The 288,358-nt window shown below is 42.2% G+C and overlaps 6 protein-coding genes across 7 annotated transcripts; 2 read left to right on the top strand and 4 right to left on the bottom strand.

Annotated features, from left to right (window-relative positions):
• Positions 1 to 16,761: 16,761 nt before the first annotated feature.
• On the bottom strand, positions 16,762 to 17,437 carry LOC139334403 (hepcidin-like). The gene is made up of 3 exons (XM_070967256.1): positions 17,351 to 17,437; positions 17,189 to 17,251; positions 16,762 to 17,046 (listed from the first exon to the last, which is right to left on the bottom strand). The coding sequence occupies exons 1-3, from the start codon at positions 17,435 to 17,437 to the stop codon at positions 16,939 to 16,941; spliced, it is 258 nt and encodes an 85-aa protein (XP_070823357.1). The 3' UTR covers positions 16,762 to 16,938.
• Positions 17,438 to 26,155: 8,718 nt separating this feature from the next.
• On the bottom strand, positions 26,156 to 26,659 carry LOC139334404 (hepcidin-like). Its single transcript, XM_070967258.1, has 3 exons — positions 26,573 to 26,659; positions 26,411 to 26,473; positions 26,156 to 26,268 (listed from the first exon to the last, which is right to left on the bottom strand). Exons 1-3 carry the CDS (start codon positions 26,657 to 26,659, stop codon positions 26,161 to 26,163), a joined length of 258 nt encoding a protein of 85 aa, XP_070823359.1. The 3' UTR covers positions 26,156 to 26,160.
• Positions 26,660 to 33,674: 7,015 nt separating this feature from the next.
• LOC139333739 (hepcidin-like) lies at positions 33,675 to 34,203 on the bottom strand. Its single transcript, XM_070966366.1, has 3 exons — positions 34,089 to 34,203; positions 33,927 to 33,989; positions 33,675 to 33,782 (listed from the first exon to the last, which is right to left on the bottom strand). The coding sequence occupies exons 1-3, from the start codon at positions 34,173 to 34,175 to the stop codon at positions 33,675 to 33,677; spliced, it is 258 nt and encodes an 85-aa protein (XP_070822467.1). The 5' UTR covers positions 34,176 to 34,203.
• Positions 34,204 to 50,290: 16,087 nt separating this feature from the next.
• LOC139334155 (plectin-like) lies at positions 50,291 to 205,067 on the top strand. Its single transcript, XM_070966917.1, has 76 exons — positions 50,291 to 50,868; positions 54,005 to 54,204; positions 137,927 to 137,988; positions 142,039 to 142,128; positions 143,740 to 143,817; positions 143,933 to 144,025; positions 145,459 to 145,625; positions 148,917 to 149,032; positions 149,204 to 149,304; positions 149,986 to 150,105; positions 150,794 to 150,889; positions 150,983 to 151,110; positions 152,275 to 152,368; positions 152,816 to 152,970; positions 153,064 to 153,370; positions 153,471 to 153,548; positions 153,679 to 153,840; positions 153,958 to 154,062; positions 154,175 to 154,270; positions 154,380 to 154,505; positions 154,727 to 154,879; positions 155,001 to 155,155; positions 155,408 to 155,534; positions 155,790 to 155,973; positions 156,660 to 156,817; positions 157,781 to 157,959; positions 158,051 to 158,189; positions 158,401 to 158,757; positions 158,851 to 158,934; positions 159,053 to 159,157; positions 159,297 to 159,395; positions 161,269 to 164,622; positions 166,806 to 173,003; positions 176,316 to 176,456; positions 176,635 to 176,693; positions 177,436 to 177,547; positions 180,325 to 180,383; positions 188,538 to 189,198; positions 189,415 to 189,471; positions 189,609 to 189,779; positions 190,386 to 190,552; positions 190,672 to 190,831; positions 190,940 to 191,024; positions 191,322 to 191,566; positions 191,926 to 192,045; positions 192,156 to 192,263; positions 192,365 to 192,583; positions 192,957 to 193,160; positions 193,269 to 193,500; positions 193,597 to 193,823; positions 193,915 to 194,037; positions 194,124 to 194,225; positions 194,725 to 194,826; positions 194,960 to 195,124; positions 195,348 to 195,503; positions 195,921 to 196,118; positions 196,562 to 196,690; positions 196,806 to 196,976; positions 197,066 to 197,221; positions 197,314 to 197,520; positions 197,653 to 197,772; positions 197,859 to 198,028; positions 198,119 to 198,278; positions 198,605 to 198,799; positions 199,143 to 199,268; positions 199,676 to 199,819; positions 200,016 to 200,204; positions 200,393 to 200,507; positions 200,684 to 200,850; positions 200,991 to 201,153; positions 201,322 to 201,476; positions 201,600 to 201,674; positions 201,908 to 202,025; positions 202,374 to 202,519; positions 202,906 to 203,026; positions 203,187 to 205,067. The coding sequence occupies exons 2-76, from the start codon at positions 54,015 to 54,017 to the stop codon at positions 203,210 to 203,212; spliced, it is 20,382 nt and encodes a 6,793-aa protein (XP_070823018.1). The 5' UTR covers positions 50,291 to 50,868; positions 54,005 to 54,014; the 3' UTR covers positions 203,213 to 205,067.
• A 3,339-nt stretch (positions 205,068 to 208,406) lies between these two features.
• Positions 208,407 to 215,169, top strand: LOC139334416 (riboflavin transporter 2-like). 2 transcript variants are annotated; one of them, XM_070967271.1, is made up of 4 exons: positions 208,407 to 208,561; positions 212,037 to 213,118; positions 213,332 to 213,455; positions 214,425 to 215,169. In XM_070967271.1, exons 2-4 carry the CDS (start codon positions 212,082 to 212,084, stop codon positions 214,635 to 214,637), a joined length of 1,374 nt encoding a protein of 457 aa, XP_070823372.1. In that variant the 5' UTR covers positions 208,407 to 208,561; positions 212,037 to 212,081; the 3' UTR covers positions 214,638 to 215,169. The 2 variants fall into 2 exon arrangements, with proteins under 2 accessions (XP_070823372.1, XP_070823371.1); XM_070967270.1 differs by lacking the exon at positions 208,407 to 208,561 and adding an exon at positions 210,574 to 210,762.
• A 9,357-nt stretch (positions 215,170 to 224,526) lies between these two features.
• LOC139333744 (nuclear factor of activated T-cells, cytoplasmic 1-like) lies at positions 224,527 to 280,410 on the bottom strand. Its single transcript, XM_070966373.1, has 10 exons — positions 280,269 to 280,410; positions 275,883 to 276,972; positions 273,817 to 273,976; positions 264,595 to 264,797; positions 261,404 to 261,576; positions 260,255 to 260,395; positions 251,423 to 251,478; positions 249,310 to 249,442; positions 242,259 to 242,903; positions 224,527 to 224,648 (listed from the first exon to the last, which is right to left on the bottom strand). Exons 1-10 carry the CDS (start codon positions 280,381 to 280,383, stop codon positions 224,593 to 224,595), a joined length of 2,772 nt encoding a protein of 923 aa, XP_070822474.1. The 5' UTR covers positions 280,384 to 280,410; the 3' UTR covers positions 224,527 to 224,592.
• Between the last annotated feature and the right edge of the window lie 7,948 nt (positions 280,411 to 288,358).

The raw sequence follows: 288,358 nt of genomic DNA, 5'->3' as shown, positions 1-288,358 counted from the left end.
GCTAAGAGAGTCCACTGATCAGTCAGTAAGTAACGCAAACATCAAGGTTCTAACGCGGCCGAAAGTTGAATGCTTAAACTGAAGTCAAACATGCTGTTGGCAGGCTGTAACATCAAGAGGTTGTTGGCAGTGTCCAGGTAGGAAGAGAAGGACGAGGATGGGGAGAGGTGCCTCACTTTCTGGTCCAAAGCCAACTGCAAGGAGGGGAAGGAGGTGGTGGTGGCGGAGATGTTGAGGATGGAGAAAGAGAGCTACAAGATCAAGGCTATGTCGCAGGGCCAACAAGGAAGTTGGACAACTTGGGAGGGAGTTGTCAACCGAAATATCAGTTGGTCAGACCTGTGGAAGATTTCACAGGCAAGGCTTAGCTTCCTAATTAATGCAACCTGCAACACACTTCCCTGTCTTTGTAAGCTCCAACAGTGGTTCGGGAACGAGGAGTGCTGTTACCTCTGCAATGCCCACAACAAGCCTCCATCACATTCTGTCAGGCTGTATGATCATGATCTCTCAGGAGCGCTACAGATGGCGCCACAACCAGCTCCTGAGAAAGCTAGCTGAGGTGTTGGAGAGGTGTCGACAAGACAACAAAAAGTCACCACTGGCAGAGAGCCACATCAACTTTGTCACGGAAGGTGGGGATCAAAGATACACCAGGCCAAGAGAAACACATAGACCCTGTTCCCCTAAAGAGGAGTGGGACATGAAGGTAGACCTTGACAGGCAACTTCGGTTCCCCACAGAGATCACCACCACATCTCTCTGTCCCATCATTGTTGTTTGGTCCATTAACGCAAGGTCGGCACAACTCATCGAACTGATGATTCCCCATGAGGAAGGGATTGAGGCTGCCTTCGTGCACAAGAAGGCCAAATCCGCCGAACTGGCTGCAGAGTGTCAGGAGGCTGGCTGGAAGACCGCCGTCCGCCCTTTTGAGTTGGGATGCAGAGGCATTGTGGTGCTGTCAACCATGCACCTCTTGAGGGACAGAGGAGTGACTGAAGGGAATTTGTGCAGAGACTAGAGACCATTGTAGACAGTAATCAAGTTGAGCTGATCATCATTTAAAGTTCTGCAGATTTTCTATCACTGCTGCAAGAAAAATGATGAGTCATCTCATGTGCAGCAGATCAAGATTGAAAATAACAACAACAACAACAACAGGTATATGTCAGTGTTTTCATGGACTGACTTTTATCGAATATTAGGTAATTTAGCATATTAGCACAGTCAATAGACTGAGAATATTAATATGCCAATTGTGGAAATTCATCAATGAGTTAACTTGCCATTCTGCTTTATTTGTGACATAAATGCTAAACCAGGAGATGCATTTGACACAGTTCAAAGAAAAGTCAGCTGTCACATTGACTCCAGATTAAAATAAGACAATAACAATGTTTAAAGAGCAGGTTCACACATGATATATTAGTCAAATTGAAGTTTATTGTGATAGTACACTGTAGTATCAGCAGATATTGAGCACAGAGTGGATGATACGATGACATTACACATGAACTACATTACAACCAATTCCAGTCACATCTTCAGATATTTACAACCACAAGTACAACTGAAACCTGTAAAACTGTTGTCAGATAAAAAAAAAAAAAAAAGAAAGCTTCATAAATGAATATTTAGTGGTTGTTGTTGAAATTCGGGGCTGGTGCAGAATCCTCAGAACCTGCAGCAGACACCACATCCGTGCATGTTAGGACAGCAACCGCAGCAAAATTTACAGCGAGCGGGGCTGCTGTGACGCTTCATTCTGCTGCTATACGGCATCTGTGTGAAAGACAAGAGACACGAGCAAGGTGTTCATCTCCAGCATCGTCTCTCACTCTGTTTATTCTCTCTGCTGCTCTGATGCTCCTGCTGCTCATCTGGCTCATGGTATTTGACTTCATTCATTCAGCTAACTGAACGTACTGTCCACAATTCCACTGGAATCTCCAGATGTTCAAGGCTCATTGGCTCCTCCAGCTCTTCCACCTGTCAATGAATTTGGTGAATTTAGGAACAACATCTCAGTATTTTGACAAAACACTCACAGCTGAGAAGAAAATGAAATGACTGAAGTCAAGTTCTTACTTCAGAGACTGGGACAGCAGAGCTCTGCTGAAGGCAAATGAAGGTGAGCACGACGGCCACTGCAACTGCAACACTGAAAGTCTTCATCTTTGGAGGGTTTGAGTTGATGACTTGTTAAATCCTTTGACTCTTTGGTGTCTCTTGTCAACTCCTTTGACTTCTTCTCCTGTCTGATGGTTGAGTCTGTAAGATGTGCTGCTATTTATACTCACCTGGACCACTGTTGCCTCATCACTGCCAACAACTACAGTCCAGTGACTGCTATCAGGCACAGTCTTGCATCACTCTCTGAGGGATGCTGGGAATGAGACTGGGAAATTCCTCAGCAAAGGTGACTGGAAAATCTCTACTTTTTGTGTGATTGCTCCACAAATCAATCATTAACATTTAGTCTCTTATCGGTTTGCTTTACAGTACTGTTCTGTCACAGAGTGTCAGTTATTACAGGGGCCATTTGAATTTTCTTCAGCGTCAGCTTTTCCAGACAGATGATGCAATCACCAATATTCCCAAATAATGAACCACGATGACAATGTAAACATATCTTTCAGTTTTTATCTTTAGTTGAAACATGCAGCTACTGAGCTCATTGAAGTTAACCTTAGTGTGTATGCAATGCTGTATTCACTGATGTCCAGTAACTTCAAGCAAGGCTTTAATTTGTTGCACCTACATTAAAAGCAGCAAATATTCTCATGCATGTCCACTGTGTGCAGGAGGTGATGCAGGATTCAAGCTTCTATTCAAGATGATCTAAAAGTCCATTTATATTTGGTGTTTAGGAACCCATTTCTCCAGGACAAGTGAGTGAGAGCAGACAGGTTAGAGAGAATAAGAGATCTTGAGAGAGGCAACAATGGACCAGTTACCTATACGTAGTCCAAACTGCAGGAGTACTTAATATGCTTTAATTCTCTTTCAGTGTTCTGTCAATATTTGTTAAATGCTTTTGTTTTCACATAACATTACTTTGATATTGTGACTGATCCCCTGCCATGTTTTCAGTTATGAATAGATCAATACTGCTTTCACAAACACAGTGAAACATTTTTCAGTGTTACATTCATGACAGTAACGACAATGAAATTACAATGAAGTAAACTGTCAACAAACCATTGTATAGAAACAAAACTATCAGTTATTACAGGGGCCGTTTGAATTTTCTTCAGCGTCAGCTTTTCCAGACAGATGATGCAATCACCAATATTCTCTAATCGACTCATTTGATAACTGTGATGTCACACCTACTTTCTTCATGTGACCAAAATAAGAAAAAAAATCTCATAATGACATAGTATGAACCTGATTTGAGATGTCCATCAGTTCGTTAAAATACTTTGAAGAAGCTCATCATTGACAGTCATGATGATCACATGTCACTTTTTTATCAGCAACAAATGTTTTTAGTCAATCCAAGCACTTTTCTTCAACATGACTTATTGTCTTCAAATTTGTGGCGTCTATTTTGCATCAGACCCAAATGTTTGAGTGCAAATACTCGAACCCTTATGACAATATAAACATATCTTTCAGTCATTATCTTTATTTGAAACGGGCAGCTTTTGAGCTCATTAAAGTTAACCTTAGTGTGTATGCAATGCTGTAGTCACTGATGTCCAGTAACTTCAAGCAAGGCTTTAATTTGTTGCACCTACATTAAAAGCTGCAAATATTCTCATGCATGTCCACTGTGTGCAGGAAGTGATGCAGGATTCAAGCTTCTATTAAAAAATTACTTAAAAGTCCATTTACATTTGGTGTTTACTGTCCCTGTTTCTCCAGGACAAGTGAGTGAGAGCAGACAGGTTAGAGAGAATAAGAGATATTGAGAGACGGAACAAAAGAAGGGTTCAGAATTCACACACGCCAAACTGCATAACTACTTCACATGTTTTAGTTCTGTCTCAGTGTTCCGTCTCTATTTCCATAAATCTGTCTGTAAAAATTCTCTAAGTGCAGCTTTACATTGAAAAGTATCGTCTGCATGATGACCCTCTGTGGTCACCTTGATGAAATGACATGTACCCAAATTCATGCTGCTGCAAAACAATTGAGCTGCATCACATCCATTGAGACAAATGTTTGTAAATATGGTGCAATACATCAACATTTTTCCACTAATTCTCACACAGACATTGTAGGTACATTTGTGTCCTGTTGCTGAAGCTAAGCATGTTGATAATGGTTATTTGTGCAGGGAGTAGAAATCATTGTTGACAATAATCAAGTTGAGCTGATCATCACTTCAAGTTCTGCACGTTTTCTATCACTGCTGCAAGAAAAATGATGAGTCACCTCGTGTGCACCAGAGGATTTTTCAAGATTGAAACGAACAACAACAAGAAGAACAACAGGTATATGTCAGTGTTTTCATGGACTGATTTTTATTGAATATCATGTAATTCAGGATATTAGTAAAATAAATGTTGAGAAGACACTGAGACAATTTCTATGCCAATTGTGGAAATTCTTCAATGAGATAACTTGATATTCTGGCTTATTTATGACATAAAAGCTAATCCAGGAGATGCATTTGACACATTTCAAAGAAAAGTCAACTGTCACATTGACTCCAGATTAAAATAAGACAATAACAATGTTTGAAGAGCAGGTTCACACATGATATATTAGTCAAATTGAAGTTTATTGTGATAGTACACTGTAGTATCAGCAGATATTTAGCACAGAATGGATGATACGGTGACATTACACATGAACTACATTACAACCAATTCCAGTCACATCTTCAGATATTTACAACCACAAGTACAACTGAAAGGTGGAAAACTGCTGTCAGATAAAAAAAGAAAGCTTCATAAATGAATATTTAGTGGTTGTTGTTGAAATTCCAGACTGGCGCAGAATCCTCAGAACCTGCAGCAGACTCCACATCCGTGCATGTTAGGACAGCAACCGCAGCAAAATTTACAGCGAGCGGGGCTGCTGTGACGCTTCATTCTGCTGCTATACGGCATCTGTGTGAAAGACAAGAGACATGAGCAGGGTGTTCATCTCCAGCATCATCTCTCACTCTGTTTATTCTCTCTGCTGCTCTGATGCTCCTGCTGCTCATCTGGCTCATGGTATTTGACTTCATTCATTCAGTTAACTGAACGTACCGTCCACGATTCCACTGGAATCTCCAGATGTTCAAGGCTCATTGGCTCCTCCAGCTCTTCCACCTGTCAATGAATTTGGTGAATTTAGGAACAACATCTCAGTATTTTGACAAAACACTCACAGCTGAGAAGAAAATGAAATGACTGAAGTCAAGTTCTTACTTCAGAGACTGGGACAGCAGAGCTCTGCTGAAGGCAAATGAAGGTCAGCACGACGGCCACGGCAACTGCAACACTGAAAGTCTTCATCTTTGGAGGGTTTGAGTGGATGACTTGTTAAATCCTTTGACTCTTTGGTGACTCTTGTCAGCTCCTTTGACTTCTTCTCCTGTCTGATGGTTAAGTCTGTAAGATGTGCTGCTATTTATACTCACCTGGACCACTGTTGCCTCATCACTGACAGCAACTACAGTCCAGTGACTGCTATCAGGCACAGGCTTGCATCACTCCCTGAGGGATGCTGGGAATGAGACTGGGAAATTCCTCAGCAATGGTGACTGGAAAATCTCTACTTTTTGTGTGTTTGCTCCACAAATCAATCATGAACATTTAGTCTCTTATCGGTTTGCTTTACAGTACTGTTCTGTCACAGAGTGTCAGTTATTACAGGGGCCATTTGAATTTTCTTCAGCGTCAGCTTTTCCAGACAGATGATGCAATCACCAATATTCCCAAATAATGAACCACGATGACAATGTAAACATATCTTTCAGTTTTTATCTTTAGTTGAAACATGCAGCTACTGAGCTCATTGAAGTTAACCTTAGTGTGTATGCAATGCTGTATTCACTGATGTCCAGTAACTTAAAGCAAGGCTTTAATTTGTTGCACCTACATTAAAAGCAGCAAATATTCTCATGAATGTCCGCTGTGTGCAGGAGGTGATGCAGGATTCAAGCTTCTATTCAAGATGATCTAAAAGTCCATTTATATTTGGTGTTTAGGAACCCATTTCTCCAGGCCAAGTGAGTGAGAGCAGACAGGTTAGAGAGAATAAGAGATCTTGAGAGAGGCAACAATGGACCAGTTACCTATACATAGTCCAAACTGCAGGAGTACTTAATATGCTTTAATTCTCTTTCAGTGTTCTGTCCCTTTTTCCATAAATCTGTCCGTAAAGATTCTCTAATTGCAGCTTTATATTGTAAAGTACTGTCTGCAAGGATATAATGCATGATGACCCTCTGTGGTTACCTTGATAAAATCACGTGTACCCAATTTCATTCAGCTGCAAAACAATTGAGCTGCATCACATCCATTGAGACAAATGTTTGTAATTATGGTGCAATTCATTGACATTTTTCCATTAACTCTCACACAGACATTGTAGGTACATTTGTGTCCTGTTGCTGAAGCTAAGCACATTGATAATGTTCATTTGTGCAGGGAGTAGAAACCATTGTAGACAATAATCAAGTTGAGCTGATCATCACTTAAATTTCTGCACGTTTTCTATCACTGCTGCAAGAAAAATGATGAGTCACCTCATGTGCACCAGAGGATTGTTCAAGATTGAAACGAACAACAACAAGAAGAACAACAGGTATATGTCAGTGTTTTCATGGACTGACTTTTATTGAATATCATGTAATTCAGGATATTAGTAAAATAAATGTTGAGAAGACACTGAGACAATTTATATGCCAATTGTGGAAATTCTTCAGTGAGATAACTTGATATTCTGGCTTATTTATGACATAAAAGCGAAACCAGGAGATGCATTTGACACATTTAAAAGAAAAGTTAACTGTCACATTGACTCCAGATTAAAATAAGACAATAACAATGTTTAAAGAGCAGGTTCACACATGATATATTAGTCAAATTGAAGTTTATTGTGATAGTACACTGTAGTATCAGCAGATATTTAGCACAGAGTGGATGATACGGTGACATTACACATGAACTACAGTACAACCAATTCCAGTCACATCTTCAGATATTTACAACCACAAGTACAACTGAAAGGTGGAAAATTGCTGTCAGATAAAAAAAGAAAGCTTCATAAATGAATATTTAGTGGTTGTTGCTGCAATTCTGGGCTGGTGCAGAATCCTCAGAACCTGCAGCAGACACCACATCCGTGCATGTTAGGACAGCAACCGCAGCAAAATTTACAGCGAGCGGGGCTGCTGTGACGCTTCATTCTGCTGCTATACGGCATCTGTGTGAAAGACAAGAGACATGAGCAGGGTGTTCATCTCCAGCATCATCTCTCACTCTGTTTATTCTCTCTGCTGCTCTGATGCTCCTGCTGCTCATATGGCTCATGGTATTTGACTTCATTCATTCAGTTAACTGAACGTACCGTCCACAATTCCACTGGAATCTCCAGATGTTCAAGGCTCATTGGCTCCTCCAGCTCTTCCACCTGTCAATGAATTTGGTGAATTTAGGAACAACATCTCAGTATTTTGACAAAACACTCACAGCTGAGAAGAAAATGAAATGACTGAAGTCAAGTTCTTACTTCAGAGACTGGGACAGCAGAGCTCTGCTGAAGGCAAATGAAGGTCAGCACGACGGCCACTGCAACTGCAACACTGAAAGTCTTCATCTTTGGAGGGTTTGAGTTGATGACTTGTTAAATCCTTTGACTCTTTGGTGTCTCTTGTCAACTCCTTTGACTTCTTCTCCTGTCTGATGGTTGAGTCTGTAAGATGTGCTGCTATTTATACTCACCTGGACCACTGTTGCCTCATCACTGCCAACAACTACAGTCCAGTGACTGCTATCAGGCACAGTCTTGCATCACTCTCTGAGGGATGCTGGGAATGAGACTGGGAAATTCCTCAGCAATGGTGACTGGAAAATCTCTACTTTTTGTGTGTTTGCTCCACAAATCAATCATTAACATTTAGTCTCTTATTGGTTTGCTTTACAGTACTGTTCTGTCACAGAGTGTCAGTTATTACAGGGGCCATTTGAATTTTCTTCAGCGTCTACTTTTGCAGACAGATGATGCAATCACCAATATTCCCAAATAATGAACCACGATGACAATGTAAACATATCTTTCAGTTTTTATCTTTAGTTGAAACATGCAGCTACTGAGCTCATTGAAGTTAACCTTAGTGTGTATGCAATGCTGTATTCACTGATGTCCAGTAACTTCAAGCAAGGCTTTAATTTGTTGCACCTACATTAAAAGCAGCAAATATTCTCATGAATGTCCGCTGTGTGCAGGAGGTGATGCAGGATTCAAGCTTCTATTCAAGATGATCTAAGAGTCCATTTATATTTGGTGTTTAGGAACCCATTTCTCCAGGCCAAGTGAGTGAGAGCAGACAGGTTAGAGAGAATAAGAGATCTTGAGAGAGGCAACAATGGACCAGTTACCTACACATAGTCCAAACTGCAGGAGTACTTAATATGCTTTAATTCTCTTTCAGTGTTCTGTCCCTTTTTCCATAAATCTGTCCATAAAGATTCTCTAATTGCAGCTTTATATTGTAAAGTACTGTCTGCAATGATATAATGCATGATGACACTCTGTGGTCACCTTGATAAAATCACGAGTACACAAATTTCATACAGCTGCAAAACAATTGAGCTGCATCACATCCATTGAGACAAATGTGTATAAATACATGCAATTCATCAACATATTTCCATTAACTCTCACACAGACATTGTAGGTACATTTGTGTCCTGTTGCTGAAGCTAAGCATGTTAATAATGTTCATTTGTGCAGGGAGTAGAAACCATTGTAGACAATAATCAAGTTGAGCTGATCATCACTTCAAGTTCTGCACGTTTTCTATCACTGCTGCAAGAAAAATGATGAGTCACCTCATGTGCAGCAGAGGATTGTTCAAGATTGAAACGAACAACAACAAGAAAAACAACAGGTATATGTCAGTGTTTTCATGGACTGACTTTTATTGAATATCATGTAATTCAGGATATTAGTAAAATAAATGTTGAGAATAAACTGAGACAATTTATATGCCAATTGTGGAAATTCTTCAGTGAGATAACTTGACATTCTGGCTTATTTATAACATAAAAGCTAATCCAGGAGATGCATTTGACACAGTTCAAAGAAAAGTTGACTGTCACATTGACTCCAGATTAAAATAAGACAATAACAATGTTTAAAGAGCAGGTTCACACAAAATATATTAGTCAAATTGAAGTTTATTGTGATAGTACACTGTAGATATTTAGCAGAGTGGATGATACGGTGACATTACACATGAACTACATTACAACCAATTCCAGTCACATCTTCAGATATTTACAACCACAAGTACAACTGAAAGCTGTAAAAATGGTGTGAGATAAAAAAAAAAAAAAAAAAGCTTCATTAAGTGTTGTTGAAATTCTGGGCTGGTGCAGAATCCTCAGAACCTGCAGCAGACACCACATCCGTGCATGTTAGGACAGCAACCGCAGCAAAATTTACAGCGAGCGGGGCTGCTGTGACGCTTCATTCTGCTGCTATACGGCATCTGTGTGAAAGACAAGAGACATGAGCAAGGTGTTCATCTCCAGCATCGTCTCTCACTCTGTTTATTCTCTCTGCTGCTCTGATGCTCCTGCTGCTCATCTGGCTCATGGTATTTGACTTAATTCATTCAGCTAACTGAACGTACCGTCCACGATTCCACTGGAATCTCCAGATGTTCAAGGCTCATTGGCTCCTGCAGCTCTTCCACCTGTCAATGAATTTGGTGAATTTAGGAACAACATCTCAGTATTTTGACAAAACACTCACAACTGAGAAGAAAATGAAATGACTGAAGTCAAGTTCTTACTTCAGAGACTGGGACAGCAGAGCTCTGCTGAAGGCAAATGAAGGTGAGCACGACGGCCACTGCAACTGCAACACTGAAAGTCTTCATCTTTGGAGGGTTTGAGTGGATGACTTGTTAAATCCTTTGACTCTTTGGTGACTCTTGTCAGCTCCTTTGACTTCTTCTCCTGTCTGATGGTTGAGTCTGTAAGATGTGCTGCTATTTATACTCACCTGGACCACTGTTGCCTCATCACTGACAGCAACTACAGTCCATTGGCTGCTTTCAGGCACAGGCTTGCATCACTCTCTGAGGGATGCTGGGAATGAGACGGGGAAATTCCTCAGCAATGGTGACTGGAAAATCTCTACTTTTTGTGTGTTTGCTCCACAAATCAATCATGAACATTTAGTCTCTTATTGGTTTGCTTTACAGTACTGTTCTGTCACAGAGTGTCTGATTTAGAGTGTCTGATTTTAATTATTCTCTACTTGTAAGAATCTTTGTCACATCCAACGGAGAACACAGATAAGAAATAATACTGAATAAAGAGCATATTTGTTAAATGCTTCTTTTTCCACATAACATTACTTTGATAGTGTGACTGATCCCCTGCCATGTTGTCAGTTATGAATAGATCAATACTACTTTCACAAACACAGTGAAACATTTTATACAGTGTTATATTCATGACAGTAACGACAATGAAATTACAATGAAGTAAACTGTCAACAAACCATTGTATAGAAACAAAACTATCAGTTATTACAGCGGCCGTTTGAAGTTTCTTCAGCGTCAGCTTTTCCAGACAGATGATGCAATCACCAATATTCTCTAATCGACTCATTTGATAACTGTGATGTCACACCTGCTTTCTTCATGTGACCAAAATAACAAAATAAATCTAATAATGACATAGTATGAACCTGATTTGAAATGTCCATCAGTTCATTAAAATACTTTGAAGAAGTTCATCATTGACAGTCATGATGATCACATGTCACATTGTTTAACAGCAACAAATGTTTTTAGTCAATCCAAGCACTTTTCTTCAACATGACTTATTGTCTTCAGCCACTATATTGTAAAGTACTGTCTGCAAGGATATAATGCATGATGACCCTCTGTGGTCACCTTGATAAAATGACATGTACCCAATTTCATGCAGCTGCAAAACAATTGAGCTGCATCACATCCATTGAGACAAATGTTTGTAAATATGGTGCAATTCATCAGCATATTTCCATTAACTCTCACACAGACATTGTAGGTACATTTGTGTCCTGTTGCTGAAGCTAAGCACGTTGATAATGTTCATTTGTGCAGGGAGTACAGACCATTGTAGACAATAATCAAGTTGAGCTGATCATCACTTAAATTTCTGCACGTTTTCTATCACTGCTGCAAGAAAAATGATGAGTCACCTCATGTGCAGCAGAGGATTGTTCAAGATTGAAACGAACAACAACAAGAAGAACAACAGGTATATGTCAGTGTTTTCATGGACTGACTTTTATTGAATATCATGTAATTCAGGATATTAGTAAAATAAATGTTGAGAATACACTGGGACAATTTCTATGCTAATTGTGGAAATTCTTCAGTGAGATAACTTGATATTCTGGCTTATTTATGACATAAAAGCGAAACCAGGAGATGCATTTGACACATTTCAAAGAAAAGTTAACTGTCACATTGACTCCAGATTAAAATAAGACAATAACAATGTTTAAAGAGCAGGTTCACACATGATATATTAGTCAAATTGAAGTTTATTGTGATAGTACACTGTAGATATTTAGCACAGAGTGGATGATACGGTGACATTACACATGAACTACATTACAACCAATTCCATTCACATCTTCATATATTTACAACCACAAGTACAACTGAAAGGTGGAAAACTGCTGTCAGATAAAAAAAAGAAAGCTTCATAAATGAATATTTAGTGGTTGTTGTTGAAATTCCAGACTGGCGCAGAATCCTCAGAACCTGCAGCAGACACCACATCCGTGCATGTTAGGACAGCAACCGCAGCAAAATTTACAGCGAGCGGGGCTGCTGTGACGCTTCATTCTGCTGCTATACGGCATCTGTGTGAAAGACAAGAGACATGAGCAGGGTGTTCATCTCCAGCATCATCTCTCACTGTTTATTCTCTCTGCTGCTCTGATGCTCCTGCTGCTCATATGGCTCATGGTATTTGACTTAATTCATTCAGTTAACTGAACGTACCGTCCACGATTCCACTGGAATCTCCAGATGTTCAAGGCTCACTGGCTCCTCCAGCTCTTCCACCTGTCAATGAATTTGGTGAATTTAGGAACAACATCTCAGTATTTTGACAAAACACTCACAACTGAGAAGAAAATGAAATGACTGAAGCCAAGTTCTTACTTCAGAGACTGGGACAGCAGAGCTCTGCTGAAGGCAAATGAAGGTGAGCACGACGGCCACTGCAACTGCAACACTGAAAGTCTTCATCTTTGGAGGGTTTGAGTTGATGACTTGTTAAATCCTTTGACTCTTTGGTGACTCTTGTCAGCTCCTTTGACTTCTTCTCCTGTCTGATGGTTAAGTCTATAAGATGTGCTACTATTTATACTCACCTGGACCACTGTTGCCTCATCACTGACAGCAACTACAGTCCAGTGACTGCTATCAGGCACAGTCTTGCATCACTCTCTGAGGGATGCTGGGAATGAGACTGGGAAATTCCTCACCAATGGTGACTGGAAAATCTCTAATATTTGTTAAATGCTTTTGTTTTCACATAACATTACTTTGATATTGTGACTGATCCCCTGCCATGTTTTCAGTTATGAATAGATCAATACTACTTTCACAAACACAGTGAAACATTTTTCAGTGTTACATTCATGACAGTAACGACAATGAAATTACAATGAAGTAAACTGTCAACAAACCATTGTATAGAAACAAAACTATCAGTTATTACAGCGGCCGTTTGAATTTTCTTCAGCGTCAGCTTTTCCAGACAGATGATGCAATCACCAATATTCCCTAATCGACTCATTTGATAACTGTGATGTCACACCTACTTTCTTCATGTGACCAAAATAAGAAAAAAAATCTCATAATGACATAGTATGAACCTGATTTGAGATGTCCATCAGTTTGTTAAAATACTTTGAAGAAGCTCATCATTGACAGTCATGATGATCACATGTCACTTTTTTATCAGCAACAAATGTTTTTAGTCAATCCAAGCACTTTTCTTCAACATGACTTATTGTCTTCAAATTTGTGGCGTCTATTTTGCATCAGACCCAAATGTTTGAGTGCAAATACTCGAACCCTTATGACAATATAAACATATCTTTCAGTCATTATCTTTATTTGAAACAGGCAGCTTTTGAGCTCATTAAAGTTAACCTTAGTGTGTATGCAATGCTGTAGTCACTGATGTCCAGTAACTTCAAGCAAGGCTTTAATTTGTTGCACCTACATTAAAAGCTGCAAATATTCTCATGCATGTCCACTGTGTGCAGGAAGTGATGCAGGATTCAAGCTTCTATTAAAAAATTACTTAAAAGTCCCTTTACATTTGGTGTTTACTGTCCCTGTTTCTCCAGGACAAGTGAGTGAGAGCAGACAGGTTAGCGAGAACAGGAGATATTGAGAGACGGAACAAAAGAAGGGTTCAGAATTCACACACGCCAAACTGCATAACTACTTCACATGTTTTAGTTCTGTCTCAGTGTTCCGTCTCTATTTCCATAAATCTGTCTGTAAAAATTCTCTAAGTGCAGCTTTACATTGAAAAGTATCGTCTGCATGATGACCCTCTGTGGTCACCTTGATGAAATGACATGTACCCAAATTCATGCTGCTGCAAAACAATTGAGCTGCATCACATCCATTGAGACAAATGCTTGTAAATATGGTGCAATTCATCAGCATATTTCCATTAACTCTCACACAGACATTGTAGGTACATTTGTGTCCTGTTGCTGAAGCTAAGCATGTTGATAATGGTTATTTGTGCAGGGAGTAGAAATCATTGTTGACAATAATCAAGTTGAGCTGATCATCACTTCAAGTTCTGCACGTTTTCTATCACTGCTGCAAGAAAAATGATGAGTCACCTCGTGTGCACCAGAGGATTTTTCAAGATTGAAACGAACAACAACAAGAAGAACAACAGGTATATGTCAGTGTTTTCATGGACTGACTTTTATTGAATATCATGTAATTCAGGATATTAGTAAAATAAATGTTGAGAAGACACTGAGACAATTTCTATGCCAATTGTGGAAATTCTTCAATGAGATAACTTGATATTCTGGCTTATTTATGACATAAAAGCTAATCCAGGAGATGCATTTGACACATTTCAAAGAAAAGTCAACTGTCACATTGACTCCAGATTAAAATAAGACAATAACAATGTTTGAAGAGCAGGTTCACACATGATATATTAGTCAAATTGAAGTTTATTGTGATAGTACACTGTAGTATCAGCAGATATTTAGCACAGAGTGGATGATACGGTGACATTACACATGAACTACATTACAACCAATTCCAGTCACATCTTCAGATATTTACAACCACAAGTACAACTGAAAGGTGGAAAACTGCTGTCAGATAAAAAAAGAAAGCTTCATAAATGAATATTTAGTGGTTGTTGAAATTCCAGACTGGTGCAGAATCCTCAGAACCTGCAGCAGACACCACATCCGTGCATGTTAGGACAGCAACCGCAGCAAAATTTACAGCGAGCGGGGCTGCTGTGACGCTTCATTCTGCTGCTATACGGCATCTGTGTGAAAGACAAGAGACATGAGCAGGGTGTTCATCTCCAGCATCATCTCTCACTCTGTTTATTCTCTCTGCTGCTCTGATGCTCCTGCTGCTCATATGGCTCATGGTGTTTGACTTCATTCATTCAGTTAACTGAACGTACCGTCCACGATTCCACTGGAATCTCCAGATGTTCAAGGCTCATTGGCTCCTCCAGCTCTTCCACCTGTCAATGAATTTGGTGAATTTAGGAACAACATCTCAGTATTTTGACAAAACACTCACAGCTGAGAAGAAAATGAAATGACTGAAGTCAAGTTCTTACTTCAGAGACTGGGACAGCAGAGCTCTGCTGAAGGCAAATGAAGGTGAGCACGACGGCCACTGCAACTGCAACACTGAAAGTCTTCATCTTTGGAGGGTTTGAGTGGATGACTTGTTAAATCCTTTGACTCTTTGGTGACTCTTGTCAGCTCCTTTGACTTCTTCTCCTGTCTGATGGTTGAGTCTGTAAGATGTGCTGCTATTTATACTCACCTGGACCACTGTTGCCTCATCACTGACAGCAACTACAGTCCAGTGACTGCTATCAGGCACAGGCTTGCATCACTCCCTGAGGGATGCTGGGAATGAGACTGGGAAATTCCTCAGCAGTGGTGACTGGAAAATCTCTACTTTTTGTGTGTTTGCTCCACAAATCAATCATTAACATTTAGTCTCTTATCGGTTTGCTTTACAGTACTGTTCTGTCACAGAGTGTCAGTTATTACAGGGGCCATTTGAATTTTCTTCAGCGTCAGCTTTTCCAGACAGATGATGCAATCACCAATATTCCCAAATAATGAACCACGATGACAATGTAAACATATCTTTCAGTTTTTATCTTTAGTTGAAACATGCAGCTACTGAGCTCATTGAAGTTAACCTTAGTGTGTATGCAATGCTGTATTCACTGATGTCCAGTAACTTCAAGCAAGGCTTTAATTTGTTGCACCTACATTAAAAGCAGCAAATATTCTCATGAATGTCCGCTGTGTGCAGGAGGTGATGCAGGATTCAAGCTTCTATTCAAGATGATCTAAAAGTCCATTTATATTTGGTGTTTAGGAACCCATTTCTCCAGGCCAAGTGAGTGAGAGCAGACAGGTTAGAGAGAATAAGAGATCTTGAGAGAGGCAACAATGGACCAGTTACCTACACATAGTCCAAACTGCAGGAGTACTTAATATGCTTTAATTCTCTTTCAGTGTTCTGTCCCTTTTTCCATAAATCTGTCCGTAAAGATTCTCTAATTGCAGCTTTATATTGTAAAGTACTGTCTGCAAGGATATAATGCATGATGACCCTCTGTGGTTACCTTGATAAAATCACGTGTACCCAATTTCATTCACCTGCAAAACAATTGAGCTGCATCACATCCATTGAGACAAATGTTTGTAAATATGGTGCAATTCATTGACATTTTTCCATTAACTCTCACACAGACATTGTAGGTACATTTGTGTCCTGTTGCTGAAGCTAAGCACGTTGATAATGTTCATTTGTGCAGGGAGTACAGACCATTGTTGACAATAATCAAGTTGAGCTGATCATCACTTAAATTTCTGCACGTTTTCTATCACTGCTGCAAGAAAAATGATGAGTCACCTCATGTGCAGCAGAGGATTGTTCAAGATTGAAACGAACAACAACAAGAAAAACAACAGGTATATGTCAGTGTTTTCATGGACTGACTTTTATTGAATATCATGTAATTCAGGATATTAGTAAAATAAATGTTGAGAATACACTGGGACAATTTATATGCCAATTGTGGAAATTCTTCAGTGAGATAACTTGATATTCTGGCTTATTTATGACATAAAAGCGAAACCAGGAGATGCATTTGACACATTTCAAAGAAAAGTTAACTGTCACATTGACTCCAGATTAAAATAAGACAATAACAATGTTTAAAGAGCAGGTTCACACATGATATATTAGTCAAATTGAAGTTTATTGTGATAGTACACTGTAGTATCAGCAGATATTGAGCACAGAGTGGATGATACGGTGACATTACACATGAACAACAGTACGACCAATTCCATTCACATCTTCATATATTTACAACCACAAGTACAACTGAAAGGTGGAAAACTGCTGTCAGATAAAAAAAGAAAGCTTCATAAATGAATATTTAGTGGTTGTTGTTGAAATTCCAGACTGGTGCAGAATCCTCAGAACCTGCAGCAGACACCACATCCGTGCATGTTGGGACAGCAACCGCAGCAAAATTTACAGCGAGCGGGGCTGCTGTGACGCTTCATTCTGCTGCTATACGGCATCTGTGTGAAAGACAAGAGACATGAGCAGGGTGTTCATCTCCAGCATCATCTCTCACTGTTTATTCTCTCTGCTGCTCTGATGCTCCTGCTGCTCATCTGGCTCATGTTATTTGACTTCATTGATTCAGTTAACTGAACGTACCGTCCACGATTCCACTGGAATCTCCAGATGTTCAAGGCTCATTGGCTCCTCCAGCTCTTCCACCTGTCAATGAATTTGGTGAATTTAGGAACAACATCTCAGTATTTTGACAAAACACTCACAACTGAGAAGAAAATGAAATGACTGAAGTCAAGTTCTTACTTCAGAGACTGGGACAGCAGAGCTCTGCTGAAGGCAAATGAAGGTGAGCACGACGGCCACTGCAACTGCAACACTGAAAGTCTTCATCTTTGGAGGGTTTGAGTGGATGACTTGTTAAATCCTTTGACTCTTTGGTGACTCTTGTCAGCTCCTTTGACTTCTTCTCCTGTCTGATGGTTGAGTCTATAAGATGTGCTACTATTTATACTCACCTGGACCACTGTTGCCTCATCACTGACAGCAACTACAGTCCAGTGACTGCTATCAGGCACAGTCTTGCATCACTCCCTGAGGGATGCTGGGAATGAGACTGGGAAATTCCTCAGCAATGGTGACTGGAAAATCTCTAATATTTGTTAAATGCTTTTTTTTCCACATAACATGACTTTGATAGTGTGACTGATCCCCTGCCATGTTTTCAGTTATGAATAGATCAATACTACTTTCACAAACACAGTGAAACATTTTTCAGTGTTACATTCATGACAGTAACGACAATGAAATTACAATGAAGTAAACTGTCAACAAACCATTGTATAGAAACAAAACTATCAGTTATTACAGCGGCCGTTTGAATTTTCTTCAGCGTCAGCTTTTCCAGACAGATGATGCAATCACCAATATTCCCTAATCGACTCATTTGATAACTGTGATGTCACACCTACTTTCTTCATGTGACCAAAATAAGAAAAAAAATCTCATAATGACATAGTATGAACCTGATTTGAGATGTCTATCAGTTCGTTAAAATACTTTGAAGAAGCTCATCATTGACAGTCATGATGATCACATGTCACTTTTTTATCAGCAACAAATGTTTTTAGTCAATCCAAGCACTTTTCTTCAACGTGACTTATTGTCTTCAAATTTGTGGCGTTTATTTTGCATCAGACCCAAATGTTTGAGTGCAAATACTTGAACCGTTATGACAATGTAAACATATCTTTCAGTCATTATCTTTATTTGAAACAGGCAGCTTTTGAGCTCATTAAAGTTAACCTTAGTGTGTATGCAATGCTGTATTCACTGATGTCCAGTAACTTCAAGCAAGGCTTTAATTTGTTGCACCTACATTAAAAGCTGCAAATATTCTCATGCATGTCCACTGTGTGCAGGAAGTGATGCAGGATTCAAGCTTCTATTAAAAAATTACTTAAAAGTCCATTTACATTTGGTGTTTACTGTCCCTGTTTCTCCAGGACAAGTGAGTGAGAGCAGACAGGTTAGAGAGAACAGGAGATATTGAGAGACGGAACAAAAGAAGGGTTCAGAATTCACACATGCCAAACTGCATAACTACTTCACATGTTTTAGTTCTGTCTCAGTGTTCTGTCTCTATTTCCATAAATCTGTCTGTAAAGATTCTCTAAGTGCAGCTTTACATTGAAAAGTATCGTCTGCATGATGACCCTCTGTGGTCACCTTGATGAAATGACATGTACCCAAATTCATGCTGCTGCAAAACAATTGAGCTGCATCACATCCATTGAGACAAATGTTTGTAAATATGGTGCAATACATCAACATTTTTCCACTAATTCTCACACAGACATTGTAGGTACATTTGTGTCCTTTTGCTGAAGCTAAGCATGTTGATAATGTTCATTTGTGCAGGGAGTAGAAATCATTGTTGACAATAATCAAGTTGAGCTGATCATCACTTCAAGTTCTGCACGTTTTCTATCACTGCTGCAAGAAAAATGATGAGTCACCTCGTGTGCACCAGAGGATTTTTCAAGATTGAAACGAACAACAACAAGAAGAACAACAGGTATATGTCAGTGTTTTCATGGACTGACTTTTATTGAATATCATGTAATTCAGGATATTAGTAAAATAAATGTTGAGAAGACACTGAGACAATTTCTATGCCAATTGTGGAAATTCTTCAATGAGATAACTTGATATTCTGGCTTATTTATGACATAAAAGCGAATCCAGGAGATGCATTTGACACATTTCAAAGAGAAGTTGACCGTCACATTGACTCCAGATTAAAATAAGACAATAACAATGTTTAAAGAGCAGGTTCACACATGATATATTAGTCAAATTGAAGTTTATTGTGATAGTACACTGTAGTATCAGCAGATATTTAGCACAGAGTGAATGATACGGTGACATTACACATGAACTACATTACAACCAATTCCAGTCACTTCCTCAGATATTTACAACCACAAGTACAACTGAAAGCTGTAAAAATGCTGTCAGATAAAAAAGAAAGCTTTATAAATGAATATTTAGTGGTTGTTGTTGCAATTCTGGGCTGGTGCAGAATCCTCAGAACCTGCAGCAGACACCACATCCGTGCATGTTAGGACAGCAACCGCAGCAAAATTTACAGCGAGCGGGGCTGCTGTGACGCTTCATTCTGCTGCTATACGGCATCTGTGTGAAAGACAAGAGACATGAGCAGGGTGTTCATCTCCAGCATCATCTCTCACTCTGTTTATTCTCTCTGCTGCTCTGATGCTCCTGCTGCTCATCTGGCTCGTGGTGTTTGACTTAATTCATTCAGTTAACTGAACGTACCGTCCACAATTCCACTGGAATCTCCAGATGTTCAAGGCTCATTGGCTCCTCCAGCTCTTCCACCTGTCAATGAATTTGGTGAATTTAGGAACAACATCTCAGTATTTTGACAAAACACTCACAACTGAGAAGAAAATGAAATGACTGAAGTCAAGTTCTTACTTCAGAGACTGGGACAGCAGAGCTCTGCTGAAGGCAAATGAAGGTGAGCACGACGGCCACTGCAACTGCAACACTGAAAGTCTTCATCTTTGGAGGGTTTGAGTTGATGACTTGTTAAATCCTTTGACTCTTTGGTGACTCTTGTCAACTCCTTTGACTTCTTCTCCTGTCTGATGGTTGAGTCTGTAAGATGTGCTGCTATTTATACGCACCTGGACCACTGTTGCCTCATCACTGCCAACAACTACAGTCCAGTGACTGCTATCAGGCACAGTCTTGCATCACTCTCTGAGGGATGCTGGGAATGAGACTGGGAAATTCCTCAGCAATGGTGACTGGAAAATCTCTACTTTTTGTGTGTTTGCTCCACAAATCAATCATGAACATTTTGTCTCTTATCGGTTTGCTTTACAGTACTGTTCTGTCATAGAGTGTCAGTTATTACAGGGGCCATTTTCTTCAGCGTCTACTTTTCCAGACAGATGATGCAACCACCAATATTCCCAAATAATGAACCACGATGACAATGTAAACATATCTTTCAGTCTTTATCTTCATTTGAAACATGCAGCTATTGAGCTCATTGAAGTTAACCTTAGTGTGTATGCAATGCTGTATTCACTGATGTCCAGTAACTTCAAGCAAGGCTTTAATTTGTTGCACCTACATTAAAAGCAGCAAATATTCTCATGAATGTCCGCTGTGTGCAGGAGGTGATGCAGGATTCAAGCTTCTATTCAAGATTATCTAAAATTTCATTTATATTTGATGTTTAGGAACCCATTTCTCCAGGACAAGTAAGTGAGAGCAGACAGTTTAGAGAGAACACAAGATCTTGAGAGAGGCAACAATGGACCAGTTACCTACACATAGTCCAAACTGCAGGAGTACTTAATATGCTTTAATTCTCTTTCAGTGTTCTGTCCCTTTTTCCATAGATCTGTCCGTAAAAATTCCCTAATTGCAGCTTTATATTGTAAAGTACTGTCTGCAATGATATAATGCATGATGACACTCTGTGGTCACCTTGATAAAATCACGAGTACACAAATTTCATACAGCTGCAAAACAATAGAGCTGCATCACATCCTTTGTGACAAATGTGTATCAGTACATGCAATTTATCCACATATCTCCATTAACTCTCACACAGACATTGTGGATACATGTGTGTCCTTTGCTGAAGCTAAGATAAGCTAAGATAAGATAAGCTAAGCTAAGATAAGATAAGATAAGATAAGATAAGATAAGATAAGATAAGATAAGATAAGATAAGATAAGATATTCCTATATTAGTCTCACAGTGGGGAAATTTCCGGAATTACAGCAGGATTACAGTGGATAGCAAAAATAGAGGGCATCAGTAAAAAGGACATTAAATATCAAACAAGCAGTATAAACAATATAAACAAGAAATGTTGAAAAATAGCATCAATCGGTACTGATATTGCACATTGGTTGATAGTACTCCTGGAGTATTGATATTACACATAGGAGTAAAAATATACCTGATTAAAAGATTGATATATTGCATCTTATGTTGAAATTCCATCCATCCATCCATCCATCCATTCATCCATCCATCCATCCATCCATCTATCTTCTCCCGCTGCATCCGCAGCCTGGTCGCAGGGGCAGCAGTCTCAGCAGGGACGCCCAAACTTCCCTCTCCCCGGACACTTCCTCTAGCTCTTCTGGGGGGATCCCGAGGCGTTCCCGGGCCAGCCGAGCGACATAGTCACTCCAGCGTGTCCTGGGTCTTCCTCTGGGCCTCCTCCCGGTGGGGCATGCCTGGAAGACCTCCCTAGGGAGGTTTGGGGATATAATATCCTGTCCTGTAAGGACAGGTTTGGCGAAGCTATCCCCAAACAGAGGACTGCCCCGAGAGAAAAGGGAAGGAGAGAAAATGAGATCATCCAGCTTGTGCAAAGGCACCAACAACTCCACAAGAACTGGAGGAAGGCAATGCAGCCAGAGAGAAAGGGTCTGAAAGCCCTGTGGGAGGAGGTCCAACAAAGGTTAGCCAGGCTTCGCAGAGCTGAACCCATCCGCAAGCATAGCAAACGGAAGCAAAAAGAGTGAACCGGCTTCTTCAAAAATCCCTTCAAGCATGCCAGACAGCTGCTGGACGAGAAGAAGAGTGGGAAGCTTGAAGCCACCAGGGAGCAGGTGGAACATCATGCCAAAAGGCAGTACAGTGACCCGTTAAGGAACATCCCTGCAGGAACACCAGGGTATTTGCCTCGGCCTACACCACCAACAGCTGAATTCAACACCATGCCCCCCAAGCTCATTAAAGTCAGGCAAGTCATTAAGAAGACAAGGTCCTCTTCCACACCTGGCCCAATGGAGTCCCCTACAAGTTCTACAAGCACTACCCCGAGGTACTAGAGCTGCTTTGGTACCTTTTACGAACTGCCTGGAAGAAACAATTCATTCCATCAGAATGGCAAAGAGCGGTGGCGGTCTTCATCCCCAAGGAGGCAAAACTCCAAAGATATAAGCCAATTCAGAAACATCGATCTGCTAAATGTAGAGGGAAAGATCTTCTTCTGTGTAATGACCAGAAAGATGACCACCTACCTGCTAGAGAGTGGTTACATTGACACCAACGGCCAGAAAGCAGGAGTCCCAGGATTCCTGGGTGTGTAGAGCACTGCACGATGATCTGGGGCGAGATCCAGAAGGCCAAGTGGGAGGAGACTGATCTGCATGTCATCTGGCTTGACCTTGCCAAAGCGTATGGATCAGTCCCACACCAGCTGATCAACTACGCTATGGAGTTCTCCTACATGCCCCCTTCAGAAAGAACCTGATTGCATCCTACCTCAATGATCTGCAGATATGCTTTGCCCTCCAAGATTACACCACCACTTCAATATACCACCAAACTGTCTGACAAACAGATGGAGAGAACTGTCATGAAGCAGCTAACAGACGGCCTGGCAAGGATCGACCAAAGCCAACTCCCTAGGAAGTACAAGGTCTGGTGCTACCAGTTCACTCTCTGCAAGAGGGTAATGTGGCCGCTGAAAATGAGTGAGATCTCCTCATCTACCACAAGAAAGATGGACAGAAAAGCCAACTCATTCATCCGAAAGTGGTTGGCGCTGCCAGGGTGCCTCTCCGAAACAGGCCTCTTCGGGAAGAACACACTGCAACTGCCACTGTAATCCATCAGGCAGGCCTATATGCAAGAGAAGACCAGGCTGGTTCTTGAGCTAAGAGAGTCCACTGATCAGTCAGTAAGAAACGCAAACATCAAGGTTCTGACGGGCCGAAAGTTGAATGCTTAAACTGAAGTCAAACATGCTGTTGGCAGGCTGTAACATCAAGAGGTTGTCGGCAGTGTCCGGTAGGAAGAGAAGGACGAGGATGGGGAGAGGTGCCTCACTTCCTGGTCCAAAGCCAACCGCAAGGAGGGGAAGGAGATGGTGGTGGCGGAGATGTTGAGGATGGAGGAAGAGAGCTACAAGGTCAAGGCTATGTCGCAGGGCCAACAAGGAAGTTGGACAACTTGGGAGGGAGTTGTCAACTGGAACATCAGTTGGTCAGACCTGTGGACGATTCCACAGGCAAAGCTTAGATTCCTCATTCATGCAATCTGCAAGACACTTCCCTGTCTTTGTAAGCTCCAACAGTGGTTTGGGAACGAGGAATGCTGTTACCTCTGCAATGCCCACAACGCAAGCCTCCATCACATTCTGTCAGACTGTATGATCACGATCTGTCAGGAACGCTACAGATGGCGCCACAACCATCTCCTGAGAAAGCTAGCTGAGGTGTTGGAGAGGTGTTGACAAGACAACAATAAAGTCACCACTGGCAGAGAGCCACATCAACTTTGTCACGGAAGGTGGGGATAAAAGATACACCAGGCCAAGAGAAACACATAGACCCTGTTCCCTTAAACAGGAGTGGGTCATGAAGGTTGACCTCGATAGGCAACTTCGGTTCCCCACAGAGATCACCACCACATTTCTCCGTCCCTCATCATTGTTGTTTGGTCCATTAACGCAAGGTCGGCGCAACTCATCGAACTGACAATTCCCCATGAGGAAGGGATTGAGGCTGCCTTCGAGCACAAGAAGGCCAAATCCGCCGAGCTGGCTGCAGAGTGTCAGGAGGCTGGCTGGAAGACTGCCTTCCGCCCTTTTGAGTTGGGATGCAGAGGCTTTGTGGGGCTGTCAACCATGCGCCTCTTGAGGGACACAGGAGTGACTGAAGGGAATTTATGCAGAGACTAGAGACCATTGTAGACAATAATGAAGTTGAGCTGATCATCATTTAAAGTTCTGCAGATTTTCTATCACTCCTGCAAGAAAAATGAGTCACCTCATGTGCACCAGAGGATTTTTCAAGATTGAAAAGAACAACAACATCAACAACAACAAGGTATATGTCAGTGTTTTCATGGACTGACTTTTAGCGATTATTATGTAATTTAGCATATTAGCATAGTGAATAGACTGAGAATATTAATATGCCAATTGTGGAAATTCATCAATGAGTTAACTTGCCATTCTGCTTTATTTGTGACATAAATGCTAAACTAGGAGATGCATTTGACACAGTTCAAAGAAAAGTTAGCTGTCACATTGACTCCAGATTAAAATAAGACAATAACAATGTTTAAAGAGCAGGTTCACACATGATATATTAGTTAAATTGAAGTTTATTGTGATAGTACACTGTAGTATCAGCAGATATTGAGCTCGGAGTGGATGATACGGTGACATTACACATGAACTACATTACAATCAATTCCAGTCACATCTTCACATCATCTTTACAACCACAAGTACAACTGAAAGCTGTAAAACTGTTGTCAAAAAAAAAAAAAAAAAAGCTTCATAAATGAATATTTAGTGGTTGTTGTTGAAATTCCAGACTGGTGCAGAAACTATCAGTTATTACAGGGGCCGTTTGAAGTTTCTTCAGCGTCAGCTTTTCCAGACAGATGATGCAATCACCAATATTCCCTAATCCACTCATTTGATAACTGTGATGTCACACCTGCTTTCTTCATGTGACGAAAATAACAAAATAAATCTAATATTGACATAGTATGAACCTGATTTGAGATATCCATCAATTTGTTAAAATACTTTGTAGAAGTTCATCATTGACAGTCATGATGATCACATGTCACTTTGTTTATCAGCAACAAATGTTTTTAGTCGATCCAAGCACTTTTCTTCAACATGACTTATTGTCTTCAGCCACTATATTGTAAAGTACTGTCTGCAAGGATATAATGCATGATGACCCTCTGTGGTTACCTTGATAAAATCACGTGTACCCAATTTCATGCAGCTGCAAGAAATTCAGCTGCATCACATCTTTTACGACAAATGGGTATAAATATGGTGCAATACATTGACATTTTTCCATTAACTCTCACACAGACATTTTAGTCACATTTGTGTCCTTTTGCTGAAGCTAAACATGTTGATAATGTTCATTTGTGCAGGGAGTACAGACCATTGTAGACAATAATCAAGTTGAGCTGATCATCACTTCAAGTTCTGCAGGTTTTCTATCACTGCTGCAGATTGTTCAAGATTGAAACGAACAACAACAAGAAAAACAACAGGTATATGTCAGTGTTTTCATGGACTGACTTTTATTGAATATCATGTAATTCAAGATATTAGTAAAATAAATGTTGAGAATAAACTGAGACAATTTCTATGCCAATTGTGGAAATTCTTCAATGAGATAACTTGATATTCTGGCTTATTTATGACATAAAAGCTAATCCAGGAGATGCATTTGACACAGTTCAAAGAAAAGTTGACTGTCACATTGACTCCAGATTAAAATAAGACAATAACAATGTTTAAAGAGCAGGTTCACACATGATATATTAGTCAAATTGAAGTTTATTGTGATGATACACTGTAGTATCAGCAGATATTGAGCACAGAGTGGATGATACGGTGACATTACACATGAACAACAGTATGACCAATTCCATTCACATCTTCAGATATTTACAACCACAAGTACAACTGAAAGCTGAAAAAATGCTGTCAGATGAAAAAAAAAAAAAAAAAAAGCTTCATAAATGAATATTTAGTGGTTGTTGTTTCCGGGCTGGTGCAGAATCCTCAGAACCTGCAGCAGACACCACATCCGTGCATGTTAGGACAGCAACCGCAGCAAAATTTACAGCGAGCGGGGCTGCTGTGACGCTTCATTCTGCTGCTATACGGCATCTGTGTGAAAGACAAGAGACATGAGCAGGGTGTTCATCTCCAGCATCATCTCTCACTGTTTATTCTCTCTGCTGCTCTGATGCTCCTGCTGCTCATATGGCTCATGTTATTTGACTTCATTCATTCAGTTAACTGAACGTACCGTCCACAATTCCACTGGAATCTCCAGATGTTCAAGGCTCATTGGCTCCTCCAGCTCTTCCACCTGTTAATGAATTTGGTGAATTTAGGAACAACATCTCAGTATTTTGACAAAACACTCACAGCTGAGAAGAAAATGAAATGACTGAAGTCAAGTTCTTACTTCAGAGACTGGGACAGCAGAGCTCTGCTGAAGACAAATGAAGGTCAGCACGATGGCCACTGCAACTGCAACACTGAATGTCTTCATCTTTGGAGGGTTTGAGTTGATGACTTGTTAAATCCTTTGACTCTTTGGTGACTCTTGTCAGCTCCTTTGACTTCTTCTCCTGTCTGATGGTTGAGACTGCTAGACGTGCTGCTATTTATACTCACCTGGACCACTGTTGCCTCATCACTGACAACAACTACAGTCCAGTGGCTGCTTTCAGGCACAGGCTTGCATCACTCTCTGAGGGATGCTGGGAATGAGACTGGGAAATTCCTCAGCAATGGTGACTGGAAAATCTCTACTTTTTGTGTGTTTGCTCCACAAATCAGTCATTAACATTTTGTCTCTTATTGGTTTGCTTTCCAGTACTATTCTGTCACAGAGTGTCAGTTATTACAGGGGCCATTTTCTTCAGCGTCTACTTTTCCAGACAGATGATGCAATCACCAATATTCCCAAATAAATGAACCACGATGACAATGTAAACATATCTTTCAGTCTTTATCTTCATTTGAAACATGCAGCTACTGAGCTCATTGAAGTTAACCTTAGTGTGTATGCAATGCTGTATTCACTGATGTCCAGTAACTTCAAGCAAGGCTTTAATTTGTTGCACCTACATTAAAAGTAGCAAACTTTCTCATGAATGTCCACTGTGTGCAGGAGGTGATGCAGGATTCAAGCTTCTATTCAAGATTATTTAAATTCCATTTATATTTGATGTTTAGGAACCCATTTCTCCAGGATAAGTGAGTGAGAGCAGACAGGTTAGAGAGAACACAAGATATTGAGAGAGGCAACAATGGACCAGTTACCTATACATAGTCTAAACTGCAGGAGTACTTAATACACTTTAATCTTCTTTCAGTGTTCTGTCCCTTTTTCCATAAATCTGTCCATAAAGATTGCAGCTTTATATTGTAAATTACTGTCTGCAATGATATAATGCATGATGACCCTCTGTGGTCACCTTGATGAAATCACGAGTACCCACTTTCATGCAGCTGCAAAACAATTGAGCTGCATCACATCCTTTGTGACAAGTGTGTATAAATACATGCAATTCATCAGCATATTTCCATTAACTCTCACACAGGCATTGTGGATACATGTGTGTCCTTTGCTGAAGCTAAGATAAGATAAGGTAAGGTAAGATAAGATAAGATAAGATAAGATAAGATAAGATAAGATAAGATATTCCTATATTAGTCTCACAGTGGGGAAATTTCCAGAATTACAGCAGCAAAGTGGATAGCAAAAATAGAGGGTATCAGTAAAAAGGACATTAAATATCAAACAAGCAATATAAACAATATAAACAAGGAATGTTGAAAAATATCATCAATCGGTACTGATATTGCACATTGGTTGATAGTACTCCTGGAGTATTGATATTACACATAGGAGTAATAATACACCTGATTGAAAGATTGATATATTGCATCTTATGTTGAAATTCCATCCATCCATCCATCCATCTTCCCCCGCTTCATCCGCAGCCTGGTCGCGGGGGCAGCAGTCTCAGCAGGGATGCCCAAACTTCCCTCTCCCCGGACACTTCCTCTAGCTCTTCTGGGGGGATCCAGAGGCGTTCCCGGGCCAGCCGAGCGACATAGTCACTCCAGCATGTCCTGGGTCTTTCTCTGGGCCTCCTCCCGGTAGGGGAATGCCTGGAAGACCTCCCTAGGGAGGCGTCCAGGGGGCATCCACTAGAGATACCCGAGCCACCTCAGCTGACTCCTCTCGATGTGGAGTCAGACTGTGGACTCTACTCTGAGCTCCTCCCGAGTGACAGAGCTCTTCACCCTATCTCTAAGGGAGTGCCCTGCCAACCTGTGGAGGAAACTCATTTCAGCCGCTTGTATCCGGGACCTCGTTCTTTAGGTCATGAGCCAAAGTTCATGACCATAGGTGAGGTTAGGAACATAGATCCATCCATTCATTATCTATACCGCCTATCCCTTTCGGGGTTGCGGGGGAGTTGGAGCCTGTCCCAGCTGTCAACGGGTGAGAGGCGGGGTACACCCTGGACCGGTCGCCAGTCAATCGCAGGGCAAAATATACACATACAACCATTCACACTCACACTCACATCTAGGGGCAATTTTAGAGTCACCAATTAACCTAATGAGCATGTTTTTGGTCTGTGGGAGGAAGATGGAGTACCCAGAGAGAATCCACGCATGCATGGGAAGAACATGCAAACTTCACACAGAAAGGCTACACACTGCTGGCCCGTAGGCTGAAACAACAGTGAGAGACCCATTCCCAACCCGAAAGCACAGGGAAGCGACCCTCTCGCTCAGCGGGGAGAACTCCAACACATGGCTGCTGAGCTGGGGGGCTATAAGCAAGCCCACACCAGCTCGCCGCCTCTCACCGCAGGCAACTCCAGAGTAGAAGAGAGTCCAGCCTCTCTCAAGGAGTTCGGTTCCAGAGCCCAGACTGTGCGTGGATGTGAGCCCGACTATCTCTAGCTGGTACTGCTCAACCTCCCGCACTAACTCAGGCTCTTTCCCCCCCAGCAAGGTGACATTCCATGTCCCCATGGCCAGAGACGTCGTCCAGGGTTTGGTTGGTCGGGGCCCCTGCCCACGACTGCCACCCATAACGCATAGCACCGGCCCCTTCTGATCCTTCCTTCCTTCCTGGAAGGAAGGATCAGCTCAGGAAGGAAGTTGAAATTCACCTGAGCTAAATATTTTCACAGTATAAGTGAACACAGTTGATGTGTATTATAATACAGTCAGTTTGAAAGTCTTGGTGAGTGTGTGGTCTACTGGGAGTGCTGCTGGTTGTAGCAGCAGAGCTCCCAAGCAGTCTGTCACTGAAGGAGCTGTGCAGTGCTGTTTAAGTGTCCTGCAGGCGGTGGGAGTCGTACACAATCATGGATGACAGCCTAGCCATCATCTTCCTCTCTCCTACCACCTCCACTGAGTCGAGGGGGCATCCCAGGACAGAGCTGGCCTTCTTGATCAGTTTGTCAAGTCTCTTCCCGTCAGCTGTCGAGATGCTGCTCCCCCAGCAGACTGCTCCATAAAAGATGGCTGATGCCACCACAGTGTCATAAAAGGTCTTCAGGAGTGCCCCCTGCACTCTAAACAACCTCATTCTCCTGAGCAGATAAAGTCTGCTCTGGCCTTTCTTGTAAAGTGCGGTTGTGTTGTGAGTCCAGTCCAGTTTATTGTTCAGGTGAAACACCCAGGTATTTATAAGATGTCACCATCTCGATGCCCGCATGTTGATGTACGTTTACATTTGTGCAGGGACTAGAGACCATTGTGGACAATAATCAAGTTGGTGTCCAGGGACACCTGGAGGACAGCCAGGAAAGACTGAATGGCAGCATGGAAATACTGAGAGTGGACGGTGAGTTACCCAACCCACTAGTCTCTCAGAAGAGAGAGACCCAATGTAACTATGAAGAACTCCAAGAAAGAACAAGATGGTCCTAATAGGACGGACCACACAATAACGACTGTAATGGAAATGGTTGACAAGAACACCAGAACTCCTGTAAAAGAGGAGAAGATCCTCTGAAAATGTGCATGTGGATTGGAAAAAGTTACGTTCAGGAGGTTACAAATCTACCAGGGGAAATCAAGGTGTGGTCAGAAAGGCCAACAGCAACCTTGCACTGCTCCAGTGGGTGAGACAAGGGGGACCAAAAGCCAGGTCGAAAACCACAGAGCTGATGGACCCAACGTTGCTGAAGGCATGAAGGGCACAGAGGAAGACGGCTCCCTGGTGGAGGCAGAGCCCCTGCGTGAGCACCAAGACCCAGTCCCCACCACCTCTCATAGAACAGAGCCACAAGCAGAGACCAAGAAGCCAGCTAGAAAGAACAAGATCAACTGGCCAAAATCAAAAGAAGCAGAGGCATGGCGCACATTGGACACAGACCTAATCGAGACACTGGAGGAATCGTTACATGGAGGTGTTGAAGCCAAGATTAACCTGTTTGGGGATATAATATACCAGACCTGTAAGGACAGGTTTGGCGAAGCTAACCCCAAACAGAGGACTGCCCCGAGAGAAAAGGGAAGGAGAGAAAAGGAGATCATCTAGCTTGTGCAAAGGCACCAACAACTCCACAAGAACTGGAGAAAGGCAATGCAGCCAGAGAGAAAAGGTCTGAAAGCCCTGTGGGAGGAGGTCCAACAAAGGTTAGCCAGGCTTCGCAGAGCTGAACCCATCCGCAAGCATAGCAAACAGAAGCAAAAAGAGTGAACCAGCTTCTTCAAAAATCCCTTCAAGCATGCCAGACAGCTGCTGGACGAGAAGAAGAGTGGGTAGCTTGAAGCCACCAGGGAGCAGGTGGAACATCATGCCAAAAGGCAGTACAGTGACCCGTTAAGGAACATCCCCGCAGGAACACCAGGGTATTTGCCTCGGCCTACACCACCAACAGCTGAATTCAACACCATGCCCCCCAAGCTCATTAAAGTCAGGCAAGTCGTTAAGAAGGCAAGGTCCTCCTCCACACCTCGCCCCAATGGAGTCCCCCTACAAGTTCTACAAGCACTGCCCCGAGGTACTAGAGCTGCTATGGTACCTTTTACGAACTGCCTGGAAGAAACAACTCATTTCATCAGAATGGCAAAGAGCGGTGGCGGTCTTCATCCCCAAGGAGGCAAAACTCCAAAGACATAAGCCAATTCAGAAACATCGATCTGCTAAATGTAGAGGGAAAGATCTTCTTCTATGTAATGGCCAGAAAGATGACCACCTACCTGCTAGAGACATTGACACCAACGGCCAGAAAGCAGGAGTCCCAGGATTCCCGGGTGTGTAGAGCACTGCACAATGATCTGGGACCAGATCCAGAAGGCTAAGTGGGAGGAGACTGAGCTGCATGTCATCTGGCTTGACCTTGCCAAAGCGTATGGATCAGTCCCACACCAGCTGATCAACTACGCTATGGAGTTCTCCTACATGCCCCCTTCAGAAAGAACCTGATTGCATCCTACCTCAGTGATCTGCAGATATGCTTTGCCCTCCAAGATTACACCACCACTTCAATATACCACCAAACTGTCTGACAAACAGATGGAGAGAACTGTCATGAAGCAGCTAACAGACGGCCTGGCAAGGGTCGACCAAAGCCAACTCCCTAGGAAGTACAAGGTCTGGTGCTACCAGTTCACCCTCTGCAAGAGGGTAATGTGGCCGCTGAAAATGAGTGAGATCTCCTCATCTACTACAAGAAAAATAGACAGAAAAGCCAACTCATTCATCCGAAAGTGGTTGTCGCTGCCAGGGTGCCTCTCCGAAACAGGCCTCTTCGGGAAGAACACACTGCAACTGCCACTGTAATCCATCAGGCAGGCCTATATGCAAGAGAAGACCAGGCTGGTTCTTGAGCTAAGAGAGTCCACTGATCAGTCAGTAAGAAATGCAAACATCAAGGTTCTGACGGGCCGAAAGTTGAATGCTTAAACTGAAGTTAAACATGCTGTTGGCAGGCTGTAACATCAAGAGGTTGTCGGCAGTGTCCAGGTAGGAAGAGAAAGACGAGGATGGGGAGAGGTGCCTCACTTTCTGGTCCAAAGCCAACCGCAAGGAGGGGAAGGAGGTGGTGGTGGTGGATATGTTGAGGATGGAGGAAGAGAGCTACAAGATCAAGGCTATGTCGCAGGGCCAACAAGGAAGTTGGACAACTTGGGAGGGAGTTGTAAACCGGAACATCAGTTGGTCAGACCTGTGGAAGATTCCACAGGCAAGGCTTAGCTTCCTAATTCATGCAACCTGCAACACACTTCCCTGTCTTCGTAAGCTCTAACAGTGGTTTGGGAACGAGGAATGCTGTTACCTCTGCAATGCCCACAACGCAAGCCTCCATCACATTCTGTCAGGCTGTATGATCACGATCTCTCAGGAGCGCTACAGATGGCACCACGACCAACTCCTGAGAAAGCTAGCTGAGGTGTTGGAGAGGTGTCGATAAGACACCAAAAAGTCACCACTGGCAGAGAGCCACATCAACTTTGTCATGGAAGGTGGGGATAAAAGATACACCAGGCCAAGAGAAACACATAGACCCTGTTCCCCTAAAGAGGAGTGGGACATGAAGGTTGACCTCGACAGGCAACTTCGGTTCCCCACAGAGATCACCACATCTCTCCATCCCAACATTGTTGTTTGGTCCATTAACGCAAGGTCGGCGCAACTCATCGAACTGACGATTCCCCATGAGGAAGGGATTGAGGCTGCCTTCGAGCACAAGAAGGCCAAATCCGCCGAGCTGGCTGCAGAGTGTCAGGAGGCTGGCTGGAAGACCGCCTTCTGCCCTTTTGAGTTGGGATGCAGAGGCTTTGTGGGGCTGTCAACCATGCACCTCTTGAGGGACAGAGGAGTGACTGGAGGGAATTTGTGCAGAGACTAGAGACCATTGTAGACAATAATGAAGTTGAGCTGATCATCATTTAAAGTTCTGCAGATTTTCTATCACTGCTGCAAGAAAAATGATGAGTCACCTCATGTGCACCACCACAACAACAACAACAACAACAACAACAACAACAACAACAACAACAACAACAACAACAACAACAGGTATATGTCAGTGTTTTCATGGACTGACTTTTATCAAATATTAGGTAATTTAGCATATTAGCACAGTCAATAGACTGAGCATATTAAAATGCCAATTGTGGAAATTCATCAATGAGTTAACTTGCCATTCTTGTTTATTTGTGACATAAATGCTAAACTAGGAGATGCATTTGACACAGTTCAAAGAAAAGTCAACTGTCACATTGACCCCAGATTAAAATAAGACAATAACAATGTTTAAAGAGCAGGTTCACACATGATATATTAGTCAAATTGAAGTTTATTGTGATAGTACACTGTAGTATCAGCAGATATTTAGCACAGAGTGGATGATACGGTGACATTACACATGAACTACATTACAACCAATTTCAGTCACATCTTCAGATATTTACAACCACAAGTACAACTGAAAGCTGTAAAACTGTTATCAGATTAAAAAAAAAAATCATAAATGAATATTTAGTGGCTGTTGTTATTCCAGACTGGTGCAGAATCCTCAGAACCTGCAGCAGACACCACATCCGTGCATGTTAGGACAGCAACCGCAGCAAAATTTACAGCGAGCAGGGCTGCTGTGACGCTTCATTCTGCTGCTATACGGCATCTGTGTGAAAGACAAGAGACATGAGCAGGGTGTTCATCTCCAGCATCATCTCTCACTCTGTTTATTCTCTCTGCTGCTCTGATGCTCCTGCTGCTCATATGGCTCATGGTATTTGACTTAATTCATTCAGTTAACTGAACGTACCGTCCACAATTCCACTGGAATCTCCAGATGTTCAAGGCTCATTGGCTCCTCCAGCTCTTCCACCTGTCAATGAATTTGGTAAATTTAGGAACAGCATCTCAGTATTTTGACAAAACACTCACAGCTGAGAAGAAAATGAAATGACTGAAGTCAAGTTCTTACTTCAGAGACTGGGACAGCAGAGCTCTGCTGAAGGCAAATGAAGGTCAGCACGACGGCCACTGCAACTGCAACACTGAAAGTCTTCATCTTTGGAGGGTTTGAGTGGATGACTTGTTTAATCCTTTGACTCTTTGGTGACTCTTGTCAACTCCTTTGACTTCTTCTCCTGTCTGATGGTTGAGTCTGTAAAATGTGCTGCTATTTATACTCACTTGGACCACTATTGCCTCATCACTGGAATGAATGAATTTTCGACCATCCCTTGACTGATGCTGGGAATGAGACTTTTTCTGCCTTGACCTTTGGACATGTTATCTGTTCCACTCTGCAAATACATCAGCTGATGCCTCAATAGACATCTTTTGTACATTCTTTTTCGTGTCTTTCAACATCATATACCCTCCATTTGGTGACCAAGGAGCTTATCAGCCACGAACGTCTGAATCTAGTTATGTTATGTAACTGTATGTTGGTCTGCGTAGGCCAAGCTTTTGCGTGAAAGACTGAGCTGTGCTTTTTTCAGTTAGAAAATCCTCCAACGTGGATAGGAATTCTCAGCCTAAAGAATGCAATTACAGGCACTCAAAGGGAATAATTAGCACTAATTTTCAAGAATTTCAGCTTTTTAAAGCCAAACACTTTCTGTTGTCTCAGGCGTTCAGCATCAATAAAGCCTTATTCAATATCACAATGATATGACGTGGACATAAAATGAACATTTTTAGGGTGGCAGACCTGTCATTTGCGATATTTTATAGGCAGGCTGTACAGCGAGGACATTTCTTTTACACACTGTCCAGTTAAGGCAACTATTTGAAAGACCTCAGTTGTTTCAAACATCCTTTGCAACAACCACAATCCCTTATTTACTCACTGTCTTTATTTGATAACCTTGCTAGCCCACATGCTGGCTTCAGGTGTCACTGTCAACAACCATAAATAGCTCCAAATCTGTTGGAATTGCCCCATATTTTGCTAAAAAGACGGGAAACAACACCTTATCTTTAAACACATTCTGCCCAGCCATGGTAAACACACCATTTGGCTTGCTGTTGTTCAGGCTGCATGACTTGACCATTCATTTCTGGAAAGAGCTGTGAAATAAATACGGCACATATTATTTATTTCCTGACAAACAGACATATGCTGAAGTGAATGTGTTGATTATGGTGCCTAGCTGTTTTTCAGTCAGAAAAGAAATTGTGGAAAATCTCTACAAATTGTGATAATGATGTATTTGGTTGCTGTTGGGGCCTGTGCAGACAGGCTTTTTATGGCTTTGCATTTGGACACTTCTTGTCTCTGCAAAACTGCTCAAGTTCTGACAAGACACACATGGACTACAATTGAACAGCATGGTCAAGTTCTTTCATTAAGTCTGGGTTGGACTGAGGACTGAACTTGGACTTTGCCACATCAGAACAATCACATTTTTGTTTTTAAGCCATTCTTGTTTAGCTTTGGCTTAATGTTCAGGGGAGTTTTGCCAGCTGGAGAATTGAACTCTTCCAGAGTTTTCCTCCAGGTCAACCTCTGCCAGTGAAGATTGAGGTGTCTCTCTTTACAGGACACAAATATTCATTTGCAACCATTTATTTTGCATTTTTAATTTGCACACAGTTTAGATGATTTTGTTTTTTATGTGACATGAAAGTCTTTTCTCTGTTGGTCAGTGTTCAAAGTCCTAGTTACATCAACTACATTCAATGAAAAAACAAAGATTATTGGCAGTGTAATCCTGGGTTTTCCAAGCTTATATGTTTTGGCCTGTGTGCTCCTGAATATTTGTGTCTTTGCTGCTGACTTGGCTCAGAATATTCTGGACAAATAAAGCTACTCTTGCCACAATCTCAGCTGAAATTACTATATCTCCCTGCCCTGGTCCCAGGGCACTGACCCTGTTTGTCCCTTGTTCCATCTTCATTCTGTTTTTGTTTTTTTTCTTTTTTATGTGGCTTTCAGGTTAGTGGTTTGCTGCTTTTTTAAATTTTGTGAATACTCACAACTTTGCCCTGGCAGCAAAGGCACTCTGCTTTTCCCTCCCTCCTTGCCTCTCCATGCATGCCAGTTAGTGCCATAGTCATGACTAGTGGGACATTTTGACACAATACTGGGAACTTTGCCAAAGCATGTGTAACACAGGAAGAAAATCCAATGGGAGACCATTGTAATTAGTCCAATAAATGTTTTCACTTGGATGTATTCGAAACAAAGCAGGGCTTATTACGCCGTGCATGGGTTTTATTGTGAGAGCTTGTAAGCGGATGATGTCTTCTGTGCGAAGTCAAAGGCCACCGTTTTTCTGTGGCAGTGAACAATTTAATAGGAGGAGGAAAAAAAAAATTCAAATCCCCCACTCCGTTTTTGCTAATATGAGGATGTAATAAAGGCACCAATGGATTCTGCTTTAATTTAAGTTCTTTTTATCCTTTTCCACTGATACTGATTAAGATACCACTGCAAAGGCACGCTGGTTTTAATTACGTAACATGGATGCTTATGCTTTTCATTACAATGGAGACATAACACTGATGCTCGTTAGAAACCTCTATGAATACAGTGTTTAAATAGGATTATTGAGCTTCTGAGAGTGTGTTCTTCTGATAGTGTGTTTAATACAGGAGAGTAGACCGTCATGCTTATTACTGAGCAGGCTACTTAGGTCATATTCATGCCCAGAACAACATTTTGTAACTTAACATATCTCTGATTCGTAGATGCAGACACACACAATCCCAACAGGCCGGCTTTAATGGGCTGCGGCTGCCTGTAAGGCCCCTGAAGGCTCCCGTGATAGATGTGGCTCTCCAGTGGGTGTCTGGGAGGGCTTGAGGGGGCAGAAAGGGGGTCAGGCACATTCACCACTGGGTGTTGGCTGGCCCAAATTGCTGCCACATGAATGGACTTGTGATTAAGGAAATAAAGTGACGGAGGTGTAGAGGATGGTTTCTAAGTAATCTGGATAGGTAGGAGTGTTAAGTAGAATAGCAAACAAGAGTAAACACGGGTATGTGAAGTGGGGTGACTGGGTCTACAGTATGGCATCGATGAGTGATATGAGAGGCCATTTGCACTGTGGTCCCCATGTGGTAAAGCCTACAAAGCATCCAGTCAAAGATCTTCCACTAGCCTCTAATTTGCTGTGACTGTGTCCTGTGTTCGTTAATTAAGCCACAAGATAGCCGGTCAGACTTAACATTTTCTTTTTTGTTTTGCTTCCTGGGAGGCGATATATTTAGCCGTCTCGTGTGGCCCTGCGGGGTGGTTGTTTTGAGGTGACAGAGCTGTCTGTTGCGGCCTGCTCGGTCACAGCCTGTCATGCCTGTAAAAATGTTTGTGAAGTGAAAAACCCAGAAAGCTGTGGTCTCGTGCCAAAAAAGGGTCTTCGCTCACTCTCAGTGCGTAATGACAGAGCAACACATAGGTTGCACTCAGCGACAGTTGTGTGAATGTCGGTCTACCGTGAAGTCACTCAGTCTTTGCCTCTGAGCAGTAAACAAGCTTCTTTTTGTTCATTTATGAAGCATTACTGCAGAGAGTAAACATGTGGGGGAAGGAACTTATTTGTGTAATACCCATCTTCTGTCTAGATCTCATTAAACATACCTAGACTACAATTAGCATGGAATCTTAATTTCCCTGGAAAGTTAATTAATCCATATAACTTTCAAGGCAGCCTCATAAAGACTTACACTCATATGGCTGCAGTACGTTATTGGAGACATTTGCAATGGAAATGCTTAGTCTTCCAGCCACCCAGGAGTATTTAGTAAGCAAAATGGCCTTTTCAACACCGCATCTCGTCCCCTTTTCAAATTCTTAACACCCACCACTTATTCCAAGCAGGCGGTCAAAATGAGGCACACTGGAAATCACTCCTGTTTTATCCATGTCGCTTTACACCCAGCTTTTATAACGTAACGTGGCAAGCATTACACGATGAGGGACTAATGATATATTTTCTCAGCTGGAACGTGGGAATTGTACCGCGGACCCAAAACAGTGTAGAGTCTCAGTAAATTAGTGCGTGCCGTTAAGTGAAAAGTGAACAGCTTGCCCAGAGCTGTGCTGGCTGGGGAGTCATAGGGAACCCGCTATACCGCACAGTGGGAGGGGGGGGCACAGGAGATATTGAACCTATGGGGAAAGGAAGCCCACTGTCAGCGAGAAGTCAGCGAGAGTCTCTGAAAACCCAGACTTCACCCTCTGACAGCTCGGAAATATCCATTTTAATAAGGGGGAAAAGTGGATTTGGCCAGACATCTTCGTTCCTCCCATGGAAACTCATCCGTCCTGGTGTGAGGCGACACCCTCAGTGACATTTAACTAAAGGGTTGAGCATAGCAGATTTCTGCAGACCAGTAGGCCCCACAGAATGTATCCACAATTTGGTCCTCTGGTTTCTTTGAAAGTGAATTCACTTAAGACCCGCTTTGTATGAGCTCTTCTGACTACTGCAGGTTGTTTAAGTGTGTCAGCTTTTTCAATTAAGTTTATTTTGTGTTTTTACTGATTCTTTTTATTTTATTTTATTTTTTACTATTCTCCCAGAAGGATTCAGGTCGCTCTGAATAAGACCATCAGCCGACTGCCTCCAATACAAACATCTTTCAGTAGTGGGCATTGGAAAGTGACAGGAATATGCTTAGAGTGAGTTTGTTGGACATGTCAACCTACCTGACTCCTACCTCATTCAGTGAGCTACAGCTGGCCCTATCAGTCAGTAGGCTTTGTAAAGTCTTTCTTGCAGTCTTGCATAAGAGGCCTTTCCCTGGATCATCTGGTCAAAAGGGCAAACAAAACATGCTTTGAAAAATGCTAGTAGCAACTGCATGTACTTTTCCTTTGAGTACCTTCAATAGAGCAATATATTTGTTACAAATAATGGCTTCTTAGATGCTTGCCTAATGTGTTTCTTCCAAAGATTCATTCAACTGGGCACTAAAAAAAGAAAAAGAAAATGCTCACACAGGCTTGAACTCTACATTGGTTAACTTAAATTTAAATGTTTAAGAGAGCCACATTACCTTTTTTATGATTTTGATTATAATGGGGTCTTATTTAAAACACATGGATGTAGTAATATTCAGCAGCTGCGCAGCTCTGCCTCTGGGGCATTCTTTGTTCAGCTAGAAGGAAGGGGAAAAAAGGGAAAAGGAAAAGAAAAACTTCCACATGCTAACATTTACACAGTGATTTCTTTTAATTGCACTCTACTTTTTAATTTGCCCAGGACTAATGCCTTTAAAAGCAGGACTGGAGGTATTTTATTGAAGTCATGCCTAGTGCCGGACAAAGTTTTCCTGATTGTCGTGGCCTCGTAGCCTGGCTCTTTCCTACCTGACAACCTGTGTTATTCCTTTCATTTGCTACGTCAAACATGCCACACAGCATTTGGACTTGGAAAGGCAAAGGGAACACACTGACTGGGTGAGCTTCCTCCAGGTTCCCTTTTCAAAGGATTACGATAAATTAAGGTTTCATGTCCTGGGTGAGCGGCAAAGTCAAAAAGAATCATGTTTGAAAGTGGGGTTGAACTGGAAACGCAGATGGCCTAATAGATATATGTTGCTTTTTACAGGGAAAGAAAAGAATGTTAAACAGATCTTAATCTAAGCAGCCAGAGGGCAGGCGTAATATTTAGTTAAACGCTTCCAGTCATAATAAAGCATCTGTCAAACCAGTGAAAATACATCCAGAGCTGTTGAACTGCTTATAATTTCTGGGCTTTGTGACATTTTAGGTGCTCTGATATTGCAGAGGGAGGACACATCTCATTAAACAACGTCAGACACCTGACACTTGATCCAAACATCTCCCAGTTTAATGTCCTAACAGAACAACCTGTGACTTTTTCTTCACTGATGAAAAACACCCTCGCCCTGACGAGAATTTTCCCTCCTTATATTTATGATTATGAGCTGCCGTTACTTTGACCTTATATCTCTTCTGTCTGACACCCGGCATTACAGCAGTCACTGCCAGAGAGAGCCTGGCAGGCAGAGCCCTGATCAGCAGTAAAACAAGCCTGTGTCTGCATGGCGTGACAGATCTGTCCTCCAGTGTTATGTGTCTTCATAAAGATACGGCAAGGGGAGACCAAACACACATTGGCAAGGTTAATTGCAGACAAATAGATGAAAAATTACTGTTGAGCTAAGAATGAGTTTTTTTCTTTTCTCTATCTAAAAAAGTGCGTTTCATGTGTGTGTAGATATATTCTTTCTCTTATGTTTAGATCCTGCATTACTTTTTTTGAGGGTTGTTTCTTTCTGTCAAGGAGTTTCAAAGGTGGCTGTAAAATCTCAGATTAAAACTGACTTCATCCCACCAAAACGTACGAATTATGCTTCATGTTTTCCTGTGATTAAATGTGCCTTTTTTTTCTTGCTGTTTTACTCAGTATTGTTCTACACTAATAGGGCTCTCCAGAGAGAAAAAACAGTTTAATGTTTCAAGTTCATTTGGAATAAACAGGCAGAACTGTGTAAAAAGTGATTCTCATCATGGCTGAGCAGAAGAGCACCACACAGCTATCAGTGAGGACAGTGAGGTCAGTTTACATATCTTGTGTATTTATGGGGAGATTCCAGAATTTAGAGTGGATACATTTATATTTGACTACTTTTATGCCAATACATACAAATAAATCAAGCAAGCAGGTATGTTGGGCTCCAACTAACTTATGCACTTCAGAAGCAGATTAGCAAGCAGAGCGCATACAGGTGGTTCAACACAGGTTTTGTTTGTATGATCGGGCAGACTGAGACCCCATCCTGCTGCGCACATTGTCTCATCGAATTTTTAAATGCCATATTACATGTTCCACATCAGGAAAGGAAGGAAGTGCACATTTGCAAATTGGAAGCTTCTTCTGTGCTTTCCTTAAAGGCCCATTGTGCGGTGCAACATGGTAGACTCCATGACAGAGGACCCCCTGCCTCTGTAGATATAAAGAGATCATTCTAAAGTAATGAAAACAAAACTCTTATTGGCAGGTTATCAGGTCGTATACTAATGAAAACACATTTATGAATATTATATTCAATCTCTGCCATATTCTGCCTAGAGATCCCTTCAGATTTTAGACACTGGTCCTTTACAGTCAATGCATGAACTAGAAACGCTGAAAATTCAAGAAAAAAGAGACACCTGGCTAACATGGATAGATTGGTGTATCGATAAAAGCAAAGTGAAGTGGAAAAAAGTCAAAAAATAGCAGACAACATCATATTTGTGTTTCACTGATTTTCTGGAAATGCATTCACAGTTTTGGATGGCTTATATGAATGCTTTAACAGTAGCAGCCTCAGCACAATAATATTGGTATAGTATCAACCCTTGAAAACTGGTGCGTGTATTGTAAGTCTGTATATGCTGTGTCCCATAAGCTCTGTGTTTGTTGACGTCCTTCATGGCGACGCCGCCATAATATAAGCAGATCTGAAATGTGTTAAACAGTCAGACGAGCTCAGAGTGGATGCTGCTTTTCTGATGAACCGGCTGCTTAGAGTAAACAGGAACGCTTCATTAGAGGGGTAAATGGAAAAGTGAGTGTTTATGATCCCAATTACCACCTTTGCTTTAGTGCCTACTTTAATCATAGCCATATCCTTTTCTCTCACTCAACACTACAAAGCCTCCCACTACAACACCACACACATGCACACGTTCACACACAAATAAAACTGAGCTAGACTTAAGCAGCTCATTTGTTTCCAACTGCCATGCAATGTGGACGAGAAAACAACTTTGTTATACTTTTACAGATTTAGCGTCTTTGAGTCCTTGCCATTTCTTGATTAATTATGACACAAGTTTATTTGCTGACTGTAAATCCTCTTGTTTTCATCAGCCAGAATGTCGCTCCACGTGCAGTATTCTTCACAAACGGTAACAGTTTTAAGGGCTTCCCTTTTTAGGCCTACTCAATGCAGACCAGCTCACACAGTCAAATAACCTGTGGTATAAAACCTTTCACCATGATGATCATCATTATAGTTAATCACCATTCATTTCCAGTTTCACAAGAGCCCACAAGATCAAACATGGAGTATTTTGAGCATTTTCCTATGGCATGGTCTGGAACAACAGTTTGGAGTAATTGAAACAATATGCAGCATATCAACGCTCGCTGTTACTGAACCATCACCACAGTTTGCAGATATCGTGAAAATGATGTGAGCTTGTTTTCTCTTTGTTGCTGCCACAAAAACTGGCGCTGCACCTCCATCAGTTGTATGACACATCAGCAACACCATCTTGTGGACATAGCAGGTAAACTCACCCACCAGCAACTCAAAAGCAAACAGGGTCAATCCCAGCGCTGTGGAACCTGTGGCAAACAACAGTGTTACCCTGAAACCCTCAAAAATAAATCAACAAGCAACTGCAGTCTTCGCTAAAACACTGGCTGCAGTCTGATTCTGAGGTTGCTTCAAACCTGACATGATGAAAATTGTGGCAGGGAACTCAAAAACACTTGCCTGGGCACAACAAGAACAGGGCAGCCCCAGACACTTGAAACCTCCACAATACTTTACCCAACGACGTTTCCCTCTATTATGGCCAAAATTTGATTTGTGGTCTTTGTCTCTGAGACAGCATTTCCTGGATTTGATACATCTTCTGCATTTTGCATGTTTCTTATTTCACTGCCTCTTCCTTTTCATGTAGTGCATGCCAGCAATGAGGGCTGGACGGCTGTATGGTGAGATGCGACAGTTCAAACACACTGTGGTTCATTAAAGACATCCTGTTGGCTTCGAGAGGGAAAAAGATCCCGAACCAGCCTACTGTTGCTCTGGTCTGCCCTCTAAACCCACACTGGCCAGACCACATCAGCGCTGGAGCTGGAAATCACAGGACGACCGTGGTCAACCATACACACAATACCATTTCCATTTGTCATTTCTTTTCTGTGCAGTGTCCAATAGCTGGTACAGTATGGAGTGTTGCTCCAGGATGCCGGTAAGCTGCGCAGATGGCGTTCTGTGATGTTTAATGTCACGTTTGTAGTGGCAGGACTGTCACAGTGGCCTCAAGTTCTGAGGAATTAAACCCCGACTTTACTGTACTTCACACAATGCTGAATTTTCTTTTAATGAGACAGATTGTGCTCCAAGTGAACGTAATAAGAGGGAACAACCACTGGCTGTAACTAATGGCATTCAGACAGAGGAAACATGCATTTCAGGCATTAGAGGGAAAGCTTTGGTTTCAATAAGTCATGTTGTAATGAGCTGAAGGAGTCGCCACCTCAGTTGACTCATAGGAAGAAAGTTGATAGTTGAGGTTGGATCAGCAATTGCTGGGTTCAGGGAGGAAACAAAGAAAGAAAGAGAATCTGGAACGATCAACAGCATCCACTGGCCTCATTGTGGACACTTAACTTGACGTTTATTTAGGGAACAGTGGTCACAGTTGTTGAGAAAACAAACTTCTAAGATGTACATTTCATTTTTCCGTTTTGTTTTGTATGCTTTCATTCTTTACGTGTAATGTTCAAAAGAGACATTTTAATGTACACCTGCTGTTGTACACACCATTATCACTTTCACACCTTTCACATTACACAGTTGTCAATATGAAAATATTAATAAGTGCTGCTTTACACTCGGTCGCACGTGTTTTACAATCATTGACTGAAGTCTGTGAACTGCAGACATTAGCAGACACTTTCCTAACTTCCCTGGTGGTGCTCTACCAAGCCTGCAGTGCAGCCGTCTTCACTTTTTTGCCTCTTCTAGGGGCTTCCTTCAGCAAATGAAACACATTAGACAGTGGGGTGACTGGCTCTACATTTTGGCCCAGAACCCTCTTTGGTTGCCTGGAATCATTCCTACAGTGCTGAATATGAATGCGAACACAGTCAAAGTCAGCAGTTTAACCTCATAGTTATTCTTTCATTTCTTTCTTTCTTTTTTTTTTATTCTTGAAGTGGGCTTGTGTAGGTACAGAGCTAAAGCAACATCCCCTGCTGCATTTACAGACTGCACTACATATAGTATTTAAAGGTGCTCTGTGGATTTCAACACGAGTGAATCTGTCATCGTTTGTGGTTACTGCTTTTGAATTTCAAAGATGATCTCACATCTAAAGTTGTCACAAACGACACATTACCTGTAAATGCTTTGTGAGTAAATACTAGAAGCAGCATAGACATGGGCGCAGTTAAATAACTTGAATGAGTTTGTGTTCATGCATGCATGCATGTGTGTGTGTGTGGGTTGCAATACAGTAGCTGTGTACCCGGGGCTCTCTTCCAAACAGCTGGTACCCATCTGTTTCTTCTTCTACTCCTGCGGCCTGTGGCTCAGGGAGCGAGGTGCACTGGCATGCGGTGTCTGGGTCTGGACCAATAGTGGGGAGGTATGCACTGCAGGAGTGTGCGTGTGTGTATGAGTGTGGTTTATGGCGAGTGAGTGCTCCTGTGTGTATATGTGGTTTCGCACTCGACTCGTGTCTGTGTATGTGTGTGTGTGTGTGTGTGTGTGTGTGTGTGTGTGTGTGTGTGTGTGTGTGTGTGTGTGTGTATGTGAGCGTGTATGGACTCATGGATGTACGGTCTTGTCTGTGGATTATGCCTGTTTGTGTGTACATCTGGCCTGCGCTGCATCCTGCATGTCTGTGTGGTGTGAGTGTGTGTGTGCCAGTGTGTTTGGTGGTTTCTAATAATCACACCATATTTCCTCTTTAATATTGTTGATACACAGTCATATGTTACAGCAAACATATCTCAAAGCGCTCTGCTGCCCTCTTATTGCCTGCACAAGCTCTCCCTTGATACGGTCGGCTCCAGAAATGACTCATTGCGGAGAAGCGTTCAGTCTTTCCATTTATTGTTTATGTAAATCATAGGTACTGAACTTAACGTTTGCCTCAGCATTCCAGATTTCCGTCATTGCTTTATGGCTTTATTGGCATGATCACACTCTGAAAATACGCACCTTCCATCACACAAACAGATAAAAAAATAAGTCTTATGATGCTTTAAACAGAAAAAGGCTCACGGTGGCGAAGGTGGTATTTCCGTTGGTAAGGCAGTAGATGCCTGGAGAATGTTAAGTGCTTGAGGAATAGGATGAGCTTTACTGATGTGGTGTGTGTGGTGAATGTTATGTCTGAGGCTTTGTGGATAAAACAAAGTTTCTTCCAATTAATTCAATAAGACTCTCATGAGGAATTGCTCAAATAATCCATGACCTGCCTTGAACTCAATCCTGCTTTTAATGACATTTGAGGAACTATTTTTTATAATTACACTGGAGGGCAGTGTTGTTCTTGGAATAATTCCTGGCTGCTGCAGCTGCATGTGTGTTTGGGTGTGTGTATGTGATTGGAAGCACAGAAAATATCTGCAAGACTGTAGTCGACTGTTTTGCTCCCCCCAGCCTACTCAGTATGCACCCATATGATGCATAAGTCCTTCAAATCTGCCACAGCAAGCATCAGAAAGGAGGTCTGGGAATTCATAGGGGGGTAAAGCTTGTTTGAATTGGATGGTGGGGGTCAGCAAAGTGGTATCAACCTCATCTGTCATCTGGTCTGGCTATGTGTGTGTGTGTGTGTGTGTGTGTGTGTGTGTGTGTGTGTGTGTGTGTGACAGACAAACTGTGGGTATATATTTGAAGATGTTTGGCCCTCTTTTCTTTCAATGATGAAGCCAAATCTGGAGGATATGAATTGTGAGACAGATTTTCTACAGAGTACAGAATAGTTTTGTTTTTTCTTTTTTTTTTTTCTATTGAGGGTTTGTACTCTTAAATTACTGCTATTAGTTTGTTGTTGTTAGATTTTTTCCTTGATATATATGTGTGTGTTGGTGTACTATTTGCAGACTTTGTGGGAATATTTATGAGGTAATTTTGTACCATTGGAGGATGAAATATGTTGAAGCCATAAATAAAGAAGTACCAATAAAATGAACAAAAACAAACTTAGTAACAAGAATAGCAGTGCAGCACAGCTCACATATAATATTTGAAGTTAAAGATAATGAATTGTAAAACCAAACAAAGAAGCAAACAAAAAAAGGGGATGTTTCTGTGTGAGCTGAAGCTTTAGTCTGTGAATGTTGGACCTCGAATTCTTTGCTGTCTGATGTTAGTCCACAGACACAGACCAGTAAATCCAGGACTAATTAATGCAGAGACACAAACAGTAAACTAGTAGAAGGCAAAACATTTGGTTCTGTTGTTGCTGTGGCAAGACCTGAAAGCTACAGACCAAATAAAGACTTTCAACTGGGCAGAGGGAGTGAGGGGATCTAAAAGGTAGCTAGGAGACCCAAAACAGCGGAGAGAGAAATGTTGATGGCTCACAGGGACACAGAGAGATTCCTTACAGAGAACATTACTAAAGTTTGGGGCTGCAGATAATGATTATTTTCATTGCCAATTAATCTGTCATTTATTTTCTCAATCAACTGATGAATTGTTTGGTCTCTAAAATTCCCAAAACCCAAGATGGCATCCTCAAATGTCTGGTTTTGCCCACAACCCAAGGAAATAAACATTCACAGATTAGCTAAAAATAAAAAATTACTCAAACCAATCAATCAATTATCAGAATATTTGACAATTAACTTAAAAGCTGACAACTTGATTAATTGTTGCAGATCTACTTCAGTTTTCAACAACTGGTGTTAAAAGCGTGAGGTAATGTCCAAAATGTATTCAGTGTTAAAAGATATATTGCAGCTCATTACATTATGTATGAAAATATTATTAAAACAAATTTTATGTAAAGCTATACAAATATTGAGTCATGCTTTAGATTAACACAACATACAGTATAATTGTCCCAATTTACAACTGTGAACCTGTTCAGTATGTACTGATACAGTACATGTAGGTACACGGGAACAAGATGCTGAAGTTAATAAGCAATGTGGGAACTTAAACAGTGGCAAATGAGACTGTCTCCCTTGCTGCCATTGTTAAGGGACACTACAGACAAGTTTTGTTTGGTTATTGCCAGTGGTTTTGGCATTAGCTCAGCTCAGGTTTAGCTACGTTTAACTTAAAAAGTTGTAATATCATATTTTGATTTTGATGTTGCGCAATGGCTCTCAATATGGTCTTTGAGTGACTGTAGTATTTGTGTTTTTTATTCATGACGTTAAGACAGGACATAAAATTGATCTTTTTTTTAAATTTGGGTGATGAACACTCCTGAGTTTCAGTTCAGCTTACTGAAGACACCTCATCGTGAAAAAGCTTCTCTACTTCCTGTACTCTATGACAACAATGAACTGCACTCTGTGTAACAACTGTATCAATCTACACAAACCTGGACCACCTCAGACTGCTGAAGTCCCCTGTAGTTATTTGGAACTATGGACCAAGAGTTAGCCTATCCTCATTTTATTATTATCTGTATCCTGAAGTGCAGGTAAGTAATAGATGGTAATCTTGAATCAGCAGATTTCTTAAATGCTGCAGTGTGTACGACTCATTACCCCCATCTTCCCCAAAACTTCTTTCTTTGTTACTCAGTAACGGCCATACTGCACCCCTTAATAATATAACAGTTGCCTGTTAGTTAGAAAATATCTCCTATATCACACTCAAACTTACAAGGAGTAAGACTGTCACATAATATGATACTAAAAACACTTGACACAAGAACAATTACACACAAATTCCACTTAATTAGAATTTAAGTATATTACTGTAATGTGGTAGTTGAATTGCTGTGGTGCAGCTTGTTCTACAGTATGCCCTTATTCATATTTCATACACAAGTCAGTTTGTTAAGAAAAAGTTTCTTTTTAATGTGGTCAGCTCTGTATCTGTAAGTTTACACAGGGTGTCAGCTTGCTAATACAGCCAGACAGCAGAAAATGTTAAGTGCAGATACTGCATTGGAAAGTAGGCCATTATTTCATTCATAACCACCGTCCACACTGGCACCACACCAATTTCAGCTTGTCAGACGGGGTTAGCCTCTTTACATAACAATGGAGATGTCTCAGGTGTGTTTATCTCTACAGTCTTTGAGATGAGAACTACAGCAGAAGGTTTTCTGAGCTGTGAGCAAGACAAGGTCATATTTTGAGAAAGACAGGAATCATCTTTCCATCACTACAGTGCACTTAGTGTTTAATGTCTACCCTAATCTTCTCATTATTATCATGATCTTTTTTTTTTTCCAAATCTGTATCCCTTCTGCTTCGAGTTTTATAACCTCTCCTTTAAGCCCATAATGTAAAAAGGTTATGTGCATGGCCTCAGTGAACACTGTCAAGTGTCTAGGCAGGTGTCACTGATATAGTTTATCTCTTCCCTTGCAATGTCAGACAAGGCCATAGGACCCATGCCTGTTTCAGGTCACTAAATATCTGATACATGTGCCGCACTAAGCTGTACGCATCTGAATGTGAGGGAACATTTACACATTTGTTACTGACAAGATAACTGAGTAATTCTTGACAAGCAGGGATGAGCGTGCACAACAGTGTGTCTCGAGAGTAGCAGGGTGGTAGAAGTACTCAGATCCTTTACTCAAGTACCAGTGCGGCAGTGTAAAAGTACTCCATTACTATGAAACTATTATCAGCAAATGCACTTAAAAGTATCAAAAGTAAACATGCTACTCCAAAGAATGGCCCCTGTGACTGATTATTATTATACTGATATTTTTTACTGATGCATTAATGTGAAAGCCGCATTTTACTGCTGTAGCTGGTTTTAGTCCAGCAGTTCCCAACTAAGACTTGCCTGCCTCAAAGGCTCACACATTTTGCTGCTCAAATTTGTGTTCTTTGGCCTGAATCTTTACTGTTTTTGTGAAATATTGGAAAATGTTACCTCTTTGGGCCTAAAACATATATTTAAATGAAACCATGTGAGAAGTTTAGAGAGGAAATGTCTCTTTGGTGGAACTACTAACACTTGAAATGTGGTAAGAGGCCCAAACTAGACACTGCACTGCTTTTTGTAGAGGGTCACAAGCCAAAAAGGTTTGGGATCACTGGTTTAATCTTTAACAATGCAATTTATAAGCTTGTCATAAGTGTTTTATGTAAATATGTAACTTAAAAAGTAAGTAGTAACTACAGCTACTATTCATAAAAAAACAACTCTGTGATGCCAAAGGTCACAGATGATTTAACAGCCATTCAGCAATTCTGCATATTTCAGTAATTTTCCTACCGCAGCTACCAAATAATGGTAGCAAAGGTAAATATATTTCCTCTGAAATAAGGATAAGAAGTAGTGACATAGAAGTATTGGCAGCATAAAATGGAACTCATCAAGCAAAGTCCAAGTTGCTCATTACATGTACATGTACAGCATGTGAGTACCCTGTTTTTTCCCCCATTGGAGAGCAGGGATCTATTTTTCTCAGTTTAAATGGTGTGGCAAAATCTCTGACAGCACTTGGACAAATTTGTATATATGGTATAAATAATCATAGTTTTCCCCCTGCTGTAATGCTGTCTTGTGTTGAAATACTACAATACTTCAGTAAGGTACAAAAGGCTAAACTTTGCAGTTGATCGTTGGGCTGATTTGCAAAGAGTTTACAGTTCACCACAGTAGTGTTTTTTTGTTTTTTTTTTGAGACAAACATGTTTCATGAAAGCATTTGTGATATCTGCACTTAGGCTTTGTGTGAAAATATCAAACAAGTTTCACGGAGCAGATGTAATGCCCGACCTCTGCACTGGGCTTTGATTATGTCTGGACTCGTCGGTGCTTTTTTCCATTAGGTTGCACTAATGGGTCTTGTACTGCAGTGTGGTATTATAATGTGTCGGTGGATTGATTCACAGTCCTTTGCTTGTATGCTACAGACACTGACAAATTATACCCCTATGTTTGCAAAGAGCCTGCATATGGTAGCTATAATATTTTATCTGCCCATGACATGATAACTATTCAACGCAGCTTGACCAATAAATATTCATAGTTGGCTAAATTGCTCAAATTATTTCAGACGGCACATTTCCTGCTGCAGGGGCTATAATATTGTAATGGCCTGAGTGACATGCTGCTGTTTAACTGATCCCTCATAGGTGCCAGTGTTAGGTTTACTGCAGTATACTCAAAGTATAGACCTCCAGCATGAGGTCACAGTGTTTGCATCTGTTTATCACAGCATATGTGTCACGTGATATCTGTTCACACGTGAATATTTAATTAGGATAGCCTCATCCAAACATCACCACAGCCGAAACATTTTCTAAAACTCTTGTCGCTGAGAGCTCTGCTGTCTGCAGGCTGCATCGCTCAGTCCGGGACAACCAGGCCAACTAATCGAACAGTGAGTCTATCAGCTTTTCACCGCAGCGCAGGACCCCGCTGCTGGAGAAACGCTGTTAATTGCTCTGGATCGCTACAGTGGCTCCACAGCAGGTCCTGCTTCCCATTTTCTCCGCAATTATGAAGGTCAGAAGCAGCATTTGGCAGCTCCCGGGTGTCAGTGAACGATTGCATGAATGATCAACGACCTTTAAATTCCGAGGTGTCGCCGGGGAGGGATGTTGGATGAGAAACAAAAGCGAGCAGGGCGAGAGAAAAAACTACAGATGACTGCGGATTCTGCGCCGCGGGTCGTCTCTCCAGCCTCCTCCAGCCCTGCCTCCCGTAAAAGGAGTGGCTATCTTACCATTACCGGCACACACATGCCAATGCGCTGCCACACACACGGGCTTTCAGGGACTTCATTTGTCTTGGGTGGCGAAAACCTGCAGGACACAGACTGAAGTATCAGCGCATGCATTCATGGCTGTTTGACAGGCTTTTACGCACTGATCCAGCACAGCAGCAAGGTAAGACAACACACGTCCCCACTGCAAATGTGTGCGTGTATGTGTGTGTGCAGCTGTGCCTGGGTAAACAGTTCAAGAGAAACTGGTAGGTTTGAGCAGTGACAGGAGAGTAGTCAGCTGTTAACTTGCATCACTGAGTCATTACATTCTTCACTCTAGTGTGCACTGGGATCAGTTTGTTGCAGGTGCATCAGGCCGGTGTTTAGGAATTTCAGGTTCCTGGAGGTGCCCAGCAAAATCATGCATAGTTTAATTGCACCATAGCTCTGAATATATCTTCCTCATTAGATGATACTGTAGCTGACACTCCTGTTGCAGTTTATACATGTGCAGACAATTGCACAGTCAAACTGTCAACAGCATTACACTACATGTATCTGGGCCTAAATCCTATCAGCGGAGGGCTTGGTGAGGGCCCACAGTGCTGCTAATAATGAGATCACAGACTCTGCAATTATTAAATTTATGAGCTAGTTAGCAGACTGGCTTTTACTGTCACCCAGCAGCACTGGCCATTCGTTTCTGTAAGTCATTACTGTGTGGTCTGTAATGCAGTGTAGAGAGAAGAAAAAGTGTTGCACACTCTGGTTCCATATGCATTTCTCTTTTATTCTGATGATGCCTCGGACCTCAGGATCTTGATCACTTCGTTCATTTTGTCAAGTTTGCTTCCAGTGATCAGCACCTCACTACAACCCTTGGTGTGTGTTACGTTTCTACTATAGTGCAGTATGACCATAAGGCCAGCTCATGGGACATGATTAGACTGGGGTAAAACTCATCTCAAAAGTAAGGACACACATATCACAGGTGAGCTATGAAAACACACATTCCTGGGATGATATCACAAACAAGTGCAATGACATCACTGTAAAATTACTGTTTCTTATCACTGACTTATCACCGGATCTTGACCAGCAAGGAGCATATTGTGTGCTACCATATAGTATCTGACAATGTTAACCTTCAAAGGTTACAAGTCTAGGCGGTGAATAATGTAGACTTTGCTCCAGAAAAGATACGTACTGTGTTTACATGGAAACACATAACTGAAATAGGTCATATTATCATTAACATTTTCATTTCATTTATATGAACCTTGCTCCTTAATCCTGTTTTATGACGACGTCCTGGTCCAGTGCGAGCTGGACTGCGAGAACATTTACATGTACAATATGATAACTTCTCAAAGGAGTGAACACTGAACTCAGGTCAGCTGTGACAATATTAAGGCAGGTTACAATAGTGCTATCATCTGCTGTTACAGTGCAGGTGCTCGAGCGCAGGGCTATCTCTCACAGCGGATGTGCCTCTGTCGTAACATTGGCTGCAGGATTATTTCTCTACTCCAATAATTCAATAACGTGCATATTTTCCAAGTCACTGTTGATGCAGTTTAAGTTAGAGCATGCCTCTGAAGGTCTCTTGGAATATTTAACAGAAAGTTAAGTGATTGTGTCATGACATGACAGAAAGTGACAGGTGGTGTCATGTCAGAGATCCTTTCAGGAAACATAGCTTCAGTCTTCGGGACATGCAGCGTACTTGCCTTGATAGCAGCCATTGTTGGGTCTTCACAGCAAAGAGGACACTTTTATGGAGGACTCATTTCCCCATGGCACTACACACAATGTACTGAACCGAAAAATTAATGGGGAATGAGATGAGTGTGATGTCGTGCATGTCATAGGGAGTTGTGGTATTTCACAGTGACACAGATATCCTTTCTGCTCTGTCACTATTTATAATGAATGCTGCACATTACTGGTAAATAGTTAACTTAAAGGCAAAGGTCAGAGACTGAGCAAAAAGCCTAAACAAAACCCAGAGTGAGATGATTGTCAGCAAAGTCAAGCAGTTCTACACTGTGACATCCAGTGATGAATACTTCACTTCCTACAAGCGGCATTTTAGCTTTTTGCTAATCAGAAATTCATTATATTACTTGTTAAATTACATAGTCAGTGAACAGTCTGCAGTATGCAGTGTCGACTTAAAAGGGAACTCCACCAATTTTACCCCTCAAAGTTTACAGGTGTTGAGGAGTACTGCTGCGTACAGTATGTGGATGAAGGGGTAGAAAGCCTGTGTGGCTCCAGAGAGAGCTGCCTGAAGTCTGAGAAAGTGATTGCACTCCTCATCTCCGCTTGAGGCTAGCTGCTCCAGGCTCCATTGGCCCATAAGCATAACACACCTGAATCTCTGACTGAACTGTTGGTGGTGGAGTTGCATTGTGGGTAATGTAGGCGGGATGTTTTGACATTCATTTTCGATTTCTCTGGTTCTGCTGCATCTATTTGATCCTTTTAAAAGAAAAAAATAGTTCTCTGTGAGCTTAACACTGTTGTAAGGAGCACTGTGCTACATTGATGGAGCAATCCTTTGATAATGTCATTAAGTCCACATGAGAAGAGCAAAATAGCCATGGAGCTGCAATGTAACATCTTCAGTTTTGCATGGGACAAGTTGAAGATCCATATATGCTGTTATCATGGTCATGGGGCCTCTCCCTGCAGGCATCTCCACATGCCTCTGGTCATATTTTACAAAGTACATTGTGTGTCTCACCCTGCATTTTGCATTTTATGGCACTCCAACATTAAGTAGTTTGAGTTTTATCTTGTCATACATTTCAGTGGCAGTTAAACATTAGAGGAGGTGTGGTCACAGCTCAAAGGACAAAGACTGGCACAACACCTAATGCTTTAATAAAGCTTGAGTGTCTCTCTTTTACCACTTGGTTCCAGCTATTAGTCAGTGGTTTAATGTTTAGCCTGATATGTGGCGAGAGATTTGGCTAGAAATTGTGGAGTGTTTACTTTTAGAGGCCTTGGACACCTGATGGTCACTATTGGCAGGGTTAAACTACTGTACTTGATGATTCGCAGTAAAGTAAGCATGGCAGTTCCTGTGTCCTTCTTTTATCATGTATCTTTTATCTTTTAATAGACATAGCACAAAAATAGAGCCTGTCTGATGTGTGCAGGTCAAGCATTAAGCATTAAGTGATCATTATGAAGATACATTTCTATCACATCATACTCTAAGTGTCAAGTCTGAGGCGTTCTTGTGATGGTCTACATAATCTGAAACATTCAAACAGTCAGTCTCAAACTCTGTCTTTTAATCTCTCCAGAAGGTAGGAGATGGCATCGCGTAAAGACAGACGCAGAGATCGAACCCCTCTGGAAGAAAGCTATGGAGAGAAGACCAGTGTCCCCTGTCCTGGAGACACGCTGCCCTGGAACTTATCCAAACACCAGAGGGTCAAACGCTCCAAGTCAGCTTCTGGGGAGGTCCTGGATCCAGCAGAGAGGGCTGTGATTCGCATCGCAGGTAGGATGACCACAGCTACTGCAGTGTGCCGCTCACACGTCATATAGTGTGTACATCTACTCGCTGTAACCGAAAGAGGAACCTCCTGTTGTTGAAACATAAGCCGAAACAGCGCTAGTCAGTCACAAATCTTTCTATTTTCTTTTTGGCCTACTGTGTCGTGTATCCCCCCTAGCTCTTTGTTCTTGGGACTGTACGCTATTTCGTTGTTAAAGAGTCACTGGGGAGGGAAACGAAAGTGCCAGCAACTGTCATCTAGCAAGCTCATTAGTAGCTAAAAGGATAAGTTGCACTAAAACTTAGTGTAAAGTTTGGTTTTTGCCGGTTGGAAATGTGAGCATGTGTCTTTTAAGGAAAAAAGGAAAATTAGCGACTTTACAGGAATAATGTGGAGTGTATTTTAAGATTTGTTTGACACTGGGTGTTGTGTCTCCCACCTGCAGTGGAAACCAGACTGTTCACCTTTGAAAATCAGCCGCCATGAACAAGGAATAAAGGACGTTATTCAGAATGTTGATTCTTCTGGCTATGTAAAGCAATTGAAAGCTTGTGTGTTAATTACGTCAGGGCCATTGTCCTCTGTGGGTATGTCCTTATTTGCATTCTGGGTGGAACTAGTCAGACATGACATCAATTTGTGGAGAGCTCGTTGATATTGATACTGACCACTGAATTCCACGGGTCACATATTCATACCAGCATGTGTTACATTTGGTGGTGTAAATGTGCTTATACATGTTTTAAAATAGCAGCTAGGTACCTGGAATTTGTGCACTTGGGATGGTGATAAAGTATTAAGTCCTAAACGTTTTTCCCATCTTTGTCTTGCGGGGGTAGCAGAGAACAGGATCACGTGCAGAAAGGAAATCTAACAAATTTTTTGTACATACAGTATATTTGGTATATATTTCCTCTGCAGACTAATGATGGGTTTTGCAAGCTGAACAGGATATTCACTTTATACATTAAGGCGAGGAAAGCAGCAAGGGACGGTAGTTTTCCAAGTGTGAGGTGTGGCCCTTTTCTGCTCAGACAATAGTCTGGGATCCTGTCCAATTCAACTGTCGGGATGTTGGAAACACATTATTTATTTACACTACGGGTTAGCAGTGCCATTGCTGTGCTGTGCTGATTGCCTGAGACCAAGTGTTAGATACATTTTCACAGCTCATGGTCAGTGAAGATGTCAGTAAAACTGACAACAAAAATTAATCAAAGACGTGGCTTTACAAGAAATGACTAGCCATAATCATTCCTCATTACATGTAATTAGCAGTACACCTCGATAATATGACATGACTCCTATCAATAATATAATCATGCACTTGTCTGAATTTGCTCCTGAGTGATATAACTGTTATGACACAGTAAATTAAAATACCTCATCACATTGCGATGCAGAGCCTAAGGCAGAGCTCGACTCAGCAGGCTAATATGATCAGACATTATTGGTTTTTCACAGATATATAGCATCAGTGTTGGCAGATATGCAGGAACAGATTGCATTACATAAATTCTGAAAATGTGTGAGACTGTTGAGTCAGTATAGACAGGCAGGACAACCCCACACCTGCACTCACATGATGAAGAGATAACTGGAGAATTCTGATGGCCATAATGGACGTTATCGGTCGCTGAGACAAACAGTAAATTTCTACGACTTCTTCATCATTGTAGTGCAGACATGAGATGGTCAGTCCTCCCCCTGTGTGCTGTAATTTTAGCACAATACGTCTTTGATCGTGTTTGTTTTGGAATGCTGTGCTCCTTCCCAGTTAAGGGGAAGTTTGCATAACTTAAGCACCTACAACAGGCCTGCGTCCTGTACTGCTCTTCTCCTGTGCATCAGAAGGCCAGGTCAAGCTGTGTCAGCACCCATGGGTGAGGCTGAGCTTTTGTTGTGGGCTCTGCTGACTGACTGACCGGCTGCTACAGAATCACTGACTGTATACAGATGAGCATGTGCTAGAAGGGCATCAGAAGCGGACTATGTGCAGTTCTTGTCAGTGATAACCTTCTGTGTGGCTGAAGCAGCACTCTACTGTTTCTCTGCTTCTTTAGAAGCATTGCATCCTCCCGTATGGGTTGTGAAATCCTACAGCTCCTGCAGTTTAATCAGTTGTTTAAAGGAACATTTTTAAACACTGAAATGTACGGATATCACAGTATCTGTGTCTTTTTATTCTAGCCACAATTTTATGTATCAGCAGCGGCCTGAAACACTTTTATTATTATTATTATTATTATTATTATTATTATTATTATTATTATTATTATTATTATTATTATTATTTAAGTCCATGTATTAAGGAGTTTGGAAAAATTCCTGGACTAATGGCTTGAGATTTTATTTATGTAACTCTGTAACTTGAGCTCAGGCTATATGGGACAGGTTTTTTATGTCTTGTCAGCAGTCCTTGGAGTACATGACTGGTCTCAACTTTGCAGATCTCTAAATTACCTTACTTTTCAAATTACATTTAGCTTTCTAATTACCTATTACAGCAACTTAGACACATTTCTAATCACCTGTGAGAATGGGCCTTGCTAAGAGAGATTGAGAGAAGGTGTTAAGTGAGAGCCTCAATGAAATAAACACCATCAGATCTTGTTACCGAGCCGTGACATTAGGAAGTTCTAAATAGGAATGAGGAGACTCCATTGGGGTTGACATGAGGACCTGATGTGACCATCCGATCAAGAGGTGTAACCATTGTTAAAGTCTGTTTCAAGAATCACTCACTACTCCACTGATGATTTTTTAATAGAAATGTCTTCTTTCTTTAGATGATGCAAAACTGGTCATCTGCATTTTGTTTTAGCAGCCAGAGTTCCGTACTATGAATGAATAAAGTAGATTGTATTTTTCTCTCCTGTGTCCTTGTACTATTTGTGGATTCTCAGTGTACACTCATTCACAAATCAGTGAATGATTGAGTTGAAAGTTCTCCAGCCAGTCAGCTGTCAGACTGGTCACAGGGAGAATTCACTGTCCAAAGTGTGGCTCTGGGGTCACAACAGGGGGGCAGAGAGAGAGGTCAGAGGTCATTCCCTATGCTGGCGGGAGAATGTATAGAGTCCTTAATGTATGCATGAGAACTGCAGTCAAATCCTGGCTCCGTGCCAGGCCAGACACTCCACCCTGCCACCTTGTGGTTGACTGTTGACGTGGGTGTTTGACCGTCACTTGAGAGGCACATTTCAGGGAATGGACAAGTCTTTGGTGGGCTGTTCACCCATTTTACAAGAAAAACCTTAAAAATATTGAATAGGTAAGAAATAGCTAATAGATAAAAATAAAGAACATGCACATCATGGTCCTGGTGATAAGCATACCATGTAGTACTGCGTATGGGCCAGATTTGGTGTGTTGTGCTAGTAGCATGGAGCCGCTAGTGAGAGGGGTCCTGTAAGCCCACTTGTCTGTTACTCAACACCCTCTGATTGTTTTTCATCTTCACACTTGCAGTCTTCAGCCTTTTTGTGCAGTCAACAGACTTTTAATTTGAAGAAATTTATATTTATCAGGTTGTTATATTGAAAACATTATGAAGAAATATTTTAGATGAAGTTTCACCCTGTAGTTCCAATGGACTTATAGCTTGGTTAGTGCACATATGCGCGTATTACAGTCTCCAATAAATAAAATGAAACATGTTACAGATAAAACCATAATAACTGTAAAGGCAGTAGTGGTAAAATCTCATACTGTGTGCCTTTTGTGTTAATTGTTGCAATAATTTGAATACATCAAGTGTATTGACATTAATTGAACTTTGTTTGCTAAATGCTGACTGCCTTTACCGTTACAGTATGTGTTCCAGGATCAGCCTTGAGACTCCAAGCTGTGCTTAAAACAGCAAACAGCCCTGCAAAGTGCTCCTCAATTATTTATTATGGGGAGGCTATGATCTGATACTGAGATGATGCCACACAGAGACTCTCTCTCTCTCTCTCTCTCTCTCTCTCTCTCTCTCTCTCTCTCTCTCTCTCTCTCTCTCTCTCTCTCTGAAGAAGAGAAGAGATTTACTGTGGAAATGATCAGTGGGAATGTACAGAGCTCTAAGTATCTACATAGCTTTTGTATTACAAGCTGTATGGGCAATTCTGTGAGTCACCCACTGTCTGTTCCTCTTGGTATCAGTGTGTACCACGACAGGACCAGAGAAAAGACGCCCCTGCAGAGGTGTAAATCTACACAAATGCAGTGATACCAACACTGGCATTTACTCCATAGACATACTAAGACTCTTACCTCAGGCAGCTTTCAAAATAGGGCAATAAAGAAATTTAATGGAAATATTAGAGCTGAATACAACATAATTTTATCATATTGTGCCTCACAGTCGTTCTGATTCACCTATGAAAGCTTCTTTGTATTTCTAATCATGTTCCTCAATGTCTTGGGAAAACTAACTCTCAGGATGTTGATTTTCATTACAAATGCTGGGCTCTGCCTCTTCACCTGTAGTTTAAGAAGCGTGACAATAGCTTATTAAATGTCATCTTATCATAGAGCAAGCTCTGTGCTGTGAAGTGGTCACAGCTACTGGTTATTCTTCAGACAGCAATAAGCCATTTGCCCACTAGGTGGCACTTTCTGTCAAAGCGGCTGGTAGCCTGGAAGTGTTCATCCTGGAGAGTCGTCACAGCTTCTGGAAAATTTGTCTCATCTCCCACACCCGTCTCAAATAGCATTGACTGCAGTACATAGTGTATTCCTTGTGCCCCTGGTGCTACAGAGCTCTGCCTTGTTACAGCAGACAGCAAGTTTTCTGCTCATTGAAGGAGCCTATCAGACAGAACAGCTTTATTTCTGCCCTTTTTATTACAGGTTTGACCTTTATGCTTTTCCCATTACATGCTGCAAAGGGGAAGGAATGCTGGTCCCCGCCATCAGATTGAAACTCTGTAAATGAGCCGAAATGCACAGATCCAGTCAAGACAGGGGAAGAACAGACAGTTACTCCTCAGTACTGTGCATCAGAGGGTTTCAGTTAGAGGCTGATATCCAGAAGAGGGAGCTAGGCCTGTTTCTATACTTTTCTTTCTGTTAGTTTACTGTTATTACAGCAACATTGCACCATTATTGCACTATGCTATCCAGTCAGCCCCCAGCCTAATTGACAATCATAGCCTATTGACCGTTTCTGATAAAGACATTGATTCAGTTTGTGGTCAAAATATGTCTAATTCAGAGCCAGGAGAGTCCATCCATTATCTATACCGCCTATCCCTTTCGGGGTTGCGGGGGGCTGGAGCCTATCCCAGCTACAATGGGCGAGAGGCGGGGTACACCCTGAACCGGTCGCCAGCCGATTGCAGGGCCACATGCAAACAAACATTCACACTCACACCTACGGACAATTTTAGAATCATCAATTAACCTAATGAGCATGTTTTTGGTCTGTGGGAGAAAGCCGGAGTACCCGGAGAGAACCCACGCATGCACAGAAAGGCCCCGCCTGACCCGGGGATTGAACCGGCAACCTTCTTGCTGTGAGGCACAAGCACTACCTGCTGCGCCACCGTGCAGCCAGAGCAAGGAGAGTGTTAGTTGAAAATACAAAGTAGAATAGAATTTAGGGCTGTTACTTTGACTTTCAAACAAAGTCTCAACTGCCAAAAAAAATTCCATTTAATCAAAATCCAGCAGAGGATAAGTCCTATTTCAGTTAGAGCCAGCCATAAATTCTCCCATAAAAAGAGCCGTCACACTGTTGTTGAGAGGTTTGTCATCTTCCAAATCCAGACTATCAGTCTAGCTGTTGGCTAGTATTAAACTCCTGTGTGTGTGTGTGTGTGTGTGTGTGTGTGTGTGTGTGTGTGTGTGTGTGTGTGTGTGTGTGTGTGTGTGTGTGTGTGCGTGCACGCACTTGTGTGTGTACACAAAGTTTTGTTTGTTTCCCCCATGGCTTTTTCCATCGGCGGTGAGCTGTGCTTCAGTAATCCCCCTGACGCTTGAGTATGAAAGATGTGCTGTGATTTGTGAAGACTGGCATCTGATTCTCAGGACAGCCTGGTGTGAAAAAAGCATTAATAACATTAACAATGTAGCTTCACTTGTCCTGCGAGTCGGCCCCACTGGAATATCAAACAGAAGGAGGCTTACGAAGGAAAACAGAGAGAGGGCCGACTGTACTGTAGCTTAGCTTAACCACTGGAGAGTGCATTAAGGGGTGTGAATGTTCCAAAATTTACCTGTTTATACATAGAAATTGCAGTATCTCTTGATATGCTATATTACCCAGAGAAATTGGATTTCATATTTTACAACCTTGAAAAGACAACTTACGTGAAGCTATGCAAGTACTATCAGCAAGAAGTACTTAAAGTATGAAGAGTAAAAGTACTCATTGTGCCGTAAAATGATCCCTGTCAGTGTTATATTATTATGTATGATGTCTTTGCTGCATTAATGTGTATGCTGCATTTTGCTGCTGTAGATGTTTGAGGTTGTGCTAATTTTAACTACTTATATATACTGTTTAAGCTACAGCAATGCATCATATTCTATGAGATCATCACGTTTCCTCAGAAAAAACAGTCCTGTTTTGAGCTTTGTGACGGTGCATTTTTCAGCTGATCCAAGAGGGTTTGAAAATGTTTTATTTAGCTTCAGAAGAAGGAGAATTTTCTCAACCCATAAAGGAACACTTAATCCTCCAGTTTAGCAGAAAAAATGTGAATGACCAGATTTGGAGTAAAGAGCACAATCTTTGCCTCTGAGATACAGTGAAGTATAAGTGAGGTTGGATTTGTAGTTAAGAACAGTACTGTAGTAAACGTACTTGGTTACATTCCACCACTGCCTGTTAAGGATGCACAGGAAGTGTTTAATTTCACGCCGTTCTTTATGTTTCATTTAGCCTCTGGCACCATTCGCAGGCACAGTATCACATGTAGTGCAAATGTACACACACATACTATTGCATGTATACATGAGACAAGAGTGCACGTGCACACATATTAAAGGGTTCACACATAGGAGCACGCACCCACACGTCCACATTCACTTCTAATGTGGAAAACTTGCGAGTCAGCTAAAGAATATGTGCAAGAGTCTGGAGCCCCTGCATGCACCTGTTGAGTATTGTTGAATGTGATCTGGGAAACAAACCCTCAGCTCCACACACACACACACACACACACAGACACACATGCTTTCACATTCTCATTGGGGTCATGGGATCGTGTGCCTTTTAAAGTCACAGCTTAACTAAATAAACAGATGTCCAGAAGCCAGATTTGGTTGTCCAGCTATTTGGGAGTGGACACCAAGTGCCCTGCCAGAGGTTCAAGCATCTATTAAGTGTGTGTGCAAGAAAATGACGTTGTGAGATCCAGTGTCAGTGAGTGTTAATAGCGGGTAAGGTGCTAAACATTTAGTGTTAGATACTTCCTCGTAGCTTCCACTTAGTTCCCATACATCAGCCAGCAGTTTAATACTGACGTCCCTGTAATATTTAAATCGGACACGGAGAAATATGACTGTGGCTGGGACTTTCTGGCAAGCACATCTCACTACTGACAAGCGTCAGCCCACTGGTCCAATCTAGAAATTACACTTAATCATGTAATTATTACAGTATATGACTGACTACTTCTGGCATCTCCTTATAGCTGTGTGCAGTTTTATGTCAGAAGCCAGAGTCAACATGCTGACGTCATTCCTCTGTTGTGCCGCTCCCTATTTCCAGGCATACGTAAACATTTAGCTGTTTATTGCTGCCTCAGGAGGAGGAGGAAGTTATGTTGACTGCATATGAATCCATCTATGTGTTCTGAGCATTGAAAACATGTGTTTTGTGGATACTTCTAAATATTTTGGCCTTTTCAGAAGAAGAACATCTTCATCGTCTATAAAATCTGTAATAAAATGGATAAATGACATATATCTGCAATGAAATCAGGAGAGTAAGGTGTGGAAAAAAATTAAAGGAAACATGCTGATTCAATGTGTGTCTAACTGTGCTACTTAAACTTCCTGTTGGAGTGAGTGTAAAGATATAGACACACACACACACACACACACACACACACACACACACACACACACTCGGGAGTTTGGAGTGGACTTATCGTGTTTCCTCTCAGGAAAGTGTCCTGGCTGATGTCATTTTGGCCTTGGCCAAAGAAATGTCTGATAGTCGGGCAGAGCTGCAGGGATTTTCCTTTTCCTGTATCAGATCTCCACTATTGTGCTTCAGCAGACTCCTAAGCAAACCAGCATGGAAATAATGCAGGGAGATATCGTCTTTACTTTGCCCATCATTTTTATGAGCTGTGCTGTGATAAAGCTCTTTAACAAGACATAGTTTTTAGATTCCACTACAGAGGAGCTGGCTGGATCCACTGTGCACACTATGTCTCTGTTAGCTGACAGGAACCTATCTCTGTTTGCCAACATCATTGATATTAATCATTTTTAATGCTCCAGTTTGCATTGACATCAATCAAAACGCCTTGTGAATTTATCATGCATTGGCAAAACAATCAAGCAGCTAAATTTAATTAAATGACCAGTGAAGGCTGAACATGTGTAGCTGACTCATAGTTGTTTTTTAACCTGTAATTTATTTTGGTCTGGACTGTCATCAGCTCGGCTGGTCCAGTCATCTATTGAATATTCAGTGGCTGCCCCAACAGTTGATGTTCCTGGTGGATATCAAGGGCATATGTGCACTGCAGCTGCCTTTGAATGTATTCATTGCGCTGCAGGCACCAACTTTCTCAGCGGCTGAGAGCTACAGCTGAAGTGTGTTACTGCGGCACAAACAGGATAGACATCTCCTTTGTTATGAGATTATGTCCTGTAGTGACTGGCTGCTTCCTTTTCAGATATGATTTAATGAAGGCATTACAGAATACTGTATAAAGTCTAAGGAATGACCGAGTATTCACCCTGATCTCACTGTAGGAGACTATAATGCTTATTTTTATTACACTCTTTTGTATATACTTGCTGTTTTTTTACCTAATTCTGTCTTTTACTGATGCTGCTGTAAATTGGAATTTCCCCTTGCGGGACAAATAAAGGTGTATTGAATTGAATTATGAAGGTTTTTGGTGATATGTATTTATTTATTTAGCACAAACGATGTGGTGGTTTTTGATTAATGTAAGTGTCTCACTTACAAAACAATTGGACAAAGATGTACACAGCAGGAGCTAAAAAAAAAAGTTGTCACACAATCTCATGGTATCTTATGTATTCTGACTTTTTAGAAATAAAACAACTTGTTGAACTCTAGTAGAAAATCATGTTCAGAGGCTTTGTGTATGGCCCTCTGCAACATGTCACATGGAGTGCCATTGAGAAATGGAAGCTAGTCGCAGTGATAATGATAACCCAGACTTCACAAAGTTAGCATGACAGGAAGTGAGAGATTAACTGGTTCTCTGTCCTTGACCTTTAATGGGCAGCAAGCCCAAGAAGCACAGAAGCCTCAAAATGCTATCACAAAAACATGTTGGCATATATGAAATGCCTGCTGTGAGTACAGAAGCCACCTCACTCTGTAACCTTAACATGTGTGAAACTTCTGCTGTTTACATCACAATCTATCAGACGGACCACATTTTGCTATTTTACTTTACTGCTAAATCTAATATTAGATGACTGCTGTGCAGTCAAAAACTCAAGTAGTCAAACTGATCAGCAAAGTATTGATTAAAGAGTGTGATTGATGTCTTACATACTTTCCTTAATACAGGCACGTCTTCCACCATTACATGTTTTAATGGAAATGGAACAGCAACTGTAATAATGGTAATGATACGCATTTGGAAATATCCATTTAAAAATGAAATGTTGCTCAGAAACATTATATTGGTGCAGTACATTGGGCTTCTTCCATTTGTGGATTCTGAGCTGCTCATTGTACCTGACTCACGTGCTTTCATGCAGGCGTGTGATCAGAGCTAAAGAAAAAAAGTGAGTGAGTATTTTATGAGGTCACACACAAGAATTGAAATTGTTACCATTCGTCTGACAGGGAGAGAATTGTATGTGTGCTTCGGTGGTCTTCCACAATCTGTTTGCTATCCATCACCGTCTAATTCAGCTCAAGTGTTACAAGAGAGCGTTGCGCTGCTGCTCGGCTCTCCTCGCTGCTGTGCTTGTGCTTGACAGGCGGCAGGCTGCGAGTGTGTGTGCCTGCTGGTCCAGCCTGTGTTTCTTTAAGAGGAGGGGCCTGACATTTATATTAGTATGTCTGAGCCAGGCTATGGGAGGGTATGGAAGAGATGAGGAGGAGGTGGAGAGAGGGGGGTGGAGGGGTTGGGGGGGCTGTTTTGGGCTGTGGAATGAAGTTGGGAGCTGTGGAGGGTTCACACACAGCTGAGAGAGCAGACAGAGGACAGCACAGGCTGCCTGACACACATCCCATCGCACAGAGACAGAGAGGAAGAAGCTGACCTAAAAGGGAGAGGAAGAAGCAGAGAGGAGGAGGAGGAGGAGAAGAAGAGGGTGAGAGCGCCGGCATGGCCATGTACGAGCCCGCCTACCTGCCTCCGAATGCCGAGGAGCAGGACTTCATCCAGGCTTATGAAAACGTCAGAGAGAAGTATAAAGGTGGGCGCCTGCACTCACGTTACAGTGATGACAGCTGCTGTAAGAGTACATGATGATGGAGGAGGTGTCTGCATGTGTGTTTGTAGGGGAAGGGTCTTATTCATTTGTCTGTTGTTGGTGTTTCAGACTCCGCACCGGTGCAAACACGTGACTGTTCGCATTCACACCTTGGCAGGCTTTGATCAAGCCGGCTGCAGTGTGTGTGTTTGTGTACGTGTGTGTGTGTGTGAGTGGGGCAGAGTGGCAGGCAGTGCACTCTGCATCTCTTGACTGCTGAGTGTTTTATTGATTGGCGCACATGTTTGCTGTCACTCCTCCACGCCGCCTCTCTTAGCGTGTTCTGTGAGAGTCCGGCGGATTTACAGCACTGCCTCACTTTGATATGTAGCAACAAACCCACTCTGCTGACCTCTGACCTCGATGAGACCGAGAGAGGGGTTTAGTTGAAGTCTGAGCCCTCTGCTGATTGTTCTCCTGTATCCTGTGTCACAACAGAAGACATTAACAGGTGCTGCTGAGCCCACAGTGAAATTCATTAATGCACAGCAGGGAGCTAATGCTTTACTTCTCAAATCTTCATCTCATTTTATCTCTTTATCCCCTCAAGTGTGCAGCTCAGCACGCCTTTGCTGGATTATCCTACATAGTTTACTTTTTTTGGAAATCTTCATGTACCGCAGACATGAATCAGAGGAAGATGGTGTTGTGAGAGATGACGTTGTGTTAGTTCAGACAGGTGAAAGCAAAACCATCCATGGCAGAGCCGCTCCATCGTGACGCGTCTCTTTTGCTTTCTTCATGTCAGGGGGTGTCAGCAGCATCCATGGCTTCATTCCTGCCCATGTCTCATATGTGATATTCTTTCACTTTTCGTCTTGCATGTTTTATCTGTTCTGTTCCAACAGATCATCAGGAAGTGGGAGAGCTCCTCTATAAATATTGTCCCAGTTTTTTTTTTTAAAATCTCTCTCTGGTTGTGAGAAGCTAGGGACTGGGCTTGTGCTGAATCACTGTCACTTATTTTCTGTGTCTCAGCATGTTTGCGTGTTTTTCTTGTCAGAGGGTCTATTTGTGTGGACATCTCATATCCTTTTTTTTTTTAAATGCTGCTCTGCGCTGCATTTTTAACGCCTGTGAACCATGAGTACGTCAATTTTAAACAGCACCACTGCCAAACAGGCGGCCTCCTCTGGCCTCTCCATTGTGTGTCACTGGGTTGCATTTGGTCAGAAATTCACAGGACAAAGGGTAGATTGCTTAGTGACACAAGAGGGAGGGCGCTTGATATCAAGTGCAAATAGAGCTAGAGTGTTTAGGGGTTTTTGGCAACAGCATTTTGAAAAGAGTGGAATGGACTGACAGAAAAGGGAACTTTCACATGTATTTAGAAGTATAGAACATGCCAGCGAATGGGAAAAGGGCAACAACTGGTCCTATCAACAATGGTATCAAATTAAATTTAATGGCAACAACATTGGACTGCATTTAGAAGTAAGCGCAGTGCTGTTTGTCAGTGTGTGTGTGTCAGATCTTGGTGTTTGTAGTGCTGTTTCTCTAACTGGAGGTAATGGGAAGCAGGGGCTCTGTGGCAGGTGTTTATGTTCCAGACGTTCCTCTGTGTTCCTTCTTCGACAGCGTCTGGGCTCCTCTGAGGACCTGCTCTCCTTATTAAGGCACACTGATGACACAGCCAATCAGAGAGTTGGTATATTCCCTCTCACTTTCTTAAAAATATGTTTCTAGATATGTTTGCGACATACCGCAGAATCCCACTAAAGTATGACACATAGGGTAACAGCCGCTACATTTCTGTCAAACGCTGTAGGAAGACTTGTAAACCTTTGAGCCTTGTTCTTACTGCTGGTACTCTGAAGGTCTCAGCATACATCATAATTTACGACATGCAGTGCGGTTGTATAGATGTGTGTGTAGATATACCTACCGATGCTTGGCAATGGAAAGTATTTGGTTCGTAAACATTCTCAAGGTACCCAGCAGCACGAATGTGCCATCTGTATCCGTGCAGAATATCAGCAAACCTTCCTCAGCACCCGACCTTGTCCATATTCTCCACATACTGCCCTAGTTTTGTCTTGAAACAAAGACAGACCGAGGCCAATCACAAATATTTTTTTATGTTTCAAGATATTTGTCATCCAAGACCTACGTGTTGGATCAAGACCTGTTAGGGTGGATATTTGTCACAGTGTGAGGACCGAAGTGATCCACTTTAAAATGACCTCTGTTTGCAGGTGAGGAAACGTTAGGATGGCTACACCTCCACACAGGCTGCAACCACAAGCTGATATTATGTAAAACCTTTACTGGATGACAGAAAGTCATCTCATGGTATCTTCATCATGTTGCCATGTAGGGAAATCATTTGCGTGTGTAATCAGCGATGCCTTCTAGATACAGCACATGACTTCCAGGTGTGGGTGTTTGCCTATCAGGGAGCTGTTAGCCCATTCTAACTTAAAGGGAAAGTGACTGTCCCCTCATTGGCGTAATTGGTGTTTCCATACTTTCTTTAAATGCCATTGTTTAACAGAAGCAAAGAGGATGTTGCTGCTTATTCATCCTCGCTCTCTGTGGTGTCACCGTATGTCTCTTTTTATGCACTGAATTGAACAACAACAAATTGATAACAATACATTTAATGTTCTTGTAACTTGTAACTTATCAACTTCATTCATTTTTGGAAATATTTGCTTACCGCGGCATGTTTCAGTCAAGTTTGGAGAATATTTTCTAATTGGGATAAAATACAATTAAAATCAATCAGTCAGTCTGCTCTTTCTAATGTTACTCACTGCTGTCTCATTCCCTCCTCTAAGTTGTAGCCGGCTGGGCGGTAAATGCCTGGCTGTCTTCCCACTGTCCTCTAATGCAATTTGTGCGAGCAGCTGATGCTGATGTTACTGGGCGGCCTGAGCGGGGGATTGCCCTGTTCATGTCAGGTGGACTGCTGAGGGTGCACAGACACGGCTGGAATCCATATTTTGCACTGGTGTGTGTCCTGCAAAGCCCCGTCCTATGCCCTGCAGGGCTTAAAATAACCCCTATATATAGCCGTGGCCATGTTAGCTGGCCAATTAAATAGTTATTTTTGGCAAACTTGATTGTCTGCTCAGGGTAATTTGAATTCCAGTTTCTTCTTGGCTGGAGAAAAAATTAAACATTTGTGAATTATTAAACTAAGCCCAGCTTTGATGAGCATAACAGAAACATGTGGCTGACAAGAATAGAAACTGTAATGATCTGGCCTTGTTTTTGCTCTATAGTGGTAAGCATATTAATGATTTTGACAGCTTCTATCATCACAACACCCTTTACCCAAATATAGACATACAGCGTAGCTAGAATTATGAATGACTGCCATGGATTGTATTCACAGTATGTGTCCTTGTGTGAGGTAAGAAGTGGTGCGGGGAGCGATTTGTCAAGCGGATTTGTGAATGAATGAACTCTTTAGGAGTGTTTGCGTGCTTAAGTAACGTATATTTTAAAACCTACTGGTAGTGTTGTGTCTCTTTGAAGCTGCTGAACGCAGGCTGGGTTTCCCCATCACACACTTGTGACTGGGCAGAACTTGGCACTGATGCCAGTGAGGTCTTTTCCTTTCCTGTCCTGCCACTATGAAAATGACATGAATTAGAAATATTATAGTAGCTTCCAGAGCAGTGACGGATATCGAAGAATTGCGGATGACATCTTTGCTTTTGCCATCTTTTCTCATGTATTTCAGAGTCTTATGCTGGCTGACTGCCAGCACCTATGTGGTCATTCCCTCTCATATATGATTATAAACAGATCCACATAATAGAACTAATCTAGATTACCAGTGTATGGTTATCATAGCCATAGTTATGATAGAGTCACATGACCGGAGTCATGTCTCACATTCAACCTGTCTTGTGGCTGTGCTGCATTTTTGGTCTATTTCCTTCACCTGAAGAGTAGGGTTATCTCTGCCTCCTCTATGGTGCATTTGCATCTTCACCAACTGTCAGGTTGGTGTCCATGCTAGAATTTGTTTTCCACCATCTATAGTTTAGTGTGATAGCATGCTAACATATGCTGATCATTGCTAAACACAAAGCACAGTTGAGGCTAGCAGAGATGCAATCAGTTTTGAAGGTTTTAAAGTTTCTGGGATAATTTAGTCAGACTGAGCGACTTACCGCTAGTGTAGCTAAAAGGTAATGTGCCATCTAATACATATGACACAATCTTAAGAAAGTTAAATAAATGCGACAATAGTTAGACGCAACTTTATGTGCCAGTAAAATCAATAAATGTGTTCAGTTTATTTTCCTTCTCCCACTGCAGTAAGCTGCTCTTTCGCTGCAGCCCACTTTGGCCACTACTACTCCAAACACAGTGCTGAATTCACATTGAGGTCAGCCATACACAGACGTCATTGCCAGGTGAAACGCTCATGGAAAGTAGGCCGTTGGTAGAAACTCTGTGGATTTGGTGTGCATGTCTATATACAGTTGCACAGACATTTTAGGACATTTCCCCTAACTACAGTGCAGCCAAACGGTGCCCTTTTCAAAGCTAAATCTGTCAGTTACTCGCCATGCAAACCAAGCAGGAAAATCCCAGTAATGGAACTTTTCTGTTACTGTATTTTTGTTAGATACACCAACTGAAATGAAGCTTCACATTAAACTCATGCAGGGTGTGTCTGTGAGTGTGTGTGTGTGAGGATCACAAAGTGCTTAGCTTTGTCCCATTCAGCCAGTTTTCTGCAGCCAAAAGGACGTTGGGTTGTTCCTTTTTTCTGGTCATTTTCTTTCTTTCATGTGTGTCAGCATCCTGCTGCCTGAGATAGATCAGTGCGGACACACAGCTCAAGTCAAAGGTTACTCTGGGACAGAACTTGATAAGCGCAACTATGCCGGGATTCCTATCGAGCCTTATATGGGAGAGAGAAAAGCTCTGGAGGGATGCTCCCTGAATCTGTCGGCCTTCCTGTCCGAACAGAAGCTTGCTGTTCTTTTACGTCTGAATCCCTGGTGTTTTATGACTGTTAGTGTGTAAGTGAGGAAATGTGTGTGTGTGAGAGAGGAGGTGAATAAAAGGAAGGCATGGAGAATTTTTACAAGAGACAGGGAGTGAAGGGTGGATGCTGAGGTGTGCTTTAAGTGATACATGTACTGAGGTACATATACAGTATATACAGAGATGCAACATCACTAAACCTGATTTTTATTCTATTGGAGTTCATATTAATGACTTTCTATGGGAAATTTGGTGGTTCACAAACTTATGGCTGTGTTTCCACTGATTGGAAGTGAATATCAATTAAAGAGTAATCCCTGTTTCTTTGGCACTGCTTTTCTAGCCCCCCCCCCCCCACCCACCCCCCCGGGTAATATTCACATTCCACACACCAAGTTAATTGCTGAAGTCTGGGAATGCAGGCAAATCGCTACAAAAAGAAATCAGATGGGGCAAGAAACATGAGCAGTAAGACGATCATACGGGCTTTAAACAAACTGTCTCTGCAGCTGACAGGCCTACAGTATATCCTGGCTCAACTTTGGCCTGCTGTTCTTCTCCTGCAGTGAGGGTTTGTTAACAACATTTTGGGTCTGTTCATTTTTGTTTTCGCCTACGTAATTTGGCAAAACTGACGTGTTTTCAACCTGTCTGATCGTCTGACCGCTTTTCTTTTCTTGGAAGAGGGGAAAGGAAGACTAGATGAAGCCTGACAAACACCTTGCAGGAGCTTGGAAATTTCAGTGCGCTGACCTCCTTTCTTTTTCCTCTGTGTGCTGTTTTTTGTCCTGCACCTGTATCCAGCTGGGGTTAAATGTGCAGAGTAACCTCTGTCTTTCCTTGTGTTTCCTGCAGTAGATTTTTGTACAAAGTTGTGCTTCTTTGCCTCTTAAGGGTGCAAAAAACGTACAAGCTCACCAACTCATTGATATACAACTTTAACCTTCACCAGCTAATATGATGCTAATGTATACAGATCTCACAAACATACATTTAAACCCATTTCAACTCAGAATCCACCTGTCAAAGTCAAGCTCTCGCCTGAATGTCTTACATTGCTGAGTCAGACAGATGGGTATCTGCTGTCTCACTGTGTAGTGCTGCACAGCAGTCCTGTACACGATGGCGTCTGCTCCCGACTCTACTGATGATCCTATTTAATCTGACATCTTGTTTGAATTTAAACTGCAAACGAACTGCTTAAGCAGCAGATTGAGTGGCAGCTGTCGGCTCGTTGTACCTTCATGCATCACATTGCGGCACCAGACCTTTCAGTTTGCAGCCTGCCAGAGTTGGACTTGTGCCTTGAGCCTCACTGCTGCTCTCTTCACACAAACCAGGAGCCCTGTGGTATTTAAGCATTTAGAGTTTCTACCAGAATTTTTACAAGGGATGAAACACATGGCTTTGTGGTTTTAGAGGAAAAAAGAGTGCGGAAAACACATTTGTGTGGAAAATACTGAGGTTCTAACACCTGGGCTTTGTCTGACAAAGACTTTCTGTGACTCTACTGCTTTGTACCGCAGGGCAGGGCTTTGATGCTTTATTAAGTTGAATATTAGTCTGGCATTGTAGCTTCTAGGCTCTGATGAGCTATGAAAACTTAACAGGGAAAACAAAAACATCTACACACATACACACACACACGCACGCTCACATGCACACCACTGCTGCATCATACTACTGTAGATGGAAAGGTCTTTTAAAAAGTACCACCTCCAAAGCTCAGAGAACATTCCCTCCCCCTCATTTCCCAACCCTCCCTTCTCAGATGATCTTTAAAACTGGCCTGAATGTGTGTGCATGAATGAAATGAAACAGTGGCAGATAAGGGGATGACGCCAGATGTATATTACCAGAAAGGCAAAGAAATGCCTGTGTGTGTCCCAAAATGTGCAACTTGAGGAGAAAGTCCATGCAGAGCGTTAATCTCAGTATAGTCTCTTCAGTCTCTAAAACGTCTTCTGTCTGAATTTAAGCACCGGAATGTCCCAAACTTTGTCACTGCAGGTGTTATATTCACTGCACATTGACAGGTGTTTGGTCTTTTCCTCAGACTGCGCCCTGTAGAAGTTTGGTGTTAGGGGTTGAAAAGGCATGACCTTAAACAAAAGCCGCTCTTTTATCTTTATTCAAAAGCGCTCAAAGTGACCTTGAATTTAGCTCTGTCCAATGTCCTTATTTTGGAAACGGTGACAGTGTAGAGCATGGCGGGAGGCGCTGAATCCATCTTGCGCTGTAAAGACAGACCAATTTTCATAGACAGTATGAAAGAAAGCAGACAACCAGGAAAATTCTTTGAAAGCTGACAGGGTACGAGCTGTTTGACATACTTTTACAATAATTGAAGTACCATCTGTTCCACTGTGGCTTGAATTAATAGAAATCTCTGTGTCCACTGTGAAGGACCACTCTGTTGAGGGAAGACAACAACTTTTTGATAGCGGGGGTAATTTTATTCACGTTGAATACTGTCCAGATTCTGGAAGCCAGAGCAAGTGGAAATATTTCATTGCCAACAGGATTTAATTTAGTCTTTAGGGTTGCTCCATTCTACAGCAATAATGGAAATACCCCTTCGCACATGATCTGAGAAGGGGTAATGTGTATTAGCAGGTAATGATGAAAGCAAGCGTGCATGGATGAGTGTAAGTCTATTTCTTAGTCAGCCGTGTCATTTCCTGACGCTGAAAGGCAATGAGTTTATTGCTGGTCACTGGTATTTAGGGCAACTGGTGCCGGCCAGTGTGACAGTCACCACGCTGGCCAAGAATGTCACAGCAGGTCACCCCACGCAGCTGACAACCGGGGGGATGTGGTGCACACACGCTGACATTCTAAGTTTCTCACTACTCTTTCCACACACACACGCACACACACACACACCCTCTCAGGGACTACAAACATGCCACATGAAATAACTACTCTGTTAGCAGATCACTTAATCTCTTTTGGTCTGAGGTACCAAAGATGGAGGAGTAAATCTTGTTAGCCACTCCAAATACCTTCCACAGACATATTCTCTTCGGCTTTGACACAAGATGCAGTTAGTTAAAAACTACCCTAAATGGTGTGGATGGCTCTACCGTTTCACCAAAAAGGGTTACACAAGCTGGCGTTACATAAAAGGCATGATTTGGTTCATAGATAAACCAGCTTCTGAGATGATAAGCTGCTGTAAAACTAAACAGGGACTCTTGTGCGTTCATGTGTCCATTGACCGCTGGGTCTCTGAGGGGTGTGCCTGCTCCCTCTCTGACCACAGGTCAGGTGACAGCCCTGGAAAAACTGTGCGTTGTTTGTTGTCTTATCTCAAAGTTCGAATTACTGCTAATTCTGGCCTTCCTGTACTACTCTTGCTGCACTTTGACACAGTTGAACTCCGTTGTGTCGGGAAATAAAGCATGGCCGGGCTCCAGCTGCTCTCCAGCAACCTTTCGTCTGCTCGAGCTTGTGTTTGAAATGTTTGAGTAGTGCATTTGTGCAGAATGAACCAGTGTGCAACATTTTACCTTTCTCTCATGAAGTTGTTACAGCTGTTATCATAGTTAAGGCAGGACACACACACACACACACACACACACACACACACACACACACACACACACATTTGATGTGTAACAGAACCGGGGAGGCTGACTTGGGGGGGTTGGAAAGTCATGACCTCCAGTATACATCATTCATCTTGGCTTTTACTTCATGCCATGAATTCATAGCTGAAGGCCAGGACTGATGATCATAAATGTGATATGTGCATTTATTAGTTGAAGTGTGTTGTGTACTTTTGGCCAAGGACAATGTTGCACTGCAGAGCTGCTACTACAACTTTACAGTATATCACATTTAGGCAGATGAGAGCTTCTTATCATCTGGAGTTTACAGAGTGTCTGACAAGAAGACAAATAAATCAAGAAATACACACACTGCAGAAAGTGTGAAGGGTATTTTCAGTATGAAGCCAATGCATGTGATGCTAACATCCTTAGTCTTGAGTCCAGACACAGAATCGATCTCCCATATTTCTGGTTGAGTCAAGGTCGAACTAATTGGAACTACCACAGCATTTGTTCAGATCATTTTGAGCCCACACGTAATCCTAATATATGTTGTAGTAGCCTGTCCTCATCAGAAAAACTGCCACATGTGTCTGCAAGCAGGTTATTTCGACCATTACCATATATGCGCTTGTATTGTATTGCATTGTGGCAACCGATAGTGGCCGTTGTAATTATGACAGGAGCAAAGTGAGGTGACGTAGTATAAAGAGCAAGAAAGTCCGCGTGCTGGGTTGGATGGATGGGTCAAACAAACACAGGACTTTCACCCAGGGGGCCGCTGTTCATGTCCTGTGTGACACCAAAAGTCATTGTTGTCCTATTTTGTTACTTCACAGTAATGTACTTAATTTAATCCATGATCTTTTCCTAAATCTAACCAAGTAGTTTTCATGCCTACACCTAATCAGACTAACATTTCACAATTTTAATGATGTGAGGACGAGGACTCGCTTATCGCTGGTACATTTAAACAGTAACATAAGTTGATTTTGGAGTCAATGGGAATTTAACCTACTTAGTTCTGAGGATGTGTTGGTTGTTTAAATAGCATCCTTTCATTTTCATCTTTCCCCTCAGCTCACAGCCCCACCTTTATCCATGTTTTTTCCATCTATGGTGTCGAAGTCAAACTGCTTCCACAAATCGCTTCTCAGATGGTTTGATGTCATGAGTATCTGTTCATGGTCGGCTTGTTTTTTTTTCCTAAATTGTTTTAGCCAAGAGATTAACAGGGATAGGAAACAGGACATGCAATGGGTGAGACCATGCATGTGCTGAAGAGGACTGGCTGCTGACTGCGTTCAAAGATGGCGCTCTGTCATCCCTGTGAAAGTTGCTCAATCGGAGCATCTGCCAAAAAAAAAACTCCACAGATTTCTCATATTTTCGTGTTTTTGGGCCCACAGAGCTCGCACGTAAGAGTCTCTCTCCAGCCGAACCAGTTTACAGCATGCATGTCCGAGATTTCCTTTCTAGTCAGCTGACTTTCCGAAAAAACAGGCGCTCCTTTCCCAATTATTGTAATGGGAAAACGCTTCTTGTGCCAGTGTGTGTCATGTGACAGAAGTTGCAGCACCAACTGTGACCAATCAATTTTGGGAAAGCTGAAAGGTCTCGATCGATGTAAATCTGTCTGTCATGTAGGACAAGTCCCAGCACCCATCCTGGGAGAGGAGCCCAACAGCCAGTAGCCAGAGTGGCGTCATGGAGCGGAAACTCCCCGTCCTGCATAGGAGACAGAAAAAGATGATCAGGCACTCAGACAGCAAGGGAGAGAGAGAAGACAGGAAGTAGAGAGATAGAGGGCTGAAATGAAACAGATGAATAAGAGATTCCATGCAGAAATTAAAGAGGAAGAAAAAGCTGGGGGGGTCAGTGTTTCACTTAGCGTTGATCAGGTATGTGTTTGACTTCACACTCAGCAGCAGTTTGTTTACATGAAGGGTGTGTAAGGTGAGATGGGAGGCGTGCTGTCACAGTGGGCTTCAGGACTCCTGCTGGAGAGGTTTGGCTTCAGAAACTGCCTGCCAGTTAAACGAGTCCTGAAGGTCACAGTACAGAGTGAATCATGCTCATACTAATTAAAAACACATATAGGTTATTGATTGTATAAATTAGTGCTGAAACAACTAGAATAGTAGTGCACTGACGGAAAATTCATCTCAACCATTCTGACAATCAGTCAGTCACTTAAATACATTTTTTAAGCGAAAATTTTACTGGTTCCAGCTTCTCGCCTTTAAATTGCAAGTTGTCTGACAAACAGTCCAAAACCCAAAGATGTTTCATTCTTCTTCTTGTCCTGTACTCAACCATTCCATTAATCAACTAATTGAGCTGAATTTCTTTGAGTCTTGATCAGACTTGAGTCACACTCACGATGGGTGTTTTTCACTAAACTTACATTCTGTAGACCGAAGGATAAATCAATGATTTGAGAAGATAATCGGCAGATTTATTGATAATGATAATACTCGGTACTTGCAGCTGAAATCCCCATTGGTTATATTCACATATTATTACTTTGCCAATTCCTGGTGTTGAAAGACTTAAACGACTAAACATATTGATGTAAGAATATGTAATATGTGTGTAAAATTCACAGAAAGTTCCCCCATATCTGTCATTTGACTCACTTTCCTCTTAGCCACAGTTGTCATTCAGATGGAAGATTAAATGAACGGAACACAACCACACACTGTGGTGTTTATGCTCATGACGCACGTCTTGTTGGTTCTCCTCCCAGAAACAGTATGACATGTTTCAGTGTCTCCTTAGCTAATTGTGACATCTCCCCTGTTGTGACTACAACGCCGTGCTACACCAGTAGAATCTGACTGGTTTGAATGGTGATGAGAGCCCACAGCAGTGTCACGCTTTTCCATTCAGCTGTTGGGTTTGTTTTACGCACACACACACACACACACACACACACACACACACACACACACACACACACACACACACACATTGCCAGCTCCATGTACGTTCCCTTAAGGCCCTCAGGAGGCATCGCTTGGCAAAGACAGTGTTTCCAGCGTTATGTGAGCATCCAGCTTACAGGCCCCTGGAGGTCTCTGCCTGCCCCTGTAGAAGCACGGCAGGCTTAGTGAGTATGAAAGGAAGTGTGCTCCATTTCTAAAGTATGCATATTACTAAATGTAATATCCATAATTGATGAACTTTCCTCTGTCACTGTTCAACTACACTTATCAGTGCTTTGAGAGTGCAGCGATTTAAAGGCATTGTTAAGCATTTTGTTTTCATATATTGTTAATGATCTCTTTTAGCTCTATCTTCTATTACAGCAAGGGTCATAATATTTAGTTTGCTGTCAACTCTTCTTTCTTCTCCTCATGCTGGTTGAGCTCATATTGCCTTTACAGGGTAAGCACAGCCCCTAGTGGATCATTGTCCTCATAACAACAGACCTTTCAGTCAAAAAAACAGAGGAATGGACTTGAAAGGAAAATCTTGGGGGATAAAAAGCTTTGCGCTGATTTCCAGGGCATGGAGAATGGTAGCTGAGATAAATGCCTCTTATATTTTCACAGCAGGTCTGTTATATTGCAATTCGGGGATTCTAAGATCATCTTTTAATCAAAGCGTGGATTAGCCTCCTCTCTCTCAGCGGTGATGGTTGAGTCTAAATAAAGCTGAAATGACAGCATCTGTCCAGTGATGGTCCAGCTCCAACCATCTGATTCTGAGTCAAAGCCGATGAGTCATAGAGTGGGTGGGGGACCTCAGGGGCCCCAGACTGCTCCTTGTCCACTACAGAAAACTCTTAATTGCTCTTCTTCTTTCTGCAAATAGGATGTGACTTGGAGCAGAACCTTCCAGCGTCCGCCCCTCTGCTGCAATTTATCCAAATCTCAAAACAGGGGGCTCGTTATAGGGAGCAACCTCACACGGCTTGAGGGTCCCCATGGGACCTGGTCTTAAAGGGTGGAGCATGGGAGGAAACCTGCAGGGGTCATTTGCTCCATGCCTTCTTTCCACTCCGTCTCGATTCCCAGAATTCCTCACCAGTCTTGCGTCGGTCAGTGTGGTAGGAAATCACCTCCCTGTTGCGGTTTTAACAGCTGCACCACGTTTGCCTGTCAGCATGGACACATTCTTTTTCAGCTTTGTGTGCACATGGATGTGTAAAAAGATCAGCTGATAAACTATGAGATACAATGATTGCTTATGACTTCTGTTCCTGCAGTACTTCTTTCCCTTCACAGTATTCCACATACCTGATTGACAGGCTCTGATCTGCTGTATTCAGTCGTTCGGCTTAACTGTTTTATCATAGGCTAACACAGAAACTGTCTCTCGTTGGTCAGGCCAGCCTCCCGCTGACTGCTGCCCGGGGCTCTAAGCCGGCACATTGGGCCGGAGATTTGAGTGGCTGGGTGACCTCAGACAGAAGGAATGTTTTGTCTGGATGTCCACAGCAGGGCTACCAGTCTGCTGTAGACAGAGCAGAGGGGCTGTGAGCCAGCAGGACTATGAAACACCCCCTAGGTGAAAAGTATCCAACAGAAGACTTAGTATGGTAGTTTTGTGCAGAACAAAACTAAAAGAAACAGACAGAATTGGATATTTTCTTTTGAGCTCCGAACCCTGTCTCAGGCCGTCCGTCTTTTTGCCAGTTTATATCCTTTCACACACAGCCTCTCCTGCCAAGAAACACAAGGCATGCAATCATTTGTTTACACTGATCAGCTGTGAATTTTCCACCGCACAAGCAAACAAGGCCAAATACTGTAATGGTTACTAACATTTTATATTTTAGTCATATACTGTACCATGTGCTTTGCAAAACGTGTTTCCCTCTACAGCTAACTTTTTTTTAACACACTTTAAAGCCATTGATTTGGTTTTTGATGACCATCAGTGACTCAGTTTAATCAACCCATTCCACGCTCCATAATGTGTCATCTTTAAATTTATTTTATTTCCGCCTATGAGAGGAATGGATTTACTTCATAAGCAGTTTGAACAGCAGCATAAAGATTTTATATACAACCATGAGAACATGATACCATTTTCTGTTTGTTGAACATGAAAGTTCATTCTTGTTCCTCTTCGACATACGAATGTTTCTGGAGCATTCAACTGTACACCATGTCATGGTCTTCATCAGCAGAATCTGCATTCACTGTTTCCGACCAATGCTCTAATCTGTTTGTCAGTTAGCTAATCTGCTGATGAAGTTTGTGTGTTTGATGAGCAGAGTTGTAGCTGCAGGCAGGCGATGGAGGGCTGGGTGTAGATACTAGTGAAGACTACTTAGATCTGTGTGTACTACATGATGGCAAGGTCTGGAGTTACATTTAAGCCAATGTAAGGTATGAAGAGATTCTTTCATGGAAAACTTCTAAATATGTAATTTTTAGGGGCTTAATCAACATTTTTAAACATGGTTAAACCTTTTTTCTTGATAAATATAGCATCTCAATTCAAATAACTGCTGAAAAAGGTAATGACTCGAGCAGGAGAGGTAATCTGTGGGCTTTGGCTGTCAGTAAGAGGTTGAGAGAAGATTCCCATAGCAAGCCTTAATAAATAAACCTTACAGGCTGTCTGGCTGCTAATAAACCCTTGTGTAGATTGGCAGGATCCTGTTATAAGTCTGCACTGTACTTACAAAAACGGCACAGAAGCAAACAGCTCCAGTTTAGCCCAGGCTAACATGACAAAAGCCCTGCTCCTCATAACTCACATTCCTCCCAAGACCCAGTTACGAAACGCTGCTAGTGGCTGAGGGATTGGTCCCCGTAACCTTGAGCAGCTGACGAGCTGGTGTTTGACATTGTAAGCTGTGTTTGTTACAGTATGCAACCGTATGAGCATCTGCAGGCCCAGGGTTTGTTTTACTTAGCTGTAAAACATTTGAAAAGGATAGCAGAGGACACAATCCAAATGTCAAGGGCAGGGTCAAAGTGAAAGAGGGATTAAAGAAAAGTGTACATTGTTGTTATGTACTGAGCCATGTGTTGCCATGTTAGAATAAGGTAGTTTAGCCAAAATCAAGTGTTCTTTTAGACAACGGCGTTATTACTCAATATCTTCTTTAAAACTTCTACACATTATGTAATTAATCTGCAAAAAAAAAAAAAAATACAGACAATCTGGAGAAATATGTCCAACATCTCCTACTAGAGCTCCTTCTGGTTCTACATCAGACACAGCTTCCTGACAAGTTTATTATTGCATCCAACAATAAAGTCCCACGATTAGATTTCCATTCTTCCCTCAAACCGAGCAATTTACTCCACATTAGAGGCATTATCTGTGATTGATTATCCATCTGAGGGCAATATATTAATGCGTAGGCCTTCGGTGTCAACAAATCTGCACAACACAATCAGTTAATTACTAAACAAATAAACATGACTCATGTCTGCAAGCAAAGCCCACAAACACATCATTTCCTGATTCGATAAGAGAGTCATTTTCTCCTCTCCATTTACATTACATTTAGTCTAAAATTCACCGTAGCTAAGCATAGCAGCTTTGAATGGAGAAGCATCACATTATCACCATCAAAATACCTGCTATGTTTTAAATATATTTTTTAAATTTGATGAAATGTCAGTTGGCACTTTTTTGTGAAAAACCATTTGCTGTATAATCAGTTGTAGTTGTATTTTTGTCATTTAAAATTGGTGTTCTAGTTTAGTTTTAGTCAACAACAAAAGTTACATCTGATTTTCATTAGGGTAAATTCATGCACTTTTCATTTTTACATCATTTAGGCCTTTGCATTTTATTTTTTCAAGAGTTGTTCTTGTCTTTAGCTCTGTTAACTGGTTTATACCAGGCTAATGGTTGACACACACAGTGGTCATGTCGCTCTGCACGAATACAAAAGATCACTCTCCTTGTCTATGACATTATCATTCCCAACCAACCATCTGATTGGTGGACGACCCACTCTACCTCCTGAGCCACAGCCGCTTAACGTTACAGTGACATTGGCTTACAATAGCTGAATATCAGTGTGCTGCCCAGCCTGTTTTTGTGTTTTGTCCCAGCTGTTTTGTTGCCTTTCTTGTTTCCATTTTTGTGGGGTTGTGGATGAATTGTGAATGCTGAGAACCGCTAACGTTAACTAACACTACTGGCAGAGATTAGAACAGGTATGGGTCGCTGTTTTATGTCAGGAGGGAGCCGACATCGTGTGATTCTGCAGACACGTGCAGGTTTGACTGCATTGAAACAGTAATTGTTCATACGTCCATTTGTCTTTGACATTATTTTTTAGTTTTTATTCATTGATCAAAGTTGTAAGAATTTTGTCATAGTTTGAATTTTCATAGGTTACTTTTAGTATTGTTTTGGATGTTGAAAAAGTGTCACCAATTATTATTTTTACTCATAGTTTCATTGATGGAATAAACATTGTATCAGCATCTATCAATGTATGGTTCAGTCGTTTCTGCTTACCTGAGAAACACTCACTAATTTACAATCATGAGGCCAAGTAAAGGCTCTTGTACTGTCTGTTGTTAACTAATTATGTGTAAACCTCCTTGGTTCCATTGTCTTGTCATCTTTAATGGAACATATCACAGTGACAAGAGTCGGGCATGGAAAGAGAGGGCCGGGCACAGGTCCAGAGGGCTGATGTCAGCCAAAGCAAGCAGCCAAAGACTTAAACACACACAAATCACACAGCTGGGTCCATCTGTAAGTTTGCATACGTGTGTGTGTGTGTGTGTGTGTGTGTGTGTGTGTGTGTGTGTGTGTGTGTGTGTGTGATTCTGTTGTATAAGTCTGGTATAAAAACAAATTCTTAAGAAGTACTCAGCCGGCTGCCACAACCACTTCCACAAGCTGTACACTTCAAAACACATGCATGCACGCGCGCGCGCACACACACACACACACACACACACACACACACACACACACACAAATGAGTTCTCCTTGACTGTGCAGAACAGCTAGGCTTCCATTTTCCCTGCTGCCAAAAATGTGTCATTCATTTCCTCTAGACGTCCTTTATTATGTACAAGAGGCCGTGCAGGAGCTGAATCAAATAATGGCTCTGCGACAAGACCGCCTGCTGTCTGAGCTGAGGCGAAGGCTAACCAATTATTAGAGGATGGATTGATATGCCATCATTTATTTTGTTTAATTTGATGCTTTCTACTCCACTTCCTGTGGCTTTGACCACAGTCTGTGCCACTGGGCACAAGCAGGGCTTACTTGGTGATGATGATGCCTGACCAGCGGTGGCTGTTATTGCTTCACATGTAAGTCAGGCAGCCTGTCAGTACAAAGCAGTTGCTTTGGATTGGTTCACATCAGGCCCAGACTGTTTGTTGACAGAGCCAAGTCTGTCATTGGAGTATCATGCTCACATCAAAAGCTTTTCAGCAGATTTGAGAGAATAATTATTGCTTTCAGCACATCACATTAGGGGTTTAGTAACCTCAGTAGATTTGTAATTTGACCAACATGCCACAGATAAAAATGATTCTGATCCAGCGATTTTTATTCATCTGATGCAGTTCTACATTTTCTCACTGAGTACATTAAATTGGCGAGAAATAACAGCAGGTATTAATATATTCCACATGGCCGTTTCAAGAAGTACATAAAATTGAGGAAGCACTGGATTCTTTGAGACATTGTTAGCATGCCTGCAGATATGAAATTGTGAAGCCAGCTGTCATTCCCCTTCCTTTGGTCCTGCATCGTATCACAATGGGCAAACAACTACAGCATTATTTGGGTATGGTACTTTAAGGTTTGTATTAGCTCTTTATGAAAGCAGCATATCTGAAATGCTTCACCCAGTCATGCTTGTGTCCACAAGCAAAACAGATTTGTTTTCAGGTAAACACATACATTTTAGCATTATAGATGCTCATATGTCTATTAAACATTTACCGTAATACCATACCGATACCATAGTTTAATTAGCATTTTGAGTGATTTCATCCAAGACTGTGAGCTTTTACTTGTTCACTGTTGAGCATTGGTTTCACGGTGCTATCGCTAAATTAGTATGTTCTTGTATGAGTTACTGTCACAGAAAAACCCTGTTGCTTGCTGTAATGTGGTAAGATGCTAACAACTGGTAAATGTGTAATTAGCACTAAGCTAGTTTGCTTTGGGATTAGAGAGAGAGTTGTTATATCTCCCTGTGTTTGTGGTCGGTCTGTGTAAGCGGCAGGCTCATCCTGGGAATTACTGCAGGGATCTGGGTGTGGCGCTGGGATTCTGTTTCTCTGCATGAACACACACACACACACACACACACACACACACACACACACACACACACACACACACACACACACACACACACACACACACACACGCACACACACAGACATCAACTGCATTATTTTTTTGTGTCTTTTGCTCAACACATTAACAGAACTCGCTTTCACCCTCTGCTTGATTTTTATCCACTTCCTCTACAGACTCACTTCTCATTAAATCCTCATAGTATAGAGGGATTGATAAATCATCTACTCTATAACCTGATTGGCTGGCTTGTGGAAAGGCAGGTAGCTGTTGGACTTACTGACTGGCTGGATTTGTGTTGCACTGACTGACTGAAAAGCGTGTTTTAAGTGGAAGAGGAGGGGACAGAGGAGGAGCTTTGCACTCTGCAGATGCCTGCACACACAAATTGTTTGTGTGTGTGTGTGTGAGACTGAGGTGCGTGTGTGTGCACATGGTGTATCACAGGAACCAAAACAGAGCAGCGTCCCGGTCAGCAGACCTGCAGTGGCAGATAGAGAAGGAAAGTGACCAAAGAGAGACAGAAAAGACTAAAACTTCAGACACTCCAGCTAAACAGGAAGGAGGCAACACTATCGAAGCTTCAGCATCAACATTTACACCATTCATTCTCCACGAGGAGGTCAGAAGGTGACCATGGACAACCCCAGGTCTATCCAAAATGAGATCGCTTCTCTCAAAGGTATTTCCATATTCTGATTTTGATTCTCAGAATCGAAGATTTGGGTCCGTGACTGCATAATGAAGTTAAAAGGCCAGACAGCAAAGAATGAGGCGGACTTTTTATTGTGTTATTGTGTCTCTATAGGAAGGCAGACAGGGAGGGGTGTCCGACACAAGCATTGTTTGAAAAGCAGCGGAAGTGCAGGATGTCCCCCAGCTCAGACACTTTTAACTTTCCCAATATTTTAAACTCAAGAACAAAATTTCGGTGGACAGCGACCGAGGATAAAAGTGAAGAGTGAGCTCCTCCTGCCTGTATTGGACTGGCGTGCTTGATTTCTGTCTGTTACCTTAATGCCGTTGTCACAGTGGAGTGTGTTGCTGTATCTCAGCCTGTGCAAACAGACAAATACTGAAAGAGTATATTGCGCTGGCATTTGGGTGACATAGGCTCTGACCTCACATTTGCCATGCAAACCCACCATGCAGAGTTGAACATCATCTCGACTCGCCCAAAATTAGCAGAGAAAATGTGCTTCATGAATGGGCAGCTCTACAACCACTCATCTGTTACTCACAAGCTAATGGATTATCACATAAAACAGGCAATGGAAGGAATTACTGACAACAAAGATGTTTGACTACTTCTTCTTCTTCTTCTTCTTCTTTTGACTTTTTTTTTTTGTACATCAGCTGTCCTCATTTGTATTGCTGTGATCACTCCACATGTTGCGGCTTGTCAACATGTCACCTGTCAGGTTTTACCTCTCAGAACAAGTTATGCGTGTGTGTTGGTCCAGTTCCTGTTCCAGGAGAATGCTAAGAATTAGATCACTGCTATGAACTGGCCTTTTGCGTTGTCACACTGATATTAATGATGTAGAGGAAGATGATGACCAAAAAGATAAGATAGAGTTGATAGTAAAGGCAGCATTAGTTGAGTGTGATAGGCGTAACCAGCATGATCTGTTAACCATATTGCTTAGCAGCCTTTAAACAGTCAGTCACATGTGCAGACCTATCTGGATTATGCAGGTGACCAGCAGACAAAATTTAACAACCCATTCGTAGGGTTATGACCTAAACCCAAAATTACTCTAATAAATTCAGTGCTGTTTTCCAGATTAAGTAGGTCCAAAGCAAGAGGAAATGTGATCTGATGATGCCATAATGCCACTCCCCAGCTCTAAGAGCTGGGCTGCTGGTGGTGGTGGAGATGGCTGTCAGGGTGTAATAATGGTGGAGGATGGACGTGGTCATATTGATTTCCTGTTGATAAATGAACACCATGCTGACACACAGTCCCCAGACATCACCCACCGTCTTGTTTTTCCAAGGATGTGTGTCCAAGCATGATTTTGTTATTGAATCACGGAATCAATTCCTTACCCGACACCAGAAGAAGCCAGACAGTATTTATGATGAAACCACCAGAGACGACTGCATTAAGCAAGCCTTGGGTCCATCAGAGGCCCAGAATAAATCTTTATGGAACTGCAGCTGTGTCACTGTCTGACACTTGGGTTCTTTCTATAGACGGTGTGTGTGAGTCTTCACACAGTCACACTAATAGGAAACTATTTATTGGATCTCACCACAGTGCAAAAATTAAACAAGGGCCTGATGTGTGTGACTTATGTAGGGAAGCACCTCAGTGTTTGATGCTTAACATCAGATCTTTTAATCTTTTAATCTGCAGCGTCACAATACTTGGAGTATGATGTGATACCCCTCCAGAAAACAGGTCTGTCCATGTGGAGGATCATTAGTACATCACAGTGCGTTAATGCACAGAGTGCAAAAAGAGGGTATGATTCCAGGAAGCTGCCACATGTACAGTGTGTGTTATAAATGTGATCTCTCCAGCAGTCTCTCCCTCTGTGTCTCGTCCTCGGATCGAATTCAGCCTGAGTTGCACTTCCTGAGTGGAGATCTGCAGCCATATAAAATCCCTGTGGCCTTTCCCTGTTCTACCTCCTGACAGATATTCACAGACAGCTACTGTACGCATTTGGCTGGGAGCTACAGCATCCTGCTGTCTTCCTGCTGCACTGGATCTGTCTGTATTCATTTCCACTCCGTCTGTTCTGTCATGGGCATGGAGCTGATGTAGTTTTTCTTTCTAAAAGGGTCAAATCTTGCAAGCGAATGGAATGAACTGAATTCTATAATGCATTATGTGACCTCTAGGATTTAGGATTACATTCAACTGCAGTGTGTTAAAGGGGCAAGTTTTCCCCTGAATGTAACTTAGGCTGCATCACCATTTTACAGACCAAAAAAAAACAACAACAAAAAAAAAACAACAAGAATAATACCCACTGTACTGACAATCCAACATAAAGTTCAATGATGCATAACAGGCATCATGAACAAGCTGAAGCATAGCCATGGTTCAAAATCCAAATTCAGTGTGTCAACTGCGTTTGAGAATTAGCCCTTTGAAGAGTGCAGCGCTGTGAAGTGAGGAACAGGGTGAGGCCCTTACATGCGTGTGAAATTCTCTCTACTATTGTCTGAAAGAAATCACTTTTATTATGCAGGAAATGTTGTTTGGGTTTCAAAGGTGTTTATATTGCATCCTTTGGGGAAAAAAGACAGTGACTTATATTTGAACATTTACGCACCAGCCTGCTAAAACACAGTGAACTCATCACATTTGCTCTGAGATGAAATATTTATTTTACTATGCTTCTGCCTCAAGTGACTAAAATCATGAGTACTTGCTGTGATTACAAAGACCCTCCTCCCCTTCCATCGTGCAGTATTATCCTCACTGTATCGTCATCAAGTGTGCTCTTTGTCCCTATGCTCCATCAAATACACTGCACACATGCACGAGTCAAGTCAAGTTTATTTATGTGGCACATTTCATATGACAGGCATCCACTCAGTGCTCTTAATAAAAGGCAAAGATCACACGTGACAAAACATTTAAGAACATATGGTATAAGATAAGAAGCTATTACTTGTATAAAAACATCCATCCATCCATCCATTATCTATACCGCCTATCCCTTTCGGGGTTGCGGGGGGCTGGAGCCTATCCCAGCTACAATGGGCGAGAGGCGGGGTACACCCTGAACCGGTCGCCAGCCGATTGCAGGGCCACATGCAAGGACAGACAAACATTCACACTCACACTCACACCTACGGACAATTTAGAGTCATCAATTAACCTAATGAGCATGTTTTTGGTCTGTGGGAGGAAGCCGGAGTACCCGGAGAGAACCCACGCATGCACGGGAAGAACATGCAAACTTCACACAGAAAGGCCCCGTCTGACCCGGGGATCGAACCGGCAACCTTCTTGCTGTGAGGCACACGCACTACCTGCTGCGCCACCGTGCAGCCTGTATAAAAACATATGAGATGTAATAGGATTATTGAGAGATGAGATTGTTATTATTCCTAATAATAATGATAATATGTAAAAGCTTGCAAAAAAACTATGTACTTAGTCATTCAGCATGCTTCACACTGTACACACGCTAATCAGAGTCAGAGGGAATTCCCTGACCTCTTTGTAGGTATTCATGGAGTCCCTTCTCACACAGACCCCTTACTTCCTGTCTCCTTTCCCCCTTTTCAGTGCCAGAGCCAAAGAATTTCAGCCACTGACCTGCCTGACAGACAATATCCCCTTTTCCAACCCGTAGAGCACATTCACGTGGACTTTGTTTCCTTCTGTCATGCTTCATTGCACCTCTGTTTCCCAACTAGAACAATCTGTGGCAAAGGTGGCATTCTGTGCTGTTTGTCATGTCTGACGTGATGTAAGGTAAACAGAGGGTAGCCCAGGACTTAGGACTGAAAAGGCAGCAAGTAGACTCTCATAGTCGCGTAGTGTGATGAGTAAATGTCAGTCGCAGTTGCATTGGGAGGTTTTTCAGCTTCCCTCTGGTTGTTTACTTCAAACTTCTAAAAGGTAACATCTGGATTTGTCACATCACCCTGAAATTGCTCCTGACATTTCCCTTTAAACCACACATGAGAAGATGCATTAAAAACTTGGCAAGGAACACAAGTTCTTATCAGTGGTCTTTTGGGACGTGATTTTCCCATAATCACATGTCGTTGTGTCAGCATTTACAGGTCTGCGTGAGCAACCTTTTCAAGTGTCTCTCTGTGCTGCCGTCATGGTGCATTCATGTGAAGGATGAGCAGTGCCAATAACAAACTGGCTGGTCACATTATCACCAGTTTGCTGATTACAGAGAAGACAGTGTTTGTATTCAGGAGAGTTTCAGGCCTGTGTTTGCTGTCAGACGTGAGGAGGCGCCACAGCTAAAAATAATGATGAACACGTACAACAGGGTGAGAGGTAGTGCGTCCTCTGTGTGTGTTTACCATATGCATACTGTATGTGTGTGAGGGAGACATGAACAATGTTTCTGCTTAAGTCCGATGTGAGCATACTGTACCTGTGTGCATGTTTGTCATGTGAACGTTGAGAATTGCACCATTTTCCATTCCTGCAGTGTTGTTTTCCTTGGTCCATGGTCCTGATTCTTACTCACTAAGTACCTTTAGGGTGAGATCCTATAGCTTAGGACTGCAGCTGACAATGTTTTTACTCTCACAGATCAAAGTCAAGCAACTAAAGGGCTCACAAAAGTTACTACAGCTCATCCTGTCATGTCTGTGTCAGATTTTATGGCCATCCAATTGTTGTTGAGAATTTTCACTCAAGCTATGAATATCAACCTAATGGTGGCATGAGAAGAAAAGCCATTGGGATTCATCCTTTGGGAACCATGATAGTCTGACCCAAATGTTATGGTGATTTCTATCTATTTTGAGATATTTCAGTCTGGATCAAAGTGGTGGGTGGACAGAGGGACATTGACATCATTAGTCATTTTTAGCTTGGCTAAAAATCTCAGAGGAGTTTCATTTACAGTAACCACAAAGTTATTGATTGATAGATTTTGTAATATCATTTCACTGCATATAAATGTATTACCAAGCTTTCAAAATGAAAGCCCCATTCAGTCTTTTATCCTCGCGCCTTCTGCCAGTACCAGACTTTCAGACACACTTGTGTGTCTCAAATCGTTACACAATTAGATTTGGTGGAAAAGGCTTAGCTCTTGGAGAGAGCTCTCAAAAACTCTGAGCAGCATCAAGGATCCTGCTGGTAGAACAACTCTAAATGGCCTCTCTGTACATCTGCATGAATATGAGTTGGACATTACTAATCAGCTGGTGGCAGAGCAGCTGGTGAAGCATGAACGAGGCAGCTGATGCTAATCAACTTATGCATGCATCACTTCATTGTCTTGCCTGGACTAACACTATGTTCCATTATCATTAAGGGTCATCAAGCTTTATGTGTGTTGGCAGAACAGCACCCTCTTCCTGTTTTGTGCTGCACAGCAATCTACCAAAATTAAATGATGGCACTGCAAATCACAAAGCATGTTAGTTTTACAGCAAGTATTTTCTAGTGCTCTGTGAACGACACTGTTTCCAGATTCTGTTGTGAAATCTACTGGCTGACTCTCTTTACTAGCAATTGTTTCTTCTAAGTGTTGTTATGTTGGATCCATGTCTCACGTATTGGATCTTGCTGATAGGCTTGAAGAAACAGAAAGCACAAAGACAGGAAGGAAAAGTTGCAAGAGGCTTTTGAAGACCCGGGAAGTTGTAGCTGCATTAATATGATAAACAAAACGTGTTCCACACCCCGTCACCAATGTGCTGCTGTACAGCCATACCCAGTGGTGGAAGACATAGTCAGTAAGAGTAGATAAAAGTAGCAATACTACAGTCTAGAAATACTCTGTCAGAAGTCCTGCATTAAAAATTTTACTTTCGTGAAACTGCATAAGTCTGCATCAAAATATGCTTAATGTACAAAAGTACTCATTATGTAGAATTTCCCATTGCACAAAAAGATTTACTATATTTATTGAATTACAATTATTGATTCATTAATGTTTGTATCACTATAATGTTGTAGCTGACAAGAGTGGGCCTAATTTGAAGTGCTTTATGTACTGCTGGGTAGTTTAATTTATGAGTCATATTTTGTATTATATATCTGAATATGCAAAGGAACTAGTGATTAAAGCTTTTGAAGTCAATGTAGTGGAGTAAAAGTACAAGATTTCATATTTATTTAAAGTAGTAGAACTATAAAGTAGCATACAATCAAAATCTTTCAGTAAACTCAATGTGATCCAACTTGGCTCCGGTTCTGAAGTAAAACATGATATTCCTGCTGGCCGTAAACACTGAGTCTTTGATCAGAGAGCCAGCTGCCAAAAATGCCAAAAACAAGCTGCTTGACAAAAGCTGTGTGTCAAAGGAATGGAATGAGACTCAGGGTAATTAAAGCTTGGATGAGAATCGAATAAGAGTTAGGGAGGACAGTTTCTGATTTTCTCCAGTTTTGATGGTCTGCAGGTCCCTTGAGCTTGAAGTGTGAAGATAAGTCGTAATAGAATTTGGGTGTGTGCTTTTCCCCAATCTACCTCCGTTCCAGTGTTTGATTTTCTCGTTGTTGGCTGATAGAGGAGACTGAGACTTGAACAACAGCTTCTTAAATTAGATGTTAGTTCAAACAGGAAGTGACTAATTGACCGACCCTCAGAAGTTGCTGCTTATTAATTTGAATTTATTTAGTTTCTAGAACTGGAGCAGAGGGAGGTTGTTGATCCTAACTTTGAGCCCATCGTTGCTTTGCAGCTCAGTCATTTCATGTTGTATGTTGTCAAGAACATCAGTTGCTTTAAACGGCGTAGCGAATATGTTCACTTCCTTTTGTTTACTTTTTATTTCCTGAAACCCCTCACCAGGTGCCTGAAGGAGTTTACACACTCAGCAGCATACTCAGATGTCATAGCAGGCTTTTGTTCTTGCAGAGTCTGAAAATACACAGTGTTTCCTCTTCCAGTTGAACTTGCCACAGCTTTAATTTCACTTCAAATAATTTCACATTTGCTGAGAAGCTGCCTGGGATCTTGGAGGTTGACGTTCTGCTCTGAGAGATTCCACAACAGGGTTTCCCTTCATCCCCATGAGCTCCTTGAGACAAACTGACACTGCTAGACGCTCTGATGCAGCAACAAGGCTCTCCTTCACAACGTCTCCTTCTGAATGAGGTTTCAGCTTCTTGCCATGAGCTCGCTCACTACAACACTTGACTGCATAACACCGTCTCTGTCAGAATGGGGTCTTGTGAAAGCTGCCTGTAGGGCACATCTCAAATTCAAGTAGTCGCGTCATTGTAGTCATTTTAACAAAGCAAAACGAAACAAACCAAATAAATTAGACTCCTAAATCAGGTATAGTAACTGGGAAGTTACTTGTAAGCAATCATTTGAAGTTGGGAGCGTCTCAAAAAAGGATAAAGTTGGGTTCATCAACAATGAATGAACCTTGCCAACATCTCCAATCCCTCCAAACACTAAAAACAAGCTACAGTAATGTGAAGGAACGAAGATTTTAACTTGACAGAGAGAGAATTCATCTTTATTCCATTCGTCCTCCCAGAGCTTAGCAGAAGGTCTGGCCAAGTAGAGATTTACAAGTCTTAAGTGAGAATACAACTTTTAGAACAGGCAGGGGAGGAAAGTCAGATCGTTATCAGGCTGTGAAGGTCAGTGGGCTTCTGTGTGGTCTGCTCTGTGTGGTCTATTTTGGAAGATAACGCAGGACAATGGATTGTGTGGCTCTTGTTATTGTCGACTTTTGGAATAGGTCTTCCATACTTCCCTCCCATTTTTCCTTGTAATCAACCACATGGGAATTACATCAAATTCCTCGGTTGTTTATTGTGTGTCTGACTTTCTCTAGCATGTTGCAGCTGTGGTGTAACAGTGCAATGTGCTGGATCTCTCAACAGTACACTCTGCATCTGGTTTCACACTCTTGTCCCTCAAGCAATTTGTGCACAATTCAGGACATTTCCTCTGACATAGTTATTCCTGCACCCCTGCTCGGAAATGCATCATGGGTAGTTTCCCCTCTCTGTTCTTGAGCTATTTCTGGTGACCCAGGGAAAAGACCTTAGAACTTAGTGTATCTCCACTGCTGTGATTCCACTTAGTGTCTCCCCTCATCATCTTCAACAGTCCTGCCTGCACTGGTCACTTCCTCATATTGATGGTTTTTCCTCAGGAGTTGAAAGCTGTGTGTGTCTGTGTCAGAGCTTGTAGCTTTGGGTCCGGAGTGGGCGATGCCATCAGAGTGGGCGGTGTGCATAATTGTTTTTCTGAATTATGGCTTCAAGCACAAAATCAGTAAATTAAGTTGTAGATAAGGAAGTGCAATGCTGTATAATTTTTTTGATATCAAAATCATTTAAACCTCTATTAATAGTTTTGTTTGGCCACTTGGGGGCAGCATAACAAGCTGTAAACACAACATTGAAATATTATTACCATACAGTTACCTATTTATGCATCCAGCAGACACACCAATAGCAGTCATTCTTGTTTCTGGTCACCTGGCACATTTATTTCCACTTTTCTCTCTCCTTTTCTGTTTGTGAATTTGTACATCAGTGTGTATTACTGCACAATTTTCTAGGCTTGAAGTAATGTTATTAGTATTTAATACTAGCATCTAACTTTCTGTGCCTTTCTAAAAGGATGTTTGTAATGATTAATGGGGCAGACTTCTGCCATTTGATATGAGAACTTGTTTTCACATGAGACAACAGCATTACATTCTGCAATTAAGTAGGAAGCTTTAAAAGAGTTATCAGCTGCACAGAAAATTGATACTTCAAAATAAAATCCTGCTTATTTTTCAGATCTATGCTGAAGATAGTGCAGAGGCCTAAAAAATGTAGTGTTGATTATGAATCAGGACAGGTATCAGTGAAGTTTGTTCGATGTGTGCATCTGCACCAAGCACCTGATAGGGCAAAGCAAATGACGATGCCTGCCTGTTCAGCCAACCGTTGGAGGTAACAACCCCCCCACCACATTCGGGCAACATAGAGCTACTTTCTATGACCACGGTATGTACATTTGCAATACTTTTTCATTCATGATAAACAATAGAGGTAACAAAGTGTCATAAATATGTCTATGCATACAGTTCTTCTCCATGATTCGGACATGTCGAGCTTTGTCAAACTGGTCAGGCATGGTTGTTTTGAGCAGATGTAAAGCCAAACAGCAGCAGTCAGCTTTCTCTCGTTATCTCAGGCTATCATGCCCTGAGCTGCAATGCTTAGTCTCCCCTCATTTAAAGTAGGGATGCACTGATTCGCTTTTTTCACCTCAGATACCAATACTGATATCTAAGTTTTAGTAATCAGCCGATACCGATCCGATACCGATCCAGAAAAACAGCGCTGAATTACCTAACAAATGGTATGTTTCATTGTGTGGAAAAGACTGGGACCATTCCTTTGTGCATCAGACTTGACTTACAGCGCTGTGCATCGCTGCCTAAACTACGCACTCTCATGCTGGCGTTGTCCCTCAGAATCACGTGGACTTTACTCAACGTACATCACACATGTCCTTCAGGGTAGCTGCGATCGCGTCGCTGCTGTGTGACCCACGGAAGTTTGTAGCATTGAGCATTGCACTGTGGCACATAACTCTCATCCAGCCAGCGTGCAGTTAAACTTAAAAGTGACACGGGACGTCCTCTCCGCGGTTTTTGTTGCCTGCACACTGTTAGGTTTAAATTTTTCACCTCTTTACTTCATCTCCTTCAAAGTTAGCTGCATTTTTGTTTATTCAGTTCAATGAACCAGTTCAATGAATAGTGTTAGACTGAATAGATCGGCCCCTATGTATCGGGTCCATTGTCACCGATACCCGATCTAGAATTTTCTTCAATATCGGGACCAATACCAATACCAATATTGGATCGGCGCAAGTGGTTTCTCTTGGGCTGTCCAGCAGACACTGGTTACAGTATTTGACTTTTGGGACTTAAACTTACTGAATGGATAACTTAGTAAATGTACTCAAGGACTTCACCACATAGTGCCATATTTTAGGAAAAAAATATAATATCTCTCTGAAGTTCAGACAGTTGATTCTGACACATGTATTTTTAGTCTATGGTTTGATGTTTGATGTTTGATGCTCCATCGTCCTTTGAGCACCATCAGGGCTGTTAAGGACCTCTGAAAATATGTGTATACTGGGATAAGTATTAGTTGACCAAGCCCAGCAATGTCCACACATACAAGGTACAGATACAATGAAATAGTAAAAAGAAACATCTAACACTAAATAAACACAACTGGCTGTTAAAGGAAATGTGTTAGAGATAAGGGCCTTTTCTTTTATGTAGTAGATGACTGCACTGGTGATCATTCTCACGAATAGGAATCAGAGCTCAACAAATGAACTTCTGGCTCACAGAGGAGGATTAGTGGACTGATCAGAGAGGACTTACACTACAAAAAAGGGCTTCATCATCTTAGAACCAAACTTCCATTTCCAATTGACATATTACTACTACTTAAATAGCTCTACCTGCCATTCATCATCTTTGATAAAGTGATTATTATGTTAGTCACATGTAACTGAAACCTAATTCTTTGGCCTTCATTCGCAGTTCTCTCCCCTGGGTCCATGAGATATCTCTAGGTTGGGTTAATGTGTGTGGTGCTATGCTGTAATTTAAGAATAAGTGTTAATCATTAACCATTTCCACAGAACACAGTCAGTTAAGCACCTGCTTGACTGGACAGCCTTTACACCGCACCACCATATACTGTAATTACAGCTGTTACTTCCACTGCGTGCAAGCTGTAGAATTCATTGTGCATATTGGACATGTAGTGGCTGGATTGCACCCACCTGCCTCAACTTTAACATTGCCTGATGAATTTTAATAGACCTAGTTAGATGGATACATTCACTTAATGTAACTCTGACTCTCTTTCAATTCAATGACACACACAGCCTCTCTTCACAGTGTATTACACAATGCATATACGCTCATTCGTAGTGCTGGCTCAGAGCCATGTCACCGAAACTGTAGTATGTGGAACTTGTCCAATGCATTTCCATACTGCAACCCCCTGCCTCTGTGCAGTCTGTCTCCTTAATCAGAGAAGGCTTCTGTCTCTAATTGTCGCTTAGTTTTTTTTTTCTTCTGCATGTCTGCAGAGCAAAAGCCTTCTGACACGCTATCACGATGCATTAGATGGTGAAAATGTCTTTTGTCCCACACAGCGCTGCATGGAAACATCGCATTTAGCACCATGAATAACCTAATGTGACTATAATTATTGAATCAAACATCTCATCTGTCTGGCAGGAACACTGAGTGCTTATACCAGATTTAATTTGATCCTTTCACTCATGCCCTTTGTTGCCTTTCAACTTTACGCCCTTGTTTGCCTTTGTTGCTGCTCTGAAATTTTAGCTCTTTCTCAAACACTTCAGCGCTGTATACACACACGAACAGAGGTATTATTATGGAGGGCGGCTCTGACCTGTGAAGGAGGCGGGTGGGGGGGGACTCCCATTCTGTTGATCTGCACAGTGTGACGTGTTTGAAAGAGCGAGCGGAGAAAGAGCATAGATAGTGAGAGAAAGTCAAAGCTCCGGCGTGACACACTGAGATCACAAACGAAAAAGGGAGCTAACTGTGAAGGAAAGCTGTCGAGGAGAGCCATCGCAATAACTCTTGAAGTTCCAAAGTTCTTTGAACTTTGCTAGAAATGTTGCGCATGGAGTCCTTCTTCTCGAGTAAAGGTAAGCCAGGCTGTTGTGTATAGTGTAAGTGAGCGGCTGAAAGGAGAGAGAGGAGACAGGTAATGAAGCCAGGAGGTAAAGTGATACAGGTGGGGAGCAAATGGAGAGGGAAATTCTGGGCTGTGGGTGGGACTGCACATGGGTCCGACTATAAAGCAGCAGCAGCAAACGCACAACAGGTGTCTGTCTGAATTTATGAGTAGGCTTGGATGATATAACGATGATATGCAGTACATCATGAGAGGGTGGACATTTATAGGTTGTCAGATTTCACCATACCATTGAGGGGTAGCTATCTCTCATGTGTGAGGTTGTGTTAAACCAGGTGATGTTGTGAATCAGTGAGCTGGAGAGCTTCACAGCAACATTGCATTAATCGAATTTTTGTGTTTATATTACTGAATTAGCCTGATATGCCCGTGACTTCATCTGTGCATTGTTTCTGGATTGAATTTACGGAAAATTGACTATATCTCCATTTACACCATATCAATATCATGACATAAAATGACACACTCTCATTTTCTACAGATACAGAAATAAAAATAAAACGCATATTGCGCATGCGATAGAGAATTTCTGAGAAGTCACTGTCTGACAGGGATTCATATGGTTGCAAATGTAACTCTGTCAGAGCATAAGGAGTTTAATATGTCAGCATACATTATGATACCATTATTGAGAGTATGTTGGAATTTACAGTAGATCATCCAGCAGCTTTGACATTATGCAACAGTGACTGCATTATACAGTTGCTGACTGTGTGTATAGCCTGAAGGGCTGCATATTATGAGTGGCCTGCTGTTCTGTCAGGTCTTCATTTTTCATTTTTCCACAGTTAAACAGTGAAAAGAAACATTGAATTGATTACCATCAACAATACTGATAATTGAGTAATATTGTTTCAATAATTTGTCAACGAAAAAAAGCCAAAATATTTCCTCGTTCAAGCTTTTCAAATGAGAGGACTTTATACATCATTCTTACATCCCATTCAAATATCATATATCATTTTATATATATATATATATATATATATATATATAAAATTAGAAATGACAAGAGGTGAAGTAGTTTGACAACATTTCTTGCTTCCAAGTGTCTTCTTATAAGAAGAAGACCCCATGAGGCTGGAACCGGTTGTTATTCGGTGTGACCTGGCTTTTTTTTTTCTCTGTTGTGTCGTCTCTGTTTGTCATTGGATCAGTGTGTCATCCATAGTTTGTAGCCTATTTGCTTTTCCTGTCTGTGCTTGCAGGGAACACAGGACAACATGCTTTCGAGCTGGTAATGATTGTGTGTGCCACAGTATAGAAAACTACAGGTCTATTTTCCTCATGCCTCAAAATGTGTTATTTTCCTACAGTTGTCAGGGGTTTGTTTTATACTTCTGGAGAAGAGCTGACCACAAACTTTAATAGACAGACAAATGGAATATAAAAGTCTAATTCTAGCATACAAGGCTATGAATAAATTACAACAGGCTGAGTAAAGCAAATCAAAGATCATCAGCAGTATTTTTGTCATAGTACTGAACCCACTGCTGGCTGATGAGTGCTCAAATAGCACAGACATAACTTCTTGTAAATGACACACTACCACTTCACTGGCAGAGATGTTCAGCATTAACCTCTGATCTCACATTTCTCCCTCAAAGATAGATTAAACCTCTTGAGGTGTTACTGAGAATGGATGCTGACTGTGGCCATACAGTCCTACAGAGATTTACTGTCTTGTCTTCACTTTCAGCTCCCTAATTTGCCAGTTTATGCCCCTGTTTCAGCAGCCTGAGCAGTATATCACCTCCTGAGTGCTGAGTGCAATGTGTCTGTGCTGCTGACTCTCCAGAGCCCACAGAGGAGGGATTTTTCTCTCACTCAAAGGCCTTTTGCTGTCACACTCTCTGGGATTACGGAGGAAAAAGTTCCCACTGAGCTTCCATCAGGCTGCAGCATGATTCAAAGACCTCCCACAGAGTGAGAAGAAGTGGTGCTCTGTGTGTTTCTGTCTGAGTGTTTGGCTGGTGGAGGTTTGTCTGTCTGGCAGCGGCCAGCATTCCCGTCACGGCAGCAGAACAGAGAGGAAGAGACAAGGGCAGATTTCTGAGGCTGTATTCACTGCTGGAAATGTGTGTGTGAGGTTGTTGTTGGACAAGGGTAGACTCCAGTCTCCACCCCCTTTTGGGTTACCAGTGAAGCTATTGCAATGGCACCGAAACTGCTGCTATGGACCCCTGAGGGTCCCCATCACAGCATAATCCCACTCTAAAAATGACAAACTGATTGATCGATCCATTGCTTTCACCCTAATATCAGTGTGGAAACCTTAAGTGGAATTTTTAGTTTCTATTACAACTTGGATCTTTGACAAAAAAATCTTTGAGTTTGTCACATAAAAGCGGTTTTAGTTTGTGCTGTTCCATCTTTGAAAACAATGCATGATTGTCTTCTCAGGAAAACCTGAGTTGGCATTGAGTTCGGAGGAGGGAATTAACAACAATTTCTCCTCTACTGTCATGGAAGTGCTGGAGTTCGCCTTTACATGAGGTCCTCTCTCCAGCTTATTCCAGGCTCCTGAATTCAGCAACAACAAAAATTTTGTGTTTTCATTTGTGAGATGCTCTTTGTTTTTTGGGGGAGGTTGATGTAGACTGGTTTGGGGACGAGGAGTCAGCCTTTGAATTTCTACATGTACTGCTCTGCTGAAGTGGCATTGAGCACTTCCAGAACTACTCTGTCTGAGAGACCCTGAAAAGTGAAAAGTCCCCTTAGAATAAAAAATGCTGATTTCAGGGAATTATATAGCCATCTTCCTTTTGATACAGGCTGGATGACATTCCCTGACAAACACACGGCTGGGAAACTGTCTCTTTATAAAATATTGCCTCCTTGGCCCACGATGTTGTCCTTGAAACATGTTTTTAATGCGTCACTGTCCGGCAGCAGACTGTCCATCCAGGAAATGTGACCGTGGGATGTTCCAGAGGAGAGTCTGACTGCTCTTTCAAAATGCTTCTTCTCACATCCTGTCGTTCTGTGTTCGGTGTATGTTTGATGAGTTCACAAGCTGAAAACACGACATGTGATACTGTGAGCAGCTGTTATCACATGTCAGTTTTCATTAGAGCGACACACGCCAACCTTGTACTTAGTGTCATCAAGTGGCAGGCAAGCTTTAGTTATCTGTTACCATGTGAGATTTTCACCATCTTTTGACATTTTTAAGACCAAATGAATTAATAATTCGAGAAGATAATTCTCTGAATAATTGTAACGAAAGTATTCATCCTCAGTAGTCATCCTCTGTTTTCTGCTTCTTCTTTCAACTGAAAGTATTTTGCATTACAAATGGTTCTAGCCTACTTTTCAACATATATATTCATACACTAATCCTTTTTTCTTGGTGTCTCATCCTTTGTTGTTTTTATTTTATTTTGCTATTGCTCATATCTTATGTCTGCAATAAAGCAGTAAGGTAGTTGGATTCATGTTTACTGGGGTATAAAGTCCAGAAAAGAAAATATAACCATTTAAAAGAGCTGCAGAATGTGAAGCCATGTCAGCGCAAGACATAATAATGTCAATCCATAAAAGCTTAAAACCTGTTCACTAAAAGTTATTATACTCGCCATAATCTAATAATTCATATTGTGTAAATTTTTTACAGTAAATCTTCACCATAAACACTTAGACAGTGACAGTCAGCTGTTGAAAACCATACCAAGTGTTAGACAGGTCCTTTTTTAGAGCGGGATATTTCCTGGATCACAGATGTCAAAAGGTGATGATTTAACACAGTATAGGTTACCCATAGGGAACAGCAGCATGGCTGATGGTTGGTAGCTGGTATTCATATGAAACTGACATGCACAGGAAACACAGTGTGTGGGTTAGGACACAGCAGCATGGCGATGTGGGTGGCAAGTGTCGGGGGCAGAGTGGACTGACCCCAGCTGTAAAATCTGAGCCTTTCAACTGAAATAGTTGCCTCACTGAGGAGGTTTGGAACATTTCAGTTTTTCTGTCTTGTTGACTGTGTTGAACTTCTAGTTGTTTTCTTATTGAGCATTGCTACTGTTATGATCATATGAACTTTGATTTTGAATGTTCAGGACCAGTACTCCCTGTATACATGTAGCTGGCCTGTGCTTGATAAATTATGACACTGAGTGATTGTAATGTCTTAGCAGTCACTGCCTCAGTTTGTCCATGTGAATTATTGCATATACCATAAATGAATGTGGACGGTTTAATGGCAAGGAATTTGAAATAGTACTTTGAAAAAGTGATTTGCTGTTATGCTTAGCAACACCAAACTTGCTTTTACTCCATTTGTCCAGTAGATGGTGATATTCGCCAGTTAACTTGAGTTTGCCTCCTGGACGTTTTATTCATGTGCAGTTATTTTCTTGTTTAATCCTCCGTGCAACAGGGTTTACAAGTTCAAGATCTCCTGTTTCACACTCTAGTGGGTATAAACCTAACCTGAGGGTTTGAGCACAATGATGAAAGTCTTTAATAAAGTCTAATAAAGCAAGTCTCAGGGCCATCTTCATTCTTTAGAGCTGAGCTGTGCTCTGCTCAGCAACACACTTGGAAGGACCAGTTCCTCCTACTCTGTTATTTAACTCTGCTGATTACAGTTTAACTGATGTGTTTATAAGAGATATAATGAAGTGTATACATTAACTTTATCTTCATATTTTACATACTGTTATGTTAAGTTTAATAAAATGTATCTTTTTTTGTATTTACCCCAGCTCTAATTATACTAATACTTTGTCTTTCTGTTTGTTTTTCAGGTGAGTGCCCCTTCTTACTTCCTTTCACTGTTGTTGGAGGATGATCCCGAACATCTGAACCAATAAGTACTCTGATTAATAGATTTTTTCAGAATGGCTGATGTTACTTACTTGGTGATGCAGTTTTCTATCGATGCATGAATGAAAGCCTTTATGTCTCTTGGGGTTTAATGGACCTTAATTGTTACAAATGTGCTCATTTAGTTAGTGATACAGTCACAGTGTTTGAGCTTGAAAGCAAATCCACTGGCACATTTGTCTTAATGACATGGTTGCATTATAGTTCAGTCATATTGCAGATATTACACTCTTTCAGGGCTGGTTTTACGCTGTCTGGAAAGAGTCAAAGTTCTGACGATTCAGAAGGGTTGTGTCAAGACCTGCCCTTACAGGCCATCAGGTTCCTCTGAAGTGCATCTGGAATGTTTTACTCCCAGTGTGATAAACCAGTGGAGGGGCTGTAACACCTGGGTGTGGCCTGGCCCCCGTTAATAGAGCAGGTCACTTCACTGCTTTGCTTTAAGTGTAGTACCAACTCAAGGTGTGTCATGGGAAGGATGGCCAGTGGATGTCCCATTCAGTGAACATGAAAGCATCACTCTGTCCTCTTGCAGGGACTCTGTTGATGTCAAGTGAAAGTGGTTGATAAGAGGACAGATACCATCAAACGTTGCTGAAATGAATGTGTGGGTGTGAGTGAATTGTGGGGTTGGGACGAACAATGGTGGTTCAGTTATTTTGAACTTTACTCATAAATCAAAAATGCCAAGAACGTCTGTGGGTGTGTGTACTGTTGTGCTTCCACATATCAGAACTTCTTACTGGAGGTGTTTGTACTCAGAGTCACCATGTGACAGCACAGGTATCTCTCTGCCTAGCCTTTGCATGAGCTCTGGTGCACACTGGTTCACATTTCATCCCCTCAGGGTGAGTAATTACTCTCGCTAAGACCTGGTCACACCTCACATGGGCAATCTGGCAGCTTCATAAAGCAATAGACCTGTGAAGGTGATCCAACTGGTTTACTTTTCCCTTCAAAGGACATGCTGCTGTTAAATTCGTCTGACACTCTTTCATATCTAATCCACCTGCTGTTCGTGTGTTTTTAGGGAAGCAGCACTGGCAAGGTTCAGGTTTGCCACAAGAGTGTACTGTTCATGCAATTTTCTGAGGTGCAATGGTATTATGTGTGCAAGCAGCACCACTGGTACCTTTTGTCAGTACATTCACTATTGGATTCATTACTGTAAACTCTTCAAAAGCTTATAGGGTGGTTTTGTTTTTAAGACCATACCATGAGAGGAAAAAACACAGCGCAGCTCTCAGAGTTGTCAGGGAAGTAACCTGATAGGTTGCTGGCTGTAGATACTCTGCTGTTTTGTCCCCACAGGGAGCCACACGCCCTGAAGGACAAACTGTTAATATGCTCTGACTGTCATGGGCTTTTATTTAAGAGTTCTTTTAGGCTGTTTTCGTGCCAGTGGTGGTAAATGACTCCACTGTGTTGTTCAATATTGGAGTAGCTCCTGCTCACTGCATTTTATTACAGTTTGGAAAGGGAAGCTGCCCATTGTTTGGACTGTTATTCTTTACTTAAGGCAGGAGTTTGAAGTTGTAGGTGTCACAGTGGAAAACAGGATGTGGAGCCAATCCAGCCATGTTGATACGAACAAGCAAAGAGGAAAGCAAAATGCCATCTGCTGCAGCAGTGAGGACACTTTAATTATGGGTGGGGTTGTGACCTGGCCCATGAATAGCCTGTTATGTAAGATTAGCTGCATAGTAGAGATATATAAAGAGCTAAATTCAAAGATGCGTATTATTGCTTCCAGTGTATTGTACTTTGAATGTGTACCTCAACAGTTAAAACCTGATATTTTATTAATCTAGCAGCAATTTAGCTCTGAGTGTGGTGTATTATTTCCCAGTGTGTCCTGGACTCTTTCCAGTCTCACAGACAATGCTGTGTGAAAAAACAATAACCCAATGGGCATAATTAGAACTTAATATAAGGGGAATAATTTGAAGTAATAATTTCTTACTCCACCCTTTGGGTGAAGCTCTCTACCTGCAAAATTAATTATCTCTTGTTGCTGTTGTGATTTAGTCCCAAGTGCAGATCTAAGCCCAAAAGTTATTTCTGTGACATGGGTGCTTGGCTGTGAGCATATTTTCGTCACTGTGCTGCATGAAAGGACACGTTGGGTACATTTTGTAGTGTTTTTTTATTCCCCGGTAATTATACTCTAGTGCAGAGGGGCTGTGATTCAGACAACCAGAGCATTCCTGAAGTTCATGGAGTGCACAACTGTGAGAAAGAGAAAAAAAAGAACTTGTTAAGGGAACGTGTTCATCACTTGTCAAGTGTTATTGCTGCAGACAGCTTATTGCTCACATTCATTTCTCTTCCCTTCCCAGAAAAAATGAATGAAATGAAAACTAGACTAGAAAAATATGCAGGAAATGTCTTTACTGTTAGTCTGTCAATTGGGTCAACTTTTTCAGCACAACAAGCATGAGGAGGCATTGATGCATATGTTTATTGAAACTGGGATGTCTGCATGACTGTGAGCCAACTGCCTCTTCAAAGTGTGCGTGTGCGTGTGCGTGCGTGCGTGCGTTTGTGTTGTAATACCTATTCTGAACTTTTTACATCTTGCTTTTTGACCGATGCCTCCCATATAACAATAAAACTAATACTGAAACTAAATGAAAGTGAAACAAAAACCATCTTCAACCAACCAATCATCATCTTTAAACAATAAGAACAACACTGAAATGAGTAAACCCAGTTTGGAAACAGAACTCAAAACAAAATATAAGAATAACACACTATAATAACTGTGGACTCTGGATCAGGTTGACGTCATACCTGTCTTGTCTGCTATGCTGCTGGGGCGGTGCTCTGCCCTCGCCTCTAGGCGCTGGAATGACAGGATTTCAGGCAGCGAAGTGATCAGACAGAACACCTTTCAGACTCCACAAGGGTGCCTTGAGGCTGAGTCTTGACATTTTTTTCTTGCAAATAGAGTATCTTTCAGAACTACATTTGAAACAGCAGCAGTCTGAGTGGAGAATGTCCCATTGTTCCTACATGATGGAGGTACGGGAGCCCTCTTGTGGGTCATTCAGCTCTGTTATGGCCAGTTTATGAAAGTTCCAGAGATAATAATGATGGTGAGTCACTGCTGTCTGAAACTCTCTGACTGTAAAGCTGTGGGAGAATAAGCCTTTTCTTTCCCCAGCCACAAACACACTGAATGCATTTACTGCAGTCTTTCTTTTGTCAAAGGAGCAGCTCCTGCAGTAATTTTTTTTCTCTCTGCTCTGAGGAAAGAAAGAATGCAACTGATTCATTCTCTCCAGATGGAGGGTTTTATGGGAGTGAGGATAATAAATAACCTTTCTGTGTGTCTGTGTGCATTTGTAGCAGTGTGTGTGTGTGTGTGTGTGTGTGTGTGTGTGTGTGTGTGTGTGTGTGTGTGTGTGTGTGTGTGTGCGTGTGCGTGCATGAGGAGGCACCTGCATTGTGTTTGTCTGTATTTTATTAGTGGCTGATCGTCAGGATGCCTACCTATAAATAAGGCTCAGCCTCTTCAGGTTACAATGCAAATCTGCACATTGTGGCAGCCAGTCCTGAAGGCCAGAGTCCGGATCTTGTGTCAGGCTTTGCTGTTTGAGAGCCGGTCGCCCATGGCAGCAGCAGCAGGCCCACGTTCCTCATGACCTCAACCGTGGACGACACATAGTATTTGCCTAACCTGTGGGCTGTGTTGCTATAGCAACAAAGGCCAGCATGGCCACACCCATGTGTGTTTTGTAGACGCTGACTCATCCTGAAAATTTTCTCCTATTTTTTTCCTTTTAGTCCTTAAAACGTGACTTTGTTACATTGTTTCCGTGTTCATTCAGATGTTTCCTCTGTTGCCGTTTCTTCATACCAATGCAGTTTAAAGGAGGAATGAATGAGCTTGCCCAGCATTAGTCTGTGTCTATGTGTGGCCCGAACAGGCTGTTGGCACTGCCTGACCTGGTGCTCCCTACAGCCATTTTAGACTCTCCTCACCGACCAGCCTGGAGCTCCATTTTGTGAGGTTCAACTTCCATTTAAGCATGATTTCAGATCACTGGTACTTAAAGGATAGGTTCACTGTTTTTTTTGTTTCTGATACTCTCATGGGTGTAAGTACATTGAAAGAGGTTTTTTTTTTTTTTTGCTTGTTTTTTTGGTTTTTGTCCTTAATAATTCCTGGCCATGAAAATCAAATCCTACCTGAAGCCCATATGAGTCTGTTAGCCAACTTAAGAAGGTATCCAAAGCTACAGCCTTTTTGTACAAAATTCCTCTTTCTGTTTCACAGACAGTGTTTCCTTAATGAGTCTCATGGACACACACAAAGAGAGAAGTTCATTTTTGGAGATATTAGAAGTACTGCATTAGGAAAGGCTTGAAAAAACGTGGACCTATCATTTCAGACACCAGCGTGTGTGAACTCATGCTGCAATGGTGAAAATCCTCCTCCTGATTGTCTTGTCATCTATGTCAAGACTCCTTTAGTCAAGGATCAAGGAAGGGGCCGCAGTGGAATTTTGACATTACCATTAAAATGTTTTGAAAGGAGGATTATATTTTTATACGTTCAGAGATTGGCCTGAACAAAGTCCTGCAGTGTGTGCCTGCTCAGTTCAGTCTTAACTTTATCCCAGTGTTTTACCCCTCAGGGTCAATCACACTCATTGAAAACAAGCCATAACTGATAAGGACTCAACAATATTAGCTGTTACCTGTGATCTGAAATATGGTTCTACCAGTTGCACATTGAAAGGACATTACTTGTCTCCAGTTCTAAGATTAACTTGTTGTTCTTTTAATAACTTACATAAAACTTAATTGCTCGCCATAAACCAAGGAATGGGCATGCAAGAGAAAAAGTGAGAGTTGTTGTGGGGTTTGGTTTGGATGCCTTGGAGCCTTTTACAGACTGGCTCTTAGTTCCTTGTTTTCTGTCTTTCTCTACTGTATCTAGATCTCCTGTCCTTCCCTTTTTCCCTGTGTCCACCCTTCTTAATCTCTGGGACAGTAATTTGCCAGGTTTCTCAAACAAAGAACCCAGTGTGTATCTCCCAGTTAGCTGCTGCTGGAAGAAAGCGTGGACGCCTTCAGATGTATGGGACATGGGGCAGCGTATCCGGGGCAGCACAGAGGATGTGTCCAGCCTGGCCAGGCCCTCAGATTTATGGTGTAGATGTTCCTCTCCATTTATGTGCCAGAGATGAAAAGATTCCCTTGTTCTTTTCTCACAAACACCCTCCCTACCCTGAATGTACCCCTCCACTCCCATTCCATCTCTCATTTAGACCCATCTTGCTTGCCATGTTGTTCCGCGGGATGGGCATTGGGTCTCACAAGGGTAAAAGGAAGGAGTAGCAGTGTGGTTTTGACTGGGCGGTGAAAGCAGTAAGAAGGTGTTGTATTTTGTTGGAGCCACTGAGGCCTTTGTATGATATGTCAGATCAAAGCAGCATGGACAGAGGAGATCCCCTTGGAGATCGGTTCTGGCTCAGCCCAAAGAAAGGTAAGTGGCGAATCTAGATTGATCATAAAACAATACTGGAAAAGGAGGCAGGGCACAATGAGTGAATGGTTGTCAGCATTGGTCCGATGACAGTTTTTGTTGTGAAGAGGTGTGGCCACATACGGACAGCAGCTCATTTTTCACATTATGGAATGTGGAGCACATCATGTATTTGCCTTATGCAACGATAGTTTAGGCTTTTCTCACTCCTGAACGGTGTAATACATCTCTTGCATGCTGATTCTGATCCCTGGCTGCCGTTCATTTGAGCTGGCAGACAGCTCTCACAGGAGAAAGAACAAGAGAGTTGAGGACTGGTTCAAATTTTCTGTCCCGATCTCACTGCTGGAACTTGTTTACAGCACAAAGCGTTTTTGTAGTCACTGGATGTTTGCAGAATTTACCACCAAGAGCTGATTTTTATTACTCTAGTCAGAACGGCAGGAAACATTTTTTGACTGCAGGAGGAATACATACCCTTTCCCACAGTGCTGCATGATACAGTAGATGTAAAACGTTGGAGTGAGGAATACTTTGGCATCATCTTCATCAATCATAGGGAATATTATCCCCTATTATCCTTGGCCAAAGATGTTCCTAGTCATACACATGGCAAATCTGTCTCCTCCTGCTTTCAGTGCGCTCTCCTTTCCCCCCTAATGGGTGGGCTCCTGTCCAAGTCTGAGAGGCTGTAGGGGGTGTTGTAAGGTTGGACACATAGAGATCCGACCACTAACACATGACAGACAGCTTATTGGAGAGAGAGTAAGAAAGAATGAAAGGGACTCGTCAGACTTTTTGGGTGCTCCTGCTTATTTTTGGTCAGTAAGGAGGGTGAAGGGAGGCATAATCTGTGACTTCATTTCTTTCCACTCTGGAAAAGGAGAAGTCAGTGTGATCCGTGACTCGTGGAGTTAAGAACATAAGCAAGTCCATTTTTACCTCATGCACACATCAGTTTATGGACTTTCCATGTGCATTTATGTGTATATTGCTGAGACAAAAGCCAAGAGTTGGCTTTTTTCCTCCACTCACACAGTAGACTATTCTACTTGTGACGCCAGTACAGTTTTATATTACTTAGCTTAAGCTTTCCCACAAATATTCATCTTTGCTGAATAACTTTTACACAGTTACACATACTTTATTTTAGAAAACAAAGATGCCTTACTCCACAGTTGCTTTTCACAAGCCTTATGCAACTACAAAGATATTTATGGGGCAAGAATAGGTTGGCAAAGCAACAAGCACAGTTCTTATAGTGACTTGATTGATTTCAGAACACTTGTCTATTGTTCTTCCCCCTCAGCTCTGAGCAGAGTATTAATTCCCATATAATGTAGTTTGCCTTTTTTTTTTTTTTTTTACCTGTGTTATCCAAGAAAAGTTAATTTATTTTTGCACAGGGTGAGGAATGCCAAAGACACCTCTCAGTCTCCTTCCATGCTCACAGCTCCTAACACACAGTGCTCCTTTGTCTGAATCTAATCTGTGGTTTAGCACACTTCTGTGGGTTTGTGTTTGGTGGGACAGTATATAGGCCTACAGCATTTTTCTACTGCCAGCTCCTCAAATCTGTGGTCTCAATGGCTGTGCACATGACACACAGTTCCCTTCAAGTCATCTGTCTTTAACCCTGCTAGATCATCCCAATTACAGCCATGGACCAGTCAGTGCCAGGGGTTAATCCTTGCATCTTCATCCTTCTTGCATTTCAAAGGCTGCTTTCTCTACCCATGCAAGCACTAATTGACACTGTTGTTCATGCTGTCGCATACAAATATCAGTCAAGGTTGTCTTGGGGGTTGTATGAGGGTATGATTAAGGCCTCATGTAGTCAGTCAGAGTGTTACAATTGTCAAGTCAACAAGTCAAGTTTATATTTAGACCAAAATTGTAAACTCTGGGGGGCTTAACAAATTGTACAATATGCGATACTATTTCTTCAGAGCCTGGACAACTGTAAGTTTGAAATTAGGACAGGAATATAATGTTAAAAAATTAAAGAACATGACAAATCTCTTGTCATGTTCTGATACATGTAGTGCATATTGGTGAGTAACACTGAATGCATGAAATGTCAGCAGAGCCCCCGGCCAATGCACTGATGGCCTGAGAGGAAAAGCCCAAGGATCACCCAAACACGGAAGCATGCTTTACTGTTTCAGTTAAGATACATTTTTGCATTTTGTACAAGTATGTTGTCTGGTCTTACCACAGCCTGTGTCTTTTAACTAAGTTTTTATTCCTCCAGACCAAAACCTACAAATTTTTGTCACTAAAACTATTTATGTTTTTTATTGCACCAGTTAGATTTAATTAATCAGTTTATAATTTGTTAAAGCAATAACTCATGAGTCAATTAAAATTGCTTACTTGGAAAGCTGATGATTACTGTAGTGACAACCCCTGCCTCCATTTAAAGCTGCTTACAACAATCTCTAACTTTAGCAGATTCCTGGGTGGGAGGTGTTTGTGCTCTAACATGCCTCAGCTCTGTCAGGGGGCACAGCTGTCCCTGACTGAGGGGTCACTCACCTAACTATACCCAGTCAAGCTCCTGAAATGAAAGTAGGTTTATGGTCCAGATAAAAGAGAGCTCTCATGCATTGTAGCATATAGTCATAGCTACAAAAGTGCAAGTCATGATGTGAGGTAGACTCAGAGCTACCCCATTAAAATCCCTCTCTGTCTGCTTTATCCACCTCATATGCGTTCACAATAGGTGCCTTACTTCAAATTACCGTAAGAAATTTAGTTTCAGTTACTTCTGCTGAGCTGGAAAGCTGCAGTGCTTGCTGGTCAGTGGCTGGCAGATGGCAAACTTGTCGTATTTATACCTGCTTTTAAAGCAGCTGCCAAATTCAACTTTTCTTTAAATCTTAATACCTTGATAGACAGGTATCAAGCTAACCGGTACATTAGCATTACATGTGTCATTCGTAAGCAGAGCCCAAGATTCTACTATTTGTTCTTTAATTTCAGCATCACACTGTAATGTAAGCACATGCATTAGTTGATAAGAAAGGCTCTGCTGACCTTTGCTTTCCCTGGAAGTGGCTGGAGTGGCTTGGATCTGATATCAGAATGGAGACCACGTGTGCAGGACCAACACACCAGAGCAGCCGGTCTTTACAGTGGGCCAATGGCCAGCCACCATGAATTGGTGATGACAAGTCTATTCTGGGACATGTGGAGGTCTGAAACATTGAGACAGAAGTGGACTCCTGACCAGGAAACTATTCAGATACCCTTCCTTATTACTCTTTTATCTGCTTTAATCAATCACATCATGCCTCCATTTGCAACTGTCTGCTGCTGCAATATGTGTGTACTGAATACAGACCAGTTCTACAGTGAACTTAAATCCTATTCCCCTCTGAGAGGCTATTTGTGATCATTTATTAACTTGTTAATACCACCTCAAACCTGTACACAGCTTTTGTAACCACCATAGCACTGTGAAGCACACCATGTGCATTGCCAGCGTCTGTCAGGCCTGGTGATACAGTATTTCTGTTGAAGCGGTCATATTTGATATTTGGATGGCTGCAGGGACCGGGCCTCAAGCCAGAGTAAGGGTCACTGTGGGTAGTTTGAAGTTCACTGAACACTTTGTGCATAAACAGTGCATGAAATCACTCTGATATGCAGTCTGGAGAGTAGGGCACCATGCATGGTGTTGCAGATTACCCCAAATGTTAACACATAGTTGCCTGGTCTGTGATTGGTTTTGCAATGTGCTTGTTTTTTGTTTTTTGTTTTTTTTCTCTTTGGATAAGTTCATTATATGTTGGTTTACATGACATGCTAACTGCCAGCTAGACATTCAGCAGCGTACCACACCATACCAAATGGGTTGAGCAATAAAATGTTTCAGAACCAATTTCATGCAACTTAAATAGCCTTACTTAAACCCAAGCTTGCAGATTCACACAGGCACATAGACATCCAGCTTTTATCAGCTGCCATCACCAACGCTTTCGCTTCAATGCCAGGCAAACTGCAGCATGTCAAGAATAAAACATTTGTTTCGTAATACAGAGGAATGCCTTTCTTGTACAATAAACCTGAGTATTCATTTGTCACTCCACTGAAAACCCCTCCCAGCCTTCACTCTGAATCATTAACTTTACTTGCACCACAAAGGAAGATGTAACATCTTAAGAGATGATTTAGAGCTTATCGACTATAGGTGGAGTACATACATGGCCTGAAGCATCATCACCAAGTCTAACTCGGTCACTGTCAAAGAACTGTTGTGGGACAGAATATCAAAAACTCTGTCTGCTATCACTGGAAGACTTAATTTATTGAATATTACTGCTTCTTTGTGTTCATATTTAATGTTTGGTTTTAAGCACATGCTGTATGTAAGACTGTGTTTTTGCCCTCAGATAATTTCTTGAATGCTGATGAAAATTTGACAGTGTGCTTATGGTTTGTCTGAGATCATATCAGTGTCTTTGCTAATAGTGGTCTGATAAATGACAGTGTAGTCCAGCTGTCCAGGACAACAGATTTATGGCCCTCTGCTCCACTGCAGCCCTGAAAGCGGATATATGGCTTACTCAGAACTGGCTCTCTTCATTTGACTGTTGCCATGGCAAATAAAATGAAAACAGTCCTCTGCAAGTGTGTAATAGTGTGTGGTTTCAAACAGGAGGGGAAATGCATCATTTCATTGCCGCTGTAATTTCGCGACTGGATCACTGTGTTCCAGCACAGCACTGTCTCCTTACTCTGCTCTCCAGTGTATCCGTTTCTATGCAGTTGGATGAGTTGACGTGTGCTCCTCTGCTCTGTCCAACAATGGTCAGCTTTCCTTCTAGTCTGGTTTTCACTGGACACTGGCCATGACAGCACACTCTCACTGACACAGAGAGACGAACGGGAGACAGATGTACAGAAGAGAGCAGTGATCTAGGGAAAGAAATCTGATATCATGTTTCTGGGAGTGCTGAAAAGGTTAGCTATAATGCACAGTTCTTTATATAGTTGTGCAAGACAGATCCTTGGTTCCCAGCTAAATTGAGGCATGAAGCCCTAATGTTAGCTCTCTGATGCAGCAACACAACTTAAGGGTGCTTTACAGCCTGTTGCGTCATTTTAATGAGCTGCTATGGGAAATACTGATTAGGCTATGTAGTTTCCTTCACTTGGGGACATGAATAGAATTGAACTTAACATGAGTTTTGTTAGCTCTGCTATCAAATTACCAGTCTGTAAAATGTTTGTAAAATATCACCAGCCTTTACACATTCAAAGACTGCGACATGAGACTTGAAAACCACACCGTGTGTGTGTGGAGTAAAAGCCTCTCAGTGATACCTGATCAAGAAATGTGTAAAACGAGACACCTTGTGCTTGATAACCTACATGGATGCCCAGCAGGTCTCTCGAGGGTAGGATAGATACCAACAGGTCGACTCTCTTTCCTCTGAACTAATCTCTGTTTAGAAGCGTCCATTCATTGGGCCGATGTGTGTGTGTGTGTGTGTGTGTGTGTGTGTGTGTGTGTGTGTGTGTATGTGTGTGTGTGTGTGTGTGTGTGTCTCATGCCAAAGGGTGTGTATCAGCCAGTCGTAGTGTGTTTAGAGGTGTGGGTGTGTGTGTGAGAGAGAGCGTGTACATTGAATAGGAGGCGTGTGCTTTCGTGTCTGGGTGGGTGTCTCCGTAAAAGTCACAGAGCTACAGAACATGTGCTCAGACACTCTTCATAGATGTGTTCTTCCATTCATTTGATTTTGCTCTTCCTTTATTTCAAATCGATTTATTACAACACTTTTTTTCTTTGCTCCCTACTTCCAGCTGTACTATTTACTTTGGTGAGAATTTTTTTCCATGCCAGTTTTTTCCTAAGAAATAGAGAGGGTAGGAGGAGCCGGACTGAGAAGTGTGCCTCACTCTCTCTCTCTCACACACGCTCCCTCTCTTCCATTCTGTCATTGCCATCTCGGCAGAACGGAGACTGTTCATTCCCAGCCACGCTGAAAGTAGGGGAACAGAACACTTCTGACTTTGTTTAAGTCAGATTTCACAGAGGAATATTCTTTTTTCTTCACAATATCCAAAGGATCAGCAAGAACAAGAGGGAAACAAAGTAAGAGAAAAGATTACATGGATTTCCTCGTTCATTTTTTCTAATTGAATTGAGAAGCACGTGACAGCTGGTTTTGCCACTGGATTCTTTCACACAACAAGACGTGAGATCTTGATTTCTTATTTGTCTTCCTTTCATGTTGCTATTTTCAGTTTTACTTTAAAAGAGTTTAGTGACAAAAAGCACAATGGTTGCTGGAATGCTGATGCCCCTGCGGGACCTTAGGGCCATCTATGAGGTCTTGTTTCGAGATGGTGTCATGGTGGCCAAGAAGGACAAGAGGCCACAGACCAAGCACCCTGAGATAGAAGGTGTGAGTAACCTACAAGTAATCCGTGCCATGGGATCTCTTAAGTCTCGGGGCTTTGTGAAGGAGACATTTGCCTGGAGACATTTCTACTGGTACCTGACCAACGAAGGCATTGTTTACCTGCGTGACTACCTCCACTTGCCACCTGAAATTGTCCCTGCCTCCCTGCAGAGGGTAAGAAAACCTGCTGCCACCTTGGCCATTGCCCACCGGGCTGCACGGGTCCAATCTGTGGAAGGTCCTACATCTTATGTTCCTAAACCAGGGCGCAAGGGTGAAGCAGAGAGCCAAGAGGCTCTGGCTGAGCGTCAAGGCTACCGCCATAAAATGATGGCTCCTGGAGAAAGAGAGAGCTACTCTGATAGGACACCTAGGTTTAGGGGTCGTCCGTTGACTACAGAACCAGTGAGGCCAAAAGCATCATGGGAGGTGGAGGACCAGTCTCAGCCTCTGTTTAGGAAGGGGAACAGCTTCAGAAGTGAAACAGCTGTGATGGAAGAGAACTGGGGTAAAAGAGTTTCTCATCAGCAGCGTGACGTTTGCAGCGAGAAGCCAGTAACGACGTCAAAGGAGAGAAAAGTGTCTGAAGTCCCCAAGGAGAATGCTACAGTTTCTGTCCAGGTTCAGAGAGCGGCTCTGACACAGGATGTGTCACAGACTCTGACATCAGTGTCCTCCAAAATAGCCCTGCCGTTAAGTGTGGCTGCTGCCGCTGAGGCTGCAGGTGCTGCAACATCAAAGATTCCAGCTGAACCCTCTACTCCCAGAACAAATAAAGACAAGCTTAAACTCACTGATGGAACAACTTCCATGAAGTCAAGGAAAATGGTAACCATCACAACACTTCCTAATACAGAGGCGAAAGAGGAGAGGATGAAAAAGGTTGTTGTGGATCCAGGTAAATCTGCAGAGGTCAAGGCTACAGCTGAAATGGCAACTGATAAAGTAAAGCCTCAAGCAGTTATTACAATGCCTGCTGCTCAAGAAACCCCTAAGCTTCTTACTGACACTGTCACTTCTGCCCCTGTTTTCACAACACCTGTCAATAAAGATATCAAGGAAGAAGAGACAAGAAAGGTGGATCCAATTAAACCTGCAAAAGTCAAAGCTTCACCTGAAACAGTAACTGATAAAGTGAAGGCCCAGGCAGTTTGTACAATGGCTGCTGCTCAGGAAACCTCCAAACTCGTCAGTAACACTGCCACACCGGTCATCTCAAAACCTGTCAGTAAAAATGTCAAGGAAGAGAAGCTTGAGAGAGCAAAGGGATCAGTTAAAAATGCAGAGGGGAAGCCCCCAGTTGAATCTAAAATAGATCATGAGACGGCTAAGACAACTGCTGAAGTCCCTGCCACTCAGGTGACCACCAAACCCACACCTGACTGTACAACCAGCAGGCCAGTATTGCCTACTACTGCAGTAAAGGAGATCTCTAAAGTTAAAGTGACCCAGGAGCCCATTGATGTGACCTCAGTGAATCTCCCAGCTAGTGAAGTGCCCCAGAAAACTATAAAGGTGGCTGAGTCCTCAATACTTGAAGTTAAAACTACTACGACTCTCTCAGCACCTGTGGCCAGTACTGAAGATAACAAACCTGTCAAGGGGAAAGCTACAGTAACAGAAATGGTCACAAAACAGGAGAAAACCAATACAAAGGTGATTTCTCATGTCAAGAAAGATGAAAAAACAGTGCCAGATGACTTTAAAGTCTTACTACAGGACCCCACATTACTGCCAAAAGACTCCTCTTCACCTGAGTGCAGTCAAAATGCCGCCACCACAGAGGTGCTTGTGGAAACCAAGCAAGTGGTGGAGGGAAGCTCTAAATCAAAAAGAAAGAAAAAGAAATCTCCAGGTGAGATATCCAAGAGCATCAATGCTGAGGAGCTGCCTGACTCAAAGGTGGAGAAGGAAAAAACCTCTATTGACAAGCCCTCTGAGGAGGTGGCTAAAAACACCCTCCAACCCACGCCAGTGATCACTTCAGAGCCAATGGCCGTGTGTACCAGCATAAAGACTGTGGGGGCATCACCTGTTGAGGAAAATGAGGCTCAGGTTCAAATAGATATTGATGCAGGGAAAATAAAGAAAGTTCTTCAACAAACAGATGGGAAGCCAAAAATGGAAGTCTCAAAACAAACTTCAGACCAGAGTATTTCAAAAGCAGCGTCACTGCCATTAGATCAGATCCCTGCAGTGCCCCCAGTGGAACTTCCAGGTGATACACAAGTTAAAGAGAAAGTTGAGGAAAGCAGTGTCAGCAAAATAGCACTGGGACCGTTATGCTCCAAAGACAAGTTAAACTCTAAATTGCCCCTCGTGGAACCAGTGAAATCTGAGAAAATGACCGTCACTAAAGTGGAAACAGTGAGTGTGCAGAAAATAACTCAAGTGGAGCTTATACAAGCAAGCCCTAAACCTGAAGAGAAAAGCCCTGCACCACTGTCAGAATCTCAGAAAGCCGCCGTTGAGAGTAAATCCCTAATAGGCACAGAGAGAGCTGCAGAGGAATCTTCAAAGGGCAGGAAGAAAGGGAAAGGGAAAAAGCAGGTTCAGGCACCAGTATCAGACACCATAAGCACAAAGCCTGTCTGTTTGCCTGAAGCCGAAGCATTGCCGTCCACTAACATTACATCATTGCCCAAGGCCACAGTTAAAGACAGCCCTGTCATGGCCTCTGAACTGACAGAATTGAGTGTTCCTCCAAAGATGACTCCTGAAAGAATGTGCAATGAGGAAACAAGGCAGGCAGCAGCTGTGCTCTCTGAGGCCCCAGCAGACAAAGGGGAGGTGGAGCCAGCACTGCCCTTTGCAGAGAAAATCAAGCGGGAGGCTCTGAAACCAAAAACATCCTCCACTGCGAGGGAAGCGCACGCAGCCGGAGAATTAGCGTCAGCAGCACCAGTGGTAACAGCAGAGGCAGCTGTAGCTCAGGCACAGGCCAGCCCCCTCGCCAAGCAAGAGGAGCCTCCCAAAGTTGCACAACGTTCAGCCAGTCAGGCAGCAGAGCGCAGCACAGAGAAAACGCTCTCTGTCTCTGAGGCCTTAAAGAAGGAGGAAGAGAAGAAGAGGGACTTGGAGGACACACCCTCTGCCACTGCCACACCCGCAGTTGCCCTGCCTGACCAGCTTCACCTGGGGGACACCTGTGAATCCGTAAGCACTGACATAGACGAGGCCGCCATGAGGAGGAAAATTGTAGTGGTTGAAGAGATAGTTGAGGTGAAGCAGATTGTAAGTCCTCAGTCAACTGGGGAACAGTCACCTCCTCCACCTGTACAACCTGAGGGAGAAGGAGAAGAACTGGACCTGGATGTTCTGGAAGCAATTGCCATAGAGCGGGCACTTTTATCAGGGGCGGCAGGGGCCAGGGTGCAGGGAGCCTCACCTGAGGAAGAGTGGGACCACTCACTGGAAGAGCCAGAGGAGAAGACGTGGCCCAACTTCATTGAAGGTTTGTTCGAATGTGTGCCTACTTCCTGCCTTGTCCTGCTCTCTCTATGCATGTGATGTTGTTACTCTTGCTTGTTGGCTTCCACCTTGCTTTGAAGTGTGGGAGGTCTTAGGTAGGATATTTGATGATGGCTCTATTGTTGCTCTTCCACATTGTCATGTACTTAAAGTATTTCATACATCCCCATAGAACATCCCCATACTGTAATTGTCTGTCTCTAAATTCTCTTCCAAAGTATTACTTGGGGTGATTTGATTACAGTTTATGGTTTAAAGTTACAGAGCCCAGCCTTTGCTTTATGATGTGGACTGAAAGGCAGTCTCTCTTTAGGAATAGTTTCAGTGAGCTGGTGAGAAGAGTCCAGCATGATTTAATTATGTGTGTGTTAAAATAGATGAAGTATCAGTAACACTGTCATAGCACAGTGGTCTCGAGACACTGTCAGATTTTGCACATTATGGCACAGGTTCCTCCTCCCCACATAATCAAAGGTGAAAGTTAAACATGAAAACTATATATAAAATCTCAGCATTCAGTGGCAATTAAATTGTACCTGTGATTTACCACACTGTTTACATGCAGATCATGTGGAAGTGACAATTATCAGTCTATTAAAAAAATCTAATCCAAAAACCTACACTTTTTGGGTGGGGAATTCCAATTTTGTTTTGTAAGAAATTGAGCTCTGCACATGTTTCAGTGGTAACAGAAATCTCTGGAGCCATCTCCAGAGATTTCGGACGTTTGTGTTTGCCAAATGAGATTATGCAGACCTGCAGTCATTCCAACAAGGTGGGGCTGTTTGCTGAGATTCAGCCTCGCCTGTTCCCTGCTGAGATAGTTGCGCGCGAGTTTAAGCCAGACTGACTAAGAGAAGGAGGTGTGGTGCTTTTGGGAGCATTTCTCCTCCTTGCTCCAGTAAGACTGTGTTCTTGGCACCGTTTTATATTCTGTGGTTGTTTTCTCAGTTCTCTTTTCAGCCTGTCTTGTATAGAAGATAAGCATGCCCCTTGCATACCATTATGTAATGGTATGTGTGGGATATGGGAGTTATGTAGGCAATGTGATAACTCTAGTATATCCTTGCCCCCTTTGCTGGATTTGGAAAATAACAGTTGTAGAAAGTCCAGAAAAATGTGCCATTTGATGCTGTGGTCGGTGCTGCTGAAGTGAAACTTGCAACGCTCGTCTGAACTCATGATGCCAAAGCATACTCACGTGACTCCAGAATGTTTAATATTTCACAACTTTTAAAAGGAAAATATAGTATTTTGACTAATGTGTGCATTTTTTTTATACCTAAGAGGGTGTATAGCAAGGACTTCACATGGGCGTTGTCTGTTGTGGGTGTGAGCAACGGACAAAGAGTCAGGAAGCTGGAACAGCTTGCTCACAGCTCTATGGGTGTGTTTGTTTGGTTCCACACGTGACAGCAGATCTGGATTCAATTAGCAGCCCAGTTCCTTTATTCAGTCTGTGCTGCTAATCAGGAAAATAAGTCCCTTTTGCAGTTTGATAAAACAATATTTCTGACTTGCAAATACAGTAAACAGCATATGGAAATCATCATTAACTACATTTGCTCTTCAGCATCTGAAACATCCTTGAAGTCGGCTTAGCACTGATAATTGGAATCGTGAGCCTCTCCAAAGTTTTAGATTACACATTTAATTGTGGGCTTCAGTCTGATGTGTGACATAATCAAATCTGGTGACCACAGTGTTTGCTGACCCACTGCTGACATCTGCTGTCCATTAACAACCATTGTCATCTGTTGCACAGACCAAATGCTCCAACTATAATCGGAGGTTTGTTCATAGGACACACATGTTTAAGTAAAACTCACATAACTAACCCGTATTTCACGCTAAATAATGGACAAACCTTGTTTTCTTTTTGCTTATCAGGCTAAGCATTGGCCAGACTGCTGCCAAAACTGCTTTGTTCTGATTTTGCTTCAGATTTGATGAGTAGTGTTAGATTTGACAGTGCTTTAGGGAGATACAATTTTTAGTGTTATGATCCCACTGGGTGAGGTATTCTTGGTATGTCAGCTCATGAAATAGCTGTCAGCAGACTCAGTTACACCCTAGGATATGGTTGCAGTGAGGTATTACTACTTTTGTCCTGCTACAATTTCTATTACTCTTTCATTGCATCAGTGATGTGGAAACCAGGAAGAAGGAAGGTATTTGAGTAACTGACTTATGCCACAAAAATGTTACTTTCAAAACAAGGTCTTCTTGAACTGGTTTAGAATTCTAGGGAACACTTTGCGTGAAGCTCTTTTGATTTCTGTTGAATGGAGGGTGCTGCGTGTGCTGAAACAAAAGTCGTGCAGTGAGCACTTTTGTATGAAAAGACCATCCAGAGGCTGTTTAAAGTCTGCCCACACATGGCACCAGGGGCAATTAGGCTAAATCATATCCCAGACATGTCACTGAGGTCCTCCATGTTTTCATCTCTGAAATCATGCCCGGTACATACTTGTGTGATTGGTTAAATGAATCGCTACAGTGTGCTGCAGCTCTGCGCCTTTCATTATGGTGGCACATCATTTCGATGTTATGACTCACCCAGCCCATTCTCAAATCTGAGAGCTTGAATTATGAGCCTGACCTTTTCGAGTAGAAACAGAAAAAAAAGTCAGGGGACATAGTGAATGTTCAATCTCATGCCATCTATCAGTAGGCAGTGTTGTGAGTTGGCAGCTTCAGTAGAATCCGCTGCTTCTGTTTCTGCTGTTGGCCACCAGTAATGTTTTGCTCAAAACAAAGTAAATGACCTTAGCTGCAGTGCCCTATCTTTTACAGCTGACTCCACCTGTGAAAACACATCTTACATGTTATTGGACTCATCACAAGCGTCAGAACATGGCAGCCGACCTTTCATAAATTGAGACACACGCACACCAAGCAAACATTTAGACGAGGAAGAGATGTTGATACAACAGTCTGTGCCAGTGCTGAAAATACTGAGACAGAATGAAACAAGAGATGACGGCTGGAGTCGTCCAAAGCTGCGTTATTTCTATAAAATTCTGACTTTCAGATATAAAACAAGAATCAGTATCTGTGCTTAAAACTGAAATGTTTGTTGGCAAGAAGGAGCAAAGAAGTGCATGAAAATGATTGCACAGTGTAATGAGCAACCAAAACATAATCCTCTCCCACGTCCCCGTTGTGTGTGATCGTCCAGCACAGAAGCTTAAGTTGCCAGTTTGATGTACCGCATTGGCAAGCACAAACTGTTTGATATCAAATTTAATAGCAGTCTGCTGCATTATAATAACTAGAGGCTGGGCAGTAATGCCGAATCATAAATCTGTTGTAGCAGTGTAACAGTTAACTCGCTGTGGGCCAAATTCTGGAAACAGAGAGATCAATAACATATGGATAACATCAAGGGTTTGGACAGAATGGTTATTCCATTAGTCATTTCCCAGGGTACATGTTGGGCCTTATTGCAGGAGTTGACTCAACTTCATTTCTGTGACTGAGTTGGTGAAATGGTTACAGTTTGCACATGTTCAGTATTCTGTGAGATTATTATAGCCTTATCTTTAATTTCACCCAGGTCTTTGACCTTTGTTTTAAAAGGTTTTAAATGTTACATTAAGCAGTGTTTTCTCAAGAGAGATCTCACCACCTGCTTAGTCAGCATTAATTGCTCATTAGGGGAGAGCAGTTTTTACAGAATGGAGCCTCTGCGCTATATAGGTGTAGACTGAGATGAGAGGTATTTCCCTCTAGACACAAGCTTAGAATACCTTTCGCCTATGTGTCCTGACATGAATAATGTGTTTGTAGGGCTCAGGCGTCTGTTAAGTTCAGGAGTTCGTGAAGGCACATGAGGATGTTCATGGAGGAATTCCCTGTGATCCTCCGTAAAGCCCCTACATTGTTTCTCATTTTACACAGGACCTCCATTTACAGTGCCCATGTATCATGAGAGAAGACAATCCCAGCTCTACCCTCCAGACACTGGGTGGGATGGCTTTTTGTGTTACGGCGAAATGGAGACAGTTGTCACCACTAGAACTGATAAAGCCATATGCGTATATTAGATGCTACTATATTTAGAGAATGCTGTGCATTGCTGTGATCCCAAAAGCAATAGGGGATGAACACTGAGAGCTCTGGTTATGCTAAACTCTCTGAAAATCTGTCCATCACTAAACTCTGTGTGATCTTATTTAGCAAACCATCAGTCTGAGCTCTGTTTTTATATTTACTGACTTTGTTGCTTTTTGTCTGCTTAATGTTACTGCTGGGGCTTTTTCCCACAATGACGCTGAGTATACCCAGTTTAACCCATCTCATTTACAATTTAAATGTCAGACTTTGAGTTAAAACTTAGAAATGATCCTGATAATCCTGTTATAGCTGAAGGTTGGTTGTGATGCAAAGGAGCTGTGAGTGGGTGAGTGACTGACTGGATTAAGTTGAAATTTCTGGATGACTAAAACTTAGAAATACGATAGTCATTGTGGTATAGTAGTGATGAGTCTACTTTTGTATGTACTGACAATATTATGTTTAAATGATGATTTACACTAGCATATGTTAATCATGTTTTACCCTAGGGGGCTCACACATGAGATCTTTTTTTTAATATCACAGTATAAATCTGCCACCGTCATCATCAAAGAGAGAAGTGTGTGTGTGTGTGTGTGTGGGGGGGGGGGGGGGGGGGGTTCTGCTTGTGCTTGCGGGAGGTGTCTCTAGGGGGTGAGTGTAGCCAAGTGTCCCGCCAGAGGTCTTCCATCAGTTTCTAACTGTGACACTGTGTGATCATCTGGCTCTGGTGGATATTTATAACACTCAGTCAGCTCCAGCCCTCTCTCCCTAGCCACAAACCCCCCCTCAGCCCTCTGAGCCCCTCGCCCCTGCCCCCTTCCCCAGGCTTGGCGTGTCGTCCCTCCTCCCTTGGCCACGGGAGAGCAGACTGACGGATCCCAGCAGCAGGCACAGCCTGTCAAAATTCAACACAACGGAGAAACAAGCCGGTTCAGAGCAAACATACAGGAGCCTCTCCTGTCCTCTTCATTCCCCCTCTGTCCAGCTCTCTTTTTCTTCATCCTCGTCCTCCTCTTCCTCTCTGTACTGTAGATGAAGATCATACCTGGTAGGTCCACAGAGTGGAGTTGCTGTGGCATGTCTGTCTGTGTCTGACTGCGTCTGTCTGTCTGTCTGGCTGCTGACCGTTGGTGAGTTTTTGGCAAACGTACAGTGTGAAGTCCTGTTGTGTTCCTGATTGGTGCGCATTCTCATGACACAGACACACACATTCACGTTTGCGCTGCCTTCAGCTACTGCCGCACAGATTGTGTTCCATATTTAAACCTGTTCACTGACCTAAATCATAAGTGAGGTTGGCTGCCGTCTGTTTTTTCCTTTAATCGATGGTACGTAGATAGAAGAGGGTGAGGGCAGGGGTTGAGGCAGGCAATGCCCCCCGCCCACCCACCCCCCTCCCTTTACGATGTGTTTTTCCTGTCACTGTGACATCTGAAGTCCGTCAACAAGTAGGGGTGACTTATAAAGACTGTATTTTATTCAAAACTTTTAGTTTGTGTGTGTGAGATACAGCCGTGTGTGTGTATCATCAGGCCTCTTTCAGATTGCCATAAAAGCACAACCACCCGTGATCGTTCCCTACTATCCCAGTGCTGCTGCTGTTTGTTATTGTTGTGTCAAAAGTAAAGATAGGACTTTCTCAATTTGTAGATTTTATAGCATTTATGGCTGTGTCACCTATCTAAAGATCTCAGTAATCATTGGCTGCTTCAAGATATGCAATAATAATAGGCTGCATTGAGTCCTTTCACTTTAGATAGACTGTATCAAAGAAAAACAAGCTGGCCCGGCTTAAGGATTTTAATGCTTGTCATTGCTTCATTAGGTTTGACCCTGTTCTCAAGAATCGGCCAAGAATGCAGATAACAAGGCCATTCTGTATGGTAACATGAAGTACTTGTTGCAATAAGATGGAGTGACTAACAGACGTGTGTCAGATAAGGAACAAAAACACAATATAGTTCCTTTTCATCCTGCAGCAGCTCATGCGAAAAGATGCCAAATGGAATAGAGATGTCTATGACACAGATTTACAGCGGAGCTTGGATGAAGTACTAAAGCAATAAATTCTGACAACCTGTTTTAGCACTGGGAAAGAAGTCACATATTTCGAAACGTGACAAGCTGCTCTTTATCGTGTAACTTGTGTAGAGTGCATCTTTAAGACCGGTGTCTGAAAACAGCTGAACAATCAGGACAGGCAGACCAGAAGGCTTTCAGTAATAGCCTCAGGGAGGGGAAAACAGCAGGAATTCCTGCTCAAGATGGCCTTTTTTTTTTTTTTTTTAAATGTCCCTGCCACACCCACGCCGCCCCACTCCCCTTCTTAGTGAGGGCCCACCTGTCACTACAGCCCAGGCTCATCACCCTCATCCCCTCTATCTTCTCTCTATCTGTCACAACAAATGCCTCCAAGTCCCCCAGGACCCACTCTCCCCGCCCTGGTGGTTTTGGGGCACTTAGTCACCCTGATTGTATTCTGGCGCTTGAGAAAACACATGAGGCAAGGTAAGACAGCTGCACGTTGCAGGATATTGACACAGTGGTTTGGTAAAGGTTAAAAAAAGCACTGAGAGTAGCATCAAAGTCTTAAAGTAGCTGTATGCTAGAGGAGCGTTAGCTTTGTCTCGTCCTAAATTCTGATTTTGGTGCTAATGCTGTGTTAGCAGTTTTAGTTATAGAAGGTATTTTTGCATATGTTTCACTTTTCTTATGTCATTAATTCTGTTTATGCATATGTTTATTGTTCTTGACCCTTGGATTCATAAAGATCGTATTACAAACCCTGTGAGCTGCTTCACATGTGGCGTGTTTACCCTGTGCATTAGTCACGTTCATGTGCAACCTTGAAACCTGTCAGGCGTTGTCCGCTGTGATCAGTCAGAGGTGCCACCAGGCCTTTCCGTGCCAGTTTCATAAAGTGTCTGTTCTTCGTTGCAGCTGCGAAGGGATTAGCCCTCATTACGCTCAGACAGCGTGGGAGGCCTTCTATTTGGCTCATGTTGCAGTGGCCGAGAGACTAACAGTCCGACATGACACAGTTGCTTAAACAAACTAGTCCAGGCTCCACCAAGCTGGACTTATCTGATTTTCTTTTGTTGTGCTGCAGGACAATTGATGAGTGATATGTCCAAACAATGCCTTACAAGTTCCCACCCAAACCTGTCTAGTCAAGTTTGGTGATGGATCAAAGGCCTGTGTGTGAGTGTCAGGGGACGTGTATGTATGTTCTGGGTCTCCTTACTAAGAATCTCTTTCTCTTAGCACTGGTCTGGTCCACCTGCCAGGTTTGAGGCACTGCCAGTCCCCAAACCAGCTGCCAGCCTTTGAACAAACAGACAGTATTACAAAAGATGGCAACCTGTAGCAACGCTTTGATGACCTTATTGTGGATTTGCTCTGGAGAAAAATACAATTTGTATGCACAGAAATCCCTCCAGAGAGTGCTCTCTAATCCTGCAGATAAACAATAACCTGCTTGATCCTATGACTGCACATTGGTCTTTGTTTGCCACGGACTTTGGTGTATTATTCTCAAGGTACACAATTACTCACTGTGAGTTTTTAGCCAGGCTTGTCAGTCTGTCTGCCAGTCCAGTCAGTCCATTGCCTTGGTCTTGACCGAAATATCTCAACAGCTATTGGATAGATTGCCTTGAAATTTTGTACAGTCATGGTTTCCAGACAATGAAGCCTACTGACTTTGACTTTTCCTCTTGTGCCATCATTAAGTCAACATGTTGAAAGGAAGGTGACTGTGATGAGAGATTAAGTGTGAAGAAGCTGCTGAGATGCTGTTTAGTTAATGTGTAACCCAGCTTCCATCATTGGAATGTGGTAGCAACAGAAGTAAAACTGTTTGTGAGTAAATAGACATTTAGCAGTCTGAGTGTTAGTGGAAAAGACAATAATATGATCAACACTGACTGACGATAGGAAGATATTACTATAGATGCATTTTCACCCAGTGGGAAAAAAACAAAAAAAAAACAAAGACAACTTCTCAATCAAGAATACATTGTGCCATTTGATATTTTGCACACAATATAATGTTTTTTTCTGAAATGTCAAAATTGAATTGCCTTCTTACACTAAAGGCACATAACTCTAATCAGTGATAACTCATATCTGCATAGCTTATGTACTGTTGTTTACCTAACCATGACATTATAATGTTCCATCTGCTAATGTTCCTGAGATACTGAAGAGTTAAATGCAGCTGCTGTCCCTGCTGATCTGTGCTCTTCAGTCCAAGCCTGTCATGGGGCTTTCTGGTCTTAGCTGTCCCCTTTTCACTGGCGTCCACTCTGCACGATGACAGCTCTGTACTCGATCCACTCACTAGCTCCTCAGCTTGAGCTATCACTTACGAGAGCAGTGAGCTTCAGCTTCCAGTCAGATGCGCACTACGCTGTGCTGTGCATGCAGAGGTGGGAACATGGATATTAACATACTCTTGCAATCATGTTGGAATGAGGTCAGCCGAAAGGTCAAGAGGGAGGGGGGCGTGGCCGAGTTAGACTGTAAATACTTTGTGTCAAACACAAGGTGCATCACTCGACATTCTCTCGCCGAACTTTCACCTCTCATCTGTGTTTGTTTTCCCTTTCTCAGACTGCCAAAATTGGCAAGTCCACCCCAGGGGCCCAGCAGGATGTGCCAAAGCTAAACTCAAACTCCAACTTTCAGTTCAGATGTCACAGAGACGTCACACCTGAATTAACATCCATATAGTGTTGAGTGAGTTGAGTTAGGGATGTTTTAGAACACTGGGTGTTTCCAGTGCTGTCAATGGGACGTTACATTGCTTTGCATAATAGTTTGGTGGATGTATTCACCCTGAACTGGTTGAACAGGTGGCTCTTTTAGCTAAGGTAACCTCACACTTCCTCCCTCTTACACAGGAGCTGATAGTTGAGAATGTGTCAAGGCATTTTTTACTATGCTTGTAAAGTATAACATCCTGTTTGACATGCTAAGAGCCCGAGTGCCATTTAATCACACACACTGCCAAACAAACGCTCTTTTAGAGATGAATGTCAGACGCTCGCAGTGCTGTGTGGGCTGTGGTGGTTGAGCTCTGCCTCTGGCTTTGGCCTGGTTTGCGGAAAAGCCAGCATTCTTCCTGGAAACAGCCACAATTCCTACTCTGGACCAATCCAGCTACCACTTACTGTACACCAGTGTGTGCTTTTTCCAGGGGCTCATGAGTTTGTTTAAAACTGCCTAGATGGCCCACACCACTGTGACTGCTGCTGGTGAAGCAGTGGGCATGAGTCATAACATAAACAGTGAACTTATGTCTCAGGGGCTCAAAGAAGCCCAAAGGGGCTTTGGATGCAGTTTTCATGTCCACATGGAGCGCACATTCATTTAGAGCTGATTTTATTTATGAGCAGCACTGGGACCATGGAAACACATCCGGTCCTGTACTGGGAGTTTATTTATACCTCTTGTGATCTCTGTTCAGGCTTTCTCTGCGCTCCCTTTAGCATACGGTGACATAGCAATTTCCCTAAAGTTGCTAATGTATGTTGTGCAAGACAAGGTCTTGGTATGGATTTAGTAATTAAGGTACTGCAGAAAATATCAGTTCTAAGTTGATTTCAGACATTTAAAGTTCCTTGAGTCAATATGCATGACTCTTTTTCAGGCTGTTCCTCAGTCCAGTTTTCCTGTCTCCATTTCATTCATTCATTATAGCTTTTAACACTAGCATCTACATTTCAAGAGTTAGAGCTCAGAGTTAGAGATTCATCTGAGACTGATTGTAGCCAGTTAGCTTATCTTAACATTAATACTGGAAACAGGGTGAAATACACATGACCCACTGCAAAACCACCAGTTGGCAATTTTAGACTTTGGTTTTTCTAAGGATTAAACAAACTAGATACAAAGGTTTAATTAGTGAGCTTTAGAGATGATGGTAGGAGAATTTTGTTAACTTCTGACTGATGCAGGCTCGCTGTTCTCTCCTTTAGTCTTTACACTAATCTAAGCTTCATATTGAATGGACTGATAGAGGAGTGGTATCTTAAAGTTGGCGCTCTTAAATCATTGTACATATTGCATTAACTGGTAATCAGTACCAAATGTGTGTTAACTCTGGGCCAAAAACAGTGACTAAAAGCAGGTCACCCAGAAATGTTGCTCAGTGAGTGATTGTAGTCAGTGCAACTTGTGAGGAGATCAGAGAGCACCCCCTATGGTCCCGGGTTAAAGGTCAGTATCCTAGAAGAAGAGAGCACGGCATATTTAGATCACTTTCTCCTTTAAATGGGACACAGGAACAGTTCAGCTGTGCCCTGTCATAAATTGTCACATCCTAAAGTTGACTGGTGACAGTTGTTGTGTGCCAGCTCGAGTAGACCGCTCCTTTGACCGGACATGAAATCATGACATGATGATCAGGCTTTAGTGTTTGTGGTTTTATTGTATTCAAACATATCATTCCCCATGTAAGTTGGAGAGCTGAGAGTATGTCACACTTGGAGATCTTCAGCTTGGTTCTTGAAAGTCCAGAGGACATTGAAAAACTAGTAATTATGATATCTTGGAGAGATGTCTGTTGCTTCAGGGCTGCAGTAGAACTACCAAAAAAACATTAACCCTACACACCTCCAGGCTGTCAAACACATGTCCTTTATACAAAAGCTGGAAACTAAACACTGAAACACTAAACACTTTTTCAATTGAGGTTAATACAGAGTCGAGTTTTAAATTGTATGATAGTTAATATTGAACAAGTAACACCGCTGAATCACTGTTTGTGATACTTTTACTGTATCACATTATCACATTATAATGTTGAATTAACTGTAACCTTTCATTTTGCACATCAGTGAGGGGGGCAGGGCCAGCTATCTGCCTTTCATCTGTTAGAAAGAGGTTCCTGTTCTTTTTTGAGTCTCCTCACACCAGCTGGCACGGTGCGTCTGGGTCACAGGGGGATCTTACCTCAGGCTCGTAATGGCTGCATTATGGAACCTTAAAGGAGGGACTTGTCTGAATGAGATGAGTTCATACGGAGAAAGACGCAAATATTTGTACAGTAAGATGTGTTGTGCAGGTGAGTGCAGCAACCTGTGGATGGGTGGGGAGGAATTAGTTCATTAGTCTGTTGTGTTTTCAGCGTGGTGAAACCACAAGCTTGTTAGGGCCAGAGCTGTTCACAGAGAGAAAGTTTAACAATGCCGGTTCAATCTACTTTATTATATTCTTGTATTTTTAATATTTCTAATATTTTTTTAGAATGTCCCGTATACACGTTACATATGCTGAAGATGATAAGGATAATAGTAATAGTTTGTAATAGTAACTATTATTATTCTTAACAACAACAATCATAATAATAAACAATATTACCTGCATTTATATTATTATATTACCAATATGGTTAAATCATTTCTCATCATAATTGCAAGATTTGAAATATTTTAACTTGGCTTTGCACATGTTCTGTGAGGAAGGAAAAGCTGTCCGCAAGGACCTCAAGTATACAGTCATCGCGCTTGCAAGAAACTCTGAACGTAAACAGAACTTGTTCGTTTACAAGAAAACTCCACAGGGCCCCTTTAATTTCAGTTTTGGCGATACCATACATCAACACCACAGTCAAAATTTGAATGTTTTTAGACTGCACAAAGACTGCTTTGAGTACATTTTTGGTCACTTTCCTACTGTGAGCAGAAGCTTGAAATCTGCCTAGAATTAGAGTGTAGTTTGGTTTACACACACGCACAATTTCACTTTGGGTAAACATTCACAGCAAATAACGAGAAACACCAAACACAGAATTTTAAATTGAACAACTGTGTTGAGCCAGATTTTTAAAAAGAGTTTTAGGAAACCAGAGCACCCGGAGTAAACTTACACCACCTCAGTGCTGCCTAAAGGGTGAGAACTGCAGCCCCGCCCCACATCCAGGTAGCTTCCTGCGGCAGAACAGAAGGTAACCTGGATGTGGGGCAGGACTTCGGCTCTCCACTGCATTCACAAGGTTTTCGTCTGGAGGAAAACCAAGACCTCAACCCTTAAACACACATGGAGAGAGAAACCTCTGTTTAATTTCAGTCCTGAGGGGGGCGCTCTCCCTCTACACTGCAGCACAGGGTGAGAAATGAAGAGAAGCCATGCTTCTCAGCGAGAGAAGTTATAAAAATGGGTTGAATTCAGTTTTCTGTATATACACAATTAAATGACAATAGTTCAATAAACAGTGAGAGAATACTCTTTAATTGGAAATCATGCCGTCTAAAATGTAAATTAAAGCCACAGAACTCCTTTCCATGGATCATCTTGCAAATAGATGCACAGACATCTGCCTGTGGCTGCTGCTGCAACAAATCCCATGATAAAATTATACATTCCATACGTTACAATCATCAACAAGCACTTTGGCACACCTGTGTTATGATTGGGGGGAGGCACCATACCTGCGGGAACAGTCTGTCTGAATCAAGCAGTGAGGAGTGGTAACATGTATGTCAAATAAAGTAATGTAGTGCTTTAGATTGGCTGAGGTTGCAGAAGAGGTCTGATGTTCAATGTGTACAAGTCTTTATAGTTTGAAGCTAAATCTCTCAGATTTGTCTTGTTGTAAATGACTAACTATAGGAGATATGAAGTGGTCATTACGGTCTGCTCTGGCCGGCATTATCTTTATTATCTAGTTAAAAAGCAGCATGTCCTCCCTGATAACATCAGGTTTGTTTGGGGCGTCGGCTGGCAATGAGATATCAGAACAATGGCTCACATCAATCCATCTACTGCATAACTACAGGCTAATTAAGTATGATTGGTCATGATAACCTATACATTACTTGGTCCTTTTACTATCTATTTCTTAATTCTATAATATTATCATAGGGAGTCTGTTAGTAATAAGCAAACTGTTGTAGTCCTGCATTCGCCATGGCAGTATTCCCATTAAATCCCTGTAGAAAAGTGCTGTATTTTGATTTCAGATTTCCATATCATGCTCAGTTATTGTGAGAAAAGTATTTATTTTCCTTTTAAATTCCCCAATCATTATTATTCATATATTAAGTTGACAGATTTCTTATTTGGAAATCTGTTTTTGATAGTCCATAGCTTCATAGTTGCAGAATCTACTGTGGAAGTAATTAGGTGTGGTTGTGCTCTGGCGCCATCTAGTGGTGCAAACACTTTATTGCCTGGTGTACGAGGTGGAGGAAGGCGTTTTCCTTTCCACGTCAGATGGATCAGTTCCGGGAGACTCCTCTGTCTCTGTGTCTAAAAATACAGCCGTGAGTAAGAGTCAGCCACAGCCACCGCCGCACATGGTTCTGTGTGTTTATAGCCGTTGTCATGGCAGCACCGCTCCACTTCCCCTTTTTCCACATTTACTTTGGCGGTTGGAAACTACCAAAGGTACGATAGAGTATGGAAATACCACATGTCACAATAATGGATTAATAGAACACAAGAGAAAAGGGGAACCTACAATATCTGCTCTCAGTATAGAAATAAAGTGGTAATTCACTTCAGCAATTAGCATAGCATTTGACTTTTGACAAACCGTGTGTTTGGTAGGGCAAAAATCTGTTGCATGTCACTGCAGCACAGGATATGATGAGTTTTGTGTTTCCAGTTTGTTTGTAATAGGTGCAGTGATAGTCCACTAGACAAAGTCAGCATGAATATTTTTGTCTTTATTGAGGTACTATACAGTATTTCACGTTGGAGTGAAGAAAACAAGGCAGGAAACGTTGGTGGTTATAATCACACCCCAAACCTCAGTCACAGCCTTTTCAGATTTATAGCTGAGTATGATAATGAAAGACACAGTGATCTGGTCACAAACACCACCAATGCAGCTCTAAATATGTGCTTACTTACACTTTATTTAGGCACTTCATTTTGTAAAAAGCTGTGCTAAGTCACTCATTTTACTCACATTTGGCAAACTAAAATGACTTGACAGTTTACATGAGTTATACTGGATCTACATTATTAGCTTAAGTCACACGTTTTGTTGCTCTCACCTGCAGAGGGAGGCACATGATATTTTAAATCTTATCCTCTGTCAGTACCTCAGCTATTTCACCAGCTGCCCTGTTGCATTTGAATTCACCAGTTTTGAGACATTTGCAGCTGACACAGTCCCAGATGTAGATGTGGGGGGTTTCCACACAGGCTTCTAAAGCTCAGCGCTGGGCTATTTTGAAACTCAGCTGCCACAGCTAATCTGAAGTCTTGTCTAGTCTGAGTTAAATTGAGGTCGCAGCATCATCATTAGATCAAACTCTGACAGCATTATCTAAAGTCTGCTGACAGGTTGGAGATCCTAGTGGATTGTAACTAAACAATGCATTGTGGCTCAGGTTTGAGCCATCCATGCCTTTGGAGACTCTTTTGTGTCTCCTCTGAACAGTCATTGACGTAAAACTGATTTGCATTCATGATGAAGTTGCGGTGATTAAACATAATTGCTGCCAGGCCGTTTCTTTGAGTGAGTGAAACATGCCTTTATGTACCATGCTGGAGTTGCAGGGAGATGGTTTGGGTGGATGGTGGGTGGGTGTACACAGTGCAGGACACCAGACTCCACGGCTCACATCCAGACTGTGGTTAGGTTTAGGCAGCAAAAGCACTTTGGTTAGGGTTATGGAAAAATCCTGATTTCAGTTAAATGTTAATAAAAATCTTATGTTTCAAGCCACTGCTGACTTTTTCCTCATAAAAACAGACCATAATCTTTCCAGATCCAAGTGCTGCCAGTGCCTAAACATAACCATAAAAAATTCACAAATTAAATAAATTTTCAGTAAACGTGCGTTCACTATCAGCACTTTTGTAACTTGCCAGGTAATTTAATTAACAACATTATTAACAACATTGTGTTATTACAAATTTGGATTAATTTGTGTTATGTCTCTCTCACAACATATTAGCTGTTTGAAATTAGTTGCATATAAACTTAATTTCTAGGAGACAGGGCCAATCAGCTCAATAAGCATACATCTGAATATATGATTTAAATGTAAAGACCTGGAAATATCAAAATGTCAAATATACAGTTAATAGAAGTCTTAGTTGTTGTTATTGTTGTTTTCCCTTCACAAAGCAGAATTTAAAATCCCGTTCATCGCACCTGATCTATTAACCACAGTTAACAGCCAATTCAACACAATTATATTTAATAATGTAGCTTCAGTGTTTCATTAGCTTTGCTTGACTGAAGAACAGGCTGCCTTTGACGGTGTGTTTCCAGGGAGCCTGTGTTTCTTTTAGTTTTAAAGTGGATTTTCAGAAGAATCGTTCTTACAGGTCCAATTAAAAAAGGCTTAAATGTTTTAGTTTTGGTGTGCTGCATGCCAGAGTGTTTGAGTCATGTACTGATCATCCAGCCTTTGATCTTCATGAATCCTTACCTGCAGATGGACAGTTGCATTACCAAAGATCTCTCTCTACATGGCGTGGGGTTGTTTTTTTTGCTCAACTGGATTTGTATGCTAAGTAGAAATATGATCCAGTGTGCACAGTGATTCAGACTGCCGCTGCCCTCCCTTCTTTTCCTCTCCTTACTCCTGCTCCTCCTTCTCCTCTTCCTCCTCTTTACAGAACAACTGAGGTGATAATTCAGGGTGTGTTTAGGCTGCTCCTAGTTTTATCAGCATTCCTCTGAGGGGTGTGGTGGCCAGGAAAATCTTACACTTTCACCTGAATTGACCACCTGAAACAAGGGGGTTAAAGGGAAAAAGGGAGGGAGGGCACATCCTTTCTGCAGCTTTTTCATCCTCTACAATGGAAGGTGTTATCCAGCCTCTCTCAGTCTAAACCTTCGAATTTGTTTTGTCACTTCAGCTCTTTCAAAAACCATAATGTCACATTCTCAGAATTCTTTGCTCCTCTAACGTGTTTGCTCTGTGTGGGAATAGAGCCCCAAGTGCTTAAGTACGGGTTCTTCTTGCCCAAAATGGTTGCGCTCTCAATCATGTGTTTGTCAGTATCCATTAGTCATATATAGGCTACTTTATAAGCAGATGCATGGACACCTGCTCCACTTTATGTTGATTATTGTTATTATTATTTAAACAAATTGACACTAAAGGATAGTTAAGGCTAATTGATAATAACTTCCATTACTGGCAGGTCCCTATTCTCTGCCAATGAAAGAACAGATTAATGTGTCTTCAAGTCTTGAAATCTTGCTGAGTTGCTGGAAATCATGTCACGGGCAGGAATGAGTGAGTAGAAATACAGATGTCATGGATAGTGCCATATTCTAGCATCAAGAGACTGATTCTTGATTTCTTTTTGGCCCGAAACAGGACAAAACAAAAAGGGGACGGCATAATGGTTTATGGGAAATGTGGTTTTCAGAACCACATGCAGTGGTGTGGGATAGAACCAACCCATGATGTCGGTGGTCAGATTTGTTTATGGTAATTATAGCAAACAGTTTTCACAATGATACACTATATTCTTTGATAACAAGAGTCTGCAGCTCTGTAAGGTTGTGCTTAGACGCAGCAGTGCTTTGATTTAAATGTTAATAGACTTTCACGCTCACAAAGACAACGCTAATATGCTGATGTTTACCAGGCATTGTGTTTATCATGCTACACCATGCTAACCTTTATAAGTTACCAGTAAGTTACCAGCTGTGGCTGATGTGCAGCTGGAATGTATTTGGCTTTGTGCAGGCATCAAACCAAAGTATTGGACAAATTAAAATTACCCAAACCCAACATTCCCCTGAATATACCCAGCAAGCATTCAGCACATGAATACATAATAATGCGCATTGCATCAGTTAGTGCAGTTGTTTAAGAAAAGTCAGAATTTCTGCTAAGCAATACAACATCAGTGTGGGAAGAGGAAGACAGATTTCTTTGTCACTTTCATCATGAAAAGTGATCAAACCTCAGACTTGTCATTTAGAAAGAAAAAAACTTTCTCCTCTTATTTTCACTAAGCTCTCTCTGCTCATATAAAAAGCCCAAGTGTTCCATCTGGTTTTGATGAAGCCAGATGAGCGAGCAGTGTAATGAGCATGTTGAGACCTTAATGATATGTCTCCTTTTTGGTGAATAGATCTCATGACTAAGATGTTCCACACTTTCTGCATCCTCGCCTGCTCACATCTGGGTCCCCTGCTAGTGTTCCCCATGAGGTTTAGAAGTTCGGCTCCAATAGGTGTCGGTGCACGTTCCACTGCCGGAACGCCACCAGGTTCTCAGTTACCGTCTACTGTAGCTTCTGCATCCCAGATAACCTGGAGCATTCCACTCTGTTCTACACTGTGTATCATTAATGAAGAACTTTATAGACACCTTGTTGTTCTCATTCATTAAAGCCCGATCCTATCAGTCCTTTACATCAAATTCTGTACTTTGTGTGATTCCTTTCCTTTTTCCCATTTAATTACCTTCCCACATGCCACTCCTTAATTCCTCAGCTTGCCTAGACATTGTAAGGAACTGCAAAGGTGTGTCTCCAAATTTGCTAACGTGGCTTGAAATGAGTCAAGGCGCAGACACACACACACACACACACACACACACACACACACACACACACTCTCACACACCCACACAAACACACTTACACTGACACATTAAGTACCTTCATGTTCATACAGGTCACGTTCAAAACACGGCACTGTGGAAGAAAAAGTGCTTTTAGATACCTGATGAAGTGATGTCAGTCAGGGTGGGATATATACCCACCTTAAGGCTAGTGAGGCAGGATTTATCAGAGGTAAGACACACCCTGCCCTCCAGCTCAGCTGTCAGCACATGTGAGCCATATAGCGGACCATCATGGAGGGACTTTGTATAAATAGGCCCCAAAGTCTTTCAACAAACTCTGAATAAATACTTGACTTAGGACTTAGCACCAGAACATTAAAGCAAGAATATATAACTTGTAAAATAAGAACTTGATGTTCCTTTTGCAAAAGAAAAGTTAAATTCAGAACCAATGATATGCACCATTGCTAAGCTCAATCCACTCCGTGGTTTCGCTGCTACAGCCTCTCTTTGTGCGGTATGACCAGTAGCTTCTGGTGATTAATTTTAGCTAATATTAGCGATCTTGACATAGATATTGCTGCTTACCTGACAGTAGTGTGTCACCTCTCGAACTGTATGACTCCTTTTTACTTCTGCTACTCTCATGCTACATTTCAGCATTAATTGTAACTTTGCCGCAGGTGCCACTGTTAAGCAAAAGGTACATATGATTGATTTAGCAGAAATTTGGCTGATGAAACTGCCAGAAATTCCTACTTGTCATATTGAATTTAATGACTGATTGAATAGTGCAAAGTTTCTTCTCGTTTTTCTGTTTCTGCAGATGAACCTATCATGGAAAATAACTTAATATCCAAGATACAATACTAGTAATAGTGTAGAATTTTCCATTAAGAAAACAGTAATGCCCATTGTATTACATTTACTGTTCCAAACACTATCTGCCTGCACCTCCATGGCAAAATCCTCTGGTTCATAGGAAATGATGCATTCAGTGTTTTCTAACTATTTTTGGTCTAGATACCAATGAGCACGAAATGTGTAGTTCTGGCTCTGGCTACAGTAACATAAACTTCATCAAGGGAAAGACGAAAGATCTTACAGAACTGGACATTTGCTTTAATTAAGAAATGAAAGATGCGTTGCAATGATGACCACTGAAACACAGATGTATGCAGGAATCAGAACAAATGAGTGTATTTTCCATATCAGTCTTTGACATGTGCATTGCTCTTTAAACACACTCTCACACTCATATATCTCAGTAAATCAGAGATGTTCAGGGTGTGGTCATTCATCACTGTCTGGAATCCACAGCAGCCCTTCCCAAACTATCTCATCCTCAATCTCTTCTCCTTTTTCCTCACAATGAGTAACTCGTAATGGTGCAGGAATGCTGTGAGTAAGCACTGATTAACCATGAGAAGTGTGTTTGTGTGCATGTATATATGTGAGTGACTGAGAGGACCTTTTTAGGCTCTTATGTGTTACATCTGTGCATACATTGTATAATGGTTCCTCCCCTATTCAGTGGAATTTAAAGTGTAAAAAATTATCAGCATAGACTTTTTATGACCTTTTATTGTTCCTGGTGACTCAGTTCGTGTGTGTATTGTCTTGCGCAAACGGAGCCATTATGCTCATAGCACATGCAGGTTGCCACACCTCGTCCTTCCCCGCCTCGCCTTCTTCCTCGCTTCAGCGAAACACGGCACCCTGCAAGAGGAAGGGGTGTGTTTAGAGCCCTACCCACAATGTCCTGCACACACTAGTGCCACTAAATCCTCACTCACACATCACACAAGGACAGGCCCAGACTTCATAGCCCACAGGCACCGTTTCCTATGAGAGAAATACAGTAAGCGGGAGAAAAAGGAAAAGGGAGAGAAAAAAAAAACAGGGAAGAAGGGCAGAGCCGAACTCAATGAGGGAGTGAGGAGGTTAGAGGCAAGAAGGGGAGAGAAATCATAGGTTTGTGAAGTGCTGGGTGGATTGTCGCCACGAGACTACGCACTCTGGGACGAGACGGGGGCCAGAGCGACAGATAGAAGCAAGAAAAGCAGAAGTTGCCATCAAGGGGAAACCCGCCAAGGATATTTTACCATTAGGATTATTATTCTGTGTACTGACAAAGCGTGACAATGACCTCTCAGCAGCAGAGGTACAGGAATATCTCCTCTGGCAGCATGGGCAGAGAGAGGGTACCCTCAGATGAAGGCTATTACCAGGGGATGCTGAAGGCTACGGACGGCAGGAAAGGTACCAGTATGGTGGCAGTTAATGGAAAATAGCTTAATTGCAAGCCTTGATCTTGTTCTAGTATGTGTTCCATATGTGTGAGACACCATGGGGCAAGAATGAAGTATTTTTGCAGTTAGAGGTGAGACAAGTAGAGTATTTAATGGAATTACAGGATTGGACAGCATTCAAATTTTAAACTTTTCAGCGTGTAAGAGCTTCAGGAAGTTTATGTGCAGTGATCTAACATTGTATTTAAAATGACAGACTGCAGTGCAGTTTTTCTGAGTGGACTGCACCGTCCAGTGTTTGTCCACGCTGAGACTTAAGGAGGATACTCCCCTTTTCTAATGCATCAGCAACTTCCTCACTTCGTATTGGTCAGCAAAGCCCATTCACAGTTTTTGTTTTGCGGCATGCATGTGTTTTGGGTGAATGAGTCACTGTGGCGGCAGTCTGTTTGCCTTTGATGAATGGTGTGTTGTGTTGTTATGTTGTCTTCCTTTTTTTTCAGTTAGTGTGTTCCTCTTTTTTGCTCTTAAAACTCCTAAAACCTTTTCACAGGTCTAATGTGCATACCACATTCATTGATTTTGGTGGTGTTGTACAGGAGTGGACTCCATCAACACTTTGAATATGCCATTGTGATTGTGTGTTTGTTTTTCTCTTGTGTCACACACCAGCGACACCAGCTTGACAAACTAATGACCAGTGGTGAACAAAATCTTCTAATTCATTCTAATTGATCGTATAATTAAGTGAAAGTAGCAATTAAACAGTATGAAAGTACTACAAGTAAAAGTTCTGCATTCAAAACCTCACTCCAGTACATAAGTATTATAATGTTCCTTTAAGTATTGAAAGTCACAGTAGTCATCATGCAGGAAAAATGACCAGCCTATTATATTATTAATGATATTATCAGATTAGTATTGCTTTTGTAATTATGTGTGAGTACCTGGTTAAGGTTTGATCTTTTCATCTATAACACTGCATCATATTTTATAAGGGTATCATATATTCTGCATGTACAATCTGGATCTTCAAAGTAAGCAGCAACTATAGCTGTCATATAAATGTAATTGAGTAAGGTATAAAGCAGAATAATGTGGAAATACTCAAGTAAAGTACAAACACCATAAATCTGTACTCCAGTGCAATACTTAGTGACAGTACTTTGCACTACTGCTGTCCACTTTGTTTTGGGCAAAAACTGCGAACTTCACTGAAATCTGTTGTTCTCTGGTGACATTTGATAATAGGAAGTTCACACAGCCCCTATCCACTCTCTTACCCTTCACTTATAAAGAGCAATAGAGCAATGCTGGCTCAAACAGGATTAGGTAACACGGTGTGAACAGACGTAACGGGTCAAGGTTCATCTCATCTGGGAAACTGCTTTATCTCCAGCAGTGTCTGTTTGTGTGTCGCCAATCATTGCGCTTCTACTTCAGGTGATATTTTGCCCTCTTAGCATGGAGTGGAAGTGCAGAGGTCGCATGCTAAAGCTCAGTCCCCCTTTGGTTCCAATGATAAACAAGGAGGTTAAAGGTTTATAGTGTCTACATGAGGTTTCCATGGAAACGTAGCACCACAACACATTTGTAGACATCATCGCTCACGCCCTCCTGAGAAAACAAATGTAGCCTCTGGGCAGCTATTTTGTTTTAACACTGAATCACAGCCCTTCGCTTTTCATTGCTGGGTGTGCCACTGCACAGTAGACAGTCAGATCACTCCCTTAAAACTGATAACACAGAGGGCCTTGTGTTGGTGTCCAGTGTCCACTCTGGCACAGTGTGAATGGAATTAATGGCTGTGTGAGTCACAGTATAAAGACATGAAGTGGCATAGAGTGAAGAAATTCCTAAACCTGCCTGATATATCAAGTGGGCTCTTGTTAGACACACACAGAGAGTGAGAGTGCTTCTAACCCTAACCCTAACCCCTGGCTTGTAGCTAACAAGCCAGAGTGGAGCTGGTAACAAGCGGAGCAGAGTGGTCAAGTAGTAGCGAGACGTTGTGATGGCATTCGTTACGGAACCTCTGTGGCAGCGAACACACAGGCCTGTACCAACTACAATTAGTCATTCGGCAGACGCTTTTATCCAAAGCGACATACATATGAATTCACACACAGGTGATACAGCATCCATCTCCCTGTATCATGTTCTTCACCATGGCTACACACACAAGAGATGCACTTCCCGCAACGCCCGAAGAACTACGTCACGAAAAGTCGGAACACTTGACACATCACTGGAACAGACCAATCAACCCACAGTGTCCACAGTAAATGTTGCAGTGACACACCTTGTAGTTTTTCCCTGAATCTCAATAGAAGCATGGATGGGTGTATGCAGGTTTATTGTCTTAGTGGGTGTGTTCCTTGCTAAGATCTTGTTGTTTCTTGTTGGAAGATCGCACACTCTAATCTCTACTTGAGCCATGTCTCGTTGCAATCATGCAGAGTGTCTTCACACTTCAAGAACCTTTAGCCTTTGGGATGGAATCCTTTTCCCAAATGTTTCTGTCCAAGAGCACAGCTGGCAGTAGTGTCATAGTGAGAGACATGACCTTGCAAATGCAACATTTCTTACACAATAGGAGCGCATCTGCCAGCTATGAATGATGCAGTCTGACTCAGATGCAGGCATTCATGGTCAAGAGCCCTTTTTCCACCCGGTGATGAATCTGTTTGTTCTGCAGAAATCAAACAAGTCTGGTATCTTAGGGATGTCCTCTTTTGTTTACTGCTTTATGTAAAATGAAGATTCTAACCACTCTACATACATCAGTCATTTTCTGTTGATTGAGCACATTTTTGAATGTTAACATTTACAATTAATTGCCTCTAAATTTTCCTTTTCCTTCGTGTCTGATGTCTAACCACGGTTTCTCTATTTTGCAGATGAACGAGACCGAGTACAGAAAAAGACCTTCACAAAATGGGTCAACAAACACTTGATAAAGGTAAGGGAGTGCCCTTGACTTCTGCTCTTTCTTGATGTACTTTAAAGGCGCATTAATGCGCACATTCCTGTTCACACATGCCTGCGATCTTATGTTCCATATTCACTTTCATACGAACTCAGAAAGAGTTTCTCCATAAGCTGAGAAGCTTACAGTCATGACAAGATAATCAACCTGTTATCATGAGAAAACCAAAGGTTGTTTGTTCTGATTACTTTAACTGATTTAGGCTGAAATTGTCAGAACAATCAGTACCGAGTATTGATCAGCACGTCCTTCCAAGGTTCAGTGAGGAATCCTCCCCGAAAGTCATGAAAAAATCTTGCAGGTGGAATTAGGTGTGATCAAACGAACCAGACGCTCATGAGGCCCACTCTTGGCCTCCGTAGTTATCAACCTCAAGGTAGAATTAAGATTAGAATCAGATTTAAACCTGTGTGCTATAATTACAGGTGCAAATAGCTTGTTTAGGTTTGTGTTGACAAGAACCTCAGCGTTAATGTTTGACAGTCTTCATAATGAGGGGTGATTAAAACAATAAGCATGAGGGCTAATGTCTATATGAGGAAGATAATGTTTTGGTTTGCAGGAGGTTTTATGAAATACTGTCAGTTTAAACATTGGAGTCGTCTGGCAGAATGATACTGATTCAGTGCAAACAACATAAATTTATGACAGCAGGGTCAAATGTCTCATCAGATTCCCAGAATGCAGTGCTGTGTTGTGGATTATTTTGAGGGACAGGCCATCATCATCTAAAATACAGTCCACCCCTTGCCTGCGCACTCTACTTGACTCTTTGGAAATGATTCCTACACATCACCCCGACTGACTGAAACACACATTGGCTCATCGATTATGGTCTCACACTCAGTCTCTGACACCGCGCCATGATGTGGAGGCCTACCAAAGGTCTGTCATCAGCTGAGAGACTGTGTAAACCTTCCATCAGCACTCATCCACTTTCACCTACCTCACTCTCTATTCTCAACCTACAGCCTGAAAGCCCTCCAATGCATCACACATTCATGGAGGCAAACAGGTCAGGATGGGGGTAAAGTCAAACAGGCCGTATCCTCACTCTGGACTTTCTCATTAGGAGTGAAAAATTAGTCCCTCGTAACACAATACCCCTCCCACAGAGCAGTCAAAAGTATTCCTGCTTGTGCCACTTCCAGGAAACTGCCATTAGGACCAGTACATTTACGGCCTTATGACTTTAAGTGCTTCCACATTATTTGTATATCCACTCAACAAACACAGGCCCATTCATTTTTTTTTTTTTGAAATGGAACAAGAGGGGAAAAAATAAGCACTAAAAGAGTGTTTTCCTTTCCATGAATGTGCAGTGCTAACGTATTCTGCTACCACATGATGAGAGCATAGTGGAGTAACTCCCTCTTGTTTCTCTTAAGTGTTCACTGTGAATTTCAGAGGGTGAGTCACAGACATCTGGACTCACTTAGCTCCTTCTGAAAAGGCAAATTCTGGTCTCGGCCCAGAGCCCACGGTGGTTTAGGCCCAACGGTAGCACATGTGCCGCACAGACAGGGTCTGGGAGGCTACCTGTGTTCATGCCCAGCCTAAACTGTTGTGTGAGAAGTTGTGTAAGTTCACCCACATTGATATTGTTATCATTACATTCTAAAAGACCCATGTAATATAAGTAGTTTGAAGTTTTCAAAATCATACAATGTGATGCAGTTACTCACTGATTGTAATAGCAGTACTCCAATTTTCATGTGAAATTAGTACTAATTTTTCGTGGAGCATCATCTCCACCTACAGTCAGCAATTGAAAATCTCTTAGACGAGACGGGCTCCTTTGGTAAGGAAAGTGTTAACTCTGTTTAAGGTTAAACTGATTTAAGGGCTTAATGGTTGACTTGACGAGGGCAGACTATAGGTTGTGTGCAGCCATGAGAAGCTGTAAAGGGCCACTGAGTGGTTTCCTGTGCTGCGTAAATCTTTTTATACTGTGCAAGACAGCGAAACATTGGACCAGCTGCAGAATGACAATCTGTTTTCTAGCTAAATCCTACAAACTGCGTGTGATTAGATTAAAAACCACAATTGTTGCAGATTTAGTCCAGACTATACCTGGCTGTTAGTGAGAGGAGCACTAAGAGCTTGAAGGAATTGCCCAAAATGATGTAAACATGATGTCAAACCTGAGGCATGTTAAGTGTTTTGTTTCCAGACGGCGCGTCGTAGTCATGTGGAGGGACCAGGAAGAGGGGCCTGTCAGCCATGTGTGCTAATGATTTTCACCTTGAAATGTTTACAGAGCAACTCTTTGACTCTGAGAGGGCAATTTGTAGCATAACACCTACCTTACAGCAGACACAGTGTGGCTGAGCAGAGGCTCTGACTCCACTGCCTGCTCAGTACAAAGTAATTGAAGGGTGTTGATTGGTGGCTCTTGAGTTGACACTAAGGAGATCGACTACTAGATCATCACAGAATGCACTGTTTAAACAAAAACGAACAATCATATGTTATATCTTTGACGAGGATGTTCAGCGTTTTATAAAATTACATGCAACTCAAGAACATAGATATTCTTCAAATAGAAGGGCTGTTATAGGCTGTAACACTATGCAACAGTGTCTTAAGAAGTTTTTACATGTGTAGACAGTGAACCCTAGTGGTCGCAGTGCTGGCTCCCTTCTCTCCACTCAGACGCACACTGTACAATCATCCTCCCCGTGCAGGCAGGGAGGGGCATATCTATGGTTGGATACACGTGTTGAAATTCTTGCCAAGATAAATTAGCCGCTGTTGAAACTTGCAAGAGAAATTTGCCTTCATTCCATTTTAGGGCTGAGGTCTCCCTCACCCTGCAGACTCATTCAGATGAGAGATGCACAAACTGGATTTTGTCATAGGACAAAAAGAAATTAATAGTTTTATTTTTCTGTGTTTCGTCTTTCTGTCTCATATACCATCATGTCCATCATCAAATCATCTAAATTTCTGCTCCTGGTCATGCTCGTCATTTCATGTCTATTTATTTCTGCTCTCATCCTCTCCTCTCTCTCGTATTTCCATTCTGTATTTGTCCATCACTCATTCATCTGCTCTCATTTCTCCATCTTTCATCCCTTATCGCCCAGCATTGGAAGGCAGAGGTAGGTAATAGCACATTGGAGCAGGACTGTAATACAAATCTCATTCCAAAAACGTTGGTTTGTTTGAAACATGTTGCTGCCGTTGAATTCAGAATAAGCATGTATTTACAAAAATTGATGAGACAAAACATTAGCAAATTATCACATTCTGTTTTATTTATACTTTAAACAGTGTCCCAACTTTTTTGGAATCAGGGTCATTAACGTGTGTCTGGTCGTGGAGATTTCGCATGGAGATTGACTCCTTCCTTCCTTGTTTTTCCAAAGTTGCTCCCTCTACCCACTCCTCTGTTTCCTGGCACCATCACTTCTTTCCTCACCTCTCTCACTGGGTGCAGTTACACCACACATCAGTTATATAAACAGTGAATGCAGCTTTGACTAACTTTAATTGATTGAAATCCAAACATGACTGTAGTATTTTGCTGTATTTTGTGTTTTTGTTGATTTTATAGTCACCAGCACACCTTTTTTTTACCTGACTGATCTGGTTTTTAGTCTCATCTATCACTTGTCGGGAATGACAGCTGCCATTTGGCATTTGGAGTAGGAGTCAGGCTTGGCTGCTCACGGCTATGCATTCCAGACCTGTGTAGAATTGTACAAGAGGAGAGAACGCTCTGAGCGCTGTAGAAAACTAAAAAATGTTTTAACTCATCATATTTTCCATCATATTTGACACATCATTAGGACTGATGTGTTATTGGCGTTTGCAGTTTTATAGCAAAATCAGAAAAGTTCATTGCTGTTTATTCTAGTCAAATACCTCTGAGGCCTTTTGTCACATTGTGGCTGTCAGCAACATTAAGGGAACCAGCATGGTGATTGGATGGAAGACAAATAAGATGGGTCCTTTGTGTAATTCCTGGAGCTTGCATCTTGAATCCTTGTGACGTTTGCTTTCTCTCTGTCCTTGCAGACACAGCGTCATGTGACAGACCTGTATGAAGACCTTCGAGATGGACACAACCTGATCTCGCTGTTGGAGGTCCTCTCTGGGGAAACACTGGTGAGCATCGCCATGATGTTGGATTTTTGGTGTTGACAAATACGCCTACACTCTGCATCTTTTACCTCAACCATCCTCCAAACCAAAACCTAATCCAGACTAATTACATGAGATTTACATATCTTAAATCAACCTGGAAAATCATCCCCGTGGCAGCAGATTGTAACCACTCACGGCCAAGCTGTCAATCGCAGGCCTAACCCGAGCTGAACTGTGCTAAACAAAGACATCTTTTCTTTTTCTTTCTTTCTTTCTTTCTTTCTTTCTTTCTTTCTTTCTTTCTTTCTTTCTTTCTTTCTTTCTTTCTTTCTTTTTTAGCTTTCAGCTTTATTCAGATGGGACTTCTCATATACCCTTTCATCTTTCTATCTCTGTAGCTAAAATCTTCAGGCTTACACACCAGACTGATTTCAAAGCCAACAGCAGGGATCCTCATGTTGTACCCTGCAGTTCAGATCTGTACCGAGGCTTCTCTGCTGCTGTAGTTCATTGCTCTCTCCACCAGCTCCAGCTCTGCTCATCTTCTGAATGCCTCCATAGCCTTAACACATAAACTTTGGCCTGTGTGTGCATGTATGAACTACTATCTGATGTACGGTTCTCCTCCTCTTCCTCCTCCTCTTCCTCCTCTCTGTCACCTCTTCTCGTTTACCGTCCTTTAACCTTCCTCTTGGTGTGCTGATCTTTGCTGTCTGACCTTCGCCTCCTCTCTTTGCACTGCTCTTGCTGGGGCTAGCCGAGGGAGAGAGACGTGGTCAGGAGCGTTCGGTTGGTGAGTGGGTCAAAAACTTACAGTAGAATTCCTTTTTTTTCTTTTCTTTTTTTCTTTTTTATTCATCTGCGCTTTACCAGCGATTTGGCTGTGCATGGTATCCAGACCTCCATGGCAAATCAAGTGCTTTTGTTACTTTTTTCCTTCCTTCCTTCTTTCCTTCCTTTTTTCCTCATTGACAGGCTTGCTTTAAGCACATAGCTGCAAGAAATAAGAAAAAAAAAATCAGTTATTGGTAGGTGTTTCTGATACTTGCAGGACCCACTGATAAACTTTTTGGCAGACGTAATACTTTGTTGTGCACAGCAGTATGAGCTTTTCTTCACCTTCATTTTGTTTTTTTTATTTCCACTTGAAATTCAAAAGAAAAGCTAATCATAGTGAACATGACCTAATCTCATCTTGCTGTCAGATGACTTGAATAATATAAAACCTTGTTACTGGCTCCGCCAATGAAAATTGACTTATGTAATCTAAAGTGTGTGTTTGTCTTCATCATCATCATATTTGCTTTTTTCATGTGTCGGGGATAGTGGACGGAGCCAAAGAAAGCAATAACATTTTGGATTAAAAAATCCAGCACAGCATCTCTACAGGCATGCTGTGAATAACAATATCTACTCATCAGAGTTAATTCCTTGTGAAAAATACACAAGATTCACCAGTTATTCCTGTTATTCGTTCTGTTAAATGTCTTTCCATCAGATTTCCTGTTCTCCTTCCCTTTTATTTGTCCGTTTTGACTCTCCTGTACCATGAGTATAGCAGAAGGATCATCTCTGATGGTCAAGTGTCCATCATGTAATTAAACATCTTCATCTCTTTTCTCTCCTCCTCAGCCCAGAGAGAAAGGCCGCATGCGATTCCACAAACTGCAGAATGTACAGATAGCACTGGACTTCCTCAAACACCGGCAGGTATGACACATAAACTGACCTAAAACCTGAAAACCCTGAAAACTTGGCGCTGTCTTGTCACCTCATTGCATCTCTGTTTTCACTAACTAATAGTATTGATGTTTGGTTTTCTCAGGTCAAGCTGGTGAACATCAGAAACGATGACATAGCAGACGGGAACCCCAAGCTCACCTTGGGGTTGATATGGACCATCATCCTCCACTTCCAGGTCTCCTCCTCTGTCAGTGTTGTGTTCCATTATATTATCGCTCTATACCTCTGTCTCTGGGACCTGTCAGCTGCTGTTTCCCATCTTCCTGGAAAGAGAATCACAATGGACTCTGCTCTTCCTCTGATAAAAGACATTTTCTAATCAAAACATACCATACTTCTAGGAGCATTGACAGCTATTATAACACACTAACTCAACCGTCAAGCATTTAGTGTGCAGTCGCTCATTTATGAACAGTATAAAGAAATAAAACACCATCAGGGCGTGTAAGTATGAGTCACTGTTTCCCTGACTCCCAAGGGGAGGGTGCGTCAGGCCAAGTGTACGACTTGTTGTCATGCTACGCTCCCGACCACATCCCATGCATCCAGGCCTTTTCCTGCTTTCCTTGTGTGTGCCAAGAGCTGGCAGGCAGAAGTCCCTGGGTATCAGCCCAACAGGCAGAGCCACACCCTTCAATATCACATGATTCAAGTTCAGGTTGTAAGAAGCTGGAGCTCAGCATGGGAAATAAAGGAGACACTGGTGTTAAAAGTAATTTTGCTGACGGGATCCGGTGAAGGTGCCATTGTGCCCTGTAGATGCATACAATGTTCCTCTATGCTTTTGTAGAGGGGGGGGAATAGCTGGGCTGTGGTTACTGGTGAGTCATAGAGATCAAAGAGGAGAGAAAAATCCCCTTTTTAGCATGCAGTGAAGTGTTAAATCTCACAATCTAGCTCTCCAAAATGAACTACTATTACATAGAACAGAATGTTTTGTTCCCCTGAAATATGAAAAAGGTGCATTGACGATCTGGATTTAAGTAGTTAAATGAGCACCAAAACATCTGTAATGTTTAGAGTCTGTATGCTTTTTATTGAAGCAGGTAAAAAAGTCTGCAAGAGGAATGTAAAAACTCTATTTCTCTTGTTTCTTATTTCTCGTTTGAAAACGTTTGCAGAAGAAGCAAATTTGAGCGGCATATGCACGAGTACACACACATTTATACACAAACACACAAAATGGAAAACCCAGTGCCTGTGACTCATCTTTCCCATCCACAAATTCCCCAAATGAAAAGTTATCTGGATGCCACAGCCACCATGGCGTTTCCCAGACTAGACCAGACAGAAACCCTGCTGCACCCTGGGAGCCAAGTCAGAGGCATCAACACTTCGCTCTGCTGATATAATACATATTTGATATGCTATAGACTGCACAACCAGGAAAGATGTTAAATCGAGGAACGATGAAGGTGTTAATTTATCTTCAACATGATTTTATGACGTTTACTTGAAAGCTAACCAGGTGTGTCCAGTGATTCTGTTCAAATTGCATCTTTTGGTTTCCACTGATGGCTAATTTTTCACATCTCTTCAATATGGATCATTAGCATATTGTGCACATCAGTCACCTTCCTGACATTGTATTTATGTATGTTGTCTCAGATCTCAGATATTCAGGTCAATGGCCAGTCAGAAGACATGTCGGCCAAGGAGAAGCTGCTGCTCTGGTCGCAGAGGATGACGGACGGCTACCAGGGCATCCGCTGTGACAACTTCACCACCAGCTGGAGGGATGGCAAGCTCTTCAACGCTGTCATACACAAACACTAGTGAGTGTTGGATTTATTGCTGATTAATTGTGTGATAACAGCACTACGAACAGTAGCAAGAGTGCTAGTTATTGTGCTTCTGTGCCCACTCTCTGCAGTTATAGAATCATATTAGAGTGTTAAGATATTATAGTGTATTACGAACCCATGCTCTCAAAATATGAATATGAGTACTAATACATTAGCTCATATGCAATGTCAGAGCAGAGATACGAGCAGAGATGCTGGATCTTGTCCTGACACATCATCATTCATGATTTTTATTGAATATTGAGTTCACTGGAGCAGGAGTGGGACCCTGGCACACATTCAAATGTCAAATTACTTCATAATGCCAGATTAAACCTGCTCTGTAATCAGATCCCACTCTCAGTATTGACAAGTATCTGTTCCTGAAACGATTTAAGACATGAGAACCGTGACGTGCGCTGTGATGTAGATGTACCGTAATAGTGCAGAGCTTCATGTAGTTGCACTCACGGTGCTCAAATTAATTTATGCAGCCTTTTCTGTTTAATCAGGTTTAGAAACCTGATATTATTTATTTACTCTGCCCGTTGAAATGCCTTCTTTTAAGCCTTTTTGTAGTTACGATATCTGTCAATGCTGCTTTAATAGAATCTGTAATCTGCCTCGCCATAAACATACCAGGCCTTTCGGCTAGGAATGCCATTGGCAGGCGTTGGCCATGAGTAATGCTTAACCACCATAATTCCTCCATTAAATATGATTAACTTATTAAATTGTTGGTAACCTAGTATTAAAAAGTTAAATCTGAACTCCTTGTTGAACACTAAATCTGCTTATTCTCCTAATGTTGCCATGTGTCTTTATAGTAGAATTAGCGGTTAAAGGTCGCTTTGTGTAGTAGCGTTGTGTGAAATGAATGCACATTTATTTCTCAGGAGATTTGCCAATACAGCATGCTATTGGTTGTTTTTGTTTTAGATGTTTTAACAAAGGGACTCATGCAGAGTCCAGAGAGCAAACAGAAGACAGAGAGGTAATAGATGAGACAAAGTTCAGTAGTGAGCACGATGTAGTTCTTCAAAGCCATTAAGTATTGAAGAAAGAGATGCCTGCAGGGGCACGTTTTCTCAGACTCAAGCATGTACCTGCAACTATATTACTAAGAATTTTTTTCTTTTTTTGGAGACACCTGTGGCTGGATTAGTGTTGATTTTCATAAAGGGTAGGGGTGTGGTGTGAGGGCGTAACTGTAGCACACTGAAAACTGTGGCGTTACTTCGTGCCGAGGCATAATTCAGGGCATCCTGGTGCAGAATATGCGATCGTCCAGAGAATTCAAGATTGTTCAGGGTTTACAGAATGAATTTACAAAGCTACAGTTGATTTTAGGTTTCATGTTCAAAAGCTTGATGAAGGAGCAGTGACTTGGCTATGCCACTAGGAGGCTTTCTAATCTCAGCAACCCCACAGAAGGATTAAGAGGATTTTCGCATGATGACGGACTCGTGAGACAGTGCTCAGGATGGATTTGAACGCAACCATCAAGCCATCAAAAGATGTGTTAGCATGCTGAATGAAGCTGTAAGGCCAGCCACTAAAGCATAAACGTTTTCCTTGCTGCTGGACAAAGAGCCTCTGTGACGCTGTAAGATGCTTGGTGTACGGAAGAAGTCTAAGCATAAGAAACGAAGCAAAGGCTTGACTGGTGGCACGGCGGGATCTGTCAGCGACCTGGATGACCGGGTGGTCATGTTGTGTGAGGATATCCCATCAGAGGGATCCTCCTGGGACTCGGGCCGGGGTTCCCATAGCTCAGGGGCCCGCTCGCTCAGTGACGATGTGGGCCAGGAATGGAGGTCCCGTAGCTTTCATGGAAGAGAGGGAAAGAGCATGACCAGCTCGGCTAAATCAACAAAGCAGTACTCTGTTCGAGAAATTGTCCTTGTGGAGCCTTCTCCTGTCTTCGGACAGAACGTGAACCATTCCACCCTGCGAGTCAGAGAGATGTATGATTCTCCTCCAACTGCTGCTTTGTGCACAGACTGTATTTTCTTACAGTATTTCCTAATCAGTACTGTAGGGATATACGTTGTATATTTAAATTTATGGTAATGTCAGTATAGTTCATGATGTGTGAAAGTTGAGTAATAGTCAAGTCTGTGTGCATGATAGCTGAGGTTCAGCGATGCATTCATTCATGCTCTTTTGCACTCTGAAAACATGAACTTTTGTTTGTTCTGGGAGTCAAGCTATCTTTGGCTGCCAATTTAAATGTGTCACAGATTGTGTTCGCTGCTCTATAAATTATATTCCACTTATGGATGCTCTGACATCTGCCAGAGAGAGTCAAACACCCAGAGGAGAAAAAGACAGATGCTCATACAGGTTTGCCAGAAGTGTACAGGCAGGCTTTGAACAGCATGTAGCCATTGGCAGAAGCACTACACAGCCGCTGCTAATATATGTAGTGTCATACCTTATCAGTGAGCGGACCTGTACAGACCAGCACTCATTTTAACAAGAATTTTACTTTTAGTCTTAGATGCTTACTGAAAATTGTAGTTGGTATAAAGTCACATTTTAGAATTTTTTTTGTTCTTGCTGTTTTGTTTTAATCAAGATTTTTAGTCTGTGGAACTCTTAGTGTGATTGTAGTCAGTGTTTCAGTCATAATCTTCTCAGTTTTCCTGAGCAGGAGAATCAGCAAGTATGAAAATGCGTACACACTGCTTCAGGGAGGCAGATGAGTGTTACCTGGGAAACATCACTTTTATTCATTTTACATGGAGTAAAATTAATCCAGAAGTATATTAAGTATATTGATATCTGTAAATGAGCTGTAATAAATCAGAACTGATCTTGTAGAGGGGTAGATGTGTACCTTATACTCGGATCCATTAAATTTCACAACGTGTTAACAGCGCAAGGCACTTACTGCCCATCTTAAATCCACGCAGCACTCCATCCTCACTGGGCATGAAAAAAATACACTCAGTCTGTCCTCTGGTCTGAATACAAATGTGTCCACAGGTCGTCTCTCCTCTTTCTTCCCTTGTCAAGATGAGGCGCTCATCATTTGAGAGGCCAGCTGCGAGCAGCAGCTAATGGCTTCGTTCTGCATTTTGAGAGTTTGATTTATTATTGGTAGGCTCTGACAAGGTTAGCTTGTTCACATTGGCTCTGATGGAAGCTTGCATTTGCATGGGCACTGGATATGTGCTCCTTACTCAGCAGATTACAGTCATAGATTACTTGAGACTTGCTTAACCTCTCACTTGGACCTTTAATTACCATTAATTGTTCATTTTCGTGTTCCCTTAGTCCCAGACTCATCGACATGGGCAAAGTGTACAGACAGTCCAACTTGGACAACCTGGAACAGGCCTTCGGTGTGGCAGAGAGAGACCTGGGAGTGACACGCCTCCTGGACCCTGAGGGTAAGATTTAGTCAGAAACAAACACCAGACTTGTTTGCTCGTGCTGGTAATGGTTTTATTCTGTATTTGTTGTTATGTAATGCTACAGTATTAGGAACTCTACAGGTTAATGGCTGTTAATAGTTGCATAAAATAATGAAATGGAGTATAAATTGTACCTTGTCCTTTCAGATGTTGATGTCCCACACCCTGATGAGAAGTCCATCATCACCTATGTATCATCTTTGTATGATGCCATGCCTCGTGTTGACGTACATGATGGCAGAGCTAACGTGAGCAGAAGTTCTTTCGTACCATCACAGTTATTTGAGTCACATTTGAAATATTTCAAATGTGCTATAAATAGATATGCATCAGGCTAACATCAATATTTCCTCTAATTTGATCTGGTTTAATGCTTGATCAGATTTAATCAAAACTGAACGGGCTCGTGACTCACTTTGTGAACGGGCTTTTGTTAGCAGTATTATCCAAAGCTTCAGCGTGTTCAAGAGAAATAGAAGTCTTGTGAAACCAAGTTGCAGAAATAAGAAACCTGTGGTGTTTACACTTGCAGAAGTATGTATTGTCATACATCACCTGTTCACATGATTGTAGTGGATACAAGCTCACTCACTAGACTAATGCTGTGCTAGTGTGTCCTCATCTTAAACTTGGCTGATGTAAAGAAAATGAAAACTGATCTCACATCTTTTCTAATAAATGCCCTTATAAACACACTGAAGCCTGGAGAATTGTAGAAATATGCTTCTGTCTGTCTGTCTGTTCCCACCACTTATCAACCCCCTCTCCACTCTCCCTCCCTGTACACTCACACAAGACCTTCATTGTTGACGCTTAATTGAGTTTAGTGTGTTGCCTGAGTGATTGAACATGGAGACGCAGGAGAAGAAGAGCCCTCCTGTCTGTTGTTGCTGACCTCCCAACTATCTTTTCTGCTGTGTTGGCTGCAGGAGCTGGAGCTGCGCTGGCAGGAGTACTACGAGCTGGTGACTCTTCTGCTCCAGTGGATCCGCCACCATGTCGTGATCTTTGAGGAGAGGAAGTTCCCTGCCAGTTATGAGGAGATAGAGGTGAGATGATATGCTGATGTTATGCCTCTAGGCCAGATATTTGTCTTTGTTATGGGTATGTTTGCATTTGAGCAACACTGATGAGCAGAAATACGATATAAAAAGAGAGTTTCCCTTAATACCCTGCATGAAAAGTTCTCTTTATGTAATTAAAAGAAGATCGCTTAAAATACGGTACATAATTCATTACGTACAGTACAATATTATGAAAAAGAGGCTTTGGCAGCCATCCATTGTTAGATCAAAAAATGGACTTACATCATGTCTGGCTGTGGGCAGATAGAGGCAACAGACATTGTTGTACGGTAGGTGGGACAGTGTCAGTGCTGAGAAAACTCATGCTGAACCTAATCCTCAGAAGACTCACCACTGGGCCGCTCCCTGTCTGCACTGCTGAACAAAAGCATGGCGTGACTTTAGTGTTTTTCTTAATTCACTTAGAAGTCAAATTATCAGCAGCACAGCATCGTGAAAAATAGCGGTTTGGATGTGCTTCTTTAAAACCATTAAGTCTGGTTAGACTTTCTTTTTATTAATGAAGGCAATCCAGTTATTTGACTCATTATAACTTCAACTCACAAGTAAAGCCAAGGTTTCACCATTTGTTCCATAAAGGCTATTTTTTCAGATGTTTTGGAACAGACAAGAAACTTTAAAATGAACGTATTTGTGTGTATTTTTTCTTTAGCTTCTTTGGCGTCAGTTCTTGAGGTTCAAAGAGACGGAGCTGCCAGTGAAAGAGTCTGACAAGAACCGGTCTAAACACATCTACCAGTCCTTTGAGGCAAGCACCCTCATTTTCGATTCTTTTGTATTCTATTGTGTTCTGTTCAAATGAAGGATGACGCATTATCATTCTACTCCCACCTGCCAACAGAGTGCCGTACATGCTGGTCAGGTGAAGGTCCCTCCAGGCTACCATCCCATTGATGTGGAGAAAGAATGGGGTCGACTTCATGTGGCCATCCTTGAAAGAGAACGGCTGCTCAGGATAGAGTTTGAGAGGTTAGGACAGTGGCGGATATGCAATCATATATACATTTATGGATCAAATTTCCTAGTTTTTCCTAACCAAGGAGTGTAGTGGAAACAAGTCAAAACAGTATAAAAATAAATAAGTCAGGCACCACATCCAGATCATACATTAGCAGATAATTCATAATCATGCCTACTATACAGAATACATACAGGATGTATACATAGAGATGACACCACACCCTGCTTCGACAATAATACGTAATAAGGATAAATTTTATATGTACAGAGCACATCTTTACCAGTTCAGAGAGGACAAGATAATCTTGACCTAGCTTGTTTAAATAGGATAGGAATAAGAAAATCCCTGTCATAACAGTATTTACTTTGGGAGTATTAATACGATAATAAGATAGTAAACTGAATTTGGCCTCAATGTTATTGAATTCCTATCCTACTAACCTTTTGACATGACCAAAGCTATGCTCATGAAGCTAGGGCAACAATATTTCATTGCCAGTTTCTTTACCCTTGACCACAGTTGCTTATTTATGAAGCGGCTTCTTATTTTACCATCATTTTGAGTTGCAGACTTATTGCAGAATTGTTACTGCTTCGATAGAAAATAACCAAACATTCTGGTGAAATTGTTTTGTGTCAAAATGAGAGAGGTGTGTTCCTCATAATTGGACACGTAAAAAGATACAGTTAAGGTTGATGAAATAGGAAGAGATGTCCTGTAGTTAGATTAATGTTGCATCATGCCTGGAAAATGGGATGGTTTCATGCCATGAGCTTGTGCGGTCATCTTGCAGTCTGATAGCCTTGTGTATGATTCTGCGACGTGGAATGACTGAGTGAGGAGACTGGGTGCCTTTGTCAGAAAACGAAGATGTTTGTGTCTCACTCTGTGCTGCTACGTGACAGAGTCCAGAGTTCTCCTCAGAGAGGAACCGTTTCTATCATAGCTGGACCTGTAAACTTTATAAAAAGAGTTGAGGAATGGCATTTGTGAGTGACCCTCATAAACTGGAGTTCTTGCTACAGCGCAGGTGGGCGCTTAAGCCTCTGGTGGTCTAATGTGATTGTCGCACGTTTTTAGTCCAGGAAATGCCAAAGAGGGAGTTGATGCTGAGGGAGTTGTGAGATGGGGAAGATCACAGGGTTTTATTGATTCTTTATTATCTGATCCAGACTCGAGAGGCTCCAGAGGATTGTCAGTAAAGTCCAGATGGAGTCGGGGTTGTGTGATGACCAACTAAGCCACCTGGAGACACTGCTGCAGACGGTGAGTCCTATTCAGGTCCAACATGAGAAATACTATATTTTGATATGAGTTCCCAAAGAAGAAAGAGTCCCAAGGACCAAGAAGATGATCAAACTTCTTTGACCATGTGGCTTGTTAATTTAATTGTGACTTTTTAAATGCTAAATTCATCTTTGAAATGAATTCAGCTGTACAGTTGCAGCTGTCTGAGGGAGATGGTTGCTGGGGTAATGAGGCATATGGTCTTATTAAGTCCAAAGTACAGCCTATTTCATTAAACTCTGTGAAGGTTCACATGCCATGTACAGTATGTAGTGCTAAAATCACAGGGATCTCTAGTGTCCTTCAGGCTGAGAAAGGGCTGATGTTTATGTGTCAATAACTGTTACAAGCCTTTGTTTTCCTCTCTGATTTGGGTGGCATTTGAAAGATGAAAATTAATATTTCTATGGGCTTTCTTCCCTTCAGGACATCCGTCTGCTGAATGCAGGGAAACCAGCTCAGCACACAGCAGAAGTGGAGAGGGAGCTGGACAAGGCCGACAACATGATTCGCCTGCTCTTCAATGATGTGCAGATACTGAAGGATGGGCGCCACCCTCAGGCTGAGCAGATGTATCGCAGGTAGGTGCTTGTTCAAGTTCACTTGTAATAATACACAACACAATATAAAGGAGACTTCCAACCAATAGCTGACTGTGTGTCTCATCTCCACAGGGTTTACCGGCTCCATGAACGTCTGGTAAACTTGCGCAGCGATTACAACCTTCGTCTGAAGTCCGCTGTGACCACCGTGCAGGTTCCCCAGCAGTCCACCGCGAGGGTGCGACCTGAGTTGGATGATGTGACCCTTCGCTATGTTCAAGACCTTCTGGCCTGGGTGGAGGAGAACCAGCGCCGCATTGATGAAGCCCAGTGGGGCTCTGATCTTCCCTCTGTGGAATCCCAGCTGGGCAGCCACAGAGGCCTGCACCAGACTGTGGAGGACTTCCGGTCCAAGATTGAACGGGCCAGGTCTGACGAGGTAGTACCCTTATCAGAGCCACTGGGAATGACTTCATACTGTCTGATGCTGTACGGTTGATTTGAAAAGTAACCTCTGTTGCATCTGTTGTGCTCTTCAGACCCAGCTCTCTCCTGTCAGCAAAGGCACATACAGAGAATACCTGGGTAAACTGGACCTTCAGTATGGCAAACTACTGGTAATCTTTTTTCCTATTTAAACATTTTTCTGTGGCTAATATTTAGATTTTTGTTTGATTTCAGATCTTCTAAAGGCTTTAAATTGTAGGTATTTGAGTGCTGATTTTGAATCAACTGTTGGTCTTTCAGAACTCTTCCAAGTCCCGCCTAAAGAACTTGGAGTCACTTCACGCCTTCGTCAGCGCTGCCACTAAGGAACTCATGTGGTTAAATGACAAAGAAGAAGAGGAGGTCAACTTTGACTGGAGTGACAGGAACACCAACATGACAGCTAAGAAAGACAACTACTCTGTGCGTTTAGAAGTAGAGCAACAACTCACAGCATGTCAAAACATTTGATTGATTCATTCAATGAATTGACTTTTTTTCCCCAAGATTGTCATTAACTGTTTTATTTGTGTTGTTTAGGGTCTCATGCGAGAGCTGGAGCTGAGGGAGAAGAAGGTCAATGATATCCAGGCCATGGGAGACAAATTTGTAAGAGATGGACATCCTGGCAAGAAGACAGTTGAGGTACTTATTCTAATAAACCCAAGTGAACAGTCCAAATCCACATGTAGTATAGAAGCTAGACTCTGAGCCCTCAACTAATCCATTATCATCATGTCTTCTCGGTCTCTTGCAGGCCTACACAGCTGCCCTGCAGACTCAGTGGAGCTGGATCCTCCAGCTGTGCTGCTGTATTGAGGCTCACCTCAAAGAAAACACAGCCTACTACCAGGTATGGAACAGTGACTTTCCAATTCCAGTAATCTACCATGAGACTCCATTAATATTCAGAGAGCAAAGAGTCACATTTTGTCTCCCCCGTGATGTCCTCTTGCTTGCAGTTCTTTGCTGATGTGAAAGACGCTCAGGACAAGATGAAGAAAATACAAGAGAACATGAAAAAGAAATACAGCTGTGATCGCTCCACCACAGCCACGCGGCTGGAGGACCTGCTGCAGGATGCTGTGGTGAGTGATGACTGCTTCTATTTATATACTGTGTCTATATGTGCATGGCCTTGCCAGATGAGCGTCTTAAGAAAAAGTAGAAGGATTTAGAAAATATGTCAAGATGATGACAATTTTTGATTCAAAAACAAACCTGCCCCACTGCTCACATTTTAATGTGTACATCACACAGGATGCATTTTATTCTTATCTTATGTGTATGTTTATTTTTTAACCACCAGGAGGAGAGAGAACAGCTGAATGAATTCAAGACCCTTGCCACTGGCCTGAACAAGAGAGCGAAGTCCATCATTCAGCTGAAACCGCGCAACCCCACCACCTCCATCAAAGGCAAACTGCCTATCCAGGCTGTGTGTGACTTCAAGCAACAGGAGGTGAGGACTGCCTGCTTACCAGCTCATAGTGATGTGCAATCATTCGTAGCTCGGAGTGGTTGCAGGACCTCAGCATGCCCTCTTTAATGTGTGTATTCATCAATCATGGATTGTGTTTCAGATTACTGTCCATAAAGGAGATGAGTGTGCACTCCTCAACAACTCTCAGCCCTTCAAGTGGAAGGTCCTGAACCGCTCTGGACATGAGGCCGTGGTGCCCTCCGTCTGCTTCATCGTACCTCCAGTCAACAAGGAGGCCATGGATGGTGTGTCCAGGTGAGAACCCACTGAAACAAAACTAACTTCGTAACGTAGCTACTCAGCCTCACTCTGGGTCGGGAGTTGGTATGTAATGCTACACATAACTTTTAACGAGTAACGATGCACTGTTTCTGTAAACCAATCCAGTCTCTGACACATTACACCAAATACATAATGGGTTAAATACCCTGTAACTGTCAAGGTATAATCTCTGTAGTACTGTCCTTTCTTAATAATTGCACTATGCTCATTCCTGTCCTACTCCAGTCTGGATGCCGGTCATCAGGAGATGGTGTCTATGTGGCAGCGGCTCCATATAGACATGAAGAGCTTGCTGTCATGGCAGTACCTGATGAGAGACTTCACACAGATTCGCTCCTGGAACATCACCATGGTGAGCATGGACATTTTTGTGTTAAAAGTATGGTGTTATATTAAGGATAGAATTTTCATCACAAACAACATGTATTAGTATTAAACAATATACAGTCTTTACCTCAGCCAACTGTACTTAGCAAATGAGAAATAGCTAAAGTGCATTAGTCTTTGATGTTTAGGCTGTTGAGGCTTTGTTTGTGCTTTAATGATTCTGTATATTTCATGTCTATGAAATAAACCTGACACTCCCATGCTTGTCAATCCTATGCAGTTAAAAAGCATGAAACCAGAGGAATACAGGCTGCTAATGAGGAACCTGGAGATCCACTACCAGGACTACATGCGGGACAGCCAGGACTCGCAGCTCTTTGGCCCTGATGACCGCATGCAGATCGAGGAGGACTACACCAAGTCAACCCAGCATTTCGACAGCCTTCTCCGCTCCATGGAAAAAGGTAACATTTTAATCTATAAATGACAAATAAGCTTTTCATTATTCATGGATGTGCCAAGGGAATATGCTGTAAGTGTGGAGCAACATTTACAGTGTATAATTGTCATTCCCTTCTCAGCAGGACCAATGTTTAGACTCAGAGGTGAGTCATTGCGAGCCAGTCAAAGCGGCAGCTCACCAAGCTAGTGTGTGTACATGCTTAGATGCTTGGATGAGGTGTTGAGAAATAACCAGTACCGTCAGAGTAGAGTTCTGAATGACTGCATGTTGTTTTGTTTTCTTTTTTTTTGCAGCGCTGTACAAAGTAGAATCCATGTTTTGTAGGTTAATCTACAGAATGTTGAGCTTTTTTTTTTGGCCATGTAGCCAGATCACCTAATAGTGTGATTACTACTGCTAGAAAATATTTGCTATACTTTATACTATACGCTGTGACTGTAGTGTATATGTAACACAACACATGGAGAGCTGCATGTATGATTGTGCTTAAGTGCACTGCACATATGTGGTAGATGTTGCAAAAAAAAGTGATTTGACAAAGTGACATCACAGTCATGGCATAATCTATTCAGTATTTCTGCATTCTTATATGTCAAAAAATCTGTTTTTCCCCCAACCCCAACTTTTGGTAAATAAATGACTTCTTTGATACTGCTGTACTAAACTAATGCAAATGGTGCCACACAGGTCAACAGGACGAGTCTCTGTGTAAGAACTACATCTCTGAGCTCAAGGACCTGCGCCTGCGTATAGAGGACTGTGAAGTTGGGACTGTGGCTCGCATCCGCAGACCTATGGAGAAGGAACCTCTGAAAGAATGTGTTCAGAAGACAACGGAGCAGAAGGTACTGCACTCAAATGATTGTGTCATGTGTTCAAATATCACTGTGGTCAAATAATCATTACCATATTAATTATACGACATTACCATATTAATTTGGGAGACTGCTAATGCCAGCCTCTATGTTGTGTGCCACTCGGCTTGAATCAGCTGAATTGCCTGGAGGATTATCTCAAAGGTTAATTTAAATTAGCTTTTCATGTATTCCTATCAGCTTGTGAGGATGGAATGGAAATGAATACTAAATATCCTTTGCAAGAGGAAATGTGTCTTAATTTAGAGAGCTACAGACTGCTCTGCATATCACTATGCAGTATGGTCATTGTCTCTGTGTCTGTAACATTTGCATGTAATGACCCTCATTGGATTAGCTTTCATATAAGCTTAAAGATCCAACATGTTTAGAAGGGAAAGCATTCATAAGATGGTTCTTAGCAGCTTAGAGGCAAAAGTTGGTCAATCTAAAATTAGATAATTAGATAATTCTGTAATTGAGTCAAAATGCTTCATGCTTTTTAACCACATTAACCAGAATCCATGCAGTATGGTGGAGTAAGGACATGATTGGTGGACTGGTAAATTGGTGGAAAGAAGAATAGGGAATGAAATTTCATGCTCTCTCTTCTCACTCTTCTAAACCACTGGGTGTAGTGTAAAAATGGAGTGAGGGTCACAATCGCTGTGGCTTTGAAGTGTGAAAATACAGCAGAGAATTGCGTTGAGATTTTTAGTTTACATCCAGTTCTGAGGGGGCTGCAGAGATTGTAGGCCTGCTGGCTACCCTCCTACTACAGCTGTTCAGCTCCTCTCTGATCTCAGAATGTTTGCAGTGCCTCTGGACAATCTTTGCACAGAGAAGCACAGGTTAAATTTTAAAGATGTCTTTTAGCACAATTTTGGAATCTGCCTTTTTTTTTTTTGGCACGTTTTCACTCGTTACATGTTGCTGTATTCTTCTGTTGTACAGAAAGTCCAGGTGGAGCTTGAGGGTCTGAAGAAGGACCTTAATAAGGTGTCTGTAAAGACGCAAGAGGTCTTGGCCTCCCCTCAGCAGTCTGCCTCAGCTCCTGTCCTTCGCTCAGAGCTTGACCTCACTGTGCAGAAGATGGATCATGCCTACATGCTTTCCTCCGTTTATCTCGACAAGTGAGTCCCCACTTGTCCCCACTAATTCTTGAGAGTTTACTAATGTCCCTATGTCCTTGTTACTTTATTCACTTATTGTTTTTTGCTCCAGGCTGAAGACTGTGGAAATGGTCATCCGTAACACACAAGGTGCTGAGGGAGTTCTCAAGCAGTATGAGGACTGTCTGCGCGAGGTTCACACTGTGCCAAAGGATGTAAAGGAAGTAGAGACTTACAGAACAAAGCTTAAGGTAAACATCATTGGGCTGTTTTACTAGGTGCCTGCAGCAGAAACCATCTGTTTGAGAACCTTGTCAAATGATTGTATATTTTCATACACAAATCATCCTCTCAATCAACTGGGAACTGCTCCCATTAAGATGTTGAACTTTGTCCTAAATGATGATTTTGACCTTGTTTGCTCATTGCTGACTGGCCTTTCTTTTTGGATGAAATCTGCAGAAAATGCGAGCTGAGGCTGAGGGTGAACAGCCAGTGTTTGACTCTCTGGAAGAAGAGCTGAAGAAGGCCACTGCAGTGAGCGACAAGATGTCACGTGTGCACAACGAGCGTGATGCCGAGCTGGACCACTACCGTCAGCTCCTGTCCAGTCTGCAGGACCGCTGGAAGGCCGTGTTCACACAGATCGACCTTCGCCTGAGAGAGCTGGAGCAGCTTGGCCGCCAGCAAGGCTACTATCGTGAGAGTTATGACTGGCTTATCCGCTGGATTGCCGATGCCAAGCAAAGGCAGGAGAAGATCCAGGGGGTACCCATCACTGACAGCAAAACTCTGAAAGAACAACTGGCCCAGGAAAAGGTATGTTGTATGCTGCTTGATATTGCCAGCATTCTTTTAATGATCTTTGTGTGAAACTAGTGGGAACAGCTGTTTTTCCCTGTTTCAAAACAGAAACTGCTGGAGGAGATTGAAAAGAACAAAGACAAAGTTGACGAGTGTCAAAAATATGCGAAAGCATACATTGATACTATCAAGGTGAGCATTACACACCACCAGATTTTATTAAATTATTGTTAATATTGTAATGTCGAGTATTTAGTGAAAATATTTGGCACAACTGATGTATGGAGGATATTTTTCTTTTTCCAAATAGGACTATGAACTCCAGTTGGTTGCCTACAAAGCTCAGGTGGAGCCTCTTGCTTCTCCCTTGAAGAAAACCAAACTGGATTCGGCTTCTGACAACATCATTCAGGAGGTTCGTTTCTTAGAAGCCATGTAGGATACAGTTTCTCGAAAATAGTTGGCTTAACCATTGACTTATTGCACGGTGAGAGAGGTACACATGAAGCTGAAAATTCACATTTCTAAGTGTTGTTTGTTTCTCCTTGTGTCAGTATGTAACACTGAGGACCCGGTACAGTGAGCTGATGACTCTGACTAGTCAGTACATCAAGTTCATCACTGACTCACAGCGCCGCTTGGAGGACGAGGAGGTGCGTGACAACTGGCTGAGGATCCTAAACAAACTAAATTCTAACATTAACCTAACAAACCAAGTAATTAACCAACCAACAAACGAGATGACCCGCCGATCACCAGAATGCATGAATGCACCGACTTTTTTCTGTGTGTCACACCGACACACATACACACACACATGCATTACATTAATGTACGGGTGACAAATAGTTCCTTTGCACTGGTTACGCATGAAACATTGGCATGCTGTAGCTGATCTACAATAATAGCTGGAGAAGATTTGTTACAGCATATTATATGCTGTTAGTAGTGACAATGGATTAGTCAAAGAAATAATAGCCAAAATAATAAATGCAAGCAAATAAGATGGATAAGGTTTGAGTGTGTTTACATTCAAGTTAATACAGTATTTAAATTGATTATTTATTTGAAGTCACATTGAGATCGTAATTTGTAATGTCAGTTGAAATCTAGACTGAATAAACACAGTATACTGTGTGTTTTCATTAGCTATTCCATCTGCATTCATTGTGTGGATTGTGCCATTGTAGATTTAGAGTGAGGGGTTCTTTCTTTCACTATGATTTCCCTTTCCTTTCTTATCCCTCTGGCCACTTTTTTCCCCCTGAGGTTAAGACTAAACACTCTGTGGTTCAGCCTGGTTATCAGGGTCTTCAGCTCTCCTTTTTTCCAGATTACGAGTTTAAAGTTTTTCATTATTTTCTAACCCTAATGTTTTGTTTGTTTCTTTGCTTCTTTTAACTGCTTGCCAGTGCTTTACCATGATGAATGCTTAACTTGTTTGAGCATTAAAGAGGTAAATTATTCACAGTGTTTCAAGTACCTACTGTACAGTATAACTTCTATTCCCCATCATCCTAACATCTGTGTCTGTCTCTGCATTTTGGCTTTTAATTGCATTTTTTTGTTCTTGCTTTCACTGCAGCCTTTTATTGAATTACAACTTTCCAACAAAATTCCAACTTTGCAGCCTTACTTAGACCATGTACTCAGTATTCTTTTTAACCTATTTAACAGTGCTTCTTATACTTCCTGCAGTCATAAACAAGTTTCCTAACTTCACCTGAACCAGTTACCCTTGACTTTTTCATTCCATTCTGTCGCAAATAGTGATTTAAAGAACCCCCAGTGCGTGGGATGAGATTAAAATCAGTCTAAGTGAATGGTATTAGTGATACTCTGACATGAAGCATTTAGTCTTGAATTGACATGTGTGCAAAGACAATACACTCAAAAATGAACACAGAAAACTTTTTCATGTGAATTCAACAGAAACCCACTTTAAAAACTGTCTGTGAGACACTATTACATATTTGAAAATAAGAATATTTTGCCACTTATGCCATGAACATTGAAATAATATATTGAAACAAAGTATGTTCAACAATTTTATAATAAATGAAGCTAAATTAGTCCTAGTCTATTGGACTACAATATTTTGCAATCAGTTATAATGCTTTGAAAGTTAGTGCTACAGCTACAGTTGCATGCCATATGATTTTCTTGCTGTGTTGTGAAGTGATATTTTGTTTCCATACATTAATTAATACATCTCCATCATCCATTTTTCTCTGAATTGTCTTGACGTGAATTGTTTTAATTGCATCGTGAATTTAACATCACTTTGATGAATGTGCATCTAATGATTGATCTTTGACTTGACCTGTGAGCTAACTTTAACATTAACATTACCTGGGTAATACAGTACATTAAGTTGCTCTTATTCCAGTGTGATTAGATTGTGATTACTACAGTAATTACAATTTTAAACCACACTGTTTTGAGCTGGTTAATGTAAAGTGTTACCTTTTAACATGTCATGCTTGATTATAATCCTTTCTTTACCATTTGCTTCCACTAATGCAGAAAGCTGCAGAGAAACTCAAAGCGGAGGAGCAGAAAAAAATGGCCAAGATGCAGGCTGAGTTAGACAAACAGAAGCAGTTAGCTGAAGCTCATGCAAAGGCCATTGCCAAAGCTGAGAAAGAGGCTCAAGAGCTGAAGCTCAGAATGCAGGAAGAAGTAAGCAGGAGAGAAATTGTTGCTGTAGATGCAGAAAAGCAAAAGCACAACGTCCAGCAGGAACTACATGAGCTGAAAAAACTCTCAGAGCAACAGATCAATGACAAAAGTCAACAGGTGGATGAGGCTCTTCAAAGCCGGGCCAAGATTGAGGAGGAAATCCGCCTCATCAGGCTCCAACTTGAGACAACAGTAAATCAAAAGTCTACTGCAGAATCTGAGCTCAAGCAACTTCGTGACAGAGCAGCTGATGCTGAGAAACTCAGAAAGGCTGCCCAGGAAGAAGCTGAGAAGCTCCGCAAACAAGTCAATGAAGAGACCCAGAAAAAGCGTGCAGCAGAGGAGGAGCTCAAACGTAAAGCCGAGGCAGAGAAGGAAGCTGCCAAGCAAAAGCAAAAAGCTCTGGAAGACCTTGAAAACCTCAAGATGCAGGCTGAGGAGGCTGAAAGGCGAGTGAAGCAAGCAGAGGCAGAAAAGGAGAGACAAATCAAGGTTGCTCAATCAGCAGCCCAGAAGAGTGCCGCGGCTGAGCTCCAGAGCAAACACATGTCTTTTGTCGAAAAGACCTCAAAGTTGGAAGAATCACTGAAACAAGAACATGGTGCTGTCCTTCAACTGCAACAAGAAGCAGCATATCTCAAGAAACAACAGGAGGATGCTGAAAATGCCAGAGAAGACGCAGAAAAGGAGCTTGAGAAATGGAGGCAAAAAGCTAATGAGGCCCTCCGTCTAAGACTCCAGGCTGAGGAAGAAGCTCACAAAAAAAGCCTTGCTCAAGAAGACGCTGAGAAACAAAAGGAGGAGGCTGAACGTGAGGCCAAAAAGAGAGCCAAAGCAGAAGACTCTGCCCTGAAGCAGAAAGATATGGCTGAGAAAGAACTTGAGAGGCAGAGGAAGGTAGCTGAGAGCACAGCTCAGCAGAAACTTGTTGCAGAACAGGAGCTGATTCGACTTAGAGCAGACTTTGACAATGCAGAACAGCAGAGATCCCTTCTTGAAGATGAACTTTACCGCCTGAAGAATGAAGTTGTTGCTGCTCAACAACAAAGGAAGCAGCTGGAGGATGAACTGGCCAAAGTGAGGAGTGAAATGGATGTACTCATTCAGCTCAAGTCCAAGGCAGAAAAGGAGACCATGTCCAACACAGAGAAGAGTAAACAACTTCTTGAAGCTGAAGCTGGCAAGATGAGGGACCTAGCTGAGGAAGCAAGCAAACTTAGAGCCATTGCAGAGGAGGCCAAACATCAGAGGCAAGTTGCTGAGGAAGAGGCAGCTCGTCAGAGAGCAGAGGCTGAAAGGATTCTCAAAGAGAAGCTGGCAGCAATCAGTGAAGCAACGCGTTTAAAAACAGAGGCTGAAATTGCCCTGAAAGAGAAGGAGGCAGAAAATGAAAGACTCAGGCGACAAGCTGAGGATGAGTCTTACCAGAGGAAAGCTCTTGAAGACCAGGCCAACCAGCACAAGCAAGAGATTGAGGAAAAGATAGTCCTACTCAAAAAATCATCTGAGGCTGAAATGGAAAGACAGAAGGCAATAGTGGATGACACACTGAAACAGAGGCGAGTTGTTGAAGAAGAAATTCGAATTCTGAAGCTCAACTTTGAGAAGGCCTCATCTGGAAAACTCGATCTGGAGCTAGAACTGAACAAACTGAAAAACATTGCCGAGGAAACTCAACAAAGTAAACTCAGAGCCGAGGAGGAGGCGGAGAAACTAAGGAAGCTCGCCCTTGAGGAGGAGAACAGGAGGAGAGAGGCAGAGGAAAAGGTTAAGAAGATCGCTGCTGCAGAGGAAGAGGCAGCCAGACAACGCAAGGTGGCCCAAGAGGAGCTTGATCGTCTGAAAAAGAAAGCAGAGGAAGCCAGAAGGCAGAAAGATGAGGCTGACAAAGAAGCAGAAAAACAGATTATTGCAGCCCAACAAGCTGCACAGAAATGCAGTGCAGCTGAAGAGCAAGTCCAAAGTGTTCTTGCTCAACAGAAGGAAGACACCATCATGCAGGAGAAGCTTAAGGGAGAGTACGAAAAAGCCAAGAAGCTTGCTAAAGAGGCAGAGGCTGCTAAGGAGAAGGCAGAAAGGGAAGCAGCTCTCCTTCGTCAACAAGCAGAGGAAGCTGAACGACAAAAGTCAGCTGCTGAGCAAGAAGCTGCAAACCAAGCCAAAGCTCAGGAGGACGCAGAGAGGCTGAGGAAGGAGGCTGAATTCGAAGCTGCTAAGCGAGCACAAGCAGAGGCTGCAGCACTCAAGCAAAAGCAACAAGCTGATGCTGAAATGGTTAAACACAAAAAACTGGCGGAGCAAACATTAAAGCAGAAGTTCCAAGTGGAGCAAGAGCTCACAAAAGTTAAACTTAAGCTTGATGAAACTGATAAGCAGAAATCTGTACTTGATGAAGAGTTGCACCGCTTGAAGGATGAGGTTGATGATGCTGTCAGACAAAGGGCCCAGGTGGAGGAGGAGTTGCTCAAAGTCAAGGTTCAGATGGAGGAACTACTCAAGCTGAAACTCAAAATTGAGGAGGAAAATCAGCGCCTCATCAAGAAAGACAAAGATAACACACAAAAATTCCTTGCCAAGGAGGCTGACAATATGAAAAAGCTTGCAGAGGATGCTGCCAGACTTAGTGTAGAAGCCCAAGAGGCTGCACGCTTGAGACAGATTGCAGAAGATGACCTCAATCAACAACGAGCTCTTGCAGATAAAATGCTCAAAGAGAAAATGCAGGCCATACAAGAGGCATCTAGACTTAGAGCTGAGGCAGAGATGCTCCAGAGGCAGAAGGACTTGGCTCAGGAACAGGCACAAAAGCTGCTGGAGGACAAACAACTGATGCAACAACGTCTGGAGGAGGAAACAGAAGAATACCAGAAGTCCCTTGAAGCAGAGAGGAAAAGGCAATTGGAGATCATAGCTGAGGCTGAGAAATTGAAACTTCAGGTTTCTCAGCTCAGTGAAGCCCAGGCCAAAGCTGAAGAGGAGGCTAAAAAATTCAAGAAACAAGCCGATGTGATTGCATCACGTCTTCATGAGACTGAAGTAGCCACCAAAGAAAAAATGACTGTAGTGGAAAAACTGGAAGTTGCAAGACTAAATTCCAGCAAAGAGGCTGACGATTTACGCAAAGCTATCGCAGACCTAGAGAAGGAGAAGGCTAGACTGAAAATGGAGGCTGAAGACCTTCAAAATAAGTCAAAAGAGGTATTGTGTCAAAAATGGCATAGCAGAGCAGCTTATGTCATTGTTAACTCTATCTGAAAACTAACACACTTCTTTCTTAAATTTCCTCTATTCCTTTCTTGATCATACTAATCATGAAACCATATATTTAATTTTAAATATGATTTTGATTCTATTTTTTACAGTGCACTGTGCTCATGCAGATCACATCCTGAATGTCCCCTCATATCCTGGAATGTTGCTTCATTTTTACAACATGCTTGACATTTCTTTCAGCTTCACTTAGCTTCCAAATACATGGAAACTATCATTTGAAGTCAGATTGAAATGATGAAAATATTGGATTCCATTGCCAATTCAGTCAAAAAGTTAACAATTTAAAAAAGTTAAAAGTTAAAGTGTGACTCACTAGTTAGAGAGATGGACTAGTGGACAGATGGACAGCACACACACCCGCAGATTTAGCAGAATCCCTAAATTGATAGGAAAATGTCTGCCAATGCTCAGAGACTTTTAAAGGAATATTCCACGTCATTTATCATGGAGGGTAACCAAATCTTGAATGTGAACTGTATTTGCAGGATAAACATAACATTTAAACCAATTAGTGACCAAAAAAATATATTTGCCACCTATAGTCAAGCTCCCATTTGTTGCAATGCTCAGTATTTTTTGTGAATGCCATCTTAAGAGATGCAGAAACTTGCCTGCACCCCATCAGATATGTGTCTGTGTCAGACTAGTACAACCCTGCCACCAGTGTTAACATGCTAAAACATTGCCAGAGATGTCATTATACCTATTAAGCCCATCCATCCTCAATCTGACATGACCATGATATGCACAGGTATGCATCAATTGACACAAAATACATTCAAACTTCCTTGTTGACAAACATGAATTGCCTTCATTCACAACCTCCATCCCTAGGTTTGCTATAGTATATACTATGAACTAAATTGGGAGGATTGTTGGTATGAACATTATACTTACTATTAGAATACAATGGAGTATTTCTTTAATGTTTCACTATTTGAAAGGGTAGCTTCCAAGAGTCCATGCAAACTGTTTATCATACAGATCTGAGGGTATTATCTCTCTTAACTAAGCATTGAACAGTGTGTCTTCCTAAACACACCCCCTTGCCATTTCTAAAAAGAAAATATCAGGTGTAGGCCTAGTTGTTGAAACATCTTAAACTTTAACTAACATGGGAAATACGGTTAGATATCCAGTAATGAGCACTAAATTCTTACGCAACAAAGTAGCAATAGATGAAATGACACAAAAGCTGTGCTATCCTGAAGAAGTGAGAGCCAGCAAAGTACCATTATGGAAAACAGCATTTAATATAGTGAGCAGTACAGTATGATTAATTTATTATTGCACAATCTTGCAGAATACTCTATTATTACATTGTCACGTTATAAAACCTTTTATTTTTATTTAAATGTATGAACATTGTAGAATCTAATTAATTGTAGTCCGGATTGTCATGACACATAGTATGCATAGTATACTACTAGTTCACTTCCAAGAAGTACTTACAAATAAGAGTTTATGATTTTGGACTCACTTACCCACAACTCAAACTTTGGTTTGCAGATACATTGTAAGAGGTTACATAGTTCAGTCCAAGGATTAGTAGTATATTACCTGGAGTATGCTCAATTGAATTTTTATTTTGTAATCAGTTTTTTTTTTTTTTTTGGATTGAACAAGTTAAATTGAGTGTATCATTACATACAGTATGCATTGCATTTCAAATGTATGTTAAAATGGGATGAAACTCATGTAGTTATAGTCAATAAAGTTTTTCCAATTTGTGTTAGTTGAGGAACATCATGCTCATGGCTGTTTTGGACTATGTGGGCAGAAATACTAAAGAATTACACCAACACAAATTATTTTTTACCCTTGAATCTTGAAACAAGGATGCTGGAGAAAGTGTACATTCATTTGAAAAATATTGAACTTTCATGTTCTAAAAAAAAAACTGCAGAAAAGCACACATTTAACTTCACCAGGGGATTGTTTTTATCTCCGTACAGTATGCATAAGCAGAGTGCATTGTACAAATTCTATCCATTACAAATAAAATAAACAATTTATATATTAAACATAACATTGTTATCAAGACAAAATTTGTAAAGAATATGTGCCCCATCTATATAGTAAATTATGTTTTCTATTTTTTTCTACAGATGGCTGATGCACAGCAGAAACAAATTGAACATGAGAAGACAATGCTCCAGCAGACATTCCAGACAGAAAAGGAGATGCTGTTGAAGAAGGAGAAGCTAATTGAAGATGAGAAAAAGAGGTTGGAAAGCCAGTTTGAAGAGGAAGTCAAAAAAGCCAAAGCTCTCAAAGATGAACAGGAACGCCAGAGACAGCAGATGGAGGATGAGAAGAAGAAACTCCAGGCTACCATGGATGCCGCCCTCAACAAACAAAAAGAGGCTGAGAAAGAGATGCATAACAAGCAAAAAGAAATGAAAGAACTGGAGATGAAGAGACTAGAGCAAGAAAAGATTCTTGCAGAAGAGAACCAAAAACTGCGTGAGAAGCTGCAACAGCTTGAAGAAGCACAAAAAGACCAACACACAAGAGAAATCAACATTCAGACTGATAAAGTCCCAGACAAAGAGCGCGTTCATGTAACAATGGTTGAGACAACGAGGCAATTTTACAATGGCCAAAATGCCAGTGATATTGTAGACAGTGTAGAGAAGAGACCAGACCCCTTGGCTTTTGATGGCATCCGCGATAAGGTACCTGCAAGCAGACTTCATGACCTCGGTCTTTTGCCCAAGAAGGAGTTCGACAAGCTGAAAAGTGGCAAAACCACTGTGCAAGAGCTTGGTGAGACTGAAAATCTAAGAAGAATTCTCAAAGGAAAGAACTGCATTGCTGGAGTTTTGACACCATCTAATCAAAAAATGTCAATATATCAAGCATTGAAAGAGAAGAAGATCACTCCAGGCACAGCCATGATCCTCCTTGAAGCCCAGGCAGCCACAGGTTACATTTTAGATCCAATTAAAAACCAGAAGCTTCCTGTTAATGAGGCTGTCAAGGAAGGCTTAATTGGACCTGAACTGCACAACAAAATGCTTTCAGCTGAGAGAGCAGTTATTGGCTACAAAGATCCATACACTGGTGGAAAGATCTCTGTTTTTGAAGCAATGAAGAAGGGCCTGATTGAACATGATCATGCCATCAGAATCCTTGAGGCTCAGCGTGCAACTGGTGGCATCATTGACCCTATCAATAGTCACCGTGTGCCCAATGAAATAGCCTATAAACAGGGACAATATGACGTTGAAATGAACAAGATTATGGAGAACCCTTCAGATGACACAAAGGGATACTTTGACCCCAGCACTCAGGAGTCTTTGACGTATTCCGAGCTAATGGAGAGATGCACCACTGACCCTGACACCAGTCTGTTACTCCTGCCAATCACAGACAAAGCTGCTCAGTGCTCAAGCATGTACACAGAGGAGGAGACCAAGGATGTGTTCAGCAAGACGACTGTGTCTGTGCCATTTGGAAGATTCAAGGGAAAGACTGTCACCATTTGGGAAATAATCAATTCTGAGTACTTCACTGAGGACCAGAAGAAGGACCTTCTCCGTCAGTACAAGACAGGCAAAATCACAATTGAAAAAATCATTAAGATTGTGATTACTGTGGCAGAAGAGAAGGAGAAGAAGAATGAAATTACCTTTGATGGCCTGAGGGCACCTGTCCCTGCCACTGAGCTCCTGGAATCCAAAATCATTGATAAAGACCTGTACAACAAATTGCACAAAGGCAATAAGACTGTCAAAGAGGTGTCTGAAATGGAGTCGGTCCACAAAGCACTGAAGGGTACAAACTGCATTGCAGGTGTCGTTATTGACTCATCCAAGGAGACAATGTCCTTTTACCAAGCAATGAAGAAAGACATGATGAGAGCAGGGCCTGCCTTGAATATGCTCGAAGCCCAAGCAGGAACAGGCTATGTGGTTGACCCAATTCATAATCAGAAGTACACTGTAGACGAAGCTGTCAAAGCAGGTGTTGTTGGTCCTGAACTGCATGAAAAACTCCTTTCTGCAGAGCGAGCTGTGACAGGTTACAAAGATCCCTACACTGGAAAGACTGTATCTCTGTTCCAGGCGATGAAAAAAGATCTCATACCTAAAGAACAAGGAATCCGACTCCTTGATGCCCAGCTGACCACCGGTGGCATTATTGATCCAGTAAAGAGCCATCACATTCCTCATGATGTGGCCTGCAAGAGAAATTATTTTGATGATGAAATGAAACAGATTCTCAGCAGCCCCACTGAGGAAACTAAATGCTTCCTTGACCCCAACACAAAAGAAAATGTCACATACTCAGAGCTCTTCAAGAGATGTGTGACTGACAAGGTAACTGGTCTCCAGCTTCTGCCTCTTTCGGAAGAAGCAATCAATGCAAAGGAGGAGTTAATGTACAATGAAGTACAGACAAAAGAGGCTATGACTCAGGCAACTGTGGAGCTTGACTCTGGACCATTCAAGGGTAGGAAGATGACCATCTGGGAAATCATCAACTCTGAGTATCTCACTGAGGAGCAAAGGCTTGACCTGCTCAGACAGTTTAGGTCAGGAAAGGTTACAATTGAAAAGATAATCAAGATTCTAATAACAATTGTAGATGAAAAAGAGGCCAAGACACAAGAACAGTCCAGCTTCAAGGGACTCAGAGCTCCTGTGCCAGCAAGCTCTCTGTATGCTTCCAAAATTATTGACAAACCAACCTTTGACCTCCTTCAACAAGGAAAAACAACACCTAAACAAGTCAGCGAGAATCCCAATGTCAATAAATACCTCCAGGGCTCTGATTGCATCGCTGGCATCTACCTGGAACCGACAAAAGAGAAAATAAGCATTTATCAGGCTATGAAGAAAAAGCTCCTCAGACACAACACAAGTCTTTCACTTCTTGAGGCCCAGGCCGCCACAGGGTTCATTGTAGATCCAGTGAGGAACCAGTGTGTGTCAGTAGATGATGCAGTCAAGTCAGGCCTTGTTGGTCCAGAGCTACATGAAAAACTCCTCTCTGCAGAAAAAGCTGTCACTGGCTATAAAGATCCATTCACTGGCAACAAAATCTCCCTCTTTGAAGCAATGCAAAAAGATCTCATCTTGAAAGAGCATGCTATGCCACTGTTAGAAGCACAAATGGTTAGTGGAGGAATCATCGATCCTGTAAACAGCCACCGTGTCCCAACTGATGTTGCATATCAGAAGAACATTTTCAGCAAAGAAACTGCCAAGACCCTATCTGAACCATCTGATGATAACAAGGCGTTCTCAGATCCAGAAACTGATGAGAATGTTACCTACAAGCAGCTTAAAGACAAGTGCCAAAAAGATCCAGAGACAGGCCTGCACATCCTCCCACTGTCCAAGCCTCAGTCTCCAACTGTTGTGGAGAAGACATACCTCTACACAGAGGAGCAAACACAGAGTGATCTGACCAACACCCAAATTGACATTCCAATCGAGGGCCTTGCAGATAAACCAATGAACCTCTGGGATGTCATGAACTCTAACTTGCTGCCAGAGCAGGAGAGGCAGAAGCTCATGGATGAATATCGCTCTGGTAAAATCACAAAAGAGCGTATGATCATCATAATTATTGAGATCATGGAGCAGAGAGAGATCATCAGAAATGACAGTCCGCTGTCATATAAAACTATAAGGAGAAGGATAACTATTGAGGAGCTCTACAATGCCCGCATCATTGACTTGGAGACATACAACCTCCTTAAACAGGGCAAGAGGGACATCCGTGACATAATGGAACTGACCAGTGTGAAACAGTATCTCTATGGCACAGGCTGTGTGGCTGGGGTCACAACTGACTCAAGCTCAAAGATTAGCATATACCAAGCTATGAAGAGAGGTTTCCTTAAACCAGAAGTAGCCCTCAACCTCCTAGAGGCACAAGCTGCTACAGGATTCATTGTTGATCCAGTTAAAAACGAAACACTCACAGTTGACGAAGCTGTTCGTAAGGGTGTTGTCGGCCCTGAGATCCATGACAAACTTCTATCAGCTGAGAGAGCAGTCACAGGATACAAAGATCCATACAGTGGAAAAATCATATCTCTTTTCCAGGCCATGAAAAAAGACCTTGTTCCAGAGGATTATGCTCTGAAAATGTTAGAGGCACAAACTGCCACTGGTGGTATTATTGATCCTGAATTCCAATTCCATCTGCCCGCAGACGTTGCTATGCAAAGAGGTTATATCAACAAGGAAACAAATGAAAGGCTGACTGAAAGTGTCAAAGGATTTGTTGACCCCGTCACTGAAGAGAACCTGTCATATGCACAGCTGCTCAAGAGATGCAAGTTAGATGGTGGGTTACGCCTACTCTCCTTGGGAGACAAGAGGGTGATGTTCAAGGGTCTGAGGAAACAGATCACAATGGAGGAGCTGCTCCGCTCACAAATTATTGACCAGGAGACTGTCACTGAACTGAATCAAGGTCTTGTTTCAGTGGAGGAGGTTAGCAGTAGACTATCAAGGTACCTTGAGGGCACAAGCTGTATTGCTGGTGTATTTTTAGAGTCCACAAAGGAACGTCTATCAATTTATCAAGCCATGAAGAAGAACATGATTAGGCCAGGCACTGCATTCGAACTCCTTGAGGCTCAGGCATCCACAGGGTATGTCATTGATCCAATCAAAAACCTCAAACTGACTGTCAATGAAGCTGTGAGAATGGGAATTGTAGGACCCGAATTCAAGGATAAGCTCCTGTCTGCTGAGCGTGCAGTGACAGGATACAGAGATCCTTATTCAGGCAAAACTATCTCACTGTTCCAGGCCATGAAAAAGGGGCTAATCCTGAAAGATCATGGTATCCGTCTCCTGGAAGCCCAGATTGCCACTGGTGGAATCATTGACCCAGAGGAAAGCCACCGTCTGCCAGTTGAGGTGGCCTACAAACGTGGCTTCTTTGATGAGGAAATGAATGAGATCCTGACAGATCCATCTGATGACACCAAGGGCTTTTTTGATCCCAACACTGAGGAAAACCTAACCTACCTCCAGCTCATGGAGAGGTGCATCACTGATCCCGACACTGGTCTGGTGCTCCTGCTGCTGAAAGAAAAGAAGCGAGAAAGGAAGACCTCCTCCAAATCCTCAGTTCGGAAGCGCAGAGTTGTCATTGTGGACCCAGAGACAGGCAAAGAAATGACTGTGTACGAGGCCTACAGGAAGGGGCTCATTGACCATCAGACCTATCTGGAGCTTGCTGAGCAGGAGTGTGAGTGGGAAGAGATCACAATGACCTCCTCTGATGGTACTGTCAAATCCATTATTATTGACAGGAGGTCAGGGAGACAGTATGATGTTGACGATGCTCTTTCACGTGGCCTCATTGACCAGAGTGCTCTTGATACATACCGAGCTGGAAACCTGTCCATCACAGAATTTGCTGACATGCTCTCTGGAAACATGGGAGGCTTCCGCTCTCGCTCATCCTCCTTTGGTTCCACCACTGGTTCCACTTACTCTTCTCCTATGAGCCCCATACCCTCCATTAAACCACCTGCAGTCATATGGAATGACCCCACAGAGGAGACCGGCCCCATAGCTGGAATCTTAGACATAGACACACTGGAGAAGGTGTCGATCACTGAGGCCATACACAGAAACCTGGTCGATAACATCACAGGCCAAAGATTGTTGGAGGCTCAAGCCTGCACAGGAGGAATAATTGATCCCACAACTGGGGAGAGATTCTCAATCACTGATGCTACAGAAAAAGGCCTTGTAGATAAAGTCATGGTTGATCGCCTCAACCTGGCTCAAAAAGCATTCAATGGATTTGAAGACCCCAGAACTAAAGTAAAGATGTCTGCCTCCCAGGCTCTAAAGAAAGGCTGGTTATATTATGAGGCTGGGCAGCGTTTTCTGGAGGTCCAGTATCTGACTGGTGGGCTTATTGAGCCTGATGTTGAAAACAGAGTGTCTCTAGATGAATCCATCAGGAAGGGCACAATCGATGCCCGCACTGCCCAGAAACTGAGAGATGTCAGTGCTTATTCTAAATATCTAACATGTCCAAAAACCAAACTGAAAATCTCCTTCAGAGATGCCATGGAAAAAAGCATGGTTGAAGAAGGATCTGGCTTAAGGCTTCTGGAGGCCTCCTCACAGTCCAGCAAAGGTCTCTACAGCCCCTACAATGCCAGTGGCCCTGGATCTGCCTATGGCTCCCGGACTGGTTCAAGGACTGGATCCAGAACAGGCTCCAGGAGAGGCAGCTTTGATGCTGGCTCTGGCTTCAGCATGAACTTCACCTCCTCCTCCTTCACATCCTCTTCAACTGGCTACAGCCGCAGATTCTGATCAGCTTGTTCTATTCCTAACATAGTGTGTCTAAGAACCAACAGTACTAATGCACTTTATAGTTGCATTTCTCACAGGAAAAAAAGTTACAATAACAAAGAAAATATAATTTATTTATTCTGCCTTCCATATGGTCACATCAAGAATGCCTTGGCTATTCTTTTTTTTTTATGTATAACAGATGTTTAAATATATGCCTCATATATGGAGACATAACTAAGCATTGCTAGATACATAAGACAATAATTTTCTTTCTAAAGTCACTTTATATTTTTCAAAGTAAAGCATGAAATTTCTGCTGTTTTTTTAAGTGACTTTTTAGTTTTCATTTTAGACCTGTTAAAAAAATTGTATACTTGTGCTTTCTGAAACTAATATATACTGTATGTATGTCAAACAGAAATATTTTTCCAGTATTCCTTGTTTCCTTTAGAAATTCAAGAATATTTGTCTATTTTTTATCTTTTTCAATAGTACTACTTAATGACATACTGTATGTCAACCTAGGTCTAATGTTTTTAACAGATTCTAAAATACATAGATGCCTTAAAATCTCTGAATGATTGTGTAGCATATGGACAGATTTTGTGCTAATGTTTTCATGTTAAATGTTGCCTAACTAAATGATATACACACTAAGAATATACCTGTGAAACACTACAAAATGAGGCACAACAGGAGTTCAGCACTGAAAATAAGTGCTCCGATTAAAATTATGCAGACTGTTCTGAAACCAGTCACTACCTTGTTCCCATTCACATTCAGTGGACTTTTGCATCCTTTTATTTCATTATACTATTGTTTTACGCACTCCGAGTGTTGGATTCTTTATATTCACCATCATTCAAGTGTTCCTGGTAAATCCCAAGATGATGTCAGACTTGATCCTGCCCTCCCATACAGACCTGCCTCCTGTTATTTTGGTTCTTGTAAGTTGAAATTAGTTTTGTTTGTTTGTTCCTTTTGTTGTCTGTTTTAAGTTGAATTTGGTCACATCTCAGAGCCTAGATTATGCCATTTATTTATACCATTTTTCCCGTTCCTAAACACTATCATGGTCATATGACTTGTGAACTATTTCTATTCCAAGTTTTCATTATTGCTATTATTTATTCTGTTGTTTTGACAGCTGCCTCAGTCCCTCCGAATCCAGCATATGAGCACAGATGCTCAGTTGGCCAGAGCATACGATCCCCTCAACTTGGATGGATTTGTGAGTCCATGTCATCTTCACACAGTTACACAGGTACAGTATATAAGTGTCTTTGAATGAACATTGTGTCAGTCCCATCTCATTTGCAAAGGATGAAGCAAAGCATCATCAAGATTTGTTTTGCAGTTTTTTGTTTAATTTATGTTTTTCTCGCTGCATGGTTTAATTTAATTTCATTTCAATTCATAGTTATTTTCTTTTGTTTCTAGATCTCCCATTGAGTATGTCCTTTCTTCCATTGCACATCACATTTGAAGAAAGCTGAGGCAGAGTCAACCTGAGACCATCTTGGGATGCCTTTCTAGGAACACTTTTCATTCATTCACCTTTTTACATATATTTATTACTTGAATGCTAATAGTAATATTCATATTGTCATGTCCTGATTTTTTTTCTAACGAACACTCCCAAAGCATACACACATCTCTGTGTGTATTTTTTCGTTTAAATTTGGATTAACTGTAGTGGTAAAACAGCAGACTTTGATTTAGCTGTTCTTAAGTCCATGGGATGTATTTTTGTATTGTATCTCTCTGTAAATTCAGTCCAACCAAAGTGCTACTAAGATACATCTGGAGATTTGGCATATTTGATGCAGCACCACATTGCATGAATGTATGTATTATATCAAATTAACTCATTTCAGTTGACAGTTTGCCACAGATTTCCTTTGCAAACTGAAAAACAGCTTGAAACTTTATTTTGCTTTTGAGTTATTTTTCCACAGCAAGCATTTCTGTTATGTATCTTTTCAAGTGTTTTAACTTTGTAAATCCTTTCATTTTGTTTTCATCAAGTTTTGATATGTTCTGAATTTGCCTTGCATGTTTTACTAACTATACAAAGGATATTTGGGGAAAATGTTAGTGTAAAATAACTGCAGACGTAACTGCTGACTTTAATGATAGCATTATATAAATTCACACTCTAACTGGTTCGTTTTGCTTATGGGGGCAGATTTTGCTTTGAATGATATGGTGAGTGGATTCTGTTGTATGTTCTGACATAACACTATGTTGTAAATAAATATGCTCTGAAGAGGCTCTGTTGTCATTCATACCTGAAGCTATTTTTAAAGCAGAGTTTGTTTTTCAGTGCTTCAGCCTTAAGTTACATTGGAAAACAAATGACAAATGAAAAGAAAAAATAAGCCACTTAATGGCAATTTTTCATCCCTCTATATTTAAGCACAACAATGTTAGAGCAGCTGTCGAGCAGCGAGTTTGATAAGTTAACATTTGAGAAATATATAAAGAAAACTGAATGCTTGATGTCTTCCACACAATATACGAAGGATAATGTGAATATTGTAAACATATTGTGATAATTACTACGTGACTTTCCAATGTTCACTTTACCACTGCACAGAAAGTCAATGTCATCTTATAAAAGGGAAAACCGCCAAATGTTAAAGGAGAAACAATTGCATTAAAATAAATTTAAAACACAGTAGTTGACCACATGACAGACACAACAGGAGTTCAGCACTGAAAATAAGTGCTCCAAATTATGCAGACTGTTCTGAAACCAGTCACTACCTTGTGCCCATTCATATTTAGTGGACTTTTGCATCCTTTTATTTCATTACACTATTGTTTTACATACTCCGAGTGTTGGATTCTTTATATTCACCATCATTCAAGTGTTCCTAGTAAACCCAAGATGATGCCAGACTTGATCCTGCCCACAGTAGTTGACCACATGAGGGCAGTGTTAGACTGACCTACAGGTACAGTCATCCTGAAGAAGCCAATAGTGAATCAGGTGGACTACAATGACTTAGTCGAACACTTGCTCTATAAGTGATCATGTTATGATCCCACTGAGGTCTATGCTTCCTGTAATGATTAGGTATGGGTTTGGTTTTTCAAAGCCAATGATTATACAATACCACCTTTATAATACCTGTTTTAGCTCCCAACAAAATGACACCTTTTAGAAATGTGTTTTGATGAGGGTTTAAAAGACCTCAAAACCACATTTAAATCATTGCTGGAAATCACCTCACCACTTGACATTACTGGTATGCATGTGGATTTACACCAAATCCCATCATACCAGATGTAAACATATTTTGCTCTATGTGCCGACCTTAGCCACTAGGTTTGATGGAGGAGCCTGCCAACAGAAGAAACGGGGCATTCACCTCACAGAATTCTTCGCTCAGCTCCCTTGACTACTCTGATCTGACCCTTTCCCTCCCAGCTCTCCCTGCATCAGATGCCAGAGGCAGGGAGGTAAGAACACAGAGGACTGCAAAAAAGCTCACATCATCTTATCCCGTTTACAGTAGTGAACCACTGAAATGAAGAGTGTCAGCTCAAACAGCTGGAAATACCACAAAAGTCAGCTAAACACACAAACTGGTGCAAGGAGCATTTGTATATACATATTTTCCCCAATGGTCTCTTGCAGGATGAAGGAAGTGCTTTGTTTGGAACACCAACACCCACATCACAGGATCGGAGATTTGGGTATGCTAATGTATAAAATTCATTCATTCTACACAGCACCACGATAACAGGTCATTTATCGATAACATCTACTGATACAGACACTAATGGTTTTGAAGTCCAACCTGCTCGACTGAAAGTGGCCACCAACAGTCAGATTAAAAAAAGAGAGAGAGAAAAAAAAAAAATCTGTGAGACAGTTGGTCATTGTACCCGCTTTATAGACCGGTGAGTCTACATTTGCAGCAACACAAAGACACTATGAATTGTGAAATGAGTCACAGTATAAAACATTTAATCAAAACACAGTGAAACAGGAAGACCAAGGTTCCAGCCCAGCAGACAGAGAGAGCAGAAGCCTCTCTAATGAGATATTTTTCTAAGCCCTGGTTATATTATCCTTTGATAAGAGTAATAATTCTTGAAGGCTTTGTTTTACCTCTTCCTGCTGTAGTACAGGTCATGACTTTTCTATTGTGTCTGTTCTCCCAATTTTCTGCTTTCTGCCATCACAGTTACAACACAGAGTCTCACAGTTACTCCACAAATACAATGTATCACAATGAATGCAATGCCAACAACAACCAAGAGCTTCAGACAATGAAAAAAAATATCTATATAAACAAATGAATCATAAGGCTATTACTAAAATGGCCTTTTTAGTGCATGTGCTCCATTTCCCTGATCATATTTTTAAGATACATGATTGTAAAATGTGATCAACATAGCTTCTAACACTTTGTATTACTCCTCTCCGTTTTAGGAGGGACGAGGAGGACTTGAGTCAATGGCAGTGTGAGTTTAGAGGTCAAATCAGAGCACTGAGACAGTGGCTGAAGAGCATGGAGATGAGGCTGCCCCCTCTGGACCCCAGGGTTAGTTAGGTTTACGATCTGTCTGCCTTCTATTATCTCTCTTTTCACTCGTGTTTTATTTCACCATATCCCATGCTAACATCGCCAGAAATGCACCTCCACATGTGCTTCATCTGATCCTTGGCCTGATGTGACAGCTGTTTTTTTTTTTCCCCGCAACACACTGGGTACGTAATTTAAATTGCTGTTTTTTTCTATTCTATATATTTTCTTACTGTATTATCTTCAACTCCTGGTACAAAACGTACAACACAAATGAGGTTTTATACCCTTGCCAAGCTTGTCTACATGCAAAGAAATCCATCTGTCATGTCTATGCTCTGTCTCTCACTCTCCCTTATTGTGTGTGTCCAACAACTGCAGTTGTTCTGAAGGCTACTAAGAAAATTGTGGAGCCCTATGTTCTCATCACACTGGGAAACAATGCAACAACACTGCATTATCATCATGTAATAGGACTCTACAGTAGAGCTACTGGCTCTGTAATAAGGCAGAGGTGCTTTCAGCTGAATGCTAATGTCAGCATGCTAACACGTTCACGATAACAATGCAATTCTGTTTACATTCCATTTTGCCTGAAGCAATCTGTATTTACACTATATAATCTTATTGCATTATCTACTGCAAAATCCTACTTTCTTTATGGGGATCAATGCAGATGGCTCTCATTAAATTTTAACACCTATAAAAAATATCAGAGAAAATGTTGGTAAGAGAGCCTTGAAAAAAAAAAGAGAAAAATGAACCAAAGAGTCATGCTGGTCAGTACACTAACACTGAAGTTAATTGAGCATCACGAAAAAGAGGAAAGGGATTGTGGAGGTTTTTCAAAGTCTTACATACTCAGATGGATACTGAGGTGGTCCTCCTCCACTCCTGCAGGGAGACTTCTTTAGGCCACAGGGGGACAGAGGGTCTGGGGAATCGGCTCCATTGTGCCTGGCCTGGACAGCCAGGCTAGAGAAGTGCTTGGCATTGGAGGCCCTCTGCACACATGAGCGCACACACTGAAAAGACATTAGACTCAGATGGGAGGAAGAGGCAACAGGGCAGAAAAAAGAAAAGCAGAATCTTTCTGGTAAGAGCAGTCTGATATGACTATTGAGGCATTGATTGAACGCCGACTGTAGATTTTGTCATACAACCATTTATACCAATATTTGTGCAAAGACTGTCAGTCAAGGCTGCAATTCTGGGCAGTGCTATTGCTAAATAACAAGCTTGAATGGCAAAGACAGAACTTTGATCAAATATTTATCTATTTGTATTCATGGACAGTCAGCAGGTTTGCTAACAAGCTAACCCTAGCACTAGCATTGCATTTTCTCCTCTTGCCTCTTTTTCTGTCACTCTAAGTGGCCATAAAACCTGTCATCCTTATGTTCCTCCTCCAGTCCGACGCAACTAATCAGATCCTGTCTATCTCCAAGGCAGTTCTGTCTGTGAGAAAACTCAGATTTTTCTTAATTGATTATTGATTATTGCTTATTCATACAATGGAACAGCAAAACAGTAACATCATGTCTTATCATATGGGGGATTGTGCATTTAAGAATAAATTCAGCCTTAAGATAAGAAACATTTTCATTTAGCTGAATCTATTGTGCAGCACCAACTGAAAGACTCTCTAGTACAAAACATGAAGATGATGCAGCTCCATAGTGCAACAAGAGGGTGAGGTAATCATTTATTTGATTATCCCCAGAGAAGGGTGACTGCAACTTCTTCATCGAGCCATGAATCAGTTACACAAAAGAATCAAGAGTGTTTGATGTTTTTATTGTTAAAGTAAAAATTGGGTTTGGTTGATTTAGTTATATGGTCCATTGAAGTAAATGTGTTCCATTGTCCTGACTGAATGTTTGAGCCATTAATTGATTGTATGGTTAAAAAGAGCCATGGGACGAAATACGATCTGTGTTTGACCCTATATGACCTTTGTCGAAACTCATTGATGACCATCTCATGAACAGCTTTGACAAAGACATTCTTCATCAGAAGACGTTCTTCTTGGTTAAAAATTCTTTTTACATGTTACATTTTGTCTCCGTTTCCCTGGGGACTGATGTGTAAGATGAACAGGCATGTCTCATCACGTCATGAAAGCTCCAATGCTTTGGAGAGCTTTAGTCTGACCTCCAGTGAGAGTGTGTGAAATAAGGGGGTCTTTTTATCTCTACCATGCCTTTATCGTACTGCATCCGACCACAGACCTTTGTCATGGTAATGCTGTTAGTCTGCTGCACTGCTGGTTTCAGTCTGGGCCTGAGGGACTCGTTAGTTAGAAGCATGAATGAGGACATCCCTCAGCAGCCCCCCATATACAGACCCTTCTACAATACACAGGAGAGGGACACACACCTGCTCCTTAAGGCATGCACTGGCACATCTTAAACTGTTTTTCGCATGAACACTGGGGTACATAATATGATCTTCAAACGGGAGGTTGTCAAGCATGAATGTAATAAGCATTTCAGATGGAAATGCCTTTCAGTTTTAAATTCATACCTTATGAACCGTCAAAGCAGAGACTTGCTTTAGGATGCTTTTGTGCTGCAATCAAAAGCTCCAAAAGAGCTACTGAACAGACATAATAATAAGATATAAAAATAAAACATCATGGTGCTGACAAGTCAAAGCAACTCTCCTCGCTTTGACAGTCAGGTTAAGGTCAGTAGTTCTTCTTTCTGCTTCCTCAGCCCCCCTGCTGATGAGGCTCTTTTGGATAAAGGCTCTCTGTGTCTTAAATGTCTCTGGTTTCTCTGGGCCTGTGGCAGATGCTGCCTCTCAAAATAAGCCTTGTACACACAAGTTACAAACAGGCCCGAGAAGAGGGGTGAGAGATCACAGCTTATTATCCTCTTCCTCTCTGTGTCTGACAGCCAGCAAACAGCATCCCTTCTCTCAGACGCTGTCATAACCTTTAGGAAAAAAGGGGGGCTTGTTTTCATTGCTGTGAATCACCTACATGTCAAATGAATAATGAAAGATTTCTGCATGGCACTAAAGTAAGCTTGTTTATTCTACAGACTAAATGTAGGCAAATCCAGTGGTGTATCAAATTGATTTTCATTTTATACAACTATAGGTAATCTCTCCCATAAGAGATTTTCTGATTCACACACTTCATCAGTGTTAATGGCAGTATGGGGCCTCTTGCTTTATTGCCCGTGCCTTCCTGTGCTCAATGGAAGATGTGGGACTTATGGCTTGTCTTCCTAGGAGCAGTTGAATCAAATGCGAGCTGATGAAGTTGAACTCTTCTGTCTCAGAGTTGCTAAATCCTTGTCTCACCCACGACTGTGATCCAGCATCCAGGCAGCCCAACATGGCCCGGGCAACCCGGTAGGGAAGCCCATCAGCCTTTTATTCACATTTCTTGGATGCAACCTCTTTTGGTGATAAATGACAGTGTGCATGTTGAATGGTGCTTTGGGATCGACCCTGAAAAGGGACCCACACATTTTTTTTTTTCATGTCTCATGAAGAGGCCTAATTACCATGTTCTGTAGAGGAGCCATTGAGGTCTTATTTAATTTGAAGGCAGCAGAGAGGTTGAGATAGCAGAGGAGGGGGAAACAAGCCTGTAAAATGAATCTTTTTTCTATGGCCCTTTGGCACATGGCATCTTTGATCAAATTTAGGCTCCCATTGGACACTAATTTGGAATCACATTAATTTGGAAACTCACTTCCTTCTATCTCCCAACCTGTGTCCACTCCATTATCACATGCATTTTGGAGGGATAATGAGCCGCTGACAATGGAAAAATGAGCTTTTTTTTTTTTTTTTCTTTCTCTAAGTAGCAGCATATTGCATCACTGCATAGCTCTGTGTGCCAGTTGCTCTTCAATCACATCAGCTCTTGTCTTTTAAGAACTGTGTGCAGGCTCTGTGTGCACCCACTGTGAAATGGAGAGCAGAGAATTTTGGCAAAATCATTTAATTAGTACAGAGGGGGCTGCAGGAAGCTGAAAGCTGGGATCAGGTGTCATGGTTTTACAACAATGTCTTCCTGGCAATGTGGTGCCTCATCACCGCCAGTTCCTTTCAGATAAAGAAAGGGGGGACGGGGGATGTGGGCCTTACTTGCTCATTAAACAGCTAAAGACATTAGCCCTCCGAGTGACCCAAAGAAACAGCTATCTGTGAGTTTATGTGTATTTTTTACAGCTAAACCGTCTGAGCTGCATCTTGTCAGCTAAAGGTGTTCAGGATGTGTGATACTCTGGTTTTTATACTACCGTACATCACAGGATTGTGACATACAGGACATCTATTGAGGTACGGAGAGATGGGCAACTCTTGCATCAGCACTGGGATACTCAGGGGTTAAATAACTTGACCCTGCGGGGGTCATTCTATTCAATTCACTCTCTCTCTCTCGTAGGCCACAGTGACAGGCATTTTCAGTTTTCTTTTTTCTCCTCTTTTGTTTTTTTTTTATCTGCATTTGCATAAGTTGAGGCTGGAAGAGGGTACAGGGGTCAGAAATGGGGCAGTAATGTCGTGAAAACCTGAAGTAGCTTCAAAGCAGAATTAACAGCCTGTTTTTACCACCAGCAGCATCTTCAGTGCTCATTCATTAAGACATAATGCGTTTATGTGGAGAATAACATGATAGACTCGTTTACAAGAGAACTGAGCTAGTAAATATTTACATGCAAGAGTTTATGTTGTCAGCCGTAAAGTGAGGCTTACATGCCACAGACTTCAGCAGTTTTCTCAAAACCTTAATTAGGCACCGTCTGTGACAACTGGCCGAAAATGTATGTCTTTCACTACTTATAACAAAGCCTCACCTTAAAAAGAAAAGTCACATGATATGATTTTTAACAATGACAGCAGCATGATTCAAGGGATGGCAATATTGATTTATCCGTCCACCACTTTTGCCCACACAGAAATATGTAAACAACTATTTGATGGATTTTCATGAAATGTTGTACAGTATTAATGTATAGACATTATTGGTCTTGAGAGGATGAATTCCACTGAATTTCCCCGATGTGTACTCTGGGTGAGGTACTCATTTCTAGGTTGTCAAATACCAATGTTTTGTCACACCCCTCGCCGCCTCAACAAATGTGCAGGCTTTGAAATAACTCCAATGTAAACCCATCCACAACGATATTAGATGCTCAGAGCAAGGTGATGTAATATAAAAGGTGTACAAGTTCACATAATGAGGAGGTTGGGTGGCTGAATGGGACTTTCACCCAGGAGACCACGACGAGTGTCCTGTTTGACACAAGCTGATTATCATTATTACTAATTATTGAATATCAAACTAAGTATTCTCTTCTGCTTTCTGGGATCAGGAGAAGGAGTTTTAGTTGAAATAAGAACTCATTCATTGGTAGTTGAACTGTGGGTTTTGTAGTGAGCACTGACTGCCTCCTTGGTGGAAGTCTGATCATAATTTCCAGTTGCATATTTAGTTATCATTATGAATTTTCTTTCTTTCTTCTTTCTTTATTCACACTGATATAGACAAATAAAAAATAAAGTTAATTTTGTAAGAAAGTGAAACAGTAAACAATAATAAGACTAAGTTGGCCTAGATAAATGTAATATTTTTATTACACAGTGTCTGCTTAGAAAATTCTGGCCCTTAATTGGACAAATCTAGTTGAGCACCGCTGCTGTAAACTCTTCATCTTCTTTCAAAATTCAGTTCCACCTTTAAACTAATGTGACAATCTGACAGAATCTAAAATTACAAAACCTTTATCTTCGATTGTGTTTAATTCACACCCTGCATGAAGCTCCTGCACAATATACTGGACTCAAGTCTTGTTAATGGACATCATGATCCTGTGACCCACACTGAACAAATCAGGACTGTACACATCTCATGCTGAAGAAATCACATTTGCATTGACAGGTTCAAAGACATTTCCACTCACACGTAACACAGAGGGCACTTTACACTGGAGTGAGCGGTATTGATAATATGATATTTTAAGAGGTGATATATATATTTGCATGGTGGAATGGAAGCAGAGAAGCAAATGAAGTTTTATTCATACACATGGATGGCATTATCATTTGTGGTTGCACTGGCTGAGAGATTAAATGCAGGCAATTGATACCTTTGTAAGAAATTACAGCATAAAGTGTTTAATGAAAAAAATCAATATTTTGTACTCCTTCAGATGTTTTAACTCATCCTCAAATGAGTGACCTTGTGGATTAGGGAGGGGCGCTGAGTGGCTTATACGTGCATGCCTGCGTATCTGTGTGTTTGTTTTACTGGCAAGACAGAGTGTGAGAGAGTGTGTACTGTACATGCACGCACGCATTTGGTGGATCAGTCGATTGATTGATTATTTGGTTGGCTGGAGACAGACAGAAAGGAATAAAGAGGGCAGGTTTTGGAGCGTAAACACTCTTTGTAAGACAGTCACCTGTATGCGTGCTTCTGTTGGGTTTTAGTGCACCCCCGCATGATGTAATTTAGAGAGGTATTTCCGTTATATAAAAAGCAATGTTATTTCCATAACTCATATCTACATAGACTTTTGAAATGTATTTAACAGAAAATGTTCACATGGTTAAGCTCAACACCAGAAAATGTCAGTAAATGTTGCTGTAATGGTGTTTGCATACAGTATGCTTTGTTTTCTGCATTTTTACGGCAAATATTGTGACTTCTTGAAATGCAGAATGATAGAATTTCACCATAGGGGTCCTTCCTTTGCTTTCCAGCAGAGAAAAGACTCAGTATTATCTTCCCATTGCTCTCTATTTTGTGTGTGTGTGTGTGTTTGCTTCCAGCTTCTTTGTTTATGTGCTGGGGTTGCAACGGCTGGAAGTGAGTTGAAAAGTAATCTGAGATGTTTTACAGTAATTAGTCGTCTTTGTTGCTGCTGTGGAGACTGCTGCACTGACTCTGAATGGGGATAGGGGGACTGCAAGGGGGCTGTGGGTGATTGGGTGGGTAGCAGGGTGGGTGTGGGTCCACTCTTTTGTAGCCTGCACTTCTCTCTCTCACCATCGAGAGAGGGAATGGGCTGAGGCAGCTGTCACTTAACATGTGAATGTTCCGAGGGCGGCCCAGGGGTCTTTAGAAAACTCTCCCTTTTTTGCCCCCCACCCATCCCATTTTTCAAGCCGAAGCAGCATGGAGTTTCTGAGCCACAGTCAGACCCAGAGGAGGGGCTTTGTTGGATGAGATGGGGGAGAGAGTGAGAGAAAAAGCCTGGGGAAGGTAAAGAGGGCACTTTGCCGCCAAGCTGCCTGGTACAGGAGCAACCTGAACAGCAGCGGCAGCGCTGGTGAGAATGCCACCGCCTTGTCGTTATATGGAACTGACACAATCTGACCTCCATGTGAAAACTGCTCTTGGCTGAGGACTGTGGGAGTTCGACTGAGCCGTTGGAATACATTGTCTCCATCTGGGCGCACTATCCCATCGGCGGCGTTAACAAGGAAGGAATTCCTCTATCACAGCTCCCACAACAAAGAAGAAAGGGAGAGGAGCAGAGCTGGTGGGAGGAGAAGTGAGGGGAGGGGAGGGGTGCACTGTGAGGGGAGAGGAGGACATTGTTTGCCTGTGACTGTGGGCAACGGAAGAGCATGAGTTATCAGGGCATGTGTTTAGAAAGTGTGTTTGTATGTGGGCATGTGTGAATGAGTGGACTTGATTGAGTGTGCGTTGAAGGGAGTATGCGTGTGTATGTGTGTGTGAGGAGCCTTCAGTTTGGGATGTTGGAGCTGGGAGGCCGTTCAAAGGATGCTCAAACAAAGCTGGATTCCCCCCCCCCCCCCCCTTTCTCTCCTTTTTGAATGGTGATTGAGGACTGGCTGGATTCCTTTACTCATGCTGTTTGGCTCAACTGTGCTTCAGGGTAAGTGTGGTCCACGTACACTTCAAACCGCCAAAACTGCCAGTAACCCAGGATTGGCTGAGGGAGAGTTTGCTTTTGGACCTTGCTGGTCAGTGATTGAGGGAGCCATGTGACAGGGAATGACTTGTGACTGGGGATTTTCTGTACTTATTCTAAGCAAGTGAAAAGTACAAGAGCAGGAGGCAATGAAATATTCCATCAGTGTGAATGGATCATTCTGCTGTAAGTACGTTTTTTTAAACAGTGTCTTCTTTGTAAACAGCATCTTACCTGCTTGTATTTAATGACAGGATTCGCAATTCTGATTAACATACCTCAGTAGGCATTTTCACTAAATATTCATTTATCCAAAGCCATGCTGCCATTTGATTCTGTACAGTAGCTTTGTGCTGCATGTTCAGAGGACTGTCTTTGAGGTGAATATATGACCTTGTACAATATCCACCCTAAAATGTTATGAGTCTCATGGGTGAATGCACAGCTGCCATTCTTGATTAGGGACCACTACCATGATTGCTTCTTCAGGACCTCCCTTAACAGGGGAAGACATACAGCAGTGACACAACATTATGAGGCTCTACTGTTGTGACTTATGATTATTGTTCTGCTGCTAATTACAAACCCTATGCTGTGCTTCTTGAAACATGTAAATGGGTCAATTGATGCGATATCAGATGTAGATTACATGTTTTATATAGTATTTGGATATAAGAAGTGAGACTGAACACTTAAATATATACACATACACGTGTCTCCCATATTGAGATTTTAATTATGAAATAGAGAGGAAATGTGAAGTCTTCTCTTTCTTCCAAACAATAATATTTGGATTTTTTTGGTCGTATTTATTTTTCCATACCATGGAGAAGCCCCTTTACTCTGGTTGTAATTAAATTCATCAGGAAATGGGCTGCAGTCATGTATCATAAATCACTGTTGAGAGCAGAGAAAGGGTTGAGGTGAATTACGGGCCATTTTAAAATAGGTTAAGTGATGGGATGGCTAGGTCATCCGCAATATGAGTCAAATGGTGAAGTGGTTCTGTGGTTTCCTGGTTATCCTCCTGGTATCATTATGGTAGAGGTGCATATCAGATACAGGCATGAGGCATTTTAAGAGGGGTTTCCTGGTTTGCTTTGATTTTAGAATGATGTAGGTCATGGCATTGTTTTCATCCACATGAGCGCTAATAGCTTCCTATAAAATGACTGGATTGCCTTTTTCTAAAATTATGATCTGAGTGACCCAGACTTGATAAAACAATATATTTGCATTTTTATTTTTAATAACACCTCCCTGCACCATGTGGACTCCAATGGGGCTGCTCAGCATATCCTCACACACATTGCTGTGAGATCACTGTAGAGGCAACCATGTAATTTAGCAAATGACCACACATGTGGTGCAGTAACCAGACACGGCACACCCTCTTTCTTGAATTGTTAACCCATGTGAACACGGCCACAGGCACTCTCTCTGCCCTCCTCAGGAGACCGCTGGGCAGTGATCTGAGCTAACTGGGTAATCATTGATCGAGGGGCTGGGGCTTTGTCTGGGCACCACTCTCTGATCTGACTGTGTCCTCCCCTGTGGATCCCTCGACTGCATCATCTGCTCTGCATGATGTGGGTAATTTACAAGCTCAGTGCACATGGAGGCATCATATTAAACTAGTCATTTTTTACTGTAGATTCTCATTTAGATAAAGGCTGTGATATATCTTTATTAGAATTAGTTTCATATTTGGGAGATGCACAAATGTGATTTGATTGATTTGAGTGAGTGGATATTGACAGTAGCAAAATGTAAAGTTCTCTGTGACTGCAGAGTTTCTTTGTGTCTAACTGCTGGATCTGCATATTCAGCATTATTTCGTCTGCCTGCAGCATGGCTGTTACGTGCTACTGCACCCATGCAGCATTATTAATCCATCTTTTCTGCATTTTCAAGCCAGAAAAAAATCTTTCTCAATAGTTTGTGCCAATATCCCAATTTCCCCTTTGTTGACCCATATTGGCCCACCAATAGGTCTTTAGTCACCAAGCATGACCTGAGGTGACCTGTATATTTCTGAATGGCCTCGTCCAACTCCCCCTCAGAGGGAGGACCTGCCCTCAACAGGAGCCCTTCCTGTGATCTCCTGATGGGCTCACCTCAGCTCCTCTGGACCAAGATAATTACATTCACCTTTAACCCTTCTGTCAAAACAATGTAGGCACTGAGCTGAGGGGGACACAGACAGGCTGACACAGTTTGAGATGAGAGTCTTTCCAGTAAAATAATGATTTTGGTCAAACAAGATGATGATAACATCACTGTTCGATTCAACAGTGTTGTAGGAAGAGAGTAACCTGATATTCTACAAGCTCCACTTGGTGATCTTTTTTTTTTTTTTTTTTTCATAAAAACATTTGTAGTGCACACAAAGGTATACTGTTGATTGGTGGTTATTTTCCTAACTACCCCCAGTGCCCCCATGCCACTCTATGTTCCTACCCCCCCCTCTGACTGTCACCCCAGAGAAATGGGGCGATGTCTGTGTTTTTATGGTTGTCATATTTGATCAGATTCTTAACGGGTTTCCCAGGACTGGTCCAGACTGATTTAGAGAAAGAGCTGGCTGTTTGCCACTGCCTCTCCGTGCCAGGCTCAACAGTGGGATCCTTGACAAGCCTGTCACATTGATTTCTAAGCCCAGAATATTTCAGTTGGTGATGTGAGATAGATGGGAAGCATGTGTGTATGTGGTATAATGGAGGACAAAGGGACAGGGGATATCCAGGCCAAGTATCTCTGCTATAGTCCCCTCTGGTCTTTCAGTGCCAAGAAAAGGCCAATGTTGGCATAGCAATTTAGCAACTTAGGGATCTGGTTTCATTTTGTCTCATAGGAGTGTTCTGAAGATGTAAGCTGTGGAAAGCAGTGCTTAGTGGCTTTTTAGCAGGGAAGCTGTGCTTTTAAAAACAGAAGAGCACTGGCATATTTTTCTTTTTTTGGTTCATTTACACAATGAGCACTTGTTCACTGCATGATGACCCAGAACTCCCTTGTCTTATTTTAGGTAGCTGAAGGATCTTCTGCATGCATGGCCAAGGGGCCTTACCTCACCTATTACCTCACTAGCCTCTGGGCTGAAGGATTATGGGTAACCTCATCAGCCGGCCCAGCTGCCTGGGCCAGAAGTCCAAGCATGTGAGATCAGATGAGGACTTCCTGAAGGAGTGCTACCAACGACGAAGAGAGTGGCAGCCTCCGGAGCAACATGGAGAGGCCAAACCAGAAGTGGCTGCCAAAGACAAAGGAAGGGAGGATGCAAACAAGGAAAGAGAGGTGGAGAGCAACAAGGAGGCAGAGGAAATTGATCTTAAGAGGCAGGAAGGGGCTCATACTCCAATTTCGGACAAACCCCTCCACAGCTCTCCTGCCTCTACAATCAGGAGCACCAGTACTCTGGATAACGCCTGGCACAGCAGCCCTTCTCCAATAAAAACATCCCGGAATGGGACACTGACAAGGAGAACAGTGCCCCCGGAGTTTGCCAGATCCCCCCTGGCTCACCCGGATAATAGCACCACAGAGAGGAGGGCCAGCTTCCAGAGGAGAGACTCCAGAGAAGGAAGCCCCTGGTCCTGGAAGACTTTGGCATCACGAGAGGTTACAGAGGTGACAGAGGTGACAGAGACGATTGTAACTGAAATCGTGGAAGTGACGGAGTATCCATCTGGGGATAAAGGAAAAGACCCCATCGTCACCAGAACTGTTAGAGTCCTAAATGGTGTCGCCGAGGAACTTGCTGAGGTTGATTAAAACACCAGCTGTCATAACATAACAAATCTCTTCTTTATCCTTGTCCTCCATTTCATTCTTTCTTGAACTGAACTTTTCTGAACTTAAAATTCTCACCTCTTCTCACCTCGAGTCCTTCTTTAAAAGCAGTATTTCATCTCTCTGACATTGTGGTCGGTCAGTGATTTTATGAATTGAAACAACATGTTGACTGTTTTTATTTCGCAGCTCCAAAGTGATGGACACTCAAGCTCAGACCAGGATTCCAGCCTGGATAGATGGAGGGTACTGTTTGCTTTTACCTGTAACTAATTTCTGCTTGTGTTGCAATAATGAAACTGATCGTGATTCAACTGGAAACACAGTACTACGGTATTTTCATTCATTGATTGAGCTAATACTATATCATGGTCTTTCTCAAGGGAACAAGATCTGCGTTGGCACTAAGAGATGCGTCAACAGATTCTGAGACATTTGACCAAAACCTGGAAGCTTTGCTCACATGGGTCTGTGAGATAGAGGAGCTCACAGCCAATCAGAAACCCCCATCCTCTGAGGTCAAAGTGGTTAAGGCACAGCTCCAAGAACAAAAGGTTTGTTATCACCAACATCATATCACCTAATTTCTTGTTCCAAAAAAACAAAACAAAACAAAACAAGCAAAAAAAACAACAAACAACAACAACGACAAAAACAAAAACCCTTTGAAGGGTTTTACCCAGAAAGGTGTGCTGAGGTCATGGAAAATGCTCAACTATTCCTTTATAATATAAATTCAGTTGTATTCAGTGGTGAATGGGTGGTGTTCATAGCCACAATGGGCTTCAGTGAGTCTTTGTCAACATATCCTGGGGGTATGAAAAAAGCAGGGAAGTCTCTCACCTTTTAGCTGTAATCACATCCATTGTGAGCTCTTTGGATGAGGTGAAACCTGCCCGGCTCTTAACAATGTAAGCTTGACACACGAGACAGGAATTCTGTCACAAAGGCAGGAAAAACAAGAATGAGGCTTTAGTAACACCAAACATGAGGTAAACATTTTCTGTAGTCCTGATGAGAACTTTTGATTTCTCTTTGAGGGCTTTTTAGTATTTTTTTTTTTCTTGAAGCTTCTGTCTTTCTAAATAGGGGTAACATTTCATTTCACTCCACCATCTATAATAAGCTTTTTTAATTTCATGAAGAATGGTTTTTTCCAGCTCTTGCAGCGCCTCCTGACAGACCGAAGGCGTAGTATGGACTGTATGATGCTGGAGGGCCCTCGGTTGGTGGAAGCCCACCCAGGAGAGGAGGGGGAGCAGGCAAAGGTCAGGCTCTCCACTCTCAAACAGAAGTGGGAGGCCTTACAGCTGGAGGCAGAACAAAGGTCAGCTGCTTTTACTGGCAATGCCACACTTTCAACAAAGCTTAGCCTGCTAACTACTAATACAAAATTCCAAAAATGTACTTAACAATAGTTAAAATCAGTGGACATGTTGTTGGTAGGAGAGCAAGTCTGGAGCTTATCCTACCCAGGGCCCAGGTCTTCCAGGAAGGAGTTGACAGCTTGCAGCAATGGCTCATATCTGTGGAACAGACCCTTGCTGAACTACGCAATGCAGAGAGAGTGATGCTGCACCTCTCAGAGGCCACAGACAGGGCCAAGGTTGGAAATCTACCATATATAATTCAACTGCATATACTGTAGAGTGAATAAACATTTCGCCGTTTGGCTAGGTAATTATGTTTTTAACATGTTTTCATTGTCTTTTAGGCTGTTGTTAAAGAGATTCAAGTCAAAACCTCTGATCTAGGGAAAATACAAAAGTCAGGACATGATCTGATGGAAGCAGTTTCAGGTGATCTCACTTCATACGGTAAAAGTTAATGGGCATAGTATGGTTGTTGAGCTTGGATAATTATTCGTTTTAATTGTCTGTAATTAATTTGCCAATGCTAATATTGTTCTAAATCTGCCAGTAGCGACAGCATGCCACTGCACAGTAAAATGTTAAATCTGATATTAATATTACAATAAATATGTTAAGTAAAAGTGTATCCTATAATTTTCAAGCACTGTCTCTCACTGATTTTGAGTATTGTCAATATCTGCAAAAAAATACTGGTCTTACCCTCAGTGTTGTCCTTTGTTTCAGAGGAGGAAGCCCAGCAGGTACAAGAGAAGATGGATGCTCTGCGTATCCGCTGCTCTGTGCTGAGTATAAGTAGTCTGGATGTGCTGCAGAGGCTGGAGCAGGCCTTGGAAGCCTCTAGTCGCTGTACCTCCAGCCAGGAGGACCTCCATCTGTGGCTGGGCCGCATTGAGAGGGAACTCCTGGGGGCAGCTGGAGTGCAGACTCATGCAGGAGATGCAGTACTATGTGCAGCTGAGAGACAGAGGGTAATGTTTCCACACAGTCGTGTGAACCAGTCAGATACTCCAATTTCAAAGTCTATTCGAACAGTCTCCAGATGTAGCCAGATTACATCATGTAATTTGCACATTTGTGACTTCAACATATACCTATTTATTTTTTAAGTTTTCATGAAAAGAACAAATAGCTAAACTTAGCTGATTCTCACTAGCTTTATCATGTTAAAATGACTTTTTAAGTTGCTATCATGTCATCAAAATCAGCACTGTACATTTAGTACAAGTACTTGAAAGAGGATGTCAGTTTGCTGTGAGAACAAAAGTTAATCACAATTTAATGACTTTTAACTGAAATCATTAAATCTTGCTGATTTTGATGTTATCAGCTGGAACAGGCGGTGGTGAAGGAGATGGCCTGGTTCAGAGACACAGCACTGAGTCTTGAAAAGCTGAAAACCATTAATCTGGAGCCAGAGCTCATAGCAGAACAACTCTATGAACAGAAGGTAAGGACATTGCACACATATAGCTCAATGATAACTAAAAAACTTCATGCATTTGTGTTATTTGTCATTGTCATCATTATCTGTCAGTTAATTTGACGTGTTCTTAACAGATTTTGGCAGTGGAGATTCTGCAACACAGGTTCAACATTGAGAAGATGGTGAAAATTGCTGAAATCTTGCTGACATACAGTGATGAAGGAGAAACAGGCGATTTGCGGGTATTGTCCGCATTTCATTTAATGTGACCATTCTACTTCGAATGTAAATAAACGTAAAACTTTTGATATTAAAAATTGAATTTCTTCACCTCTCAATGCAGACCCCATTAGAGGCCTTACAGGAACAATGCAACACCACGTCAGCCACCAACTCCCATGTGGTCCTGCAGCTTGAGCATGCTCAGTCGCTTCTTATCCAGTTCTCAGAGGGCCTTGCTGAGGTTTCGCCCTGGCTTGAAGGAACTCAAACCCTGATTGGCCAGCTCTCCCTGAGCACAATTAGCTATGAGGCATTTCGGCAACAACAGGACCTCTTACAGGTATAAGAAACCTGCCTCTCCACATTACAGTGCCAGCTTTTCTCTTTTCTCTTTTTTTATCATCCCCTTTTGCCCTGTTTAACAAAGAAGCTCTTTCATCCTTCACATACTGCCACCATTTTCTTCTGGGCAAATGAGCTGCTCTTCTCAAGTACAGTCCATTAATGTAATCTACTTCCTGACAGGGTACTTTTCCACCAGTGTCCTATAAAGGCATATCAGTTTTGTCAGGTATGCCATGAAAACTGAGACAATATGATTGATTTCAACTTCTTAGGGATAAAAAAAAGAAAAACCAAATCAGGTTCTTTCTGAAAAAGGTCTGTTCTCCACATTGGTATTAATTCTTTCTTTTTATCTCTCTTCTGCTCAGGGTCTGAGGGAGTCTATAGCAGAACACCGACCCTTGATTGCACGCCTTTGCTCTCTGGCAAAACGCTTGTCAGAACTAAACCCCATTCAGGGGGACGAGTTCAATCGAAAGGCTACAGAGGCCGAGGAGCAGCATAGAGCCATCAGAGACCGCGTCAGAGAGAGTGCTAATCTACTAGAGGAGTCCTTGCCTCGATTCACCCAAGTGAGAAGGCTTGAATAATGCAGAAAATGTTATAAACAGCTGTGCATTTATGCACATATATCACAAATACACATATGCACACTTAAATATATTTTCTTGTACCTGTAGCTGAATGAGAGGATGACCCTTATCAGAGAGAGTCTTGACCGCCTGCGCAATCGGATACAGACTCCCAGCTCTCTTCAAGGCCTCACCCCAAGGATCCAGGAGCAGCTGCAGGACAACAAACACACCCTGACTGAGCTGTCCAAGCTGGAGCTGGGCCTTGGCAGTGTCAAGACACAGGCGGATGAGCTGCTGGCTAACACCCGGGCAGCTGGTGATGGATCCGTTGGCACAGGTAATGTGATCCTGTTTGTATATACAGAAAGGATACTCTACTGTACTAAAAGGGCAGATTCTAAGCAATATCCCTGTTATATCCATTTGATATTAGCAATCCAGGAGCGAGTGTCCAGCCTGTCCCAGATGTGGGATGAGACACACACTCAGGCCCAGGAGAGGGAAAGCTGGCTGCTCAAACTCTTGGATCTGGCCTTGAAGTTCTGGAGTGATGTCAGCGATGTCACGGCAACGCTCAGTGATGCTCAGCAGGCAGTTTTGGATCTCAATTCTAGCCGGACAGATTCTGAAACAATCCGCCAGAGCCTTGAAACCATGCAGGTTTGTCTGGAAGTTCCTAAAGGAATTGTGACTAAGAAACGTTGTTTTATGTAAGACATTATATAACCTTTTCCATCCTTTCAACCTGTAGACTCTCAGGGAGGATATTGACAGTTTACAGGGAGATCTGGACACCCTTGGCGTTTTGGGAATGGACCTGATGTCAGCATGTGGGGATACAGACAAACCAGATGTCACAAAGAGTCTGGATGAAGTAAGACATACATTTAAATCAAATCATTTTTAACTCATAATGTCGTGACAGCTAACTTGAAACCTTGTCTTTTTGCTGTCTTAAAGCTCTATTGCACATGGAACAACTTAAGCAAACTGTGGAACGAATGTCACAAAAAGCTGGAGGAGTCCTTGCAGATGGCCCTACATTATCAAGACACTATGCAGGTGTGTGTCAGTACAGTATATACTTGTATTACTGTATGTGTACATGCATACCAATATGCAAACAAATATCTCTTGGTCAGTGTCAAAACATATCAACATATCAAACAGGACACTTTGGCCACCACCGACTGACTCCAGCAGAGTTATGGCATACTGCCAATGACAAAGCTGGTCTTTTATTTTGTTGCATTGTTTGAGTTCAGACTGTTACTCCCTGTAGCTTCACTTATGAGGGACTGACAGATTGTGTGGTCCTCAGCCAAAGGCAAATGAGTTTAATGGTGCAAACTGCGTCAGACAGCATCAAAAGAAAACTCTGAAATGTCTCCAGCTGTATATACAACAGGGTTACGTGTTTGGCTGTTCGGAGAAGAAAATTTCTTCTATATTAAAATCATACAATATGGCAAGAATTCAGGGCTGAGTGGAACATAGCTGAGTCACTGTACAGTGTCTAATTTATTGTGCTTTAATGCACACTCTATTGTTTGGTTAATAGGGTCTTTTTGAGTGGTTGAAGTCTGCTGAGCTGAGGTCTACTGAAGAGTTCGTGGTTGGAACTGATCTGGAATCAGTCAAAGAGCAGCTCTGTGATCTCAAGGTGAGTTCATACGCTGAATTACACCATGACCAGTGATCAAAGTTATGTTGTTGCTTTTGGATATGTGAGTTGTTGTGACTATCTAACTTAATATAAGTCCAAACATGTGCTCTGTCTTCATTTTTACTTTCAGGAATTTAAGCGAGAACTTTATCAGAAGAAAATAGAGATAGAAAGCCTGAACCATCGCTTTGTGTGCCGGCTGTCTCCGGGCTCAGAGCGTCCAGGCTCTGTCTCACCACTGTGTGACTTCAGACAGCGCTGGGACAGCTTGGAGTCAGAGACTGTTGGCAGACAGGTGAGAATCTGCCAATATCATTATGTAATATTAATGTAAGTATGCCATTGTAATCCACTATATGCACAATGTTATTTATGATAATTAGATCTTATTTCAACAACAGACGTAGTCCACTAGAAACTACACTTAGCTGGAAGATGAAAAATACTTCAAAAATGAAAAGATATACTATATATATATATATACTATATATTTAACATTTTTCCTGTTTTACCACCAGCATCAACTGGAGTGTGCTCTGCTGGGTCTGGGTCAGTTCCAAAACACACTGGATGAGCTGCACACATGGCTGTCTCGGACCGCTGAGCAACTGCAGGGCAGCCAGCCCATCAGCATCGACCTGCAGGCCTGTGAAATAGAACTGGCCAAACACAAGGTAGGTGGTCACTTAAATGCAATCATATTAGGAGTGAACAGCAGTAAACACTTCATTATAAGACTGAAGTGTAATAGAGCTCTTTCAGACTTTGAAATTTTCTCACAGAGCTGTGGGTTTAACTGCAAGACATCAGTGAACACAGCCTTGGATGAGTAATAGATTTCTGTCACCTGACAGTGTTTCCACATTATGTCTACCAGCATCTGTACTTTACGTAGAGATTCCGTTCATTTATACTTTACCAAAAATACACACTAGTAGAATCCTCTGACAACAATGCATGTCTTTCTCTGAACTGACGACACAGCTACTGAGCTTCTAACACTTCCAAGAAACACATTTGAATTCCAATGATGCTGTTTTTGCTGATATCATCATGTATCTCTAACCTCTACTGCCTCCTCTTTCTCTAAGGTCTTGCGTAATGATGTCATGTCCCATATTCGCACAATGGAGTCCCTGAACCAGGCAGGCAGGGGGTTGCTGGAGGTTGGGTCTGGGGACAACCCGCATGGTCTGCAGTCTCGACTGGAGCAACTCAATGAAAGCTGGGAGTTTGTCCGCTGTGAGACTGAACGCCGGCAGCTGGAATTAGAGAACAGACTGAGTCAGGTGAAGAGAGAAAAACAGAGTGATTATCTTGTTACAGTTACAATAAAAGTAGTAAAGAAAAACTGGTAACTGTATATATAGTGCATTTTGCAGTATATTAGAATGCCACATTTTCTTACCTATGCTGCATTTTATACTTCATCATCAATGTATCATAGTGCCCTCTTGTGGTGAGTGGGCAAGTCCAAATTTCTATGCATAGCTTTTATTGCCCTAAGGTAAAGGAAGGAAGGAAGGTAAAGTTTAAAATGAAATGATAATTTGTTATCAGAAACCAAATAAAATTTCATCAGGTTGACAGTTATTATTCCACTTATGCTTAATTAAAATATGATAAGCTTGACAGCAATGGCCAAGATGAAAATTTTACCATAACTAAGGTTGTAGTGAGCTGGTCATCACCATAGGAGGCTTTTGCATTCATTGTGTTGTTTTAACTGCAGGTACAAGATGTTACAATGGAGATTCAGGATCTTCTACAGTGGCTGGAGAGCACAGACCTGAGACTGTCTTCTTCTAAAACCATGTGGAGTATGCCGGACTCTGCTACTGAAAGGCTCAATGCGCACTTGGTAAAATGAGCCAGACTTTTAGTGGTCAAAATAAAGAGATATGTGTGAAACTACCCAGTAAAAAATTGCATCTTACATAAAAACTGAACCGCTTTCTACTTCTCACCCACAAAAGGAGTTGTGCAATGAGATGGAGTCAAAGCTTCACGCCTACACAGATGTGATGAATGCCATCCACAGGATGCTGGAGAGCAGCAATGTTGTCCGGGGATCGAGCACTGAACACAGCTTGTCTATTCTTGAACAGAAATGGGCATCTGTTTACAGCAAAGTCCAGGAGCGAAAGGTTAATTCTCTTCATAGTCATGTGTCATCCTGGTGATTTATCCATAGTTTAGTGCACGATTATATCTGAATGTCACGCTGTTCCCACAGGCAAAGCTTACAGAAGGACTGAGTCTGGCCAAGGAGTTCCATAGTAACGTCCAGGAACTCCTCACTAAGATGAGCCAGTGTGAAGAGTCGATTGAGCTTCTTCCTGCTCCCAGCTTTGCTCTGGACACAGTTTGTACTCAACTGCAGGACCACAGAGTAGGTCTATTTATACCTGCTGTCTGTCTGTCTGTCTGTTTCACATTTGGAAGTAATCATTTTTGGTTCATGAAATACTTTTACCTGTGCAGATGCTGGTGACTGAGGTAAATGGTCATGGTGAGAAGAAGAGCACAGTGGAGAACACAGCCCGTAGACTAATAGAGCTGAGCAGGAAGGAAGACTGTGATGTCATTCATAATCTAATCATGACCGTCCAGGATCGCTACAAAAAGCTACAACAGCGCGCTGCAGAAAGAGGCAGGATGCTGGAGGAGGTCAAAAAGAATGCCAAACAGGTATACCACTATATCAAGTCCAATATAAGTGAATGACCGTCTCTATGTTCACTGTACACTGAAACATGCACTTTAGGTGTGACTTTCAAAGGAGCTTTTACACAATATCCGTCTTTATTTCTCATGTTTCAGTTTAACGAATCATGGCGCCTGCTGGTGGACTGGATGACAGAGGTAGAACAGACATTAGACACACATAAAGAGATTGCTGTGTCCCACGAGGAGATTAAACAACAGCTGACAGAACAGAAGGTGCAGTAGGCGTCACAATGAATACAGCTTGGTTTATATGCTATATGTATATGAACGCCTTCACTGATGTCTTACTTTGCAATTAGGAGTTCCAGAAACTACTGAGGTCAAAGAGGCCCATGTACGAAGCTACATCGAAAAATGGACGTAACCTCCATGAAAGAGCTCAAACCAGCCATGACAGACAGCATCTGGAGAATCTGCTGGCTGAACTCAAAGACACGTGGGACACCATCAGTGGCAAGTCTATGGAGAGGTACAATGCAGTTGATACGTACACATTCAAATTTCTACCAAGCATTAGCATCTTGGAAATTCACCCAGCGCTCTGGTTTGCTTCTCCCAGACAACACAAGCTGGAGGAAGCACTGCTGTTCTCAGGGAGATTCACTGATGCTCTCCAGGCCCTGAACGACTGGCTATACAGAGCAGAGCCGCAGCTAGCTGAGGATGTTCCTGTTGGTGGAGACAAAGACATGGTACACAACCTGATAGACAAACACAAGGTATGACACCTATCATGCATTTTAATGTGTGGCCTCTATAATTCATGGTGTCAAACAGGTGTTAAACACTGGATTCATGCTAGTGTGTCTCAAGTTTTTGTGCATCTGTAAGTGTAATTATTACACATATTTTGGTATAGCTGCTGTAGAAAAATAAGTGATTGGTAAGTGATTGGTAAAGTCACTTCCATAACTGAGGGTGCAATGTGGTCTTCAGTGATTTTGTATAATAATGTCTGGATATTAAGTTGCCACAAGTCTGACTTAACGTAACATGCCAGCTTCGTCACAATTGCAGTTCTTCATCAAATTGTTCTTTCTCTTAGACTTTTCAAAAGGAGTTAGGAAAGCGAGCAGGATGCATTAGGACCCTGAAGCGCTCTGTGAGGGACCTGACCAGGAGCAGCACAGCTGATGCTCATTGGCTGCAGGAGCAGATGGATGAGTTGGACTGCCGCTGGGAGGCTGTGTGCAAACTGTCAGTCAGCAAGCAGGACAGACTGGAGGCTGCACTTCAGCAGGTAGTTCTCACAAGTAATACAGATGAAGGGTGCTTTGCTTTTTGTTACCATTGGACTGAAGCTGTCAGTATGCAATACATTTTGCTGAAGGTGGCTTTAAATATGACTATTTCCCTGTGAAAATGAGAAGTAGTTGTGTTTCACTCAGGATTTTGTTAAGCTGGAAAAGTCTAATTAGCAAATAATGGAAATTTTCACTCCCCTTGCATGAAAAGATGCATGAAATTCAAATTGTAGGAAGCTGTGGTCATAAATAAAAAGTGATTGGCTGACCTCTGAGCATTAACAAAAGTTAATAAGTAGGGACTGCTCTTATCTTAATCTTTAACCTTGTTGTCTTTAGGCTGAAAAGTTTGATGGCCTTGTCCACTCCTTCATGGAACGCCTCACTGAGGCAGAGAGGATACTGAAATATGGAGTGCTACCAGAAGAGGAGGAAGGTTTGCTTGCTTTCCACAAACAGCACAAGGTCAGTTTAACAAGATACTTTATCACTTCCCAGAAGGAGATACTTTTTTTTTTGCTTCTTTTTTCCTTCTGGGTTCTGTCAAAGGTCAGGGTCTGCTACAAAACAACAAGTTAGTGCTGATAAACATTCAACATTATCAAGGGTCGTTAAGCAGGGTGGATATTTGCACTCATGTTTGAACCCATTCAACTGGTTGAAGGACAGATAGTTCGACCATTGGTACCTTGTTTTTTAACCACAAACCTCTAAAAAGAAAGAAAAAATCAACTCTTGGAAATCAACAATGAACTACTTATCTAGAATGAATGGAGTGTTATTTGAATGCCACGATAATGGCTCATCCTGTATCCTTCAGAATGTGTTTCACTAGATGAAATGCCGAATAAATCCTTTTTGCTCTTTTAAAGGAATCAATGGGTGCCTTGCAGGCTCAGGCGGTGGACTTACAGAACATCCAATGCCTGGGTGAGGAGATCCTGGCCTCCTGTCACCCAGACTCCATAATCACCCTAAAATCTTGGATCAGTGTCACCAAGACACGCTATGAAGAGGTGCGTGTCTACATGATGAGCTAAACGTATTTTCTGTAGGGACTTCATATACAATGAATAAGTCAATATTTAGGAAACCATTATCTGCAATTAGTTAGGTTTTGAAAACATATAGACACTGTTTCAACATTTGCAATATCCACACTGTTAAATACTGTCAACAATAGAGAGCATGTAAATGTGACACCCCCCCCAGGTTCAGACCTGGGCTCAGCAGCAGGGCCAGAAAATCCAGGCCAGCTTGGCAGCACTGGAGGCAGAGAGAGAGGAAATCCAGAGGCTGCTGGACTGGATCTCCTCAGCAGAAGAAGCTCTCACCCTCAGAGACCAAGAACCTCCGGCTGAGACCACAGAGCAGAACCAAGAGCTGATTCAGCAGCACATAGTATGTTTTTTTCTCCGTTCTATGAGCTACCTACTACAACATCTTGATAACTTATCTGTCAAATAGAGACTACCTCTCCACTCCATTGGACACTTTACCAAGGTTACAATGTGACTGGACAATTGACCACTTAGAGAATATTAAGAAGCATCAGTTATACTATACTATCACTGATCATTCCTCTGCAGGTATTCATGGAAGAGCTGAATAAAAAGTTTCCAGAGATTGAACATGCCACAAAGTCCTGCAAACACAAGAGCATCTCTAAACAGCAAGTTTCCCCAAGCAAACGGCCACTCACAAGTAAGCCACCATGAAAACAGCACACTTTACATTCTGTTAACGCAATGCAAAAAAAAATCATTATTGTGATCCAAGCATTGAGAGCATGTTGATTGTCTCACTGCTATTTATGTGTAAAGCAGAAATTAGTTTGCCAAGCTGATTCCAGAGTCCTGTATCGCTGTTTCTCCATCCAGAGAGGAGGAGCACTCTGAAGCTGCAGCCTGCTGCACCGGTTCCCCTGGAACACCTCGACCCCCAGACCCCAGAGCTCAGTCAGCTGGTCAGTCAGTGGCAGAAACTTTGGCTCCTGTCTGTGGCGAGACAAAAACATCTAGAACAACACCAGCAAGCGCTCAAAGAGGTTATTGTACTTTTACAAATGTACACACATTCAAACAGGCCATTACGCTTCTTTGAACATGTTTTTGTAAGAAATGTTGCTCTCCAAAACTTCACTTAATGCAGTAATGTGATATAGTGATATTTTGCATTTTTGGACAGATGGAAGAATTTGCAAACTTCGACTTCAATATTTGGCGAAAGCGTTACATACAGTGGATCAGTCATTTGAAGTCACGGATCTTAGACGTATTCCGCAGCATCGACCGGGACCAGGATGGACGCATCAGCCAGAAGGAGTTTGTTGATTATGTCCTTGCTTCCAGTAAGACCCACTTGTCATAAATCACTTCAGTGTTTTGACCCATCAATCATTCATTTTGAGTTACTATGAAATTCAAAAGCCAGCATTTGAAATGGCCAATTAGCAGCACAAATGAACACAAGTTAACACACTTTTCAATCCCCTTGGCTCTCTTCCTCTCTGCTGTAGAATTTCCCACCAACTCTCTTGAGATGAATGCAGTGGCAAACATCTTCGACATGAACAGCGACGGCTTCATTGACTACTATGAGTTTGTGAGTGCGCTTCACCCCAGTCGAGATCCCTACAGGAAAACACTGGATGCAGATCAAATCAATGAAGAGGTATGAACAGCACGTGCATAAGAAAATGCACAAATGCACTTTGATTCATTAGAGAGGTTGATTTGCCGTGACACTTAATGTTATACTCACAGAGGCTCTGTGTCGTTACTTTGCCTTCTTCAGGTGAGTCGACAAGTATCACAGTGCAACTGTCCCAAGAGGTTCCAAGTGGAGCAAATAAGTGCCAATAGATACAGGGTGAGTCAATTTTAAGACTTTAAGAAAATATTAAAGCAGTTATTACATTTACTTCTCTGAATTCAAGTGGCCACACACAAAGTGATATGGTTTACGTTTCCTGTTTGTTTGGAATTAACATGTGATACCTGGGTGATTGGAAAGAACATGGCCTACAGTGATATCTTGAATATGCAGGAAGACGTGTGTCAAAAACTATTACTTGCAACACCTATTTTGTCTGTTTGCTGCAGTTTGGAGATTCCCAGCAGTTGCGGATGGTTCGTATCCTGCGCAGCACTTTGATGGTCAGGGTGGGAGGGGGCTGGACTGCTCTAGATGAGTTCCTGGTCAAGAATGACCCCTGCAGAGGTCAGTACACTACGGTACTCTTAACTTCCAATAAGCAAACTAATTGCTGCAAACTATATTTTCTCAACACAATGACAAGCTATTATTACTGTAGTATGACAAGTTCACAACACTTTGTTTCTTTTTTTTTTTTTTTGTTTCCTGTGAATATTATCTAATATTATCTTGTCAATATTTATACATACATATATAGACATATATATATATATATTTATTGACTTGTATTGGCAATCTTGCATCAATTATTTATGTAGATGTTGCCTATCATTACTGGAGGGTCTACTATAAATTCCACTCCTTTTTTTTTTTACAATATTCTATTAAATTTCCCTGCTGTGTCTCTGACAGTGAAAGGCAGGACCAACCTGAAGATCAAGGCCAAGTACTTGTCCCCTGCAGGAAGCTCCTCTAAGGGTTTGGCTGTCAGCAGGTCTAACTCAAGCCTCAGCCTGTACAGCAGTGCCTCTGCCCCCACCAGCCCCATGACACGCAAGGCAAGACAAAAAACTGTATGCAGTTACAACAAGCTGCAACAACATCCTGATTTTTTTAATGGAAATTCATTTTTCTACATGTAGTGTTTTAATATTCAAATATCATGACCGCACATTTTTTATTTACATGTAAGGCACATATTTCAGTGCAACCAGTTACACTCTTCCTAACTGCAAAGTCTTAACATTAACTTATCACAATGCAGAATCGTATCCTACATAAAATTAATACTGAGACAACAACAACACAAACTGAGTTTTCTTGAATGTGCTTTTAAGGAACATAAAAAAAAAAAAAAAAAACTACATGTAGCAACTTTTCATATGGACTTTGTGATATTTTCCAATTGAAATGTCTTAATCTAATTAGTCTAACATGTCTTTAGGCATTACTCCGCAGAAGTTTCTCAGGTGACCGCTGCATTCGACCCAGGAGCTCCATTGCTGCTTTGGGGTCTGATCTACAGTTTATCACAACAGGGGAGGACAATTCTCCCTCGCCATCAGGTCAGCCAACCACCTCAGTTATTTTGAAGGAAATTTGCTTTGTCATGCGTTCTGCAGAATTTTATTTTTCACTGGATGCGAAAACACGAAAAGGACTTACAGCTTGAGCTGCTGAGTTAACTCTCTGCCCTGTCTGTTTTAATTCTTGTGCATTTTCTAGAAGAAGCTGAGAGGTTACCCACATGATTTCCTCTTCCCCTGAGCACCAGATGTATGCTGCAGTGCTGAACCCAAACACAGCCTTGGCGCCCCAAAACGGAGTGATGAGCAGAAGTAACCTGATAGAGGGGCCAAAAAACAACGCTTCTGTCACATCTGAAAAGCCTGCACTGACAGAAAAGTACCGCAAAGGTCAAACGAGGTGATGCTGAAGGGTCTTTAATTCTGAGAAATGTGTTTGAAGATCATGTGTTCTCTGCGTGGACATCTAGGAGGTCAATCCAGATGCAAGACAAAGATTTTTTTGTCCCTTGTTGAATTTTATACAGTAGTATCTGATTGCATAGTGAATAGGAATCATAAAGTTCTGCATGGATGCTTATTGCATGTACACAGAACCTTGCTTAAATCAGATTTAGTTTTTTTCCAGCTTGTTATTTTATTTTATTTTATTTTTTGGTTGTAAAGATGAGCAAACGGTAACAGAAACCAAGTGATTAAATGTGACATACAGCAAGAACACATTTGTAAATGGTATGTAAAGGTGTTGTACTGCTTGATTGCTCCAACTAGCATCCAAAAATACATATACCAAAACCTTAAGTATGTGAATGGTACAGTAAACTGTCCCTCAACTTTGTGATATTTTTGTTTTTATTTCATCCCATGAAGATGACATTGATGGCAGGGCCACACTGTTTTTGTCTTTTACCTTTTTGACACCGTGTTTTCAGAAAATTATGTATTTTTATTGTTCTTTATTGTAAGGATGTTTTAAACACTGGAGATTGTGTAATGAACAATGCACTGATGTATGACAGGTCATTGTTGATTTGTAGAGATTATTTTCTCAGGATTGGTTTTGCCTTTGGATGTTTGTATTTCTATGGAACGTTACTGTGAAAATGTAGATGTTTTGTTTTCTTTATAACTCTGTACTTCCTGGGAAAGTTTTATTTAGCACATTGTTTTCATAAAAATGCACTTTTTCTGTGTCCAACTACTGTAATTAAGTGGGAAATTTGGCAGTTGTCATGAGTAAGAGAATTAACATTTCATGAGAATGCACTGGCAGTGATGTCTGGTTGAGCAGTGTAGTTTTTTTCAGTGAAATCTCCCCTTTAGTTTCCTTGTTTTGTCTTTCCAAAAGAAGTATTCTTTTTAATTTTCTATATTTCTGCCTTGATGTTTTTTTTTTTCTTTCTCTGACCTCCAATCCATTAAGAAATTCTTTTCCTGATTCGATTATTCTACTTTAAAAGGTGTTTAAGAAACATGTAAGACACAAAATGCGTTCCCACCAGCGCTTATTCCTGATCCTGGATATACCAATATGCATCGTTTCAGCAAAAAATACTGAAATGCATTTTCCCTGAGAGAAGAACAACTGCAGCTCCAACATCATGTGCAGTAGCACAGGCTGTTCAGTGTTGCACTGAGCCTGGTTTCACTCTGGTTTCATGACAGAGCAGTTAATACTTCATAATATGTTATCAGCTGTGTAAAGTTACTGTATTTGTATGTGTAAGTTTGTACTAGATCCACCTGAGATTGAAGACAGTAGCTTATGTACCTAATTACATTTGGTCTATGCAGTTGTCAAAAGGATTTTTTAAAGTCAAAAAATGTTTTTACATGATAAAATACTTGTTCCTCTTGGACTCAATGTGTTGATGTTGGAGAAGGCTGAAAATTTACTGTACTGTAAAAATACAAAGGCCAGATTTCACTTCTATTGCTATGCATCCTAATCTTTCTGTACTGTAAATGTTTCTATACCCAGCACTCATTCTGATGTCTAATTTAGAGGAACTGTAGATGAATATCACTACTAATTTTACGTCCACTTGTATAAAAAATAAATCTTTTTGTAATAGAAATGAAACTATTTGTCATGATCTTTACCCCTTTTGTATTACACAGAGCTGCGTTCAAGTGCTATTTTGCCAATTCTCTGTGGGTTCACAGCAATGAATGAGCCCTTACATCACACACTGACATTGGATCCATTCTTATTATAAAGATATTTGATAGCAGCGTCAACCACTAGCTAACCAAACATAATGTTTCTGCTATGCTGAGAAAGGAAAGATTACCATGCAAACAATCTAATTATTTTCTCTGCTATGAAATACTTGTCTAATTCATGGTGAGGTGAAGGTGAAGCTGTCTCGCACATTATGGTACAAAGTCTGATAAATGAGCACCCAAATATAAAGTTGAAAGAATATGTCACCAGTCATCATAACAACAGAATAAGGATAAAGGTCAGGTGCACATACTCTTGTGTTTGGTATCTTATTAAATGATAAGTTTTCAGAGGCAGAAATCCTATCTGTGGAGGCCCAGCTCCAGCTGCCCTCCTGTTGATGTCTAACAAGTGAATCTTTCAGACTTGCTTTCACCGTACACGCAGTGCCAAAAACACAGACTTATTTGTTTAAACACAGAGCCCAGCAGTTTTGAGAAAGAAAGCAGAGTATTGTAGTTCTACACAAACATTCACCCTGACTCCAGGTCATAGGAGTGCCTGCACAGTCCTGAGGCCTTATCAAAATAACAATGTCCTGTGACTGGACATCAGCAAGCTTTGCTCCCGAATATATACGCTTATGATGAAGTTATTTCTTTGAGTGTACCAGAGCAAAGGGGTTGTGCAATCAGCAGATATCATTTGAACTGAACAGTAGACATGTCTTTGGTGATTTTGAGCTTCTCATCCTGTGACATATTGTATTTTACCTATGCATCCTGACTGCATGCTACAGCCAGACAATATCCATGTTCAGCACCCCTTGGTATAGACTCTTTAAGTCAGTTGAACTCTACTGGAAGGGTGAACACCATTGGTCCAATCTCCCAATCAAATCTTTTTTTTCATTCAGTAAAGGTGATAATTTTATAATGATTTGCAGTGACTCTTCCCTTTGAAGATATGGTAACATTAGTCTTCCATTCAACAAATTGTGAATGGGAAATCAAGCGATAATTTGCTGGACATGAGTTAATGGTACAAGGTACCTTTTGGGGAAAAACCATGGTCCATACCTGTACAGACGCAGCTGAGATGTTCAATTCTATTCTATTTCACAAGTATCTTCATAAATACTGAGGTCACACTGCAGATCCAGAACTTTAAAATTAATCAAGATAGGCACTAATACACCCACTTAGCAGAGAGTATGTTGAATTAAATAGCATTTGTCAGAAGAACAACAGAATTTCATGTCAATTTAAAGTAACTGCAAAGGGGAGTTGTATGACAGATTATATGATTGCACTTTTCAGTAGTTTTGTTTGTGAAGGACATTAGAATAGTTAACAAATAAACCTGGTTGTTTTTATTTGCCTTACTGACTGTGAATTGCATGAACACTTGTTTGGACTCTCTTTACCCACGTTCTTGGATTCCAGTTTGTTTTACTCCCTGCCGACCAGTTTTACATGTCACCTGTTGTCTATCACCCAGTAAGTCCTCCCAATACTCAGTGAGGGTTTTGTGTACTGAAGGTGTCCATCCTGGACTTCATTATGGCAGTGGGAAGTGCAGTCTCTGAGTGACTCCAGCCCAGTTCTTGCTGACAGTTACAGCTTGTTTTAGGATTTGGAAACTTTTATAGACATTTCATTCACAACTACAGCTCCATTGCTTCTCCTCTCGATGTGCTCACTTGTCCAGGAAACAGATTCCAGTGGACCCCAGCTGTAGAACCAGCCTTTCAGACCCAGAAACAACAGTTTTGTTCTGCGCCTATCATCACTCTCTCAGACCCCAAACAGCAGTTCATGGTCAAGGTTCATGCTTCACATGTTGAGGTGCTGTCCTATGACTCTGAAAATAAAGTTTACCCCTGTCCTTTCTTTTCCAGAAACCTTTAAGAGGAACTATGACATGGGAAACTGTGAACTATTACCCCTCAAACTGGCCCCTAGAGGAATTAAGACATTAGCTGGAGGGGTTGGAACAGCCATTTGTTGTCTGGACTGACCACGACAACCTAGAACATATCTGCTCTGCAGAAAGACTCTTTTCTATCAATTTAACTTCTCCATCTCTTGATGCCCAGGCTCTAAAAATGACAATCCGGATCCTCTGTCCTGATTGTTTGATCCTGATGCCCTCAGGACTCTCAGATCTCAATCCATCATTCTGAATGATGTCTGAAGGGAACACAGTCATTCTCTTCGCCGTTGATTGTTTTTCAAAGATAGCTCATACGCCAAGGAGATGGCGAGGGTTGTGTTTAACGTGTTCCTTCTCCAGGACATAGTTTCAGATGGTGGTCTGCAGTTCATGTCCTGCTTCTTGGACTTCAGTGTTTTTGTGCGAGCCTTACATTTGAATCTTTTTCGAGTTCTGTCCATCACACTGAGGTTACATTTTTACAGTGTGTATAAAAACTGTTATTTCAAGATCAGGCATCTTTCTTGCAGGACAATGTAAATAGCTTGTTATTAGAAATGCATCTCATTATGTAGACCACTTGAGTGACTGATCTCACACACACTTTTGATGTCATTTAAATTGATATATTCGCTAAATGTGGTGTATAACTTGAAAAATTACAAAGGGTAATTAGTGAAAAAGTACAATTTAGTTAAGTTGAACAGAAATATTTTTTTTGGAACAGGCAAGCACAGAATTTTAATTAACGTTTGGTTGGAACAACCAGTCCACAGTAAAAATTTGTTAAAAACTTAATCCCATATCCTGGAGAGCTCAAATCATTTTAATTGACTGTTTCAAAAGTAATTTACTTTATTGTGACAGGAAACATGTGGTACAAGGCACTGCAGAAGTGGATGAAAGGGCATTCAAATGAAATACCATGAAGTTAGTGCTCAACAGGAGTCATTCATTTGGGCTGGAATTCATGCTGAACAAAGCCAGACTGACCCCAACCAAACACCCACTCAGAGAGCACAGAAAGCTGTCCAAAGTCATCTTCTGGTTGGCTAAACTGCCCGCCCTACAAAACCACCATGCTCATGGAGTAGACTCATCGGACTCTGTATGTTCCCTTTACCTACCTTCTTGGCAACATTTTCTAAGCTCTCTTTCCTCTATCCATCCTCTATACTTTTATTTCCTCCCTCTTTCCTCATTCCCTTCCTCAACCCACCCCTGCTGCTAAGGACTTTGGTTCTCAAACTGGACCACTGGCTCAGCCCTCTGCTGTCACATGACACAGATTCAGAGATCCAGAGTTGTAAAGTACAAAGCACTCAACTCCATGTGCATGCAAACTCTCCAGACAGAAACATCACAAGGCCAAAGGGGTGTTATGCGTCTGAACAGAGCAACTCTCAGCTTACACACTGCACTTGTGTAACTTCTCACCAGAACAGACTCCAGGCTTGCATTCCCACAGGCAGGTAGGTGGTATCTTGTTTAATTTAGAATGATGAATAGAGGTAATTTAAAGTGCTGAGGAGAGATCAGACAGTTTACAGTGTTTTATAAGTATAAGGTCTTGTGCTTAGCAACTGTCCTCATCTCTCATCTACCCCAACTCAACCAACCCAGCTCCATGAGTCTGCATTTATCTCAGTAAAAATGCATTGTGCAATACCTATAGATAGGTAGATATAGATATAAAATCTAAACCTGTTAACATATAGTGTTCTGTAGCCATCTTCTATATAACATGGTTCCTCTGACATCCTTAACCCTGTCCAGGCCGATATCAGTCCTCCTATTTATGGCTAATAACCTTGAAAAAAGGTACTGCTTTGACTGTCAACAATATTATCACCCATTCAACTGAGCTTGCAGAAGGGCATTCTGGTTTATTTCTTTGTATATATAATTTGTGCTTGCTCCTTTTATAAATGCCATTTATTAAAATCAGGAATTATTTCAACAATCAAAATTTTGACCTGATGGTGCAGGATGAAACTTTAAAAGATGACAACATTACACTTCAACCGACATGACTGTGTGCACTAATTTCTTGGCAATTCATCTAAAAGTTGGGAAGACTTTTTGCTCAAAACCAAATTTTGTCAACCTCATGGTGGCATTAGAGGCAGACTTATTCTGTGTGAATTGTGAATGTCTGTACCAAGTTTTATGGAAACCATTTAATAGTTTCTGAGATATTTCAGTCTGAAACAAAGTGATGGGCCAACTGTCTAACGTCTAACAACATCCCTAGCGTGGTTAAAACGCATGTGCACATTGTCCCCTGTGTCGGCCACACTGACAGCCAGCTCATCCAGCAAGTTTAGGAGGAGGGGTCAAATAAGCCGATAGGGCTTTTTGGTGGTCAGTTGTGGATCCTCCTACAGGATGGGCTCCTCACTTACATCTTTGCTATCACAGACTGAGGTATAAAAAAGTATCCTGGCTTGCTGTGACAGCAGAATTTTCATCAGTAGCAGTCTGGTAAGCTCGCACTTCTGTTTAATTCGTGAGGTAATGATGCAGGGTAGACAGAGGAGACCCAGCCTTTGTAGCCCCAGCAGTCATTCCACTGAGCTGAGGGTATAGCATACTAAAGGTGGTACTTGGAGGAGGCAACCAGACACCCTGTGGAACTTTTGAAGTTACCTCCATCACCACTTTCTTTGGGTTGAGATGTTCAGGGCCAAATGCTTCTGGCCTCTGCTCTATCAGGCTCCTGGTGTACCTCTGAGTAATGCTGGTGGTTTTAAGATATCTGTAGTTTAAGACCATGTTTACACTTCTACCTACTTTTAACTTGAGAACACTACTGGGACATTACAACACCTGCACTTTGCCAGACAGTAAGTGTGTGTCAAATGTGGCTGATGAGCAGTGTTGGCCTAAGGAGTTGTCATATTCAGGATGTTTAAAACAAACATCATATTGTATGTTCTCGATGATTTGAATTGTAATTCTTAACTGCACTGGTGTGTGTGTGCTGTTGAAGTTGAAGTTGATAAACTGGTCTTTTTAGCTGAGAAGTTGTATTCATATCAAAAATGATTGTCAAACTAGATATGCGAAGCTACATGCAATGCACTTCAGGCACAGTGAGTGACTCAGCATAAAAATACACAGACAGGGCCAGAGGAGTAGAAGGAAAGTCAACATGCTGTATCCAATATCTAGTAAAAAATTTTGAGCTCTAGACAAGACTGAGCGTGACACCAAAAGTTGCCTCACCATTCTCTCTCACACTGCAGCCTGTGTGTTTAAAGAAGGGCAAGCGACAAGGTCGTATGCTGGTTGGGGGAGGGAACAGGAAGAAGAGGAGCTGTTCTCACTGAGCCCTCCCCCTTCACTCTCTTCCCTCCTATTGCTGAGCTCCTAGGCACTCAGAGAGCGCATGGTTTTCAGATTTTGAAACCACGCTCCAATAGAAGGACGATCAAGTGTCATGGTGGTGCAAGATATGTGCGCATGTGCAGTCCCTCCCTTTGCAAGTGCAGCAGGCACGGAAGCAGAATCTAAGCCTGTAGCAACTGTGTTTGTGTGGGCAAGAAAAGGGGAGGGAATGCACACACTTTAGGCTGATGTAACAGATATAAATGTGAGCACAATGGACTGACTGCTTTTGAATGGAAAAGAGGGAAGAAAGCAGTTTCTTCCTGGCTTTGATCTGAGCAAGGTAAGATGATATATTCAGACACCTTCTAGTACTGTGGATTTTATGTATGAAGAAGGTAAGGATTATAGGATCGTGGAACCCAAGGCTCAACCCCTCGTTCATTTACTTCCGTTACAATGTTGAAAGTGGATGTTGAAAAAAATGATGAAAGGGGACCACGATGCTTGGGCAGTTTTAGATCTGGAAACAGAAACAGGAAGTATTATCACGTTTACCTCACTTGGTCAGCATATTCAGCAATACTGCCTTGTTTCTAAATATTACTGATACACATGACTGTTGTTTTCTTTGAGTTTAGTACAGGATATTATGTATATTATTTCTTTGACACTGTCCCATTAAAACACACCAGAAAACCTTGGAATTAACAATATGCCGGTGTGTTAGTATAGTGTAAATGAAAGTTTCCTATTTGTTCATGGTTTACATTTGAGTCCTTCACAATGACCGCTGTGATGGAGTTTTATTACACAGCTTCATTCCCCTTCACAACCATTCCCCTCTGGTGCACTTGTCTATGCCATGACCGTATGGTGTTTTATACGGGAGCAGTGTGTCAGTATGTGAAAGGTCAAGCATCCCATGTGAGAGAGGGATAGAATAAGAGGCAGAGTTAAGGGAGACTGGGAAGGTCATTCCTAGCCACATGACCATGCTTTTGTGCTGTGTAAAAAATCTGTGACATTCATATTGATATATTATACTTATTTAACAGTGTACTATGCTTATTTATTGAAACATTCTGTTTCCTCTTGATATTTTTGCCATAATGTAGTAAGCAAGCATCATCCTCAAAACACTGTCAGTATTGAACATTCAATAACTATTGGATGAACTGGCATGAATTTTATTTGACATTCTTGTTCCCTTCAGGATGAATTGTACAACTTCCCCATCCTTAACCCCTACTATCTCATCAAGCGTCATCATTGTGTCAATATTTTAATTTGATGGCGAAATATCTGCAAAAACTATGACATTCCCATCAGCCTCGATTAGATTTTGTGTTTTAGTGTCAATATCATGTGTCCACATGCTAAACTATCAGATGATAAACATGGTAAACATCACTGTATAGCAGCCTTTCAATATTGTCATTTTGAGTGCCATGTTAGCATGCTGACATTAGCACTTACAGTAGCTGAAAGTGCAGGAACTTTAGTTTTATTAAAAAACCCTACTTTTTACTTTTTTTTTGGTAAAGATTCAGTAAGTTGTTGCACTCTCCTGTTAAATAACTGTCCAATGTTGTCTCTGTATTTCAAATTGTGTAGATCTACGTTTCCTGATTTACCTCATTCCATCATCATCACTCCATCATGTCGCTGCTGACTCACGTGCTGGCATGCCTATTTGGTATGGGCTCCTGGGTGGCGATCAACGGGATGTGGGTGGAGCTCCCCCTGGTCGTCCCGGAGATCCCAGAGGGCTGGTATCTGCCATCCTACCTCACAGTCCTCATCCAGATGGCCAACATAGGTCCGCTCTTCGTCACTCTGATGCACCGCTTCCGCCCAGGGTTGCTAGATGAGCGGCCAGTCATCTACTGCATTGTAGGCCTGGGGATCATCGCTACATTCCTGCTGGCTTTCTTCTGGAGGCACACAGTGACAATCGGGGGATCTTTGCACAGTGTGCCCCTGCTGTTGCTTAGCTTCCTGCTCTCTGTGGTGGACTGCACCTCCTCTGTAACCTTTCTGCCTTTCATGATGCGGCTGCGTCCACAGTATCTCACCACGTACTTCGCAGGTGAAGGTCTCAGTGGTCTGGTGCCTGCAGTGGTGGCTCTGATTCAAGGTGTTGGTGTAGTCCACTGTCAGAATGCCACTTTGGCTGACACAGCCAACAAAACCGCTGATAATGCCACTTTGGATGGCAGTGCAATGCTAAAAGCTGTCTATCAGCCAGCTAAATTCTCTGCGCAGGTCTTCTTTTTGTTCCTCAGTGCCATGATGGTTGTATGCTTAGTAGCCTTCATCCTCCTCAACCATTACCCAGCCGTGGCTCGAGAGAGAAATAATGACCTGTACTTCAGTGATGATCTGGCCACAGGGAAGAGAGAGCAAGGTCTGTCTCTGCATGCTCAGACTCCAGAGCAGAAGCCTATGATCAGTCCCCTGGAAGCTGTCAGGAGGGAACCCAGGAGCTCTTTTGGGAGGGGGACATATAGCAATCTCGAGGTGTTGTTCATCTTCATCTCGCTGGCTTGGGTCAATGCTCTGACCAACGCTGTGCTGCCTTCAGTCCAGTCTTACTCCTGTCTGCCTTACGGGAACAAGGCCTACCATCTAGCTGCCACCATGGCAGCTGTTGCTAACCCAGTAGCCTGCTTCATCGCCATGTTTATGCCCATTAGGTAAGCATGATTAGTTTTACCATCTCTTTACATGAAATGAGCATTTTATTTAAAGGCATTTTTTTTCTGTCTGTGCAAGAATGGATGGGCTCCGTTACACTGTAGAGTGTAGAGGTCACACCTCAAAGTTCACACTAACTGTTTTACAAAGCAAAGTGGTTAAGTGTAACTGTTGTGCTCAGTTTTACCACTTGCATCATTTTTTGTCTCCAGGTCTCTCATCTTCATGGGTTTTTTGACCATGATTGGGACAGGATTTGGGGCTTACATCATGGCCATGGCTGCTCTTAGTCCCTGCCCCCTGCTGGTCCACAGTGCCTCTGGAACTGTAGTGATAGTAAGACTTTTTCTTCTCATGACTTGATAAATAAAATAAAGATATTTTAATTAGAAGTGCAAATTATAAAGCACACTTTTTTTAAATCTCATATTCTGAAAGTACAACCCACCTGTCATAGTCACATGTGCATTCAGATTTGTTCTAATTTGGGAGTGTTGTGTGATTGGCAGCTTTTAAGATCAAGTCACTTCAACTCAGTTCTGTCTGACATGATTAAGACAATACTGTCAAATCATGTTTGTCTTACAGTTATGAATACATGAATTTTCCCAGACGTGTTGAATCAAGTGTATATCAGCTGGGGCTCTTTTAAAGGGTTGCATTACACTGTCAGCCCCTGTATCTGCTACCAATGACTTTTGTCATAGCATAGTGACACTTGATGAACAATCATGCAGCTATAAAACTCCCAATCAATGGGCTCACACACTCCTAATAGCAAGTAAACAGGGATCAATTAGCAAGCGAGTGTGCTTCTCGTTGGTTGGGTCGATTTTTGTGTTATGAATATATTATATCCTCTGTTTGTATCACAAATAACAACATTTATATTGTGTTTTTTTTTTCTAAACAGAGCTATAAAGTGCTTAACAGTAAAGCAGAGTAAACAATAAATAATGCTAAAATAATGAGATTGATTTTAAAACTAGTAGTGGTGAGTAGCAAACAAAAAATCCCCCCAAATAGTTAAAATAAAATGCAATAAGATGTTTTAAGCACCAAATTATTGATTGGTGTTTCAGTTATCATGGCCTGATGACTGCAGCCAAACACAGCAGCAGCTTTTTTAAACAGCTGGTAGTACTTCCAAAAGAGAGGAGGAACTAACTGGTGAACTGATTCAGTTATGAAAACCTCTTGTCCCAACCTGATGGCAAATCACTGAAAGCCACTGCGCTAGCTGTTTAACAAGTACGAAATCTCAGATCATTGTAATATCTCATTTTCACCTCTGCTGTGTTGCAGGTGCTGACCTGGATACTGTTTGTCCTGACCCTGTCCTACGTGAAGGTCATCATTGGCGTGATTCTTAGGGATGAGGGCCACAGTGCCCTCGTGTGGTGTGGGGCTGTAGTGCAGTTGGGCTCTATGGTTGGTGCTGTATCCATGTTCCCATTGGTCAGTGTCTACGGACTTTTCAAGTCAGGTGATGCTTGCAACACCAAATGTCCAATGTAGTGAGTATGTTTAAGTGAAACACTGCTGTACAACACTGAAATTTGCCCTTATTTTAATAGCACTAAACTCATTGCAGTCATGAGCTTTACATACAGTATTTGTTTCAACAGAGCTGAGAGGTCACAGCTATCTATCTACAACAGTATCACTCCCTGATGTTGTTTAATAGATTTGCTCTTATCAGAATCAGATGGTAGATTTATGTTTTGTATAGTGTATTTAAGAGTTCTACAAAAATACATTGTCAGTGTGTGTGCAACACCATATTGTTGCTGAGCATATTCTACTTCCTTCTAAATTCAGAGGTCAAAGCCAGTTTACTTGAACTGTTAATATTATGTGAAAGTATAATTGATTGATGTTGCTTTTCTAAGAACTTATGGTACTGTAGGCTTTAAACGTGCCTTAATTAAAGACACTGAAAGATTAGTGCTTTTTTGTGTACATGGCTGTTTAGCATCATAACTTGCTTTGTATGTGTTACCTAAGTGCAGAAACTGTTCAACAACACCAAATAAAACACTTGTTTTATTGTTGCCTCTAAGTGCATTATACTACAAATCCTCTTAGTCATACCCCTTATTCTAACCTAGCTTGGGTAGAAAGCCTTATCCTGGGGACAGGGGCAGAAAGTATCAGATCAGGGTCAATGCCAATGCACATAGGGCAGTGTGTGTGTCACATGAGGACTCACCTGCCTTATGGGGACAAAATGCAGGTCCCCTTAATGTAAATCATTAAATTTTAGTTTGTTTTGAGCATGAATTTGACAGGTGGACAGTTCTTACAGAATAGCACCTTCAGTAGATCTCTATTCCATACAGATGCTATATCTTTGTATATACTAGTGCATTAACAATTGCATATTTATAGATACAAGAGGAAAGGCCAGATGAACAAGCCATGTGCTGACAGTGGATAATTCAAAGGTACTTCACAGCTTGGTGTAGCAGTGTAATTGATAAGACAATTCGAAGTCAATTTCTATTTAAGCTATAAAAGCATTTTTTTCTTTATAATATCTGAAAGGTAATGTATTCCTCTGGTTTGCCATTGAAAAAAGTGGATGTCTTTCACAATTTATCATGAAATATCGGTGTATTGTAGTTACTGCTTATCAATAAAATATCATTGTCTTTAAATGATGTGCCATTGAACAACTAGTTAGCGTTGGTAGTCTGCACATCTTTGAACTCAACACTAGATGTCACTGTATGATTAAAAGACCTTCATGAGGAACTGAGTCTGCTGCACATAGTAGCTGCAGTCAAGCTTCAAGATTCATGTAATGCTGCAGTTTTAATCTGCAGGGCTAAATTAAATTTCTGTATTTAGATAATTCTGAAAAATAACTTAAAATTTGTTTTAAGAAGTCACATTTGCTAAATGATTCAATATAAACAGATTTAACTTGATAAAAAACTGAGCATAAACAGAAACTTCTCAGCCTTACAGTATATTGGGCTTTTCCAAATGTGTAGAGAAATTGCTCAACCTCACTTTAGGAGTGATGCACGTCTCTGGGGTGTTTGCCCAGGTCGTGTCTGCATCATATCCTCCTCACACTAAATCAGAGAGAGTCTTATCTGTGTGTGTGTGTGTGTGTGTGTGTGTGTGTGTGTGTGTGTGTGTGTGTGTGTGTGTGTTTATCCTTCCTCCAGTCCACTGGGACAAATAGGAATGAGGAACTCATGGCTAGTCAGAGTCTGATTCAGATCCCAGTGGTTCCTCAGAAAACATCTGGGGTCATCATCTCCTGGTGTCTCATACTTCACCTATTTCCCTTATCTCTCCCCGTAGTTTCTATGACTTATGGTGTGCTGAGTTTAAAAGCTGCAAACCTGTTTGGAATGATTTAGCAACAGGTAACTCTCTCAGTATGGAGAAGCATTCAAGATTAGGTCCATTTTACTATGTTTGTCTGAAACTGTCAAATAAAAACATTTTAAGCATTGTGAAATGATCCAAGTGTACTGAGAGTCAGACAGGTGGACATGCTGCCCAGTATGAAAGTCGGTGGCAGGATGACACAAGTAACACAATGAGAGAAAGGGGGGGGCTGCATTCTTCCTTATCTCCTTGAAATGTCTTTGTCTTCTTGGCCTTCAGTCCAACTATTTTGATATCACCTTTTCCCCAAGCTCCCTGTCTTCCTCGATTCATGCATATGGCAGACTTTGTGACCGTAATTTCAATTTAAAACACATGAGGGGAAATCCTAGCCCGCGCTGCTCTTTAATGGGCCGTCATGGGATTGGAGTATGCAGAGAATGATTGAATTTTGTGAGAAGGCCAGGAACGATCAAGTCTCGCCTTCCGTTATGCAATCGACCATTCCCCTCTCACAACGCGACGTCTGGTAAAGCCTAGAGGAGCAGGCGGGGGGCTAAGGGCTGGAAACCTTAACGTCTAGACCAAACGAGAGAAAAATATTTTTTCTTCTGAATGACTCATGACTATATAAAAGAAAAAACTGGGCTATCTTATATAAAAAAGAGCCAAATGAGATGTGATCCACCACATCAAATGCAGAGATGTTGAATTGGGCTACTTTTAATGGTTGTAAATGAGTCTTTTTACACTGTAATGCATGACATCCTATATTTCCTCACAGATGGAAACATATGGATTCTATACAAAGCCTGCCATACTGTTTTATTTATATGATTGTGTCATGTCTGTTTTTTTCCCTCAACTCTCTCAACCTGCCTGGCCTTTTTGACAATGTTAAGATAAAAACTGTGTGACTCCAAGGCATTGAAATTACCACTTTGTGCAAACTTTTTCACACCCACTGCGTTGGATTACACCACCGCGATATATCCTCTCAATGAAGCAAGGGAGACTACCTTTCCCGTTAAGTCCATTATATTCAAATGGGCCATGTCTTTTTCTTTTTTCTTCTTTGCAACAAGACATAAAGTAATCAAAAGTTAAAAGCAAACACTCAAGGAGGCACTTAGCAAAAAAGAAAAGCTTTTATGATAAAACATTCATATACAGTGCAGGAGACAGGTAATCTTTGAGGATGATAGGGTTGTCTTGTGGTCAGTTTCAGTATAGTATGGCTTGGGGAGCCTTGTAGATGAATGCTCCTAATAACATCCCCGCCCACCCATCATCCAGCGGACCATCCAGGCAAAACAACTAATACCTGAGAGTATTTCTTCAGTGGTGTGAAGTATGCCTTAAAGAGCTGTTGGAGGCTGCAGTAAAGTAGGGTTCATTACCTTGACAGACTGATGACAGCTAAGACTCTCCGAGATGCTCACGCACACACTCACACACATGCATAAATATTGAAGTAATGGCTAAATAATTTGACATCAGTACTCATTGTGATGTGAATGTACACACAGCAGGATTTTTTATATAATTCAGAACACCTGAGCTACAGGCTGAAAAGGAAATACATCAGTTTTTTCTGGAGCTCTAAAATGTAAGATGGCTTTCTTCCAAGCTTGCCGAATGTGAGTATAATGTGATAGTGGTAAGTTGGGTGCTGGTATTTTTGTTACTTATAAACAGAGCCAGGCTAGCTGTTTTCCAGTCTTTGTGCTAAGCTAAGCTAACTGGTTGCTGGCTGATGCCTCATGTTGACGTCACAGAAATGAGAGTGGTATCGATCTTTTTATCTAACTCTCAGCAAGAAAGCAAATAAGCCACTTTCCCAAAATGCCAGACTATTGCTTTGATAATCTGGGTTCAAATGAGTGCATAACGACTACAGCTTCTTGTATTGAAGTCAATATTTATAGACCATGTCCAATTTGTGGTTTCACATTTTTGATTACCATTCCTCCTTCTATTTCGATAAATCATAACCAACCCAGTACAAAAAAAAAAAAAAAAAAAAAGTAAGAAACCGCTAAAGCAGCAAACTCTCACTCCCTCATGTCGGGAAGTCAGTTCGCATGGGTTGCGTGTGGGGTCAGCTTTAGGTCACACTGGGCATCCATTAGTGGCCTTATTTAGAGTCTTATTCCTTTAAGAGGAGTGATTGGCCAGCAAAGACAAAGAATCATTACCTTTGCCCGCCCCCTCCCTGCCAGCAGTCAATAATGAGGGATCATTAAAATGAATAGATGGACATTCCCCTTTTCTCCGGATCCTTATTGCAAAATCAGTGTCAGGGGAAATGAAGATTGAGCTTGGAGAAGGCGTCTAAAAGCCTCACAGTGATTGTCGTGAACTCATCTCCAGTGCCAGGCTCCTTTATCTACTGTAAGAGTCTGCACCTGCCTGAACTCTTGACTAGCAAGGGCTTTTACTGTAGCCCATTAAGAGCATCCCTAATGTGTGCTACAATGTACTTCAACATAAACATTCTGCATATGTACCGAATCATTTACAGCAAACAGTGGAAGAATGATTGCTTGGGACGTCTTAGAGTCTTTTTTGATGAAGAAATAGAGCTCTCTTAGTGAACTAGAAAGGGCTCTTGAATGCAGCAACTTTGATGTGGAGAACAGAGAACTCACGTGTTGTGATCATATAAACAGACCCTTAAAGATAATTCTCACTTTTCACATTTCTTAAGTGCAAACATCTGTCCTGCCGCTAAATTTTATAAATCCTTGCACAACATTTCACGCATCACAAAAGAGAGAGCGAATCAAGCTGAATGATTGCAGATGGAGAATAAAAGACGGCACAAGATTTTCCAGGCCCCATCTGGTTGCCTTTCTGAGGGTCTCTTAAAGTGTCTTTTAAAATGGTGATTTGTCTGTGGGTCTGCAATGATGCGACCATGTCAGCGGGTCATCTGCTGGTCCTGTCACATGTGAAACAGTCCCATGAAAGGGGTCCATGTACACCTGTGGAGCCCCAAAACCCCACCCTAAACAGATTAAAAAAACACATGTAAACACATGTTCAAATCCACAGATGGTCCTCGCCTTCCTTCTTTATCATCCTAAAGGTAATTGATAAGACGGTCTGTTTATAGTCATCTGACACATGTTTCTGAAGAAAAAGAAAATCGCAAAAGACTGACTCAAGGGACCAAAAAGATCAAATGTTGAACTGGCTTATTGGACAAAACTATCAAAGGTCCTTGAGTATGGTCAAGCAATTATCTCTTAAAGCATCTCTTAAAGCCACCCCCATGGTTCTCTCAACATGCCCTTCATAACAGAGGTATATTGAGGATTTACTGCCTGCAGATGGCCGATGAGAGACGAGGGCAGGAGCTCCAGCACTGTGCCTATGCACTCACTTTATAAAAGCTCAAATCAAGGGCTCTGTGGGAATACAAAGGGGAAGGAAGCGGGACCGTAAAGACACTATAAATCTGTACAATGAAACTTCTAAGTCGTGCCCTCTGCCAGGTGCTGTGTGCATGTGGACCCTGGGGAGAAAACGGCACGCGCTGCAATCACTATGATCAGAGATTACTTTTTTGCTGTTGTCACCACTGCAGGGATATATATTCTGAGGAAGGCGGTTTGTCTGTCCGTCAGCAAGTCAGGCAGATTATCAGTCAATCAAGCCAATTGATCATTTGGTCAGGCAATCGGTGGAATCCTCATCTGAGTTCAGTCACGGCTGCTGTGTGCATGACAAATATATATTGAGTAAAACATCCATTTGGATTTCCCAGGTTTTCCCTGTCAAGATCACTGAAAACATGGAAAAAGGAAGTTTTACGTATGCATCGAATTTCCAGCAGGAAAATATCAGTTTGTTTAAAGTTCAGAGAAGAACACAAATCCTGCAAATGACCTAGAAAACATTTGTACATGACCTCATTACTAAAGCCAAAGAGGCCATACTTACCTAAAAAATTCTGATGTCAAATAAGCAACGTATGTTTATTCTTTATGAAAATTTCTGCTCAGTATCAAATAAGAGGTGCAATAAAATGATTTTCCCGTTCATTTCCCATCCATTCTAATGCAACTTGTGTGAACAGCACCACACATTATTTGAATCAATGCGGTCAGAGTATGCATCCTGCTCTCAAACATTCATGCTCTTATTTACACAGTACAGTACAAGTACAAGTTTAGCATAATACAAACAGAGACCAAACTATCCAAACGTAACAAAATCTGCCGAGCAGCACCTCTAAAGATCACTGAGTACCATGTTGTATCTCATTATCTTTAAAAAAGCCTGTAAACTTATATTAGCAGTGCACTTTTCCAGGTGAATGTTTGAGTGTTAGAACACTGATGGTGCAGCTTCATGCATGATTTGATTGGAAGAATCAGAATAAGGTCTCCATCTATGTAGACAGATACTAAGATGTTCCATTGAATTAATGAAAAACTAGGGGGTGCCATCATGGTACCACAATATGTAAAATACAATGTCCTCCATTATGTTTTCTGAACACAGGACAGGTGATTTACAAAGCACATGCTGTAGCAGACTAAATAAATAAATTGGGCTTTAATAGTCACGACAATAACTGCTCAAACAATCAAATATAATGGGTTTGTTAGTGACCTTTAAATGTATTGATAAGCAGAATTTGCAACCTTTGGATTGAAGCTATCTTTTTCCTCTGTTCATGAGAGTGGTATTAATCTTCTTGTCTAACTCTTGGCAAGAAAGCATATAAGCATACAAGAAATGCAGCCCAGAGTGCTTTGCAAAACATGTAAAATGTGCAAATATTGGCCTATATACTGCAAGGTTGAATGAGAAACCTTGTGAGCATTCATTGTTTAAGCATGCATAATTCATTCTTTTGCTGCTCATATTGAAAGATTGCGCAAAGTATTTTTAAAAAGCATTGCTGGTTACAGGTTCTGTACTTTTAATCATGAAAAATACGGATGCATCTTTGAACAGATGTCAGTAGATTTATAGACTGATAGCAGCTCCATTTGTTTTCATTGATATTCCACTGCTTTGGTTAAGTCTCCCTACTTGACTGCTACTTCGGTGGAAACTATGGCCCAGAGTCATCTCTCCACTGTGTCAAAGGGCACTGCGCTGTCAGAGGAAGACTAAGGTAAGAAGAACAGGGTGCCAGGAAAAAGGGGCGTGACTGCATCTGTAAATAGTGGTGCTATTTTGGGCTTACCACGGTCATACAGGGGAGCACCGCCTAGACCTGCCTTCTGTCACTATGGGGATGGGCGCTTCATAACTTTGCTGGATGGAAAAAGTCTGGAGGACTGGCAGGTGGTACACAGGAGCATGGCAAAACTCCCATGGCGAGGAGCTGTTTCACTCATAACTAGCCACCACTAACAATACACACCGGAAAACACACAGGCCTCTGCTTGTATTTGGCATATCAGCACCTTGTTGCACTTTATCATCCTGAAGTACGGTGTAGGTTTGTTTGAATTTCAGTTTGAAAAAACCATGAAAGACAAGATCTGGCTCTTTGCAGGCAGTAGGACATGAATCTAAAATGTAAAAGACATGGTGCCTACAACTATTGTGTCACAATTAGAATTGTAATGAAGTAAACTAAACTGCACTGTAGATAAAATAAATGAAGGCAAAAATTAAATGAACAGTTAAAAGTGGGCGAAGAAAAACATTTTTTCCCCTCTTTTGTCAATGTCAAACTCTTTCCTTCATGAGTTTTATTAGGGATATACATACGGGTTGGAACATCTGAGGTTTCCTATAATAATTTTCTATAACACAAGAATCCCACTCAGCCAAGTTAAAGTGAAGGCCTTAAAACACAGTCATATGGGCTGTGAATGTAAGTCAAAGAATGCTTTTAGTATAAATTGAGGGAAAAAGTGAGAAAATTGACTGAATCCATTAGCAACTGATTCAATATTTTTTCAGTAGAACATGTATTATTTCAAATGAATAGGCTGAGTTTCTGAAAAACCACCAGGCTTAAAACAAGGCTGATCCATAATATAGGGATCAATGTGATGCAAATTTCAGCGTTCCAGTGGGAGAATTATGTTTGTTTGAAGGTTGTCATGCAGATGACCTAGAAATAGCTTAGATGCCATATCAACAGTTAAAACCAAAGTGTTTTGCTATGTGAAAAGGATTACAAAATCAGCAATGTATTTGTTCAGACTTAAATATAACACCATAATAACAGAGAATGTAGGTTATGTATGGTCACCATTATGCCATTTATTAATTCATTGTTTAGAACACATTAAATGCACTTAAAACACATTTCATTTTTCATAAATATTTCATATTAAAGAGAAATATATTTCACCTTGTGCCTACACAGAAAAGCTTTATAGAGTTGCAATGATCTTGTAGCCAAGAAAGAGAGTAAGGCACAAAATAGAAACGTTATTCATACAGTTTAGTCATGCTATTATACTATAAGTCCAAAAGTGTATTAGGAAGCTATATTGTAAGCTAGTCTCAGCTAAATGATCCCCAACATTGTTACAATGTGCATGCTCCAAAAGACAGATAACATGGGAAAGACTGCAGCTGTGTGGAAGAAGAGTGGATGTAGGTCAGTTTGTGACACGACAGTGGAAATCAATCTACAATATTTGGTCTGGAAGCAAGAAAATCTGCTCTGTTTCTGCGGTAAAGTGCATAATGTTTTTGATTTGTTTTCTTGTGTTCTGTTTTTGTTTTTTTTGGCTGTTTGTTTGTACGGGGAGCCACTCTACACTAAAGTCTCCGACAGAAAAAGGAAACTTGGACAATAATTTCACCAAAGATAAAATCCTTTGGTCTACTCAGATCAATTATTGCCAACAGTAAGTAACAGTCCTGCCAACCCCTCAGTGCAATCACCCAAATGATGAGTAAAACTGAGCCTGTGGCATACTTAGATTATCCCTGTGCCTATTTACAAGCAAACCTGCAGTGCAAGAAGTAACAGACAAAGATATATTGTCCAGGAATATTCTCATTTCAATTCAGCAGGCAAGCATACCATTGTTCAACTATCATAGGTGGGGGAGAAGAAAATTCTGATACCTGCCTTTATAAGTTCCTGCAACCAGGAACTGTTGTCATAGGATATGTGCTATATACTTCTCTGATTGTCTGTGCATCATTATGTCACGGTTTGGATGGGAGGACTGGAAGACCGGGGCAGGATGATAAAAAAATAGGCACTAAGGTGAAAAGCATAATGTAGGGTAGCAGAGATGGTACAAATCATATCAGGGGAAAAAGGGAAATCTAAATAGCAAAACTGCGTAATATAAGCATAAGGCATACATAAGTACATTTTCAAATACATGTTTATACAAAAAGAATATCATACAATAACATTCAGTATAAATGAACAATGAGATAATAATGAGGAAGCAAGAAAAAAATACAATTCTAATCTATTCACATACTCCCTATTTATTTTCCAGCCTTTTTTTTTTTTCTGTTTCCCTGTAAACAAATCATTGAAATGATACAAAAAGGTCATATAAAAACTTCCACTTTGGGTTACAATGAACCATTTGCATTTGTGTGACTGCTGCTGTTGTTTGCCATCAGTATCACTGCTGTAAGGCACCAATTTGGTTGTTGCGGACTGACTGCACAAACAAATGGACCAAAGTGATGAAGCATGACACTTGTTGTCCCATTAGCTTGTCCATGCATTAACATAAAGATCACGCTCGAAATGAAGATTGTCATTTGTCAACGATAGAAGTAATTCAGTCTCATTGAGCTGTTTGGTCCACTAAAGAATATCTGCTGTAAATTAAGGCAAGTGTAGTCTTGTACTTTGCCCCTGATATCACTTCCCTTTTTGTAAATATAACATTCATCTGTTTATTCAAATGGAGCTTGCCAGTGATTGTCAATGTGAGTCTGCAGCGAGTCTTTGAATGTGGAGGAGCTGATGGCAATGATGGTCAGGTGGAAGATCCTGGTCAAAACTTTATTCTTCATCATCTGGATCTCTACGTTTTATTTGTCCTTGTTTTGTTGATGCTGCTGCTGTTTGAGTGTGAGTGTGTGTGTGTGTGTGTGTGTGTGTGTGTGTGTGTGTGTGTGTGTGTGTGTGTGCGCGCTGCTGCAGAAGACTTCTGGACGTCTATGCGTGAGTGTGCACAGAAATGCTGGAGAGGTCGTTCCTGATGATCTCGTTAACTGTGGAAAGAAAAGAGAAGTTGTGCTTCGTTATGAATGAGTCACACTGAATAGCAATTCATTAAAAAACTATTACACTTAATAAATACAGGTGCTTTAATTTTGACCATTCCTTTGTAAACCTCTCGCTCTTCATACTGTACATGATACTAAATCAATGGAGTATCCCTTTCATTTAGTTTATTTTTAGGACTATGGACCTTGATTTTTGGCATTTCCATCAACCTTTTCAATGTGATACTGCAAAGTGCACATTAAAATTAAGTTGACGGAAACATGGCCAAACACTTGACACTTTGAAGATGATGCAACTCTTCAGCGCTTGCAACCAGCAATAAATCATGTCACATGAGGCAATACTACCCTGAATACTTGGCATACATGTGGACAAGTTGAAAAATACTGGATATCAGTCCCTGCAATCCAAACACATGACTGTCGTTACCAGCCTCTTAAACTCATATCGGTACCATACACACATCTCTGTTTTCAAGTCACCGTCTTGTCTTTCCTGCTCTAGTTCCTGTGCCCGCGCCTTTCCCACAGTCAGGCAGACACAGATCACTCCCCTGCCTTTATCTGCTCTGTGTTCTTTGGCAAAACAGAGGGAAGTGACTGTGAAGATGGCGAGGACCCCGAGCCCTGTGGCTCAACGAAAACAAGAAGCTCCTCAGTCATGAAGCTTGCTGTGATAAAGTGGGCTGATGTAGACACAGAGATTCTGGTGAAACCACCATCTGCAGTAAGGAGCCGAGACAGGAAGTCCACCCACTCTGAGGCCCAAAGCAGGCCTGCCGTTTGTTATCACTAGATACTGTTTGGTGAACGGTGCATCAGCGTTGATCAAGACGAAAACATCACTAAGAGTGAGCAAGATGGAGTCCTTTTATCACCAGACAATTCCAATCCTGTGAATTGTAAGTAGCACAATGCCATATTTAACGGCTATGGTGCGGATGAATTGTGAAAAAATGCATGCTTTTTCCACTGATGTCAGCTGAACTGATCCGTGGGAAATGAGGTGTAGAACCACCACAGCAATATGTGCATTATTACCAGCAATGGAGACAAAAACATATATGGAAATTAATAAATGAAACATTTAATTATGATTAATATAATAAGACAAATTAAGTAAGCAGGCCACACATAATATCATGCCCTGCTCTCTAATATCAGCCAAACACCCACCTATTCACACACACACACACACGCACGCACGCACGCACGCACGCACGCACGCACGCACGCACGCACGCACGCACGCACGCACGCACGCACGCACGCACACACACACACACACACACACACACACACACACACACAAACAGGTTGGTTGGGACTCACCTCCCTAAACAGGAGGAACTCCCATTGGAAAAATCCAACCTGTGCCAACACTGCTGCCTGTTTTCAGCTCTATTCCACTCCGGGCTAAACAGGCATTTACACGCTGAGGTTATTTTTAGCTCTGCCATTGCAGGACATAGAGGAAGTGCAAGAACACGTAACAATTAAATGATCAAATTTTACTGTCGCTGATTTTGAAGGAGGAAAGGGAAAACCCAACAGCTCAGTGGCAAAAAGCCACAAATTTACCCTTTATTTTTCTCAGAGGAAAGCACTGGCTTCCTTTCTTCGTTTCAGTCACTGTAAAAAAATTGTGACGTCTCCTCCACCCACAATTTAACTGCGGTGTTTTTTCTGCACTATATCAACTGATATTTTCCATTGGCATGCCCAATGATGTTCCATTCTGAAGAAACAAGTGATAAAGAGAGAAAAAAGATAAAACACTGGCCCCTCTGTTTTCATCTGTGTACTCTGCCGGCAAAGTGAGAATCTCAGAAACAGGATGTGGCCAACTGTTAAACCACAAGACAACACCAAGCTGCTATTTATAGCAGTTTAATGGGGTAGCTCATGTCATTATTTAGTTGCAACCACTTCTGGGAAATGAAGAAATTTGAAAGAACAGTTGATGACACCTTAGTAACACAAGGTGATGTGCACAGGTAGTGACTCTGTGTGTGTATGTGTGCACGTATATTTCTAACCCCTCAGGTTGGTTTTGGCCACAGCTCTTCTAAAGCCTTTAATGTAATTTTGTTGAAATATTAAATTTAGTTTCAAAGTGTTTTCTTAATTCAGTTGATTTTATTTAGTTCATTTTTTGGCTCTGCCATTGCATATCTTTCTGTTTTTCTTTTTAAGTCCATCTCTCCTGCATGACAGATCTGCATTTCTGAGTCTGTCTCACCTTCAGTGAAGTCACTAGATAACCACAACTATGAAGAATAAGAGACGGCGGTCAGACATGATGAGGAACATTTTGTTCAGAGAGAAATTTGGCTCCAATAATTAAACCCCTTGCACAATATTGACGGGCATGGATACAGTACAAGGTGTCCTCTGTAAACCAGGCCTTGTAAAGCTAGTTGCAGTGTTTTACAAAACAGGCCAGAGGGTTATTTTCCACATTCATGATCTCTATATGCTATTGCAAAAACATTGCTATGTTATGTTACACAATAACAATGTTAGATGTTAGATGTTTATTGACAGATATGTTCAGAAATGAACTCCCTGTGGCCTGGCATCCCTGTCAACAGCACTGGAAACTTGTTCTGTTTTTTCTTTTTTCAGTTGTTTAGGTTAATAATGGAAAGTTGTAACTGGGAGGATACCCTCTCATGAATAAACAAAAACAGTGGAAAGCTGCATTACAAATATTCCCCTGCTGAAAAAAAAAAAAAAGAAAAAGAAAACGTGCCCTGCTAGACTTAGTTAAACAGAGTGACATCCTTTATTAGCCATAGCGCCAATGCAATCAGCAAACCGCAGCCCGGACCTGACAGGACTTAAACTTAGGGCCGGGCGGCTGGGAGATCTATTTCAGGCAGGTGTGAGAGTGACACAAAAATGAGGCTGTGATGCCAGCTGTGTTGAATGGTCAATTCAGCTCTGTTGTGAAGCCCTACCACTGTTTTTTGGCAGTCACTTACAGCTCAACCCCCGTCTCCATCGGGTGTGACTGCTGGCTGAATGAATGTTGACCTCGCTAAAATAATCTGTCTGTATCAACGATGATGGAAAATGATTTGTTTCTGCCAGAAGGGGGAAGAACCTCCAGTGGACACGCTGCCTGGCAAGTGCATACATAAATGATACAGTGCAGGTCAACTCTTCGAAAATGGCAGCATGTCAGTTATTAAAGTAACGAAGGAAGACACACAGGTTTGCTCATGTGTAACAGGTTGTCTGAGACCAACCATAGCAGAAGGCCCAGCGGGCTTCAGGACCAAAAATAGCACAGCTTTAAAAAACACAAGGGGCTGCGAAGGTGTGGGCATGTTGTTACAGGTACTGCTGAGAAGATACAATCTAAGCCAGGAAGTCCAGTTTGAGTAACATATCCTCGATTCTGAAGGTCTAACGGCGCCAAAACACTGCACAGCAGTTTGTAATACTGTGAGCCAAGATTTTGCAACTAAGGAGCGTGTGCATGTTCCCAAGCTGGTCTGTCATGCTTTATACAAAGGACCAACACACCTCCAGAAGTCTGTGATAGGCTATGATAGGACTTATAATCATACTCTTTTGCTGTTGTCTGCACTTAATGATTCTGAAATTGTATTCGTGTACACCATTTTCCATTTTGAAAGAGATGGATTATTGTTCCCCAGTCAGTTATTACTGATTTGACCTACTGGTCCCATTGATGTCATTACGGTGGGTGTAGGTAAGCAGCTAACTTAATGTTCGTCGAAACGTCACTATTAAGAGTTGCTGTTATTTTAAGATGACTGAAATGTCAAAGTGTATCATAGTAGTTTTTTTTTCTGCCACAGGAAGTTGATGCGCTCACAAGATGATCCAACCACAAAGAATCTGCCAATTTGCACAAAACTAAACACAGAGGAATCTTTGCAAAAACCAACCAGGCGCCAATCTAAGCGAATAAGGTATGCTGTGATTTCTATGATAAGACATTTATTCCAACAAGCTTACAAACTGGAAATAGCTGGTTGTTTTTGACTGGTTGATGATGTAAATACGGTGCTGCAGTTTTTTTTATTCAGTAATCCAAGCCTGGGCGTGATGACTCCATTTGGCTACTCTGAGAGTTCAGCGTGAACCTGACCTGAACTGGTGATTTAGTTAGCATTGTTAGACGAGAGCACTGTGCATTGGGGTTCGATAACAGCCGGGCTTCCTCAGAGAACAGAGGATGCCCGATGGCGTGGTGAAGCGTAGAGCCTCAAGGATCGAGAGCCAGTCGGAGGTTCCTGCCCTCGTAACACGATCGCCCTCGACCAAATCAGGCCTGACTGGCAATGACCTGTCAGAGAGTGACTTCACCCTCCCCTGGCTTCCCTCAGCTGACTATCCAAAACACAACCTCTGAACTAACAGAGGCTTCCTGCAAGGGACTTCTGTTCTCACTTGGAGTCTCTTGATGCCAAAGGACCGGGGGGCACCTTCACTTTCACTACATGAATAAACTGCAGCTGTGTTAGGGTCACGGACCTTCACGCTGTAGCAAAGGGGGGGTGTTTCCTACGCTTCCTTGTACCTCCTGTAGTAGCACATCGGGTTTGTGAGAAAGAAGAGGTAGTTTCCTTCTATTGTGCCACTCAGACTCTCAACAGCATTTGAGGAAGTAAGTCTGAGTCATACAAGCTCCTTTGTATAAACACAGATAAACACTGGCATCAAATCTGTGCAGGCGCTCACAGAGAGCAAAAGGAGACTGGCTGCAAGACAGACTCAGAGTTAAACCTCATCTGAACTGCTCTCATGTGAAATTGATTTGGTGGGGAAGCCAAACTAAAGCCCAAACTTGCTGGAGAGAGACAATTGAATTTCCTGGTACATATTACTTTTGTTTCCCCACTATATCAAATCTTCCCTCGGCCTCAGCAGAAACACTTAATGGACAATTTGCTGCCTCCCACACACATCTCAAATGGCTGGACGGAGAGGCTCAGACAACGTCACTTATCTTGTGTTGATAACTAGCAGCGTCAAAAATAGGGAGGGGTCAAAGGTCAGAACACACACATCAATGACACACTGAGAGAAATAAAGATGGAGAGACTGAAGGAGAATGAGCGAAATGGAGAGAGACACAATCATTATTCCCACAGATAAACACAAATGGAAAGAGACAAAGTGTTCCACTAATGCTTCATCATGATAAAGTGCTTCATAAATTCATCCAAGCCTCGCAGGTAGACAGCTTCTAATCCATCGCAGGGATCCCTTTGGGCCTAATGATGTGATGATATGTACAGACAGCATATTTCATCCCCACAGCTAGGCTGATGTGTGAAGCCCTGGGCTTTCCCATGTGGAACCACTCAGTCTCCACAACTGACAGAGGAGATAGAGGAAAAAAAGAAGAAGAAGAAGAGAGAAAGTGCTGCAGATCGAGCGTTTGTTTTAAAACAAAGCTGAGTTTACCCCGAGAGCTGAGGTTTTACAACTGCCCTGCAGCTGCTGCGTGGTACTGTGAAAGCACTGCTGTGCCATGGGCCACGGCCAATCAGCTCCTCACACTGCGAAGGTGAACAATGATGCCGCTGAAGTTCTGATTGGCACTTAGAGCATGATTTCTGCTGGGGGTTTGAGGGGGGCATGTCCCCCTCACTCAGATTTGTTCTTACTGTAGTAGTAGATAAAAATGTTGACACTCATTTGAGAATTATTACTGTGCACGAAGCAACAACCTTAATGAGCAGCAGCAAGTGGCGCTGAGATTATTTTGTGGGTTTTTATTTACCCTGGGTTTTGCCTCTCAGGCAGCATACAGGCTGCCCTCTCTTACTGCTGGATGTTGCTTGGACAGTATGCTGCCTGAAATTAATACCTGCAGGCAGAACGCAGGGCAGATAAAATATTGTTACTGTTAAAAATAAATGTAATCTATATGTCAAATTAAAGGTAATTTTGTCATAAAATGATGTCAAACTGAAGAGTTGTTTATCACTACAATACATTTACATTTCTAGTTTTTGTTACATTATGCAAAAGTTACCAATCTTAGCATAATGTGTCATTTGCTTGATTGATTAATTCATTAATCAATCAAGCAAATAACACTTCTAAAACCAAATGTATGCCTTTGACTTCATGGAAAGTGAGTTTGAAGAGTGATGAGTGAGAAAAAGAAAGAAGAAGAAAGAGGTGGGACAGACAGACCACAGAGGAACTATGGGACTGATAAAAACTGTGTGTGTGTGTGTGTGTGTGTGTGTGTGTGTGTGTGTGTGTGTGTGTGTGTGTGTGTGTGTGTGTGTGTGTGTGTGTGTGTGTGTGTTGAAACCGGAGGCAAGATTCTAAACTTTGATTCAACAGCACGTATAGGGGGCCGGAGCTGGGATGCCACAAGAGGAGTGATACAATCCCTCCTTTGGAGAGCTGAAGAGAAAATAAGAAATAAAGTACGGAGTGTAAACAGTAAGTGCTCTGATGTCACTGAAGAGATTTACAATCAATATGTCTGCTGCTGTTTTTAGACAAGGGCTCCAGGCTCAGTTGGAAAAGAGAGCTGGAGCAGCCCTGAGAAATAACGATGGCATACTCTCTGTGCCTCATGTGGAGAGACAAAGTGGAGCTGGGCTCTGTTCTCCACCTGTGAGTCTCTGATGTGTCTCATTCTTCAGAGGACATGCTTTATGGCTGTCTGCAGTCAGCTGAATCTGACATGTTGCCAAAGCAAATGACCTGACCCGGGAGAATTTAGGTGTCTCCCTAGTCCAGATCAAAATCACATGGAAATGGGCAAATTAACCAGAAATGCTGTGATCCAGGCTTGAGAACAATAAAACAGCAGTATCCCAAATTAGAAATCTAAAGACAACAACTTTTACTCAAAGCTCCACCACTGATGTGCTTATTTTGGCTGCAGCGGTGCATAACCTTTGTCTTTGATCTTGCATGGTGTGCTGTGCCTCTCCCTATCGCACCTCACTCTGTCTCTCTTTGCGAGCCTGCCACTTCCCTCTCCTCCTCCTCCTCCTCCTCCTCCTCCTCCTCCTCCTCCTCTCATTTCCTCCCGGGCCCAGGAGGCCGCGGGTGTGCTCACTCGAGGTCGGCCTCCTGGGAGGATGAGGGGGAGGTGTTTACATGGTTGGAGCTGTTCTCCTGTGCCCTCATCACTGACTTCGTCAGTTCAGACCACATTGCAGACAATAACAAAATAAAAAATATATTGTTGTAGCTTTAGTAGTTCTGAATATACATTTTGTTAAGAAAGATTCATGTGCATTGATATCAGTAATGTCTGAAGACTGAGATCAATTGATTGAATGAGTCAAGTCTGGTGTGCTGCTGCTTGGTTGGAAAGAAGACCTGCAGCCACAGCGGCCCTTTGTGGAACAGTTTGCCCACCCCTGCTTTAGGGGGTCCAGAACCTGAGACTGGGAACCACTGATCTAGTACACTAACCACCATAAGTGCACATGAACATAGAGTATATAGTTTTTCAACATTAAAAGAAAAGGATGCCACAGCAATGCCCACACTGTTTGCTTGACAGACGCTGTCAACAAAGGAAGTGCAGATGCTCAAGTGCTGAGCAGGAAAATGGTGCTTTTAGTTATTTTGATTACACAGTTCAGTTTGATTGTGTTGAGTTGTGAACTATTTATTTAGCTGCAGTGGAAGAACACCACAACACAAAGTGTTTATCAAAAGCAAACATAAAAGTAGGAAGCTTAAGAGCTGCTGACATCAAGTGCGCACGGATAACTCAAGACTGTGAGAAATCAAAAGCTCAGTTTCACACAAGCAGTGAAGCAGAACCGCATAAAGCAAACACCCAGGCCTGAAAATCCACCAAACTGAGTGCAACACACACATCTTTGTGATTGAGATATGAAAGGAGACAGATTAAACTCTTTGCATGGCTCATTACCAATGGGTTTATGGTAAAATAACTCAGCCATCTGATAAACTCCTTGTGACTGATTCAGAATTAGAAACGTCTGCTCCTGTGGACGCTGATGCAGACGGCTCGAGATTTTGAAAATGGCACAGAGTGAAAAAAAATCGGAGCATATTGAAGCAATCATGCTTCAGTAGGTCGCAGCCGTCTGAGTGAGAATTTGGCTGTGCACCTGCGTATAATACGATTTATGACTCCATTTGTATTGCGCTTCTTTAAATCACCTGTCGCCTGTCAGTTGTTATGTGGGATGTCAGAATTGTTTTCTTTTATTTATACATAGAGAATCTGTGTTCTCTGGGTCCAAAAAGGGTTACCTCAGTGCAAGCTTTATTGTTCACTATCCATCACAAATAGATGGCTCAGAGAGGCTCTTTCCTATTTTTCAAGGTGAACGTCTGCTTGTTAGTGCGTATCTGCACATCATGGCGTTCGGTTAACCCGTGAGGAGCAGAGAGGCCTCAAGGGGACGCTAGCATGGCTTTCTTTCTGAGAAGAAGAACTGCAGCACACTGGACACTCCAGTCCTCGTGCTCAAACTGGCACTCTTAGTCTCTTATGGCTTGTTTTACAGCTTTGGAAAGCATGCTCTGTTGAAAGTAACATTTCCACTGATCCAGCATCTCAGTGAGCTGGGCAGAGGGCTTCTGCAGGCTCCATCCTGAAGTCACAGAAAAGGCTGTGAACACTATACTGAAGGTAACTCAATCTGAAAAAGCTCCTGCTGCACACAAGAACATGGCCTCTCTCTTTTCAACATCCTGCTGAGCTCTAGTGATCTGACTCTGTATTGAAGCAGTGTGTGATCTGATTAACACTCTGCCTGCTGACCCTGAGAGTTGCCCTACAACTTTAAACCCTCAACGCCTGCAGGGATTCAAAGAGACCGAGGGGGAGGTCAGCTCGGGGCACATCGTGGACTTATTCACGTAGGCTTGCCAAATGTTCCACTTATCTCCTTTCCAACACCATCGACCTCGCTTTGATTTTCATAGACAGGCAAACTTTCATCCATCTGGAGACGGTGTAATTTTCATGTGTCAGAGATAGTAAGTGAGACAGAGACTTTCGCTGTCACCTGTAAATCATAGCCCCGCATTTTCACCTGCTTCTGTTCGTGCTGCTTCAAATCACACAGATTTAACAGTTGCTGGGACAGAGGGAGTGAACCTGCCACTTAAAGACCTTAACAGAAACAAGAGCGTGCTACTTTACTCTATGATGCAGTAAATCTAAGCGATTTAATTATAATGTACGTGACATTTTCACTCACACTGTGTTTGGGAGCCGGGCTTTCCAACTCGAGCTCGCTGCAGATTTCAGGTGGCTGATTTACAACATGAGCAGAAAGAACTGTCTTGTCTTCAAGTTCTAGAAGGTCCAATGGATTTGAGAAGCACGGAAACAGGACATAAAAGCAATGGTGCCACTTTGTGATTTGTTGTCATTTTAATGTCATTATATTATTAAATCAATGGCTAATGAATGATGTTCAAATGCTTTTTTGATCGCTTATAAGCTATTAATGAGTACCAAGCAGAAGGCTTTTTCACATCTTAAAAGCTAATGTTATTAATGCTTTATACATTATCTATGAAGCATTAGTAATAATAGTAATATCACAACAACATTACAACATATAAATACATTATAAAGGGCCTCATTAGAAAGCCAACCCTAATGTATGTGGTTTATATGTCACTGATAAACATCATACATAAATAGTTTTGTATATATGTTGTGAAGTCTATTGTGTCAGTGGAGGAACTTTTTGTGGTTGACAAATACATTAATAAGCACTAAAAACGTCCTTATTTTCATTTATACCACTATATTAAAGTGTGTTAGTAACAGTTTATTCTGTTTTTATATAGTGCCTAGAAATGCAAAACAGGGAGTGTGTGGGGGGTGGTTAAAATGAAGTGTTCCCTTGATTTAATTTGAAGGTACATAACATTTGAAAGCTGGGATATGTCGGTGCTAAACGCAGCACAGCAATTAGTTCAAAGCACCTTGACCTTTCTGGAGCTAAAGACCTTAATTCTGAGGTTTGTGTAGCGCCGCAGCGGCCTTTCATCGTTTAATCTCTCAATGCTTCGCACAGCAATAAAGGCTTACTGAGCGTGAAAGGATTTCCCTATTTGTTAGCATGTTGTTTTGAGAGGAACTGAGCTCAGCTGAGTACAATCAGGAGAGTCAGGGGACCCGTTGAGGTTTATAACTGCCATGGGTCACATGTCAACAGTAGGACACTTACAGTTCAGTGGTTATGATCATTCCCTCCCCTGAAGTAAACCCATTCACCCACTGCTTGGTAAGTCTCTGCACTGCGAGCGGCCACTGGTGGGAGAGGAAGAAAATGTGATCTTTAACTTCGGCAGTGTTTGTCTTTCTTTGACTTTTAGTGTTTTGGTTTTAACAGTTTTAGCTGTGAAAGGAGCACGTACTGTGTGTGTGTGTGTGTGTGTGTGTGTGTGTGTGTGTGTGTGTGTGTGTGTGTGTGTGTGTGTGTGTGTGTATGTGTGTGTGTGTGTGTGTGTGTGTGTGTGTGTGCGTGTGTGTGTGTATGTGTGTGTGTGAAGAACAGGGGCAGTGGGAGAAGCTGCCAGGGAAAATCACCAAGATTGCACGCTACTTTCTTCCACCTCAGATTTTCCCCTCTTTCTCTTCGTCTGTCTGTCTGTGTCAGTGTCTCCTTTATTTCTATGGCTGACCTGCTTCTTCTCATGCTCGCTGAATATTCCTGGATGTAAGGACATGATGAGATGTCCTGACCCCAGAATCTCACAACACACAAAACTACATCTATGTCCCTCCATTTTTAGGCCCAGAAGAGATGAATTGAGCGTGACGTGATTCTAATCGTTTCAGACAAATTATTTTGACAGTTGCAGTTTACGTTAACCTGCCTGTAAAACTAAAACAGGGGACGTGTGCATTTGGTTCAGAGTCAAGTGACAGATTCCACATCCATGCTCCCTCCTCCTCCTCTCTCTCCAGTCTCTCTCTAGTTTGCTCTCTATCACCATCTCTTCCACCGTCTTCTTTCTGAGGTATCTGAACACAGTGGAGACGGCAAACTCTGCCAAGAGTTGCAAAACCCAACGGCTTTCCCCATCCCCTCCAGCCTGGATCAGACTTCTCTGTTGACATCCGTCGCTACAGGATACTATTTCACTGAGCTAACAAATTTCAGATGGGGAGCTGTTATTAAGTGGTCAGGGATGGAGACCTGCTCCTGTTTACTGATGCCGCAGGTATTTACATCCCCTAAATACCAACCAAAAACACTGCAATGTCTTGAGGCAAGTATCATGTAAGTGTGGTTACTGTGTCCGAATGGAGGAGCTCATCTTTGGCCCTCATTCAGCTGTCTGTGACTACTTGTGTATCCTTGAGCAAGAAACCACACAAGCTTCGGGGATGCTGTCCAGAAGCTGATTGTGACCCTAGAGAATCAAAAAATGAAAATGTGTCTGTCTTTCTGCGAATCAATTGTGCTTGTTTGTGTGTTTAGTGTGTTCCTGGACTGGATGAGTTTTCCATGTGCTCATAGTTTCAGCGCCAGCAGGAAATATCATAGATTCAAGGCAAATTTATGGTTTCTGGAGCTGTGCAGCTTTTGTGTTGTTTACATCAATATCAGTGTTTTATGGTAAGTATGGCAGTGGTGGTGTGATGTTTGTGGGGATTACAGACAAACCAACATGCCTTTTGAAAAGCTGATGCAGACACAGTGAAAATTCTGCTTTAAATAAAAAAAAAAAAAAAAAAATAGATAAGGCCTTGGAGGCTGCTTATATCACAGCTTCAACACAACCTTCAGCAAGGCCAAGATAATGACTTGTGGGAGAAAGAGACTCTCTCAGATCATCCTGTCAGAGCAGTCAACCACACTGACATTTGTCATATTATGATTCAGTAATGAGAGTGTCTGGCGTGAGGTGGTAGCTCCATGATCACAGATGTACACAGGAAGACTGCAGCCAAGCCACAGGCCCTGTCTGAGTCCTGACCCGCTGTGATCCGTGTGGCTCGGCGGCTTTTCAACGCGTGTTTCCTAAACCTCAGAATGTGAGCCACATAAACCGAGCCTCTAAACCGCTGTGTCAGGAGAAACTAAGAAATGCATGACGTATGATGAACTGAGGGAATATACGTAGCTATAATAGTGAATAGGCTCAAACTTGTGCTTGTACCTTGTGACGTCCGTTTTACTATTGATGCCAAGTAATTCACTTCCACACAGAGTCCACACAGTGTGTCCACTTTTTACACAGCTTGGAATAATGAAAGAAAATAAGACGCAAATCTTCGCAGTAGCAAATCTGCATCGCACATTTCTGACATTCGGGCAAAATAAACACTAAACCCACTTAGATCTCTCATCTAAATGTGTTCGCGTATCAGATCCCAGACACAAAAGAAACCCAATTTGTTTAGATAATTTAGCTGCAGTTTTTCAGCAGACACATTCCTTCTCAGTGACTGTGGATATTATGACAGAGCAACTGAAACCAGACCAGATCCTCTGGCTCTCACACGCACGCATAAAAGCCAGCGTGCTGCGGTAATGAATGGATTGAATTCTTACAGATTCATCTTGCTGCATTTATCAAAACTAATAATATTCCCAATGGTTTTACAAAGAGCTTAAAATCAAAGCACTAATACAGTGACCCCAAAGCCACTGTCATATGTAACCACTTAGACCCAATCATTTGCTAAACTGCAAGCAATCTTGGACAATAGGATCTGTAATTGAGTGGGTTTCATAATGTGTTGAAAAAAAAAAAAAACCTGATCACAACCAGGAACCTAAAGGCTCTTATTTTCAGTCAATGGGACAGAGATAAAAGAGAGGTAAGAAGAAACAGAGAGTGCTTAGGTAATCCAGAGGACTTCCACTCAACTGCATAGGTGGTGTACGTGTTCTGTTGTGAAGACACCACGAGATCCTCTGGGTTCCATTTCTGTACTTCCGTTGAAACTTCCATGCTTTATATTGCAAACAAACGTGTTTAAGCAGACTGCCATCTGCTTTACAAGAGTGACTTCAAGTTTCCAACTTTTACAGGGTATAAAGATTTCCTTTTTTATATCACCGATTTTGGCTATGCTCCTCTTTTCCAAGGAAATATCACAGCGATTAACAACTTTATAAGATCAAGCAATAAGTTTGTGTCTTTTAGCAAAACTTTATAAGCTAATTGTTCGATTAATATCGTACCCAAGTTCCACCACAACCAGATCAATATACATCTTCACGTTTGCTACTGAGCACGCCCCATCAAGCACTCTGTGAGGTCTGTTTGCACTGTAAAGTAATGATTTTTGATCCAAATGAGAAGAAATTGAATCATTGGATCTATTGTTGATCCCAAAAGTGCAGATGTTGATCCATAGCTTAGGCTCAATGACTCTAAAAGGCCAATCATAGAGTGCAACCGCCTATTAATTTTTCCTATGACTATAAAACTTCTCCAGCAAGACCATACTTTGACTTATACCCCAGCATGTCAAGAGCTGCCAGGAAAACAGGATTTCTAATGTGAGAAGGCACCAGTGACAACAACAGTGAGAAATCCACATCCTCTTTGTTGTCATGAATAATAAAAAAGCCATCACCTTCCACCTTCTTGCACCCATCAATATCACGATGTCTCGAAGGCGACTCGTCTCTTAGTGTTCCACTTAACCACAAGACAGCCTTTCTTTCTGTGTGCTATTAGCTGGAGCTTGACCTGCTCCCAAAAGGCCAGCGGGTCAGAGGTGGAGTGTTGTGAAAGCACAGGCTGTCACTGGCTCTTACAGCGCTTCCACATCCCGCTGACTAAAAGAGACACACACACACACATACTGTACACACACACCCAAACACATACTGTCTAAACATACAGGAGCTTCTCCTGCTTTAGTGAGTCCCATTAGACACTTCAACCTCCACTTTAATGAACAACCCCCCCCCCCACCCCACCCCCCACCCCCAAAAATCCTCTCTCTTCTGCCCCCCCTCAATCCGAGAACCAGCCTTGCGGCGGCACTCCAATGTTAGCGACTCAGCATGTTTTCAGTGCGGTGTGGACGCGCTCTCAATCATCATTAGGGGTTTTGCGGAGTCCTGGGGTCTGGGCAACTTGCCAGGATGTGTAAAAGTTTCCATGAGGAAAGCCTTGAGTTGCCTTCAGAAGCTTTGGTCGTGGATGGAGATCCTCAGGAAGGTTAGAATGCCTTTTTTGTTGCCGGAGGGAGGGTGGCAGGAAAGGAGCACCGACAACAATTCTGTTTCCAGTTTGAGAAAACAAGCCTAGTAGTTTCAAATGCACAAACTTAGAATTGAGGAGGAAACAATCACAAGGAAAACTACCCTGTAAGATGAGGCAATCAGAGCACATATGTCAAATGTCAGAAATCGGCAGCGGCTGCGTTGCACTCTGTGTTTTTCTTATTTTGGGGAATAAGGGCCCTCTGTTTCCCAGAGAGGCAGCTGGTAGAAATCTGGGCCTCTGATTAGCACTAGTTCCTTTACTGGGTGCTGCATTCAGCTGCATTTCATGATATCACCCATCACAGCAGCAGCTAATGAGACAGGACACACGGCAGCAGCCTCACAGGAACAAACGTCTAGCCCAGCCAGCACACAAACTCTGCTGTACGCACACACACAGGCCGCACAGCCACACCAAAATACCTATAAACACCAGGAATAGGGGTCAAAGTGAAGGATTTGCAATAAGCAATGTGAGCTGCATTTTCCCACATTAAAAAAAGGCTGAGATCAAAAGTGTGCGTGTGCATAGATGGACATGTGTGTCAGCGGTAGTTTGAGACAAGAGGAGGTATGATGTCACCAAAACTGCTCCTTCAGACGTGTGACAAAGCAGGCCATCATTTAGCATTTCTTTTTTTGGCCTAATTAGTGGGGCTAACAAGGCTACCGTAAATGCTGCAGACTTTTTTCATCAGTTCTATTGTTATCCACACTGATGTCATTTGACTGGCGTTTTTCTCACAGTCATGTGCCTTGTAAAGTACAGATAGCGGGCTGTGAGTAAGTACGAAATGTCTGCAAATTTTGGTTTTATGTGAGCCCCACCATGCGTTGTTTACGATGGTGAGTCAACAATGCAACGAGGCAGAGTCGTCCAGCTGCACGAGCTGTTTTCATCCTCTTCACGCTTCCATTCTCTAAACCATGCTGATCTACTGCTTCGCTCTAGGATGATAAGTGAGACTGAAGCAGGTGAGAGCCGACGAGCCACAGAGTGAAAATGTCTGCTCCGATGTAGATCTGACTGCCAACTGGATTCTTCCTATAAAACCTTGTTGCAGACACCAGAATCGCCGCCTCATGTCTTGCGCTGTAGTTAGTAAGCTTCAATCACAGCAGAGGGAAGAGTTTAGCAGATTACAATGGAGACTGCGTATGGCAGTCAGGGGGGTTTACATCTCAGACTCCCTCCATACTAACCAAGCTCCTCGCGGTACAGTAGCTCACCGTTGATAAGTTGAGTGATTTCTCAGGGGCTGCGTAAAATTTGGGCCTGACCAGCGAGACACATTTCCTCTGGCTGATGAGAGCCGGAGGCCTCAGCGTTCAAGCGTGGGAGGTGCTCCACTCTTGGGGAAGATCAAGTGTGCTCCTGCAGACTCCAAATCACCGGCCCCCAATTGCTGGGGAGGAACGCTACTCTACATGGCTGGCGTTAAATCACTGCTGCTGTGGTGAGGTCATCCGCTTGTCTTCCCTCTCTAATGGAGCGCTCAGCTCACTAACATACAGTGGTAATGCGTGTGGACGGCGAGCGGGACGTCCTGTGAGCTGCCTTCCGATCTTATTTATTTGAGCTTAGGGCTCATTTGAGGGGTTTGGGATAGGGCCGGGCCTGGGAGCAGTAGATGCCTTTGGAGTATGCTGTTACCACCACACACTTACAGGGACTCCAGGAGTTCACCACAGATGCTTGCACAGACGTTAGGTGATGCACAAGCGCTGCATATTGAGGTTTTTCAAGGGGCTGCCTCAGTGTCCTTGGTCAATCAATACACATTCCAGCGCGTCCCTAATGCAACTGTAATCACTGCCTGAATACATTTGGCACCAGGTCGGAGGAAGACTGAGCCTGCTAAAGTGACAGTGGATGGAGTAGTGGGGAAGAGAAACAAGGTTACATGATTTCACCTTAGCGCTGTTATGTACATTTGGTATATCGTCATGCTGTTGGTGTAAAAGGACCCCTTGCCAACCCTATTACAAAATGCAAACTAAAGCTAGAGTTTCACTTTATTCAATTAATGCTGAAATGAAAGCTTCTGCCTGCCATAACTATTAAAAACAGTCCGAAAGAATTTCAAATGAGTAGTTTTGCTTCCAATTAGATTTCCAGAGCATCCGGCAATGCTCAGAGAAAAGAAAAGAAAGAGGAAATGAAAAAGTTGGAAATCAGTTTATATATGTAGCTGATAACAGGCAGACATCCCTCCTGTCTCTGTATTGTCTGTTTATGAGGTGAGGACTAATGGGACTCATCAGGACTGACAGATATGCTGACAACTGCATTTCAACTCAATTACAGTTCCACAGCACAACTCCCTTGGTCCCCTCATGCCTATCACCCCTCTACTCCCAGAGCTGTTGAGTGAAGTGTGCACACACACACACACACACACACACACACACACACACACACACACACACACACACACACATGCATTGACATGCACGCACACACACACACTACATTGGTTCACTGAACAAAAGGTGCACAGGAAGGGTAATATTCCTGAGTTCAACGTGGAGTTGTCTTCCCCCCGCATCCTAATGGAGGCTTCAACATTTAAACCTGGCACAATGCCATTGATGTGTTCTATGAATATACAGAAAAACAACACGTGGAGCCTCTGATAACACAGATAACAGGTTGGTGACCTGAAAGACATAATGTGGGATGGACACGGGAGGCAATAAACTCGGCCATATGGTCCCTTGGGTGTGACTTTTTCATTGCCAGAGGGAGACCAGTGACCCTACAGCCTCCCCTGATGACGACAGCCGCATGGTGTCGACTCCATGGGGAAAAGACGGGAAAACAAAGCCTCGCCTCCTGCCTCCCAGCATCCCTCCCAGAAAGATGGGGGGAAAAATGGCTCGGTTCAGGAAACCCCTACCCATTGTTTTGCTTCCTTCATTAGTCGTTGTGTCAACAGTTTGGTTCGCTACGCGTGTGCCACTGTTTTTGTTCTGCTGCACCCCGGCTGACCTCCGCGCTCTGATGTTTTGACAGATTGTTTCAAAATCCCATCAAGGCAATCCCCTGTTTTAAAGTAAAGCAGCCACTTGGACAACATAAGCCGGACGGCACGTTGTGCCAAAGGCAAATAAATCAGCCAAGTCTAAAATTACACAAACCTGACGCAAATCTGCCGCCACAATTTCATCAGGAAATACTGAGAGGTGTGGCAGGGTGTGGCTATGTGTGCGAGCTTGCAGATAAGCAAAAGGTGTTAAATAAATGAAATGTGCTATGTAAACAGCCACTTTTGGCATGACCGAGAGCTCATAAAGAGACGCTTTCATCTAGAAAAACAGCTCTCATTATTCCAAAGATTATCAAATGGAAACTTGCAGACAGTGTATGTACACCTTGCTTCTTGTAACTCACCATCATCTAGGTACATCTGGTCCAGTTCCTGGGGCTCCTGTTTGACGGTGATGGCCATTGAAGGGGGACTGGCATCCTCAGGTAACAGGCTGGGTGAGTTGGCTGCTGCCTGAGCCTGACTGGGGCTGTAGGCCTGAACGAACGGGCTCTCCGCAGTCCCACCGGGAGTGGAAGGGTGCGATACCGGGGAGGATGAGGGACTGCTGTTGGCATAGATAGGGTGGTAAACATGGGGCCCGGGGCTGTTGAGGTGGTTAGGGCTGCCCTGGGAATGGAGCAACCCTAGAGAAGAGCTGTGGTCTGGCGATGCTGGGTGGGCGAGGCTGGGGCAGCCAGGGGTCTCCTGGACGGAGGGTACCAGGGGGCCTGGTGGCGCTGCATGGCTGGGGCTGTTGGGGAGGCACTTGCTGTATGCGACTGGGGATAGGTCATGCAGCGTGGGGCTGGAGCTGGGGGACGTCGATGGAATGGCAGCATGGCGAGGTGGGCAGGAAGGGTAGCCACCAACCAGGCAGGCATCAGGATCGGCTACAGGCATGATGGGAGTCAGCCTGGGCTGGCTGTAATAGGGCTTTGAATGCATGGGCAGTCTTGCAGTCCCCAGAGAATCATATTCATCACTGGGTTCTGTCTTTATAATCGGCACTGGGGGAAAAAAGTAGAAAGAAAGGTGGAGATATTAAAAAACGTGCAGGGAATCCACGTGGCGCAGTGAGTGCACGAGTGAGACTGAGTAAAGCAGTGAGCAGGCACAATTGCGGCCACGATACCCTCCATTATCCAAACAAACAACCACCAGTGGATATGGGCTTGGTGTCAACTTGGCTGAGCTCTCTAACAGAGAAACCCTCACGCCTCCCAACCGCCACCCCTCTTTACCACACCGTGAAAAAAAGCAAAAGAATAGGGGGGAAAGAAAAATGGATGAGTCATCAGTGTGGAAAGCCACAGCTGGCTCTAATCATGAATAAGACCTATTTTCTTTGGACTCTCCTCCAGCTCTGATATCCAATAAAAGACTACTTTAAAGCACTGGGCTTCTGCTGTTGCTGCTGCTCAAGAAGCCCGGGACCCCTCGGTTTTCTCCACACTGTAGCAGTAATTGTTTCTCTCAGGACCAAAAGATAGAGGGAGAGAGGGGGAGGAAAGGGAGATGATTTGATTTTGATTAGGCCGCCTGAGCTCCTTAAGAGGCTGTGGAGCTGTGCCTGTGGTTTCAGGAGCTTCAGGCCTCAGCTAATGCAGGAGAGTGCAGTGACCCCACTTGATCATCTTGCCTCCTCCCTGCTAATTTCTAATCCAGCACAGACGGTCTGCACTGTTTCCTGATTAGTTCTGACTGACAGGTCTCACATGCTTCCAGTTCACTTATTGAAAACAACTTTTTATTAATTAAAAAATTCGAAACAGAGCTATATGGCCTGGGTTGAGAGATGGAGGCCACATTAAAAAGCTCACTGGTGAGTTATTATGTAAGTACACATGCACAGACTGTGCCAGCAGAGAACTAATAGGGCAGTGTTAAGATACCCAGATGCATAGCAAAGACTTCTGAGTCACAATGGGCACACTGTTTCTATTTCTACACATTGTTAAAATGTGTTAATGGGTGTGGTGAGCGTTTGATGCCAACCATTAAGAGTTTTTGGCTGAACTTGCTCCAAGTGACATTTACTCAGAGGCGTGCAGATGTCATTATGAATAAGATGTCTGTCTCAACTTTGTGTTTGCGTTTGTATACAATAGAACCTTTGACAGAGAGTAAAAGCAGAGGGGGCAAATGAAGTGAATGAAGCGCTAGGTGTCATACGAAAGACAAGCTGTTTTTCAGCGTCTTATTATTTGGTGGGACTTGGATTTGAAAAGACACGAATTACGGCTGGAGCCTCTGGGGTGCTGAGCTGTGATGTGGTGATAACGCAGAGCAGGGAGCACATTTACGTCAGCCTTGTCTGCTTTCAGAGCCCAGGGAGCAGACCTGGTGGCTCGGGGAGCATCATAAGGTGAGGGCGTCCTCTCCATAGACTGGGGAATAACAAGGCATCAAACACACTAAATCCACAGTCTCTTCCCTCAGTCATTCTCTTCCTCTTTGATGCCTTCTCTTCAGTGTGAACGGGTGGCAAGGTGCCACTGTTATTATCTGATTTGATCATTTTTACATTTTGGCTTCAATTTAAGAACTGGATCTGTGAGTTGGAACATATTTTGACCTTTTGCTGTTTGAAATCACATTCAAAGTCCTGTAAATAAATCCTTTATAATAAAGCTTGATGGACCTGACTTAAGTACAGCTAAATGAGAGACAATATTATTAGTATTATTTCTAAAGGATGTCATGGTTTTGAGGCTCTTGAAATATTCCAAAGGAAGTAAGAAATTAAGTTTGAAATGTGCAAACAAAGCAAACTCATGGCTGTTAATTTATATGGAAGAGAAGCAGAGCAATGAAAATCGCAAACTGTCTAAATGTTTGTGATTGTGGCTTTATCTGGATGCCCTTCTTAAGATTAAACAAACCTAAGTCACAAGATTTCCACCCTGTGACTGTAACTAACATGAGAGTTTCATTTAAAGAAACAGGGTGGATCAGCAGTAGCTCAGAAGGGAGGGGATGCTGTTGTCCTTTGCAGCCACACTTTGGAATCCAGCTGGAAGGGACAGGTGTATTTTTGAAAGAGGAGTTGGGTTCATTGCAGCTTAAGGTTTTCATTCCCAGTGAGGTCATTTGTCAACATTTTCCTGTATGCCTTCTGACTATGAGCAAGACTGGCGAAACAGGAAATCAAATCATGCTGGACTAATGGCCTTTCTTTAAAGTTTCAAACATTTTTTTCCCCAGCTCCTCCCTCCTCTGCTTCAGATACAAACAGTGGTCTCCCTCCAGATTGATCCATCTGTGCGTCTCCTTTCCTCTTTGCATGTGCGCTGAGAAAACAGATTCACCAGGCGAGTCCCAACTTCAGCTGGCTTTTATTTCCTCCCAACCTGTGGGTTATGGCCCACAGACAGTTGATGTTCTGCACATGGTTTTCTCTCCATCTCTGGCAGTTTCCCCTCTGCTCGTATTAAACTGATCAGGCCTGATCTGGGTATTTTATTGAGCGCTCGTTTCCTCTGAGGAGAATGGGAGTCGAGACGTAGATGTGTGCTGTCTGCGCCTCTATCAGTGTACTTGATTAGGAAGGACAAGCAAACATGGCTTATGTGGATTAGTAAATTATCGTCCAGAGGAGGCCCTCTCAAAGCGGATTTGGGGACAATAAAGGTTCCCATTTTCATTTATGATGCTTTTTGGCTGGGATATGACATTATCACGCCGCTGCGAAAAAATCAGGGATAGTGTTGTTGCAGAAATGCTGAACTCATCTTGTTCTAGCGGCATGAATCTCCAGTGACATTTAACATGGAGCAGGTGGTAGTTCATTAACTCAAAGGTACCTGGTGCACCATGTCCCACTGTGTAGGCAATCTGGTCACCCAGTGTATTGTGGGCCTTGGTGTACTGTAGGTGAGTCTTACAAAGCCCAAAGCTGTAGACATGACAGAAACAGCTCAGTCTTTGTCCAATTTTCGGGAAAAACATGACTGTGCAAATATTTACAAAAAAAAAGAACAATGTGTGGTTCATCAACTTTTCCTCTGTGTCACAGAACATGTTTCTGACTTTCCCCTCTCCAACTCCAACCACAAACCAATGCGGAGGGGGGGAGTCGGCACCCGTTTGCGTTAAGAATAGAACTTGATATTACAGAGGAATCTCCAAACGGCCTGTAAAAATAAAGGGGTTCCGAGAAGTTCTTCGCTCCAGCTCTGGTCACTGCCAGCACTTTTTTGGCATTTGTTGTTTAATGTGGTTGGTGAAAACTGTTTCTTATTTGAAGAGCAACACGTCACGACCCTTACTCACGCAAGAATGATTGGAAGGGAGCTCGGAAAAGGGAGGTTTATTCCAGGAGCCAGACAAAGACATTTGTACCGTATGTACATCTCAACATCACAGACAGCACTTTGGCATGACGAGACGCCGCAAACGCTGCTGATGGTTCATCTCCACATCAATTCTTCACCCAGAAGAGGCAGCTTTACCTGATATTCAGAAACTCATGAGCAGCAAAAAAATTGGCATAATTGGTTTAACTGTTGCATACAATTTATGCATTTAACTCTAACACATTCTTTAAAATCAGCCTTTCTGTTTGTGGAAAGACTCGAGTTCTGGAGGCCAACTGAACGATTGCTTTGCTCGTGAAAACAGCTGACCTGCGTGCTCTCTGCCATACTCCACAGTGCTAATGACAAATCTCAAGGGGGATGTTTCTGAATGGCTTGAATTCCTGTTTTAAATGGTCTGCAGCAGCCATCCACTCACATCACTGAGGCTTATCTTTATCTGTCAGCTGGTAAGAGTGAGAGCAGCTATGATTTCACCACAGACTGCATCAGATAATGTTATAATTTCACGTTGGATGCAGGACGAGGCTGAGAGAAGATAAAAATCTGTCTGAAACAATACAGTCTCTATTGAAATGATATGTCTGATTGGAGCTGAGGGGCACATACAGCATAGTGAAACTTCTTTTTTCTGTTCTCTTTAGTTCTTCAACTGCAGGCTTAGGTGTTCAGCCACAGTAGGTGCCAACCGCATTTGCATCAGCATGAAAGAATAACAAGACGGTCACGTGACTTGAATGGAAAATAAAAGTGGTTTTCACTAGCATCTGTGTCCCAGAGAGTGTTTGCTTCATCCTTCCGCTGTTTCAAACAAGTCAGGCTATTTTCAGGGTTGGGTTTGCCTTTTTATAGATGAGCAGACACCAGAGTGTGAAAGAAATGTTCTCTCTAAACAACGTCAGTGACCACAACCGTGCTTGAAGTGGGACAGCAGGCCGGAAGAGTCTTTTCATACAAGCAAGCAAAAAAGTGTTGACAACAGCTTGTGTGTATTTGTCTGTGTGTGTGTGTGTGTCCTCCTCCCCAGCCCACCCCGAGTACCTGGCCACAGTGTTGGTTGTTTCTCTCAGTGTTGACACACACACTGAAACCCTCAAAAGCAAACAGCGCCTGGATTTCCTCATTCTTTGTTGCTGTATTGAAACCATGAATGTATTACAATCATCATTGCCACAGAGGGTCTGTTTACACTGATTATAACCTCTATACGTGTTCTTTATGAATGCTTTTCAGTCAGTGGGCACTGATTAGTCACTTGGCCAGCTAGCATCATGAATAAGACATCAAAAACATAAATTTTCACCACTGCCTCTGTATTTTCCAATTAGTCAAACTCTGTGATTATACATTAGATTATAATACAGCTTTCATGTATAGCAAGATGCAGCTCTGCTTATGACTGTACAGACCCAGATATGATATTGTAATATGACGCCTCTGTACTGTGGATTACTTCTTTGATTTAAACATTAAATATTTGTTTCTATGAAGGTGCCGTGTTGTAAGTTTTAATGTGTGTCTTCAAAGTGTGGGAAATCTCAAAATGGAACTCAATAGCTTGTGATTTATGGCCTCTTTGACTTTAACACTTGTTACTTAATTATGCTCCTTTGAGCAGACATTGGCCCTGCTTGTGTGGTCTACACTGTACTTGTGGTTTACTTGGCAGCAAAAGAGAGAACACAACAAGTCATCTTTTAATTAGAGCCGTGTTTATGCTCAGGAAACTGACTTAGAGATGCATAGTGGAGGCTGAGAAGCCTCTGTCTCATTATCTCTCTTTCTCTGTGGAAGTACAACATATTGAAATGGATATGCTATATATGGCCACAGTTTGTCTGCCCCACACTGGTCCAGTTACCCATAAAGCACTCGTTCATCATATAATCAGGCATCTCCAAATAGGGTCCTGCTCTACTTTCTCTCAGAGCCTCATCCAAAATCCCAATCACTTGTATCTCCTGTGGCCATAAATACATCTGCTGATAATCTAAATGTCACATCTTATTAACAGCTGTAGACTCACAACACAAAGTATACTAACCCAGCCGCATTAGATACATTAGACATAATCGATGAAAACAAGATACCAGCCTTTTGATCTAATGGATTTCACTGGTTATCATGAGAGGGAGGTGGGTCTTGTAAATGAGGGGTTGCTGGTGGAAATCCCTTCGCAAGCTGGGACAATGTGTGAGGAAATCTGTGGCAGTGGAGCATCACGAAACCTGCCTTCATCAGCTATTGTTCAGGTGGTGGAAAAGTTGTTTAGTACCTTACAAAAGTTACAAAATTCCCACCTGATTCAGTAAAGCAACTCAACGGACTTTGGCTTTGAAAAAAGGAAGCATTGTTTAGTGAGCAAACATGCTCAGTCAACTTTCTCTGGCTACATAAAGATAAAATAACAGCATTCTAGCCATATGGTTGAAAGTGATACCAAAGCTGATATTTCACCTGTGGCCACTGTGAAAAGTCAATAGCTCACAATGTCATTTTGAGGCTGAACTCTTCTCTAAACTCTCAGCAATACATTCTTCAAATTCCACCTTGAAAGCCATCTCTAAACACTGAGGCCAGGGACACATGATGAACACACAGATTGGTATTCCTGGGTTTTCAGGTTGCTACATGAATGACAGGGCAAAGCACTACCTGGTGGATGCGTGTGTGTGTGTGTGTGTGTGTGTGTGTGTGTGTGTGTGTGTGTGTGTGTGTGTGCATTCGTTGGTGTGTTGGTGAAGCAGGAGGGCATTGTGTGAGGTGGGGTATGAAAGTCAGGTCACCAGGGGATTGACTTCTCTACATCAACAGTGCTCGGAGGCTCTGTCACTCAGCAGGTACACCTCATCGCTGGGGAACGCGGTCTCACTACAGAATAAACACACCTCACATCTTCTGCTCTCGCTCACAGGCTGCGGCCAAGTGGTGCCAGGCCTAACGACAGACCAAAAACTGCCCACAAATTTCACATGGCATGTTGACGGCTGCAGTAAATGAGAGCGGTTTGCAGAGTATGCAGCTTGTCAAAAGCATACACGTTAATGTCACCGGCAGTAAAAAGGTGGGAGATGTGTGATGCATTTATGATGATTACCATTAGGAGGCAGGTAGGTGAAGCGCTGGTACTGGCTCCTCTTCCTCTTGCCGTTGCAGACGTAGAAGTTAACCTGCACCGGGCTGGATATTCTCTGGTTCCTGTAGGGTGGGATCTCCACAACAATAGCGCTCTACAATACAAATAAGATACAATAAGATATTCCACATTTCTGATAGAAGGCCATCAAAAATAGTTGTATTTACACATCTGATTTCATGTCCCTCACCAAATGTAACTGTGTAGTATGACTTCCTGCAGCATATCAATCAATAGCTATGTTTATGTTGCAGCTGGCCTGCATTGAGCATACTGATTCCAAGGGGCTGGACTGGGAACGGGTCTAATTGAGCTTGTCTGGACTGTGTAGGTGCAGTAGTGGAGCCCACAAGGCTGGTCCAGTGCCAGTGTTTGTCTCTAAGGAAAACCCCAGGGCTTTAGCTGTGTCTCCGTACAGTGCGAGAGGAGGGAGGTAGCTGGCTTATTTGTTTGCACAGCCATGCCTCCCTGTGGAGAGGCTTGCATGTTGCCCTCCCCCCCATGCCAGACCTCTGCAAGTCTGGACGGATGTGAACTTTGAGTGCTTTCCTTCTGACAAGGGAACATTTTCAGAGTTTGTCTGAGCGTTTGTGTCTAATTCCTGTGATGGCTGTCAGTCTCGCAGGGGCCTGAGCAGACCAGAATGGGGAAACTCTGACAGGAAACAGGTTTTCGTTGGTCATCACTGTGGATGGAGGGAGCCGTAGGGTGGGGGGCTGAAGGTGAGGGGTCTGCGTCCTCAGCCCTGGTCTGCCCTCCAGATGACGACAAAGAAAACCTGCAGGTGGCTGAGTGTGTCAAGTCTGTGTGTGCACATGGCTTTCCCTCTCTGTCCTAACCAATGAAAGTTAGCACGCTCTGGATGGCAATAAAAACACAGTCAGCCAGGCCGGCTGGAGCAATTTAAAGTAGTCTGGAGGCAACTGACATAAGAAGAAGGCCAGCACTCTCTTGCTGTCTCCCCTTACTTGTTTGTTAGATCTACAAATAAACACACTGCTGTACTTGTCTTTCATCGACCTCACCTCCCCACACCGCCGCCCCCAGCCGAGCCTTGCACGCCCGCTAATTTTCCAGCATGTGGGACTCCAGCCATAGCACATCAGCCAGCCCTACAGGCCAATTAGACATCAGAGTCCATATTTACCCTCCTGATGCAACCAAGTCATTTACCTGAGTGAAATAACAGCAATAACAAGGACAAAAACACCCTCAAGTTGCAGCATTTACATGCGCATGGCTTATTTCAGACCCTGTGCAAGTGTAAATTGCCTTGGTTAGTTTACACAAAAAAGGGGGAAGTGCGGGGAGGATGAGACACCGCTGATGAAAGGCATCAGCAATTCAAAACATACTGTCATCAGGCACAAGCAAACAGGTTTTCACAGATCCCATACTTGACTCTCCACACTGAAAGCAGATCTGACGAACCTCAGTGAAATCTTAATTAACTCCAGAGCACAACTAGCTTTCTGTGACACGAACAACGTTTGCTTCGCTCTCTTGACGATTGCTTTCGCTCCATTTTATATTAACACAATCCGAACGTGTGACTGAGCGTCAGTATTTTCTCATTACGGCTCTCATAAAAAGCAGCAGGTAAGAACAGGGGTGTAATCCACTCTTGGCTGCATGATCCCGGCACAGGCGAGGTGTTGAAGTCCAATTCACCACACCATAACACTCTGCTGTGAACTAAATGTCTGGCTATGCTGGGAGGGCTGTGGTGTGAGTGCACGAGTGTATGTGTGTTTATACTTCCATTGTGTAATCTGTGTGTGTGTGTGTGTGTGCGTGTGTGTGTGCGTGCATATTTGAGATGCAAAAACAATATGACAATATGCCCCTGTTTACTCCGTGCGGGTACAGAGATTTTGTGAAAATTCCATTCAGGATTGCATGGACTAATCATCATTGTCTATGTTGCAAATCGCAACGTCTTAGCAAAGGTTACATCATTATAGGGGACAGATGAGGAGGAGACAGCGAGAGGAAAGGAGAAAGTGTCAAGGGAGGGTGGGACTGAAGACAGCAGGAGCATTTCCAGTGCGTCATGTTGGCGAGGTGCACTTACAGATTTGACAGAGTTCTTGTCAACTTTGGCTTCTGTCTCCCACAGATGATGCCCATCTATTGACAAAAGAATAAAATACAATGTTTAGTACGGCTCATTATGAACTGCATTAGTATACAAACAAGACGGGCTTTAAACGGAGGGTGGCTGGATGGATTAGGATATTATTATTATTATGAACACATTCTCCGTTGTTATCCAAGCAAAACAGCCAAGCATTAGTGAAGGCTTTGAAAAGTGAGAGCCTTTAGGTTCTGGCCTAAAAAATGCTAAACAAAACAAAGGAAAAATATTATTTGAAGTTTTAGAGCATTATGAGGAGTATTTCTCACAATTTTATGATATTTTATACAATTAATCCAAAAAATATATCATGAAGTTAAGCTATAAATGCAGCCTTACAGTAGGTCAGATCAGTGACAGATCCAAGTTTGTTTAATCTTCAGCTCCGACCGTATTTTATTCATCTCCATTAAGTTCTTTTGTGCCTTCCTTAAACCTTAATTAGATACTTTTTTTTTTCTCCCTTTCTCTATTCTGAACCCTGCTCTGTGAAACTATAAAAAAGCAGCGTTTGTTTGTTCTCTTTTCTTCTCATCTCCATCTTGTTGTGGTAAGGAGGTTTCCCTTGCTGCCATGCAATAAAAGGCCCGTGAGCTACTGCAGCTGCTGGGAGTCTGCAGAAGCTCAGCTCACATTCTTTAGGTTTTCTCTGTGATTTCATGCCACACCTTAGCAAGCAGACGCTCTGGGCTCTGCTAGGGCAATCAGCACCAACCACAGTGCCACTTTTTTTCTTTTTTTCAAAACCGATGACTCATTAGGGCTGTCAGAAATAGAAGTGACACAGAACAGCCTTTGTGTCAGTGGCACACCATGCGAGGGAATAGCATGGGCACTGTGGCACTGCTACTGTATGTTAGCAGGGGAAGGTGGTAGCTGTGCCTTTATGGATACAGCAGTACAAACACTGTGCTTTGCTTCTGGGACAGGAAGCCATCAGATAAGATAATCAGAGTCAGTTTCCAAATAACTGATAGCAGAAGTTGAGCAGCTCTGGAAGATGTGAAATCCTTATTTTTTTCCCAAAGCATTATGTTTTTCACATCATGCAGAGAGCGAAAGAATAAAGCATCCCAGTCACGGTTGGCTTATTATTGGTGAGCTGTGGTAGTGGGGGCGGGTGGTCAGCTTTATTATTCAGAGAGTGAACATCAGTAGATATCTCTTTCCAAAATGGCCATATTAAAACTGAGAGAAAGAGAAAAACAGACGGTGGACAGATCAGATAAGGATTTTCTATTTGAACTGGTGGAAATAAGAGTTGCATATGGAGAAATGGGCCTGGCTGTAATAGAGATGATGTGGATGAGCGGCGAATAGAAGGAGGCTGGTACGCAAGCACTGCCACAGGGCGCAGCTATGATACTGTGCATGTGGCAGGCGATTGAGATGCTCAAAAGAATGAGGCACACGTAATGCTGTGAAGTGGCTAAGAGTATGGAAGGGCAATTAGAGTGAGCACAGACAGGGGGAAGGTCAGAGAAAGGGAGAGAGACAGAGACAAACAGAGATGAGCGTTCCTCATGTTACGTCTCGGGGAACCAAGAGGGAATCTCACCCGCCTCCGCTCTGGGAGACACTCCAAGAGGGAAACCTTAGACTACGACGTCAACCCCAACCTCCACTAGTAAACATGTTTTTCAAGCTTTTCTCCTTCCTTTCCTCTTCCTACCTTCCTCTTCATCTTTTCTCTCACCTTTCCTCAGTCACTTTGTCACACCAAACTTTTTAATGATTACTCCAACAGGCTTAGCAAACCTAAAACTGAGAGTGAATTGGGACAGGGGCCACATGTGGCATACCTTTGCGAGTCAGAGAGTGCTGTACGACTGATAACCACAGAACTTTCCATTCACTCCTTCTTCCCTGCAACATCTGCAAAATGCTTCTGTTCCCGACAACACCTCCTCCTTCACGCAGCCTCCACCCACGCATAATGCACACGCAGATGCAGACACATGCACACGAACAGCCACAGTATCCTCTACCTTTGCTCTGGCCTTCAACTTGAATGGTCGGGGGGCATGAAACAATAGGTTCGCCTGGAGAAGTCTTGGTATCATCCAGTCATATTTAAATAGAGCAATGAATGGACGCATGCAAGCACACAGACAAATAGAAACACACAATTATTCTTTCAGCTTGAAGGTAAACCAACATCTGTCTATTGCTCTACATGACTCACTTGTGCAAATGGGATCAACAAAGGCTAATACTGACACAGACGACCAGGACAACACGCTCATTCATCAGGCAATTAGAGCACAAGTAGGGTGAGGCTTCTTGGAGTCATCTCTACTTCAATTCTTGACAGCACATAATGTTGTGAACACGACAACGCGGCAACAGTGTTGCTCTTATAGTAAATCTCACACAAACAAAGCCTCTCATTTGTCATTATTTGGTTAATGATGATGCAGAGACTATGTCGTCCACTACGCTCTTGTTGGTGATCATCAAAAGGCAAACAACCACTGCAGATACCAACTATATATTTATAACATTCATTGGGTTTTATATCTAGCACATTCCTGATTAGACTTTTTTTAACTAAGCCACAGATAGCTGAGTAGAGACATCTTTGTCCTCACACTGACCTTCCACGTTTTGGCTTTCCAGATGTGACTCTTCCTTCAATAAAGTGTTGTGTAGTGCACAACAACTTCCACTGACCAAAGAGAGTTCATTCAGTATTTTGGAGAATGGAAAATATGATTCACATGCTTAATTGCGGAGGTTGTCTTGTGAAACAACCCAGACATATTTTGCAGCTATGTCTCTTTTCCAGAGATGGTTTTCAGGAGTATTTTTCTCTCCTTCCTGTTTATATACGTCAAGGTTACTTTCCATTTTAATACCACTCTGCTGTGCCTGCCTGGGCTGAAAATGCTTTTTACACATATTTTCTCAGCAATTACCTTGTTGTCCAATGAGGAGCAAAGCCAAAAGGCCAAAAGGGTTTCCCCCTTGACTGATCGCAGAGGTGCAGCTGCTTTCCTCCCTGAAGCACCTGACCCCTGCCAATCTGAGGACTGGTGAAATTGGAGAAAGGTGAGTCTGCTTCAGAGTGAGACGCTTCTGTATAAATTATGACCTGAGGGTAGATTTATGATAGTTTTATTGTGAGAAAGTGAGTTATTCTTGGTGTTTAACAGGCAAAGCGTGAGCTGACTTGACCTCTAGGCGCAGTCTGAGGAGGATGACAGTCAGATTTGATCCTTTTCTCAAGACTCCAGCTGTGTGGCACTGTGTCTGAAAATGATCTAAAGACTGAGAGGGATGGTTGGAAGATCATCCAGACTTTTACAATTGTATAATAAGCCTGTTTGTGTTCGCAAGGAAGACATTGCTCTCCACATCAGAGTCTATGGAGGGTCGCAGTGAGACCCTTACTGACAGAACTTCAAACAGCATGTATGGTGAATAGTGTTTCATCAAATTGTATCAGTATTCTCATTACATGGAGGGATATTCCTTGAGAATGGCCCCACAATGGGCAGTGGAAGTAAATATCTCTGTCTGATGTGAACCATTTATCTGGCTATAACATGTTTCTACACATCTGAAAAAAGGGTGGAGGCCAGAGGACAATCGAGACATCTTTCTGTTTTGATAGTGATCAGCTCCAACCGATTCCTTTGATGAGCAGACGTGCCCAAAGCAGAGGCGTTCCAGCATGGTGCACTGGCCTGTTGCTGATGAATGTTGACATCATAAAAGAAATACATTTTAACTAGCCGGAGGCTTTGTGGGTGAGAGGAAAACTCTCAGTTCTATTTCACATAAGCGTCACCTTAAAGCAAGAGCCTATGGTTTAACTTTGTGTCCGTGCTGGTTAACACATTGAAAGCACAGGCTAAGCAAACAAAACAAACCTCATTATGGGCTGCAGTGACATCTTCCCTTTCAACTCTGTATGATTCACTCTTTACTCATTCATTTGCCATAGGTACACCCTTAGAGATAATTCATTTTATGGAGGGTGGCAAAGGAGCATGAGAGGCTAAGCCCTTACAGCTGTGTTAGAGGGCTCCTCCAAGAACTACAATTATTATACATAATCATTGATTTTGGTGCGGTATAGCATCTTAATTAGACAGGATACTATAACTCATACACCTCTGATCTCTAGCCTGAAGCAGGGGTGGAGGTTGACCTTACACTGCCACAGTGCCAAAACTGTGAGCCAAGATTATGGAGGTTATCCTAGCCTAAAGCCAAAGGGCAGTCTAGACATAGTGCTAGAAGTATAATACATCGACCGATTTGTCTGGTGTTTAGACTTGCCCAAGGTAGAAGTGTTTAACGGAGTATAAATAGCCTTTGAATGAACTCAGATCACAGTCTGTAAGGGCTGCGTTCCTTGAATTATGAAGGTATGAGGACCCAAATATTTCAGCCTGTTGCTGAGGAGTTTCCACATGACAAGAGTAATAGCCTAGGGGTATTGTTGTGGACTATCCTGTCCTAATGTTACAGATTATACTGTAGCTCACAATTGTCTTAGTCTTGGCTGTGAGCTCGACCAGCCTGAAGCAGAGGTGGAGAAGCTGCAGCCCAAGCTGCGTGGTGCTGCCGAGCTCCAGGCAACGCTCCAATCCCACCAGATGTAAAAACTATCCAGCTCACCAGGGAATTCCCTTACCTCTCCTTTGAGTCAGAGTGTAGGCTTTCCCCAGTTCTCTCTCTCTCTCTCTCTTTCTGTTTGTCTGTCTGTCTGTCTGTCTGTCTGTCTCTCTATTTTCCCTGCCTCTAGCATTCATTCCATCCATGGAAAGCAGGGCAAGCCAGAACACACACTGCAATAGGTGCGCCAGGTATGTCCTCCTACTCTAGTGCCAAAAGAGTGATTTGGGCAAACCAAAACACTGACACAACCTCAACACATACATATAATAAAATAACAGCAAAACCTGAACCAAGCAGAACAATTCAAAAGAAGACAGAAAGTTTCAGAAATGTCCACACTGCAGCTACGTCAAGGGTACAACTCTCCACTGTAGAGAGAGAGAAAAAAAAAAAAAGATAAGGCCTATTAAAAATACATGTCAACAGTAATTACTGTTGAAAAGACTGTTTACATTGCAGCAGAAACAAAAATTTGGACTGAGGTTCTTGAGTCTATCATTATCTAGTTTCAGTCTGATTACTTTGCTCTCCCTGCTATGTGTGGTCTGTGACGAACTAAAAAAAAAAAAAAATACAGTAGGAAAAGCAGTTGTATTGATTTATTTTAGAAACTGACTCTACACTTGGCATTCATGAACTAAACAAGAGTCAACATCAGGGAAGGATAGGATCACTTCTATGCTCCGACGTCTCAGCACGCAAGGTTATAAGTAGGATTTCTAAGGAAGTCCTGTCTTTTTCTGCCTCCCTTCTTCCGCTCCTCTCTCTTCTCTCTTCTACCCTCTGAGGGTCTCGTCTTTTCCGTTTCCCCTCTACAGGGAATCCCTCGCGGATGACTCACTGAAAACACTTCCTACCAAACGCAAACAGGCCCGCAGGCTAGCAGCAATAGTGTGCACACACGTACACAACAACAAACACACTCATGCATGCAGTGGATGCACAGAGTTTGCATCAGTTATCCTGTGGGTGACGAAGGCGAGCAGTGGGGACAGACGTGGCATTTGAGAAGTAAAAGTAATTATTTTTCAAGGAGCATTAGGGTCTCCCGCAGTGGCAACAGCTATAAGCTCTGCTCATTTGATACTGAGGACATCTCAGGGGGTGCGGACAGGCAATCAAAACAATGTAGAGAGGAGGAGAGGAGGATTAAAGTGGCAGCGAAAGACAGACAGAGGGAAGGTATGATTTAACAGTATAATATGTTAAAAAAAATACATGTAGGTTCCTAGGGTCTGCCATTTATCTACTCTCCCATGATAACACCAAAATCAGCTATATTCCCTTCACAGATTCTCTGCACTGCTGCAAAATGGTAGTATTAAAGCACATACTATTGTATGCTTTAGCCAGAAATACTAATATAAAACAGAATTATAAAGTAGACCTTATTTTAGACTAAAAACGCTTTTAAACATTTAACTTAACATTAAGTCTAATTTTAGAGGTAGTCAAGTTTATTACTTGCCTTTTCATTCGTTTATTTTTTGCTTTAAAAAATACAAATTTGTCCCTGGTAGCTTTTCTACTTGATGCTACTTGATGTTTCTCAAATTAATAATCATTTTGTCCCTTTTCAGATAGTTCGGCCACGGTCCCTAAACAAGCGTAAACTAAAGTGGCGACACGGAGCACCAGTGTCAAGGCTTTGCCAAGGACTAGTCTATGTTTTTGGTGTCTCTGTTCTCATCACTAAACCAGAAACTGTTAATGAGACAATCTCTCAAATGTCGATGTCATTCATTATTTAAGAGATCTGTAATGAATTGTAATCTGCAGGCAATTCCAAAACAGGCATCTGGGTGTGTTTATACTAAAAGCAGCTACATTGTAGACTGTGCAAAAGAAAATGGGAACGGTTAAAGAAATACATGAATTTATGATTTACAACTGTCTCATTTGTGCTAATAAGCTTTTGTGCTGTGTGTGATCTCCCTCTGACTCAACTTGGATGATTTGAACTGTATATAATTATTCACACAAGTTGGACTGGGACACTCAAAAACCGTCTGTTGCTCCTTAGGATTTGTGGAATTTTCTGGAAGGTGTTTATTGGAGTCAATTTTGGAAAGTGAGCAGCCGTCCTGACCTTTGATGGCAGCAACAGTAATGGCTGTCACCACTGTGGCAAAAGCAGTGATTGGTGTCGTGCTGTACAAAGAGCTCGGCTGTACATACGCATGTGTGTGTCCCACTGTGTGTGTGTGTGTGTGTGTGTGTGTGTGTGTGTGTGTGTGTGTGTGTGTGTAAGCACATGTCTGCGAGTAGTAATTATTGCGGTGCAATGCTCTGTATTTCATGGGTGCTTTTAGTCATGAACTTTTCCAGAGGAAAATAAAACCAAAGTTATAGAATAAATCTGTAATATAATTATAATTTTATTGGCTTCTTTTTTCCTCATCCCAGTTTGGGCCTTCTAAATCAACAATCAGAGAAATTTTAAGTCTGAGAACCTTCATGAAACAGCAGGATTCTCTGATTAAAATGCCAAAAGACAATATTTTGCAGTGTATTTGGGACATGAGTACTTTTCCACACTCATACTTGCTCATAGATAGTTGCCATTAGTGAGTGATGTATGTGTTCCTGTGGGCGCATGTGTGTAGAGTGTGTACGTCGGTCTGTAATGGGCTTTTTGACTTAGGAGACCCTGGAAGTGGTGGGTCATTAAAGTTTACATAAAAGCAGACTAAGTAGTAGACAGACAACCTCTCTTTCGATCTCTCTCTCCTCTTCTCGACACCACAGAGACGGAAAACAAACCACTGAAATGTCGATGGCAGGCACGAGTGTGGGGATCCCGCTAGCGCAGAGCTCCACATCAGCTAATGTCTTTAACGGGTATCCAGGAGAGAGGTAAGAAGAACTGAGAATGAAATGAGAAAAAAGGAGGACACAGAGAACCCAAGGTAGACAGGAAGTGGTGAAAAAAGGGAAATACAATCTAGAATGGGTCATGAGTCTCAAATTTCAGGGAGTGGAGAAGTGAAGGTGTTGTGTATGCATGGGCTTTCCTCTCCAGGGGATCCCCCTCCATGACTAAGTCAAGCCAGGAGGAGGGAGACCCCATATTATCAAGTTCATCCACCCCCTCTCACCCCACCTCTGCCTATCCCTTAACCCCTAAGAGAACTCACAGGGGAGTGTAGAGAAGAAGAAGACATTTTGTTGTCTGTTCTTTCAGCTTCTTTTTCAAGCTGTTGTTAATGACATTTTTTAATTGGAGGGGGCAGTGAGCAATGACTGAAGCCTCAACTTTGAGTGTGCTAAAGCAGTGATGAAGGGTTCAAGTATTTTCTACTGATTCAGACTTTGAATTCAGTGATCCACAGAGGACTGTCGGTGGATTTAAGCACAAACAGCTGACAAGTAAATCATTTAAATTTGATTAGGCAGAAGATGAAAGCCGGTCCCGTTTTCTTTTTCTTTCTACTGTACGGGCTACAATGATTATTTAAGAGTGTCCTTCTTTGGATTCTATCAAAGCTCTGTCATCTTTCCTTTCTTGTTGCTCATCATCATGATGAGCAGCAGCATCGTGTTTCAGGAGAGGTATCATGGTGCTTGACCTTGATTTAGTGGGTGCAATCAAGGAAATGATCGCTCACTTGCAAACTTGATCAGTGGTGTTTTTACGATTGCTCCCTCCCACGCAGGGAGGAAACAGCGAAAAATCTGGACAACAAGGAATGAAGGGAATAGCCTCTTCACCATGACTCAGTGACATGCAGTCAGGGTGAGTGTCTGCTAGCATATGTGGAAGAGGGAGCTACAGTAGTGATTGTAAGCGAAAGGGTTAAATGGCGAAAGCAAGGGAGTCAGGGAGGGAGAGGCAGCGAGGGAGAGAGGGAAAGTGAGAGACAGAGACGTTGCACATGCCCTGGTTGTGATTCATTCCTTAACTTGTGGCGAGCACCAGTGAACAGGCAATGGAAACTTCAGCAAATGTAAATACGCTTTGGTTAAAAATATAGTGGCTTAATGCACACCACATGTGGCTCTCTGGCATGGCCTGCTCTATTTTGACGGGAGGAGAGACTGAGGAAACGCGACGGAGGCAGAGAGGGAGAGGGACGCTTGAAAGAGATATTAGGAGGGGAAATTAGAGGCAGTAAACATGGTCTGGTGATGGCAGCTTACCCTGGGCCTTCTCCACAAACACCACCTTGGAGTCAGGGAGGAAGTTGAGGCCAGTCAGGAGCATCATTTTGCCTCCGGTGGCAGGGTAGCTATCCATACTCTGCTTCTCCACCAAGGGAAGCTCCTGAGCTGAGCGCTGGGCTGTTGGAGGAAAATGCACACACATTTCAACGCAGTGTGTGAGCCCACATAAGCTCACTGCCGGAGCTCCATCAAGTCCAAGAAGCATGAGCCCAGCACACAGCCAGTAAAACAGCAGTTGTTGGTTAGGGAAACAGGCTTATCAGCTTTATTATAATGATTTCATGACCCCTAGCTAAGAGGTTTTCGGCCAACAGCTGCTCCTTAAATGACATCGAAGAAGGCGGTCAACTGATCAAAACAATATTTTCATGGTCAGGTCCTTAGTCATTATTTTCCATCAAGTAGCTGACAGCCAACCACCTGTCTTTGCTTTCTATAAACGTGGCTAGCTAGTCACCTTTAGCCTCTGGGATTCGGTGACCAAATTTACAGCCAGAAACACATATATTTATTATGACATAGCTATGTATTTCATCCATTAGCCCATTGCATAATTTTGGAATAAAAGCTCTCGAAAATAAAGCACTAAAGAAATCACTAAATAAACCTTTTATGGTTAAGATGAACCAACTCTGATTAACATCCACTTTGGACCATAAACTATAATGCCAGCTCTGTCTCACCATCTAAATTTTATTGGCTTCCTTGGTTGCAAATAACATCACACCTATATACACAAATGAATGACAAAGAAACAGAGGTTTCTTTCAATGTGCTCAGTCATCCATGCCAAAACCAGGGCTGGCAAATGACCTTTGTGGAACCTGTGCTAATGGGGTAGTCTTACCACAATAACTTGTGCATTCAGTCATAAAATGGGAATTGAGATAGATAACACGTGTGTCTGGCATCATATACAATACATCTATTGCACTGAAAAATAGCTTTGATCATATAAAGCTTATTGGATACAGAGGCACTGGATTTGCTCCAGAAGGTAATAAAATTGTAGCTCAGTTTACTGGATTAAAACAATAGATGCCACCTTTTGCTTATGTGGGAGGCCAAGAGAAAAGGCATGGCAGTTTGTGAGTTTATTTCTGTGTGTCAGTGTGTGTGACTTACAGCATTCAATGGGGTTCGAAGTAGTCTGCAGGGACACCGTCCTGCCGTTGGGCTGGTTGATGTGCACGCGAAACACCAGTCTCACACGTGTGTTTTTACGTCCAATGTCGGTTTCCCCTTTGCGAAGCTCAATGTCCGAATTGCGCAGCTTCAGGATCCCTGCACAATCAATTCTGGAACAGAGGCAGGGAAGGGCAAAATTTCAAAACCAGATTTCAAAGATGACATTATAAATAGAAGGTAACAGAAAGGTGACCCTTTTGGATTTTTTGGTTTTCAAGGACAGGATACTTCCTATAGATTATTTTCTGTACAAAGTGCGGTTTGGACAAAGGCTGAAATGGGAGCCAGAGTCAAATCCTTGACTTTGGCTGTTAAAATCGAGACACTGAGCACAGTTGCTGCACATTAAGACCAGCAGTGAAGTCCCCGCTGGTGTTACAGATCATGCACTGGAAGTTCACTGGAGCATGACCGTGTCATTATTAATCCAGCATGTCATCAAAGACAGAGTTGGACATTAATGACTTCACATCAGATTTTTAAAGGGTCACGGTGGTCCAAGAATTAGCAGTTCTCTGGAGGAATCCCCTGGACTGAGCAGACCCGGTGCCATCAGCTGCACTCAGCGTACGCAAAGTCACTTTACTGCTATCTGAGTGCACCGAGCCTCTGCAGTCCCTTCACACCGTTCAAGCCTTACACTTCATGGATTTAGGGTTTAAATCTGCTGCTAATCATTGCCACGTGTAGCAGCAGACCCTTTACTGAGCTGTCTGTCTTTTTTTTTTAATTTCATTTCACAATTTGGGAGGTAAAGGGGTAAATTTTGTTTCCCTTTTCAACGTGGAAAAAGGCATTCATTTTCAGATGTGGCCTTTCATGAATTTACATAAAACTAGTGTGGCTGGTTAAAAAAAGTGAGGGAATATGAATGGGATATGGTTTGGCATTTCAATTATTTTACATGGTAGCTTTTGGGCACTTTTCCTGGAACATGGTAAATGTCAGGTTTTATACCATTTCTCCCCTTGACTTTGGTTTGGACAATTTGAATAAATAAGAGAAAATAATATGCTACGCTGACCACCCACTCCTTATCAGCCTCGCATGATGTAAGTGTTCTGCTGTGCATATAGCTTTGAAACTAACACAGGATGATGGACATCATGGGTGAGTATTCACAGCCTATATAACCTGAGATGTGGGACAGTTAAATCTTCAGCAGGGAAACGTTTAGACTAGATGAAAGCGATTCTCTGCCAGCAATGTAATAAGGCATGCTCAATATGTGAGCTTAAAAACAACTCAGTCATAGTAACTGTAGTGATAACAGTCAGTATCTTACCTTGCATTACATCACCTTGCTGATTAAGTTACATGTGTCTAGGACCATGTATTATGCTGTATTTGTTAGAATTTGCAAAAGAGAATGTCCTTTAAATTAAGCCACTTTGTGGGTATGAGATGAACTTTCCTAGAATAGGAAAGAAAGACAGATTGAAACCGTCTGAAGGTTTGACTGCAGCTCTCGACTGTCTGCATCCCACACAGCGAGCAAATGATCGCTGGCACGAGAGCAGAGAGATGGATGCTGCTTTATCAAGACGACTGTTAAACAGCTCAGCGGAAAGAGGCAGTTAAAGGCTTTTCTTCGTGTTTGACCTTTCCGACAGTCGGCGGAGAAAGAGAGAACTTTCACTCCTCTTCCTTTAGCATGTGTGCTGATGACAAAGGGGAAAAGAAACTTCCTTTTGCATATTTTTTAGAATATCATATTCATCCTGAGGGACACATTAAGTCAAGTCAATTTAAGGTCGCCCCTAAATATGATACAATATAAGGGATTTTGCGGTATTGTTGGAAATGATATTGTAAGGCAGTACGAATGTTAAAATCATCGAACCAAGAAGGCCACTGTCCAGTCAGGAAACTCTTCTGTCCTATAAATATCCTCATATCCTGCATTTAAACAAACATGAAAATATGTCCTGTTTTTCACTAAAAATTTAAGTATTTTAAAAACTGAAACAGTGAGGAACAAACTTTAGGCCCAGTAAGAGGTAACGACCTTATGTAACCTATGTTCAGATACAGTGGTTTTATCCATAACACAGAGTTCTGGGCCCCAGTCCAAAAAATTCAGTGCTGCCTAGTCTGAACGGAGCCCCACGACACACTGCAGAGCACAGCCCCTTGGATTACTGCAAGTCTGGAGGGAGGATGAAAGAGACCAAGGCCGATTTACCTCAGCTTAGCAAACAGATGCTCATGTTTTTAAAGGTAAACCAAGATCATATTTAGGGGAGTACTTCATGTGATTCTAACCGCACTTTCACAAAGTCTATGTCTGATTGAGCTCACTGACCACCAGAACTCATAAGAAGCAGACAGCCACCCTAATTGGCAGAGAAAACTAGTTTGTTAGCTAGCTAATCTTGTGGTAAACACTAATGTTAGCTAACATAAGTGTGATTGCATACATAATTGAACTGAATGGCACCATCATTAATGTTATTAACAGAACACCGGTGTGTTTCCTACTATAAGTCAAAATATCTGCTGTGAAAAATGCTTACTGTATATTTATTTGGGTTTTACTAACCACATAAGTGCAAAAAGACTTAAATTACACTGAAAATGTTGCAGCTTATAGGGGTGTGAGTAATTGAGCACCTTGAAAGTATGATCTGGATTTTGGGGTGCAGTACGTCTTTCAGCTTTTTGCCGGCTAAGCCTGATACAATGGGACTACATCATACTGGTGACCCATGGCACTCTCAGAGCTCCATGGCTCTAACCTGGCTGTTACTTTTTAAAATATCATTTGAGCAAAAGATTCGACTTCCGTGAGGGCTCCTGGTTTCAACTGCAAGCCTCTAGCCTTTAGACTCTCTGCACACACTGGTCAGACTTGAGTCACCAGTGAAGTGTGTTGACAGTGAGTACTTATTTCACTTTCTTAGAAATCATGCATCTCCTGGGGTGAAAGCACAGATCTCAGTTTTGAAGGCCTGTTTGGAAGTGTGTACTGTGCAGTACCTATCATCAGCCATTCTGTTTGTAGAGCAAGAAGGAAGGTGCAGAGAGAGTGAAGTGTGTGTGTTTTGTGGGTGTATTTTAAAGTAGGGGTTAGCAGTGAAAAATGTGGAAAGAAAAAGACGGATAGGTGAAAGTCTGAGAGCACTCACATGGCTCTCATGTTGTTTTCAGGCAGCAGAGGGATCTCCAGAATTTTGGTGTTGGATTGCATGACTTCATGGCTGGGGGTGGAGACGGTTTTGCCGGTGATGCGGTGGACCTGGTAGAAGGCATGTGGTCGCAGGAGGCGGTCGTCTGCGGTCCCTATGAACAGCTGCAGGGTGAGCGGCTCGCTTTCCATGTAGCCATAAAGCTGGCGGGAGAACAAAGGCATCCAGGTGAGAGGCAATGTCAGGTTTTAAGACCCCCATCTCAGGCAAACCTTCATTTAGGAAATAGAGATTGAATGCACATCGGCTACTGATAGTTAACGGGGGCCTTAATGATAGCTCTGACATGGTAGAGGGGCTGTGAAAATACGCCCCCTTTCTTTGTTTGTTTTTGGTTGGGTTGGAGACCCTTTTTCCGGTCTTTGCTGCTTTTTTTTTTTTTTTGTTTGAGCTAATTCTACATTCCTTTAGGGGAGGGTGAAAAAAAGTTTTTTGATGTTTCTGATGTCTGTCTGTGGTAGGGATCTCCTGGGTACAGAGGGATGGGGGCTGATGGAGGGGTTGGCTTCCCAACACTTCACTGTTCATTAAAATCTCACTGCTGCTATTAAAAAGTGCCTACAGAGAGGCGAGCAGTTGACAGTGACTCACTGGAAAGTGACCCTTACAGAGACAAAATAGGAAATCAGGGCAATCATCTCAGGTCTGCCTCAAGATGTCACGTTCACAGTCTGTAAAGTTTATGAAACTGATGATTGGGCTAATACTATTTTCCCTTTATAAATATAGGGGAGCTCCATTTATGGTATGAAATCAAAACTACTTCAAAAACATTGGTGTAAATAAAATGGAATAAAAGTCATAGCATGCATTTGTGTTCAATGTCCAACTTCTGATTTCTACGACACATACGAGTGCATTAATTGCCTCTACATACAAACAGCAGCAAAATTTACACCGAAATGCTAAATGGCCAAAAACTTCATGAGCTTGGCATGCAGATGGGGTGCAGCCCCTTTGCCTCTGGGCAGTTATGAACATGTATTATGATTTCCATTAAAGCTCAGAGACTGTGTCCCACTGTGATGAAAGAGACTCCTGTATCAGAACCACCACTTCAAACAACTACCACTTCCTCTAGAAGACTTCCATTAGCAGCTACTGCTCAAGTAATAAAAAGATCAAATCTTTTTTTTTTTTTTTTTTTTTAAAGAGAAGAAAAACTCCATAGTTATGCATAGTTTGAAAATGACTGTTGACTTTGGGGTCAACAACACTTCAAATATAAACTGTAGCTGCCAGTTTACATTCAGCGTCCCTGGATCATTTTGTGACAGTGTCTAAATGTAACACTATTTGATGATTTAACCAAGTGTGCAATGGCTCAAAATATGAACACACAGAGAGGGCTGCGAATTCCAAAGTGTGGTTAAGGACAACTGATACTTTGTGAGGGATTTCTCACCAGAATCGTTTGCCAACCAAATGTGGATTTCTGGTGGAACTGAGTGTTACACTGCAGACCTCCCAGGATATGCTTGCTCTTTGCAGTGCAAAGTGGTCATCCAGTATGATCACACGGGCGGATGTTGGTGTGGACTTGGATGTCTCTCCATTAACTGTCAGAAAACGCAGAATCCATCTGGTTCAAACCAAGAGAAAACTGAGTGAACTAACTGGACCTCCATGGATCCACCCCGGTGGCTACTTGACCGCATGTGACATTTTCTGTGAGAGATCACTTACTCTGGACCACCACTCACCAAGCCACGGCCATCTGAAAAATCCCACAAATTGGTCAATTACTCCGGCACACACCAGCGCATCGCTTCAGACCATTTTTCTTTGAGCTCCATGAAAACAGTGGTACTGTCAAATGGAATAAAAGACCCCTCTTGTTTATCTAACAGACTGAGTCATATTACAAAATATAGACCACATGTAACCTATGACATAATCTGATTAATGGTTTTCTAATTACCTTTCTGAGGGCAGTGAGGGATGAGGAAGGAGAGCTACGTCATTGGAAGTCTATGGAAATTAGTGCCACTGTGTCGTGGACGCCGAATGTTTTTGATTTGAGAACGAATTTGTCTGGACACTGTGTTAAAAGTTGTCTGGCCTGATAATAAAGCCGAAGATTAAGAGCCTTTGGCCCGTACTTGAAGACAGATCTTTGGGACAAGGCAGAGGATGTGCTCTCTTTTCTTCCCAGTTTAAAAATTCACAGTATTAATTATGTTGAGTAGAAATAGAACATGACTCGACACTAGAGTAGAGCTTAAATCCATATGTTTCAATAATCTCAGCAGCAGTGGTTATCTCGCTTTGCTCTTTGATTCAGATATCAAGGGAGTGCAAAGGGAGTGGTAAAGCTAAGGCTGTCATTCATCTCCAGTTCCAGCCGTTCTATTTTTCTCTTGAGCTCCACATAGTGTCTCTAGCAGCTGTCTTGACCTGTGAGCTAGTCACACATGCTAGTCATCAGTGAGTTAGGCCGAGGTCAGGAGCTTCTTGAAGTTTTGGCATCCCAAGGGACCACTTCATCTATGCGGTGATCTCACCAGCAGACCCCGCTCTGCTTGTTATATTTTACTTATGGTGTCACCAGAGGTAATTATCCATAGCCACACATGCTACCAGTTACTTGTGTATTGACTCGTGAGAGCACTATGGTGGAGCATGAGGTACAAATCTGAAACACCGGAGCGTTAAATTGCATGACGTCCCCGTATGATTTAATAAAACGCAGGCAGCCACGCTACAAAGCCGCGTCGTCTGTCACTTGTGCCTCAGTAGACTTCTTTGGATTTCTCGCTGACCTCCAACCATTACCTCAGCCGCCACGTGGCTGCATGGAGGCCCACAAGAGAGGTAGGAGGGAGGAAGGGGGGGGGTCTTTATCCCTTCACTCATCTTGCGAGAGTGCGCAATGATGGTGGTGTCCACACTCAGAGCAGTAGTGACCTCATGGAGGAGAGGAAGTGATTAATGAGGTCAGGTAGTCCTCTTGGTGACGCTGGTCTTCCCAGCAGCAAAGAAAGGCGGTCTAGTCCCCCCTGGGCGACCTCCCCTGATTTCTTTACCATATGTGCTCTCTGACCCTCTCCCTTAGCTTCTGCGTAACTCCTGCGATGCTCACTCGAACGCACGCCACAAGCACACGGCAAAACCTACTTCTTCATTTTAATCTCAAAGGGAGAATAAGAGTGGGGGAAAAAGACAAGGTAGTATCGTAAACTTTAAGCGTGGGCTGGCGACAGAGGCTCCACGCACACACCTGTGACCTCAGCTTTGTATTTGTGTCTATTGCAGCCTGTGAGGCTGGACCAGAGACTGGCTAATTTTGAGCAGATGAGCCTTTCGAGCTGTAACTGCAGCCTATCTGGCACACGTACTGTATATTTATTTTGAGATAATCTAAACTGGGTTTGAATCCAGGCTTGATTTGCAGCTGTTTCAGGGTGCCAACTTCTGCCACTGCGTCAGCTAGATCCATTTACACCTCCCACCACAAGCCACTGTTGCACAAGCCATTTTTGATAGCTGAGGCTCAAGTAAAACATTGCGGATATGGCAGCTGATGCATTAATTGTGTAATTGTGTGCAGCTGTATTGTCTGGGTCAGTTGTGATGATGTGGAGGAGCTAAAAAGGGAGAGGAGGGTGCATCTCATCCACTTTCCACCATTCATCCCCCAGCGGACCATGACAGATCCATCATCAGTATAGAAAGTTTCAGCCTTTGGGATACAGCACCAAAACTTTTGTTTTGTTTTTTTGTTTTGTTTTTTTTTCCCCCTAATTTTCTTTGCGTCACTCAATGAAAATCAGTTGTGATAAAATAATAACGGAGGCTGTTTTTCAAAAAATTAATATACATGTATATTTTTCATGGCACATTTTATCCCTCAATTTATTTAGTAATAGTGACATTCTCAGTGCTGCCTGCGCCTGGCCTCAATAGTTCAAAGAAAGGATTTAACATGTAATGTTTAATAATGACTTGCTGGTAAATTAAATGTGTCTGGCCATGGCTCCAAATTGAGTGTGAATACACTCTACAGGCCTGCAGTGGGCTGCCTTCTATCCCTCTGCAGTGATTTCATCACCGCCTGGAGAAATGTCATGACTCGTAGAGGTCCACGTGGCGCAGAGAATTGGGGAGAGGAGAGGGAGAAGACGACTGGAAGCAGCCGGGGGGGGGGGTTGAAGCAGGGGAGGAGAAATACAACAGCAGATTCAGGCTTTTTCCCATTATCACGCTCCCCTCTCTCTGTCAAGTGCTGACAGTCACACAGCCAGCCTCTGCTGTACCCAATTAAATGTACACTCATCCAAGTTGTCTCTCCTTCCAGACTTTACTCCATCACCCTTCTGCCCTGCTAATGTCTCCAGTGCCTCATATTGAATGCATAAGGCAACATATGCAATCCTTTAATGTGCTGCATTCCCATAGCTCCAAAAGCTGCTCCTTTTATAAGCAACCAAACAGCCATATCCCTCAAAGTTTTTGTTGAACCGAGTGCTTTGGTGTTATGTCATTGAGGGCATAGTTTCAGGCACTAGCCCATGTCTAGACCAGTGAGGGTCCAAATTCCATATAAAAAGAATTACTTTGTTAGCAGCACAGCCTGCCATAAGAAATATCATCCAAAGCTACAGAGAATTTGAGTAAGACAGCACAGACAACTGCTCTGACCCCCAATAGCACAAATACCCACCAGTGTCTTACCTCATAAATCTGTGGGCTGTCTGGTTATCACCTCAGACCAGTGAAAACGATGCAAATTTCGCTCCATTTTTTCCAGTTGCTATTAACTGGTAATTAGTGGTAGCCCAATACCAGTGTAAGGGAAGCCCCGCAGATGGAGAACCACAATTTAAGAGTGGCATAAATACCCCTTTGGGCAACGAATAACAGCCCTGACTAAGCTCTAACAGCACTACAGGGTACACCAAGCCTTTTGAATATCAAACAAGAGGCGGCACTAGATTTAATGAGCAATTAGCAGCTATGGTATAGGGTGATGGGGATCAGGGTTTTCTTTTGAGACATTACGCAGCCAGCACCGGATCCCAAGGTGAAACCGCACATGCGAAGAACAGAACACATGTTTGGCAAGGTCTTTCATGTCGTCGTGGCGGAAACATACTGCAAATTTGATGTGCATTACATACAGTTGCAGAGGAAGGGAGATGGGTATTAAGTCACGCACACGTTAATAGGGATGATGGCCACATCCTGCTGAAATTACACCATGTCTGTTGCTGCTTTAGACTTAATGAGAGACTGAGTGAGAGAGTGTGTGTATGCGTGAGTGGGAAAGCCCTATAGGCCAGTCATTATCCTATACAAACTAGCCATATGCAGGACTGCACTGTTCGCTGCGCGCGCTTTAATACTCCACAGGTGTTCCTGTCTGCTGTTACTAAGGGCCTGGCGGATGTCTGTTTATTCCCTGACTGAGGCTGAAAGCCTTTGCAACATCTTCTACTGAAGTCCACATTTTAGATAAGAGCCAGGTCATGTCCTGGGTCACTATAGGCTCAATGAAAATAATGCGGCCCAATTCCACTTTTTTCCCCACTGTTCTCCTCTGGAAAAACCCATCAGTCAATGCCATGGTGGTATTCTGACTGAAGGTAGACCAGGTTGTTTTTTTTTTCCTGAGCACAGCTCATCATCAGCCTGTAGACGTTTGGCATAGCTGTGGTGAGAAAGGGGAGCGTCTGGAACAGTGTGAGAGGAGCCAATAGAGTACCCTAGATCCCCTTAATGGCGTTGTGGTCTGCTGCAGTAAATAAAGTGGAAAAGCAGGGGGTCACAAAGTGGACCAATCTGGAGAGAGGAGGTTAAAAGGCTGCGGATGTGGAGGATATGAGGGAAGGACAGAGTGCGAGTCCAGAATAATAGATAGAAGATAGATTTGGAACAGGAAGCCCAGAGAGCTGGTGCAAACAGCAGAGGGGTAATGACTCGAGGCAACCCATAATCTAGAGGTTTTCATTGGTGTGCGGCTGGAGTACAGACACTCCATTCTCTCCATCCATCCCACAAACTCTCCATCCTGTGCGGTGAATAGCACTGAATGCTTTGTGGTTGATCCGCTGCAGTTTAGGATGATGTCAGACCTTACTGATGCTTAATTTACTGACTTCAAACATTCATCAAGACAACACCTCTGATCGTTTTTGAATGAAGAGAAAACAAGAGTAAATGAGCAGCTGAGTATCTTGGTTTGACTACCTGTCAGTTGCTGTCTTCCCAGAGGACATTGTAAGCTCTAAAAACAGTGTATCCCTTCATGTTTTTCATCTTGCTGTTTTTTTATCCAGTGTTGCTTTCCAACACACATGTCACCATCACTCACAGCGCGTGTGTCTGATCATCCATGAGTTAAAAAAACAAGAGCTGTGGATGACTGGGCTTCAACCGAGGGAGGCCTGCTGGTGTGGGTTTGGGAGATGGTTGAAGGATGAACGGTTCACGAGGAGTGACATCCTCAGGCCCCCGGGGGGAGGGAGGCACCGGTGCATGGAAAGGGGAGGTGGCGTCCGATGGGTTCTGGGATTCTGACTCCTATCCAGCACTCCGCCACCACATCATCCCCACCAGCGCCATGCTCAGCCAACCTCAGGGCCACCCAAGCCCTAATCAGCAGGATACAGAGCATCTCCAGGGGCAGCCAAGCCCCAGCTGCCTGGTGACTCCCTCTGCCCCTTCTCTCTACTCGCTCGAGTCCACAGCGCGCGCACACACACACACACACACACACACACACACACACACACACACACACACACACTTATACTTCTATCCTTGTTAGGACACTCATTGGCGTAATGCATTCCCATGACAGTTGCCCTAACCTTAATCATCACAACTAAATGCCTAACCCCAACCCTAAGCCTAAATCTAACCTACCCCTTAAAACCAAATCTGAACTCTCAAACAGCCCTTTGAAGGTCTGTACAAAAGTGACGAAGAGTCCAAAAATCCAAAAATGTCCTCTCTCTCACACACACACACACACACACACACACACACACACACACACACACACACACACACACACACACACACACACACACACACACACACACTTCCTTAGCTGCTTCCTACACCCGTATCCCCATGTCATTAATGACTCATTCTCCTTGACTGCACCTCACCTATCCAGCGCCTGCCACTCATTACCACAGGGCACAGGGGACGACACCATGCCCTATCCTCCAAGAATACAACAACATGATTTCACACAAAGACTAAGAGATGGTGAGACAGTCAAGTTTTAGGAGAGATTATATACTCCAAACTGTTCAAAATCTCCCTGAAGATACAGTACATGCGCTTCTTCTGTATTTTACCCTCTAGCATGTATACACAATTGTGTAATCTTTATAGATTTATCTCTCTGCCAGCTGCCACGCTTCCAGTGATTTCCACTGCATTGAAACCCTCGAGATATCCCAGTTGGCTGCACATGAATTATCAGAGGCATAAATCATCCCTTGCCGAAAAGTAAGAGTAAAGTGTGAGCTATGCGAGTCTGGGAGAGGTGTGATAGTAAAGCAGCTGTATTCATATTTTCTCCATGACTACTTCTTACTAATAATTGCTCGACATACACGGTAAGACTTGCAAACATCCTCGCAAAGCTGGCAATGAATTGGTGCCTCTGTAGTTTGAAGTAAACAACTGAAGTCATCAGTCTATATGAGGACAACGCTCCGTGTGCAAAGACACACAGGATGCTTACTCACCACTTTTTGCTCTGGCCCCTGAAGTGAGTCAGAAAGTGATGTAAACTGTATCAAAACCAGTCTCACCTGCCAGCCACAGCTGTGCATGGCAGGCTCAGTCTGGTCAGCCTCACATGGAGGCGCAAGGATGAAATGTTGAATTCACCCGCATGTTGATATACAAAGGTTTGTAATGAAGGGGAATGATTACCTGTATTTACAGAGAAAACCTGAACGTTGACAGGCCTGTTTATAACGCCACCTTGGCTAACAGCTGTCAACTGTGTTTGACATTGAGCAGACCAGGATGTGCTGACAACATCTATTTACAAAACAGCTGTGGCGCTAACAGCGTCGAATGCTTCGTGTGTGAAAAGGATGGACCACCGACTTGAAACTGTATGGGTCAAAAAAGTGTTTCTCAGCATGCAGTGTTTGCTTTGGCCACACGAAAGGTAGAATATCAGCCACGTGAAACCCGTAAACCCAGTCTGTAACAAAACCGTCGTCAATGTAATGCCCCAGTTATTATCAGGTTAAATGCAGTCTCATTTTGAACATTATAGGCAAATTGACCCTTAAACTTAAGGACGCACACACACTGCTGGATCCCCACCTTGAGTAAACTGAGATGTCAGCACCGTGTTATGACAGCGTAGCAGAGAAAGGAGCTCTGTGTTGTGCTGCTGGTGAGACTGACGCGTGTTCTTTAAGTGGTCGCCAAGTACAATAGTGAGAGGCGATGGTTCTGCTCTATACTAATTGAGTCAGCATGCACTGCTGCTCATCAGGGTGAACTTTTGCAGCAGTAGATTGACTCCCAGCTTCAGGGAGCATTAATAACCCAGTCTACAAGCACATACAGAAGCGTACAGACTGTGGGGACACTGCCACAGCCGTCAAAAGTTACTGAAAACGCTTGAGGGCCTTTGAGAGCATAAGTGGCTCGACATGTTTGCAATGATAATGTCATGACACAGTGAATAGTTTAAAATTTAAAATAACTGACTAGTAGTTTGTTTCTACTACACTATCTCATTTTCGGCTTGATGTGTGGAGACAGGCTGCTGGAATCTAATTTTTTTCTGATTTCTTTGATACATCTTATCTAAGTAATTTGTTATTTCTCCAGAATAATCAAACGAAGCTTTTATATATATATAAAAGAAATAGCGAGAGAATTTCACGGTCTAGACTAATAAAAGAAATGACATGGCTGCTCTGACTCTACTTTGTGACTACATACTGTCATAAAGTCAACTACAGCCAAACATCCATGTCACTAGCTTGCTGTTGGAGAGAAAAGTGCCATTAATCAGCATGCACTTGTCTGTGTGTTACCACTTATGCTGTAATGACAGCAAATTATTACACGGTTTAAACACACAAAGCTGACCTTGTCTCTAGTAAACAGCAGTGTGTACAGTGAAAAGATCTCATTCAAAAACTTTGCTGGCGAACAGTGTTGGTGACATACCTGCACAACGGGGTGGCCACCAGACAGCGCCTTCACCGCCCCTCGGCTGCCTTCAGTCTCATAGTGGGCCCTGTGGTGGGACTTTGGCTGCACCTCGATCTGTAGGTTGTACGGGCCAGAGCAGGATGGAAGCTGCCAGTCGAGAGCTGGCAGAGATGGGCTGCAGTGACAATTCGGACATATATTATTATTAGGACAAAAAAAAAAAAAAAAAAAATATATATATATATATATATATACACACTGCTGATTGATATAATAGTGAAACAACTTTTATCTAGTCTATGAAAGTTCTGCACTGTCAGTGCTAAACACCCACTGTGTAGTTATTCTTTCCTGAAAAACAGGAAGTGCTGTGTTTTACATTTCTAGGTTTCTTGGAATAAAACATGATTAACTTTGTATGCTTTTTTCTCATCTCTTCTCTTCTATTCTTAAAACTGTAGTCAAATTTGATTTGCCAAAGGGGGGAACTGTAAGGGTTGCATTTTTCCACGGTCACATCGCTGCCAAGGAAGTCTAAATCAGAAAGCTCTGAACTTGCTTTAAATTAGCCTCAAATTAGGACACTTTAGTGTAATCCAACTGGCTTGATCCTTCTCCATTTCATCATGGTCTATAATCGAATCAATTGAAGTCATTCGTTTACGTCCATAATTCCTTGGCCTGGGTTATAATCAGTGGCCCCTTTCATGAAAGATGCATGAATGGCGAATGTGCCCTGGTTTAAGAGCAGTATGTTTTGCATATTGGTGTAACAGGTGGACACAGACACAGGGAATTAATTAAGTGACAGTGGGAGGACAGATATTTCTAGGGCAAAAATACTAATCTGGAAATCCTCCTCTTCCTTATACAATTATTATCCATCCCAATTTGATAACTGTAAAAGTCTAAAGCACAGCCCACCACACTTGTATTAGATACAATGGAGTTATACAAAGGATAAGGTCAGCAGTGCACCGTGCCTTGGAGCTTGATATCTCTTTCTCAGAGCTACAGCTGGCCTCTCTTAACATCATTGTTCTCGAGATGGAGAGTCAGAGCTTCCCATGTGAACACCGTGGAGATATCTAAACCAAAACAAACACATGCAAGACAATATTTCTGCATGCCGGATGCCTGGCAAACGCAAAACCCTGACCTGAAGGGTGGCTCAACTGAAACCAATCTATGGCATCTTTGTGGAACTTAGGGGCTGTTTGTTGACCCAAAATGAACTGATTTCCCCCCGCAGGGCTTTATCTGCCCAGTCAGTGCATGACATCAGGGCTAGCTACACAAAAAGAGATGGGCTGACGGCGCGACAGACCAGAGAAGCAAGCCGGCTGATTAACCCACAGACTGCTTCCCCTTCAGCCAGGCCTGTCACCATTACTTCCTGTTGCTCACTATCTTAATCAAACACTTGATTTCCGACAGGAAAGTGCGTTATTGGCTTGGAAAAAATGCCACGAGGGACACAACTTGAAACTGAAAAAGCTTATCTTAGTCAAAAACGTCAAAAATCAATGATATAGTTGAGTGCATGTGCAAATTTGTCAGCATAAACATTGCGTCTATATGCATTCTTCTATTTGTGTGTGGGTTGCTATAGTAACAGTGACACACACATGCCGAGCAGCTCCTCCCTGTGAAATATGATTTATGAAATAGTTTTGATCTTCAGATAGAAGTTTTTTTGGGAGTGCAGTAACTTTAGGATCTCTGCCTTTTGATATGGCCTTTGAAGATTAAAAACTACAACACTCTTGTCTTTAAATAAACACTAAACGTGGAAACAAAAAGACAATGGAGAAGTTTTAGCATTATTGGAAGAATTCTTTTTTCTTTGCTCTGTCTAAAAATCTTGTTGCAATCATTAAGCAGAATGTTAGAAAACATTAGTCCGTCTAAGTTAGTAAATACATGTGTGCTTCACTGTCTTCTCAAGTCAATTTAAAGGCAAGACTGCCAGGTTGGTTTTACATTGAGTGGTTCAATCAATAAATATAAGGGGTGTCTGGTGGACTAGTATGTTCAACTTTTTTACAGTACTACTGAGTTGTTGATGCAGCTCCACCCACCTGAGGTAAGGCTTAGGTTTAGACCAGGAGTACGGATGCTGAGGCACATCCAGGAACCCCCCCGAGTAGTTCTCCTTCTTGATGGCCATGCGTGAGGGGTAGTCCTCATGGCAGAGCTCCCCATCAGGACCTAGCACTTCGCCACCAGGCTCCATCTTTAGGCTCATGGTGGATGTGTGGTCCAGCATGGTCTTCCGTGTCTTGATTGGGATTCCCTCTGTCATGTCTACCACTCCATCTGTGGTTAGAGCATTGATGGCAGCCACAATGGCAGAGTTGGTGTACTGGTTGGTGTTGGCGAGCCAGTTCTCATCTGTGATGCTGACCCTAGGGGATCCATGTGGGGACAGGGTGGGCGACTGGATGGGTGAGCAAGATGTCTGACGGTAGGGGGTGCCATTGAAGCTGTACTTTCTCTTCCCTATACCGCCGCCATTGCCTCCACTGCAGGAAGGGGAGTTAGGCCTGGAGCCACGAGGTTGCGCTGGCCAGCCTTCCTCTGCCACAGCTCCTATCTGGGGGGAGGTGGAGGGCGAGTGGTGAGGGGAAGCTGCAGGACCGCTGGCATGTGGGCAGGAAAGGAGTGAGGATGAGCCTCTGGGTGAGACGCAAGGAGACTGCCAGGGGGAGTTCTGTGGGGAATTGTCGTAGTTGTAGAAGCTGGACTCGTAAGAGGACGCCTCAGAGTTACAGCTACGTGAGGAAACGCTACTCGCAGGGCTGAGGCAGCTGGGGTCACGGTAGCCATCTGCATTGGGCAGTGTCAGCGTCACGATGGAGTTAACGCCTCGTTTGATGATGTGGTCCTCACTGCTGCTCTCTTCTACCTCATCCTCGGGATACTGGCTGTAGGCAGTGATCTCAATACGGGGGCTTTCCAGGGCTGGGGCCCCATTGGGCCTCAGGCCGTGGGGCAGGTAATAGCCTGATGCTGCATGGTTATCATTCTGGAGGCTGTAGCCTGTCTGGTGGCAAGAGGAGACTGAGATGACTGGGCTGGACTGTAAAGTGTGGTACTGGGTAGCCAGACAGGGGTTGCCCATGCCCAGTGGAAGGGACAAGCTGACATTCGGTGTGTAGCTGTATGCATCTGAAAAGAGAGAAGTACATTTTAAATATATGGAAGTATACTATATGGCTACATGCCACTGCAAATGTTCACAGTCATTACATTATGATGATAATGTAATGATTTTAGAAAAAAATACCGTGACACAAGCTGTCTTGCAGCAAATGACAACCTCGCTTTTTTTTATAAACATCTGGAGAAGCTTAGCAATCATCTCAAAGCAGTTACTGTATGTGGTTGCTGTGTAGTCGCGAGCTGCACAGCTACTCTGTTTGTTTGATCAGTTCATCTAAGGCTCTATTTGGCACTCCCTGCTGTCATATGTACTCTACAGGAATTCCTCCAGCAACGCTGATGGATGCTTTATTTGATTGATTGCATCACTCACTGAGTGAATTAGGCCCTCCCCTGTGGAAAACTGCTAGCACTCTCGCATCGCTCTGAGCTTGTGATTAAGTCAAAGAGAGTTTGCTGCAGCGTTACACACAGATGCGCCACGGTACACACACAAACAAAGGGCACGCACAAGCAAGTAGGCAAGGAAATCACAAGCAGACAAGTGCAATGACTGCCAACCTCAGTCAGTGGGGGCACATGCAGCCTAGCAGATATGAATCCTCAGTTAGCCTTGTAGCAGCTGGCCACTGTGTCAACAGTTGTTAACCTCATGTCTGCCTTTTATTGATAACGTCAATGAGGCTAAAAGTGGTCAAAGAATGAATACCATTTGGTCTGAAACCCAGTGAAGGGCAATCCCCTTGATGCAGCGTGCTATATTTGTTAACCACAATGCTGTGTATCACATGAAATGATGAATCTGTCACACACCGCATAATATGTGGGTGGGCAGTCTAAAATTAGTTTATGAGAGTCTATTTTCAGAGGTGATTATGCGATGTGCAACAGACAAGTTCAATATACCACAAGTTCAGTGAAGCATAGGACACCTCTCACAGGTGGCCAGTGCCAATCACTTAACACAATGTCCAAGCACATTATAGAAAATCATTTCTGAAAACTTTCTTCAAAACAGAGACTCAAAGGACACAGAAAGTAATCATATTTTGTTTGGTTACCACAATGCCAAATGGCAGACTGAATTCTGAAGTTATTTTCCTTATTGATCACTGTACACAGCAGTGCCCTCACACTGTGCAATATACAGGACATACAATAAAGAAAAGAAGCCCTCCATTGGCCTACCTGTCTCAGGCTCATTCTGGACATGTTGGCTGTACTCAAACACGTCGCTGAAATCAAACTCTTGCTCTTCATGCTGGAAACTCATCTCCGCCCCAAACACTAAGTTTCAACATAGAGACTACTATATCTTCAGCTCAGTCTCTTCTGATGCTTTTCTCCTCTGGTTTACCCTCCTCTAGTGCTGAACAGATGATAATCTCCTGCCCACTCCACCCGGTGTGACACACCTCCTTACTTCAGGCCTGACTGACTTTGCTTAGAGTTGCAGCTGTTATTTTTTTTCCTTTGAATGTGTGCGCGATCAGTACACTATGCTACCTCATACTCGACTTCTTCTAACACCCACTCAAAAACACACTGGGGCTTTCACTCTTGTGTGCTGCATAAGCTTGAAACTTGGCTTTTCCGGGTCACATGCGTCACGTCTGCTGAACTAACAAAATTATACCAGATCATAATTTGTGGGGTGAAACAAATCAAAGAAAAATAAAATGACTCACTCTTGCACTCAAGGCAAAGCCTCTACAATTGTTTGCAGTGCATTCAAAATGTGGTGTAAGCAGAGTTAATTTGAAAACACTGACTATCACACAGATTATAGTGTGCTCTTTCTGTCCTCCACAATTTTTCTCAATTATGCTATCACGATCAAAACGCTCTCTCCCCACAACCAAACCAGCGTGACTAAAGAATGGATGGGTTTATCCATGGGGATTGTGGTCTAGGCCGGGCTCAGACTGACGGGACCTCAGGGAGAGATAGGTGGTCGCCCACAGAAGTCATCTGCAGCCTCTGGAACTAAGAACCCTGGGGCCACTTATCGCACATGGCTAACTGTGGGCTATGGCAAAACATCAGTAGAGTGTGTGTGTGTGTGTGTGTGTGTGTGTGTGTGTGTGTGTGTGTGTGTGTGTGTGTGCGCGCTTGCATCCACATGTCTGTTCCTCTGAGTTTATGCATATGTGTGGTAATAAAGCAGCCCTCGGCATACTGGTGTAGCTGTGTGTGGTTAAGCATGTCTCCTTGTCAAGCAAACTACTCAGCATCCCTGAACGCACCGCTCACAGCTCTCTCACTCTCTCACTCGCACACATACACACACGTCTGTTACCAATTACAAGGCCTAGGACTGAGGGACTGAAATGAATAATAATACAGCCCGCACCCGTCCGTCTGAAACCTCAAAGACAAAATGAAATTCCCAAAATCCACAAAAAGCCAGTGACATCAGCACTGGAAGACTCTGTAAATTAACAGAGACAGACTATCACCGAGTTCTGATGGAGCAAATCAAATTTTGCTACCATAAATGCTGAATCAAAGAGCCTCAAAAACCAAGACTTCCCTTTGAATTGTAAACCCAGGCTGAATCATGCTGCAAGCTAAAGCATCTCTAAACAACCACACAATCTCAGGCAACCCCTGATGTTGCTGTTGGCTGACCTCTGACCTCGCTGCGCATTGAGTGAACAGACAGGCAGGCGATCTCCACACTTTTTAATATTATTTAGTGTTGATCTTATCAAGAGCAGCAGGTGACAGCAACAGTGTCACCCCGTCAACAGTCTTTGCTCATGATGAGAAGCACCTGCAAAGACAGCTGGAGACACCTAATGGTGTGGATGTAAAATGGGCGCATGCCACTCTGTATACTGGAGCAAGTGCTAATTTGATCCTTATGCAGAGTAAAGATCAAGCAAATGTCTGGCATTTATTTGGTGATATCTTTAGAAAAAAAGCAACCAACACCAGAAGATAATTAAAACATGTTTTCTCAAAGTAATGGTTTAGACTTGTTATGATATTATTACTATTATTGTGACTAAATAACACTATATATTGTCAGCCACTCACCAGTTGCTCAAGTTTGTACCAAGGTGGAATTATTTATTTCTTTATTTTTATTTTCTTAACTTTACAAACAAATCGGATCATATTACAGTTCACCAAAACTGGCTGCTCCTTCCAAACGCTTGACCTATACTTCACAGGAGCGCACAAGTTTCCTGTGAGTTTACATTAAAGCCGCGGCACCTGGTGTCAACACATATTAAAATTAAAATTCATATTTGAGCGCGCTGGCTGAAACGTGAAATCAAAATAAAATGTTTTACCTTCTTCTGCAGACTTCATCTCGGCGGCGAGAGAGGTGAGAAGTCCCCGCTCCTTACCGGCTGTTGCTCCAAAGCTGAACTTGGAATTGACGCTGAGGCAGAAGGTATCCTGCATTCAACAAGCGATGCGCAACTTTCGGTTGTGAGACGGTGATAACGGCAACGGCGATGGTAACAATGCAAGCACTAGACTACTTCATACACCATCAAATAAAAGCATAATTCGTCTTGAAGTTAAAGCAACGCGAGTTATAACTTGGAAGCGCAACGCGGACGACTGTGCGCACCACACGAACCGGGTAAATGTTGAGTCTGGAGAGCGGCGCAGGTAGGGCTGCTGAGGAGACCGTGGCTGAGGTGAGTTTGGCTCTCTTCAGCCCAGCGAAGGCTTTCAAGAGTCTCCCCAGGTAGATGACGCAGAGCGGTTTGTCAGAGGGGCCGGCTCCGGTGCTTTTAAAGCTGGAAAACACCCTCCGTCCTCCCGTCAGTGCGCCGCCCATCCAGGGATGACGCGACCGGCTCCTGCAACCTCCTGGACCGCCTGATGATGTCTTCCACCCAGGGATCCCATCGATGGAGGTGGGGAGGTGAGTGAAATGTGCGTGTGTGTTTGTGGATACGTGTGCGTACGTGTGTGTATTTGTGATGTAGAGCGAGAGAGAGAGAGAGAGAGAGAGAGAGAGAGAGAGAGAGAGAGAGAGAGAGAGAGAGAGAGAGAGAGAGAGAGAGAGAGAGAGAGACCCTACCTCAAAGTTTATTTCCACAGTCACATTTTTTGTTATTTTTACATCATCCATCTAGTGGCATTACTCCAATATAATAATAAAATGAAAATAAAAATACTACCATTAAAAGTGTCCGTAACATCTGGAAATGATATTCAGTCTCAGTTTCTAAAATAATTTATAGAAGTCACAAATGATGGAAAATGACCTTAAATTACCAATTAAACATTTGTACCTTGAGTTACTTGAAATAACTGCCAGTTCCTTTCTTTCTGGAAGAGTGATCGATTCTGTAGCCAAAACTGTTTTACAAATATATTTCAGAAAACAATCTCAGCACAAGTTCCATTTAGCTGCCATCCTGGGGCTTTTGATCAGGCAAACGTCACCTCAGGCCTCCTGAATAGAGATTTGCTCAGTTTTCATGGGATTAAAAATTCCACCATGGTAGCTTAAATTAACGCTGACTTTTATGAATGAAATTATATGGTTAGAATGTTTTTCCTCACTTGTTTCTCATTAGATGGTAGTCCCTCTGGATTATTATAAACCTAATGAATAATTCCAGCGTTATTGTCAAACCTTTCACAATTCAGTGGAAGCTACTTGTAAGATATATGCAATGAATATCATTTATTCCCACATGTTTTTATGTAGCTGACCCCGACCTTCCAAATAAATGTAGGAGAGGAAGTTGGGGGTCTCCTACACAAACAACAGAGTATCATATTGCGGTACACTTACTGATATGGCCATTATGTCCTTCCTCGTGAATTCTGGCAGTTGTGTTATTATATGACCATTAACATTATTCAAACATTCAGCGTGTCCCCATGATCAAAATCAAAACCCAAATGCTATCAAATTTCATTTCCAAATGTGTTTTCCTCATGTTTGAGGGAAATACGATTTCACAGATTTGCCTGAAATAACTATCCAGAACCTCTGACTGCACAAATACACCACGTTCCTACGTTCCTCATCTCTGCTTTCCCTTATTTTGTAGCAAGTCAGTCCCCAGTGAATCTGCGGGCACAAAACCTTATGCTTTGCCTTTGTTAAAGGAAAATACTGAAGTTCACTTTTCATCTTATTTTCTTAATTGCACTCCTGTTATCATTCATCAAAGTAGTAGTCGCCAATATATGACTGTGTTATCATAAACTGATACAGAAGGGTGAACATGCAGAAAGGTGGAGCAGGCTGATAAGACATGGTTGCCTGACAGGTGTTATAGATTTTAAATTACATGTACATGTTGCAGATGTACTGTATGCATTTAAACGTATGTGGCTGAGCATCAAAACGGCACTTATCATGGGCTAACTGAAAGGATTATCCAACAGTAACACTGAAGCAATTGGCAGATTAATGGACACTGGGCGCTTAAATGAATAGATCAAGTTTTAATTTGCAATGATGTGTGCCATGATGTTACTTGATGGGGTGTTTAAAAGGAGTCTGATGAGTGGTACCGCTGAAAAATCTTTTGGCAATTGCGAAGCACTGAAAGTAAAGTTTCCATTATGTGGGTTACAAATAGGACGGAAATGATAATGACAAGTTAAAAACTCCATCTAACAAGTAGAGCAGGGATATCATTGAGTGCTGGTAGCTGCCATGAGTGCAATTAACAATGGCTTAGACAAGCTACAGTATAATTCCTTTTGAATGGGGGCCAGAATAGAAGAAAAAAATAAAATGACTCCCATGAGTCTGAAATGTAGCTGGTAAGCTCGAGGATGATCACACATAATCAGAAGCAGACTGCCTTTTGGGGGCAGGCCGGCTGTGGGGCAAGCGTGAGCAGACTGCACGGGGGGAAAGTAATAGTACGCTCTGTTTTCTTTGCCTACAGTAGCTTGCTGGCGTCAGCTGCGGCTCGGCCACTGTGCACGTGTGAGCTCCAAGATGAAAACGCAGCATCACATACTTTAGGAGATGAATTATGATACGAGCCAGCGGTAGGAAAAAAGTAGCCACACAACTGATTGGCACTGTCAGTGAGATGGGCTTACACTAGTTGTTGAACAGCTTTAAAACTCTGTGGTGGAGCTTATCTTGATGGATTCTGTGCGACTGAGTAAGCTACCATTAGCTACAGTGTCTGTCAACAATAGTCAGAGCACTTCAGACCAACTCCACAGCAACAGATATTGTAGCCATCCGGCCACTAAACAGTCTATTCTTCACTGAAAAGACGTGTGTAATGTAAAGACCTGATGGTGTCATGCTTCTCATAATGTATCTATGTAAAGTGACCTTTCCTCAGGAGCAGTTCTGGCTGTGTCTTTCTAGGCAGCAAGGTTCAGGCTCAGGTCCAATCTACTACAGTTTACTGCAGTTTAACTATACATGAGGTAAGATTTTTATGTAAAAAACATCCATACTGAGACTGTGTTGACCTGCCAAAATAAGCCCTACGGTGTTGGACGCTTCTATGCTCGCAGGAAAGGCCAAATAATAACTTAAGAGAAGTTCAAATCCAAAGTGTGTTCTTAACAGCAGTGAATAAGAAAGCTGGACTCACTTACAGTATGTTAGGTATTTTGCCTTTCTCTGTCCTTTGTTTCAAAATCACCACAGACGGGCCAACTAACACGAGCATGCTGTTTTTAGGCAACGAAGCATCTTTATGTGATCTCTGAGCATCCAACTTTTTAAAGAATAGATCTGTCAATGGCAACTGAAGCCACCAAGTTTTATTTCTTAGTGCAGCTTTGATTTTGGCAACATATTGCTGTATAATGTGTCACTCATGCAAGACTTGGTTCAATACTGTGATTCAAATTGTCGGTGAAGCTTAGGCTCATTTGCAAAAGCCTTCCTAAAAATGATTAAACTAACACCAGCTTAATTGACACACACATACACACACACGCACACACATACACAAAAGCATGATTTAGACAAACAAACAAAGACAGAGATATCTGTTTTTGCAAATGAACCTTGCGTATGTGCTGTCTGGAAGAATTAACCCTCACTTTACATCTCCTCTGGAAATGTAGTATTATAATTTATAGTGCTACTACATCTGGCCCTGTGACATTGCGACATTGCACGTACTGAGCAGCCACAACATGTCTGCGGAGAGCATTAGAGACATACTGTGTCTTGCGCTGAGATTTACGAGCGGCCTGCTCCTCGCTCGTGTGTTCCCCAGAAAAATGATCATTGCTCGTGTCTTTTAAACAGACACATGATGCTTTTACATTGACTCAAATTGAGTTGTTACTGTTGTGTTTTGCTCTTTTTCCTTATTGTCAGCCCATGGCTCGAAGCTATTTGTTATACACACGCATGCACATAATAATGTGCCAAAATTGAGATGAGGATTGTTCAATATGGAGCTCAAACTTCACTCCTGTTCGCCAAAGGTTCTCCTATTTTCTGCTATTGGTATAATGCTCCAGTGCGATGCATTACTGTCAAGGCACTGGAAATGTTTGCCAGCAGCGCTGATGATATAATAAATGACAAGAAAGGGTTTCTCAGTACGAGTGCTGTACTTAATGCCAGTCCCTACAATGTTTACTACCAGTGGTTTGGCCCGGGAGTCAGGCTACATCTCAGCATGGCCAGAAACCGTTTCTTAGAACTCTCCATAAAAGATTTACATGTTAAAAACAGACCAAAAGTTGACAGGTATAAATTTTCACATCTGAGGCTCTCCAAGATGTGGGCTTAGTCTTGTCATATTTGTTTGTCTAGACATCAGGAGTGCTACCAGTAAGAAAAAAGAGTCCCCGGCAGATGTTAATATGTATGGGTACTAACAAGACATGTAAAGAAGAGCCATGCAGCTAACTGAATCTCTGTGATATGTAAAATTCAAGGCTGCAAACCCAAGCTCTTCCCTCAAAGCTGCACAGTTAATCCCCTCCTTTTACAACATATAATTCATGTTTGACATATCCGGAGAAATGTGCACACTGGCATCTTGAGTTCCCTACACTATTATTATGTATTTTCTGAGTTTTTCTATGAGCCATAACTTGAATCAGGCAACTTTTAATAGCTGTAAACACTCATTTGTGTGCACTCTGTTGATACAAGTTTATTACTCAGCCGCATTTAACCCTGCAGCATCAGTGGCAGCTACTACAGCAGCAGACTTGATTGCTAGTCATCACATTTGATTGTAGTCTTATATGAGGGATGAATGAAGAAGTCTGCGGTTAATGAAGGTAAGTTGTGAGTGGCTGCGGTCAGTTCCATGGAGCACACACGCACAGCCAGTTGTACACTTGTCCCCACTTCTCCTTTTCCTTTGTTACTATTTAGACGCATTGAGCTGCATACTTCAGTGCTCACAATGGAGAACTGCTTAGAGCTATCTTAGGCATGTCTGGACACTGCTGTATGTTTAGCTACTGGCTTTTTTCAGAGATTCCTCTTATGAACAGGAAGTAACGTACATGTCTGGCTTGTAAACCGAAGGATCCGGGCTGTCATTGTCACACGGCCATTGACTAAGATTCTGTGCTGGCAGAAAATAGGGAAGGAACAGTGTGAGGCTGGTACTTTGTCATAGTTGTTTACATGATAAACTGCAGATAAATCTTTTGTTCAACATTCGTCTGGAGTCCGGTCCCATTATTGCAGGTTTGGTACGATAAGTGAGATTAATATGATACTTACAACTATTGCCAACCACTTAGACCTGATGTCCTGCAGCTATGCTTTATTACAACATCAGTTCAAGAGAGGATATAACTTTAAAACGACAGAAGACAAAAAATATTTGAAAATTTATGGAAAAAAAACAACAAAAACATCCAGGATTCAAAGCAAGACTGCGAGAGAAGACAACATCATAAAAGTGTGATAATGTGCTTGTTTGTTATTGTCTAGATTAAATACAGCTCCACAGAGATGAAATATCTGCACATTGTTTTTTTCTTTTTTTAACTAATGACCTATTACTGCACTCTGTCAGTGTTGTTTTCTCTACGACTGCTTTTGCTGACAGTGTGAGATGTGATAAGAGCTCCACCATGGGCACTGTATCTTACCCACATGTGTAGCTAATTCAAAACCTGTGGCCAATAACAGTTTCTGTAGGTCAAAGACATATGACCTATGAGACAATTTTCCTACATCACTTCTTACACAGTTAATTACTCAGGCAAGACATCTGAGGAGGGCCATATTGTCAGTTTCAAACAAAACAGTATGATATAAGCTTAGGGTTTTTTTTTTTTTTCTCGCCTGAAATGTGTAGCCATTCAGTTTTGTTGCAATCCTAGTAATGGTTATAGGATTATGAGGACGGATGGTTTCATTTTTCTAGCCTATGACTGTCACATCCAGGTCCATTACTGTGATTTAAACCCAAGAATATATGCCAAGGCCATTTTTACTGCAGGGCTCTCCAGCTTGGCTGCTCTACATTAAAACACATTTATATAGTCCAGCACAGCCAGAGTCCTGGTTATGCGAAAGGGTCAGTTACAAATCTGAGCTCAATCTCCCTGTGTCTTGAATCATTTTGTCGACTAAATAGTGAGAGGTGATTTGTCACAGGCAGTCATTGTTTCCATTGCTATTTTATTCAAGTGGAAGATGACAGGACAGGAGGTTTAGTGATATATATGCATGTATTTGAAGAAAAACACAAGGCACTCAGAGAATTCTTAATGCAAACATGTTTACAATTGGCTGTTAGAATGTCTACTTTGTGAAGGTGTATTATATAGCACATATAGTATTGAATAACAGGCTGTCATTAACCTGCTTTATACTGCAGTACATTTTCTTTATGCTGATTTTCAGGTGCGTTGTTCGTGCTACTATTGCAGGTGAGGATCAAACATTCCCTCTGCCGCCAACTCTGGTCCTATTCATTTCTTAATGACATCACAGGGTCATTAATTGGACAGAAATTTGATCTGATGTCAAAAATCTGTCAAAAAAAAGAAGCATTTAAAGGAACAGTTCAACATTTTGGGATATATGCTTATTTGCTTTCTTGCTGAGAGGTCATGTCAGTCAAGCAGGGGAAAACAGCTAGCCTGGCCCTGTGCAAAGGTTAAAACAAAATCTGCCTGCCAGCCCCTTTAAAGCTTCCTGGAGTCTTTACTGGCTGCTCTGCAATCTTATGGTAACACGACTTCAGGAAGTCACTGGTCCCAGCCAACAAATAGTCCGAGACATAACTCTTGATAAAACCGCAAATTGTTCTTTTTCATTTTGGTTATGGTATGGGTACTTTTATCTTTGGATTTTGCATAAATACTGTTTCCAGTCTTTATCAGGGTGATAGCATATCATTTGCTAATGATATTGACAGTTTCCGGTCTTTATGCTAAGCTAACCGTTGTCTGGCTCATATTTAATGGGTAGATACCAGAGTGGAGTCTTTTTTTTTTGTCTTTTCGGGTAACTCTCTGCAGGAAAGTGAATATATAGAATAGTGTGTGTAATAAGTCTTTAATAACCAGTAAAATCTTGCATGATAAAAGTAGCAGCTAGCTTTACCTCACATTTTCTCTGGGGCCATATATTCTCCAATAAGGCTTTTTTGTATTTCATTGTTATTATTACTTCTGTCAAGATGCTGAGGTCCATCTGTGGCCTCAAATAAAATTTTCCATCATTACTGACCTGATTGGCATGAAATTTGCTGCGTACACTCAATATCCCAAGAGGAGACAAAAGAAAGAGGCAATTTTGGTGACTCCATGACCTTTCTTTTATTGGCACCACATCAAGCCAACCTTTCAATTTTCAAATGACTCTATATCTCCTGAGTCTTTGGTCATAAAACACACAATATTTGCTGTGTGATTTACCACTCCCAATAGGAGGAAACCTATTGATTTTGGTGACCTTTTCCCTCACTCTGCCAACACACCAAACTTTGGTTACTCTGAAGTAGGCCTTGTTGGAGGCCTGTGCTTTAATGAGCAATAGAATACCACTGTAAATCACACGATTTCTTCACTCTTAATGTGGAACTTACTAAAAAGATAAATGCATAATAATCTATTCCAATTCCAAGTGATTGGTTCCTGTAAATGATTCATGTGCCTCAGGTTGTCATGCTGTATTTCCTCCTGATTGGCTTAGAAGGGATTCATCATCCACAGATGACAGAATAATCACTCCTGTGGTGTTTCTTCCTTAAATTTTAACTGGTTTGTGCAAGGCTAAAATAATGCTGTCACACTAACTGATGCTTCTGTCCAGTCAGGTTTGGATTCCTCCGAACTGTTTCACATGTCAGAGTAGCAGCATGTGTTTGCACCCTCTTTAAGTCTGTCCTGAAGCAGCCAAGTGGGGCACTCATAGAGCACCAGATTTTCAGGGACAAGTTGAAACAAGATCCCATCCATCAGGTGATTGTGCTGCATTCTTTGC

This window comes from Chaetodon trifascialis, chromosome 7 (genome assembly GCF_039877785.1).
Source record: "Chaetodon trifascialis isolate fChaTrf1 chromosome 7, fChaTrf1.hap1, whole genome shotgun sequence".
Taxonomy (NCBI): domain Eukaryota; kingdom Metazoa; phylum Chordata; class Actinopteri; order Chaetodontiformes; family Chaetodontidae; genus Chaetodon; species Chaetodon trifascialis.
This window is presented reverse-complemented; position numbering and strand designations above follow the sequence as displayed.

Excerpts from the sequence above, each read along its gene's own strand:
- LOC139334403 (XM_070967256.1), bottom strand. The coding sequence starts at position 17,437 with ATGAAGACTTTCAGTGTTGCAGTTGCAGTGGCCGTCGTGCTCACCTTC. Across the intron at positions 17,252-17,350 it reads CTGCTGTCCCAGTCTCTGAA|GTGGAAGAGCTGGAGGAGCC; the intron begins GTAAGAACTTGA and ends ATTCATTGACAG. Across the intron at positions 17,047-17,188 it reads TTCCAGTGGAATCGTGGACG|ATGCCGTATAGCAGCAGAAT; the intron begins GTACGTTCAGTT and ends TCTTTCACACAG.
- LOC139334404 (XM_070967258.1), bottom strand. The coding sequence starts at position 26,659 with ATGAAGACATTCAGTGTTGCAGTTGCAGTGGCCATCGTGCTGACCTTC. Across the intron at positions 26,474-26,572 it reads CTGCTGTCCCAGTCTCTGAA|GTGGAAGAGCTGGAGGAGCC; the intron begins GTAAGAACTTGA and ends ATTCATTAACAG. Across the intron at positions 26,269-26,410 it reads TTCCAGTGGAATTGTGGACG|ATGCCGTATAGCAGCAGAAT; the intron begins GTACGTTCAGTT and ends TCTTTCACACAG.
- LOC139333739 (XM_070966366.1), bottom strand. The coding sequence starts at position 34,175 with ATGAAGACTTTCAGTGTTGCAGTTGCAGTGGCCGTCGTGCTGACCTTC. Across the intron at positions 33,990-34,088 it reads CTGCTGTCCCAGTCTCTGAA|GTGGAAGAGCTGGAGGAGCC; the intron begins GTAAGAACTTGA and ends ATTCATTGACAG. Across the intron at positions 33,783-33,926 it reads TTCCAGTGGAATTGTGGACG|ATGCCGTATAGCAGCAGAAT; the intron begins GTACGTTCAGTT and ends TCTTTCACACAG.
- LOC139334155 (XM_070966917.1), top strand. The coding sequence starts at position 54,015 with ATGGCATCGCGTAAAGACAGACGCAGAGATCGAACCCCTCTGGAAGAA. Across the intron at positions 164,623-166,805 it reads TTCAAAATAAGTCAAAAGAG|ATGGCTGATGCACAGCAGAA; the intron begins GTATTGTGTCAA and ends TTTTTTCTACAG. Across the intron at positions 189,472-189,608 it reads CCAGCCTGGATAGATGGAGG|GGAACAAGATCTGCGTTGGC; the intron begins GTACTGTTTGCT and ends GTCTTTCTCAAG.
- LOC139334416 (XM_070967271.1), top strand. The coding sequence starts at position 212,082 with ATGTCGCTGCTGACTCACGTGCTGGCATGCCTATTTGGTATGGGCTCC. Across the intron at positions 213,119-213,331 it reads GCCATGTTTATGCCCATTAG|GTCTCTCATCTTCATGGGTT; the intron begins GTAAGCATGATT and ends TTTTGTCTCCAG. Across the intron at positions 213,456-214,424 it reads CCTCTGGAACTGTAGTGATA|GTGCTGACCTGGATACTGTT; the intron begins GTAAGACTTTTT and ends GCTGTGTTGCAG.
- LOC139333744 (XM_070966373.1), bottom strand. The coding sequence starts at position 280,383 with ATGCAGGATACCTTCTGCCTCAGCGTCAATTCCAAGTTCAGCTTTGGA. Across the intron at positions 276,973-280,268 it reads GATGAAGTCTGCAGAAGAAG|ATGCATACAGCTACACACCG; the intron begins GTAAAACATTTT and ends CTCTCTTTTCAG. Across the intron at positions 249,443-251,422 it reads ACAAGAACTCTGTCAAATCT|AGCGCTATTGTTGTGGAGAT; the intron begins GTAAGTGCACCT and ends TTTGTATTGTAG.